Source organism: Gossypium raimondii, chromosome 6 (genome assembly GCF_025698545.1).
Source record: "Gossypium raimondii isolate GPD5lz chromosome 6, ASM2569854v1, whole genome shotgun sequence".
In the NCBI taxonomy this organism is placed as follows: Eukaryota; Viridiplantae; Streptophyta; class Magnoliopsida; order Malvales; family Malvaceae; genus Gossypium; species Gossypium raimondii.
In genome coordinates, this window is record NC_068570.1 from 56,807,118 (window position 1) to 57,061,119 (window position 254,002).

A 254,002-nucleotide genomic window follows, 5' to 3' on the forward strand; every position below is an offset into this window, starting at 1 on the left:
TTTCTTTTAGATTTGGGCTGCAAATTTTGTTTTTGCTTCAATCGGTCCTTTGACCATGTATGGTCCCTTTATTGAAACGTTGCACTCTAAGATCGGGGTATATTGCCCGATTAGTCCTCCATTCTTCATGCGCGCGCCTTTTTAATCCCTCGTGTCCTATTTATGGTTTTGCAATTAAAACCCCAAGTTCTGATTCGATTCCAGTAGCACCCTGGTCCTTTTAATTTACTTATTTGTTTTTATTCAAAAACTCTTTTATTATTTTTTGTTATTATTTATCATTTATGGTAAACTGTTTTACATGCTATTTATTTAATTCTCTTAATAGGTTATTCATTTTAAACCATATATGTACATAATCTTTTAAACTCTTATATGTATATGCATATATATATTTTAAATGTTGTGTGTCTTTTATTTATTTGTTTTAAACTATTATTATTCATTTTAAGTTTCATATGTTGTTTATTTGAAGCCTTTTATTATTTATTTTTTTTATTTTTTAAAATTGTTGTTGTAAATTATTTATTATTTACTTTGAATTGATTTGCATAATATTGTGTTTTGTTTACTTGATTGTTAATGCTAGTATTAAAATGATATACATCATGCGTTTATCGCCATCATGTGCCCTTTTGTTTTTGCATATTTGTCATTCATTATTGTAACATTTTATTTATAAGTTGTCATTCTATGTTCTATATAAGCATCCTATCATTCCATCATTTTTAAAATGGCACTTAATGTATTTTTATATACCCATAATAAACCATTTTATTTTATCACAAAACAAATTCACCTCGTACAAGTGTTGCACTTGTCATTATTCAAAAAGAAAAATTTTAAAATAAGGCAATATCTCGCGTTTTAGGAAATTCGAAGAATTGTACCCTAACTTACTGGGTCTCGATTTTCTCGTTAAACCTAAATAGCAAAATATCCTTTTAAATTTCTAAAAACTTAAAATTCGAAAAATAAAGGTAATATTCTATATTTAGAAAATTAGAAATCGTGCCCTAACTCACGGGTTTCGATTTTCTCGTATTGATCCTAAATAATCGAATATCCTTTTAAAATTGAAATGAATGAGGTTTGAATAAAAAGTGAAATGCAAACTTACTCTCAAAATATGAGATGTCGGGTCCTAACTTACTGGGTGTGACATCTTGTTACTTCGAGATAAGGAGGCATTTTCTATTTTTGATTTAATTAAAGCATTTTTAATTAACACAATATAAAGAAGGATCGTATTTTTAAATTCTTTTCGAGCTTTTAATTTTCGATACAAGGACACTAATTAATCAATTAGGTACCAATTTTGGGCGTATCGAGGGTGATAACCCTTCCTCGTGCGTAATCGACTCCCGAACCTGTTTTTCTGAATTCCGTGGACCAAAATCGTTGTTTTAATAAAATATAAATCGTTTATTAAAAACAACCGCTTTTCAAGGTGATCCGATCACACCTCATCAAAAAAGATTGGTGGAGACTCCCATTTTCGTTTTCTTTTTTAAAATCCAAGTCGACCCCGTTTTTATCAAAAAAATGGTGTAACAGCTTGGCGACTCCACTAGGGATCCAAAATAAGAGAGTCAAGCCACGTGTTGATTACTTTTTTGTCTTTTTATTGAAAATTGAAAATTTGGTTTAAATTTACGATCCTTTTATTGCATTTTCATTCGTCTTTGTTACAATCTTCATCTTTGTTGTTTTATAATTGTAATGTTGGTTTAAGTTTTGATGTATTTTTGCACATTGCATTGCATGACCATTGGCCACACCCTTTTAAGTGGGAGTGTGAAACTAGTCCTTCGTGAGGTTTTCACCTCCGTGCAGGATAGTGGATCGCTTTCGGGATACATCCGTACCTATGTCTTCGTGAGATTTTCATCTCCGTGCAGCCATAGGGAAATGTATTCCCCTGAACTGAACTCAGTCCGTATGAACCTATAATGGGTGAGGATCGAGGAATCTGCTGGTTCGGGTACCTTTGCTTTAGAACTAAACCACATATAGTGAACCTAAGAGCCTACCCTAGGTAGAACCACTCCAAACCCCTAGTGGTCACCCGAATAGACGTTTCATTTATTCTTGCTTGCTTTTGCTTTGTACTAACATGTTTTCTTTTTTGTTATGATTGCATTGCATTTTCATCATAAAAAAGAGATGTTGATTCATGTTCAGTTGCTAAATAGAGAGCTTGTCATAAGAAAATGGGTTTCTTGATAAAGTGGATGACAATAAGATTGTCCTAATATGGTCCAAGAAAGCGTGAAAAGAGAAGAATGATAGTTTACTGGAGGAGTACACGACCTTGCCTCGTTGCCCAAAGACTCAAACTGATGAAGATTATTCGAGTGTTACTAACACAGTTAATGACGCGAGGACGAATGACCAATGGGGCACGACCCGGATCAAGCAAACATGGAGGTAGAAGAGACACTCATTTGGAGAGTTCGCGAGATTCGATCTTAGCATTTGGACATAAGGATCGATGTCTTCACTTTGAGTATTAGGGCAATATATATCTGCTTTATGTAAAGAGATCTGTTTTCTAGTAAAGTTGTTCTAATGGAATTGAACCAAAATCAACGTCTCTTTTTGCATTCATATATCTGCATCACATTTTATTGCATGCATCTTCTCCATTCATTAACATTACATTTCATTGCATACAATAAATTTCCTAAAATCCAAAAGTGCATTGAGTTCAGAACTCTAGTACAGAGCCAGATGGAGGATAAAGAATTGGAATTCTTTGGAGATATCTATGGTATGGAAAGGAAAAATGTTCGCGCCTTTTAAGAAAGAACTAAAAAACCTATTAGGGATTTATTTCTACATCTCTAGGGGCATTCTAAACAACCGGACTGTGAAGGAGATTCTTGTAATTTTTAGGACCATTTCAAAATAATATTTGGAATGCTTTTATTGCTCTAAGCCTGGGAGCAATAGAAAATCCTTTTGTGAAAAAGGTACATGTCCACTATTCTTTATTTCAACGAAATGCATCTTTGTGTCTGGTTTTGGCAAACATTCTTTGTTCCTTCCATTTCATTCATACTCATACCACACAGATAATTACCCGTTGATTCATTTGTTCTTTCAGTCTTCTTTCGTTCCTATAACAGGTCTCCAGATATCAATGATATGAGCAACACTGCTATTGACTCAGAATCTCCTTTTCAACAAGATATGTGTCCAGAGGTACCTCAGGACTTTAAAGACGACCGAGACTGTGGTTTATCTCCTGATTTGTTAAGGATGGTAGAACAAGTCGAAACAGATCCTACCTTAGAAAAATCAGTTGGAAATTGTGAGCTTAGGAGAAGAGACAAAGGTGAAAATCAGAGCCTGTATCACCGCAGAGACAAAGCGGGACATAATTGAGTTACTCTGAGAATTCAAAGATGTTTTCGCATGACCAAGATATGTCAGAGCTACTAAGACGTGTGAATGCTGTTGAGGCTAAGAAAGTATTAGAAAATGTCCATAAGGGTGTCTGAGGAACACATGCATTGATTTTGCAATGGCCAAGCAAATCATGAGATTTAGGTACTGCTGATCCACCATGGAAGGGGATTGTATCAGTTATACCAAGAAACGCCACAAGGGAAAAATTTACGGAGACAAGATTTATGTGCTTCCTTTATCTCTTCATGTTATGACTTTTCCATTGACTTTCTCTATGAGTGGCATGGATGTCATTGGGCCGACCTCGCCAAAAGCTTCTGGCGGTTATCGATTCATCTTTATGTTCGCCGATTACTTCATCAAGTGGGTAGAGGTTGTTTCATATGCCAATATCACAAAGCTGACAATCAGCAATTTTCTTGAAGAATCATATGTCAATATGGAATACCAAAAAGGATCATATTAGACAATGCATTAAATTTGAACAACCGCACGACATCAGAAGTTTGCAGTCTGTTCAAGATTAACACTATATCGCCTCAAAATAAACGGTTCGGTGGAGGTAAAAAAAACCAAAAACACAAAAACAAAAAAAAGAACCAAAGAGACAAAAAAATAAAAAACCTCTATTGGGGCATCTCATTTCTCATTGGTATATGGAATAGAGGCAGTCTTGCCCATCGAAGGTGATATTTCTTCCCTTCGAGTCTTGTCAGAGTTGAAGTTGGATGAAGCAGAATGGATCCAAGCCTGATAGAATCAGTTAAATTTGATCGAAGAGTGAGGGTTGAAAGCTATCCGTCATGGTCAGATGTACCAAAAGTGAATGATACGAGTTCACCAAAAAAGGTTTGCTCCAGAGAATTCCATGAGGGGGACTTGATATCGAAGAAGATCCTTCCCATACAAAAGGACTTCAAAAGAAAATGGATGCCAAACTAGAAAGGACCTTATGTTGAAGGCCTTATCTAAAGAAGCATTGATATTGACCAAGATGGATGGCAAGAACCTGCCTAATCTTGAGAATTCTGATTCAACCAATAAACACTTCACTTGAAAAAAAGAAACACAAAAAGAAAAGAAGAAAGAAAAGAAGAAAAATGAAAAAAAAAAAGGTGAGGCCAAGGTGAAAACTCGCAAAGGGTACCTTGAGACCAAAGGGGTTTTGAATTGAAAACCCAAAAATGGGCAGTTCAAATATCGATCCAATGCGGGGCATGCGGTAGTCTTGCCCTCTCTGAATTAATAAGAAGGAGAGATGCTACATCTTGGGGCATCAACAAAGTCTTTTAGGACTTCTAAACACATATCAGGTTTAAAAGGGTCTTCAAGAAGTTTGGAGCAGAGAAGCTCATACTACGATATCGGGGGCACCTATTTCCATTTTATTCATTTTTTGTATTTTGACAAAATACGCCATCTTGATTAATTTATTCTCATTTTGTATTCTAGCAAAATTTTGTATCTTGATTAATTTGTTCATTTAGAGCTTTGTTCTCAACAAATTTTCTTCTTATCCATTGTGATAATCTTTTTCATCTTATTCATCTCATATCTCAGCAAAATTTGCTATCTTGATTGATTTGTTTGTTTAGAGCTTTGCTCTCAACAAAATTTCATTTTGTCCATTTTGATAATCTTTTTCAAGTATTTTTCATTGAAATAACGATTAATGGACTGACAATACTCATACAGAAGGAGTTCTGCATATTACTCTAAAAGTTTCTAAATAATACAGGGACCTAAAACAGGACTATTTTTAGAATTGACCAAACCTGAGGGTTGAAAACATTTGAGAAAGGATAGTCTAAATTGAGACTATTTCTTTAAATCTTCTGTCAAAGATACTTGCTGAACGAGAAAACATCAGTGATAGAACCTTGATGAACAACGAGGAACGACAACCCAAACATTAAAAAGGGATCATTCTCATGACATTCTACATTCATGCAAATATCATTCATACACATCTAGTTAGGAGCATTTGATTTATTCTGATCATGTCATCCTAAACACTAGGCATAAATAGGTCCATAAAATGGATTTTACAGGTCATGTTCCCCAGAGAACAGATCAAAGAAACAGATCCTAAACTCCTGAAGTTGCAGTGGGATGGATTGAAGTCATTAAAGCAGATCTTGTCTTCATGTATTGGCAGGAAGTGGATCGAAGATGTAGATCTTGTCTTCCCATATTGGTAGGAAGTGGATCAAGATGCAAATCTTGTCTTCCCAAGCGAAGTAGATTGAAGAAAGGAGATCTTGTCTTCATGTATTGGCGTGAAGTAGATCAAAGATAGCAAGGTTTGTCTTCCTATATTGGTAGGAAGTGGATCAAGATGCATATCTTGTCTTCCCATATTGGCGTGAAGTAGATTGAAGAAAATAGATCTTATCTCCCAAAGTTGGTAGGAAGAAGATCTTATCAAACCTTGTCTTCTGGTGATGTAGTGGATCGATTGAAGCCACAAGAAGCGAATCTTGTTCATGACATTACAATGAAAAAGATTGAAGCCAGTACGACCAATCTTACTTGGTAGGAAGTGGATGAGAGCGATTAAAGCTACGACGGTGAATCTTGCTTCTCTGACATTGCAATTAAAAAGATTGAAGCCGCAACGGTGAATCTTACTTCCCTGGTGATGCTGTAGAGCAGATTAAATCTACGACGGTGAATCTTGCTTCTCCTACATTGCAATTTGAAAGATCGAAGCGGCAACGGTGAATCTTACTTCCCAAGCGGTGCAGTAGAGCAGATTAAAGCTACGATGGTGAATCTTACTTCCCCAGCATTGCAATTTAAAAAATTGAAGCCGCAACGGCGAATCTTACTTCCATGGCGATACAGTGGAGCTAATTAAAGCTACAACGGTGAATCTTGCTTCCCCGACATTGCAATCTAAAATATTGAAGCTGCAACAGTGAATCTTACTTCCATGGCGATGCAGTGGAGCAGATTAAAGCTACAACGGCGAATCTTGCTTCCCCGACATTGCAATTTAAAAGATTAAAACCGCAATGGTGGGGCAGATTAAAGCTACAACGGTGAATCTTCCTTCCCCAACATTGCAATTTAAAATATTGAAGCCGCAACGGCGAATCTACTTCCATGGCGATGCAGTGGGGCAGATTAAAGCTACAACGGCGAATCTTGTTCCCCGACATTGCAATTAAAGAGATTGAAGCCACAACGGCGAATCTCATTTCCCTGGCAGTACAGTGGAGCGGATTAAAGCTACGACGGTGAATCTTGCTTCCCTGATATTGCAATTAAAGAGATTGAAGCCACAACGGCGAGATTGAAGCCACAACGGCAAATCTTACTTCCCTGGCGATGCAGTGGAGCACATTAAAGCTACAACGATGAATCTTATTCCCCAACATTGCAATTAAAGAGATTGAAGCCGCAACGGCGAATCTCACTTCCTTGGCAGTACAGTGGAGTAGATTAAAGCTACGACGGTGAATCTTACTTCCTTAATATTGCAATTCAAAAGATTGAAGCCACAACGGTGAATCTCACTTCCCTAGTAGTACAGTGGAGTAGATTAAAGTTACGACGGTGAATCTTGCTTCCCTAATATTGCAATTTAAAAGATTGAAGCCACAACGGTGAATCTTACTTTCCTAGCGATGCAGTAGAACAGATTAAAGCTACAACGGTGAATCTTGCTTCCCCGACATTGCAATTTAAAAGATTGAAGCCGCAACGGCGAATCTTACTTCCCTGAGGTTGCAGTAAAACAGACCAAAGATAACAAATCCTATCTTCCTGGCGTTAAAATAGAGTGGATCAAGGCATCAGTACCTCTAAAGATGTAGTAGGCGGAATGAGGATACCTAAAGAAGAAAAGCTCCAAAATAAGTAAAATCTGGTGAGACCGGGCAAAATTGATCCTTTTGAAGTCTTTGCTCCATTCTCGTTACACGACAATGAGCAAAGAGGGGCAGCTGTGAGACCCAATTTCTGCCCGGGGCCCAAATAACAAAATAAAAATAAACCCAAAATAAAAAGTCCATTTACAAACAAGCCCAAACCAAACCCTAAGCCCAAATTAACCCAAGCCCAAACATTAATAGTTTTGGCGAGAAACTTAAAGATTTTCAGGGCACGCTACATGCCTCGCCCAATGCCCTAGCGCCAAAAGCTTCGATCTGTGGCCTCCTCGTCGCCATGCCTCCACCAGACGTTGGCCTACTCGACACGCCTGAGAGAGGAGTGAATGCAAAGCAACAGAGGATTACAAAGCCAAAGAGCAAAAATAAAAAGATGAAGATAAAACAGTTTGAAATCACTATAAAAGCCAAAGGATTCTCATTGTAACCTTTGTAAAAACACACATATTGGAATAAAATTAGAAAACAAGATTTAGGAAGGTTGATTTGAGTTGCTTTTCTTCATTTTTCTTATCTTATTTTATTTATTTTTGTTTTCGCAAATCGATCTTAAAAATAATCAATAGAGGAAAGAAAGGAAATGAAGCTACTCAATCACCCTTAGGCCCACCGTCGATGGTCCTCCACCGTCGTCGGACTTGGGTTTAAAGAGGGGCCAAAGCTTTTCTCTTTCCCTTTGTTTCCCCGTTCCATAGCCTCGACCTCTGAATGCGCTTCAATGCGCCGATAGTAGGCACCCTCGCATGGCTCGGGCCACCGGGCAGTGAGGAGGCGATTGTGGGGGTTCTAACCTTGGAACCCTAGCGAAAAAAAGGAAACCTTTGTTTTATTTTTATTTTTTGTGTTCTTTGCAAAAGAATGAAACGGCAGGAGTAAATTTTTTCTTTTATGGTAATTAAAACGGCGCCGTTTAAAGGGGGAGATTTGCGCATGCTTTGCCCTAATGGGTAATTTATGCATTTAGTCCCTCCGTTTTGCGCTGAAGCGCAATCCAACTTTTTGTTTCTTTTAGATTTGGGCTGCAGTTTTGCTTTTGCTTCAATCAGTCCTTTGACCATGTATGGTCCTTCTTTTGAAACGTTGCACTCTAAGACTGGGGTATATTGCCTGATTAGTCCTCCATTCTTCATGCGCACGCCTTTTTAATCCCTCGTGTCCTATTTATGGTTTTGCAATTAAAACCCCAAGTTCTGATTCGATTCCAGTATCACCCTGGTCCTTTTAATTTACTTATTTGTTTTCAAAAAACTCTTTTATTATTTTTGTTATTATTTATCATTTATGGGAAACTGTTTTACATGTTATTTATTTAATTCTCTTAATAGGTTATTCATTTTAAACCATTATATGTACATAATCTTTTAAACTCTTATATGTATATGTATATATATATATTTTTAAATGTTGTGTGTCTTTTATTTATTTGTTTTAAACTATTATTATTCATTTTAAGTTTCATATGTTGTTTATTTGAAGCCTTTTATTATTTATTTTTTTATTTTTTAAAATTGTTGTTGTAAATTATTTATTGTTTACTTTGAATTGATTTGCATAATATTGTGTTTTGTTTACTTGATTGTTAATGCTAGTATTAAAATGATATACATCATGCGTTTATTGCCATCCTGTGCCCTTTTGTTTTTGCATATTTGTCATTCATTATTGTAACATTTTATTTATAAATTGTCATTCTATGCTTTATATAAGCATCCTATCATTCCACCATCTCTAAAATGACACTTAATGTATTTCTATATACCCATAATAAGCCGTTTTATTTTATTACAAAAACAAATTCACCTCGTACAAGTGTTGCACTTGTCATTATTAAAAAGAAAATTTTAAAATAGGGCAATATTTTGAGTTTTAGGAAATTTGAAGAATTGTACCCTAACTTACTGGGTCTCGATTTTCTCGTTAAACCTAAATAGCAATATATCCTTTTAAATTTCTAAAAACAGAAAATTCCAAAAATAAAGGTAATATTCTATATTTAGAAAATTCGAGAAATCGTGCCCTAACTCACTGGGTTTCGATTTTTCTCGTATTGATCCTAAATAATCGAATATCCTTTTAAAATTAAAACGAATGAGGTTTGAATAAAAAGTGAAATGCAAACTTACTCTCAAAATATGAGATGTCGGGTCCTAACTTACTGGGTGTGACATCTTGTTACTTCGAGATAAGGAGGCATTTTCTATTTTTGATTTAATTAAAGCATTTTTAAATAACACAATATAAAGAAGGATCGTATTTTTAAATTCTTTTCGAGCTTTTAATTTTCGACACAAGGACACTAATTAATCAACTAGGTACCAATTTTGGGCGTATCGAGGGTGCTAACCCTTCCTCGTGCGTAATCGACTCCCGAGCCTGTTTTTCTCAATTTCGTGGACCAAAATTGTTGTTTTAATAAAATATAAATCGTTTATTAAAGACAACCACTTTTCAAGGTGATTCGATCACACCTCATCAAAAAAGATTGGTAGCGACTCCAATTTTCGTTTTCTTTTTCAAAATCCAAGTCGACCCCATTTTTATCAAAAAAATGGTGTCAACAATGTTGACATAAATTTATAAATCATAATTAATTATAATAATTCATTAAAAGAAATCGCATCACCAATTATAATTATGATTATAATTATAATCAATATACTAATATTTTAAAGTATGAGATCTATTGTTTCACTGTTAAGAAAAAGATACTTTAAAGTACAAGGGTGAGGTGAGAGTATTATTGCAAGAGTGCTATTTTGATGGTAAAATTTTGTGTTGTAGTTTTAGTGTATTTAGTGGTGAGAATATTGTGTGCAAGGATAAGGAAAATTATTACAGGGTGTGTGATCAAGTAGGTTCACTTTGTAATTGTTGAAGAGACTGCATATTTCTCACCGAGTTAAGCTCCACAAACGTAGGGAAACTGAACTACGTAAATAACTCTTTATGTCTTGTGTGATTTCGATTTTGGCATTTGGCACTTGAAGGAGTGCCCGCCATCTTAAACACTTCACTTGTAACAACTAAATCATTTCACATAATATTATAACTTGATAAAAACCTTTAAAATTATTAAAGATTAAATAAAAAAAAACATATTCTTTTAGTAAAATTATAATTTGAACATATCTAAACCATCAACTTATAGATTGGTTAAAATATGTTGTTAGTTCCTATATTTTTGATAAAATTTGAGTTTTAGTCTCTATATTAAAAAAGTTAAAATTATGTCATCATACTTTCTTGATGTAAAAGTTTCAATCCAATCATTAAAATTGTAAGTATTTTCCGTCAATATTTGTCAATTTGACATGTTGATTAGGTTGCCCTCAAGTGACATGGCATATGATTAATATGAAGTAAACATGTCACGTTGGCAAATTTTAACTGGTGATAATAAAATTGGACTAAAATTCTTAAATTGAAAAACAAGAAACTTGGATTTTAACTTTTAAAGTACATGGATTAAATCTCAAAATTATTCAAAGTATAGGGACTAACAACATATTTTAACCTTATAAATTTGGATTTATTTGAATAAAATTCAAGAATCAAATAATAAACATATATATATATATATAGTGTGTGTGTGTGTATAATGGCCATGTACATGAAATGAAATTCTTTGGAAATTAAAGAGAAATTTGGTTGTAAATTGTTATCTGTACACCGCATGGCCATGTACATGAAATGAAATTCTTTGGAAATTAAAGAGAAATTTGGTTGTAAATTGTTCTCTGTACACCGCATGTTTTACTTGCCCTTAAGAGAATGCATCTCACGTTTTTCTTTTTAGAATAACTTACAAATTAATATGACGATGACATGGTACCTTTTATATTCCGTTCTTAAATAAATTTAGTTTTCTTAAAATAGAGAACTAAAATTCGATTCAATTTGAAAAAAATTAATAAAATAATAAATTTTAAGTTAATCGAATCAAGTTATTCGAGTTTGAGTTGAGTTGAATTTTACAATTCGGATAACTCAAATAATAGATTGGTATAAATATTCCTTTGGTCTATGTTAATTTTGAAAATGAACAAATTGGTCTCTCTATTAGACCTGTCCATGGGCCGGGCGGCCCGGCCCGGCCCAACGGCCCGCCCGAAATGTGGGAGGGTTCGGGTAAAAATATATGCCCGAAATATGAGCTTGGGCAAAAAACGAGGCCCGTTTAAAAAATGGGCCGGGCTCGGGCTCAACTTTTTTGGCCCGGGCCTGGCCCGAATATAATAAATATATTATTTTTATTTTTATTTTTTAATTTTAAAATACTTTTAAATTTTTTTATTTTTTTATTTTTAATATATTTTTTTTGTGTTTATTAAAAACTGGGCCGGGCCGGGCTTATTATTTTTTTCTCGGGCCGGGCCTTGGCAAAATTACTGGCCCATATTTTGGGCCGGCCCGGGCCCGGGCCTAAGAGTCGGGCCGAATTTTTTTTCTAGGCCGGGCCGGGAGGTCTACTCTCTATCAACAAAAATTTAAAAAAAATTCAAAATATTTATAAAAATTCCAAATTTATATCTTTTTTAAAAAAATTTAATTTTTGGGACTTAGATAAGTTAATTAATGATTTAAGTTTATCATACTAAAGTGTCCTCTTTTTTTTTTTCTTATTTTGCTTTGAAAAAATATGGTTTTAAATTTATGTGCTTTAACATAGAATTAGTTATACTGTAACAAAAATTTAATTCGACATGTTTATTTTTTTATTTAACTCGAACAATTTTACTCGATTCAACTTGACTCCACTCTAACCACTTAACTCGATTTAAAAAATTTTACATTAGGAATCTTACTTCCCTGACGATGTAGTGGAGCAGATTAAAGCTACAACGGCGAATCTTGTTCCCCGACATTGCAATTAAATAGATTGAAGCTGCAACGGTGAATCTCAATTCCCTGGCAGTACAGTGGAGCAGATTAAAGCTACGACGACGAATCTTACTTCCCTAATATTGCAATTTAAAAGATTGAAGCCACAACGGTGAATCTCACTTCCCTAGCACTACAGTGGAGCAGATTAAAGTTACGACGGCGAATCTTGCTTCCCTAATATTGCAATTTAAAAGATTGAAGCCACAACGGTGAATCTTACTTTTCTAGCGATGCAGTAGAGCAGATTAAAGCTACAACGGTAAATCTTGCTTCCCCGACATTGCAATTTAAAAGATTGAAGCCGCAACGGCGAATCTTACTTCCCTGAGGTTGTAGTAGAACAGACCAAAGATAACAAATCCTATCTCTCTGTCGTTAAAATAGAGTGGATCAAGGCATCAGTACCTCTGAAGATGCAGTAGGCGGAATGAGGATACCTAAAGAAGAAAAGCTCCAAAATAAGTCAAATCTGGTGAGACCGGGCAAAATTGGTCCTTTTGAAGTCTTTGCTCCATTCTCGTTACACGACAATGAGCAAAGAGGGCAGCTGTGAGACCCAATTTCTGCCCGGGGCCCAAATAACAAAATAAAAATAAACCCAAAAATAAAAAGTCCATTTACAAACAAGCCCAAACCAAACTTTAAGCCCAAATTAACCCAAGCCATAACATTAGCAGTTTGGCGAGCAGTGCAGCAAACCCTAGGGTGCGCGCATGCCTCGCCCAATGCCCTAGCAAGATACGATCTCTCGGCCTCCTCGCGCATGCCTCTGCCACCACTGTTGGCTGCTCGACACTGCAGAGAGGAGTGAATGCAAAGCAACAGAGGATTACAAAGAAGTAAAGAGCAAAAAACAAAAAAGATGAAGATAAAACGGGTGTAATACGGCTATAAAAGCCAAAGGATTCTCATTGTAACCTTTTTACGAACACACAGATATTGGAATCAAAAAACAGAAAACAAGATTTAAAAGGTTGATTTGAATTGCTTTCTCTTCATTTTTTCTTATCTTTTGCGTATTTATTTTTTTTATTTCTGCAAATCGATCTTAAAAATAATCAATAGCAAAAAAGAAAGGAAAAGAAGCTACCTGAATCGGCCCTTAGGCCCGCCGTCGATGGTCCTCCACCGTCGTCGGACTTGGGTTCAAAGAGGGGCCAAAGCTTTTCTCTTTCCCTTTGTTTCCTCGTTCCATAGCCTCAACCTCTGAATGCGCTTCAATGCGCCGATAGTAGGCGCCCTCGCATGGGTCCGACCACCGGGCAGTGAGGAGGCGTGACGGCGGCGGGGTTCCTAACCTTGGAACCCTAGCAGAGAAAAGGAGTCTCCCTTTTGTTTTATTTTTATTTTTTGTGTGTTCTTTGCAAAGGAATGAAACGGCAGGAGTAAATTTTTTTGCTTTTATGGTAATTAAAACGGCGCCGTTTAAAGGGGGAGATTTGCGCATGCTTTGCCCTAATGGGTAATTTATGCATTTAGTCCCTCCGTTTTGCGCTGAAGCGCAATCCAACTTTTTGTTTCTTTTAGATTTGGGCTGCGAATTTTGTTTTTGCTTCAATCAGGTCCTTTAACCATGTACAGTCCCTTGCGCTGAAATGTTGCACTCTAAGACTGGGGTATATTGCCCGACTAGTCCTCCATTCTTCATGCGCGCGCCTTTTTAATCCCTCGTGTCCTATTTATGGTTTTGCAATTAAAACCCCAAGTTCTGATTCGATTCCAGTATCACCACAGTCATTTAATTTACTTATTTGTTTTCAAAAACTCTTTTATTATTTTTGTTATTATTTATCATTTATGGAAAGCTGTTTTACATGCTATTTATTTAATTCTCTTAATAGGTTATTCATTTTAAATCATTATATGTACATAATCTTTTAAACTCTTATATGTATATGCATATATATTTTTAAATGTTGTGTGTCTTTTATTTATTTGTTTTAAACTATTATTATTCATTTTAAGTTTCATATGTTGTTTATTTGAAGCCTTTTATTATTTATTATTTTATTTTTTAAAATTGTTGTTGTAAATTATTTATTATTTACTTTGAATTGATTTGCATAATATTGTGTTTTGTTTACTTATTTGTTAATGCTAGTATTAAAATGATATACATCATGCGTTTATCGCCATCATATGCCCTTTTGTTTTTGCATATTTGTCATTCATTATTTATAAATTGTCATTCTATGCTTTATATAAGCATCCTATCATTCCACCATCTCTAAAATGGCACTTAATGTATTTCTATATACCCATAATAAGCCGTTTTATTTTATCACAAAAACAAATTCACCTCGTACAAGTGTTGCACTTGTCATTATTCAAAAAGAAAATTTTAAAATAGGGCAATATTTTGCGTTTTAGGAAATTCGAAGAATCGTACCCTAACTTACTGGGTGTCGATTTTCTCGTTAAACCTAAATAGCAAAATATCCTTTTAAATTTCTAAAAACTTAAAATTTAAAAAATAAAGGTAATATTCTATATTTAGAAAATTCGAGAAATCGTGCCCTAACTCACCGGGTTTCGATTTTTCTCGTATTGATCCTAAATAATCAAATATCCTTTTAAAATTGAAACGAATGAGGTTTAAATAAAAAGTGAAATGCAAACTTACTCTCAAAATATGAGATGTCGGGTCCTAACTTACTGGGTGTGACATCTTGTTACTTCGAGATAAGGAGGCATTTTCTATTTTTGATTTAATTAAAGCATTTTTAAATAACACAATATAAAGAAGGATCGTATTTTTAAATTCTTTTCGAGCTTTTAATTTTCGACACAAGGACACTAATTAATCAACTAGGTACCAATTTTGGGCGTATCGAGGGTGCTAACCCTTCCTCGTGTGTAATCGACTCCCGAACCTGTTTTTCTGAATTTCGTGGACCAAAATCATTGTTTTAATAAAATATAAATCGTTTATTAAAAACAACTGCTTTTCAAGGTGATCCGATCACACCTCATCAAAAAAGATTGGTGTCGACCCCCATTTTCGTTTTCTTTTTCAAAATCCAAGTCGACCCCGTTTTTATCAAAAAAAGTGGTGTCAACAGCTTGGCGACTCCACTGGGGATCCAAAATAAGAGAGTCAAGCCACGTGTTGATTACTTTTTGTCTTTTTATCGAAAATTGAAAATTTGGTTTAAATTTACGATCCTTTTATTGCATTTTCATTCGTCTTTGTTACAATCTTCATCATTGTGGTTTTATAATTGTAATGTTGGTTTAAGTTTTGATGTATTTTTGCACATTGCATTGCATGACCATTGGTCACACCCTTTTAAGTGGGAGTGTGAAACTAGTCCTTCGTGAGGTTTTCACCTCCGTGTAGGATAGTGGATCGCTTTCGGGATACATCCGTACCTATGTCTTCGTGAGATTTTAATCTCCGTGCAGCCATAGGGAAATGTATTCCCCTGAACTGAACTCAGTCCGTATGAGCCTATAATGGGTGAGGATCGAGGTACCTTTGCTTTAGAACTAAACCACATATAGTGAACCTAAGAGCCTACCCTAGGTAGAACCACTTCAAACCCCTAGTGGTCACCCGAATAGACGTTTCATTTATTCTTGCTTGCTTTTGCTTTGTACTAACCTGTTTTCTTTTTGGTTATAATTGCATTACATTTTCATCATAAAAAAGAGATGTTGATTCACGTTCAGTTGCTAAATAGAGAGCTTGTCATAAGAAAATGGGTTTCTTGATAAAGTGGATGACAATAAGATTGTCCTAATATGGTCCAAGAAAGTATGAAAATAGAAGAATGATAGTTTACTAGAGGAGTACACGACCTTGCCTCCTTGCCCGAAGACTCAAACTGATGAAGATTATTCGAGAGTTACTAACACAGTTAATGACGCGAGGACGAATGACCAATGGGGCACGACCCGGATCAAACAAACATGGAGGTAGAAGAGACACCCATTTGGAGAGTTCGCGAGATTCGATCTTAGCATTTGGACATAAGGATCGATGTCTTCACTTCGAGTATTAGGGCAATATATATCTGCTTTATGTAAAGAGATCTGTTTTCTAGTAAAGTTGTTCTAATGGAATTGAACCAAAATCAACGTCTCTTTTTGCATTCATATATCTGCATCACATTTTATTGCATGCATCTTCTCCATTCATTAACATTACATTTCATTGCATACAATAAATTTCCTTAAATCCAAAAGTGCATTGAGTTCAGAACTCTAGTACAGAGCCAGATGGAGGATAAAGAATTGGAATTCTTTGGAGATATTTATGGTATGGAAAGGAAAGATGTTCGCGCCTTTGAAGAAAGAACTAAAAAACCTATTAGGGATTTATTTCTACATCTCTAGGGGCGTTCTAAACAACCGGACTGTGAAGGAGATTCTTGTAATTTTTAGGACCATTTCAAAATAATATTTGGAATGCTTTTATTGCTCTAAGCCTGGGAGCAATAGAAAATCCTTTTGTGAAAAAGGTACATGTCCACTATTCTTTATTTCAACGAAATGCATCTTTGTGTCTGGTTTTGGCAAACATTCTTTGTTCCTTCCATTTCATTCATACTCATACTACACAGATAATTACCCTTTGATTCATTTGTTCTTTGAGTCTTCTTTCGTTCCTATAACAGGTCTCCAGATATCAATGATATGAGCGACACTGCTATTGACTCAGAATCTCCTTTTCAGCAAGATATGTGTCTAGAGGTACCTCAGGACTTTGAAGACGACCGAGACTGTGGTTTATCTCCTGATTTGTTAAGGATGGTAGAACAAGTCGAAACAGATCCAACTTTAAAAAGTCAGTTGGAAATTGTGAGCTTAGGAGAGGAGAAAAAGGTGAAAATCAGAGCCTGTATCACCGCAGAGACAAAGCGGGACATAATTAAGTTACTCTGAGAATTCAAAGATGTTTTCGCATGACCAAGATATGCCAGAGCTACTAAGACGTGTGGATGCTGTTGAGGCTAAGAAAGTATTAGAAAATGTCCATAAGGGTGTCTGAGGAACACATGCATTGATTTTGCAATGGCCAAGCAAATCATGAGATTTAGGTACTGCTGATCCACCATGGAAGGGGATTGCATCAGTTATACCAAGAAACGCCACAAGAGCCAAATTTTCGGAGACAAGATTTATGTGCTTCCTTTATCTCTTCATGTTATGACTTTTCCATTGACTTTCTCTATGAGTGGCATGGATGTCATTGGGTCGACCTCGCCAAAAGCTTCTGGCGGTTATCGATTCATCTTTATGTTCGCCGATTACTTCATCAAGTGGGTAGAGGTTGTTTCATATGCCAATATCACAAAGCTGACAATCAGCAATTTTCTTGAAGAATCATATATCAATATGGAATACCAAAAAGGATCATATTAGACAATGCATTAAATTTGAACAACTGCACGACATCAGAAGTTTGCAGTCTGTTCAAGATTAACACTATGTCGCCCCAAAATGAACGGTTCATGGGAGGTAAAAAAAACCAAAAACACAAAAACAAAAAAAAAGAACCAAAGGACAAAAAAAAACAAAAAAACCTCTACTAGGGCATCTCATTTCTCATTGGTATATGGAATAGAGGCAGTCTTGCCCATCGAAGGTGATATTTATTCCCTTCGAGTCTTGTCAGAGTTGAAGTTGGATGAAGCAGAATGGATCCAAGCCCGATAGAATCAGTTAAATTTGATCGAAGAGTGAGGGTTGAAAGCTATCCGTCATGGTCAGATGTACCAAAAGCGAATGATACGAGTTCACCAAAAAAGGTTTGCTCCAGAGAATTCCATGAGGGGGACCTGATATCGAAGAAGATCCTTCCCATACAAAAGGACTTCAAAAGAAAATGGATGCCAAACTAGAAAGGACTTTATGTGGAAGGACTTATCTAAAGAAGCATTGATATTGACCAAGATGGATGGCAAGAACCTGCCTAATCTTGAGAATTCTGATTCAAGCAATAAATACTTCACTTGAAAAAAAGAAACGCAAAAAGAAAAGAAGAAAAAAAAGAAGAAAAATGAAAAAGAAAAAGGTGAGGCCAATGTGAAAACCCGCAAAGGGCACCTTGAGACCAAAGGGGTTTTGAATTGAAAACCCAAAAATGGGCAGTTCAAATATCGATCCAATGCAGGGCGTGTGGTAGTCTTGCCCTCTCTGAATTAATAAGAAGGAGAGATGCTACATCTTGGGGCATCAACAAAGTCTTCTAGGACTTCTAAACACATATCAGGTTCAAAAGGGTCCTCAAGAAGTTTGGAGCAGAGAAGCTCATACTACGATATTGGGGGCACCTATTTCCATTTTATTCATTTTTTGTATTTTGACAAAATACGCCATCTTGATTAATTTATTCTCATTTTGTATTCTAGCAAAATTTTCTATCTTGATTAATTTGTTCATTTAGAGCTTTGTTCTCAACAAATTTTCATCTTATCCATTGTGATAATCTTTTTCATCTTTTTCATCTCATATCTCAGCAAAATTTGCTATCTTGATTGATTTGTTTGTTTAGAGCTTTGCTCTCAACAAAATTTCATTTTGTCCATTTTGATAATCTTTTTGAAGCATTTTTCATTGAAATAACGATTAATGGACTGACAATACTCATGCAGAAAGAGTTCTGCATATTACTCTGAAAGTTTCTAAATAATACGGGGACCTAAAACAGGACTATTGTTTAGAACTGACCAAACCTGAGGGTTGAAAACATTTGAGAAATGATAGTCTAAATTGAGACTATTTCTTTGAATCTTCTGTCAAAGATACTTGCTGAACGAGAAAACATCAGTGATAGAACCTTGATGAACAATGAGGAACGACAACCCAAACATTAAAAAGGGATCATTCTCATGACATTCTACATTCATGTAAATATCATTCATACACATCTAGTTGGGAGCATTTGATTTATTCTAATCATGTCATCCTAAACACTAGGCATAAATAGGTCCATAAAATGGATTTTACAGTTCATGTTCCCCAGAGAACAGATCAAAGAAATAGATCCTAAACCCTTGAAGTTGCAGTGGGATGGATTGAAGTCATTAAAGCAGATCTTGTCTTCATGTATTGGCAGGAAGTGGATCGAAGATGCAGATCTTGTCTTCCCATACTGGTGGCGAAGTAGATCGAAGAAAGCAGATCTTGTCTTCATGTATTGGCGTGAAGTAGATCAAAGATAGCAGTTTTGTCTTCCTATATTGGTAGGAAGTGGATCGAATATGCATATCTTGTCTTCCCATATTGGTGGCGAAGTAGATCGAACAAAATAGATATTATCTCTCTGAAGTTGCAGTAGAGAAGATCTTATCAAACCTTATCTCTCTAGTGATGCAGTGGATCAGATTGAAGCCACAACGGCGAATCTTGTTCCCCGACATTACAATTAAAAAGATTGAAGCCACAACGGTGAATCTTACCTCCCTGGCGGTGCAGTAGAGCAGATTAAAGCTACGATGGTGAATCTTGCTTCTCTAAAGATTGAAGCCGCAACGGTGAATCTTACTTCCCTGGTAATGCAGTAGAGCAGATTAAAGCTACGACGGTGAATCTTGCTTCTCTGACATTGCAATTAAAAAGATTGAAGCCGCAACGGTGAATCTTACTTCCCTGGTGATGCAGTAGAGCAGATTAAAGCTACGACGGTGAATCTTGCTTCTCCGACATTGCAATTTGAAAGATCGAAGCCGCAACGGTGAATCTTACTTCCCAGGCGGTGCTGTAGAGTAGATTAAAGCTACGATGGTGAATCTTACTTCCCCAGCATTGCAATTTAAAAAATTGAAGCCGCAACGGCGAATCCTACTTCCATGGCGATGCAGTGGAGCTGATTAAAGCTACAATGGTGAATCTTGCTTCCCCGACATTGCAATCTAAAATATTGAAGCTGCAATGGTGAATCTTACTTCCATGGCGATGCAGTGGAGCAGATTAAAGCTACAACGACGAATCTTGCTTCCCTGACATTGTAATTTAAAAGATTAAAACCGCAACGGTGGGGCAGATTAAAGCTACAACGGCGAATCTTGCTTCCCCGACATTGCAATTTAAAAGATTGAAGCCGCAACGGTGAATCTACTTCCATGGCGATGCAGTAGGGCAGATTAAAGCTATAACGGCGAATCTTGTTCCCCGACATTGCAATTAAAAAGATTGAAGCCACAACGGCGAATCTCATTTCCCTGGCAGTACAGTGGAGCGGATTAAAGCTACGACGGTGAATCTTGCTTCCCTGATATTGCAATTAAACAGATTGAAGCCGCAACGGCGAATCTTACTTCCCTGGCGATATAGTTGAGCAGATTAAAGCTACAACGGTGAATCTTATTCCCTGGCATTGCAATTAAAGAGATTGAAGTCGCAACGGCGAATCTCACTTCCCTGGCAGTACAGTGGAGTAGATTAAAGCTACGACGTCGAATCTTGCTTCCTTAATATTACAATTTAAAAGATTGAAGCCACAACGGTGAATCTCACTTCCCTGGCAATGTCGAGGAACAAGATTCACCGTTGTAGCTTTAATCTGCCCCACTGCATCGCCATGGAAGTAGATTTGCCGTTGCGGCTTCAATCTTTTAAATTACAATGTCGGGGAAGCAAGATTCGCCGTTGTAGCTTTAATCTGCCCCACCGTTGTAGTTTTAATCTTTTAAATTGCAATGTCGGGGAAGCAAGATTCGTCGTTGTAGCTTTAATCTGCTCCACTGCATCGCCATGGAAGCAAGATTCCCTTTTGTTTTATTTTTATTTTTTTTGTGTTCTATGCAAAAGAATGAAACGGCAGGAGTAAAATTTTTTTCTTTTATGGTAATTAAAACGACGCCGTTTAAAATGTGAGATTTGCGCATGCTTTGCCCTAATGGGTAATTTATGCATTTAGTCCCTCCGTTTTGCGCTGAAGCGCAATCCAACTTTTTGTTTCTTTTAGATTTGGGCTACAAATTTTGTTTTTGCTTCAATCAGGTCCTTTGACCATGTACAGTCCCTTGCGCTGAAACGTTGCACTCTAAGACTGGGGTATATTGCCTGATTAGTCCTCCATTCTTCATGCGCCGCCTTTTTAATCCCTCGTGTCCTATTTATGGTTTTGCAATTAAAACCCCAAGTTCTGATTCGATTCCAGTATCACCCTGGTCCTTTTAATTTACTTATTTGTTTTCAAAAAACTCTTTTATTATTTTTGTTATTATTTATCATTTATGGGAAACTGTTTTACATGCTATTTATTTAATTCTCTTAATAGGTTATTCATTTTAAACCATTATATGTACATAATCTTTTAAACTCTTATATGCATATGCATATATATATTTTAAATGTTGTGTGTCTTTTATTTATTTGTTTTGAACTATTATTATTCATTTTAAGTTTCATATGTTGTTTATTTGAAGCCTTTTATTATTTATTATTTTTATTTTTTAAAATTGTTGTTGTAAATTATTTATTATTTACTTTGAATTGATTTGCATAATATTGTGTTTTGTTTACTTGATTGTTAATGCTAGTATTAAAATGATATACATCATGCGTTTATCGCCATCATGTGCCCTTTTGTTTTTGCATATTTGTCATTCATTATTTATAAATTGTCATTCTATGCTTTATATAAGCATCCTATCATTCCATCATCTCTAAAATGGCACTTAATGTATTTCTATATACCCATAATAAACAGTTTTATTTTATCACAAAAACAAATTCACCTCGTACAAGTGTTGCACTTGTCATTATCCAAAAAGAAAATTTTAAAATAGGGCAATATTTTGCGTTTTAGGAAATTTTAAGAATCGTACCCTAACTTACTGGGTCTCGATTTTCTCGTTAAACCTAAATAGCAAAATATCCTTTTAAATTTTTAAAAACATAAAATTTCAAAAATAAAGGTAATATTCTATATTTAGGAAATTCGAGAAATCGTGCCCTAACTCACTGGGTTTCGATTTTTCTCGTATTGATCCTAAATAATCGAATGTCCTTTTAAAATTAAAACGAATGAGGTTTGAATAAAAAGTGAAATGCAAACTTACTCTCAAAATATAAGATGTCGGGTCCTAACTTACTGGGTGTGACATCTTGTTACTTCGAGATAAGGATGCATTTTCTATTTTTGATTTAATTGAAGCATTTTTAAATAACACAATATAAAGAAGGATCGTATTTTTAAATTCTTTTCGAGCTTTTAATTTTCGACGCAAGGACACTAATTAATCAACTAGGTACCAATTTTGGGCGTATCGAGGGTGAAAACCCTTCCTCGTGCGTAATCGACTCCCGAGCCTGTTTTTCTCAATTTCGTGGACCAAAATTGTTGTTTTAATAAAATCTAAATCGTTTATTAAAAACAATCACTTTTCAAGGTGATCCGATCACACCTTATCAAAAAAGATTGGTGGCGACTCCCATTTTCGTTTTCTTTTTCAAAATCCAAGTCGACCCCGTTTTTATCAAAAAAATGGTGTCAACAATGTTGACATAAATTTATAAATCATAATTAATTATAATAATTCATTAAAAGAATCGCATCACCAATTATAATTATGATTATAATTATAATCAATATACTAATATTTTAAAGTATGAGATCTATTGTTTCACTGTTAAGAAAAAGATACTCTAAAGTACAAGGGTGAGGTGAGAGTATTATTGCAAGAGTGCTATTTTGATGGTAAAATTTTGTGTTGTAGTTTTAGTGTATTTAGTGGTGAGAATATTGTGTGCAAGGATAAGGAAAATTATTACAGGGTGTGTGATCAAGTAGGTTCACTTTGTAATTGTTGAAGAGACTGCATATTTCTCACCGAGTTAAGCTCCACAGACGTAGGGAAACTGAACTACGTAAATAACTCTTTATGTCTTGTGTGATTTCGATTTTGGCATTTGGTACTTGAAGGAGTGCCCGCCATCTTAAACACTTCACTTGTAACAACTAAATCATTTCACATAATATTATAACTTGATAAAAACCTTTAAAATTATTAAAGATTAAATAAAAAAAAACATATTCTTTTAGTAAAATTATAATTTGAACATATCTAAACCATCAACTTATAGATTGGTTAAAATATGTTGTTAGTTCCTATATTTTTGATAAAATTTGAGTTTTAGTCTCTATATTAAAAAAGTTAAAATTATGTCATCATACTTTCTTGATGTAAAAGTTTCAATCCAATCATTAAAATTGTAAGTATTTTCCGTCAATATTTGTCAATTTGACATGTTGATTAGGTTGCCCTCAAGTGACATGGCATATGATTAACATGAAGTAAACATGTCACGTTGGCAAATTTTAACTGGTGATAATAAAATTGGACTAAAATTCTTAAATTGAAAAAACAAGAAACTTGGATTTTTAACTTTTAAAGTACATGGATTAAATCTCAAAATTATTCAAAGTATAGGGACTAACAACATATTTTAACCTTATAAATTTGGATTTATTTGAATAAAATTCAAGAATCAAATAATAAACATATATATATATATATAGTGTGTGTGTGTGTATAATGGCCATGTACATGAAATGAAATTCTTTGGAAATTAAAGAGAAATTTGGTTGTAAATTGTTATCTGTACACCGCATGGCCATGTACATGAAATGAAATTCTTTGGAAATTAAAGAGAAATTTGGTTGTAAATTGTTCTCTGTACACCGCATGTTTTACTTGCCCTTAAGAGAATGCATCTCACGTTTTTCTTTTAGAATAACTTACAAATTAATATGACGATGACATGGTACCTTTTATATTCCGTTCTTAAATAAATTTAGTTTTCTTAAAATAGAGAACTAAAATTGATTCAATTTGAAAAAATTAATAAAATAATAAATTTCAAGTTAATCGAATCAAGTTATTCGAGTTTGAGTTGAGTTGAATTTTACAATTCGGATAACTCAAATAATAGATTAGTATAAATATTCCTTTGGTCTATGTCAATTTTGAAAATGAACAAATTGGTCTATCTATCAACAAAATTAAAAAAATTCAAAATATTTATAAAATTCCAAATTTATATCTTTTTAAAAAATTAAATTTTGGGACTTAGATAAGTTAATTAATGATTTAAGTTTATCATACTAAAGTGTCCTTTTTTTCTTCTTATTTTGCTTTGAAAAAATATGGTTTTGAATTTATGTTCTTTAACATAGAATTAGTTATCTTGTAACAAAAATTTAATTCGACATGTTTATTTTTTATTTAACTCGAACAATTTTACTCGATTCAACTCGACTCACTCTAACCACTTAACTCGATTTAAAAATTTTACATTAGAATCTTACTTCCTGGCGATGCAGTGGAGCAGATTAAAGCTACAACGACGAATCTTGTTCGCCGACATTGCAATTAAATAGATTGAAGCCGCAACGGCGAATCTCACTTCCCTGGCAGTACAGTGGAGCAGATTAAAGCTACGACGGCGAATCTTGCTTCCCTAATATTGCAATTTAAAATATTGAAGCCACAACGGTGAATCTCACTTCCCTAGCAGTACAGTAGAGCAGATTAAAGTTACGACGGCGAATCTTGCTTCCCTAATATTGCAATTTAAAAGATTGAAGCCACAACGGTGAATCTTACTTTCCTGGCAATGCAGTAGAGCAGATTAAAGCTACAACGGCGAATCTTGCTTCCCCGACATTGTAATTTAAAAGATTGAAGCATAACGGCGAATCTTACTTCCCTGAGGTTGCAGTAGAACAGACCAAAGATAACAAATCCTATCTCTCTGTCGTTAAAATAGAGTGGATCAAGGCATCAGTACCTCTAAAGATGCAGTAGGCGGAATGAGGATACCTAAAGAAGAAAAGCTCCAAAATAAGTCAAATCTGGTGAGACCGGGCAAAATTGGTCCTTTTGAAGTCTTTGCTCCATTCTCGTTACACGACAATGAGCAAAGAGGGGCAGCTGTGAGACCCAATTTCTGCCCGGGGCCCAAATAACAAAATAAAAATAAACCCAAAAATAAAAAGTCCATTTACAAACAAGCCCAAACCAAACCTTAAGCCCAAATTAACCCAAGCCCGCAACATTAACAGTTTTGGCAGAACGGTACAGCAAACCCTAGGGCGCGCCGCATGCCTCTGCCCAATGCCCTAGCGCCGCACGATCTGCTGGCCCTCCTCGCTCACTATTTTTTTCCTAAAATTAGACTCATGTATCTCCTTACCATAAAATTTTCAGAACTTTTGGTTTAGCCAATAAGTACAGTTTATTCTTTAAATTCGTCCATGTTCTGTTGTCTGACATGTTTGACCTTTCTTCACTAAATAATTATCTCCTAGTACGGGACTCGGATGATGTTCCCGTTTGCTTCTCTTGAAAATAGATTAATTAATAATTTCAAACATAAAATTATAACTTGTAATTATTTTTATAAAATTTTTAATGATTTTCCAAAGTTAGAACAGGGGATTCCAAAATCATCCTAACCCTGTCCTACAAAAATTCAAATATATCATAATATGAAATTCTTTTGCTTACTCTGTTTCTTCTATGTAAGACTAGACTTAATAAGCTTTAATTTCATCTCTTATTCAATCTCTAATTCAGTTTTCACCATTTTTTGTGATTTTTTAAAGTCACACAACCGCTGCTGTCCAAAACTGTTTTATTTCTAATTTTCACTCTTTCATGTTTTCTTTATTGTAACTTTCATTGTAACACTTACTCCGTATCAATCTTACCAAAGCTCGATCATATATCGAGTACATTGCTCATAAGTTTACACACACATACTTGCACTTATCATCACATAGTCATATTCGTTTACACTTAGTCATTTCCCATTGAATACATCGGAATAATAACGGATACCCGGTGGCCTACACATAGTACCACCCTTGTATCCAAAGCTACCTTCTTCACAAAGTGGCCTTCACATAGTACCACACTTGTGACCAAAGCTATCTTTCTTCAGAAAGTGGCCATCACATAGTACCACACTCGAGTCACTAGTAACATGTCACTTGTATCCTATTCTATTTCTAATGGTCAACCGGGAAATTTCTCACTTTTCGATACTTGTCAATTTCATCACATGTCAAAATTCGATCATACTCAGCCCTGCATTTCTCTTAATTTGATCTTTCAATACAATCTTGTATTTTTATATTATTCATGATCCAATAATAACATAAGAAATAACACATGATGTCGATTAAGCATTTTAAACATATCAAATTAATGCTTATTAACATACGAACTTACCTCGGTATGAAACGACGAAATAAGTCAATTACTCGATTATCTTATTTTTTCCCCGATCTAATTCTGGATCTCATCTTCCTTGATCTATAACAACACATTTAATTTATTTATTCATCATGCTACTCAAATTAGTCCAATTTCACATTTTTGGTAAAATTATATTTTTACCCCTAAACTTTTTCATATTTACACTTTTGCCCTGGCTCTTAAAATGAAATTCATTCAATTTCTTTGCTACCCATGCCTAGTTGTATATTTATCATACTTATAGTAGCCCACATTTTTCACATATTCACACTTTTACCACGCAATTTATCACATTTCTCAATTTAGTCCCTAATCGGCATTTTTATCAAAAATCACTTTACAAATGTTGTTTATCTAACAACAAGGATGTGTTTTCTATCATCAATTATCAAAATACACACTTTATCAACAATGGCAAAATTCACAAACTTTAACAGTTTTGAAAATGAAGGTACGGGATAGCTAAATCGAGTTATCACGACTTCGAAAACATAAAAATCATTAAAAACGGGGCAAAAACCACTCACCTATCAAGCTCCAAAGCTTGGCCGAATGAAACCCATTCCATGGCTGCCATTTTTTTTTCTCTATTACGGTTGAAGAAGAAAAATAAAGATGATAGCTATTGCTATTTTGTCTTATTATACCTATTAACTTATTTACCAATTTAACCTTTTAATAACTCACCAAATCCACCTACTACATGTCCATTTTTTTCTCCTCACTTTCCTATTGGTATAATTACCAAGCAAGTGCTCATAATTTTTAATTCTATAGCTATTTAGTGCCTTTATCAATTAGACCTCAAGTTTTGCACCTTACGCGATTTAGTCCTTTTTATCAAATTGAGCATTCAAACGAGAAAATTTCTTTATGAAAATTTCACACAACCTTAGTATCGTACTGTAGACATTAAAATAATAATAAACTAAATTTTTTGATGTCAAATTTGTGGTCCCACAACCACTGTTCTGACTAGGCCCAAATTAAGGATGTTACAATTCTCCCCCCTTCGGGATTTTCGTCCCCGAAAATCTTACTAGAATCTAGATTTGAGATTTTTTTCTCAGTGCCTTATCAATTTCTCACATAACCTCGGATTCTCCATTCTTTGATCTCGCAAGTTAAGATTCTGATCTGTTCTTCACTTTTCATCAAATCAAACTAAATTCCAACTTCTCTTTATAACTAAATCGAGAATTTCTATTTCCACAGCTATACTTTCACAAACATTTAGTTCACTATCTTAAATTCAACTATTTTACGTATCAAGTCTGTATATATTTTCTGTCAATCTAAAACTGCTTCTAACTGTTATGAATTACTTTCACTTTCTGCTCAAATTCTCTAATGAAATCAATCCCGTGGATCTTTTCTCACAAAGCTCGATCAAGTGTCAACCGAGTTCGGTAATTACAACCATACACACTCCATACAAGGCTGCCTTTACGCGCAGCTAAAAGATTATTATTACACACAACTCAATTAATGGTAATTGTTTTTCTCATTATTCCATCGCTAACAGAAATCAATTCAGAAGAACTTCCAGTTAATACATACATTCTTTATGTATCATACCTGAATATTTTATCTCATCGAATTTAACTTCTTATTTAACCGTGACATTGCATAATCCGTATAATCTTTAAAACAATCTGATATTTCTTTTAAAATTGACTTCATTTGTCATACTATACTCAACTCTGTTTGCATTACTAATTATTTCACCACTGAACTCTTTAGTTCACACTTATGAACTTATTCAACATGATTCTTGTAAAATTTTGTCATAAAGCAACACTGGTAAGGGGAGTGAGGTCGTAAAGCCTTTAATTTAACTATCATAAATACATACATATGACTTAGCATTTATCACTAATGTAATACCATCATAATCACATAGTTCATTCCAAGCAAATTAACACATCTATCTATTATACGAATGTTTTTTATCATCCATAATTTCACACAATGAATTTACTTACACGAGCTCAATATTAATATCTAATTAAATTCCAACACTTGGCTTCCATTTTACTTACCGACATTTGTCAAATTAGAGAACGCCTTACGGGTTTAAGTATGTGATTCACTTGATGCCATAGTCCAACTATGGTCTTACACAAAGTCTCACATCGGTGCCATGTCCCAGACATGGTATTACACGGAATCACAATGCCATAGCCCAGCTATGGTCTTACATTCCATACTTTGCCATGGTCCAACCATGGTCTTATCTATCAATTCTTCATTGAACGATCGTACTCATTTCCTACGTTCTACTCAATTTGATCTTCTAATTCAATTTTCATACTATTATAATATTCATGGTTCAATAACAAAGACATAAAACAAAACGTCATATTATCTTTAATTTAACAATTAAACATAAGATTCTACCATATGAACATACTGATTACACTTATTCAAGCAAGCGTACATAAACACACATTCCGTCTGTTTGAGTAAATTTGCTTACCATATTCGCTTAATCAAATATGTTGAGCACATAACATCATGTGCATGCCAAGCAAACAGGGATGGGTTTATCACCACATAAACTTTCATTTTATTCTACGTTTCCACAGCTCACAACTCATGGTTATCTCACTTCGTACATTAACACATACTTATCATGAACTTCTATTCTTAACTTTCTAAGTTTCGTCTCATCACAAACACATTTCAATCACCTTGATATCATTTTTTAGCATTATTGAAAATAGCTCGGTTGGAAGTCATCTCTATCTTAACAAAACAATTTCGTTAGAACCGGGAGATATCACACTATCACGAGTAGTAATATGGCATGTATAGCTAGACTCACATACGCTACGTTAGTCAAAGAACCGACTAAAACGTAGCTCTGATACCACTAAATGTAACAACCCTTACCCGTGCTCGATGCTGGAACAGGGTACGAGGCGTTACCGAACTCAAACACATGTATATCGTCCTTTATACGCCTACGAGACCCAAAACATAATAACTCATACACAAAATGACTAAGTCCCTATACATGCCATAAACTTAAAATGCTTGAAAACATTGATACCGATCAATAGCTTGATAGTGTGATAGAATCTCTGACGATCTCCAACTCGAGCTAGTATCTGTGACACTATAGGAAAAGAAAAGGAATGGGGTAAGCTATATAGCTTAGTAAGTTGGTATGTAAATAATAAGCAATTTATTAACATGATTTTACGAATCCTCATAATATGTTCTCAAGATAATACGATCTTAATTTCACTTAGTTCCACTATTTACTTATGTTCATATCAAGCTATCTAAGCGAGTCATAGTCACTAAATTATTTGTATCTTGAGCTACAGAACTCCAAATTAAGTTCTGCTAATTTTTCGTGAAACTATACTCACATATTTCCTTACCATAAAATTTCTAGAATTTTTGGTTTAGCCAATAAGTACAGTTTATTATTTAAAGTCGTCCCTATTTTGTTGTCTGACAGTTTCGACCCTTGTTCACTAAAAATTAATCATCTCCTAGTACGGGACTCGGATGATGTTATCGTTTGGTTCGCTTGAAAATAGATTCATTAAGAATTTAAAACATAAAATTATAACGTGTACTTATTTTTATAAAATTTTTAATGATTTTCCAAAATCAAAATAGGGGATTTCGAAATCATCCTAACCCTGTCCTACAAAAATTCAAATATCTCATCTTTTGCTTACTCTGTTTCTTCTATATAAAACTAGACTTAATAAGATTTAATTTCATATCTTATTCGACCTCTAATTCAATTTTCACCATTTTTGGTGATTTTTCAAAGTCACACAACCGCTGCTGTCCGAAACTGTTTTATTTCTAAATTTCACTCTTTCATGTTTTCTTTATTGTAACTTTCATTGTAACACTTACTTCGTATAAATCTTACCAAAGTTCGATCATATATCGAGTACATTTCTCATAAGTTTACACACACATACTTGCACTTATTCATCACATAGTCATATTTATTTACACTCAGTCATTTCCCGTTTAACACATCGAAATAATAACGGATACCCGGTGGCCTACACATAGTACCACCTTTGTAACCAAAGCTACCTTCTTCACAAAGTGGCCTTCACATAGTACCACAGTTGTGACCAAAGCTATCTTTCTTCACAAAGTGGCCTTCACATAGTACCACACTTGAGTCACTAGTGACATGTCATGTAACATCCTGAATTTGGGACTAGTCGGAACAGTGGTTGCGGGACCACAAATTCGTCATCAAAAAATTTATTTTATTATTATTTTGATATCAAAATTATAACACTAAAGTTTTGTGAAATTTTCATAAAAAAATTTCCTCGTCTGAGTGCTCAATTTGATAAAAAGGACTAAATCGCGTAAGGTGCAAAACTTGAGGTCTAATTGATAAAGGTGCTAAATAGTTATAGAATTGAAAAGTATGAGCACTTGAATGGTAATTATACCAATAGAAAAGTGAGGAGACAAAGATGGACATGAAGTAGGTGGATTTGGTGAAGTTATTAAAAGGTTAAGTTGGTAAATAAGTTAATTGGTATATTAAGACAAAATAACAAAAGTTATCATCTTTATTTTTCTTCTTCTTAAACCGTAATAGAAAAAAGAAATGGCAGCCATGGAATGGGTTTCATTCGGCCAAGCTTTGGAGCTTGATAGGTGAGTGGTTTTTGCCCCGTTTTTAAGGATTTCTATGTTTTCGGAGTCGTGGTAACTCGATTTAGCTATTTCGTACCTTCATTTTCAAAAATGTTAAAGTTTGTGAATTTTTCCATTGTTGATAAAGTGTGTATTTTGATAATTGATGATAGAAAATACATCCTTGTTGTTAGATAAACAACATTTGTAAAGTGATTTTTGATAGAAATGTCGATTAGGGACTAAATTAAGAAATGTGATAAATTGTGTGGTGAAAGTGTGAATATGTGAAAAACGTGGGCTGCTATAAGAGGGAATATGAATCGGCTAGGCTTAGGATTTGAGAAAAATAAGTGCTTTTCATTTTACGAGCCTAGAGGCAAAATTATAAATATGTGAAACTTTAGGGGCAAAAATGTAATTTTGCCATAGTGTGATTTTTGGACTAGATTGAATAATGTGAGTATTAAATAAGTTAAATGTGTTATTATAGATCAAGAAAGATGAGGAGTTGACCTTGATAGGGAAAAGAAAAGGTTGTGGACTAAATTGCAAATTCGTCATATCTTGCACCAAAGTAAGTTTGTATGTAAATAATGCATCGTTTTTACTTATGTTATCATATTTTATTATGTATTATGAAATGTGGCTGAATATTGAATGAAATTGACAGGTATCGAAAAGTGAGAAATTTCCCGGTTGAACATTAGGAATAGAATAGGATACAAGTGACATGTCACTAGTGACTCTAGTGTGGCACTATGTGAAGGCCACTTTGAGAAGAGCTAGCTTGATCACAAGTGTGGTACTATGGGAAGGCCACTTTGTGAAGAAAGATAGCTTTGGTCACAAGTGTGGTACTATGTGAAGGTCACTTTGTGAAGAAGGTAGCTTTGGCTACAAGGGTTGTACTATGTGCAGGTCACCGGGTATCCATTATTATTCTGATGTGTTCAATGGGAAATGACTAAGTGTAAACGAACATGACCATGTGATGAATAAGTGCAGGTATGTATGTGTAAACTTATGAGCAATATACTCGATATATGATCGAACTTTGGTAAGATTGATACGGAGTAAGTGTTACAATGCAAGTTACTATAAAGAAAACATGAAAGAGTGAAATTTAGAAATAAAACAGTTTTGGACAACAGTGGTTGTGTGACTTTAAAAAATCACCAAAAATGGTGGAAACCAAATTAAAAGTTGAATAAGATATGAAATTAAAGCTTATTGAGTCTATTTTCACATAAAAGAAGCGGTGTCAGTAAAAGAATTTCATATTATAAGATATTTGAATTTTTGTTCAGAATGATTCAAACTCCTGTTCTGAATTTGGAAAATTATTAAAAATTGTAAAAAAAATTATTTGTTAGAATTTATATGTTTAAAATCTTGAATAAGTCTATTTTCAAGAGAAACAAACGAAAATGTCATCCAAATTCTGTACGAGAAGATAATTAATTTTTAATATAGAAAGGTCGAAACTATCAGATAGCAGAATAGGGGAATTTTAAAGAATAAACTGTACTTATTGGCTAAACCAAAAATTCTGAAATTTTTATGGTAAGAAGATATGCGAGTCTAGTTTCAGGGAAAATTTGCGGAACTTAATTTGGAGTTCTGTAACTCAAGATATAAACAGTTTAGTGACTATGACTTGAGTAGACAGCTAGATATGAACTTAAGTAAATGTTGGAACTATGTGTAATTATGATTGTATTATTTTGAGAACATATTGTGAAGATTGATAAAAGCATATTAATAAATTGTATATTATTTACATATTCACTTACTAAGCCATATGCTTACCCCCTTTCTTTCCCCTTGTCTTATAGTGTCACTAAGCTAGCTCAGGATATGGAGATTGTCGGAGATCCATCCACACTATCAACACTCTTTTGGTATTTTGAAATCAATATTTTGAATTATGGCATGTATAGAAGGCTTGGTTATTCTGTTATGTGTCATAATTGATTTGGCCTAAAATGTTGGTCTACGCTATTTGATAATTTATTTTGTATAAAGCCATTGATGTTGGCTAATATTGATCAAATTATATGTTCATGATGATGCATTTCGTGGATGTGCAAGCTTGCATGACTTGACCGAAAAGTTTTAATTTTTTAAAAAAAAAGTCTTGGTTTTGTACGATTACATGTGCTTATGTTTTGGTAATGCCTCGTACCATGTTCCGGTGTCGAACACAGGTAATGGGTGTTACATGTCACTTGTATCCTATTCTATTCCTAATGTTCAACCGGGAAATTTCTCACTTTTCGATACTTGTCAATTTCATCACATGTCGAAATTCGATCATACTCAGCCCTGCATTTCTCTTAATTTGATCTTTCAATACAATCTTGTATTTTTATATTATTCATGATCCAATAATAACATACGAAATAACACATGATGTCGATTAAGCATTTTAAACATATCAAATTAATGCTTATTAACATACAAACTTACCTCGGTATAAACGACGAAATAAGTCAATTACTCGATTATCTTATTTTTTCCCCGATCTAATTCTGGATCTCATCTTCCTTGATCTGTAACAACACATTTAATTTATTTATTCATCATGCTACTCAAATTAGCCCAATTTCACATTTTTGGTAAAATTATATTTTTACCCCTAAACTTTTTCATATTTACACTTTTGCCCCTGGCTCATAAAATGAAATTCATTCAATTTCTTTGCTACCCATGCCTAGTTGTATATTTATCATACTTACAGTAGCCCACATTTTTCACATATTCACACTTTTACCACACAATTTATCACATTTCTCAATTTAGTCCCTAATCGACATTTCTATCAAAAATCACATTACAAATGTTGTTTGTCTAACAACAAGGATGTATTTTCTATCATCAATTATCAAAATACACACTTTATCAACAATGGTAAAATTCACAAACTTTAACAGTTTTGAAAATGAAGGTACGAGATAGCTAAATCGAGTTACCACGACTCTGAAAACATAGAAATCATTAAAAACGGGGCAAAAACCACTCACCTATCAAGCTCCAAAGCTTGGCCGAATGAAACCCATTCCATGGCTGCCATTTTTTTTCTCTATTACGGTTGAAGAAGAAGAAAAACAAAGAAGATAGCTTTTGCTATTTTGTCTTTTATACCTATTAACTTATTTACCAATTTAACCTTTTAATACTTCACCAAATCCACCTACTATATGTCCATATTTGTCTCCTCACTTTTCTATTGGTATAATTACCAAGCAAGTGCTCATACTTTTCAATTCTATAGCTATTTAGTGCCTTTATCAATTAGACCTCAAGTTTTGCACCTTAAGCGATTTAGTCCTTTCTTTTTTATCAAATTGAGCACTCAGACGAGGAAATTTCTTTACGAAAATTTCACACAACTTTAGTATCACACTGTAGACATTAAAATAATAATAAAATAAATTTTTTGATGTCAGATTTGTGGTCCCGCAACCATTGTTCCGACTAGGCCCAAAATCAGGATGTTACACCTAACCAATGTACCCTTATTGGTACCACAAGTATACACACTTATACAACAATCTAAATCATCAATCAAACATACCAATTCACACAACTTAACTCCTAACCAATATGCCTATTATAGGCACCTCAAGTCACAACAATTCAAGAGAGACCTTTTAGTCATACATTTACTACAAGTTAATATAAAAAAACATCTTCCATCATTCATAATTCATAACAAGTCATTTACTAAACATTTGCCAAACATCAAGATCATGTAGAGATGCTCATGTTATCAACTTGCACTTAGGCTCACTCTTTGTATATATACATACCAAAACAAAAGTAATGATAAAACAAGCCTATTACATGCCATATAATCCAAAACAAATGTTCAAAAATACTGAAAATGGATGGATGGTGTGACTCGAGTGCTGATTCGATTGTCCAACCTTCAAAAATATCTACAAGAAATAGAAATTAGCTTATTGAAACTTAGTAAGTTCGACGGACATAATTTATAAATCTTACCGAAGTAACTGTAACAATTTAATCAGACATAATTCAACAACCAATATTTCCTGTCATCCACAACATCAAACCAGTGAATTGCATAGCTTAATTCAAAGCTCAAATAATAATTTTCCAGGAAAACATACATATCCACAACAGAGTCAAGTCAGGATATCAAGTACATGTCATGCCATTCAAGTCATGAAACAGGTTATAATACAATAATTTACGACTTGATGAACGACTTATAGATACGAGTACACAAATAATCCAATTGAAACACACCAAACGCTCATAAGAGCTAATCCAACCGATAACATGCCAAATGATCTGCAGAGCTAATCCAACTGATAACATGCCTTGGCACTAAGTGCTTAGCCCGTAGGCTATACATCCGCTGCCATAACACGCCAGATTAGGGTAGTATAACATGAAAGTTCGCAGCAAAGGCTGAACCTCGTTATACTCAGGAAAAATATATATAAAGCATGCCACATCAATCTCTACTTCAACCTCGCATAACACACCATCATTTAGTTGTACTCTATCTCGCGTTTATCTGACCCAAGTATTGAAATTCAACAACATTTTCTCAAACAACTTTATATTATCAATAGAATAATTAATATCCACTATTTCATATCATACAATCATATAATTCACATAGATATTAAATTACAAACCGAACGAACTTATTTGGACTAAATTGTAACAGTTGAAGAAGTTTAGGGACTATTCTGTAAATTTTCCTTTTCCACGTAAATCAACGAGGTCTTGATCTAAAATGTAAAATTTCTCAATTATTAGCTTAAATTTCATATTCCAATTTATTTTACATTTTATACCCTTTTATTTTCAAAATTTACACATTACCCCAAACTTTTACAATTTATGCAATTTAGTCTCTTAACCTGAAAATCATCAAATTAACCATTTCTAAAGACTCAGCATACCAAAAAAATGTTCAAGGCTTCCAAAAAGTTCTTAAAACACCTTTTATTCACCAATTAACCATGTGATTTTAACATTTTAACAATTTAATCCTTTAATTAAAAACCAACTAAAATCACTTTACAAAACAACCAAAAATCAAAGTCAAAGCTTCAAACACATAATTATCAACAAGATCATTCAACATTTGTCAATGGAAACTTCTAAAATTTTTAACAGATTCAAAAACGGAGGTACGGGCTAGCTGGACCTAATTGCAACGATCTCAAAAACATAAAATTTACGAAAAACGGGTGGAAAACTCACTTACATGCAAGCATTAACATTGGAGGTTTCCCAACTTGGTTTTTAGGTGGTAATTTCCACTAAAGAAGATGATCATCTTTTTACCATTATTTTACTTAAGTTTAATTTATTAAATTACAAATTTACCCTTAATATAAACATACATTTTAACCCAATTCTATCCTTAAGCCATCCAACAATTAATAACAACGGTTTAATTGCTACATAGGTCTTCCCTCTTGTAATAATTAAGCTATTAAATCATCTAATTGCAATAATTAACAAGGTTTATTCCTTTTACAATTAGTCCTTTTTCTTTAATTAGCTATCTAAACATTAAAATTTCTTAACCAAATTTTAATACGACTCTAATGACTCCATAAATGTTCTATAAATAATATTTATGAGTTGACACGATGAAAATTTATGGTCCCAAAACTACTATTCCTTTACCACTGAAAGACATGCAGCTACAGTTTGTTTGAGTTAGGCACCTAATCTATTTTTTGGTCGATCCAGGTAGGGGTGAGCGTTCAATCGAATCGAGTAAAAAATTTTTAAGTTAATCAAGTTGGTGAGTCTTATTTTATCATCCTAACTCGATTTAATTTTTTTTGAATTGAGTCGAGTTGAATCGAGTGAAATTGTTCAAGTTAAATTAAAAATAAAACATGCCAAATTAAATGATATAACGCATAAATTTAAAACCATATATATTTGAAACCTTTTTCAAAACAAAATAAAAGATAAAAATACTTTAGTATGATAAACTTGAATCATTAAAATTATTATTTTAGAAAAGAAATTAGCTTTCTTTATATATTTTTAGAATTTTTTTATATAATTTTTGTTGAGAGAAACCAATTTGCTAATTTTCAAGATTGATAGAGACTAAAATGGTTATTTGCACCAATTTTTTATTTGAATTATTCGAGTTATTCGAATTGTAAAATTTAACTCGACTCAAACTTGAAACTTGAATTACTTATTCAATGTGACTCGAATAACTCGATTTAATTAACTCGAAATTCAATTTTTTAACTCGATTTGAGTTTTGCTCACCTCTAGATTCAGATGCCTAAACTTTAATTCTATTACTAAGATTAGTATATGTTGTAAGTGCTGTTAAAAAAGACATGTCAGTCAATCAAATTTTCACCGCGTTATTATCTCATTAAAATATAATTAAATAAAAATAAAAATTAATATTTATATTAATATTAGATAAAATAAAAATTAGTTAACTTGTATATTTTTTCAATTTTAGTAACGAAATCAAAGTTTAGATAAATTCGATAATTTAAGTAAGTCTAAAATAAAAGAGATTGTAAATCCCCAAAAGAACAAATTAGTCGATAATAGATGCCTGAATTCAGCATTTAATGTCATTGAATACTTCGATACCAACATATGCCTAATGGAACCCTAAAATCTGCATTTTTTTGGTGCCGACAAACATGGACCACTTCTTTTTAATTTATTATACATTAATGCACTTAATTTTTGATTTTTATGTATTATTGCTCCGGCAAGTAAAATTTAATTTGGACCCACAAATTTCAAATTTAGGCTAAATAAATAAATAACCCCTACTTTAAAAAAAAAAATTGGACTGCCTTTATCCCAAATTTGATACCTACTTCAAGTTATATTCGTTTAAAAATTGAGTACGTTAGTCGATTGAGTTTTAGTTCAATTAGTATAAATATTATTGTTAATGAAGAATGAGGTGGATTTGAATACACTGAAACGCATTATCTTCCCATTTATGTTTTTAGGAAGAGACTATAGGTAATTCTAAACATTATATCAAAAAACAGATATAATTAGAACCTATAATAAAATTATTCAAAAAAAATTTCTCAAAATACAAAAATAGAATAAAAAACTCGAAAACTAAATCCAACCGAATTATCTAAAATAATTCGAAAAATCTAAAAATCCGATTAAACCTAACTAAACTAACCCCACTCAAAAGCAACCCCAAACTATAAGTAAATGCCTTGATTAAAAGTAAAGCAACCCTAACTATAACTAAATACCTTAATTAAAAAGTGAATCCTCGAATCTTTAAGACACATATCACGTATCCCAAAGTTACACTTCAAAAGCAATCTCGATAGTTCCAAGTATAGGTTTTTTCTTTTTCGTAATTATTGGTATTAATTATACTAAAAAATCTTATAATTATATTTAATTTATGATATAACGATAAATTTAGCCTTTAACGTTTACATCATTTTGTTAATTAATTTTGACATCTAAACTTCTAGAAAGAGTAAAATTGTTGTTTTAATAAACGAAAACTAACTAAAATGTTAAAATTTTAAATATGGTAGCCTACTCGACATTCCACGTGCACTTCATACTTTTTTTTTGAAATTTTATGAAATATTTATATATATAATTTGAATTTTGAATTTTTAATATTTTATAATTTTTAAATTATTTATTAATGTGATATATAACAAATAGTGTCGTGTCAACATGCAGTACATGTAGACTGCCATGTGGATTGTTACGCTAATATTGTTAAAAAATTAATGTTTTAGTTGGCATTTCTGTTTAAAAAAAATGATATGAGTGCTTTTTGAAAGGTTAATGGTGAAATTTAACTCAAAATGAATAAGGGTCAAATTGACAAAAATTATAAACATTGAGGATGCATTAAATTATTTGATATCTATACTGTTGTAATGCTAATGATTGAATTGATATAACGAGTTAATCAAATATCAACTCAGTTAGTAAAAACAATAAAAATAAGATTTTAAATGTAATAAATATTATAAATAATAATATTTTTATATAAAATTTTAAACACAAGAACTACAACCACTTGTAATTCATTCAAAAATAACTATTTTATAAATATATTTTAAAATATTTATGTATTAACATTTTGTTCATTTACTCTATTATTTATATTATGTTGTATTTTACATTTTATGGCCTATAATTATATTATGTTTAAATCACTAAATTTAAAAACAATATATAGTTAATTATTCATATTATATTTAGGTCCATTATGTGATATAATAAAATATAGTTAAGTATTGTAAACTTATAAAATTTTGATATAAAAAAAAAACTATACAATTGGTTATCCAATTACATACGTTTCTATTTTAATCACTCAATTTTTAAAAAATTCAATTTAGATACTAATATTTGAATTTGTTCCTGTTTTGTTAACCCTCGACTAAATTCATAACGGAAAACCTTTTTCTAATTGGTATAAAACACATTTAATCTTCAATACTCATATATTCTATCAACTTGGTCCTAATTCTAAATAATTTAATAAATTTAACCTTTACTTTTACAAATTCTATCAATTTGATCCCAAAACTTCCTAACCGAGCTTTCAACTTTTAAATAGAGACATTCCACGCCTATAAATTTATAAAACCTAAAAAAAAAAAAATTCTATCAACTAACAAATCGCTTTTCTGAACTAATTCTTGATACTAATGAATTTATCTTGAAACTTTTTTTTTTTACATTAGTTTTCTTCTAAACATAATATTCTATAACCCTTTGATTGATAAATTTTGGTTAAAGAAAATAGAAAATCTTTAAAATAACAGTTTAGATTTACTATTGTTAACAGTATGATATTTCTTTCAAGGTACATAAATTAGTCCTTGAAGGTGCTCCTTGAAATTAGAAATTAAATACAGAGTTAAAAATATAGCTTTGAAAAATCCAAATGATCAATCAATAATTATATAAGAAAAAATTTATGAACATTTAATTTTTTCATAAGAAAAAAATGAAAGAATTAATTGAATTTCCTTTTATTATATTGATATTGTTTTTTTAAATTTTATAAATTGATTAAGAGATTATTACGTGTTCTATTTATTTTTAATTTTAAATCCAAAATAAGCAATACGTATCACTAATAATTTAATTTAATGTCAAATCATTTACCAAATTAATTAAAACTAAAATTATGCTAGTCAAAATGAAAATTTATTTTTACAAATACTAAATTATTTATATATTTTTAAAATTTGTATTTTTATTATTTTTAATCGTGTTTAGTTAATTTCTAACACTAACTTCTTAAAAATATAAACAAAAGGATTATGTACTGAATTGGATAATTTCAACCATAAATAAAACAAGTAATAGATGTGAAATGCGCCGATTTTAAAACTTGAAAGCTTTGGTTAGAAAGTTTGAGGATTAAAATGATAGAATTTGTAAATGTAAAGGGTTAAATTTATTGAATTATTTAGTATTAAGATTAAATTAATAGGCTCTATAAGTATTAAAGACTAAATGTATTATTATACTAGTTAGAAAAAGACTTTCTATTATCAATTTAACAACGAATGACTAAAATAGGAACAAGTTCAAACATTAGTGTCTAAATTAAAATTTTTAAATTGGAGTGATCAAAATTGAAACGCGAGCATAGGTAATCATTATATATACCTAATACTTTAAATTTATTATTGTTTTTTTAATTTTTATGATATAATTAAATTGGGTTTAATGATACTAAATCTAGAAAAAGACAAAACAAGAAAATTGAATTGTCTATAAAATTTTCATTAAATGGAACAAATATTATTTAATTTATTGTTATTACCACAAAATCAATCACCTACCATTGAAGGCTAAAGGCACCAACGCTGATAAAGGGGTAGTAGAAGGTGTGGGACCTTGCGAAGGAGCCGGTGAATTCCTACACAAAGGGCACGTGCCATTCATCCGTAGCCATTCATCAATACAATCAACATGGAAACAATGTTCACAATCTGGGATGCACCGTATCTGATCCTTAGGCTGATATTCCGTCAAGCAAATGCAACACGGCCCATTGTTGGGCTTCGGCAGCCGGCGACTCTCGCCGACGATAATCTTCGGGTAAGACTCGATGACCGGACCGTCGAGACCTACCACCACCGTAGCAACGTCCATTGAGTCGTCCTCGGTAATGCCGCGACTCGTGCCGTTGCTATTGCCGCCGTTGCTATTCCGGCGACTTCGATTGCCGCTTCCACTAGCTTTAACTCTCACGCAAGCGTAGGAAGCGAGCATGATCGTGGAGATTAGTACAAGAATGCTAACGGCAATGGCTATGCCGTAACCAAGTCCGACGCCGGTTGTCGATATAGGCGGATCCGCCGTAGACATAACTAGGATTCGGCCGCCTAAGCTATGTGAAGATAGGAAAGAGAAAGAGGGAGAGATGTAGATTGTGGCTTTGAAGCAAGGCAAAGGAGCTTGAAGCGTGAGCTAAAAAATGGTGGTGGTTGATGGGGGCAGGTGGGCTGAGGCCCGCCGTGGTTCGCGGGAAAAATTTAATACCAGCTTTGGACTTCGAACTTTATTGTTTTAAATCCTATTAAATAATTTAATATTTGATGGATTTAGATCACTTTTATGATATAATATATATACACAATATTTATAATTGTTTATTATAATAAAATTTGGAGGATGTGGTCCAACCTTTCTTTGATTCAAATTTTAAAGAAATTATGTTAGAGTTCAAATTTAATGGATAAAGTAATATTTAGTCTTTGAATTTGGTAATTATTTTAATTTAGTTCTTAAATATATTTTAGTTCACGTTAGTCACGAAACTTGACAACTTTTCTCAATTTAATTTTAAAATTTGAATTCCGATGATAACGTGACACGATATCAAAATGCTATATCATTACACCTTATTGAAGGGAAAGTAACCAAATTTAAGGTTTAAGTGTTGTTTTAACTTTTATCCCAAATTTAATCACCACATATTATATAAAATACTAAATAAGTTGGAGAGTTGAGACATACCATGAAGATAGTATGAAAAAAAATGTGAAAAAGATTATATTTGTCTTTTAAGTCTCACTTTGGCATTTAAAAAGCTTAAGGCATGGTTTGGGTTCAAGCCACACTAGTCGCGTTACTATTAGGATTTTACTCTTATCTTGTAATTCACTAAAAAAAAAAACCTCAAGCTTTAAAGCTTGGCTTTCAATGGTACATTTCTTTCTACAACCTTTTGCCTCTCTACCATTTAGTCCCTCTACACTTTCATAATTTTATTTCTTCTTTGGTTATTTATTTCTAAAGGTGACCTTTTCCTTTGTTTATTTTTTTTGGCTTTTTAAGGTTTTGTTTTTTCTTTCTCTCTCTAGCTTTCATATTCCTTTGCCTCTTTATCTTTACATTCATGGCCTTGGATATTGATGACAATAGTAACATGTATGTAGAATGTGTAACACCCCTTATCCACTTCAATGTATAGTACGAATGGGAGATATTATCAGAATACATATGGAATAAAAGCCTCCAAAATCTTTAAAAAATTTGAACCTTAAACCATTTTCATGACTTGGTAAAATTTAGTTTGAAACTATTGGAGGGCTTAAGAAGCATCTTAAAACCATTTAGAATCATTTTGTAGGAGATTGGATGTGTTAGGGGTCAAAAACGATCTTCGACAAGCTCAAAACTCACAAAACAGTGCGGTAGTGCTGCCCAGGGACGTAGGGCTATGTATTGGTACCTAGCCCAAGTATTGTAGCTTTTTAGCTACTGACTTGCTCTGTTCTGATACCTATAGTATGGGTATCGAAACCTGGGCCCTTGGAGTTAAAAATTAATAAAAAAAAATTCAAAAATCATATCTAACACTTCTATACAATTCCAACAAGCCTCAAGCCATTATAAAACAAAATCTAAATCCATTTATACTCCATTACATACCATAAACACACTTAGGGAGAACAAAAAGTAAAAACTTGTAAAAGAACATCAAAAGAGTTGAATCTCACAAATCGACTTCATAAATACAATTTCAATTTATGTCTTAGTGTAAATGCCAAGGTTCATACCTAATTACAACCAAATTAAGGGACTATAACTGTAATAGCCCGATTTTAGGCCTAGTCGGAACAGTGGTTTCGGGACCACAAATCCGACGAGAAAAAAATATATATAATGGCCTGAATTTTCAGAGGTGTCGGAACGGTGATTCGAGATCACTAAATTCAAAAAAAATGGGTAGAAAATATTATTAATTTAGTAAGTATAAGTTAAATGTGAAGTTAGGAAAATTTTTGAAATAGTGAATAGTGCACTAGAAATAAATATTAAAATAATTAGAATCGAAATGAGGTATCAATACCTCGGGGATTTTAAACCGAGCCATAAACATTTTTATAAATATTTATGGAGTGTTAAAAAGTTAGTATTAAAGTTTCGTTAAGAAATTTTAAAGTTCCGATAATTAATTGAACAAAAAGGACTAAATTGTAACAAATGCAAAATTCTGGGAAATGATTAAATAGCTTAAATGATAAAAGGAAGAGGGCTTAAAAGGAAAATAGACCCAAGGTCTATTTGGGCTGGACGGCAAAGGCATGAAATCAGCAAGAAAGTAAGGAGAATTAAGGGCAAAATTGGAATGTTGCAAAATTTGCTTAATAAAGTTAGGACCCAAGTGGAATTATCTAGATTTCTCTTCATTTTTCTGAATTCTCATCAGCTAAAAACACCATGGAAGGGCTTCTTCAAGCTGGTTCTTCATATTTTTATTACAAGTAAGTTCAATTCTTGACTATTTCTTGAAATTTTTGTACTTTTATGATTTTTACAACTAGGCCCACTTGTTAAATTCATTAGTTTTTGATTTTATGAAAGAATTTGAAAGTTTATATGAATATGTGCTGGAATTATATGATGATTTAGCATGAAATTAGAGTTTTAAATTGTTCATATGCTAATTTTATTGAAAGAATTGAATAGAAAGTGAATGTTTGGGACCTAATAGTAAAAGAGTTTGAAGATAGAGTTATATGTGGAAATTCTGAATTTCAATAGTTGTGTAACAACTTATAATGTCTAGTAAAGTATTAATTGAGAAAATTAGATTAATTGAGGGGTTAATTGAGAAAGGACCGAATTGTATAAACTGTGAAATTTGGGGCAAAATGGAAATCAACATTTTACATTAAAGCAGTTTTGGACAGTAGCAGTAGTATAACTTTGAAAAATCACAAAAAATTGTAGAGATTTAATTAGAGGATGAATAAAATATGAAAAGCTTATTGAGTCTAGTTTCTTATAAAAGAAACGGTGTGAGCAATGGAATTGTAAATCATAAGATATAATAGATTTTGTGAGACAAGGTCAGAATGAATTCGGGTTCCCCTGTTCTGACTTTGGAAAATCATTAAAAATTGTAGAAAAATGATTATGAGTTATAATTTATATGGTTAGAATCCTTAATGAGTCTATTTTTAGAAGAAACAAATATAAATATCATCCAAATTCTGTACGATGAGATAATTAATTTTTAGTGAAGAGTGGTCGGAACTGTCAGACAGCAAAACAGGGGAAACTTTAAAGAATAAACTGTACTATTTGGCTGAATCAAAAATTCTGAAAATTTTATGGTAAGAAGGTATGTGAGTCTAGTTTCAGGGAAAATTAACGAATCTTAATTTGGAGCTCCGTAGCTCTGGATAAAAATAATTTAGTGACTCTGACTCGGATAAACAGTTTTGAATATACATGTGAGTGAATAGTGAAATTATAGCTAATGTTGTTTAAGTGTGTTATACACATTAAGGATGTGGAATGGAGAGGAGGAGGAGGAAAATTGGGAAGTATATGAATGATTTGTGTACAATTGGTCATATGCTTGATTATAATTGATAAACGATGAAATAGAAATAATGCTTATATTTGTGCATTATTGGTTATGGTTTAAGCTCATGTGTGAAAATAAAGTTTCATAGTATGTGTGTATCGATATTCGGTATATGATTTGGCATGAAATAATTTCATGAATGGTTTATCATGTGGTTAGTTCCAAAAAGAGTTATGTTTAAATATACTAGCTTGTGACTATGGTTGAATGATATGTTTATATCTTGTGTGATGTGCATAGGAAACAAGGGTGGTAAGATAATGAAATAGTAAGTTCATATGGCTGAAATTTAATGATTAAATGTTAATTTCATGAATTATACAATGTATGATGAAATGTATTTATTGTTGAAATGAGAATAAAATAAAAATGTGAAAATCGAATAAATGATCAAATTAAGTGGAACACCGGATTTGAGTACTTCTGATCAAGTGATAAAGTGATAAGTGGTAGCTTCAGCTACACTTATCTGATCAAGTGGCAAAGTGATAAGTGGTAGCCTAGCTACACTTATCTGATCAAGTGACAAGTGGAAAGTGATAAGTGATAGCTTCGGCTATACTTATCTGATCAAGAGACAAAGTGATAAGTGATAGTTTCGGCTACACTTATCTGATCAAGTGACAAGTGAAAAGTGATAAGTGATAGCTTTAGCTACACTTATCTGATCAAGAGACAAAGTGATAAGTGGCTACACTTATCTGATCAAGAGACAAAGTGATAAGTGGCTACACTTATCTGATCAGGGACAAGTGATAAGTGATCATACGTAAGACCATAGCTATACTATGGCAAAGTGAAAGTGAAGTACTCAATTTTCCGTAACCGTTCCCTAATTTGATTAAGGATGGTAAGTGACAAATGGGCCCAAAAGAATTAAAGTAAATGGATAAGTGGTAGTGTATTCATATCAGGACGATGTTGTTATTCAAGCTAAAGTGATATTTTCATTGCAAAATTGAGAATTTCATAAATGTGTTATTGAATGATATAATCAATAAACATTGAGTTAAATGGTAAATACGTATTAGTGTTGAACTTGATGTCATTGAATTGTACGTGAATTAAATGGAAATTGCTAGTGATATGATTTAAATTGTGAGCATGAGAAATTGCGAATTGAATGAAATGGAAATGAAGCATTGAATTGCATGAGTATGTATCGGGTCTCATAGGCCCTAATTATTATGATTATAATATTTCGAGGATATATTGTGAAAAGTTATAGAAGCATGTTAATTATTTTGAAAGTTTTAATTTAGATGAAATTTTATAACTCGGTTAAATACGCTTACAAGTGTATGTGTTTTGGTGATACCTCGTACCCTATTCCGGTGTTGGATACGGGTAAGGGGTGTTACAATAACTTTAAGCTCAAATGTCAATGTGATGCTTACAAGATGGAAACAATCTTATTGACGAATCCAACCTGTACATTTAAATAACCAACACACGAGTTTAATGGGATCAATAAGTACGCAAGGAATATCATACTAATCATATCTGTTATTAATGTTGGCCCCTTAGTCATATCTATCACTAGTTTCACTCATATCACATTCTAAGGTTGCCAATGAAAAGTAAGAATATCCAAGGGTACTTACCTCTTGGATGCATTATTATAGAAATCCAAACTTCCAACTACTGGAATCCATCCTCAAAGTAGCTTGGAAACCCATTTCTCACCATTTTTCATATTTCCATTTACAAAAATTCAACAAAATATTAGCACATAAACTTCCCAAACATGTTCAAAACAACCAATACCAAGTATCAAGCTAGGGAATGTAAAAAACACCATTGCCTACCATTTTGAAGCTTTCTCTCACTAGCTTCCATGTCCTCTTTTAAAAACCAATGAACCCTAGCTGAAAATAGTGAAGATGATGATTGAATACGAACTTAAAAGGTTGTTTTCTAGGTGATCTCAACAAGAAAAAACAAAAGTGGGTGGCGAATCCAAGTCAAAATTTTGAGGAAGGAATAGAGAAGAGAACATGAAATGAGCTTTCTCTTCTCCTCTCGTTGCTACTAAAAATTGAAGGGAAATGATAGGTTTCATCCCTTTTCTTCTTATTTTTAAATAATCCTAGTGGGTCAAAGGCCCAAGTCCACCAATCTTGTAACACCCCTCGCCCAACTCGATCGTCGGGTCCTAGCTGTGGGATGCTGCATTTGTTGCCGAAGCAACTATAAATAATTTTGCAATATTTAGTTGTTCACAATCGTAATTAAATATCGTTCACAATAAAAATATGTTACACAATCATTTTCGGGTCCCACACGAGCTTACAAAAGCTCTTTTGCTAACCCGAGCATGAAATAGGACCAAATTATAAAGTTTAAAAAAATTTTGGGCCAAGGTCATGACTTTGCAATTTTCATGTTGTGGCGTCGCCAACACAATAAGTCACGTCACCACTTCAAGCATATCGGCGTTGCGACGTGGGAAGTTGGTCATCAAGACGTGACCCTATTTTGGGTCAAAATCCCATTTGATACCTATTTCAAGCTTCCAAATCAACATCTTAATACTTACATGATGACTTTCACCATTAAATGAACCACGAACCATGCCAAAACTTAGCAAATCAAGTAAAGGAATATAAGAAAAATCAACCTTTTAACATGGTACAATTCACATGAATATCAACTAAGCTTATTCAAATCATATACTCAATTAGTCACACCAGTTGAACTCTAAGATCAACAAACGAATTCGTGATATCTCACTTGTTGGGAAAGCAGTGTTGGACGGGAATTCAAGTCTAGTCCTATTACTCATATCCTCAAAAAAGCATAGCCTGTTTAGGAGCCTTTTGAGCATAAAATGGACAGGAACTTGTTCATTTTCGTGTTCAAAAATGAAAAGGATAAGAAGGTGGGCATAAGCAATACCCCTTAGTCACTCATCATCTCATGTTAAAGGAATGGCCTAGAAATGGTAGCACACAACGATTTAAATTAGACTACATCTGAATTTCGGGTCCAACTTCATAACGTGCCACTCCCACAACGAACCAAGAAGAATCTTGCATGGATCATAGAAATGTTTTACCGTGTTTCCAATCTGAAAGCCCGTAAAAGAAAAATAAAAAGCCAATCATGGGAAGATTAGTACATAGTCTTTTATTTAACATACACATACACATACACATACACATATTTCTGGATCTAGTCGAAGACATTTCTTTATTCATCATTATGCTAATTATAAATTTTCAATTCAATTGATTTAATCGATGAATATGTGTGTACATATACAGTACACACTCAAAATAAAACAAATAATAATTAACCAAAAATGAGAAAAGGGTAAAAGGAAAAAGGAAAAACCTTTCCACAATATCATCTGGAGATGTAGGATTAGGATTGCATTTATTAGAAGGAGGAACCGGGATATCATTGCCAAATGTTGGCCATAAGCCGTGGATGGTGAAATATGTGGGTATGGGTGCCTTACAGGTGGTTATCTTACATACTGAATTCGGCCATATCAAACTCAGCTTATAAAATGCGAACTTACTCCCATTAACTGACACTACCTGGCTTGCTAGCATCACAACTGCAGCAAAAGCTAATAATTGCTTAATAATCATTTTTCTTACAACACTGGAACAAGAAAGATAATGATGATGTAGAAGAAGAAGATTTGATTAGCTTAATATTAAGCTTGCATTTGATGCATGCATGCCTTGAGTGTTTCCAACTATGCTAGGGCTTTTATACCAATTTCTAGATAAGGAAAAGAAATAATATAAAAGGATTGTTTCAGTTTTTAAATTTTATTAATTAGTGGCTGGGGCGAAGCTAAAATTTTTTTTAGGGGTCGAAATTAAATTGTAATTTTTACAATAGTAAAAATATAAATTTTTGAAATATTAAATCAAAATTTTATCATTTTTATGGAGGCTAAAGTATAATTTTATTATTATTAATTTAAATCTTTTTTCATTTTAAGGGTGCGAGGTCAATTTTTTATTGTACAATTCCCTAAGTAGGTTGGCACATTTTTGTTATGTTGAAGTAGTTACGTATAAACTATTAGGCTCCTTCTTGAATCTTGATATCGTCATCGCATATAGACACATAACTAAATGAGCTAATGACAATTGACACATTGGATTTATTCTTTATTCTTAAGATTTTGAGCATTGAGGTTCAATTGTGAAAAAATAATCAAGTTATTTAGTTTCGAATTTTTAATGTTGATCTTTTATTGGAATTGTTGATATAATTGGTTGTATATTTAAAAGTTAATTTTATATAATAATAGTGTTTTAATTTTAGGATATATTTTTTGTTATACTCCATCTAGTTTAGACACGTGACATCACGAGAAACTATCAAAGCACCCATAGATGACCCTCAACCTTAACATTTTTTCTCAACACTCTGTCTCCTTCACCTACATAGCATCCTCCTCTTCCCACTCTCCACCTGTCTAGGTGAACCGACTTTCTTTTCATCATCACCTTCTCCTCTTTGTCTCCTCTCTTGTTAAATCTTGTATCAAGATATTTTATTTTTAAAATATAATCATATGTTATGTTACTAATTTAAACTGTTTAAATAATTTTAAAATTTTATTCACGACGATTGTTTTTGTATAAATTTTGACATACTATAATTAACTAAATTACATAGTATATATTATAAAGTGGAGTGTGGAGTGTGCCTCGTATTTTCGGACTCTTTCAAGCACTTACCATTACCTGTATCGTGACACGAGGATGTCAGAAACGCAACACCCCCAACAGGCGACAACGTCGCGACGAGGAGTTTCCTGACGTCATGATGACGGACAACGTAGTGACAAGACGATTCGGGAAATTGCGACGTGGTGATGTGTTCCCACATAAATCAGGTTTCTTTTCCCAGTTAAACTCTACTATCATTTCCTAGCTGAACTCTGATTATTCTAGGGATATTTTAGTTAAATATTCACATGAATTTCAGCCTATAAAAGGGCCTTAATAACCTTATAATTTACATCTTTATCACAATAAGATTAAGAGAGTTTAAGGGAATTTCATGTTTTAGCTAGAGAGCTTTGTTTTTCGGGATTCAAGGTTTCTATTTTTGGATTATCTCAATCTTGTACTCTTTCAGATTATTTGCTCATTTAGTAAAGTCTACTTTGCCCGTGGTTTTTTATCCTCTTCAGAGGGGTTTTTCCACATAAATATTTATGTCCAATTTTCTTTTTTTCTTTTTCGTTCTTGTTCGTTACGTATATAGATCGATCCCCAACAAACTGTTATTATAGCTTGGTTCATTTTTCGTAGTCGACTCGTTCCAGGATAGCAATGAGATGCTATATCGAGAAGTTTGATGGGATCACAAATTTTAGTTTATGGCAAGTTCAGATGATAACAATTCTAGTTCAGTATGGCCTGAAGAAGGTCGTTACAGGGCAAAACCCTCGGATATAAATCAATCAGAACGAGATGAGCTTGATGAGAAGGCTCTGTCAACAATTCAGTTGTGCCTCACAAACAATGTGTTCCAAGGGGTGCTTATAGAGAAAACGACAACTACATTATGACTAAGTTATAAACTCTATACATGAAAAAGTCTCGACCAAATCAATTAGTGTTGAAACAACACCTATTCATGTTCCGTATGGCCAAAGGTGAGTACCTTAAGGGTTACATCAATCAATTTGTTACTCTCTTGAATGATCTTAAGAATGTTGAGGTTAATATAGATTATAAAGATTAGACTATGTTATTATTGTGCTCTTTACCCCTTCATATAAGTCTTTCATGGAGACCTTGATTTATGATAGAGATAAACTCTCGTTCGAAGGAGTGAAAGGAAACTTGTTTAGTAAAGACAAACTCGACAATGAGTTTGGTTGGGATAGCAAGATAAATGAGCAAGGCCTCGATTTTGGTTGTGAGAAACAAGAAAGGATCAAAGTTGAGGAATCGAGACAAGATATGTGGCTACTCTAATAAGTTAGGCCATATTAAAGTAGAGTGTTATAAGTAGTAAAATAAGAACAGAAGGGCTATTAAAAGCAACGAGAGAGTCGTAATCAATGCTAGTGTGGCCGAGGACAAGGGTGATGATTGGTTACTAGTGTCTAAGACTGAAAGGTCTAAGTTTATGTCTGAGTGGATTTTGGATCCTGATGCTCTTTCCATACGTGTCCAAACAAGGAATTATTCTCCACATACAGTTCAGTTGAAGGTGGAGTTGTGCTCATGGGGAATAGTTCACCCTCTAAGGTAATCGATATTGGTATTGTTCAGATCAAGATGCACAAAGGAATTATTAGGACACTTTCAAATGTTAGACGTGTGTCTGATTTAAAGAAAAACCTTATCCCTCTGAGTATGTTAGACTTGAACGATTATAGAATCGTCATTGAGTCAAACAACATTAAGGTATCTCGTGGAGCTCTCGTTTTGATGAAAGGTTAGAAGACTGATAGTCTATGTACTCTGCAATGTACAACAGTGATTGGTAAAATAATAATTTTCTCGTTTGTTAAGGAGTCAGAGTTGACTTGTTTGAAGCATAGGCAACTTGGTCATATAAGCGAAAAAGGTATAACCATTTTGAATAAGAGAGGTTCTCTTCCAGGTGTAGGAGTTGGTAAGATAGGGCAATGCGTCTATGGGCAGCAGACATGAGTCAACTTTGATTTGGCAGTTCAGAAAACTAAAAGTCTTCCAGTTTCAAAGTCCAAGTAATGCTTGGACTCAATTAAAATCTAGCAAAGATCAAGTTTGGCCTGTGATGGAAATTGAAAAAAATGCAACGAGCGAGGTATATCTCAAACACTTTGGTAGTGTTTTTCATTTTGACTTACCGTTGGCTTTGTAAAGACATAGGTGCCCTTTCAAAACTCTAAAGTGGGTAGCTGAAGGGCTTACAAACCAGAGTTGGCTGAAATACTCAAGGTTAACCCGGTATTTAATATGAGAATGTCGAAGCCTATATGTGCAGAACAAGGGGATCCGATCGAGGTAAGTCACAATGTGAGCAAGTAAGAGCGGTGGACTCTTGCAAACGAGATGTACCAAAAAGGAGATAAACAGTTTGAGTTAGGGGACGGCGGAAGTTGAATTAAATGTTCCTAGGGACGAGACTACCTGATAGAGAGGCTAGTCAGGAATCAATTGAGGCATTGAGAAAGCTCCAAGGTGAGTCAAACCAGTGTCATGCCAAGGACGTAATGAGAGTGTTGCGAGAATGAATGGAGGAGAATGTCATGGGCTGCGGATCAAAACCCGTGACCATTGCGCAAAGAATGCCCCATAGAGGTCAACTTATTAAATAAGGTTCATTTGACCCACATGAATTGACCCGATTAGTGGAACCCATAGAGAAGCTCATCTACTTAAAGCCTTGGTGACCCAATTAAGCACTCTAGTAAAACTAGAGTTACCAAGGTAAATAGTGTAAATCCTAAAGGGATAAGATTGTATAGAGTTTAAATCCTTTAGAACTCTCAATTGTATATAGGCTCTAATCTGTCTTTTTTATAAAACTAACCCAAAAATTTTAATTAATTACATAAATAAGCTATTTTTTGGTAAAATACGTAAATAACCTAAAATCTACAGTAAAAGTTGGTGGAGCCAAAGTGTTTGGCACCACCAACATGCCACGTCAGCATTGGGGATAAAAAATTTAATTTTTTGGTGGAGCCATGTAGAATGACGCCACCTGTATAAATACTAGGGAAATACTGCGATTTTTCAAAAAAGGGGGGCCTCTAAATAAATTTTCCTTTTTTTGGTGGAGCCAAATAATTTGGTGCCACCAGATTCCAATGCTTTGGTACGTTTTGTCCATTTCCTGTTTTTATTATTTGTTTTATAATATTTTAAAATTATATTTTAAATGTTTTATAATATCTGTTTATTCAAACTTTTTTTTAAAATTTATTTTTTGAAATTTATTTATTATTTTTTATAATATTTTAAATTTTTATAATATTTGTTTATTCAAATGTTTTTATTTTAATTTTTTATAAAAATATTTAAAATTATAAGTATATATAATTAAAAAAGTTTGAATAAACCAATATTATAAAATATCTAAAATATTATAAACCAAATAATAAAAAATTAAAAAATGTTTGAATAAACAAATATTATAAAAATTTAAAATATAATTTTAAAATATTATAAAATAAATAATAAAAAATTAAAAAAAAGATTAAAAAACGTTTCAATAAACCGATATTATAAAAAATTTAAAATATAATTTTAAAATATTATAAAACAAATAATAAACAAATAAAAAAAGGAAATTGACAAAATGTACTAGAGGTCTTGGAATCGGGTGGCGCCAAATTATTTGGCTCCACCAGGAAAAGGAAAATTTATTTAGAGCCCTCTAATTTTTAAAAATTGCAGTATTTACCTCATATTTATATAGATGGCGCAATTCTACATGGCTCCACTAAAAAATTGATTTTTTTTATCCTTAATGCTAATTTGGCATGTTGGTGGTGCCAAACACTTTGACTCCACCAACTTTTACCGTTGATTTTAAGTTATTTAGTATTTTTTTTAAAAAGGTCATTTATGTAATTAATTAATTTTTGGGGGTTAGTTTTATAAGAAAGCCCTCTAATCTTGAGTCTTGACCGTCGATGTAACTCAATCTGTACCGTTGGTTCTAGCGGAGCTCAATTATAAATAGAGACCTCCCCCTTCATTTGTAATCACTCAGTTGTAATTTTTCATAGTAATTGAATACTATTAAAAGCGTTTACTCAAACACTTGGTGTGCACTATATTTCGGTGCCTAAGAGAATTTTTACGAGAATTTGTGAGAGTTAAATTGACTTAGGCAAATTCAGAGCAAAGAAATCACCTAAGACCACGTAATTTGTGCTACTAAAGTTCTAGCCTGTAACAATAGAATCGAAATTTCTTAAAAAATGTCGACTTAATAATTGAAAACATGTGTATGTGGTCATAAAAATGGAGATTTAACTATATGTATACATTTGAGGTCATATGACCCCTTTTCTGATTTGGCTACATGCAATATAATAAATAAATGACATTGTGTCCCTCCATTGTTTGAATCCATAATAAAATAAAAGAATGTCTTCATATGGCCTACGTAAATATGTAGAGTTCGTGTATATGTGTAATTAGACAAAATTGTTAAAACATACTTTGATGTCTGTAAACTATGAATATACCTCTTTATGAAAATTAATGTGGTTTGACTTGATTGATACGAGTGCCCTAATAAATTTAGTGAAATAGTTAAAATACGATTGACATATCAATAGAGATTATATGTATATTAGGTCAAGAAGATGTATTGTGATTGGAGTTTATCTGTTGTCTTCGAGCTCTGTACTCATATGTATTCTCTGATGCCTTCGGACTAAATTTTTTCTCGACCATAATAAACTAAGAGCACTTTTTCGAGGGGAAAATGAAATGTTAAAAGGTTTGTCACGTAAAATGTTTTAAAATGAATTCTATTACAATAGATAGAAAAAATTATAATTTTTATAGTTTAAGCCAAGAAAATAAAGATTAGAGGAGAATTGTCTAAATCTTAGATATAAAATGAGAGTCTAATATGGCAAGTGTTCATGTTATAATCACTTGTATGAGTTGTTAAGATAGAATATTATCTCTCCGGGCAAAGTTTCACAGGGAAATCAATCTGCATAAAAATATTGAGTATTCATTATTTTTCTACTTTGTTCTTCACCAATTGCTCGAACAATTGACACTGATTTTAGAACTAATCTTATATAATATAATAAGTTTTCAGATGATTTAAAATAGAGAATAAATTTAAAACAAATCGAATAAGATTTAAAATTTAATCATTATTAAAGGAGGCTCAAAATTTGGGTGGATACGAAATGTGTGATAAGGACAAACAGTAAGACAATTATCTTCATCACATGAGAACATAATTCTCACATGTTTTATCCTTATTGTATGTCACTTTCTTCATCCATGGAATTATTAATTATCTAATTTTACTTTATTTAATTATCAAAATTGCTTTACACTTATTTATAAATTGCTTAAAATAAAATAAAACTTATTCATATAACGCAATAATAATAATAATAATAATAATAACCGTGATAATTATTTAAAATAAGATATTTTAAAGCATGATAATTGTTTATTATTATATAAAATAATAACATCTCATTATTTAACATTTAAATATTTTTAATAAATTTAAATTTAAAAAATTATATTTTGAATTTAAAATTTAAAATATAACTAACCTGTTTTGAATAAGATAAGTAGGTAGGTAGCTATTTCTCACTTAATGTAGAAAAGTTAAGTTGATTTTATTTTATTAAAATTAAAATATATTATCATTTTAAACAAAAATATTCAAATTACTATATTTATCTTCATTCAAAAACATCTAAAATAATATAAAATATTATATTAATAAGATTAAAATTTAAAATAAATAATTTTTTAAAATCAATATTTACTTTCATCAAATAACAGTATTTATATTTATTATTTTACTAAACAATATAAATTCAACACTTAAAAATCTAGTAATAAAAATTCAGTATTTAATTTTTCAACACTTAAATTTTCAGCTTATTAAAAATTGAAATGGTTATATTTAAAAAATGAGATTTTTAAATTAATATATTTTCATTTATCCAAAACTATAAAAAAATAACATAAAATATTATATTAATAAGATTAAAATTAAATAAAATAATCTTTTAAAATCAGTATTTACTTTTATCAAATAACATACTTATAAAATATAGCAATAAAAATTCAACACTTAATCTTTCAGCACTTAAATTTCAATTTATCAAACACACCATTATTTTTTTAAAAAATACTATCAAAACCAAAAATATTTTTTTATAAAACAAAGAAAAATAGCAACCACTATAATTTTTTAAAATATGGTTAATTATTAAACAAATTATTACTATTCTTTCAAATAATGATTTAGAAATTAAAAATATTAATAAAATAAATTTAATTAAAATTATTTAAATAATAATTTAAAAATAAAATATTGTTATATATATATTTAACAGTTTAAAACATATTTAAAAACTTAAGATATTGTTAAGAAATTAAAATATTTAACTTTTACTAGTTTATTATAATTTAATTTTACTAGTATATATATATATTCTATAATTTTCTCTTGAATGAAGTTAACTTTATTAATTATTGCTATAAAAATTATTAATTATGGATTATTGTGTTAAATACAGTAAAGTTTATATTTGTAATAGATTTTGGAATTGATTTTAATTTTTTAAATAAAATGTTATTTGAACTAATAAATAAAGAGTTGATTTCATTATAACTCATGATAAATGAGTTTTTTTATTAAGGGGTTGCATGGTAATCAATTACTAGCATGTTAACCAGTCTCAAAACTTCTATATATTATGAGACTTGTATAAGTTCTATTTATTATTAACATCTATGCCTAGAATTACCTATAACTCCACCACAACCTATAAATAGGAGAATAATGCATTTCAGCATACTCAAACCCACATCCTTCTGCATTAACAATAATACACATGCCAATCAAGTTAAGACTCAATCGGCAATATAAATTTATGTTTAAAATTTGTAGCAAACAATAATTATATTTCCTTTTATCCTCTCTTTTACTTTTTTTAATGTATATATATATATATATATATATATATATATATATATATTGCAAATCTATTAACTTTGAAATGACTTCACTTTTCTCCTTAATTTCTTTGCTTTTATGTTTTAATCAACTTATTTTCTAATAAATCTTTTAAATAATGATAATTTATTTTAAATAAAAATAACTTAATGAATTAATATCAAAGTTAATATACAATCAAATTAAATATAAATTTAAAATACATATTTTTACTTGAAGCCAAATATAATTTAATTTTATAATACTTTAATATAATTCTAATGTCAAATTTAGTCCTTAATGTCTACATCTTTTGTCAATTTGGCTCTTATTCTTTTTGAGCTAAATTTGACCATTAACCTTCTAAAATAATCAAATTACTTTTCTTAAACAAAAATGTTCACTAAAACATTAATTTTCAATGATGTTGGCGTGGCAACCTGACAATCCATGTGTACTTCATGTTGATATGACACTATATAGTTTAAAATACAAGTTCAAAAAAATTCAAAAAAATTATAAAATGCTCATAAAAATTAAAAAAAATATTAGCAAAAATACATGGGGATTGTCATGCAAGTTGTCATGTTTAAAATTTTAATGTATTAATCAGCTTTTCACTAAAAACACAACAAATCGGTTTTTTTGAAAGGTTAATGATCAAATTCAACTATTTTTAAAAGGTTGAGGGCCAATTTTAGCTTAAGAAAAGAATAAGGATCAAATTGACAAAAGATATAAATGTTGAGGGCTAAATTAACTTTATTCCTAATTTTAAAGTACTTAAAATTTTGTATTCTATAAATAAAATGGAGAAAATTGACATAATAAATAATAACAAGGGTATAATAATATTCTTATTTAAAATTTACTTCATAAATAAATCTTAAGAGGTTTTATGAGATACTCTTTAAACCCTATGGGGTTATGGGTAAATGTCTTTTACACAACAAATTACCATTGAATTATTAGATTATTTAGACAAGTCACTCTTTTGTTTTGAGTTGTTTTGATTTCCAGAAATTTGAATTCGGTTTTTCAATGACTTAAAATTGACTTTAAATCAATGTGAATGTCCTGATATAAATTGTTAATGTTTGATGTAATGTTAATTAAAATGGAACTTACTTTCAGTTGCTCCGACAACGAATGTGATGTCTCGTACTCGAACTCAACGATCGAATTAGGTATGGGATGTTACATTTAGTGGTACGCAGTGGCGAATCCAGAAAATCTTTTAGCAATGACTGATATTTAATTATAATTTTTCCATAGATCCAAATATAAGTTTATTATGTATTAATTTATAATTTTATTATTTTTAAGAGATTAAACAGAAACTTTTTTATTTTTTGGTAGATTAAAGTGGAATTTTTATTATATATTAATTTATAATATATTTTATTTATTTCATTTTTGGGATACCAAGAACTTGTTCCCCTCAATTTTGTAGGAGGAACAAAACCATAGTCTTTCATAATATAAAGCACAATAAAAATACACGAAATAGCGACTGTAACCACCCAGGGCCAGGAGTTATTTTGTTTATGGAAAATTATAAAGCACTAACTGGCAGGGGGAAAGTGAACATTGTTGGTGAGAGGGTCTCTACATCCACCGGCAACTCTGGTGGGGCAGCTTTGAACCACCGAAGGTGGCGTTTTATTGGTCCTTGTGAGGCAGAAACGGATCTCTCTCAGATAAAGTGCGCCTCCTGTTCGTTGACTGCATGAGATTTGAGGATAGGCTCCCACGTTCTTGTACACGTTTTGTAGCAATGTGTTTAAAAGATAGGGAGTGTTTGATGGTTGAACTCCCAAAGCTGCAATTTCAACAATGAAAAGGGAAAACAATAATCAATCACTTAATGTTGTTAATTTATGGGGTTTAATCATTCTTTTCATAAGGGGCCTTATGAATAAATTTTTGAAATAAGAAATTATATAATACAACTAGAACAGGGGTAAGTATAGTGTAATTGAATTTACCTCGTTTTAAAATTAATAGTAATAATAATTACCTTTGAAAGGGTCGAATTTGGTGGAAGTTGCAAGATTTAAGGTATCATTAAAATAACTCAAAGGATCTTGAGGATAATCAGAGCACATCCCATGGTTTTGCCATTCATGTCTCCAAAAAACAGAGTTGTCAACCCCTGCCCTAAGGTTTGGCCACCTTTGGTTTAGTCTGTCTTGAATGGGTGTTAGTTTAGCCTGCCATTTTTACAATAAAACAAAATTAACACAACACCACCAATTCATGTTATCTAAGCTAAACACATGAACAATAAAAATAAAGAGGTTACCACAGCAGCATCGGGACCAACAGGATTGGCATGGCATCTATTATTAGGCCCATAAGCAGGAACTGCGGTGTCATTGGCAAATGTTGGCCATAACCCATGGATGGTGAAGAAAGTAGGTATTGGAGTCTTACAGTTGGCGAGTGGATAACAAGCAGAAGTCGGCCATATCAGACTCAGCTTATAAAATGCAAAATCAGAGCCCTGAGCTGACACCACCAAGCTTGCTAACACAGCTAAAGCATAACCTATAAATTGCTTAATACCCATTTTTCTTACAACACTCAACTCAATGAACAAGAAGAAGAAGAAGGAAAAGGAGATTTGATATTATTTGCTTGAAAGTATATCAGGGTTGCATTGCATGGCTTCACCACTCCCATGCTAGGATTTTTATACCAACATTCAAGTTTATTTTAGGAAAAACCAAATGATATAATAATATGAATATAAAAGGGACCACTTGGTTTTTATCTTTTTGGCATATTGAAATTTATTATTATCTTTGTCTTATTGTGGACCATATATTATATATAGTCACATTTTTGTTGTGTTGAACTTACGTGGAGGTGATAAATCTATTCCTATCAACATTATATATTATAATTAAATAATTATAATTATTTGGTATAATGACATTTAAAAGACTAAATGACAAATTGGTTCTCGTAAGCTACTCGAGTTTAACTTAAATTCGAACTCATTTTGGTAATTATTAAGCTGAGGTCAAGCTCAAGCAGCTTGGGCTATCAATTAAGCCGAATTTGAGCTTAATAATATTCAACTCAAATGGCTCGCGAGCATTATCGAGCTTTTCATCTTTTTGTATTTTTCTTGGGGGGGCTTACCTCAAACACACACTCTCTCTCTCGACCACACTCCCCTACACCTTTTTTGGATTCCGGGGAGTGTGGGGATAGGAGAGAGCATGCAAAAAAAAAAAAAAAAGAAAGGTCGAAGCTGTCAGACAGCAGAACAGGGGTAAGTTTGAAGATTTTACTGTACTTACTGGCTGAACCAAAAATTCTTAAAATTTTATGGTAGAAAGGTATTTGAGTCTAGTTTCAAAAACATCAATCAATTTTTAATTTGGAATTTTGTAGCTTGAGATATAAATATTTAGTGACTACGACTCAAGTGGACAGTTTTGAATGAACTATAAACAATAGTGGAATTATAGAGAATGTTACATGTGAACATGAAATGTATTAAATTGATAATTAAATTTATTTATTTAGATCCAAAAAATTCAAATACGAAGCTAGATCGACGAAAGGAAAAAGTTCGGGATTAGTAGATTTTTGTATATGAACAAGTATCAAGGTAAGTTCGGATAACTTGAATTATATTCTAAAATGCTTGAAATGTATGTTATTGATGTGAATATGATTTGAATGTTCATTGTATGAAAATTGATGAAACATTGATATATTTGATAAAAATGGGAAGAAATCCTGGTTGAATGGAAGGAAAATTTGATGGATCTCTGAAAAGGAATTGACGGTAAAAAGGGTCTAGCCCGAACGGGTGATTCTATCTTGATATAGCCCTCCCGAAGAAAATGTGTAAAATGGATTTAGCCCGGATGGGTAATCAGAATTTGGGTTTGAATTTAGCCTGGACTAGTAATTCAGATCCAAGCTCATTAGAGTAATTGTCGTTGCAGGGGATTTAGCCTAGACTGGTAATCCCGCTGTAAGAATAAAGTTCGCAGGATTGTGCTCTCTAAAATGGAAATGTGCGCACATGAATATGAATTGATGGACTCAAAATTGTACACTAAAAGTGTACCTCTGAAAATCCATCGAAATTTCAAGAAATTCAATGGGATAAATATGGGAAATAATAAGGGTAATAGAAAAGATGGAATTGATGACCTCATCAATCATTAATCTTTGTATTGAACTTATATGATGCTATTTGATTAATGTTTTGGTTGAGTTTGAGTGTGATAGGTAAATGGTAAATTGAAGGGACGTATAAATATTTATTGTATAGTATTGAAAATATTAGGTAAGTATAATTCTTGTTACATGAGCTTACTAAGCACAACGTGCTTACCCTATTTCCTTTTTCCTTGTTTTGTAGTATTAAGAGCTCGGAGGTTGGATTCGGTCGGAGACACATCACACTATCAACCTCAACATTGTGGTATATCAAGAAATTTTATTTTGGAAATCAATGGTATGTATAAGTTAATAAAGTAAATGCTAATGTGAAATGAATGTAAAGTTAGCCATTGGTATGGGTAACAAATCCTAATTTTGGTATGTGATGAGGTTATTTTATGGATATGCATGAATTTATCTTGAAAATATGTGGAATTGGATTGGTTGATTTGGATTGGTCTAGGTTTAAAATTACAGAAAATGTTAGATGTCTATAAAGGGGTTATATTGAGTTCAAAAAAAAAATTAGGGTTTTGTAAAATATTCCCTATGGTTTTGATTTAATCCCGGTTTGGTCCCGATGTATGTTTTGGGTTTCAGAGGCCCATCTAATTAACAAAAAAATAATTTGGTAAACTCCGGTAATACCTCGTACCCTATTCCGGCGACGAATACGGGTAGGGGGTGTTACACCATTACCCCTCCATACCTCCCTAGAGCCAATAACAATCAACCAGAGACAACATTAGAATTAGATGGTATAAAAGTATTTTTCTAATCAGATTTGATCAGCAACTCTAGTATGGGCAACATGAAACACACGGGGCCTAAATAGAAACTCTTTCATCAGACTAGCCAGGATATAGGGGGCAAAGTTCGCTTCTCTTGGAATCTGCTTAATGACCACCTGCCAATTATGTATATATATTATTAATCCTAAGTTCAATTATCGAGTTGAGCTCAAGTTCGAGTTCGAGCTTGAGTGCAAAAATTGGTAAATGAGATTAATTGAGCTTGTGCTCCAGTAGCTCGATTATATCTCAAGCCAAACTTGAGCTTAGAAATAGATGATCGATCGAGCTTGAGTCAAGTATCGAGCTACAAATTCTGAATAAAGAGCTCGAGCTTGACAATATTCAAGTTCGACTCGGCTCGTTTACATCCCTACAAGTAAGAGCCTTGGCTCTTCTTAACTGAATGGGTAATTTTCTTTTTAGTTCCTCCCACAAATTATAATATTTAATTTGAGTTTTTTTAGCTTTAGTTAAATGAAAAAAAAAACTGCATTTCAACCCTTCTCGGTTTCAAGTTTTTTTTTTATAATTTTATCTCAATCCACTCTGATCTCTAAACAAAATTTTGGAATAATGTATAGCTTTAAGATAATTATTGGTACCTGGGATTTAGATATTTGCAAATAATCCAAACTCTTTTCTTTTTCGATTCTAACATTACATAATCAAATACTCTAATTACTATCCATAATAAATTGAAGTGGATGCCTGTATAAGCAAAGATGTTTATAAGTTAAATTGAGTTTATGTATAATATATTTCATGTTTACCCAAGTTAATCGATTTGAAATAAAAGTATTAAAATTTGCTCAAATTTGTTTATATTTATAAATGATTAATTCAAGCTTGTTTTAGACTCATCTATATTATTTTAAATTTTTACAAACTTTTTTATTTTTAGTTCAATATAATTTTTCCCTTTTATTAAAATTTTAAATATAGATAGCTTGACATATTTTTTTAATGTTTAGTTATAATATTGTATTTTTTATATATACAATATTCGGGGTAGGAGATGAGGGTCACGCAGATTGAACCTATGTCAAACAGGTGGCTCTGACAAGAGCTTTAATCATCATTACATTCAAGTCAAGACAATATTGTATCTTATTTTAGAATTAATTTTTATGTGGTATATAAATTACATTATACATTAAAATAAATAACAATATATTCCATAATCAAAATACATATCAAACTATTTGGAATTCAAATGTTGGAACTTAAACTCGATTTATATTTTAAATGAGTCTAATTTTTATTTATTTAAATCCATCTCTACTGAATATCATGCAAGCAATGATGGATCCACTAAGAGACCCAGGAGGCATGGCCCCCAAAAATAGAAGTAGCTCCCTCCAATATTTTTATAGTATTGAAAATAATATTAAAAAAATTATTCTTGATAAAAACAAAGAGAAAATATTCTTGAAGAAACCAAATTTGGGAGTAAAAATTGGAACTTCCACGGTTTCTTTTTTTATTTTTTTCATCCTTTATTTGTCTTACTTTCTTGACTATTGCAGAGTTAATACAAGTTTTAAGTTTGTAAGGTCTTGATGCTGGCATTTTCATCAATCAAGCTGTCTAGGGATATACCTTCAACCTACTAGTGTGCCATCTCTTAATGGGAAAGAGGTATTTAGATGTCTTGATAATTTATTAGCGAAAATTGGGAAATCAATTTGCACGTAAAAGTTCAATATTTTTTAGATGCTAGTTAGTTATATGTTGTTGTCATGCTTCAAAATTAGTGAAACAACTGAAACTACTATTTGTCATGGTTGCTTACTTGGTTGCTTTTGGTAATGATTTGCAAATTGTGATTGTTGAAAAAAGGCCAACCATACTATTGAAATGATTTTTGTTGAGTGCATGTGTAATGCCCAAATATTTGAATGTTTATTTGTAGGATTTTGTAGTAATTAAGTCTTTGTATTTTTGGTTATGTGCTTTACTTATTTGTTTAAGGTTGGGAGTTTGAGCCGCGTCTTTAGAAGTTTTGCTAATTTACTTTTAATTAATCTCTGCGTTTGGGTCGCTGACTTAAACTTAATCCTGTGTAAATTATATCAAGAATGAGTCTGCTGGTTCAGTGGTTAGGCATTTGTTTGTATTAATAGTTTTATGTTTTAGTCCTAGTGTATGCATTTTTCCTTTTCTTTTCCATTCTCTTTCCCTTCCTTTCTTTTTCTCTTTTTTGTTCTTAATTCCTTTTAATTTTTTCTTTTGACTGTGTCTATAAAGTGACTACCCGGACTAGTTGAGGGTTTTACATTTTTCGCTATATCGTTGGAGGATATCTATGTAAGTTCAGTTGTAAATCCTTTTCATTTCTGCGAGTTTCGGTTGTTTTGTTTCTTTTCCGTGAAATTGTGTTATTGCTCAAATTTTATGTTTTAAGCATACGTTTGACTTCCTCTTTAGGCAAGGATCGTGTAGGAATCGTTTTGCCAACAGATTAATTCCATTCCGTGATCACGTGCGAGGTGAGTGTTGAAATTTGAGTGGGTAGGTTGTGTCAAAGTTTTCGACATAAGAGTTAGTTGTGCGTTAATTCTTGTGATTCGTTGGGAATAGTTGTTGAAATGGTTTTTGGATGGTCGTTCTAGGGTTCGAGATTCCACTGCGTTGCTTTTACGTCAGAATCTAATTTAGGTGCATACTGAAACCCGAGTTTTTTGCAAATTTCAGACGCTGAAAAATATGGCTATCGACGCCACACAATCATGTGTCAAGCTATGTGGTAAGTCGTGCAACTCACTGTCTATCAAATATGAGCCACACGGGCAAGGGGCAAGGGCGTGTGTCTAGGCCGTGTGTGGTCGGGTTAGTGCATGGTTCACATGGGCCAAGGACACGGGCGTGTGTCTAAGCCGTGTAACTCACTGAGTACAAGGTAGGGATCACATGGGTTAGGGACACGGGTATGTGACCAGGCCGTGTAACTCACTGTTGCTTTTAGAGACCACACGGGCTAGAGACACGGGCGTGTGGGTAAGGTCTACAAATTATTTCTGAGGCCGTAAGTGTTGTACAATGCGATCGTAGGCCTTCTGTAGTGTATTTACGATCTAAAGTAGATTGTATGAGTGTTATCTGATGCTCTGAGACTGATATATTGAATGTACAAATGTATACTGATTATGATGACTGTTAATGATATTGATCCGTATCACCTAACTATGAATTGAATCTGAATGACTGTATATATATTCTTGATATATGTAATCTGCATTAGCATTGGATAGGTATTATGTGAAAGTGGAAGTAATCTGTTCTGATTCAGTGGCTAAGCCACGATTTATATGTGAATCTGACGTTATATCGCAATTCAATTTGGCAACTAGTCTGCATCGCATTAAACGTGTTGGACCGACACTATATGGTGTGTAGGGTTGGAAGGGTATCAAATGCCCTTAATTGTGTGTTGGGATGGTCGGAAATGGTGTGTAGCGGATGGGGTAGGAATAACTGCATATATTTTTGATCTGTTTTGTATCTGAACTGGAATCGTTCTGTCATATAACTGATACGTTAAATCTGTACTGGATGTTCTCTGATTCTGATGGGAACTTGAGACTCGAGAGTTCATTATTGTAATTATGCTTCTAACTGAATCTATATTGGCTATATACTGAGTTCTCTACTCACTATGTTGTTGACTGGATTTCAGGTAACTCACAGGCTTGATTGGGTCATCGTAGTGGAAGCTCGGTCAATCTACTTTATCACCCTGTTATCTATACTATTATGCAGTTTCAGTATTTCTTAGTACTACGAGTTTTCTAAGATAGTTGAACTATTGGTCGGATTTTATGGTTGCTATAAATTGTCAAACGGTTTTAACTGTTCTTATAAAGTTGGTTTTCCTAATAACGTTAATGTAACTCTCCCGACTTGGTCTAGACGCCTAGGCCGGGTTTGGAATGTTACAGCATGTAGTTTTCATGCATGTTGCAGCATGTCTGTATGCTGCTCAATCTTAGTTCCGTTGTTGTTTTGAATCGATTGTTTGTTATTTTAAATTTATTCTCTGCCTTTTAAATCGATTGTTTACTATTTTGATATGATTCTTTATTGTTTGGATCGATTCATTTTTTTTTAAATCAATTATTTTCTATTTAACTCGATTCAAACTCCAACAATGATAGTTTCATTTATTTATTTTTATGTTTTTCTTATTGTTGGATTGGGTCCATATATAGATGGAAATATAAGGTGGAATAAAATTTTTATTTAAGTTTTTAAATATAATTAACATATATAATTTATGCTATAGAAAAAAAAAATTACGTAGCATGTCTAATTTTAGCTTGAATCTCACAACATCACCATCCTGACTCAGCCATTGCAGTCAAGATTTTGAGATTAAACAATCCAATCTATAAACAAATAAGTTTTAAATAATAATAAAGTACCACATTTTTGTCGAACACTTATGGATGACCACATAAGCACATTTTTCTTGTGTTTACTTGCATGTGATGATAAAACTCGAAAATGATAGTACGAATTCACATATTTACAAAAAAAGTATCTGATCAAATTTAAGGGTAAATTACGGAGTTGGTTATCTAATTTTCATAAATTTTCATTTTAGGCATTAAAAATAAAAAAATTTGCAAATTGGGCATCGTTGTTAACAATCCTTTCCATTTTAGTTATCCAACTTTAGTAAGTTTTCATTTTGGCCACAATGTTAATTCGATGTTATTGCTCAGTAAATTTAGTCACCCAACTTTAATAAGTTTTTATTTTGGTCAATCATTTACCTTTTAAAAATTAATTTTGTTTTTCTCAAAACATAAACCATATTTTACAAGAAATTGAATTATTCAACTGTAGAGATGAAACTAAAATTTTCCTTGTAACTCTGGTAAATAAATAGGTTTTCTCCTAAGGAAACCCGTGTTTTCGATTTTATTGGGAAAAACCTAAAAATTAATTCTAAAATGGAAAATTTAAAAGAAAAGAAAAAGGTAAAATGGCTCCTTGTAAAAAGCCCCAAGTAATTTTCATAAAACTCCAAGTTTTTTTTTTTTACCAAAATTAATTCAAAAATTAAAATTAAAAATAAATAAGATTTTCGTATAAAAATCCAGATAATTTCATGTAAAATCTCATGTTTTTACTTTTACTAGAAAAAATAAAATAAAATTCAAAAAATAGGAAAAAAAGGAAATTAAAAAGATAAAATGGTTTTTCCTGTAAAGATCTAAGTTTTCCTATAAAACCTCATGTTTTTTCTTTTACTGAAAATTTTAATATTAATTCTAAAAAAAAGAATAAAATTAATTTTAAAAATATAAAATGAGTGACCAAAATAAAAACTTATTTAAGTTGGGTGACTAAATTGAGTGCACAATAACATTGAATTAACAATGGGTAACCAAAATAAAACTTATTAAAATTAGATGACTAAAATAAAAATAATTGGTAAAGGCAATTTCCAATTTTTGTCCTTAAAATGAAAATTTATAAAAATTAAGTGATCAACTATGCAATTTTCTTTAAATTTAAATATTTTAATTATTATTCATACTATATCCATGATACAATTATGGACCACATTTTTGTCGAATTGTGCAAGTACATTCGCCTTGTGCTCGACTTACGTGTGATGCCAAAACTCCAAGTTGTCAACTTGAATACGGCATAATTATTTAGATTTATGGGCACGTGGTATGATATTGATTTCTCAAAATTTTTGTACTACTCCTTGTTCTCGCATTAAGAGTACGATTAGGGATGAAACCGTGACTCAAGATTCGAATGGGTTCGGGTTGGATGGATCGGTTTCTATTGAGCTCATACATCAATCTTGTAAATTGAATTCGCAGAATGGGTATTTATGTTTTCACGCGAAGTCACACATGAGATTGTATAAACAGGTGTTAAGTCTAGGGTAGGATACATGTTTATATGCGTAGAACCTACCTGGTACGTTATATCAATGAATAATACACTTATCATATAAATAGGCAAATACCACCATCCAAGGGAGACAGAGAAAAACACTCAACAAAATCAAAAATCTTTTTAGGGATCAAAATTAAGTTATATAATTTTATGAGAGTTAAAATATAATTTCACGATTATGCTAACTTATATTTTTCTGATTTTTAAAAAGAATAATTCAAAATTTTAACATTTTGGGGTCAAACTTATAATTTTACTTTATATTAATTTAAAATTTTATAAATTTTAAGGAATTAAAACAGTAATCTTCTATTTTAAGGGCCTACCCTGAGTAGGATTCTAGCTTGGAATTGCAATCTTTTACAAACCATTACCAAATTATTATTATCCCTTATAATAGCAGCTCCACTAAAGCTCAAACTCTGATTACTTTAGGGATGTTTTAGTTGTTTTAGTCCTTTAAACTTAACCTATTTAAAGGGGTCTTGTATCCCTATTTTGATGAAGCAATTAAAGATGTAGCACTATAAAGCTTTTCTTTTGATGGCAACAAGACATAGTCGTAGATGAGTTTTGGTGAAAGTTTTCGTAGTAGCTATGGAGAGAATTTTATACTCGAGTTAGGGCTTTGTTTTCGGGGCTTGGGTTTATACGTTTAGTATATTTAGATTTATTTTTTCCATATTATACTTTTGTTTGTTTTTTTATTTAGTAAAAACCCGAAGCCTTCTAGTTTTTAATCCTCTTTAAAAGAATTTTCCACGTAAAATTTGTCTTCTTGATCTTCTCTATTTTTCTCTTTCGTTGTTTATACAAGTCGATCCCCAACAATATGGATTTGGATTTGTATGTCCAAAAACAAATCTTGTTTCTTGCTTTCTAAATTTTCCCACAAAGTACAAGAGAATAAAAACTTGCCTCTATGTTCTTTAACCCCTCTCTTTGCAACCATTAAAGGATTTGATCGAAGATCGACTCCAAATTGGAGGATTAAGTTCTTACAAATAAACCCCCCAAACATATGACTATTACAAAATCATATTTCCGAAAAAAAAAATTTACATAAAAAAAGTATAGCATTGTCACGTTGAATGATCTCCTTGTTGGTTTCTCCTTTATAGGGATCAAGAACAAACCTAAAGGGGAACAAGCATTGCCCTTCATATCGTTAAATGGCAAAATTGTTTTTAGATCCTTTTAAAAATTATAAAATTATAAATTAGTATAATAATAAAATTATCTTTTGACCTTCAAAAATTTATGATTCATTTTAGTCTCCCTTGGCCACACACCTTCCACAAGAATACAATTAGTTCGAATAAGAGTTTAAACCTGCAAAAGGTTCATTCAAGCTTTCTCATTGGTCCTTAAAATTATTTTCATTTTAGTTAAGATTCCAAAAAAGAAAATATATAAAACATAAATTATGAACATACAAATTTTGTATAAATATAAATTTGAAGGACTAAAACAAATAAATACAAATATCATTTCTAGCTTTAAAATACACATTAATATCAAATAATACTTGATAGTGTTTTGCTAGTAAGTGCTTATACACAACATGAGCATGATATGACATAAACATGATATAAATACAACATCATCACATCTTTTTAATGAGATATCATAATTTATACAAATACAAAATTGCCTTCAACACCAATACACATATGAATATACAAATGATCAAATCTACTTAACACAATCCTACGTTTAACACTTATAATCTTTATACCATCATCGCTAATCTTAGATTTTGTTAATTAATGGATTACTAACAAATTCATTAAAGAATCAGTTATGAACAATTCGCTCAAAAACCGATTCAACCCTTTTGTCTGGACCAATATACCAACCGGTTCGCAGTCTAACTAGCCGGTTTGATCAGGTTCCAATAACCATTGATTAGATTACATGGTTAGAAGAAATTTACCACTGTTGGAGCTTTTTAAGTTTGGAATGGTTGTTAGATAATACTCGATCTCTAGTGTGTCAGATCGGAGTACGTGTCCGAGTGGTCAAATTTTTCCAAGACTTCCATAGATTTGGAGTCTTTGGAAAATCATATCTCTATATCCATGTCCGAATGTGCATCAGACATAGATATCGAACACCGATGTTTCAAGAAAAATGAAAATCAGAGCAACAAGTTTTTTAGTTAAGAGAGGAAACTAAAGAAGTAAGGTGCAAGCAAACATTGCTGATTCCCCATTAGAAATGCATAGGAAATCAAAGCTTTCCCTATCTCGTTAATATTATTATGATAAACTTAGCACGTTTAAACTTGTAAATGCATCATCCTAACTACCCAAATCCTCATATTCCTGATTTGTTCTCGATTCAACAAGTCCGAATTATATAGGTTGAAGATCTCGTACCTTGGAAATCAACTGATGTTTACGGTGCATGCCCGCTTCCGGAGCAACTATGCCAAGTATGAACACAAGTTTTTCAAGATGCAGAAGCCTCACCAAGTAGTGTGTGCTTCAATGAGGAGACAACCCACTACCGTTTTCTTCTTCTTTTTTTAACCTTTTTTTTTTTTTTTTTACATTAAGGGTTTAAGATGCCATCATGAGAGATGGATATGCTGTTGCAAATTCAGTTTCAGGACGAAGCCCACTCGAAGTAGTGGCAGCGGGCACCTCGGTTGACAGTCCAGTTTCCACAACCGAAGAACACACTTCCTTGCTTCGGTCCGGGCTCCCGAACCACTCCTTTGCTACTCTTCACCCCACAGAAACAATAAGGGTGGTAATGGAATAGGGGCATTTGCTGATCCTTTGGCTTGTGGGGGTGATGTGGAAAGAAGGCCATGTTCTCGGGGACCGGGTTCCAAATCAATGGACCATCACTAGCCTGCCACAACAGTGAGTTCGTGATCGCAAATTTAAAACCTTTGCGCATCATGAGGGTAAGTAAGTGAGCAGTGTTTTTGGCATCATCGAGGCCGCAATGGGCACGGCCCTGCCAGGCTAGACCGGCCATCTCAACTGCCTCCTTCAGATTGCATCTCATGCCACCGTAAACCTCACGGAAGGGAACTTTTAAGTTAATCCATCTGTCAAATAGGAAAAATACATATCATGTCAATTATATGATCTGTTGAAGAAAAAAATTGAACAAGCACATATCTAAACTATTTACCGGTTAAAGTAAGGAGGTTTACGAATCTTCTTGAACCGGCACTCAGATTCCAGCATAACCCGACAATCCCAGTTCGACCATGTCACCACAGCAAAGTTAGTGTTCTTTATGCCCTTCTTCTCGAGCCATTTATCATGCCTAATAAGAGCTTCACTCAAAGTAACACCTCTATCTACCTAGAACAAATATGTGCATATTTAGAATACGGGATCACAAGTCATACCAGAAAAATTACCGAGAAAAGAGCAAGAAACCCCATTCAAATATCCCAATCTAACTTGCTATCGAGAACCCTTGTCAAAATGAAGCCTAACAATAAGAGTCCCCCACAGATTCCATCTTATATCGTCTATCTTGTTTGAATTCTATCCAAACACAATTCAATAGACGCTATAGTCTAAAAATCAAATAGATACTACTTCCGAGTCCACTAAAATAACCAACTCAAATTCATGTTACCTTTCCTATCTGGGTAGAGACATAAGAGATTTGGAACTAACCTGAATTTGTTGGATGCCAGTCAGATCCTTGCAGAAATCACTCAGGAGTTGATTGCAAGTTGGTCGGACGTATGTCTGAAAACAAGCTTCCAGCTGCCCAGTAACACTACTCACAATAACAGATGGAAACTCGATAATCTCCTGTGGATGTGGGTTTCTCTCCTTGTCACAGGTAGCCTCAAAATCTATGACCACAAAGTACTGAAAATCTTGGAACTGGAATTCGTACGGGTATCCATGAGTGATCACATTAAATGGGGCATAATGAAATCGGTTATCCACAGGAAAGTGGTAAACTTGGCCCCCAAAAGCATTCAACGGGTATGCCTGCAACTTATGAGAATCAGGATAGAAGGTCGACCATGAGCCACATTCATGGTGGAGTGTAGGTTTGTGGTAAAATTCATTCGGAAGTTCCATAAACTCTCCACTCAAAGAGCAAACTGGTTCTACAACATCTCTGCCCGGATGAGTACCGAAATCATGTTTAAGCTCTGGAATGCCTTCAACTGAATTCCTGTTACATTGCAGGTTGTACGGGAACCCCTTTGTCTGGAGGCATTTTAAGGTTGCCTCACAGTTCTGCATTGTTTCTACAAAAATAAAAGCAAAAACATCAGAATAATATCAATCTTGATGTATGTATCACCAATAAAGCCATACTAATTCATAGGAATCAAGAACAAAAAATTAAATGCCAACTATTGACACATTGGCAAAGTGCAAAATGAAAGAAAAAAAAGAGAGTAAAAATTGAATAAACAGAAAGTTCAAGATATGTTTTGAATTGTGATGCATGAGTCCAGTATTGGGATTTCAGACAAGAAAATATGTTTCCTAAAACTAGAAGGGAACCCACACATTTGATAGCACAAAGAAGTTTAAGGAAACTCTATATGTGGTTCCTTTGACAGACAAATCAGTAGCAAGTAGCAATAGGGGTCTATGTTACTCCGACTCTTCATTTTCTCTTATGTACCTGTGTCTAACACCCATATCACATACATATTCAGACATGAGCATGGGAATATAGCAAAAAAACTTAGAAAAAACTAAGCATACTAATATCCAGCACTTACCCCAAGTCCAAGTAACATAGATGGGTGAAGCTCGAAGGGAACTTGTAGCATGTCTTAAAAGGCTTTAACTCACCAGCATGCGTCACACAATAATATCATATATTCGATTGATAGGCATAGCAAGCATTACTACCTTCAGCGGTGCCCCTTCATCTTTCACTCCCATAGTGGAGCCAACATATATCTTTAACCATATGCAAGAAAATGGTGGCCTAAATAGGATTAAAGAAATGAAAATGAAACTATAAAACTCAGGACCCTCAAAGATAAGGATCCCACCCCATATATTCCTCCATCAAACTTCTAATTTTAAGGTGAAAGACATGGCTAAGAAGATGCAAGGTCAATATCTCTGTCAACACCTCCATCTATCTCCACAGGCTGAAATTCAAGTGGCCGGTAATTGACCAAGCATATCAATAAAAGGACCTTAGATGCCAAAATATCTCCATAAGGTCAATATTCAAGCTGCCATAACTTCCCCAAGATCAACAATGAAGTTGCTTTCCTAAATGCTAATACAAAACTAAAATATCAAAGCATTCTAATAGAAAAGATAACAGATGCAAATCATGAAAGTCATCAGTTCATACAAATCTCTGATAACCCTCCAAATGACTCGTTTCAAAACATCATTGAAAAGTTTGAAGGAAACACAATGCCAGTGATGCACTATGCGAGGCATGAACACCTAGTATGATGTCACGGCTTTATTTCTCTTATTCTCGTTTAGCTCAACTTTAATACTTACATTATCTTAAGCACATTAAACATCAATTACACAATTCATTTGGACGAGGGCATAAGTCAAGTTAGACTATGCTACTTGGACTAGGGTGTGAGTGTCAATAAAAATGTGTCCGACACAGGCATGTTAATTTTTTTTCTAAGTTTCCCCATGCATTTAGAGGATCCTTCAAGCTCATATCCCCATACCCATGTCTAGATAAGTGTCGGACACAAGTAATTCAGGAAAAGTAAAGAGTCAAAGCTAGGCCATATAAGATGCTAAAGCTACCTACCGATTGAACCAACCCTAAATTTACACTTGATTGCTAGTGAAACTAAGCTAAAAGAGGATCAATAAAATCTAAGTCAATCAGTACTCCAGGCACCAAGAGTTTCCAACAGCCTTTTGGGAATCTAAACACGAGAGGCAGCTCATTGAATACAGAAAGAGTAACTCCACTGTGATGGATGTGTATGCCAATGAGGCTATGCAACAAAATAGGGTACCACAAAAACTATGTTAGTCGAACTAGCATGTGAGTGTCAGATACGAGTATGCGTCCAGCATGGGCATATGCTATTTTTTTCTGATTTTTTCTATGTATTTAGAGGGTCCTTGGAGAGTCATCTCCCCATATCTCTGTCTAAAATGTATCTGATACGGGTACGAGAAAAAGGAAGAATTGGGTCAAAGTAGCTTCAAAAGAGTATAAAAGGCTAAATATTTCAAAACATATAGAAATAATCCAACAAGCCACCTAAAGCTTGTCTGCATAATCACTGCTTGCTTAAAAGACAGCTTAGAAAAAAATCTGACCAGCAACATTTACATAATTCTCTTCCAATCATTCCAATAAACAAACAAGAGGTTCAATTTATACATCCCTTTTAGGATCAAACATGCCAACCTTATCAAACAGTTTAGCCAGTAAGCTATTCAATAGTTCTTCATTATCCAATACAAGGTATCACAGGTGTCCAAAATACTACTTAGGCAACACAGTATAATAAATACTTTCAGTTTATCGCATTCGGCATTACATATATGATCAATGGCAGTGCAGAAATTCAATAAAGCGTCAAATTTAAAATGCCATATCTCAAACCAGTCGACTGTGAAACATATCAGACATCTATTGGATCCTAAATTCGATTTAAATTATTCAAATAACACTCAAAACTGAAGCAACCCAGAGCAATAAAAAGAACTAGATTAAAAAATACAAATAAAAAACCCATCAAGACAATGCTGAAAATATCACATTTGTTATAAACCCCATTAATGAAAACACCACAGAAAATTTACATATATATAAATATATAGTCAATCTAAAAAACCGAAACCCATAACTCAAAGCAGATCAAAGTTCCAAACTTTAAACTCAAAAAAAAAAGAACTCTTAAAAATAAAAATATAACCTTTATTTTCAAGGGCCATCATGATCTTGTCTATAATTAAGATCCACAGGCAAGTACATCAGATCCTCTTGTTTTTTTCCCTCACCTATAGAAAATAAATGATACTAAATAAATAAAAGAACCCAAAAAATGGAGCGATTTCGAACAAAAAGAAAAGCGTAGAGAAGAGACTAACCTTGTCTGATGCTAGAGAGAGCAAAAAGAGACAATGGTGAAAAGAAGTTTATGTATATTTGATCTGTACATGGGCCGAGTTCGAACCGGTTCGATTTCGAATCGGGTCGTGGGCTGCCTGCTGCACTGGTTAAAAAACGCTAAATTATGGTATTAGTCCTTTTACTAAACTGAACTTTTAGATTTATTTTTCTCTACTTTTATATTGTTATTAGTAGCTTCAAATTGATAATACAATTAGTCATTGCGTTGTCTATTTTTATTTTTACTATTAGTCCATCACATAATTAAAACTACGTATTTAACCAATAATAAATTTACATTGTCACAATAAGTCACGTAGTAAAATTTGTTCTTGGGTTTCGGGCCTCTCTAGTCTTTATCTTGTACTACCTATATTGTTCGTTTTGTACTGATTGTATTTTTTTATGGGACTTGCGTTCGATACTCATTTGCTTGGAAATTAAATTTTTAGTTAATCAAAAAATTTAGATTCCCATTAATGGGGTAATGTAAGATTTCGAATAACATTTACTTTAAAATGATAATCTCATTTTTCAAAATACAAGGGTAATCTCAATACAATTTTTCCTTAATAATGTAAAGATTCTCGAAGAAATACCAATTTTACCTTTAAACCATGGGTCTATCCTCTTAATTAATATTTGGATTTAATTATTTGTAACTCATTTGTGTATTTGATTAATATAATTAATTTATTTATTCTTTTTATTTTTATCAAATTAAAATTTAACAATTAATTCATTTTGCATCCTGTTGTTGCGTATTGATTTCTCTTTGCTTCCCATCACTAGTTATAGTGACACATATTTATATTATTGTATAATTTTTATGGTTTAAAATATTAGTTTACAAGAAACTTATAGTTTACAAGAATGAACATTTTATAACCTTAGAGGTTCTTGAAAAATCCCTCAAGAATCTCAATCTGTAGACAATTTTAGTCGCTGATTATTTTCAACTAAACCGTTGGATCAGGAGAGTTCAACTATAAATAGAAGTTTTTCCTCTCATTTGTAATTATTTCATTTACCCAAACACTTGGTATGTTATCGCTTTCTTGTGGCTCTTTTGTTCAATTCATACTTTTTTGTCTTTCATGTTTTATTTTGGTGCCTTAAAAAATTTCCTTTGTGAATTCTCGAGAACATTATTTGTTAAGTTAAAGATCTAGGTTTGGGATAGGTATTAGAATTTATTGAATTTTTTTTTATTCATAGTATTTCCGGGCCTGTTATGAAGTTTATGAGAAAGCCCAGATTACAATTTTTGGCCCAGTTATGAAGTTTATGAGAAAGCCCAGAATCCAATCCATCAAAGACCATTCTAAGCTAATGGAATCAAAGGGTAAAGAGTAGAAGCTGGAATTCCATCATGTTTTATTTCTAACGTTCAAACTTAATTCATGTAGCAAAGAGTTTTTGTCATCTCTATTTCACAAACCGTATTGATATTCAACTCTTTTCCTCTTCAAAAAAAATTTTGTTAAATGCTTTATCACACTATTACAACTTCATATTTCTTGCATGTTTCAATTCAGCTAAAGGGTATATTCCTACTTCAATTTTCCTTCCTTAACCTATTATCGGACGTTTATTCCGCATCCCAGTTTGGAATGTTAGCCGTTGCCTCGTTCACCATCTTCACAAGCGTCACCTGCAGACACAATAATTCAAGTACATGAAACCGGAGATGAAAAGTTGAACCCAAATGTGCTATGTATGTCACAACTTGTTTCAGCTGAGTCAAGCTCAAAAAAGAATGCCGTATGACTTGGCTCAGCTGAACGATCCATAGTCACCAACAAAACAAAGACTATCTCAAACCTAACGGAAAACACAATACAAACACCGCAATATCGGTCCCTAAGATTGGTCTTATACCATTTCTTAATACTTATATTTGTAAATACGTACCACGCTTTCTGGGACCCCTGGAGGAGGCAAGGGGAGATTTCGTGGTGGTGGTCCTCGTAGAAACGATCTCTTGTCAAATCGCCACTCACCGATTTTACCATATGTTAACTCACCCTGAATGTAAAATGAAGGCAATCTTGAAACATGTTAACATTTAAAATAAATCACGTCTGTAGTTGCGTTTGGAATAGCAACAAGCTGAGAACCTATCATAAAACATGTAAAAACAGTTTACCTTCATGTTGTAGTCACATCCATAGGTGTAATGAATTATGTACTTTTTCCCTATTTCCAGATCCCACGGTGGCTGATTTACGAACAGATAATAAAAACGCAACGAGACGCATCAATGAAAACTATACAGAAAAGGAAACATATGCCAAAAAGAGAAAACCTTTAAAAAAAAAGGTGCCAAACCTGAAGCATGAAGTCTTTTTGAAGTACATGTTGCACGCCATGCAAAGCCGATGCCACAGCATAAGCATACCTTTAAGTTCAGAAAACATGTCAATACCTACACATATTCGGACAGGGCATGGAAATATATATAGAAAGATTAAAAGAAATTTGAGCATGCTCATGTCGGACAGATACTCATATCCGACAATCTTGCCAAAGTCTGAGTAAGATAGCCAATACTTACATTTCTAGCACCCATCCAAAAGTTTTATCAGTCTCGGGATCATCCTTCATTTTTAAAGAAACATTCATCCAAGTAGGAGCGATTTTTTCCAATAATTCCTGTATAAGAAAAGTCCTTCAATATATAGAAGCATCTCCTTTTAATCCAAAAGGTTTTAATAGACTTGAATCCGAATCTATGACAATTGACAAAAAATAATGACAACGTAAAAGGAATGCCGTCAAGGGTGACAATGGAGGAACAAATACAATCATCTGAGAACTTGGATCTAATAATGAAAATCAGCGCTTAATTGTCAGACAACTCTGCATCGAGCCTAACCTATAAATCAGTTAATAGGAGTTGTTTTTACCTTCTTGATAATGACGGGTGAATTGCCGATTGGATCAATATTTGTCACCGGTCCCATCTCCTCCGGGAAAAACTTCCTTAACAACTTTTCGTTCTGATCCGGCTTAATGTAGAAAAAGGGGAATGCAGCCGGGTATCCTCCATGTGCTAGATTAGGTAGGGGAGTGACAAAAATGTGGTCAGGCTCTGCCATCAATACGTATCTGCATCGAGAAAAATGGTTAAACAGGCTTTAGAAACCTATATTGCTTTGACTTCTCATTGTTCTCGAAGTTACCCATGTCCGACACATATTCAGATATCAGGATGGTACCTTCGAGGAACCCCAAATACATGGAAAAACTGCACTCATACCCAAACCCAAGTAATGGATTAAGGTACTACGAAACTGATAACGAAATCATGATATGTAAAAGCACTCACTCTTCTTCAATTGTAGCCTTTTCCAGCCATTGCACAAAAGCCCATGGTCGATTTAAGACGATGTATCCCTGACAAATACAAAGAATACATTCTTTCAAGCTACATCAATCTATAATTGTTTCAATGTAATTAAGGCTCATGATAACTGATGAGAAGAAATCTAATCCGACTTCTTGAAAGACAAATTAGTTCACTTTGTCCGGATCGATGGCTTAAACAAATAAAACAAAACTCTAAGACCTTTCCGAGCCTATAAACACACAAAGAAAAAGTGACAGTGACTAGTGGTAACCAAAAATATTGTATCGCAACAAAACTCACCCGATCAAGCCCTGCTGGAAGAGGATCGACTATGACAGTAGGAATCTCGTTCATCAAATTGTCAGGATTTCCAGAGTGTAAAATACGAGTGAAACCTCCCATCTCCGACCCAGGTAAGTCCTTCTGCTTCTTATACCAATAGTACATGATACGACACTGCCATTTGCTGTAGGGAGCATCAGTGGCAGTTAAGGCAACATGGAAAGGCATTTTGGCACGCTTCAATTTCCTCACACTTTCGGGCATCTCAATGATGGGATCAACAAATATTCCACCATCGGAGTTATAGATTGTCAGTTTGGAAATAGATCTATTGTGCATTACCATTGTTACAAGATTATATGTGGCAAAGCAAACACCAAGAACTAATGTAATGAGAAGGAGCGGCGAAGCACTTCCCATGTTCTTTCTCGATATCATCGACCACGATCTCCGATCCTCCAAAGTCCAAACTGCTTAAAAACGAGCTCTACACCGCAAAAACGCCCACAGCGGTTGACAATGGAAAAAAGCCACTACACCATTAGTTGGAGTACACTAACAGGAGAATGCAAGCTCCAAGAATTACTGCAAAACGAAGTTGACGCCAATCAAGAACCGAACAACAAAGTCCACGGAATATCCAAAATCAAGCAAGAATATGTTGCAACTAAAAATAGAAAGACTATTCAGAAAATCTACATAAAACAGACAAAATATTATCACAGGCACACCAAAGCTATGTTGCTCAGATTCGAGTATAAATGTTCGATACCCCGAACCCATGTCTAAAAACATGTCGAACACGAATATTTCAAGAAAAATGAAGACATACAGAAAGAATGAACAAAAAGGGATCCATATTTCAATAAAACCAAACAACACCATTCAATTTCCATGAAAATCAATCAAGAAACCAATGCAATTGGTAAAAGCAAACACTGTTTTTTACAAGTTTCAGACAAAAAGGAATTCAAAACATACCCAGAAAGGATGGAGATCAAGGAAATCTTGAGACCTAATCAAGAACCAAACAAGAAAGTCAAAACAAGAGACTCAATTTGCAAGGTTTGAAGTTAAAGAAACACCCCCACTTACAGGCAACCTTGTCAGAATTTTGAGATCAAAAACAAAATAAGTGAATAAAATATATATAGAACTTGCCACTAGTGAATACAATTCAAAAACGTTTACTAAATAAAAAGTCAAACAAACAGACAAATAAATACAGATGAATAAATGAATAAAAAGTTGAAGTTTTAAGAACTTTGATTTGTGAGAAGAAAAAGAGAACAAAGGAATGGTTTTTAATGCAAAAACAAGGTAAATAAGAAAAACCCAGATGCAAGTTAAGAACTTTGGAAATGAATATATTGTATTTTTAAAAGCTTATTAGCTTAAAACCCATGTTGTTTGTTTAAAGAAATTTTACATGGCATAAACCATTAAAACATGGGAAAAAAAAAAAACCAAGCTTGTTGATTACACTATTGCTTTTTTACATGTTAGAGAAAACCTTACAGTTATCTGAGAGAGATTTTGTAAAGTGAAAAGTTGAAGTCTTGTGGAGGTGAAGGAGGGGTTGGTCAATGGTGGGTGTCAATTTAAGTTATGATTGGCAAGTGAGAAAATTGAAGATGAAAAAAAAGGAAACTTGGAAATTAAAAGATTGATAATAACCATATGTGGAATGGAATCCATGAATATTACTGTGAATTCATTAAAAGGGTAAGGAAATTTTACTTGCAATTTCGTTTTCCTTTTTTTTTCTGTGGAAATTGGAAATTTTGCTTACAATTTTTTTAGTGGAATTGATTGATTTATTTATTATAGTTTAAGTAATTTTATTTTTTCCCTAAAAATAGTTATTTTATTTTTCTTTCTTTAGGATAAAAACTAGAAATATTACCCACTTCTAAGAGTAGTTTTGTATTTTGTCCTTCTATAAAATAATAATTATATAAATGGAAGAAAAGCAAAGCAAAAATAAAGTTGTAAAATACTCTTAAATTATATTAAAATAATAAATAAATAAACTTTAACTTGCATGTGAAGCTTTTACTTCCACTACTCTATCTATTATAATAAATTATAATAATTAGTTTATATGATTCGGTTGTATATATTAAATTTATAATATTATTTTAAATATATTTTAAAAATATGTATTAATAAATTGAAAAAGTAATGTAATTATAAAATACTTTTAAAAATATTTAACTAATTTAAAATGAGTTATACTAATGTGATTTAAATTTTAAAAATATTGAATATTGAAATAAGGGTGCGTACTTTGTTATTCCACAAAAACCTTACAAAATTGACATGTATTTTTTAAAAATATTTTTCTATATTCCTATAGAGCACTTGTCAACCCCTAATTTTGTTTGTGTAGTTTAAAAACTCTTCCGACAGACAGTGTATAAATAATCTTCTTTAAAATTATATAAAAATTCATTACAGTTTGAATATTAATATATTAGAATTTAAATAATATTACTAATAATTTCTTACAAATTATTTGTTTTATATCCATTGTTAAATTAATTTATTTTAATGCTAAAATTTAGTTTTTGTAATTTTATATTTATCTTTTTCTACTTTAATCAATAAATTTAATTAACTCTTATTATATTTAAAAATATAAATTTAATTTGATAAATGTTATTAATATGTGTCTTTTTTAAACTATATTTTAAGTTAAACAAATTTAATATTCATTAATTTTAACATTATATCATTGAAAGTTAATTCAATTAAATAAAATCTTAAAATAAAGAGATAATTTCTTTAGAATCAACTTTATATTTAACATTTAAAAATTTAAACAAAATGTATGTGATAACTTAAAATTTTTAAAAGAGTAATTTACCCAATTTATATATATGATTTAACATATAAAAAGTATTTAAAAAATTTAACAAAAGCCATGGAATATCTTAAAAATTAAAAGACAAGGAGTAAAAGAGTAATTTATCCAATTTGTAAATTAGTACTTCTAATGGAGAGTGTCGTGTGTCCAAAATATATATAATGTCAACACGACTATTATTTCCTTTTTTAGCCTCGTATTGCTATAGCATATATATATATATATATATATGATTAGAACGTGTTTGGAAAACCAATAATAATTAGTAGGCCTCACTAAATTGAATAAAATTGGACCATCCCATCTATACCATACAAATTTTAGAGAGATGATGAGAATTAGAGTAGTTATACAAGTAATTACAAACAATTATCGTATCTCTTTCCAATCATAACCATGATTTAACTTTAAAATTTATTTTATATAATAATAATATTTTAATTTTAAAATATATATTTTACAAATTAAATATTTTATTCACATTTTAACCTACTAAATAATGAATTAAATTACATAATATTTATTATTAATTATTTTTACTTGGCTAATCAATAATAGCAGGACTATATGTTCAATGTTAGAGAGAGAATATCCCAACAAATATAAAAGGATAATTAAATAAAATTGTATAGAATATTTATTCTTCTTATTAATTTTATTACTAATTGTATTATCAAATATAATAATTATACTTTCATGCAATTATCTCGTGATCTCCAAACACACTCTTATTTTATAGGGTTAACTACAAAAATAGTCACTTTTGTTTGCCTCATATTACATTTTAGTCACTTATGTTTGACGTCATTTACATTGTCGTTTTGTTACAAAGTAGTCACTCTACCGTTACCTCCCTAACGATAGTTCAAATGGGTTTTAAATACCAACTTAGATGTCCAGTTGTTGGGATGAAAATAGGTTTTTAATTAAATAAATTTAATTTAGATTGCCACGTAGGACATCCAAGTCGGCATTTAAAACTCATTTAGATAGCCACATAGGACCGTTGTTAGGGAGGTAACGAAGCTTAACGGTAGAGTGACCACTTCGTAACAAAAAGATAATGTAAGTGACTAAATTGTAATTTGAAACAAATAAAAGTGACTATTTTTTTAGTTTATCCTATTTTATATTATAAGCAACTTAACTTGTGTATTCGTTCCAATTAGATCCCAAAGATAATTTTCAAAATAATATATAATTATTTAATTTAAAAAGTAAATGATACTCGAATCCGTATATTATTTATCATATTTATGGCATTTGGAATTGCATTGGGAAAATGGGAGCTGACTTGGTCCCCAACACATGCCTAATTTTTTAATGGCTAGATTTTTATTACTTTTTTAATTGCCAAACATAAATTAAATTTTCTCCCATGCCAAACATCAATTAAATTTAAAGTACTGGATCAATTCAATGCCTCCTCTTATTTTTTTTTAAAGAATTATGATTTAATTTAAATAAAATTTTATAATTAAATAATAACTCTAACCTGACTTGAATTTTTAAATCCTTGTATAGGTTGAACGAGTATCCCAATTGATCTCTATAGTCTTTTTCTTTCTTTATTATGTAGGATTTGATATAACAAAAACACATTGTTAATGATTTTAAAAACAAATTATGATATTTAAAAATAATAATTTAAAAATATCCAATTACAATTATATATTATAAACTCGAAAAAATCATAAGATGATTGTTATTATATAGCTATAAATGAACAGAACGTTTGACAAACTACTAGTGACAGTGAACCATTCAAATAATATATTTATTAAGCTAAATAAATGAGGAGGAACGAATAATTTATGTTCATTTATGTTCAAATTCAAACTTCTTTGTAGATTTGCTCATCAGATCATTTATAAACTATTTTTTCAAAAATAATATTTTCCTACAAAAATATTAATCGAATATGCTCACGAACATTAATCCAACTAAGTCAAAAACTTAAACAGACACGAACCCAACATAAACAGCTTCAAACATAAACAAACAAACATGAACAAAATTTTGTTCGTTTGAGCCTTATTTATCCCGATATATCCTTTAAACTTCAAAGTTATTTAATTAAAAGAATATCAATTTCGAGAAAACAAATTACTATAATTATAGATTTAATTATTTCAATTTTGAAAATCTGTAAAACATAAAAAAATAAATAGAAAGCACAACACAATACAAAAGAATAATACAAACACAACAAAGATGCACGAATATGAATTTATTACAGTATTAAAACTTATATAAATATATAATATGTTACACAAGTATGACACTAAGAAATAATGAATTGCCAGAAATCAACATTTTATTATAAAATATAAATAGGATCAAATGATAGTGTGATTTAGAAAGAGTTATGAGAACAAAACTTTCGGTGCTGTACAGAGATAAACCCTAAATCAAGTGCAAATATCTACTAGCTTATACTATTTGATGTGATCTTCCACTCATGTCCGAAAATTCAAGAGCTAAACGCTTATGTTGAATTTCTAACATCGGACCAATTGCGATCACGGACACATTTTCAGTCTCATCGCATCTGTTACGGTGGCGGATTGATGACCGAGTCGAAATCGTGAAATAACGATCATAACTTATCTCTCTATTTAGTTACCCGATCTGAGGCATGCGATAGGATCAGTTTAGAGATCCAAAACTCAATGTGGATATGTGAACTTAATGTCTCTCAATCAACTCAGGCAAGATTGGTAAGGAAAAGATTCGTAGTATGGCATTACCATGGCTCGGAGTTGTTGCCAAGAAAATTACGGCCATAAATCGGTTGGCACCAGTCTTCCTCCATTGCAATGAGATTCAGACGCACAAACAATTTCTGAACAGCTTCCTCTTCTAGAATGCTAACTGAATTTGTTGACCTACTTTGTGAGGAGGAAGGACTCTGCAATAAGTTTATTGAACTTCTTTATCTCAGTCCGTAAAAATCGAAATTAAAAGTCACATATTGACATCACACTGAATTTTACCTTTGCATCTTGGTACAACCTGAGGTATTTCAGAGACTGCTGGTATAATCCACAATGGTAGAGGAGAATGCTGTAATCTCTAATTTCTTTTGGATCGGTTTTTAGAAGAATGAGACGTTCACATGCTGCAATGAGAGTACATTAACCGCAATATTGCATTTCAAACGTATACAGGCAAACAAGTTTAGGAGGAAAAGACATTTGAGGGGGAAAACAAAGAAATTTTGTTTAAAGCAGGAGCAAAGTAATCCAAAAGCATAGGGAAGGACAAAGAAAGTTAACAGCTAAGCAGAACCTTGAGCTGACAAACTATATTATTCGAACTCAAGTGTGTTTCGGATATGGAAATATGTTGGAAATGGGTATTTTCAATTTTTTTCTAGGTTTTTCAATGTATTTGATGGATCCTAGGAAGTTCATATCCCCATAGACTCATATCCGTATACTTATATGGGTTGGACATGAGTACTTCAAGAAAATATAAGTTTCGGAGCAACATGACTGACAAGTAAAATGAGAAGAAGACTAAATGCTTAGACTAGAAATGGTGCAAAAATCTTCTTCCACTGCAATGTAGAGAATGTAGAGAAAGGGTGTGTTTGGTTGAGTGGAAAAGTGAGGATGAAAAAAATGGAAAAAAGAAATTGAGAGTGTTTGATAAGAAAAAGAAGTGAGAATGATATGTGGAGGGAAAAATCAGGTCAGATCATTCAGTTATTAAGTTAGATTTCAGTTAGGTTGGGTCAAGTTAAGGGTAAAAAATTTGGGTTAGCTTTTGCCACCTCTAGACTATCACGTGTTCATGTATATTATGTTAGGGGATAATTTTGTTGCTGTAATTGGATTCAAATCTGTTATTTCGGTTATGTTTATGCTTTTGTAGTTAGTAAAACGCATTGTTTAGGGACCTAATTTAATGAAACGATGTGTTTTGGGTTTAAGGTTGAAATGGGGCGTATTGATGAGGGTAAAATGTCACCGTTAAAAGAAACGGTGCGGTTCAAGCCTATAACTGGCCATAACGATTTCTAACTGAATTTCAAATCAGCTGTGGCCTCTCTCTCTCGTGTTTAACAGCAGAGGAGAGGGGAAGAATGGATCATCGAATTCAGTTATTGAATTAAAAGTTTGCTTTCTTCTCTCCCTTTCTACTCTTGCTTTCTGTTTTCTGTTTTCTCCCTACTTTCCGGAATTTGATCTTATCAAATGTATCAGAGCTTAGCGATTGTCTACGGCCGATGACGGGATCTCCACCCGATTGCAGAAGGAAGTTACCCATCTTCAGCAGGAGATGGCCAAGCTTCAGACTGAGTTTTCTCAATGGGACACTTGTATGGAGGGGCGTTTCAAGGAACTAAAGGAGGATTTTTGAGGGGAGCTCAAGTCAGAATTTCAAGGGCTATTCGAGCAATACCTGGGTCGTTTGGCTGGTTCTTCTGTGGCTGGTCAGTCATCAAACAAGGGCAAGGGGATCTTGGGTGGACCTCCAACAGGCTTTCCCCCTAAGGAGTCTTTGCCAACTTCTCCTAGGGTGTATATAGGCAGTTTGAGCCCTTCCCACCATTCAGACAGTATGAAGACCGTTTCAAAAGCTTAAAAGTTTGGAGTGCTTCAATTTAATGGAAATGCTTTTCGTGCTTGGTGGGCCAAGTTGGAGCAGTACTTTGAGGCTGAGGGAATTGCTGCCAACACTCGAGTCAGAACAGTTATGTTGCCTTTGGAGGGTAAGACCCTTGACTGGCATCACTTTTACACTAAACGCCAGGGAGGTTTTCACATGTTAACCTGGGATTCTTATGCCCAAAGCCTACGAAAACGTTTTGGGTCAAGTGTCCTTCAGGATCCAATTACAGATCTAGTGTCTTGGAGGCAAGTGGGTTCAGTGGATCAATATCATGACACATTAGTCAGCCTTTTGAATCAACTGCACCTACCAGAGACTTATGCTTAAGCATATTCATCCACAATATGAAGGCTAAAATTGGGCAGTACCTACAACTTTTTAAACCCAAGTCTCTAGTGGACGATATTTGGATAGCTAGGTACGTGAAAAACATCCTCAACAACACTTCCAAGCATGGGCTCTTGTCTGGATGGTGAGTATCTTCTTGAGCACCTCCCTTATCTGCCTTGAGTTCTAGTGCTTCCAAGGCTTCTGTCGCAACAATTCCTATCACTCAGACCAATGGTACTGCAAGCTTTGAGGGCCAGACTAAGGGGCCAACTAGATCCTTGTCTTTAGTTGAAATTGAGGCCAGGAAGAGAAATGACCTGTGCTTTTGGTGTGGAGCCAAATATAATATTGGCCATAAATGTGTGAAGCCTCAACTCTATCAACTCTTGTTGGATCCCTGCATAGAGGGAGAAGGGGAAGAGTTCCATTGATCAACTTGAGGATCCCACCCTAGCTGAGGAGACTGCTCAAGGGCCAGTACTATCCTTGCATGCCATCCAAGGATCCCAAGGGCTCAACACTATGAGAGTGGTAGCATGCTTTGGAAATGCCAAGGTTATCATCTTGGTTGATTCAAGTAGCACTCACAACTTTATTAGTGGTAAGTTAGTGAGACAGTTGTCTTTGCCAGTTAAATGAGTAGGCTGAAAGTTACAGTTGCTAATGGAGGGATCTTGTCTGCTTGTGGAATCTGTAGAGGGGTGAATTGGAGGACTCAAACCACTAGTTTCCATACTGAGTTCTTTGTGCTTCCTTTGAAGGGCTGTGATTTGGTACTAGTTGTTCAAAGGTTACTTTCTTTAGGGACCATTGCTTGGGAATTTAGCTCTTTGACCATGCAGTTTGTTTATGAAGGGCAGCAATGTGTGTTGAAAGGGATACAGCCTGGCACTATCCAACTCCTGGAGGAAACTCAGTCCACCAAATATTTTTCTGTGGTTGGCCAAACTTTGGGACCTTGTGCAATGGTGCTGACTACACCAGTGCAGGCATCACGACAGTCAGCATTGTTAATGACAGCTACTTCCACCTCTGATGAGCTGCAATTATTATTGGAGTATGGGGATATTTTCCAGGAACCTACAGGCCTACCATCCTCTCATTTACAAGACCACAAAATACCCTTAAAGGATGAAACTTCAGTGGTCAATATTAGGCCCTATAGGTACCCTACTGTGCATAAAAATGAGATGAGGAAATTGATTCAAGAAATGTTGCAGGTAGGGATTATCCGAACAACAATAGCTCTTTTGCTTCCCCCATTGTGATGGTTAAGAAAAATGATGGTAGTTGGAGGCTGCGTGTGGACTATAGACAACTGAATCAATTGACCATCAAGGATAGGTTTCCTATCCCTATCATTGAAGAGCTTTTGGATGAATTGGGTCAAGCAGTGTTTTTTTCCAAGTTGAACCTTAGGTCAGGCTACCACCAAATCAAAATGTGGGAGCCTAACATCCATAAGACCGCTTTCAGGACACATGAGGGGTACTATCAGTTTTTGGTCATGCCCTTTGGCCTAACCAATGCACCCTCCAATTTTCGGGCCCTGGTGAATTCAATCTTCAAGCCCTTGCTGAGGAAATTTGTTTTGGTTTTCTTTGATGATATTTTGGTGTATCAAAGTCTTGGCAAGATCATTTGTTACACCTTAGAAGAGTTTTTGATATCTTGAGAAACCAGCAACTGTTTGCCAAGAGGAGTAAGTGTCCATTTGGCTCTACTGGAATTGAATATTTGGAACATGTCATTTCCCATGGGAAGGTGGCCATGGATCATTCTAAGGTGGAGAGTGTCATGTCTTGGCATACTCCTCAACCAGTTAAGGAGCTCAGAGGGTTTTTGGGGCTTTTAGGTTACTATAAGAGGTTCATTAAAGACTATGGCACCCTAGGCAAAGCCCTTGACTGATCTCCTTAAGAAGGGTGAGTGGGGCTGGTCACTGCAGGCTGACAAAGCCTTTCTGGCACTGAAATGTGCTCTAAACACTGCCCAGTCCTTGCCTTGCCTGATTTTCACCTTGACTTCTGCATTGATGCTGATGCCAGCAGTTTGGGAGTGGGACCTGTCCTTCATCAACAAGGGCACCCTATTGCCTTTTTTTGTAAGGCCCTTGGAATGAGGCATCAATCATTGTTTATCTATGAGAAGGAGATGTCGGCAGCCCTTTTGGCTGTCAAGAAGTGGCATCCCTACTTGGTGGGCCGCCGATTTCGCATCAGGACAGATCATCAAAGCCTGAGGTTCCTTTCTGACCAGCACGCCATCACACCTTTCCAGCAGAAATGGGTAGCCAACACTAATGTGGTGGTTGATGCCCTTTCAAGACAGCCTAGCAGTTTAGAGGGCCAATTACTTCAGATGGTAGGTAGCTCAGTTATCTCTAGGCTGTTCACTCAGTGCAGCTTTCTTGGCAGAATGATCCCAAGCTCAGCAAGTTATGTCTCGAGCTCCAACACCAACCCTCCTCTCATCCTAAGTACACATGGGATGGTCGATTCTTGAGAAGAAAAGGGAAGTTAGTGGTGGGAAATGATCGAGAACTCCAACAGGAATTATTCTCATACTTCCATGAGAGTGTTGCAAGAGGGCACTCGGGCATCCATGCTACTTGCCACAGGCTGGCCAGTTTGGTTTATTGGAAGGGACCGAATTCTGCTGTTAAACAATGGGTGAAAGAGTTTGCAGTGTGTCGAAGGTGCAAGTATGAAACTTCAGCTCATCTAGGCCTTCTCCAACCCTTAACCATTCCTACCAAGGCTTGGTCTGAAGTTAGCATGAACGTCATTGAAGACCTCCCTTCTTCCAAGGGCAATGGCACAATTCTGGTGGTTGTGGACCTGTCCCACCCTTTTTCTGCTATGATTGTGGCTCAAGCTTATATTGATAACATCTATAAGCTTCATGGCCTCCCAGATTCTATAGTCTCTGATAGGGATAAAGTTTTTATTAGTTCTTTTTGGCAGGAACTTTTCAGGAAACTGGGAACCCGGTTGCACCTATCCATAGCTTACCACCCAGAGAGTAATGGCCAGACTGAGGTGCTTAATAGGTGTTTGGAGGGTTACCTACGCTGCATGACAAGATAAAGGCCAGGGGACTGGTTTTGCTGAATCTCTTTGGCAGAATGGTGGTACAAATCCACCTTTCATTCTGCTATCCAGATGACCCCTTATGAGGCTTTGTATGGCCAAGCTCCACAGCAACATTTGCCTTACTTGGCAGGCTCTTCCATTGTGGATTGTGTGGATCGCAGCTTACAACAATGAGAAGCAGCCAAGCACCTCCTGCGATACCATCTTAAAAGGGCTCAAGACCGGATGAAACACTTTGCTGATCAGAGGAGTGACCGTAGTTTCCAGGTGGGCGATTGGGTCTATCTGAAACTGCAGCCCTATAGGCAACACTCACTGAGGAAGCTAATCAACCAGAAGCTCTCCCCCAAATTTTTTGGCCCTTTCCTGGTTAAGGCTAAGGTAGGAACCGTGGCCTGTACTCTCCAGCTGTCAACTGAGTCTAGGATACATCCTACTTTCCATGTATCCCAGCTCAAGCACCATGTTGGCAAACAACCGGTCCAATCCACCTTACCTCTTGAAGGGCATGATGGCATGATACCTAAGGAGCCCATTCGCATCCTCAATTGTCGCATGGTGAAGAGAGATAACCAGGTTGTCACTGAGGTGTTAGTTGAATGGGTTAATACCTTTCCTAAAGATGCTACATGGGAGGTCTTACATGAGATGCAACAGTGGTATCCAGCTTTTGATCCTTGAGGACAAGGATCTCTTCAAACAGGGGAGTACTTGTTAAGGGATAATTTTGTTGCTGTAATTGGATTCAAATTTCTGTTATTTCGGTTATGTTTCTTTCTTTGTTTTGTTTCTGTTATTGTAGTTAGTAAAACGCATTGTTTAGGGACCTAATTTAATGAAACAGTGTGTTCTGGGTTTAAGGCTGAAACGGGGCATATTGGCTGAGGGTAGAATGTCACCGTTTAATGAAACGGTGAGTTTCAAGTCTACAGCTGGCCGTAATGGCTTCTAATTAAAATTCAAACCAGCTGTGACCTCTCTCTCTCGTGCATTTAACAGCAGAGGAGAGGGGAAGAATGGATCATCGAATTCAGTTATTGAATGAAAAGTTTGCTTTCTTCTCTCCCTCTCTGCTCTTGCTTTCTGTTTTCTCCCTACTTTCTGCAATTTGATCTTATCATATTACTAGGGAAATGGAAATATACTCATGCAACATCTTCTACATTCGTACCAGACAAAGCACGCCTCATATCCCCAAAACGTACACTGGTCCAAACACCCCGTTCTAGCCTATGTTGAGCAGCCTTTGCAGATGCAAGCTGATAGGCACTACAAGAAACCAAATACGAAATTATAACCTAAAACTTCAAAAGTAGATACTAAAACAACATTAAATTGCAATACAGATTACATACCTCTCTTGACTGCCATTAGGGTCATCTACACAATTGGCAGCATGGGCAGCCCTTAAGAATAAACTATCAACATGATCATGTTGAAATGGCCAGAAAGCAGCCTTCAAGTTTCTTAAAACCTGTAATCATGATAGTATTTGAGAAAAACCGAAAATAGAAAAGAAGGCCAAAGGTGACTAAATTGAAGCTAAATCTCCCACAATTGCTCAAAACTCAAAAGACCAATGCCATATTAGAACTTCTTGTAAAGAATATAAACAAAGTTTAAACCAAGCTACCTGTGAGTGTCAAATACAAGTCTAAGTCCTACATAGGTATGTTCAATATTCTTTTTTCTAATTTTTAAAATATATTTGGGGAACCGTATCCTCGTATCCATTTTTCAATGTGTTGGATATGGGTGTTGGGCCCAACACACTTCAAAGAAACTGAAAAATCTGAGCAACATAGCGAACTACAACACCAGTTATGACATCACATAAACGAAGTTGAATCTAAAACGGCACCATTGACTTCTCATGGAACATAGGAGAAAAAGAATAGTGAAAGAGAAATTACATAATTAATCAAATAATTAGCAATTACATATCAGTTTCTTCTTTTCTTTGTACTGTGAAAAGCCCATGCAGACAAAGCTTATATCCACATCTAAACCAGGCTACCTGTGAGTGTCAAATACAAGTCTGAGTCCTACATAGGTATGTTCAATTATTTTCTAAATTTTTAAATATATTTGGGGAACCATATGCTTGTATCCATGTCTGAATGTGTCGGATATGGGTGCAGGACACAACACTTCAAAGAAAATGAAAACTTGGAGCAACATAGCAAACTACAACACCAGTTATGACATCACATAAATGAAGTTGAAATCTAAAACAGCAACATTGACTTCTCATGAAACATAAGAGAACAAAAATAGTAAGAGAAAGGATATAATTTTAATAAAATAATTAGCTATCATTTTACATATTAGTTTCTTCTTTTCTTTGTACTGTAAAAAGCCCATGCAGACAAAGTAGAAAGCTTATATCCAAGTTATCATCCATTTTTTCAACTCATTTTGAACTTGCCCAGACTTGATACTAAATTATCAAAAGCCAAAAAAAAAAAGTGGGAAAAACAGAGATGCGGTCAAAACTTAGTACATAGAAATTTAAGGAGCCAAACGGCCAAGAGTATAAATGTCACCTTCTCCAATAGAATTTGTACGGTCATTATGTGTGGCTGATCAGATTCTTTGCTCTTTTGCTTATCATAGGCTCTCGGAAGACCATAATGATCATGTGGGAAAAAAATCTCTACATCAAAATCCAAAAGGCCCCACAAGCGAAACATTTTCAGGATCTCACTATGTATGAGCGAAAGCATTAAAGCAGAACCTGAACGATGTGTCAAAACCTGCTCAAAGCTTAAGATTAATTAACAAAAAATATCCCTACAAAATGATATGCCCTTCAGAAGAGAATATAAAATAATAAGATAGAAGGCTATATTTCATACTGAGTGAAGATAAAGGGCTCGTGGCTCTGCAAGGTTCTTGGCACTAGATCTTCGGAATCCCTTTGAAAAAGTTAAAGGATTGACCAATTAGAAAAAGTAGAGTAGACTATCGCATTAATAGTTAAGAAACTAAGCAACTAAAAGAACATAAATCTTTATTTCGAATATAAAAGTAAAACTAAAGAAGCATAGACGCTACACTGTTCATTACCACATACAATTCCTTGAATTCAATAGAGTTAATATTAGTTAGTAGAAATAAGAATAACTTTGTTATAGTCAAAAGATTTGAAAACGACATAAATAACATTAACAGCAGCAAGGCATTATGTTATAAGCAATTAAAAGTTTTATTGTAAGTACCTTTTTGACATATAGATATTTCTCTATGCTCTCCAGAAAATTCTCCCGTGACGACCTAGACAATGAGTTATAGTGAGAGCAATAGCCCAAGGAAAGATCATCCAATCTTTCAAGAAAAGCATCCACTGGTAAAGGAACAGAGGAGTGCGAAATGAGAGAATCATCCTCTGCTGCTATGTAAAGAGCTGTTCTTCCAAGATCAACACGTCTATTTATGCTAATACTTGTTTCTCTCTCGACATTGGATAATTCATTAATTTGCGAAATAAAACCCTTCCTCGCCTCCTGCTCAAAAATCAATTAAAAAAAATAAAAATTTTAGATTTAAACTTAAACAAGTAACTAACTAGATCAAACTTGATATATCATTAAAATTGCCATTGAACTTAACTATGGTGTTTCCTAATTTTGGATATGTGAAACTCTATCGGACTTGAATGAAAAACTGGAACATAAATCTCAACCTCTATCCTCCACAAGATTAAAAAAAAAAAAAAAAAAGAAGCATTCAAATTGAAAGTTCGGGGTCCTAATTGTTGGCATGTCCTTAAATACAGAGATTATAAAATCAAGACACGCTTTCAGAAATTTGTTTTATTTGCCAAGCGATTTTTCCTCTTATTATTTCATGGCACATCAGGATGGAAAGTTCATTTAATTTCCCTAAAAACAAGAAACTGAAAGGCTTAAAATTTGGTAACAAACACAAATTGATTCATGCCACCAAGCACAAAATTCACCATAACAATATCAATTCTTGATGGATGATCCTTTAAACTAAAAATAATAATAAAAGATCAAATTTCCATGACTGAAGATTCTTCAAACCCAATAAGGAGGCAAAACAATCACATCTAAATTTTCCAAATCAAGTTCAAAGAATTAAAATTCGATCAACATTGATTAGAACACTTAAATAAATTTAAAAAAGTAAATTCCATCATAAAATCAATTGAAGTTACTCGAACATCATTAAATCAAATTCAATCTAACATTTTCCAAACTGAATTTCGGAATCCAAGCATAACTTCTATAATCGTACATTTTTTACAAAGAGATTAAAGGCAGAAACAGAAATGCATATAAAAAATTCCAAAAAGAAAAAGATCAATCACAAAAACTACGGTAAAGAAGAGATAAAATAGCAGTACTCTAGCGTGAGAGGTGTCGATTCCAGAGGATTCGAGAGCATCATGTAAGGCGAAGTCAAAATCAGTAGCAGAAGCGTGCGGAAGGGATGCAGCACGGCGGAGGAGACGGAAACACGGCGGAGATGACGGAGGAAGGGAAGGAGGAATTGACTGGAATCTGGAGGATTTAAAAGCAGGAGAAGGTTTGAGAATCCAAAGAGACGATGATGAAGAAGCGGCGGTTAACGAAGAAGATGGACTCATTGTTGCTGCTTTGTTAGTGGCGACAAAACAAAGAGAGTGAGTGAGTGATACATAAGAGAGTACAAATATTATAGAATCTGCAAAATATCTCCCTAGCATCCATGGTTGAAAAACGGAATCTAACAGATATTTTTGTCTGCTCGTTTTTTTTTTAATTAAGAAAAAAAAAACGGTTAAAAGAGGTTTAAGAGAATATCAATCCAACATAAATGGTCACAAGAGTATCCAATGTATTGCAACCAAGCAACACAACAAGAGTATCTAATGTATTGCAACCAAACAACACAGCCAAGCAACACATGACACACCAGCGTGGAAAGATGTCTATGAAGACAAACCACCCGATGACTTGGAAGAAAGAATTGAACAACTAGAATTAAAATGTTGCAGGACAAAAGAGGAGAAGAAGAGGAAGATAGAAGAGTTAAATCTCACATCTGACATTAGTACGGACTATAATACTGATTGAAAGATACTAAAGAAAAGTCCTTTGTTTTCTTATATATTATTGTACTTTAATTTATTAAAGTATGAGTAAGTTATGGTTTACTAGATGAGTCATCGTTCTTTATAAATTTTACTTTATTAAAGTATGAGTGAGTCATAGTTTACGAGATGAGTCATCATCCTTTTATAAATCATTGAACTTACTTTTGATAAAGTTTGATGAGTCCTTGTCCTTTTATGCATTATTGTGTACGAGTCATGAATCAAATTCCTCCTTATCTGTAATTCCTTCTCTATATAAGGAAGAAAAACTCTCAGATGTAAGATATCGAGTTCTGAAAATAAAAATATTAGTGTGATTTTATAAAATGGCTTGCTAAAACTCTCTGCTCTCTTCCTTCTTGATTATGGTATATTAGTAAAAGAAAATCTCCCGTGAGTTTAGAAGTATGCACTGTGTTGCCATATAATGGATCCTGCACATCAGAAACTAAGCTTAGACCAGATATACTAAACTCAGATGAGTTTGAAGAAGTAGTCTGAATTAATGATATTAACAGCTAAAAGGCAGTGTCTGTTTAAGTGGCCAAGAGGAGAAGGCCTTGTTTTGGCATAGCATACCTGCTGTTATGATCTATTAGTTCCAGATATCTCAGCTTCAAATAATATTTAATGATTGCGGCTCGAAAAATAAAATAAAATCATTGTTTCTTTTTAGGGTAAATTATTTTAGTTCGTCACCCATTTTTTAAGACATTTTCATTTTGGTCATCCAAAATGAAATTCTTACAATTTGGTCACCCAATTTAGGACATTTTCATTTTAGCTGCCCAAGCGCTATATTTCTAACAAAGGTTAATTATACATGCCACGTCATATTTACACTTTCATTTTGGTTACGCTTTCATTTTGATCACCCCAAAATTTTCTTTTAAGTATTGATTGAGGTAAAAAAATTACGGATTTAAGTGAAAAAAGTGATAGAAACTAAAATAATACACTGAAATTGTCAGATTGTACTTGTTTAACTCATTACCGAAATCATAAATTTCTTTTTTTTCTTAATATTAAAATTTTAATTATCAAAACATCAAAATAAATTGAATAAATTATTGAAATTTTATTTATCCATAGATAATGTCAACCAATTTATTAACATAATATTAAAATTAATTAATTTTTTTTCATTTGGGTAAAAAAATATGAAAAATTATGATTTTGTTAGGAATGAAAAATAAAATTAATTAATTAAATTAATTGCAAGACCATATAATTAAAAAAATTGGATTCCATAAACAACTATTAAAAGCAATCATTTTCATTAATAATTCTTTTAAAATAATTTCAAAATATCTAAATAAATTAAATAAAATTATTGAAAAAGTTTATCCATTAATAATGTCAATCAGTTTGCTACTATTAATGAAAGTTTAACGCGTATCTTAATATTTAAAAAGTTATATTTCAAAATTTAAATCTAAAATTTTCAACATTGGGATAAACAAGTGCAATTTGACAATTTTTATATATTATTTTAGTTTCTACCTTTTTTTCACTTTAATCATCAATCAGTACTTAAAAATATGTAAAGCATAACCAAAACGAATGTGCAAACATGACGTGGCGTATACAATTAACCGCTCTTAAAGATTTAACGCTTGGGTGAAAAAAAAAACCTCAATTCGATTGATTTCTTTAATTTAATGATTGTTTATTTCAACCTATTTAAGTGCATAATATGTAAATTTCTCAATACTATATATTAGTTCATGGTGTTTCGATGTACTATTTTTAAATTTATTGATATTTTTAAATATTTTCATATTCAAATATATATAATCTTATTTTTAATTTCTTAATTAAGTATTAGATTTTATCACTCTCAAATGAAAAAACATTGATTGTTAAATTTTACTCAATAATGAATATAGGTGGAGTGGCAGTAACTTTGTATTGTAGTATTATCGAACATGTGATTGATCTTTGGATTAATAAATTTTAACTTTTATTTAAATATGATATAAAAATATGAAAAGACAAAATGTCACCATAATAATATTGATAATAAGCGTAAACTATTTAGGTGATCACCCAACATCTGGATAAGTTATATTTTGGTTATTCAACTTCAAAACTTTTAATTTCATCATCAACATTTTCAAAATTTAAAATTTTAGTCACTCACATTTAAATACTTAACAGAAAGCTAATGTGAGCATTTTTATTGGCCTAATAACAAATTTAACCCTCTAATGTTTACACATTTTATAAATTTGATCCTAAATCTAAAAATTCAACAAATGTAGTCCTCAATATTTAAATAATTCATCATTTAGCTCTAAATCTAAAAAGTTCAATAAATTTAACACCCAACATTTTACAAAATTTGCAAATTTAATTCTAATTCTAAAATTTTGAAAAAATCATTTTAAATATATAAACATGCAAATATATCCCAATTATATCAATTTAAATATAATTAGGCAAATATAAATTTTAAAATTATTAATTAGATTCCATAACTTAATTTAACAATTATATTTTTATTTTTATTTTAAACCGATATATACCCATACAAACTAGTATTGATCAAAATAAGCCGTAACACCAAAACCACTAAAACATAACGAAGATTACTTTATATCAATTGAGGATCGAAACGATGCGTATTAAGCCATATGACCAATATCGGCTATTACAATTATATAGTTCGATCCAAAGTTTCTAAATTAGATATCATAGAAAGTTACAAACACATTATCTGCATAACATGGATTTCATCTATGTTTACTTGGATTCTGTATCAATGTCAAGTACGGTTATATATCCAACAAAAATGTATTTAATTTTCTAAGTTTTCAAAGCATTCTTAAAAAATTATATCTTCGTAATCATGTTCAGTTGTTCAGTTATGTATTGGACATGAATGTCGAGCACAAAAAGTCGGAATAACATGAGCTACTCGATACAAACTGCCTGGTAATTTTCGGAAACTAGGCCCGACTCAAGTGATGAACAGTTACAATCAGTGCAACCAGAACCCAAAACTAGTGTCTGGAAACAGTTAAGACAGTTTTAAAATCAAAAGCTTTCAGGGATAGGCTTGGATACCACCAACATATGTTGCATTAACTGATGTAGATCCTCCTGTGGCAAACTCATCCCATGAATCAGATGATAGTATGACGAAATCAGCCAATTTTCCAGTCGATAATGATCCTATTTCGTTCTCCAGAAAGCATGCCCGAGCAGCTGAAATCGTGTGCCTGTCATGATCAAAACAGGAAAGCATCAGTTAAAAGTACCTATGTCCAACACCAACGTCGGTGTCTGGTACATACCAGACATGGATATGGAGGTTTAATCCTTGAATATAGTATATAATTTAAAAAAATAATTTGAGCATACGCATGCCAATCATATATGTAAATCCAACACCAGTCGAAGTCCGGGTATAAACATTTCAAGTCAGAGCAGACACAAGCTAATCATGATAGAGTAAGAATACTTTGATGAAAAGCAGATGCAAAATCCGAAGAGAATAGTAGGAATGCTAATCAAGCACAAGGATTTGAATAAGGAATGTGTCCATTTCCATGATGATAAGAATCCGCTTACGTTTAGAAACTACGATACAAGCAGTGCACGGCAAGCAGTCATATATATGAAGAATAAACAAGTATACATTGAAGACTCGGAGAAAATGTAGTTGTAGTGTTGCTTACGCGATTAATGCATCGTTTAGCGAAAGGCGCTCGGATGGTATCCAAGCAGTGTCCCAACCAGGAGGAATTCTATTCATTGCTGTTCTTATAGCATGCAAAGGATAAGTACTTGTAACCTGGAGCAACAAATAAGGAATGAGGCTTCAAGACAGGTAGAAACCTATTCAAGACAGGTAGAAACCTATCTTATCCAGACTTGGGATGAGTTTCAATTTAGGCACAAGTTGGACATGCATCTGCTCAATTTTTTTCTGGGTTTTTCCATATATTTAAAGAATCAAAAACCCCCATTATTTATGTCCTAATATGTTTAGGACATAGATGTCAAACACATACTTTAGGAAGAATAAGGAGTCTGGATAACATAGTTAGAAACTAGAAACAAGTATTAATAGGAAGAAAATGCTTACGGGCCAGTCAGAACCGAGAGCCAACAATGCATTGCTTGATAGAAGTGACCGGAAAAGATATGACCCCTTTTGAGCCCTATCCACCCCAAGCTTTCTGATCGCCGCATCAGCATCATCGAGCAAGTGATCAGGCTGTTGGCAACAACATTCTAGTATCACCAAACCGAAATAATTTCCAGTATAATTCCATAAGAGTATCTAAGTATCTAAGATCACCCTCACATGGATGTATCAACAATATCAAGTTTTTTAGCAAATGATAGAACAGATGCAAAAGAGAAGACGGAATCCCGAATTCATGGTTCAAACATGAACCCATCCCTGGAGTTAAAAAACCGAGCAAAGATGCGTTTACATTTCATTTGCAGCATCTTGGTATAAGTAATCAACATCTAAATGAAGCACTGAAAAAAATATTGAAACCTGTACTGAAGCAACAATCCCTTGTTGGCCAAATCGATCCGCTGTGCCAGGGGCCAAATGCTGAGCATGCTCAATCTGAAATCATAATTAGAAACAAGAAAACCCATTCATGCTGAACTTATGAACACGCATGTAGGGAGAACAATTCTCAAGATTCCGACCATTACCCTAAATCTCCGATCTCTCTTTCCATTTTTTAAGGCAACGGATTCATACATATCAAGGATCAAGTCGTTTGCTTTATCACCTATAGCATGGATAGCAACCTGAAATAAATTAAAAGTGAAGTAAGCTTCTATAACAGATGCAAGAGTTTCACTTGAGAAAGTGGGAGTGCTATAAAGTATTAACCATGGGTGACCTGAAGCCCGGACATGTCTGAAGCAATTGTCATGTTGAAAAGACTTTCGAATTCCAGAACTTGTAAGCCATAGTTGTGAGGGTCATCAAAATATGGCTACAATATAAGAGAAACATAAAGCATTAGATATTATCATGCTGGTAATGGGTTTTACCAAATGGTACATTCTGTTGAAATATGTGAAACCCATATATTTTGGGATATATTTTAAAGTTATTTAGGTAGATAAATCTTATTTAGGTAGATAAATCTTAGAATAAATCATTTGAGATATTCTAGGAATATTTTATTTTATCTTTTAGTAGTTTATTAGAATAAGAGAATTATTTTCCCAATTAGGTTATGACTCTTTTCTCTATTTAAATTCAGTTTAGTTAATAAAAGACAGAACAGTTTTATTAAATACTCTCTTAAAAAAACTTTCACATTTTGATTATCGAGTTTATTATCAGAAGTAACTTTGGAAATGTCTTATTTCTAGGCATTGTTTCATTCTCTATATTAACATTGACCCCCCAAAAAGGGAAAAATTGTTCTTTAGTCCCTCTAGATATTGGAAAGTCATTTCCCTTGACACTAACTTAATGTGAAGGAAGCTTGAGCAAAGCGGAGAGATCTTGCCAAGAAATAAGCACAAAGGGATTGATAAATTCTATGTTACTCTAGATATTAGGATATGGGTATATGACCGTCATGGGTATGTTGAAATCATTTTTAAGTTTTTCCATGTTTTGGATAGGTCTTTGGAGGGTGATATCCCCATACGCATGCCCTGATATATGTTGGAAATAGGTGTCAAATGCAAGTACCTCAAGAAAAAATGAGAGTAACATAGCTGAAGATGATAAGCCCAAAAACTAATTAAAAAAGGACTTGAAATACATTTCCTACTAGATAAATAGAAGACTTCCGGACCATATATCTATAATTTACGGATGGTCAGAGAGCACAAGCTGTATGGTTGGTTCTTACCTCATGGAAGAGAGCACTATTTGAACCGAGAGAGCCATCGGCAAAAGCTTTAACACCTCCAAGGTAAATCCAATTACTCAAAGCACGACCTGCCCTATGAATTACACCCTGATATGACAAAGAAACCTTATAAATAAACCAAAATCAAGAAAAAAATTCTGAGTATAGCAAAACAGGATATCAAGAACACTAATCTCTTAGAAAACATGCAATGGCAGACATAAAGAAAAGGGGGCGGCACACAAAAATATTTTTTTATATATGAATATGTACATGTATATTTATATGTATACGTAACCTAGAAGTCTTTTGATGCAATTAGAAATGAAAGTAAAATATCTGTGTTACATGTTGAAGAGAGAAATAGATAAGAGGTCGTACATGTAACCTTGACCAAGTCTCCATTGGGAAAAATAAGCACACTCTGATTTTCATCTTCCCTGAAGAATCAGCCCATTGATACACATCTGTACAAATGATTAGAAGACTTTTATGGTTTGGTAAAAAAGTGATACATTTTCAAAGGTTTCTTAGAGCAATTTTTCAATTCAAACAAACAAAACATCAATTCCAAATCGAGGAAGAGATAGAGAAAAAATTATTACAAAGAATACTTTGTCTATCGATTTCATTATATCATATCCAGCATTTCAATAGCATTTGAATTTTCTTAAACATCATTTCAACTGATTTTTATTCTTTCCACAAACAATTTGAAAACCGGTCTTTATCTTAATCAAAAGGCATGAGATAATGCACATAATGAGCTAAATTACTTTGAATAATATGTCGAACAGGAAATACACTCTATGTTACTCAGACTCAGATTAGAGTGTCGGATACAGTTATGAAGAGTTGAAGCAACACAGAACACAATTAATAGATTCATTTATTTGTTATTTACATTGACCACGAAAACTATTTTGAGTAAAACCTGAAAAGTCCTGCCAGGAATGCTCAACTGATGACCCAGGAAAATATCTGCCGACATCAACAACAGTTGTGACACCCCTTGTCAAGGCAAAACTACTAGCTCTAAGCATGGCTTCCCTCCTTTCATCCACGGAGGCCTCCGGAATCCAGGAAAGAATAAGTTCCATTGCAGCATCAATCAGCAGACCAGTAGGTTCTGCATGGTCATGAAGACAATCTAATATAAGCAACACATTTGTAAACCATGAGCATAGTTATATCCTATGTTACTAAGACTCGGGTAAGAGTATTGGATACAGGAAGTGTTGGAGATGTATTTTGGAGGGTCCTATCTGCATACCTGATATATGCCAGATACAGGTATTTAAAGAAACATGAGATGGAGTGACATAGGTTTAGACAATATTTAAATTTTATTTAGCTATCAAGAGAGAAATGGTTGTAAGTGTTCCACTAGGCAATATCAACCCTAAAACTGGAAGCAACTAAATAAGAATATGCATACCTCCATCAGCAGTTTGCATAATTTTTCCACCGTTTGGATCTTTAGTTAAATTAGTGACTCCAGCCAACTTTAGTGCCACTGAGTTAGCCAAGCCCATATGACCATCCATCCTTGTTAGCCAAACCTGCAAAATAAGATATCATTACCATGCTTGATATAGAGTTCCCTTATGTTGATATAAATAGCTATTCTCAATCAAACTTCAGCTTCTTACGGGATTATCTGGTGTGACCTCATCTATCCAAGATGCCATTGGCAATTCCCCTCCCCAAAGATCATTGTTCCATCCACCACCCAGAATCCACGAACCCCTTTTCACATCTATAATTGTTCATAAGAACAAGGCAAGTGAAAAAGTTCAATGAGATTTAGAAAAGCATGTAAGAAGCAAAAACAGGTTAATCTAATTATACACAAAGAAAGACTGAATTGGAGGGCGAACCGGTTGGACATCTAGTTCAACCACAATGTAAAAAAAAGAAACTAATAATAATTAAGAAAATCATAAAACATTCAAAAAAGGAAAATTATTTAAAAAATCATAAAATTAAGAGATACCAGTTATACCAAAATGAACAGAAACCGTGAATGATCATGGTCATAGATAAGCAAAGAACTAATAGGGTACAGCAGCTAATCCTCCATACTTATAAACTGAGTAAAGTATAAACATAAAAACTTTTCAGAAATTATGTTAAGCACATACTTTCAGCATTGATGTAGATTGAATAACAAAAAAAACTGATATTTTACTGTTATCCAGAAAAAATTTAGGAAGGATGAAACATCAAAAAACATAATTAAAGAGAAAGAAGATACTTAGTACGGCTTCTTTCACTCTTCTCACAACTTCATCTTTCCGATTTACACCTTCGAGCTGCACACGTGCCATCTGTCGTACACAAGAAAATCTCAACTTTGCATAGGTATATACCAATTACAACTACAGGAAACGAAAGCAGATACACTCACTAGTAGAAGCAAAGATAATGTTAAAAGCAAAAACGAGCTTTTAAAAATCTGGAGGCATGTTTTGGGGAATCTGTCCAGAGAATTGATATGTTTGACAATGAAAGGGATATCAAATGGACCCCTGTTCTTTATCTATGGTTAATGTTCGATAAAGAAAGGAGTTCATAAACCTAAAGGCACATGCCATGAAAGAATAATGAACTTACTCTGTCATTGTTTTAACACCAGCATGACTGCTAACTGATGTCAACACCTATGATAAAACTCAAGGGTTCTCAAAATAAGTAACTGATAATGATCCAATGCTGCCGAACTCCACATTAGTTCTATGTAGCAGCAGTGGACTACAAACAAGTGATGCACACACTTTCATGCTGGCTATGGGAATAAGATATTCACCCACAATCTTCTGACACATAAAAAACTCATTAAGAAACACTCTGACAGTGAGCTTTTCCAAACGAGATTTCTTATAGAAGAGCACACTAACAGAATATTCAGATGTAAAGATATGAAATACTATCAAAAAGCTCCAGAAATACCAACAAACATTGACTGAGACGGGACAGGAAAATCAATAGAAAAGGCTTCTCAAGAACCTAAATTTGAACTCCAAATTAAAGTGTTACAATCACTTGAGAATCCCACATTTTGCCTCCCAAAAACGCTAGCCCACAATACAATCCTCCAAGTCACAACTCACAAGGCTTCTATTGCATCCTTATTCAACAACAAACTGAAAAAAGTTCTCTAAATTTATCCTATGAAACAAAACTACAAAAGATGAGGAACATTGCCTCAATCCTAGACTTTCCCACATGATCCTTAGTTAAATCATGCTTATTGTTGAGACTTTTCTGTATCGAGACACCTTGTTTCCACAGTGTCCCAACTTTTATTTTATTTTATTATTGACATGTCCATGCATGTCTGCGCTTATTCTGCCGTGTTGAACACATGTCCAAAACGTGGACACTCTGCCGACAGAAGCATCCGTGCTTTATTTGCAACCCGGATTTAACAAAATAGTAACCTATACTGTTCATAATATCAGCTCAGTGAAAGTGAAAACATATTTCAATTGCTGAAAAAAAAATCAGTAGATGGAATTCTAAAACCTGAAGTCCTGCAGAAATCAAGTGGACGTGAGAATCAATAAATCCAGGCACTACAACCTTTCCTTCTAGATTCAGCTCTTTAGTGCCATATCCTGACAAATCCTGCACTCACGTTTGCATTTCTTTCCATTATTTCAAATGGATAGTATTATCCGAAACAGAAAAAACCCCTCAAGTTGAAAATGCTACTAGTATTCAACAAGAAAAGCAGCTAAGCAAGCTTAATACATGAAAGAAAACAAAATAAAACTCCATTAATGGAACTCAAGTTGCTATAATAGCAAAGAATAACCCAGTTCACATTTTCAGAAAAGAAAACAGAACAACCAGTAGTGAAAGAAAAAACCAACATCCAAAATTCAAAATTTGGATACAAAAATGGGTTTAAAATGGAAAAAGAAAAGAAAGAGGAACAACCTGAAGAGATGAATAGTTACCAATGCGAAGAATTCTGCCGTCACGAATGGCCATGGAATTAGCGAAAGGAAAAGAAGGGTCACTAGTAAAAATGACCCCATTTTTAACTATCAAATCAGCACCAAACTTAGTTGATGGAATCAGTGAAGCTCTCCATTTCAACCAATCTGGGAAAAAAAAAGTGAAGTTAAGCAGTAGAATTTTAAGGAGTTCCCAAGTTCATGAATTGTAAAAGGAAGTGGAAAATGAGAAGAATTTGAGGCAATAAAAGGATTAGGCTTTACTTACAAGTGGAGTTGAACGATGGAAAAAGGAAAACGGAAAGGAAAACGGCAATAGAAGCTAAGTTGACAATGGAAAGATTCATGTTTTTTATCTTCCTTCTTTTTTCTACTATTTTCAGCGGTTGGCACTTCAATAGACTTTGTAGCGGTGAACAACTATGTATAAATCGGGCTCAATCACTGTTTTTAGTTCTTAAAATTTAAGGGTAAATTTCACCGTTAGTCACTTAAGTATTAGTCAAATTTTTGTTTCATCCAACTATGAAAAATTATAAAATTAAATTAAAATCATTTTGTTACCTAATTATGGAAAGTTACAAAATAGTTACTCAACGATTTAATTATCTTGATTTTAATAAAATTTAATCCTCAACATTTACACATTGTGTAATTTGATATATCTTTTAGTCGTGCTTTTTACATTAAAAGTTAATTTTAAAAGAAAGAGAAAAATGAAAATTATTATTTTGAATTTTTAGCGTTTCCATTTTATATATTTTCTATTAAATTTAGCTAATAAATTTGTTTTTTTACTTTTAGGTAAAAGAATCGCAAAAAAATTTTAAAAAAGACCAAATTACTCTATTTGGAAATGTTGAGTGTTAGCTTTTTAATAGTCAATACTAAATTGACACAATGTATAAATATTGAGGGTTAAAGTTGTTATTATGCTAATTTTAAAAAATCATCAATTCATTATAATAGTATTAATTATCAAAAAATATATTAATCTTTGTAATATTATAGATATATCAATGTAATTTATTTTGAGAATAAATATCATTATAATTATATTTTGTTTTAATAAAAATATTATGAAATATTTATAGATTTCAAGGTCAAAAAGTTAATATAGTTAAAGGAAACGAAAATATAGAAAAAAAATCATCAACCGAGACATCAATGCATGTTTGATGAAGAGGTAAGAAACTTGGTCTCCTAGAATAAGATCTTAGTCACTTAAGCTTGGATCTTTTGATAAAAGAAAACAGCACTTTGAAAATTTTATCTGATTTAATTCAATTTAAGTATTAATATAATCGGAATCTAATATAATTCTCAAGTCTGAAAAAGGAAAAAAAAGTCAAGGTCAAACAGAGGTGAATTCGGTCATCGGACCAAGTTTTTAGATAAAAACTTAAAAAGGAAAATTGATTTGTAACCCGAACTCAATCTAACCTGATATGTAGACCCATCAATGTATCTAATAAAAATTCCCCCTTCTTCCAGAAGCAAGTGGATTGATATTTTCATATAAAAAAAAAAAAGTGGATTGATATTTAATTAAACATACATACATTTTGACTAATCTCACTGAAAATAAGTAAATAAACACTATTGAGGCTGCCTCAAATCAATTCAGCCAAGGTGATCTTTCAGAATTTTCCTCAGGTACTCAAGCTGCTCTACTTCCCCTTCAAGTTCCTCCCACTACAAATAAGAAGAGAAAAAAACAAAAAGTCATTACCTTTGGCATCAAAAGAAATTCCCAACATTAATTACAATTTACAAGCTATGCTATCTGAACTTGGTGATATAGTACTCCTTTTCTTGGATTTTTCTTGAAGTATCCATATTTGACACTCGTGTCCAAAGCATATCCAGACACATATATAGGAATATGATCCTCCAAAGACCTTCCAAATACGTAAAAATCTTGAAAATGACAAACATATCCGTGTTTAACACTCGTACTCATAATCATGTCCAAATATGTACTGGACATAGATGCCAGATACAAGTACTTTAGGAAAAATAAAAAAGTCCAGATAACATAGCTTATGAATACCAAAAACCTGCTTAAAAGTTAGAATCCATTGAGAAAACGTCTACAATCATGACATGAGTACTCTAAGCAGTGTTTCAAGTCTTGAATGCATATGAAATAAAAGACAAGGACCCACCTCTTGATAAGACAATGATACAAATCTCCAACCAGAAGCGGCAATATGACGCCGTTTTAAAATGGTATGCCCTAATGGTGTTCCTGCAGAGATTCAAAAGAATATCATTGGATGCATCAAGTTATTATACTTACTTAAGCTTCATCAAAATCAGGTTAAGGTATATAAACAGTCTTGTATTATAGTCAAAAATGTAATTTAGACATCATTAAACTAAGTAATTTAATCCAAGGGTGTAATCGAGCCTAACCAAGCACAAGCCAGAAGAAACTCAAGCTAGATTGTTTTTACTCTTAAAGCTCGAGTTCTGTTCAAGATTAAGATTGAACTAATCAAGTTTGCTCGATTAAGCTCAACTAATCTCATATGCATGATAAAAGATGACCAACACCTTAAACATGATGTGACACAATAAAATATACTAACAAGACATGGAATATACGAATTGTTGAAAATACTTACCAGTATTTCTTGAGAAATGTGTTGGTCCATCAATCTCCAAAGCAACCTTTTGATCAACAAGAACAGCATCAATGGTGTAGCAGTCCGTAGGGTGCTCCCTAACCCAATCAAGGCCAGTGCTCACAAGAAGACGACCAACTTCCTTTTGGAAAGATGAAGTTGTCTTTTGATTGAACCTCTTTGTTTTCCCAGCACGAACGATTTTTGACTCGAGTTCACCATCAATGGATAGCTGAAGATGTGAATACTCGAGCTTTAAGCATTGGTTCACCAGATGAACCTGTGAAGCAAACATAACATCCCCTCTATATTGTTCTGAAATCCGTTGCTCCTCAAAACTGCTCAATGTTTTCCATACATGAGAAAAGAACGTTCGATCAAGCTGTCCAAAAACTGCATAGGACCAAGCTATATTCCCAAGCTGGTACCTGCTTAAGGCGAGCACAGGAGGATCTGGAATTCCTCCAAATTCAATATCTCTACTGTTCTCCACACCAGTTTCTTCATCATCTTTTACAGTTTCATGGCTTAAGCAGCATTTAATTTGGTTGGCATTGTTGAAAACAGTGTCGATAGCTTGAAGCAAGGTGTCTGCAGGCTCATATAGAGATGCAAACGCCCATAACATCTGTGCAAGCTCTTGTTCATGGAACGAGTGAATTATGGCCGCTGCCCTCTTTGCCAACCCTTCGAACAGATCCGGGGCAGAATGCCGCATTGTAGCGAATGCACCGGCAATGTTAGCAACATTCTGAGAATTGAACTCTGTAACCTTAGCCAATGCCACCTCTGCAACTCGATCCATTTCGGACAAAAACAACATGTCCCCTCCAATCTTGGACAGTGCCCACGCAATGTTCGACACACCTTGTGCCGAGCATTCCGGCAGAGCAGTCATTGCAATACCAATAAGCATTGACATTTCTCTTTGTCGAGTGAATGCCAACCTGCGAGTGCTCGGCATCGATACTTTCTCCATGTTCTTAGCAATTCTATGAAGTGCAGTAGCAATATTCAAAGGTGAAAGTGGTGAAGGGCTTAAACCTTTCCCAACAGCTATTATCATCTCAGATGTAATCTCCAATATTTCTTCTGCAGTTTGTGATTGAATTATATCTTTGTTCAAGTTAACTTCTTTTCTACGATCGGACGGCCCTGAAATTTGAGCTAATTTCTGAACTAACTCTTCCATTGCCTTCTCCTTCTTCTCTAAAAACATCCCATCCCCCATTGAACTCACCGTATCTCGAAGTCGACTCACATTATCATTGATCTGGTTATCGAAATCCTCATTGCCATTATCTTCCTCAAAATCGAAACCCTCTTCAATCTCCTCTACTTCTTTACTAATCTTATCTTTTTTTGCTAATCTTTTCTTCTTCTTTTTCTTCTTTTTAATCAAATCCTCAACTTTATGAGCCAATCCCCTAGATTCAATAGATTTGAGTGCCATTTTTCTAGCCTTTAAACACCAATCCATCCCTTCTTCATCATTAAGAACCCTAGATTTCTCTTGTTTTTTCCTCTTCTTGGGTGCTTGATAACTAAATGGATCAATCTCTCCAACAAACTCCAATTCCCAATCTTCCATTTCATCATCATTAACACTATTCCCAGTACTAATACTAGAATTTTTACCCAAACTTGCTAAGTTTCTTCTAGGAAACTCAAGCCCACCTCTTAATTTCACTAATGAAAGACTATGAACTTGCTTTGGCATGAAAATTAAGGGTTTTAAGTAAGTTTGGGTAGGGAACGGATTTAACAAAAATTCCATGGCCCCTTTTCTCTCGATTCTATCGCGGATTAATGAACGAAAATACCAAACAAGAATTTTTAAAACAACTAAATATCATCAAATATCAGAGTTCATGAAGAGAAATGAACACTCAAAAACCCAGAATTCAAGAGGAACTGAGAAAAATGAACCATACCCATTACGGAAAGCTCACTGCTTTAGCGGAAAATTGCAAGACATGTAATGTAACTATGTAAGTTGCTTTATGATTCCTGTTCATTTTCGTTTTAATGTTAATTTTCTGGATAAGATATTTATTATATGAATGAACAGCAAAATTGGGCCAACCTAAAACATTTTTTGTTCGTCATGTAGATGACATTTGTTTTGGGGTAAACTACTCGAATATTCACATTTGGTCATTCAAATTTTCGGGTAAACTACAAAAATATCACCCAATTATGCTTTTAGTTTTAATTTTGTCACTCAAGTATTAATTTTTTCGATTTAGTAATTAATTTTTTTAAATTAAATATTCTAGTCACCCTCCAATTAGTTGTCCTTAGATGAGTGAGGAAAAGTAAAGTTATCCGTAGACCGGGGCGAGTTTCAACAAAATTTTAGGCTCAATTGATAGCTCGGACCTGACCCGAAAAATAGGCTTAAATTTTTACTCAAACCCAACTCATATTATATATGCTAAACTCGAGCCCAGATCGACCCAGCCCGTATTAAAGCCTATAGCATCAATACAATAGGGAATGTATCGATACTTGCTATGAGGTATTCACACTTTGAGGAGAGATTGATACTCAAACAATTTTTCTTTAATTTCCAAAATATCGAACCTTAAAACGGTATCGATACTAGACATGGTATCGATACTTTTGTAAAAGTATTGATACTTTATTAAGGGTATTGAAACTTTTAGGCATGTATCCGAGCCAAGTTGAGACAAAAAAGCCTTACCCGATGCCCAACCCGTTTTTAAGCTAGCCTTATTTTTTACCCAAGCCCATTTTCGGGCTTATATTTTTGTCCAAACCCTTCCATTTTTTGGACGGGTCTTCGAGCTGAGTCGGATGGCCCAACCCATAGACAAGTCTAACGAAAAAATGATGTGAGCTTTTTTATTGATCTAATAATAAATTTAGTCCTTTAATATTTATACATTCTATCAATTTGATCCTAAATATAAAAAATTCAATAAATTATAAATTGTCATTTTAGTTCAAATTCTAAAAAAAAAAATCAATAAATTAACTCTGCACATTTACGAAATTTATCAATTTTTTTAAAAATATTTTTTTAAAAAATCACCATTTGTAAACTCTCTCACAAGCCACATCAATTTCCTTTTCTTTTCCTATGATATTTAGTGTGAAGATAATTGTGATAGGCAAGTAGCCTTTTCTCAGCCCAGCCTAGAATTGCAATTTTTTATTATTTTTTTTGTCAAAATAAGCTGATATTATTAAAACAGGCTCAAGAGTGTAACTGAAAAGCACCAAAGCAACAAATGAATCGGCAAAAGCAAACAAATAACAGCTGTCCAGCATAGAAAATAAATGAATCCTAGAAAGTGACGATCAAAAAACAAAGCAAAATAAACCTCATGAGCACCGCTTCAACATCCAATATCAGCTAAACGAGCTCTCCTCAACATCTGCCACAATAACACGCAACCAATTCATCATTGCCTTTTCAACTTCCATTAATAGATTATTAGTAGCCAACAACAAATCACCTTTCACTTGGTCAGTTGCCACATAATGGTTCCACAAGAAACAAATATCATGCAGCATCACTACCCATGCCTTCTTTACGAGGTTCACAACCTCATCCATCTCTCCAATAACACACGGTTCATAATTATCATCAAAACAACATCATTCGATCGAAAGCTAAAAAGATCTAGATGATAAATAAAAAATTCAGCACGACTTTCTAATTCCAACCCACATGTATTAGGTTTGGTGAGATTTATCACTGTAAATATTACAATGAAAGGTTCAGTTTTATAAAAAAATTTAAAAGTTCCGATGTGCTATAAAATCGCTTTTCACAAAATAATATTTCCAACAATAGACCAGTCAGTAAGAGATAAATAACCGATTGATTAGCTGACTGATGAGAACTACATTTGGACCATGAACTCGAAAACTGGATGAATTGTAAAAAATCGGTTGAATTGGATTTTATATTTTGGGCTAAATTTTTTTAACCCAAAATCAAAAAAAAAAAAACTAAATTCCTATTAATTTTAGGTTGAAACCAGCCCAATTTATTTAAGACTAAACTAATGTATCAAATCTAAACCTATCTATGGGCCGAGTGGTTTACCAATCAAGTTAGGCTTGGGCAAAACTTATTGTGCCTTAAGTTAACCCAAATTTAAATTAAATAAATTTTAAATGTCTTTTATTTTTTATTTTATTATTTTTTATTTGGGAAAATTGAACTCAAGCACAAAATTGATTTTTTTTTTTTTAAATTTGGGTCTTGGCTCGACCCATACAAGCCTAGCCCAACCCAACCAAAAGAAGTAAAGAAAATGAATAAAAACAAAAACCTAAAGGCTAATTTTTTTTCAAGGTATCTATTAGAACGAATCCAGTAAATAATACTTCGTATTCTGTAGGCCCATCAAAGGGTTAGATGCTGAATATGAGTTTTGGACATTGTCAAAAAAGGTAAACCACGGTTGTTAAAAGTTGAAACTAGTTGGGTAGTTTTCTTAGGCCCTATTGTTCTTCTCTTTAGTGTTCTCAAGGCTCAAGTTAAGGTCATCGCCATCGCCATGTCTTGTCGGCACTGCCGTCAAGGTAAGTGTATTTGGATAGAAGAGATCTCGAATTTTTGATGAATTATATAAAAAGATAAGACAAGTGAAGAAATGAAATGGTGATTTTTGAAAATATTTTTGATCAATTTTATTAAGTCACTATATTTCTTACACTAAGAAAGCATTAATTCAACAAAGCAAATCTTGATAAAAGCAGGAGAGAAGCAAACACCACTAGGGGGACATATAAGCCATTCTTAAATTAAACTTAATTTATAGCTCAAAACAAGTCATATATCTAAATCAAACAATATATTTATGTTACTCATCAAGTTGTTAGACTTTGAATGTGTATCTAATATACTAGCAAAAGATTGATGTCATCCTTCTGAAGAATTGGAAAGTGGACATCAAATTAGACCACCATACAAGGTTGTAGTTCTAGGGATGAGAAGATCATAAGATGGAAGAAAGTAGAAGAAGCCTCAAGTTTCATGTTTTCTAGGCTTTAATTTAATAAATAAAAATATTTAAATATATTTTAATTAATACACATGATCAATTTGTGCATCGCATGATAAAAAAAATAGTTAATTATGACTTTTCAATCATATAAATAGAACAACACTAGGTTACTTGATATATATGTTAGGAATGTGTGCAATGTTGGGCCAATCTTCTCCTCTCTCTTCTTGACACTGTCTTTCCAGATGTGAGCATTCTTCGATCCACAAGGTTTTTAGTGCCAAGAGGTTTCGTACCCCTTGGGGCAATGACATCAAATTAGGACAATTCAAAATCTCTAATCTTGAAAGTAAGGTGAGGTGTTGTATCTCATTTGGGAGAGAAACTAATCCCTTACACTCCTTAATATTAAGAAATCGAAGAGAAGAAAGATGTTGGATGCACTCCGGCAATGAGGTTAACTCTGGACATTTTCTGATATGCAAGTTTTGGAGTGAAGTCAAATATCGCACCCCTTTAGACATAGAGGCTAATTTCTTACACTTTTCAATGCGTAGTGTAGACAAGGAAGATAATTCTTGCAATCCATTTACCGGAAGGGATACAAGGCTGTTGCAATGACTTAATTCTAAAGTTTCTAAAGAGCTGAAGTTTTGTAGCCCTGCATGCAAGCTTTCAAGTTGTGAGCAACTTTTAAGATTCAAGTGTTCAAGGGCCAATAGATTATCCAGCAAATCGGATAAATCCCTTAACTCATAGAACTCCCAAATATGGAGAGATATAAGAACAGTGGCATTCATCATCAAAGATTTGAGTAAAGTAACACTACTTCCTCTGATATCTAGCTCCTTTAGAGATTGAAGCATGAGCAGTTTAACCAACATAGGACAACCTATGATATTTAACAAACTAATATAGGAAAATGATGTCTACCATTCTCTGCCGTCCATTCCTCCAAACATGGTGCCCAAAGTATTTTGAGAACCTCAAGTGATGGAAAAGAACTCTCCATATCTCCGTTGAAGCTACTCTCAATATACTTGAGATCACCCATTCCAAAAATAGTAAGGACCTTCAAGAAGCATAATTTCCCTAGAGGTGGAAGTTGATTGCATCTGTTGCAATATTCTAGTAAGATTTGAACAAGGTTTGGTAGAAGCATATCCATCATCCAATACGGAAACCTAACACCTTGGTAACCATATATGTACAACTTCTTCAAGCTTGAATGAGGTTGGAGAGCATTAAGAATCTCTTCATCATTTCCATGTTGAAAGGTTTCATTGCTGTCTCTTCTCCAAAATAAGCTTAGTGATATTAAATTTTGCTTATTTATCAAATTGGAGGTTTTAGCTTCTGTTGCACTCTTCACGTTGCCAAGTCCTGTGATGTTCAATTCCCCCTCTATGTCCAACTCTTTCAACTCATCCATGCCACCACTGTCATTGTCCTTTCCCACAACAAACTTGTTGAGCTTGCGCTAGCTTGACAATTGTCCTAATCCAATAGGCATAGAACTTAGTTTATAGCACTCTCTGAGGTCCAGGTACCTAAGATTTTCCAAGTGCTTCATGCCTTTTGGTAACATTTGAAGATTATCACAAGAACAGAGATTCAGTGTCTGCCAGTTATGAAGGGAGCTTGTTCATTCAGGTAGAGTTTTCATATTACCATCATGTAGGCAGAAATACATCAAATGGTTCAAACTTTTAAATGTAATATTGCAAAAATTATAACCCAAATCCAACACCTTTAGATGCCTTTGTTTACTGATGAAATGGGAAGGATTATAGAGGTTAGCAATACCACGAAAGGTGAACTTGTTCCCAAGGATCAAAGAATAAACGGTTGCAATTCCGATTTGTCTAAAGTGTTCCTCGAAAAACTACTACTATGAACAAACAAGTGACGAGCAGTTTTTGGTATTTTCAACCTCTTACTGGGCTCAATCACATACATAGCATTTGTCCATCATAGATGTTGCCAAGTCATGAACTAAATCATGCATTTTACATGTAACAATTCCATGAACATGCTCTTTGACGTCCTGGAGAAAGGACTTCCAAGTTAATTCAGAGAATATTTCACAACCCGTATCATGCAAATCCATATGTCCTCTTGAAGGAATAAATCCATTTGCCATCCATAGTCCTATCAGCTTGTCCTTTTCCATGACATAATCTTTGGGAAATATTGAGCAAAACAAAAAACATTGTCTCATATATGGTGGAAGATGCTTATAACTTAACCTCAACACACCTAAGATTCTTCTTCCCTCATCTTTCAAATCCCATATCTCACTTTCTTTGACACGTAACCATTCACTTTCCTGGCTTTTGAAATGCAATATGCTTCCTGTGGCCTTAATTGCCAAGGGTACCCCTCCACATCTCTGCACTATCTGCCTCCCAATTTTTTCCAAGTTCACATTGCCTTCATCCATTCCCATCTCAAATGCTCTTTGCTTGAACAAGGACCAAGAATCATCATCTGACAAACACATCAAGTCATGAACATGAGCCATCATAAGAGCAACTTTCTTGAGTCGAGTAGTGACAATAACTGTACTCCCTCTTTGTCTAGAGAGTAGTGCTTTCTTCAGTCTATCCCACTTATTTTTATGTTCATTCCACACATCATCCAATACAAGCAAAAATCATTTTCCAGCAAGCTTCTCCAATAAGCACCGTTACAAGGGATCTAGCTGTTGGATATTGCATGCGTTCCCTTGTTCAATGGATTCTACAATAGTTTTAGTCAGACTTGCTATATCAAAATCGTCAGATACACACACTGAAGCTCTCAAATCAAAGACTTCTGTTACATTTTCATCATCGTAAACCAACTGAGCAATTGTTGTCATTCGAAGACCTCCCATGCCGCATATGGCATAAACAGAGAGGTCATCATAGTGATTCACATTTTTACGTAACATGCTAACTATCTCTGCCTTCTCATCTCCTCTGCCAATTACTTCTGATTCATGCACAAGGGAGTTGGTTATCCTGTCTCTATTCCGCCCAGTTTCAGCTTCTGCCACACCCTCTCTTAAGTGGAACTTGCTTCTCTCCTCAGCAATGGCATCTAATTTCTCTTTTGCATCCTTAAGTTTATGTGCCATATTCAAGCGAAACGGAAGTGGGTTCTGAGGAGAAAAGAAAGCGGTCACCTTGCTTCTTGCATCCCCTTGCCTTAGAGCTTCTGCGTTGAAGTCATCAAGCACGTCTTTCAGATCATAAGCTACTTATTTGAGCTTTCCAAGACAATTCTGGATAGTTTTACTGTTGAATTTGGCCAGCATGCAGCAAACACTCGACAACAAGCATGCCATGGAGATCAAGCTATGTTAAAACTGATGTAAGAGCTGTTGAAACAAGCTTATTTTGTTCATTTTGTTATTTCTAGTTAATGAAATGTATCTTAGTTCATTTCTAACTAAGTTAGGCCTATGATTGATGTAATTAGCTAGAGTGTGAGCTGTAAACACAGCTTTGTACAAGCTTACAAGTTTAAGTTTCAAGTTTCTATGTAATTAGTGGAGGTAGGTAATGTTTAGGTGATTACTTGCTGTTTTTGACAAGCTTAGTTCTTGGTTTTATGTATTGGCATTATGCCATTATTCACTTATGAATGAAATCAGATTTTTTTTCGTCAAACTATCTCTATTTTTTCTTAGTTTTTCTTCTTTTCTTCTTGCTTGAATCTGATTCTTTACTCAGCAAGCATCGAGGCTTGTTGCACAAGACACAAGCTGAGCTTGTCTGTTTCTGTTCTAACACCAACAATTGGTATCTAGAGCCTGTTTCTTAAGGGGCTTGTTGTTTAAAGAATGGCTTCATCAAACTTTTCACCAGCTGCACCACAAGTCTTCAATGGAGAAGGCTATCACATATGGGTGGTCAAAATGAAAACCTATCTGCAGGCTTTCGATTTGTGGGAGGTGGTCAACTCAGATGTTGAACCAGAGCCACTTAGAGTCGATCCAACAGTGGCTCAGATCAGACAGCATGCTGATGAGAGGACCAAGGCATAAGGCTATGTCTTGCATCCAGAACTCAGTGTCAGATGTGATTTTCACAAGGATCATGGCCTGTGAATCACCAAAGCAGGCCTGAGACAAGTTGAAAGAGGAGTTTCAAGGGACAGAGAGGACAAGACAGCAACAGTTGTTAAATTTGAGGAGAGAATTCGAGAATTTGAAGATGAAGGAAGAAAAAACTGTCAAGCAATACTTTGACAGGATTATGGTTGTGGTTAACAGCATTAGGCTCCTTGGTGAGCAGTTCAATGAAGCTAGGATAGTGGAGAAGGTTATTTCAACTTTTCCTGAAAGGTATGAGGCAAAAATCTCATCCCTCGAAGACTCATGGGACCTGTCCAGCATCTCTTTGACAGAGCTGATCAATGCTCTATATGCTCAAGAGCAGAGGAGAGCTAGCAGACTGGAGGAGCACCAAGAAGGTACCTTTCAAGCAAGAACAAATACTGCCTACAAAGGCAAGAAGGCTTGAAAAGACAAGCCAATATGTGATGCTGCAAGAAAATAGGGTCAGACTTGCAGGCATTGAAAAAGGGCTGGTCATCCAGAAGAAAAATGCTGGTTTAGACCAGATGCTTTGTGTCAACATTGCAAAAAGAAGGGTCATGTTGAGAGAGTCTGTAAAAGCAAAGGTAAGCCAAGGTAGAACCATTCTCAACAAATGAAGGCTGAGGCTAGATTAGCCAATGAAGATAGTGACCAAGAGGAGCAAGTCTTTGCTGTGTCATGCTCAGTTGCTCAACAAAGAATCCCATCTAGTTGGCTCCTAGACAGTGGATGCATCAACCACATGACACCTGATGCTGCTATCTTCAAGTCCTTAGACAGAAGCTACAGAACCAAAGTCAAGATAGGTAATGGCCACTTTATAAAAGCTGAAGGCAAGGGTGATGTGCTGATATGCACTCCTACAGGTGCCAAAGTGATTTTAAATGTGCTTTTGGTGCCTGAAATTGACAGGAATCTACTCAGCATAGCTCAATTGTTGGAGAAAGGTTATTCTATTGTGTTCAAAGACAACCAGTGCCAAATCAGTGATCCAAGTGGATCCAAGCTGATGGCAGTTTCTATGGCTGATAAAAGCTTTGTGGTTGACTGGACAAAAGAGTCAGACACTGCCTACACAGCTGCAACAGATGAATGCAAGCTTTGGCATCAAAGACTTGGTCATGCCAACTTCAAATCGATGGAGCACATGTGCAGGAGTGGTTTGGCTGAAAATTTCATAAGCTCAGTTCAAAACTAAGAAGTATGTGAAGTATGTCAGCTAGGCAAGCAGGCCAGACCTCTATTTCCCTCGAATCAAGCTTGGAGAGCCTCTGGAAGATTGCAACTGGTGCACACTGATGTGTGTGCCCCCATGAAGATTGATTCATTAAGTGGAAACAGGTATTTCATACTGTTCATTGATGATTTCTTGAGATATTGTTGGCTTTACTTTTTAAAACAGAAATCAGAGGTGGCCTCTGTGTTTTGAAAATTCAAGACTGCTGCTGAGACTGAAACAGGCTGCAAGCTGAAGACCATAAGATCTAATAATGGGACTGAGTATACCTCAACTCAGTTCCAAGCCTTCTGTGATAAGGTAGGCATCAAACATCAGCTTACCAACACTTATACACCTCAGCAAATGGTGTGAGTGAAAGAAAAAATAGGAGCCTGATGGACATGGCCAGGTCCTTGATGATTCAGAAGAATCTGCCTAAAGCTCTGTGGGCAGAGGCAATTAACACTGCAGCCTACATTCAAAACAGGCTTCCAACCAATGCTTTAGCTCAGAAGGCTCCATTAAAGGCATGGTTTGGATTCAAGCCATCACTGGCACACCTGAAGGTCTTTGGATGCATTTGCTATGCACATGTACCTGCTGTTAAAAGGGACAAGTTGTTTGAAAGGGCTCGACCTGGTGTTCTGGTGGGCTACAACACTGTCAAGAAAGGCTATAGGATCTTGGATCCTTCAACAAACAAGGTGTCAGTCAGTAGGGATGTGGTGTTCAATGAAAAATCATGTTGGAACTGGGAAAGAAATGAACCAGAAGAAGTTTCTGAAGATCTTGCAACAAATCAAGCTGAGCCAGATCAGAATGGTCCTGAAATGGACATTAATGATGAACCAGTCAGGGGAACTAGACCATTGGCTGAGATTTATGAAAGGGCTCATGTAGCTATAGCTGAACCAAGCAACTTTGAAAAAGCTGAAGCTCAGCAATGGTGGAAGCAAACAATGGCTGAGGAGATCAGCATGATTGAGAAGAACCAGACTTGGGAATTGGTTGAAAGACCAGTCAAAAGGAAGGTTATTAGAGTGAAATGGGTGTACAAAGCCAAGAAAAATGCTGATGGAAGCTTAAACAAACTGAAAGCAAGGTTGGATTCAATCAGAAATATGGCCTGGACTACCTGGAGACCTTTGCACCAGTGGTCAGGCTCGATACCATCAGACTGCTGATTGCCTTAGCAGCACAGCTTGAGTGGAAAATCCATCAACTCGATGTGAAGTCAGCTTTTCTCAATGGATTCCTTGATGAAGAAATCTATGTTGAACAACCACAAGGGTTTGAGATAGCTGGAAATGAGCACATGGTATACAAACTGAAAAAAGCCTTGTATGGCTTAAAACAGGCTCCAAGGACCTGGTACAGCAGAATCGATGGCTACTTGGTTGATTTGGGATTCGATAGGAGCAAAAGTAAGCCAACACTATATGTTAAGAAGGAAGGGACACAAACACAGCTCATTCTGTCTCTGTATGTTGATGACTTGCTGGTGACAGGAGGAGATCAAGCAATGTTGGTCGATTTCAAGACCAAGATGCAGGAGATGTTTGAAATGTTTGATCTAGGGGAGATGTCCTATTTTCTTGGAATGGAGGTGTCACAAATGCAGAATGGGATATTTCTAAGTCAGAGAAGCTTTGCCTCGAAGATTTTAACCAAGTTCTCCATGGAAAAAAACAAGGCAACAAGAACTCCTGTTGCTGTTGGAGAGAAACTATCGAGCCAAGGTGATTTTGAAAAGGTTTGTGAAACAACCTATAGAAGTCTAGTTGGTTGCTTGTTATACCTAACTGCCACTAGGCCAGACATAATGTATGCTGTAAGTTTGCTCTCAAGATTCTTGCATTGTTGCAATGAGAAGCATTTTCAAGCTGCAAAAAGAGTGCTCAGGTATGTCAAAGGCACTTTGAGCTATGGTTTGAGGTACAGCAAAGAAGGAAATTTGAGGCTGGTTGGTTATACTGATAGAGACTGGGCAGGCTTGATAGATGATATGAAAAGCACCTCAGGGTATGCTTTCAATCTTGGTTCAGCCATGTTCTGCTGGAGCTCGAAGAAGCAAAGCCTGGTGGCTCAATCCACTGCTGAAGCAGAGTATGTGGCAGCAACAAGTGCTGTCAACCAAGCCATTTGGCTAAGGAAAATCTTGGCTGATTTGAATGTGCATCAAAGAGAAGCAACAGGGATCTTCTGTGACAACCAATCTGTTGTTGCAATTGCAAAAAATCTAGTGTTCCATGGTAGAACAAAGCATTTCAGCATTAAACTCCATGTCGTTCGAGAGATGGAGCAAGCATCAGAAGTAAAACTTATTCATTGTAACTCAAATGATCAACTTGCTGACATTCTTACTAAGGCTCTTAATGCTGCAAGATTCGAGTGTTTAAGAAGGAAATTAGGTGTTTGCACCATGCTAACCAAGGAGTGTTGAAGTTGGCCAGCATGCAGCAAACACTCCACAGCAAGCATGCCATGGAGATCAAGCTATGCTGGAACTGATGCAAAAGCTGCTGAAACAAGCTTATTTTGTTCATTTTGTTATTTCTAGTTAATGAAATGTATCTTAGTTCATTTCTAACTAAGTTAGGCCTATGATTGATGTAATTAGCTAGAGTGTGAGCTGTAAACACAGCTTTGTACAAGCTTACAAGTTTGAGTTTCAAGTTTCTATGTAATTAGTGGAGGTAGGTAATGTTTAGGTGATTACTTGCTGTTTTTGACAAGCTTAGTGCTTGGTTTTATGTATTGGCATTATGCCATTATTCACTTATGAATGAAATCAGATTTTTTTTCATCAAACTATCTCCATTTTTCCTTAGCTTTTCTTCTTGCTCGAATCTGATTGTTTGCTCAGCAAGCATCGAGGCTTGTTGCACAAGACACAAGCTGAGCTTGTCTGTTCTGTTCTAACACCAACATTTACTCTTCCACTACTTCTGCTCAGCATCATGGAGCACAGCTTGGGTGGTAGTAAGAGTACTCTCTAGAGTCTGAACTTCAGTTTTGAGGCTCCCAGCAAGTCAAATCCCCTCCCGAGACAAGGAGTTCAAGTTGTCGAATATGGTATTTAAAAAGAGCTGAAACAAGTGCGTCCGCCATCTCCACTCTCTCCTTGAATTTCACAAGCAGCAAAATAACATGGGAAACTGAAGAAGAATTTAGCAACCAAAGAAACAGGGATGGATATCAACAACTGGAAACTGAACAAACAACTGTGGATGTATTCAGGATGATCAAAGATAAGAAACAATGGCACATGATGTTCGATGAGCCAGTCTTTGTATGAGAAGTAAGCAAAGAAAAGTATTGTTTCTGGTGAGGGTCCACACGGGATTGACTATAGACCTTGTAATGTAAGCCATATGCATTAACATATCTTTAATGTGGAAAAAGAAAGATAGCAGAAGACTGTGAAATAATAAGCAAAGTAAGCTTTACTGACTAACTCAAGCAATAATCTGGGAAAGGAAACGAAGTAGAAAATAATGCCATTGGCATTTGCAACTATATTGCTTCCTTTTGGCATATTCTCAACATAAAATGCTCATTTATATTTACATTTACTTTTCCTATAATATATTTGTGGGAAGTAATGGCATTTGGTCATTGAAATTAGTGGTAAATAGTGTTCATATTCTTAAAATAAAATGCTCATTTATATTTACATTTACTTTTCCAATTATATATATTTGTGGAAGGTAGCCGCATTTGGTGATTCAACTTAGTGGTAAATAATGTTCATAGTTTTAAAAAAATAATATTATTAATAAATTATGTTATTATAGTTTTATACTCTAATTTGATATTCGTGCTAAAATAATAGCAATTATATCGATTTGATTAAATTCCATTTCTAGTTTCATATTATGTATAAGTTATAAAATTAATTATTATTCTTCAATTTAATTAATTTTACTTCCTATATTTTTCAATTTTTCAAATTTTAATTATTAGCTGAAACGTGTTATTAACTCCTTCAATTAATATAAAATTTGTTTTACTTCTCTTTAATCAAATACATAGTTAAATAATTAATTAAGTGAATTTAAATTTAATTATTTAAAAAGTTGCAAATATCCAAAGAACCGTCATCCTTAATCCCATAGCAAATGGTTCATGATGCCTAAGTCCTATTATCAACCTCTTTAACTAATGTGAACAGTAACATTAAACATACATTCATAATATACAGGAGAAACAGTGATTGCAAGAAAAGTCTCTCTCTGATTCAAACAAGATAGCATTCACTATTGAAGCTCTGCTGGAAATGAAGAATTTAAGTCATCAGATGGAGCCAACTAGGCTTAAAACCATCAGAGCCATTGCCATATTTGTACAGCATTTTCATATTGTATCCAAAATTACAAGACATTTTGGGTATGGAAATAAGATTTTCTTTTATTTATTTATTAACATAAAGCCACATTTGAATCCGCATGAAAAGAAAGTTCAATGGGAACGCCTTATTACAGTGTCAAACTAAGGGCATCCCTCATATCTTGCAAATAAAACACAATGAGAATGAACTCAGTTTTGAAGTTGGGACCTGTAGAGATTTTGGCCAGAAGTAGCTGAAGTTACGGGACATAACCGGATTGAGAACGAGTACGGCACGGCTGGAACCAGATAGTTCTCGTGTACGCTGGGTGTCCAGCTATCATCTCCACCGATACCCATGTGCTTGTGGTCAAGATGGACCTGTAAAACAACAACAACAAAACAATAACATAATAAAGCTCACATTAAAGTGAAGATGAAACCAGAATCAAGATCTGAGACTTCAGACATTCATTCATTTGGTACCAATTTGGCATGTGCATGCATATGTTCGTATGTATGCTTGTACGTAGTGGGAAAAGGGTTAGATTCTCAGAAGTAAACTGATTTTGATAAAGTCACATTCTGGCACAGATAAAGCTAAGGTTTCGAGTGACCATCATCTTGATGGATCCCTTCTTGACAGTTTCCCATTTTAGAGAAAATAGAACCGGCCATTCTTTTGGCACTTCATCTGGATTTTCACTATGGTCATGGTTCTTTAACACTTTTTTACGAGGGTGGATCCCGACAACAGGCCAATCATACACTTTCATATTCAGTATAAGCAAACCCGTTAAAGGGGATGAACAGGTGCAGGGATTAGCTTCATATTCATAAAGGTGAAGAGGAGCAAATGTGCATGTGCATAGCACATAAGAGAAAAGGAAAGCATTGTTAACTCGAAAATTTACCTCAATGGTATCCCCTTTGATAAGTTCTTCATTGCGCACTGCCCGATCAAGCTCAGCGGTGCTAAAATAACTTGCATTTAATTGCATAGGTGGAGATTTTCCGTATGTTGAAGCATAAATTCCACAGCCATCCTTGTTTTGAAATGTCACCCATCTGACATCCGCTCTACCTCCGGACTCCCCTGGAACTATATAAGGAACATGCATCCCTTCTATTGATTGCTCATAAACCCCAACATGTGCTGCTGCTTTTCGATCTGGGTAACACTCAAATGGCCCTCTTCCATACCATTTCACTTGGTCCACCGACTTTTCCAAGTGGAATTCAACTCCAACACGTGGTAAAGGAGGAAGACCAGAACTTGGTTTTACATTGGATTCAATTACGATGTCACCAGACGCATGGATTGTGTAAAGCATGTCAACTTTGAATAAAGCACTTGCTTTTTTCGACTCATCTAAAGTGCCATCCTCACCCTTAATGAAACCAAGGTAAACAACTGCTATTTTCACAACATTGTCCGTCTTATTTTGTATAGAACAGCTTTCAGTAAGAAAAACTATCTCATCAATGCAGGCAGCTTTCCACTTAGTCTGATAACTGCTCGGACCTCCCCCTTTGTCATTGTCTGTTGGTGCTCGCCAAAAGCATGGGAACAGGCCATTTTTCATTATAGGGACACCTTCAACCTGCAATTTACCACCAAATTCTCTGAAATTAGAAATTAAAATATTGTCTTTATAAGCTTTAGTTCAAAAATGAAAATTTACTTTTGAAAAATATTTTAGTTTACAAGATACAAGGCTGGGCTTGCTTTATTGCCTTCTTTCTGCAATTTTAGGAAAAAGCTAACATAAAAACGGAAAATTTAAGAAAAGCCATAGGCTTAGATTACCTTCCAACTATCGAGACTTCCAGTTTTTGTATTAAATGTAATCTCCCATAGCTTCGACTGGCTAATAATGATATTATCCCCAAGAATTTCGGTGGAAAGGACATCGTCTTTTGTTTTGATGATCTGAAGAGCTCAAAAGTAGAACACTAAGCTGATTCAGAATAATAATAAACATTAAGCATGTCCAACATTTGTGTCCGATTGGTAGTATGACCATCCTAAGAACCTCCAAATTCATATAGAAACTTTAACAATACTTGTGTTGGACACATCTCTGTATGTAACACTCACGCCCAGTCTGAGTAAAATAGCCTTAAACAAAACAAGAAAAAGGAATAGAAGAGAACTTACATGAGGTACAATATCTCTTTTGGAAGGCAACTGGACTTGTGTCGATGAAACCACATGACCAACTTCTACCCACCTCTTGGAGTGCAAAAGTTTAGTAGTGATTGTTAAAAATATTTCTTCGGCATCTGAGGAAGCCCCTAGAGGATACCATGGGCCAGACTTCCATTCGATATCATAGCTGCTCTGAGGTTCAATCACAGGAAGGGAGAGAATTCCACATCCAAGTTCACAGCCATCCCCAAGAACAGCCCATTCAAACACCAATCCTTCTGTTGTCTCATAAAAATTAGTGTTCTTTATCTGCCAAGTTAAATTTCAACTAGATGTTAAAAACAGACCACACAGAAACAGGAAAGACAAAAATATGACAGTACCTTAACTGTGCTTTCCCTTAGATAAACCTTGATCGGTTGATAGACATACTTAACCTCTGAAAACAGCAATCAAGCTTATAAGTGGCAATGCAAACACAACAGAAATATGGATATCACCGTAAACAGAAAAGTGTTTAGTACATTAGAAATATGAAATTGATATAGGGTACCGTGTAAGGTGGGATGAGGAGTTCGATCTGGCCATGTAATGCCATTCAAGCAGAAGTTTAAATCATTGGGAGAATCCCCAAAGTCACCACCATAAGCCCAGTATTTGCTACCATTTCCATTGTCCTTCAATAGGGCCTGAAAGAAAAATGCAATACATTTAGTCCTTTCTAAACTTCACCAGTAAAACAAGGGCCAAAAGAAACAAACGGTAAAGAGTCAAAAAGGAGATGAAATTCGATGCCTATTACAAGGAAAACTTCAGTACAAGAGGAGACATTAGGGTAGAGCAAAGACTTCTTAGAATATGGCCACATGTTTTCAACGTAAGCTGATTCACTTTACATTTTACAGAAGAAATTATAGGAAATAGACACTATAAGGTTAATAATTTAATCATGGTACGACAAAGAATTCTCAATATCATTAAAGGGCCTTAACAATAAATAAGGATTCTCAACCTGGTCAACCCAATCCCATATAAAGCCACCTTGAAGGCCAAAAATGTTATCAATTGCTTCCCAATATTCATGTATGTTTCCACAGCTGTTTCCCATGGCATGTGAATACCTGACATTATTGCAATAGAAGACCCTCGGATTAATAGAATGCCAAGGCTGTGAAAATAAATTCTGCCGGAAAAGGAAATGAATAAAGATGAAAAAGAAACATGTTAATAGAGATGAATGGTTACATACTCGCACAATATCAAAGGACGAGATTCATTTGGATCTTTTGCAATCTTCACTACATCCCATACACGCATGTACATTGGGCATACAATATCGGTGGATGGGGTTCTAGATCCACCACCTTCATAATGTACTACTCGTGAAGGATCTCTTCCACGAATCCATCCTAAGTCAAGTCTCAAAATTAATAAATGATGAGAGAAGAAATAATATAAAAGGAGAAATGATGAAAGCATATTCGTCAGATATGGTTAACATTACAAGTAAAACTAAAAAATGTAGTATGAAAGGTCAAATGAGAAACTTGATCGTGCTTCTGGTGGCATAAATTCTGAAAGTCGACGAACTTCCTACCTAGAACATGATAACAAAATGTAGTTTACAAACATCTGAAGCATTTTCTTTAAAAGAATATCGTTTCTAGTAAACATTTCACCAGCAGAGATACTTGGCAAGTCATGATTATGAGGATCAAGATAGTAAAAGAATCCAACGCAGAAAAACCTCATAATAGTTGCTTCCAGCAATAGCAAATTTAATGGCAAGTATATATCAGAACGCATTACCAGCTGAAGCAGAATGATTAGGTCCATATCCAGCCTCATTTCCCAAGGACCACGAAAAAATGCATGCATGATTTTTGTCCCTTTCAACCATGCCTATAACACGGTCCATCATCGCAGCAGCCCAACTAGGTTCCTGAGTAGGATGCTTCAGATGTCCAGAAAGATCAAAACCATGTGTTTCAATATTGGCTTCATCTATCATATACATTCCAAACAGGTCACACAACTCATACCAACGGGGATGTTGAGGATAGTGGCTGTTTCTCACAGCATTGATATTGTTTTGCTTCATTACGACCAAGTCCTGTAAGAAAAAAGAACGAATATATAATCCATAGGTCCAATTCAGTTATCAACATAAGCTGCAACAACTTGCCACTAAGAGATAACAATTGACAACTTAAGGTGTCATTACCTTAACCATGCAAGCCTCTATGTTTGTCTTCCCCAAACGCGGATGATGCTCATGCCTGTTCACACCTCTTATTACGACAGGATGCCCGTTAACAAGTAGCTGCTTAGGGGCTTTCGATACTTGTCTTATACCAACTAGGCATGATTCACAGTCGACTATTTTGCCAGATGCATCCTTAAGTATGATAACCAGTGTGTACAAATTCGGCTGCACAAAATGGAAACAAGCAAGCAATAAACAATTCAGATGAAATCAGAATAAAGACTATGTTGCTCCAATTCTTTATTTTTCTTGAAATACATGTGCCTGACATCCATATCAATACTATAGGCATGGGTATATGACCCTCAAAAGACCTTCCAAATACATTGAAATCATGGAAAAAATTGAGCATACCCACATCTGATACACCAAAGTCCAAGTAACATAGGACACATATTATAACTTATAACCAGTGTTATCTCATAAAAAGAGAGAAAATAATAATATTGAAGACCTATAAGGCATGAGAAAGGAGAACAATAGAAGTACAATCCTAGGAACCCAAAATAGCAAGACAGATAAAAATAGGGGAAGGGGCATACTAGTTCTTTTAAGCTTAATCAAACATATATAGTTTAAACTGAAAATGAAATTGAATTGACTGAGAATCTCACATGTTCTGCTGACCATAACTTGGGGTTTTCTAGTTTCCCCTCAAGCATATAACCATGAAATCCTAGAGTTTGAGTGGGAAAGCGGTTGAGCTCTATGTTAGCCACATTCGATGACAGCAGATCAACATTTCCATCACAGTTGTACCAGCTCCCAGCATCATATAATGCAGCTTCTATGATAAAGTCCGTAAGCACTATATCTTTAGGTGTTTCTCTCGAGCAATCTATTTTCACTTCAAGCTGAGTAATGTGTATGATGCAATATATATCACAACTTTAGTATATAACAATTGTTTATAATAGAAACAAAGTAAATAAATAAGACGTTGTAAGCTAACAAAATCAACAAGGGTATTGATTAGGTACTTCAACAACTATAGTAGTTTATGCACATTCAAACAGAATCTATAAATATGGCTATTAGGCCTCAGGTTTTATCTTAGTTTACTGCAATTGAAACAAAACATGTATAATTTTTGCAATTAAAACTCTGAAAATTGCCGGGTAAACTCTTGAAGTAAGCAACTCTTACCTGTATATCTGCATAAGAAAAGTTGTCAGCAAGGTTTGATTTGAAAAAGTAATCCGCAATGAAGACCTGCATAAAAGTTAGGTCCATTTTAATGATGCAAGTATATATGAAAGGACATCAAATGCGCCAAAGTTATGGGATATCAGAAAAGAGGGGGGAAAACAAAGGAATTTGAATATAAACATACAAGAACAGGACACAGACACACAGAGATGTGTGCACGCACACGCACACACACACTCACATACATAGATATACATATAAACATATACCTTCCGGCGCTTCTCCATGAAATTTGCTGTCCAACAACTAGCCATAGCAGCTAAAAAAGTAAAAAATGTAAGAAATGAGAGAGAATAACCTGTGGTTTAGAAAGGAGAAGCACATCACGGTGAATACCGGATAACCACCAATGATCTTGATCTTCAAGGTAAGATCCATCACTCCACCTAAATACTTGAACGGATAGAACGTTCTTCTTGTCCGAGTCACATGAATAGCAATAATCTGTTATTTCAAACTCAGCAGGCAATCTACTATCCTGACTGACCTAACACAATGGAAAAGAATTTAATAATAGGTCCAACTCACAATACCAATTCAAACACTCTACTAAAGGTTATCACTGTAAGAAGCTGCTCACTGTGGAAGATAAACTTTCAAAAGGTTACTATAAAATTCTAAGTTGCTATGATTATTCATTTTCATGAAGTACCTATGTCTGACACATATTCAGACATGGAATATGGGGATAAGACCTTCCAAAGACCCTCAAAATTTAAAATAATAATAATAATAATAATAATAATAATAATAATAATAATAATAATAATAATAAACATACACTCACCCCCGAGTCCAAGTAACATAGATAAATATATATTTGGATTCTGCTTCACATGACATTCCTGTATGAATAAAACAAGGTTCTCCAACAAGCTTGTTTGTGTATCTGTCTATGTTTCTTTTTTTTTCTTTCCACAATTGATTTCTACGAACATTAATAATGCATTTTTGTTTTTCATCCTTGATCATTTAGAAGGCTTCAATTAAAGAGAAACTATTTTTCTGCCAACAATACTCATATAACTTGTGAGATGTAGAAAATGATGGAGATTAAAGTGTCACAAATATGTATATTAGGGAAAGTTATTAATAAATTAAATATTATATTACACATGACCAAGTCCCAAGAAAAAGCATCCAACTCATAGATTGTGCATGGTATAACTAAATTTTATCTTCTAAGAAGAGTACCTACTCCCAACATTTTTACTTTAACTGGAAATATCTTAATCATTTATAACAAGTATGCCCCCAATTCTCAATACTCCATCACCTTTAGAGTCAAAAGATTAAGGGTTAGTTGAACTTTGTTTTTGAAAAGTACTATGAAAAATAATTTTGAGAAATGTGGTTTAAGATTTTATGAGTTTAGCATTGCTATCAAAAACTATTGTGAAAAGTTAAAATATCCATTTTAGGTATGATATTGTAAACTAAAAATAAGTTAATTTAAGTGATATTCAATTAACATATCAATTTTAAATACTAAATTAGTATAAATTGTTTGAAAATTTTAATTTGAATATATAAATCATATTTTTAACTTATAGTTAATATAAATGAGGAGCAAATTTATAATTTGGCACCCAATTTGACTTTTAAAAAGCCAAAAGCTAGAAACTTTCAGCTTTTGGGAAAGTCAGTTAGAAAAACTGGTTTGGCTTGAAAAGCTATTTGTTTAACATTGCTTATGACTTGAAAGCTAGTTTGGATTGAAAAGTTCTTTTGAAAAGCAATGCTAAACACACCCAAAGGGTACTCAAACTCGGTTGACAACATTTCTATAAATGTGAAAACTTTTCCATACAATTTTATATATATATATATATATATATATATATATATATATATATATATATTGCAGCTATGCATTACATACCTGTATCCAATAGGGACTCCGTTTACCCAAGCACAGAAGGCAGAATCAACAGCTTCGAAGTGCAACAAAATCCGGCGACCTGCCAAATGTTAAAAAATATGTTATTTTAAGTTTGTTATAGTAGAATTTGAATTGGCAAAGCATATAGCAAACATGAGAACCTATGTTGCTCCAAGTCTTCATTTTTCTAGAAGTACTTGCCTCCGGCACATTTTCAGATATAGGCATGCGGATGTAACTATTAGATGTCAATTAGTATCCTAGCACTGAAGCAGATAATTATTATATTTAGAGAGATATTAGCTTAATTTTATTAGGACATCTTCTTTATTTAAAAGTCTCTTTTTGGTATTAGGAATCTTTCTTTATTTAGAGTTCTTAGCTTATAGGTCTTTTATTCAAATAACTAAACCTATGTAACCTCTATTTAAGAGGCTGATTGGTAGCAATAAAAGTAAGTCATATTAATTCAATTTTAAGAGGTTTAAGACTCTCTCTTAACAAGTCTAAGGTTTGGAATTCCCTTCGACGAGTTCCACTTGTTCATCATTGGTCATTCCCAAGGAAGAAGTGGAAATCAGGGAAAAAGCCCTGCTAAGACAGATGGTTTGCTTGTGAATTGTCCTGTGACAAGATCCATCAGTCCGAACCATAACAATAACCCTACAAAAACTCTAATTACTAGGACAAACCAAGAAAAAATGAGCATGCCCGTGTTGGACACATATCCCCAACCTAAGTCCGAGAAACATAAATATATAGAAAGCATACATTTATATGAGGGAAAAAGTAAAAAAAGAAAAGAAGAAATAAAAGGATGTGGAAGTGAAAAAAGAAAACTACAACAATTTAATTACTGCATGTGAATCTAGAAGTAAAAACAAAATCAAAGAAGAAAGTAACAATCAAATCATATTAGCAGAATATAGACCATCGAAATTAGGAACACATTTGACTAGATCATACCCTTCCATTCTTTAGGAATGTGAAAGTATGTCCTGTAACAGCCTGTAGGGTTATCAGTAGGAACATGAGGAGGATCAAGCGGAAACGGATACACAACGTTGGTATAAATAGGCCGATCATATCCATGCATTTGCCAATTGGAAGGAACTGTTTCAATTGCAAAAGATAGACCTTTGTTAGAAAACATTGTTTACGGGAATGATGTGGAACTGATTATATTTAAAAATTAAAAGACAAACTAGAACCAAGAAATAACACTAAAGATGAAGTAAAATTATGAAGCTTGAGAATAATAACAAGAAGGATCACAAAATAAAATAAGTGATAAATATACAATTATCAGTAAGAAATGCTTATCAAACAAATGAATATTGAACTGCTTATTTTGCCTATTAGTGCATCCCTGAATGCGTATGTCATACATACATTGTTAGCACTTTGATTTCAACGGCCAAGTTCCATAAGTTACACCTTATGACAGCCAAAAGTTATAGGTTCAAATGAAATGTAATGCAAATGCTTATATGATTATGTCAATAATTATGAACGAGAAACCTAAAATTTTGCAAAACTAGACACCAGAAATAGGGTAAACTCGGGTTTACATCGTGTATATTGATGAATGCTATAAAGAGATAGATTTTGGCATGTTTCTCAAATTATTTCAAAATAATAAATAATCTTGCTAATTAAAGCAAAAGTCAGATTTGAAACACATAACTAAAGTTCAAAAGTGAGAGTGAAGCAAGAAAAGTTTGCAAATATATAACATATGTATTAACAATCTTACCCGGCAAAGTTTCCCAATCGGAATCCTGAAATGAACTTTCATAGAAATTTTTCGGAACAGCAGTAGGATTGGAAGCCAATAAAAATTTCCAATAACCAGACAAAGACTTGACGAAAGGCAAGCCTTTGACCCAAAAAGCCGCACTCTCAAGTGCACTCTGAACAGCATCATCATTCCAAACTGCCGATTTGGATACTGAAAGGTCCACTTTATTGCGTTCATACCAGTATTTAAGAGATCCTATTGATACAACATTGTATGAGAAAACATAATTCAGAAGTTGAAAGTGCTGAATTAACTTCCTAAAAGAATATCAGGTCATATGTCCATGTAAACAACAATATTTTCATTAAGTAAATTGAATTTGAAGAACAGCAGATTAAATTATACTTAGTAACTTCAACCATTTACAATGGATTGGGCCAACACTTCTGCAAGAAAAGGAAACAAGTTCACAAGAAGCTATAGTCCTTTGGCAATCACTAAGGGATCACAAAGGAACAGCAAGAGTGAGGATTGCCTTATGCTTCATGCCACTCCACCTTAATTTTGTACCATTTACTATTGTAAATATATATTATAATTCATTGATGAACATAATTGCAGCATATATAATTCTTTCACATGTATAATATACTATATATAAAGTACATATAAATTCATATACATGTGATTTTAGTATATATCTTGCATGTATATAATACAAATATACATGAACAAGCATTTACCAAAACTGCGTGCATCCACTTAAAATAAAAATAAAGTCCATTCTAAGTGGATTCATACAACCACGGATCGAGTTTTGCCATCCCGACCACTTGCTAACATCCAATAATCAACAAAAGAAAAAAGAAAAAATCTGAAGAGGGAAAAATAGTTCCTTACAAAGATTAACAGTATCAACTTTGATCAATCTAAAACTAAATTCCACACTCAACAGCTTGAATTGCATACCTAAAGATACTAATAAGAAAAACACAGTCTGAATGAAAAGAAAATCTGAAATCAATCAAGAATATTCAAATCAATTTCCCACTGAATTATAGTAACTCACTCCCACCAATCATTCAATTGTAATTCAAAATCAATGGAATCCAAAGCATAAAATCAGAATTAAAACCAAAACTAGAAAGAAAAAAACCCAATAAAAAATATTAATAATGATTAAGTGCTAATTACTATAAGCTAAAATGAAGCCAGTATAAAATCATCAACATCTAATCGTAAAAGAAAAAGATAAAGATAATACAAATCATACCCAAGTAGCAGATTTTAATGGAAACAATCACGAAGACAGTATTAGTACATGCAAAGTACCCAAAGCAATAAATCTGAGTGAAAAGTCAAAACTTCAGGGAAAAAAAATCAGAATATGTATTTTTAAAAAGCAGATGTTAATGAAATACTAAATCGAGTCAAACCCAAAATTAAAATAAAATAAATCAATAATTTGATCAAAGAAAAAGAAACAACCTTCAACAGATTCATGGCAATGCAAAGTAACATGAGGGTCCCTTTTTCTCCATTTAATAAAAGATTGATCTTCCCACACTTTGTAACCATTTTCTGATGGAAAACCAAGTTGACTTACTATCAAAGAAGCCATTTTTCTTTTTCACTTTTCAGCATACACCAGACTGTGAAGTGAAATACTGAAATTTTATAGCTTTTTTTTAGAGATATTATCTGATAAGTTCTGGTATAATATGACAATGTTGTCCTATTAGATTGCCACTTATGACACGTTTTTTAACTTGCTGCTTGCAGAACAAAAAGGTTGTACGGACCGACCAATATTATCCTTCTTAACTTATTTTTTTCTCAGCTGTTTAGAGGGGAAAAAAAATATGGCTTTAGCACATCTTTCCCATTAAGTTTTAGGAGTTTAATTGAAATTTTAAAAATTTTAAGGGTTTTAATGAATATTCTAAAAAATTTGAAGAGTTTAATTGAATTTTTTGAAAAAAATTGATGAGAATTTTTAAAATTATAAGGCTTAATTAATTTTTTTAAAATTCGGGGTATAATTAAAATTTTAAAAAAAGTTGGGAGCATATACCTCAACCACCGTCCTCTGTCTTTTAGTATTCAAATGTGACACACTTTTCTAATATGGTATTTGGATTTTTTTTTTGATTGAATATGGTACATGTATTTGAGAAAAAATTATAAATGAACTTTTTAATGTTTAATTTCATTAAAATTGTTCAGATGAAATTTCATAATTAACTAATGATATTAACTATTAGTTCTTATTAAGTCTGAAAAGAAAGGGTAAATTACATTTGATCACCCAACTTTTATAAGTTTCATTTTGTGAATTGAAATAAAAATTTATAAATTGGGCACCACCATTGACAATCATTTTCATTTTACTAACCCAACTTTAATAAGTTTTATTTTGATCACCCGTTGTTAATTTAATGTTATTATACACTCATTTTAGTCACCCAACTTCAATAAATTTTATTTCGATCACTCATTTCATCTTTTTATATTTTATTTTATTTTCTCTAAAATAAATTAGGTTCTCACATTTGTAACTCAATTCTTTATATAAAAAACATAAGCTTTAAAAAGAGAAATTAAAGGAAATTACAAAGATAAATTGGTTTTCTTTATAATTCCTATAAAATCTCATGCTTTTTCCTTTTACTAGAAAAAAAAGTAAAATTATTCCTGAAAAGGAGAAAATAAAGAAAATTAAAAGATTTTTTTCCTGTAAAAATCTAAGTTAATTCCTATAAAACCTCAAGTTTTTCCTTTTACTAAAAATTTAATTAATTCTAAAAATATAATTAATTTTTTTAAAATGAAACAAATGATCAAAATCAAAACTTATTAAAGTTTGGTGATTAAAATGAGTATACAATAATATTAAAATAACGAGGTACGACCAAAATAAAAACTTATTAAAGTTAGGTGACTAAAATGAAAACTTATTAAAGTTAAGTAACTAAAATGAAAATTGTTGTTAACAGTAGTGTCCAATTTATTTTTATTTTTTTTTAATTTTCGACACCCAAAATGAAAATTTATGAAAGTCATCGAACCAACAGGAGTATAGTTTATCCAAAAAGAAACCCCAACCATCCGACTATATTTAATCACTTCTTTGCTCTTGACCGCTCTAAATAGGAAGTTGATAACATTGTGAATGGCCATATCTGTGAAATTGGTAATATTCAGCAAAGAAATCTCTGGCATAATTTGTTAGAACCTCAGGAAACAAAGGAATGGAGTTATTTTCAATAATGGTGACCATTGCATTGCTGAGCTGCGAGATATTTTAAGAGGAGCAAACCTGGTGGATTTGGTCTTTTGAACAGGAACTTTGATTTTACAAGCGTTCACCCTACAATGGGTTTAAATCACAGAGATTGCCTACTTGATACTCACCCTACAACTCACATCAGGAGTTTAAATCGCAGAGATTGCTAGCGCACACATGTTGCCAATGATATATTTATCCTACAAAACTCACGTCGTGGTTTTGAACAGCAAGGATTGTCTGCTTCTGGTGTTTACACGTGATAGCAATGACTTACACTTATGGTGTGAGTTATACCCAAAAAAAACCCTGGTAGGTAAGTGCAGCAAATTGAATGGCAGGCTCCAAATGAAGGATGGGTTCAACTCAACTAAGATGAGGCCCGCATATGTTTGTTAGGCCCCATTTTAACTATGCTCGGGACTGTGTAATTTGATTTCACTAGTTTTTAAGGCATTTGCCTCCTTTGGTAAAAAAGAAGAGAGTATGAAGCAACATAAGTAAAAACCACTTTAACCAGAATACATGTAACTGCTAATGTGTGCCATCTAAAAGAGGGCAGTTCATATTGGGATCTATGAAAGTATAATTTTTGAGGGGGATAAACACACTAACATCTGCTTTACATGTACATATCAAAAGATTCATATCAGGAATGAACAAAATACCTAACTAGACCTCTCTGAATGATATTAACACTTGGAGAGACAGATGCCTACTGCTTAACCTCCCCCTCATTATCGTCCTGAGCAACACTTCGGTCACTTCGGTCACGGTTCCCTTGAGAGTTATCATCTTGAGTAACACTTTGGTCGCGGTTCCCTTGAGAATTCTCTGGAGCAACACCTCGCTCACGGTTCCCTCGAGATTTTCGGAAATATTTTGCAACAAAAGCTTCAGCCAAATCAGGATATTTCCCCTTGATCATGTTCTCCAGACACTTGAGATAAGAGAAATCTTGCTTATGACCATCGGTTGTGACAACATAGAGGCACCTGGTATCCAGGAAAAGGCTGTGCTTGTTTACCTGTTTTGCATCAAATGGTGATGCACAACAAATAATTGATTAATCCTTTCTTTTCTTCTCTGAAAGAATATATAATTAAAATCCATAAATACTATGTGCCCAAAAATATATTAATATCACTATAAAATTGCACACCATCATTCATAGGTAACTCATTCCAAAATCATAGGTAACTCATTCCAAAATCAAATTCAGAACCGGTCTTATATAGACTGAAATTGGAACTGTTAAACTGACCAAAAAAATAAAAAGATCACTTCATCCTATGCTGATGACTATATGCAATCATGTTTTCCCCAAGTCTTATAAAATATCTAACATACAAGAAATTTTAAGCATGTTAAGTGTGTTTTCTGACATCTATTAAGTCTCGGATTTCTTGTGCTTTTACATTCAAATTGTGCCTCTCCACCTATTACCAATCGGTTTTAGGTTCAATGCTTAACAAAACCAATCTAAGGCAAGGGCCAGGAAGCATGGGACGAATTTACGTGACCAGACAGCATAGGATCTAGATGTCACAGAAGTGTACTGAATATCAGTAAGAGTTAACATGCAGACATAATGCACAGTCCAAAACAACACAAGCTGTATCAAGGGAATTTGGTTCTTTAAGTGAATAAAGAACAAGAAAACATCACCCTAAGCTGAAGGCACCTTCGTCTAATACTTCCAGAGTACTTTAAAAGGCCTGAGAATTTTATGCTATCACTAAACAAAGAACTTAAACTACAAAGAGATGAAATGTCAGAGCCGACACCTCAGAACAAGGCAAACATCTTATCATTGGTGAAATTGGAACTTGGTAGTAACATGTAAACACATGCAAAGTACGAGCCAATATGAGAGATGAATAGTGAGTGACTCGTGTAACTAATGGAGAACTCCAACCATTAAGAGAATGTGTTTACATGGATGCCTTTGTCCACTTATTAAAAGCTCACAAATCACAGATGCCAAGCCATGGCCTAAAATTCTTCCATGTATCACAAATGATAGGAACATCATTCAAACAAAGGCAAAGTGGGAAAAAAATTGGATAGAGAAGCCATACCATGACATAATCAATACCAGCACCCATTTTTACAGCTTTGTCTGGATGATGAGCTAAAACATTATCAAGTACAAACGTCTGATCATCGGCAGACAGTGGATCCCCATCGTTGTACCTTCAAATATGAATTTTCTATTAAAACTCGCATAAGATGAAAACATGAGCAGAAACTATTGATTGCAGGGTTGGGGAATGGAAAAGTAGAAAAAAAGATTAAGCAGTACAATAATTAGACTCCGAGAATAAATGTAGGCTAGGTCCTTGGAAGTGTCTGCTTTGTTACATATGTATCTAATAAAACTTGAGCGAACCCTAATGCTTAAAAGAATCATGAAAATTTTGACATGAACTATGATAGCAAAGATTGTTCATGCAAAACCCAAATTGTTTCCCACTTGAAAGGTGATTAAAAACATATAATGCCATACAAATAGATCATCAAATGTAAGGGCATCTAATTTCCCAGAATTTCCTAACTCATGCAGATCCATGTCAATTAACAACATAAAGAAATTACTTTCTACTTTCTGATGTAACTAAAAACATTGTCATAAAATTTCAAGAGCAAAAGTCTAAAAATTTACCCAGTCTGGTGCATTATTTTTCTGATTGACTGCATGAGTGGCTCAACATCCAAGAGAATATCTTTCTCCTCAGAAGTAAACATGTCTAGTCTTTGTCTTGTAACAGTGTACATTGCAGCCATACTGGAATCATCATTCATCATTCGAGCTGGCTTCAAAGGACGACTCTTCTTATTAGCATCTGAAGCCCAACGACGTGAGCCCTTACTCTGTCCCCACTGATGCTGTTTTTCACTTTGAGTGTTATCCTCACCCTGTGGCATATCCCAGCCACTAGAACTTGCAGGTTGGTTTAAGTCATTAAGGGTGCCCCAACCCTGTGAACATTCGGGTGACTTTTGCTGGTCCCATGAATTATTAATTGTAGGTGACTTTTCTTGGTCCCAAGAACTATTTGCTGGTGGCTTTTGTTGATCCCAAGAATTATTTGCCGTAGATGATTTTTGCCGATCCCAAGAACTATTTGTTGCAGGTGACTTTTGTTGGTCCCAAGCATTATTCATTGTCTGTGCCTTTTGTTGGTCCCAATTACTATTCTTACTACAGCCTTTTGTAGGTGACTCATCTGAGCCTGCAGCAGATGAGGAAACCCAACCAGACATTGACTGAACTGGCTTTTCCCAAGAAGCTTTTTCATCCCAACTAGATGTCGATTGAACTACCATTTCCTCTGTCACTTTGTTATTCCAACCAGATGCTGACTGCACCGGCTTTACTTGACTTGCTTTATTATCCCATTCATTTTCAATTCTCCCTTGGCCCGGCTGGTTATCGTTTCCAATGAAGCCAGATTCATGAACTGCAGCAGTCTTCCTTCCCCAAGAAGAAACAGTATCCCAGCTACTAGATTTGGAAGTTTTGTCCAAAGATTTTTTAGGGGAGGAATCTTTTGTCCCCCAACCAGACCATGGAGCTGCAGCACTAGCATCAAGTTCTTCAGATTCTTTGCTCATTATTCCCCAACTAGCACCAGAATCCCAACCATTGGGCTTGGAGGCTCTCTCTTCCACAGGAAGGACATCTCGTGTATCAAACTTTTTCATCTCCCAACCAGACAATTCAGTTTGCTCTTTCATACAAGTTCCATCCGTTTTTGGAGAGACATCTTGTGATTTAGATTTGCTCATCCCCCAATCAGACCACTCGCTTTGCTTCTTTGAACTGGATGCAGCTGCTGCAAAATTGTCACCATCCTCTGCATTTTTATGCCATGCAGACAAGGCATCCCAACCAACATCCACTTTTGGAGAGACAACATCTTGTGATTTAGATTTGCTCGCCCCCCAATCAGAACACTCATTTTGCTTCTTCGAACTGGTTGCAGCAGCTGCAAATTTGTCACCATCCTCTGCATTTTTATTCCATCCAGACAAAGCATCCCAACCAACATCTTGTGAGTTAGATTTGCTCGCACCCCAACCAGACCACTCATTTTGCTTCTCCGAACTGGTCGCAGCTGCAGCAAATTTGTCAACATCCTCAGCATTTTTATTCCATCCAGATGCATCCCAACCAACATCTGACACCTTGTCCAAAGACACATCTTTTTCCCAATTTGCACTAGCTGACTGACCGTCTAAATTATTCTCAAATTCAGCTGCGTCCTCAAACACCGGCTTATCTAAACCAGTGCTATGGTCTGGAGACAAGCACCACTCATCCATTAAATCATCAACTTCTTCTCCCAGGCAAGCAGTATTAGAATTGCTTCCACCAGCACCACTAACCATGTGCAGAAAGTTGTAGACATCCATTCCACTCATTTGATCAGATCCAGACTGGGAAAGAAAAAAGATAATGAGAAAATGCTACACTAGAAATCAATGAAAGCCAATAAGAAGTTTGTTGCTCGAACTCAATTGCAGGTGTCAACTGCAGGTATGCATTGTCTGACATGCCAACTACATGAAATAGAACACATGCCAATACAGTTATAGAGGGTTCAAAATGAGGAAAAAGCTCTATGGATTCTTTAACCAAAATAAAATATTAAGACCCGTTTTTTTGGTCAAGTAAAAATATTAAGATCTTAGTAAATGAACCTAAATGGGACAGATGAAAAGGGCAAGGGCGTTGGCAGTAATAACCCAAGATGGAGGAAGAGAGAGGAACCAAGCAAACAAAGATGACATCAGATCATCAAGCTTCATATCTTGTTACTGTAACTGAGTCTAAATTGTCAGCTTATTGTGTGGCATGAAGATCTATAGCAATTAAAACCTGAAAGGGTATGGAACTGAAGAAACTAATTCTGGTTAGGGTAGCAACTTGGTCTAATTTGGTGGATTCAGATATCTCCAGCTAAAACCATCACAGGTCCCATACCCATGTTCGTGACAAGTCGTGTTGACACCAAATTCCACCAAAAATACCAAGTTCAAGCAACAATCGAGGATAAGAGTTAGGAATATCATTAAAAAGCGTAACTCCAAATATGACATACCTCCTGATTCCACAGGAGGTCAAACCGTGATCCTGTTCCAACAGCCACACGTTTACCCCAAGAACAGGATGCAACTATGCTCGACAAGGAATCATCATAGCATTTCTCAGCAGCCCTTTCAAAACACTTTCTTGGTGTCTGTGCAACCATAAAAGAGCTAATTGATTCAAAGGAACAATGGTTTATCCAAGAAGGGACTTCTTGTAATTTCTCAACTTAGAAAGAATAACAAAATACTTACAAACAGTGTTGCTTCGGTAAATGGCACTTGAATATTCAATGAGCGAGATAGTGTTTTATAACCACCAGAGTTGAAGCCGATTAAATTTCCACAACATGTCATGCTGTTAGCTAAGAGCATGAGGTGTTCCTTTAGAACACCTCTTGTCACCATTGACACAGAAGTGGAGAGACGCTGTAAATGTCACAAAAAGTGAGCATTTTCAGTGACAGAGAATGAAACAATGAAGCTTTAAGATTATTTGTTAGGATAAAAGTATATATGAGCTACTATATTCATCCATTAACAGTAAGAAAAAGTAAGTTATGTTATAGTAGATGCCACGTGTGCAAAAAATGCAAGCCAAAAATGAAAAGTATGCACGTCTAAACAACCATCAAACCCTACTCTACACTTGATGTCTGGTTGAAATATACCTGCACTGCTTGTTCAAAAGCACAAGAAATTCCGAGCAGTTGCTCAACTTGCTTTATGGCATAAGGTATAGACCTATGGGTGTCAATTATATTTAGCACTGGAAGACAACAATCGATGACAGTCCTCCAGGCATCACCGTTCTGCTTCACAGCAGATTTCTCCAAAACAACTTCCAAAGCCAATTCACCCTTCTGAGTCTTACTTGGATTTCTTATCCAAGTTGTTGCATCAGGGTTAACCCAGATAATTTTTGCTGAACAGATACGAGGGTCACCTGTCCATTAAAGATACCAAAACAGTAAATATCAAAATGCAAACATTGTCGGAAAGCAACCATCATAACCAGTTTCTCAGATTACAAGCTAAATATAATTGAGACAGAGAAAGTATTCAAGGCCAAGTATCATAAGGTTTGGAAAAGAAAACAACTTGAGAGTTGTACAAAGTTGAAAATTAATGATACAACTAACAATAATTGTGTGGATATCTATATGAGTTTTGTTGCCTAGCCTTTTCTGGACCTTATACACTGCTACTATATGCTTAACTCAAAGAAATTAAAATATTCAAAAAGTATGACCAGAGATTGGAAGAGACTATATCTACAGCTTGGCGACCTTAACTTGTTAACATAATAATTACATATTAAAAATTTTTAAAAAGAAAGCTAATCACACTGTCACCCTTATCTGTTGAGCAATATGTAAGATTCGTACATATTGCTGAACATTTCATCAAAAGAGAAACCAAAAATCACAAAGTATAGGGCAATACCCTTGATCACTGTTTGTAGAAGAACAGGGTAGATGATGTCAGCCAGGATTTGTATAGCACTATCTAGATTATCATCATTTGTATTTCGAAAAAAGAACATCAAGCATGGCATGTCAAGCCATTTGTCCACACAGGATTGCTGGATGGAACAACTTTCACTGCCAAAAAGTTCAAAGAGAGGAAAATTTATGTACATAGCGACAGAACAGTGCAGTGGATCAAGAAATAATAGAGATTCTCAATGATAAGACATGCAACCAAAGAGAAAGTCACAATAAGTAGAAATCAGATAAAATGAAATAGATAAAAGCAGACAATGCAAGCTAAACCGAACGTCAAACAGCCTCCCAAGTTCTTTTTTGGTGGCAGCCTAGTGACCTATCAGGTTCCTTCCAGAGAAAAGGTCAACATCAGCAGTGATTCTTATCATGCAAGAGTTTTACCAGTACTTTGTCCCATTGCAACCAGATAAATGTTATAACAGAAACAGATCACACACTGTTAGGGTTCTAGCACAGTTGGTCAATAAAGGGAGAATATCAAACTCTACTACTTCTAGATTGGCCAGCTGAAAGATGAAGTATGAGGCTTCTTTTTATGTTTTTGTTAAAAGGAAGAGCACTACAGCTCAAACCTAGGACTTCTATCCATGTCTCACACCCACCATTACTGATTGAGCTAAGGCCCAATTTTTAAGAGGTTTTTAAATTAACCCGTAATTAAAAGCATAAGCAATTTTAGGAGCCCAGAACACAGAGAAAAAGCACAAGTGGTAAAATTGGAATATTTTGTAAGAACACTTTAACTAATAGCTGATTGCCAATAGTTGGTGCTTAGTCCGATTTTGGCATGAGATAAGTAATCAGAAGAATTTGGATTGTTGATAGTTGGCACTTAGTCATATTTTGAAATGCGTACAGTAAAGCAGAAGAATTTGGTATCTATTTCACATACCAATGTTATTACTGATAAGTTATATACTGCCTAGACATCAGCTAAAGAACATAATGCTAAGAGTCGCACCAATATATATTTGTTTTTCAAATCAGTGGAACTACAATAAATTTTAGCAAACTTCTGGCAGTAACTATTAACAGACAGTAGAATAAAGAAAACACATTTAGTCCGCCATAACAAATTCCATTGAAGAAAACTAACCTGACAAACAAATCTGTCCTCTTAAAAGTTTCAGCAGTTTTTTTCTTCTTACGAAAGGAGTTAATAGTTTCTTGGCACTTCATATGAATCTCTTGCACACTAACACTCAACTCCTTCAATAGATCCTGTGTTTTTCACCACCTCTAAAATGAGATATATTAAAAGAAGCAACATGGATGCAATTTAAAGTCTTAAATATATCCCAAAAGAAACAATAATGTTAGGCTAAGTACAGTAACCTTATTGAGAAGGATATGCCCAACAAGGCCTGCCTCTATTTCTGATACAATTTGCTGCTGCTGGTATCTGTAAGCAATGCGCTACAGTTAGGCCTTATACTACTGCATTATTACTCAAGCTCATCAGTAATCATATACATATCCCCTTTTCAACAAACAAAATATGGGGGGGGGAATGGAACCCCAGAAAGCAGAGTGATTATGAGATTGAACATACTCAATGATGAAATCTACTGCAATATCTTTGAGTTTGACTCTTCTCAAATGATTCTTAACAAGATATGCTGCATTTTCTTGGCAATACTTTCTCCCACAATCACAATCTTTCAAATACAGAATTACACGGCGGTCAATTGGGTCATTTTTGAAACTTACTTTGCAAAGCAATATTTCCTGAAAATAAGAAAATCACAAAGTAATGGTAAGTGATATACAAAACAGACATGCTTCAGCATTACTACCTAATCATTTCATTCTACACAATCCATAGTGGATTACCTTCATCAGTTCCCAAGAAGAATTGCTACTAGGAGATGAATCAAGCACTGCTTTATATGCCGGATTTGACATTGCAGTAGCAGCTAAGACACCCACAGGTTCACCAGCGGGGAATTGAGGTCTAGTTCTAGCACTTAGCCCATATTGAAATTGTATTATTGAATTGCTACTGACATTTCTAACTGTGCCATCATAACAAATAACAACATCACGAAGGATGGCCATCAAATTCTTAAACAAGGTCCCAGGTTCAGACAATCCTCTAGTGGAGCGAACCATTACTTCTCTTGTAGATATTGAATGAACAATGCCCTCATACGGATCAAGCCCACGGAAAAAGCAACTTTTAATCAGTCCAAACTCAGCAGAAGGATAATCGATTGCATCTGAAGGATATATGCTTTGAAATTGGTGAGCCACATCTTCAACCAAAGTCTTCGAGTAGAATTTTCCTTTATCAGAAAGTTGCATTCCCAAGAATCCAATCTGCTGAACAACCTTATTGACAGCAGAATCACTCCTAGAGTCAATTAAATTACCCAAAGAGGATGTTTTTAGTATGAAATCAGCTATTGGCTCTTTGGCTACTCGAATGTGATTCTCCATTTGCAACTCAACTAATTCATTATAAGTTGACCTTAACTGATAAAGCAAGGGAGAAATAACCTGAATATCCTTCTGAATATTTTCTATAACTTCCCTAGAGACAGAAAAATCTTCTAGACAAACAGTGAAGCCCTCTGCAAAGATATTCTCCATCAATAAAGGTTGTAAAGAATCAAAGAAGTTAAGAACCTCTTTTGGACCCTTCTCATAGAAAATAGATGCCACAACTTCATTGATGACAGACTGCATAAGGTCCTTATTGAAATCAACTTTCAATATATCACTTTTTCCAATTAAGTATCTATCACTGGAGCAATCTAGGCATGCAGGAAAAGCGGTCTGCAGAATTTGGAAGGCTGTCCAACATGGAGCAACATGATTACACTTTAAAAAAGCAGGTTCTGGCAAAGCTGAAGAGAGAAACATAGACAATTGTTGAGCATCTGCCTTTTTAAACAAAAATGTCTTAAGCATAACTCTGAGTGACAACAATGAATCAGTGGCCAACTGCAAATTTAGGTTGCCACTATGGGAGCTAAGCAACTGCTTCTCCACTGAAAAAAGCTCATAAACCTCTGCTTTTGCTGATAAAGACTGCGGATAGAACAAGTGAATACAATCTCCATCAAAATCAGCACTTAATGGCCCACAAATTAGGGGATTTATCTTCACTGTATGATCATCATGTACATATACAGAAAGTGCCTGCAATGAATGCTTATGTGTAGTCGGTGGCCTATTTATGAAAACAATATCTCCATCCATAATTCGCCGATGTACCACCTGACCAGGTCTCAAAAATGTATGCCCCTTTGACCCCTCCCTCAATGAATATGTAGAACCACCATCTCTGTAGGTCAAACACAACTTGTTATCCACCAGATTTTGCAAATATCTCATGTTGTGCATGTTAACCCTCTCCTCGAAAGTAATTCTCTGAGCAATTTCAGATGGAATGCCAATCTCATTCACCTTTTTGTATGGATCACCAGTAATCACACTGCGTGAAGAAAACCCTGAACCCTTTCTAATAAACAGTGTTCTCATTTTCTCTAGCCATGCTTTCGTTGACGAATCACTAGCATCTTTGTTAACCCCGTATCGTGCATCTATGCTGCGGGATGCTTTAACAGTACCCCTAACTTGAAGATATTGCTCAACTGCTGATTGCAAATCGTTAGCTTCTACTTCATGCGATTCAAAATTTGGGGTACCAGACCTTGAACTTTTGATAATTTCAACTTGCTTCAGAACCTTTCTCAGCATTGATGTAGAAAGATCCTGACAAAAAAAAGGTCAACCACGAAAGAGATAACACTAATATGATCCAACATGAAAACCAAGATAAGCAACCTAATTTGTTCATAATACACTTACCGAGGACATGACGCTAACGCCGTCCGAAACGTCCGGAACAGATAAACAATTTGGGGGAACAGGCAAATACTGCAAAATATATCCCTCTTGTGGGAAGAACCCTTTCCCAGAAAGTTTCCGTCTTGTCTGTGAAGGAATTCTCTTCAGTATTTCCACCACCTGTTAGCGTTTTCAAATAAATAAAAATTAACCCTGAACCGTTGTTATTTCATCAAAGACACAATATCAAACAGATATTCGTATCAAGACCAAATAACAGTTCAGGAAACCTAATGCTTTCCTGAAGATAATTGTTCTAGATTTGGTAAAATTTAGACTCATCCAACAAATCAACTCTCACATCAGCTTGTATCAGGAACTAAATTTTTTTTAAAACTGACGCATTTGGTATTATTTCAGAGACTAATTAATAACTTTAAAAATAACAAGATGATGCTTGAAACCAAGAAATATGAACAAAAAATCAGCCAAACTCAAACGCACTACTGACTGCTTTAAAAGACTACTACTATACTGAACTTTATGATACTAATACAAGTAAATACATGTCTAGGTGCGTAATCATGTACTGTGTCACAGCATAATAAAAATAAAATAATAAGCTAGAAATGTAAAGCTCAAAATAAAACATCAAATCATGAAAAAATTGGGAAAAAGAGAATAGCACACAATGACTCAGCATCAAATCTCAACAAACATGAACATATGAAAGCCAAGGTCAAACACCAAAAGAAGAGAGAAGTTGAAGACCAACCTCACAAGGCAGAAGAGTTCGAGTATGATGGTCGCCATAGCGAAAACCATATCTCTCTAAAAAATTCCAGTTAGTTTTTGATTGTCTAGATGGCTGCTTCAACTCCAAATAACAAGCACCATCTGTTGTTTTAACCTCTTTGATTGAAACTTGTGGAGTATTCTATGAAAATCAAGAGAGAAAAGGGTAAGAAAACAAAGAATAACACACCTCCAAAAAAAATTAAAGAGAACAAATACATATACAAATAAGTCCAATTTCAACTAATTTCAAGAAATAATTCTCATTTAACCCAGGATGAAGAATGAGGTATTATACTAGAAACCCCATCATGCACAATTTACACGATATCAATTGTTAGTCCATGTAAATATCTCAAAAAGTTGCCCTTAAATTAAAATCGATCATCATATTCCCACTATTTTGCCTCTCCTTCATCCGAAGGAGTAGGCTCTGAAAACAACCCCATCCCCTCCATCATGACCATACAGTTCAATTGGGGACAGAAAACTGTTTGTGTGGGCAATCACATGCAAAATAGTAAACATCATCAGAAATGATAAACTGCAATTAGTAAACACTCGTACTGCAAATCAAACAAGCAAAAAATGTTAGGCACATCAAACTCACCTCACAACAGGACGATAGCAATCTTTCAGCGACACTGCCACTTTTCATCTGAAACTGTAATGTGAAACACTAATAACTACCAAGCATGTAAATACATCAACAGATTTAGCAGCATGCTATTTAGTGAGAAGTAAAGAATTAAGAATCCAACCTTTCACAAATGATGTTACATAAAAATTAAGGGATATTATCATTTAAAACTGCAGGGCATTGAGCGCTGAATTTCAAATTCTCCAGAGGAAAAATCAAGGCATTTCTAGAAACTTTCACATGATTAAACATTTTCTTACAAATACATTGTTTATGCATTTAAATGCCAACTCAAGATTTGTGCAAATAAAGGATGATATAAGCTAAACAAAGTACAATAAGTTAATTGCTGATCTTAGTTCTAGACAGAGAAATTTGGTAAAATGGAGGAAGAAAAGTAACTTGAAATGGAAAGAAATAAGGGTTGGTAAATCTATCTAGGAGCAGTGAGGAAATAGAAACCTTTCATCACTTTAACCACTGGCAAGATTTTAATCCTGTTTTAGCTCTCAACAAGTGAGCCATTCGTCGGATTACTTTATTTTACTTTGAAGAGAGGAATAGTTATATTTAAGACTTTAAACTTTTTCCTGCAGTCAAAAAGGTAACAATATTTATGATATTCTTATGAGTCAAACCATTATTTATGGTGATATCTCTTTTTGATGAGCTTCCAGGCTTATAATTTGCTAAACATTTTTAGATATAAGAGGTAATATCCTGCAAGGTTTATACCTCAGTATCCCAAGATTTATTCTGTCCCTAATGAAGCATGGAAGACAGATATACATTTCAACCTAAAAAGCTAAGCATCCTTTGACAAGACCTTTCATTGATCTTCTTTAACTAATGAAAAAGAGCCAAAGAGATCAGAGCCGCTTTCTGTACAAGTGACTTCAAAACAAGATCATTTATAATAGATAATGCAATAGTTAACATACCTTGTTCTTCAATTTTAGGCACTTCAAGCAAAGCAAACTCAACAGTCGCTTTAATTCACTGATATGGCTAGGATGGTATATTGGTATTGGTAATTCAATATATCCAAAATGACCTGAAAGCAGCAACAAAAATGAGAAGTTTGGCATTTTTCTCTTTGTTTTTCTAGCTTTCAACTTTTATCCATTGGCAAGAATAGAAGTAAGCACCTTCACATTGTCCAGGTTCTGATGTACCACATGCGCTACATTTACCAAATTCAAGGGGCAAACCAAGGTAGGAATTCGAGAGTTGACTAACATGGTTAATAGGAAAGCCACTGACTGATGCTGTAAGCTGTGAATAAATTTTGGAAGATGAACAAAGTCAATTAGCATCAAAGAATGAACTATTGCATAAAAAATAAGAGAATTTAGTCCATCATCAACACTATTAATTTGAGGGTAAGTAATTCTCAATGATAAACCCTAATCAATCAAAATTAGTGTTCACAGAAAACATTGTTGTTAAATGATTCGACTTCCCAGTTGTAGATGCTAAAACTAGTTCCAAGAAGCAAATATAGATACCACAGATAACTCCTTTGCAGGAATCGAATAGGAGGTGAAGACAGCATTAAAATAAGCGGAACATCCAAAAATCATTTTGCAGTCATCCAAATGACAAAAGACCAAGGGGGGAAGATTATTGCTATAGAGAAACAAACTAATGTGCAAATAAATGAGAAAGACAGATTTCAACTCACAATTTCTTTAGGGGTTGCCAGGCAGAACTTTATACCAACTATCTCACCATCTAAAATAACTGACGAAGAATTTTCCTCCATGTTTCTCGCTTTAAACTATAAGACAAAACTGTGCAAATAAACATCCAATAAGTAAAATGATAAGGGGAATAATATTACAACAAAAAAAGACCACAAGATGCAGGGGAAAAAGGAAAAGCTATCGCTAATGATATTAAAAGTTTAAAACCAGTGGCAACTTTCTCCCTATAACTACATTTGAACGCTCTTCAAATAAGTTGGACACCAAAACCCATCCAGTATCATATGGTCATCCTAGATACTACTGATAAGGACAAAATGAATTGTTTTACAAATCCACCTTAGTTTAAGGTTGAATAGCTATAACCTAATACCTATGTTAGTCAGACTAGGGATGCATGTAGGAAATTCGTATGTGTTTGAGATGTATATGCTCAACTCTTTAGAGGGTCATACCTCCATATCCATGTCTTAATATGTTTCATACATGGTACTTCAAGGAAAATTAAAAGCCAAAGCAACATAGCCTGAGCATAATCACTCCCAAACTACTATAGCAACTGAACAAATCAGAGCAGAGCTAATGTGCTAAAAACAAGTTGCAAGTTCTCCATGAATAACATTTAATTACACGAAGGACAGAGAAGTCTACAAGAGAAGAAGAAGGCGTAAGAAAATTCCAGCACACAGTACATATCACGAAAGGAAGTGGTTGTTCAAAATAGCAAGTTCAGTCAATTAAGCTTAATTCCACAAAAAAAAAAAAGCAAGTAATACAGTAACTACACATTAATTTATAAGAAAGATGTTTTGTCATTTCCATTCACCAACTAACAAAATCAATAAAACCACAATTCATTTAGTAATATAGACTATCCTAATTTGAAGGGGACTCAAAAACTAACCATTTCAAACCCATGAAGCATAGACCTGCATTATTCCCTCTCTTCATTTTTCTTAAAATATCCCTCTCCAACACCTATGTATAACTCATTTACAGACAAGAGTCTGTTGATATATGAAACCCCCCCCAAACTTTTAAAAAGAAAAAAAAAATGAACATACCCATCCGTGTTGGACGCATACAAACACTCACACTTAAGTCCAAGTAACATAGGCATGGACGATCATAAGATAGTAGCTACATTTATGTTAAAAATATATATTATGCTTTTTCTGTTAATGAACTAGTAGCCTGAACCATAATGATGAGAATCAACAGCCAAAAACAAGAAATTTTAGCCACCTAACTTCACAAAGTCATCATGCCGGGTAAACAGCAAAGAGATTAAGGGTGATTTTTTTCCTCTTATATCTGGAATATGAAAAGACTCACCTTGAGAAAGGTCAACTACACAAGGAACTCTCTACTTCGGCACGATGGACAAAGAAAATGCAAGACCATAGACATGCATAACTTAAAACCAAAATTGAAAACCAAACTGAAGTTGACTAACAAAACACAAATGGCCAAATTCCTTGCACTCTTCTTTTTTTTTTTTTAAATCAACTGTCTCAACAAAGATCACATGCAAGAAAGGGGTTAAAACAAGAAGTAGAAGTAAAAGGGTAAAAAGCATATTACCTCGAAAATTTCTTCTTTTTAGTCTACCTAAATGAAATAACCCTGAAAAAACAACGAAACCCAAGAAATGGGTTTTAGGCAAAGAGTTAAAAAAAAAAAGCCTAAAAATTAAAACTTTTTTTGGTTCCTGATAAAATGAAGAAAAGAAACACCGTCTAACATTTCCAGTAACAAACCAAAAAACCAAAAAAAAACTCTAACTCAAAAATTGTGTTTACTTAGGGAAAAGAATACCCAAAAAAAAAGTTTGTCATCTTTTTCTCCATTTTCTTCGCCTTTGCTTCAGTTTCTAAGTACCCAAACGTTAAAGAAGGAAAAATCATAAATTTAGGCCCATAAGACTTAAAAAATAAATTACCTGAAATATCTTTGGTTTCTTCTGAATTTTCTGACTAAAATTTTGAAACACTAAAACCCTAAAAAAATTTAAAAAGAAGGAAACCAAATGGGTTCTCGATGTAAGAGCCAGAAATGACTGATCAAACCAAAAAAATAAAATTAGTGGGGAGGGAAGAGAAAATGTAGCCCAAAAAAATGTTTTTTTTTTCAAATAAAACTAGAAATTTCTCTTCCATGATTTTGTACAATTTTTCTCTCTTCCTCTCCCTGACTGAAGGAAAGAGAGGAGGAGAAGTGAAATAACAGAAGATTTGGACAGTCAAATGAGTGAGAGTGAGAGTGAGAGAGAAAGAGAAAGGGACTTATAGAAACTGGTGTTCTTTTTGTGAGGGAAATTTTGAGCATGTTGGTGTATACATGATTTTTACTTTATTGTTTGGGTTGGTTGGTAGGGTTGAGTAAGAAAAATCTAGATATTAATAGCTTGATTAAGATTTAGGTTAGGTTTAGATGGGAGGTTGGGTGCGGTGCGTTTAGCTTTCTTTTTATTTCATACATAGTATCGTTACAGTATCTAATATCACCGCCACTGCTATTTTTACACTAACCGTAGATAAACGCACCGTCTATCCAAACTCACCATTAGTTTAACAGTATTTCTAATAAATATTTTTGAAATAAAAAGTATTAAAAAATTTCTTAAAAGTGTTTTATTTAATAATATTTTTATCTCAAAAAGTATTTTTTCTTCAAAAAAATACTCATTAGAAGCATTTCTAAACTAGTCTTAAAATTGAAGTATTTGATTGGTTTATAAAATATTGTTTTTATTTTTATTTATTTATAATTAATTTTTATGATGTAAAATAAATATTTTCTATTTAAAATAGAAAATATTTTAAAAAATTATATAAAATATATTTTATTTAAAATATTATATAAAGATTATTTTATTTATTTAAAAATATCTTTAAGATTTTGCTAAATAATATTTAAAACTATAAAATAAAATTTATTTTGTTAAAATAAATTCAAAAAGTAAATATTAACGTGAAAAATTAAGAATTGGACCGAATTATAATGAACAATTCGAATCAAACAAATCTCACCCTTGAGATTGGGTATATTATTTTATTTGAGTTTATGAATATGTTTTAAATATTTTTAATATTTGTAATTAAATTTGTATTTTTAATAAATATGTATTATAAATACATTTTAAGTATATATTAAAATTTTTATTTTAAGTATTTTAAAATCCTTAATTAAATCTAATAATTTAATTTAATGATTATAGTTAATTTTAATTGTAATTATAAAAATAGTTATTATAAAATTATGCATTTACTGGTATAATATCATCAATCATGATTTTATTTTATTTTTAGTTATGGAGTTATTATTAATTTATAAAAATTCACATAAATATGAAATTTTAAATAAAATTAAATACAAGATATTTGAAGTGTAAGTCATAATTTGTATGCTATGAAAGAGAGAAACAAATTATAGGATCTACTATGTACCTACAGTAAGGTTTGAAGGAAATGACAGTCAGACCTTGCTTGTCTTGCTCTATTGGCTTTCAAATTAAAGAGTAAAATGAGGATGTTCAATTTTAATTAAATAATAATAATGAAAAATAATTATTTTAAACCTATATTAAAATTTTATAAATTTGGCAACACTTTGATTGGAGTAATGGCTACTGCTCTTCTCAAAAAAATCGAAGGTGTTTGAATGATTTATGAAGCAAAGATTTTGTAAAATTAATTTAAAATATAATTAATTTTAATCTTCATTATGTAAAAATAAATATTTCATATTTAAAATAGTGAAATAATTTAAAAATTTTGAAAAATTATTAGTTTGAATTTTTTTAAATGATATTAAAAACTTAAAGCAAAGTTCATTTTGTGAAAATAAATCTAAAATTTAAAACCAAAAATTAATATAAAAACTAAAAATAAGTCTAAAAATTAAGCGAATCGATCACCAAGATTGCATGAACAAAAAAATACTACAAAACTAAATTATTATTAAATTATATTTCACTTCAAGTAAAAGTAAGTATTTTAAATTTATATTTAATTCAATTATATATTAAATTTAAAATAAATGTATTAAATTATTTTTATTCGAAATTAATTACCATTACATAAAATGTTTTAATGAAAAGATTAATTAATTAAAATAACTCAGGAAATAAAAATAAATTCATTATAATATTAATATATAAAATTGAATTAAATTTTAAGTTTAAAACTTTTAATATGTATTTAAATAAATATCATTAAAAAAAGTGTTGAGGGAATTTATGAGAAGTGTCGTGATCATGATGACTGCCCAACCTTAGAACTTCCTTACTTAATGGCATATTTAACCAGAATATATTGAGTAGAAGGGTTCATGGGTCGGATCCAACCAAAATTTTAGGCTCATTTGTTAGATCCGGGCTTGGACTCGAAAAATGAGTTTAAAATTTTGCCCAAAATTGACCAAGATAAAAATATTAAAACTTGAGTTCAGCCCACCCATATTAATTTTTTTATATATAATTTTTTTTAAAAATATAGTACATCAAAAATACGGGAAACATTAAAATAAATGTTTCCCAACAAATTAAAAATAAATTTTAAAAAATATGTATACTTAAATAACACTAAGATAGGTGCAACTTAACAAACAAATGCCTCTAAAATAGTAACAAAATTAACAATAAAACAAGAGTTATACAATATTTAAACAATAACAACAAAATAGTAGCAAGATAATAGTGAAATGGTAGCAAATTTGTGAAAAAAAAAAAGAAATAGCAAGAAAATAGTAAAAAATAGAAAGAAAACAATAAAAAAGTAGCATATTTTTTTGCATATTCGGGTCTGGCCGGGCTCAGGCAAAAAAAACTTTACCCAAGGCCCAGCCCTTTTTTTTTTTTGCCTAAGCTCATTTTTCAGGCCTATATTTTTACCCAAACCCTCCCACTTTTCAGGCAGACCTTTGAGCCGAATGGCCCGACCCATGAACAAGTTTAATCTTGCGTATTCTCTTATATATTTTTTAAGGATTTTGTGTAAACAATTTTTGGTTTATTTTTAGAAAATATATTTAATTAAATAAGGTAGTTTTTTTAAGAATTCTTATGTGATGTACTTATATTATATATAATATATGTGCTAAATTTTATGATATTTGTATCCCTATATAAAAAGTAATTGTTTTGATGAGATTTGGGCGAATCATAGTACATTGAAGTTAGCTTAGTGAATTGGATCAACCTTGATAGAGGTTTTATTGTTGAGGCAGTTGTGAGAAGTGTGCCTAGTGTAGTGTCACGGCTAGTGCTCACCATGTTATTGCTCAATGTCATAATTTGTCTTACATGGAGTTGGCATGTTTTTTCAACAAATCTTTGGGTTGTGATCTTTGGTGATTATGTGGACAAGTGTAAAATATATCTTAAAATTTAGTTTGGATTGAATTAAGTAAATTGACTTTCTATTTTTAGGAGATTGGATCGAGTAACTTGGTAAGATATTTCAAAGATTTGAAGACTTATCCCGATCATATTGAAGATATTTTCCTTGATGATTATCTTACTATTTTGATGAAAACTTTAATTGTAATTGATCTTTATCTTATCAAGCATCAAACTCTTGTATATTGAAAGGCTTGTGTAGGTAAAGTAGTATGGAGAATTTTAACACTTATTTTATTATTTAGAACTTGCTTTTCAGAATGCATTTTGGAAGTAATTAAGTGAGTCTCTTAGTTGATGTCCTTAGAGGAGAGTGATAATCAAACTGCGTAAACATTTTCGGTGTTCTTTATTTTTTTGCACTTTCTACTTTATTCTTCACTAGTGCCTGAAGCAGTCAGTACTACTCGTGATGGTTTTCTAAATATAAATTTAAATATATTAATTGAAAAATATAATATATAATTAATTATATTTTTATTATTTTAATTAAAATTTGTTGAACACAAAATGAAAAATAGAATAATCAGTAATTAATAAAGTTTAAATATATTTTTAATTCAATTAATAAATAAATGTAGTCAAACTTTTAGCATCCTAAATTTTTCAAAAATGGATTTTTATAAATAAAAATTCCTTTTAGCAAAAAAAAACTATTTTATTCATAATTAAAGTTTGGAATTAAAATTGTGAAAAAAATATTATTGCTCAATATTTACATAGCAAAATGTGGGTAAATTACCAAAAAAAGCTCTATTTTTTTTAAAATTTACCGAAATGGGCCTGGTATTTTATTATTTACCGGAATGGGCCATTTTCCCCGAAATCGCGTCCACGTCGGTAGCGATGTCGGGGGCGATGTCGAACATCGCGTCACGTCGGTAGCGCTTTGCTTACGTTGACACAAATCGCGCCTCACGAGGCGATTTCTTTTTTATGGATGAACGATTTATGTTTTTAGCTTGAAAAACTTTGAAAGGCCATAACTTTTCGCTCGATTGTCCGATTGAGGCGATTTTTTATTTGAATAAATTTTGAGATCTACTGTACGACAAACAGTGAAGGCGGTTTCTTGCAGATTTTCATCGAAAAAGATCCTTTTTTGCCCCTAAATTTCGATCTTTTCGGTTTAAAATTGAATTTTGAAACATTCAAATCATTATTTTCCTTATTTATTTGAAGTAAACACCGATTTTTTTCTGAATTGTTGTATTATTTTTTGATTTGACACGTGTATGGAATAGGTCCGATAAATCGTTAGAACGTAAGTAATATAATTAAGATAATAACAGATTTCTATAATATGTCAATTAATTAGTTTAGCTTAGTTGGTTAAGATGCTTGCTCTTTTCCCTTAGTACCTTGGTTCAAATCTTGTTAGTAATAATTTTGAATCTTTTGGTACTTGTTGCTATTGATGTAATATTGAAGAGTTAATTGATTAAAAAATAAATACAAGTACAAAAGATTCAAAATTTATTTTTTCAAAATACCAAAAAAGCCCTATATTTTTAAAATTTATCGAAATGGGCCCGGTATTTTATTTTTTTGACCGTTGGGTACTGTTCACGCGCGGGCCAAAATCACGTCCACGTCAGCATCTCGCGCTGACGTGGACGCGATTTCCTGACGCGTACCCTGACATCGCGCTGACGTGGACGCGATTTCCCGAAAAAAGGACCATTTCGGTAAATAATTAAAAAATGGGCCCATTTTGGTATTTTTTGAAAAAAAAAGGCTTTTATTGGTAAATTGCCCGCAAAATTTAATTAAAATTTACTGAAAGGTTATTAAGTCCATACTATGTATTTAGGCTTATTTGAAGTGGTTTGATTTAATTGAAATTGAAATTTCAAAATTATGAAATACTAAATTTTATGATCGTTTGGCTTATTTAAAGTTGTTCCAACTTAAAATTTACTTAGCATTTAGACAGTGTAAAATTATGAATTTAAAGATCAAAATTGATTATTAAAAACTTAAGTTTTGAAAATGAAAATATAAGAAATCATCATAATCTGCCCAGATTTTCCAGGTTAACAGTTTCGACTAACCTACTTTAAGGCCTCATATCTTTTAACACAAAACTCATATGTTCGATATAGCAATACTAAATGAAAGCACAAACTTCATACTATGAAAATACATCTACATTTTAAAACAAATGAATATTTAAAGATGAATTTCCGGTGTGTAAAAATTGACTATTCGAGACTGTTAAGAACTTACACACCAAAAACTTCAAAAATTATTCTCTTAAATTATTAAATCGAAATGTATGCCACACATACTATTTAAAAGACCTTGAAGTGAACTTTGATTTGGCACTAGCAATTTCATCGAAATCAACCCAAATAAAATATATAGATTTTATGAAAGATAGTTTAAAACACAAAGATTCCTAGAAATCTTACCTTAGGGTGAGTTTGGATGGGCGGTGCGTTTACCTGCTGTTAGTGTAAAAACAGCGTTAGCGGTGAGATTAGATACTGTAGTGATATTGTAGCGTGAGACAAAAAGTAAGCTAAACGCACTACACCGCACCCAATCGCCGATCCAAACCCACCCTTAATCGCTAAAACTCGAGATAGATTTGCACTTTTTCTTCCCTAGGGTTAGCTTTTCCCAAATTGCCTAAACCACCATCTAATAAAAATACCGGAAGTGATTCTATCTTGTTTTTCACTCTATTATTTTATGATAAAAAACTATAAAATGCACATAAAATTGGGCTTAAAAAAAATAAGCTAATGAAGTACTGGGCATTTAAAATACCCATTTAAAAATTATGGGTATTACCCCAAACCAATTTTCCGTATTCCTAAAACCATCACAATTCATTTTTAAGTACCTTGGTTCAATTGGTTGTCATATTTGCATTGAAGTTGCTATCTTTTACAACTTTGTATTGTAGCAACCATTTTCCAGTAATGTCAAAAACAGTGATTTCAGAACTTTATTTTTTATAGGCGAGTCCGTAAATATTATTATTAATTTTCAAGAGTCTATTTTAGTATTATATTAAATTTTGGTTTAGTAATTTTATTGTGTTGATAGTTAATTAAAGTATAAGGATTAAACTGTAAAAGTTGTAAAAATTAATTGCTACGAAGTTTTGGGTAATTAATGGACCAATTGTGCAATTGGGCCGATAGAAAATGTATATTCGGTGGTGGTGGATTATGGAACCCACTAACTTAAGTTAATTTGGCTTATGGATAAGTTAATTAAGCTTAATTAGAATAATTAATAATTAACTAAACCTATCATAAGTATATAAGCCAAAAGTAATAAAAAATAAGGATCATCTTCATCTTTTTTCAATCTAAAACCGATTGAAGGAGAGGAGAAAACCATTAGTTTCGTCCAAGCTCTAAATCTTTATTTGGTAAGCAATTTTGATTCATATCTTGTAAAATTTATGTTTTTGAAGTTCTAGAAGCTTGATTTAGCTACCCAAGTACTAATTTGTAAAACTGTTAAAGTTTTAAAAGTTGCTATTGATGATTTCTTGAATTTTTTGGTTAAATGATTAGTTTGTAAGTTTAGATGTGATAAAGGACTAATTTGTAAAGTAAAATTTGTTAGTTTTGAGCATAGGGACTAAAGTGAGAATATTTTAAAATTAGCATGAATTTAATGTAATTATTGTTAATATAGGGATATAGAAGGATGTAATTCGGATTGATTTTGAAATCGAAGCTCAATTTGAAAGTTATAGTAATTTTAATTTTAGGGCTAAATTTAATAAAATACAAAAGTCTAGGGATCATTTAGAAATTTGAAACTGAACTGTCATATGCATAAAATAGAATATTATAAAGTATTTGAAATTGATAATTCAAATGAATTATTATTATAAATCGGGATTTGGACCAAACTGTTGATAATCACGGAAAAGGCAACTTAGCAGATTAATCCTTGAAGTTTCGTTAATTGCTGATTTTGTCTAGTAAGTTAATATGATACATGTGTATTTTTAATTGTTACATACTTGTAATGTGAATGGATGTATGTTTATTATATTTTGAATGGTTTACAAAATGGTACAAAATGTGAGATTGAATTGAATTGAAAAGAAATGTTGATATATGTTTAAAGTAATGCCCGTGTGAACATAGTAAAGAATAGGATACAGTTGGCATGCCAATTGTAACACCCCTAACCCGTATCCATCTCCAGAATAGGGTTATAAAGTATTACCAGAGTTTACAAATTAATTTACAGACATTTCATTTCATCAAGCATTCATATTTATAACCAGTCAAAATCAAAACATTAATGAGCTAACATTGACCAAATTAATTTATACATGCCATTATAACCAGAATCAAAACATCCAAAATTACCGATAGAATTAACGGATAGTGTGATAAACATTCATACATTCATTCAATGCATTATTCACTTTTTATCAAATATATCAATGTTTCATCAATTTTCATACAATGAACATTCAAATAATATTCACATCAATAACATACATTTCAAGCATGTAAGAATATAATTCAAGTTACACGAACTTACAGACTAAATTGCGAAACACCAAAATTTAGGGACATTTTGGTAATTTTCTATTTTCCTCAAATTTCCACCCAATCTTGATCTAAATTAATATTTCATTCAATTTATTAATTTAAATAATAAAACAATTCATTTCATGCAATTTTGTCACTTTTGACATTTTACCAATTTTTCCTTAAAATATTACTTTTATTCAATTTAGTCTCTGAACCTAAAACTTGCAAATTGGCCATTTTTAATGAATACTCATGCTAGTTGAATAATCATCTATTTTCCTCCACCTCCTCTCCATTCCACATCCTTAATGTATAATATGGTTATATGTAACATTATCTATAATTCCACCATTTATTTATATATTCATTCAAAGCTGTCCACTCGACTCATAGTCACTAAATTGTTTATATCTTGAGCTATGGAACTCCGAATTAAGATCCGCTAAATTCAAATGAAACTAGAATCACATATCTTCTTGCCATAAAATTTTCAAAATTTATGGTTTAGCCAATAAGTACAGTTTATTCTTTAAAGTCATTCCTATTCTGCTGTCTGACAGTTTCGACCCTTCTTCACTAAAAATTAATTATCTCCTTGTACAGGATTCGGATGATGTTCCCATTTATTTCTATTGAAAATAGACTCATTCAAGATTTTATACATATAAACTTAAGGCCCTAATCATTTTTCTCCAATTTTTTTATGATTTTCCAAAATCAGAACAGGGGAACCCGAAATCATTCTGACCTTATCTCACAAAATTTACTATAACTCATGATTTATAATTCCATTGCTTACACCGTTTCTTCTATGAGAAACTAGACTCAATAAGATTTAATTCTATATTTTTTTCATTCTCTAATTAAATTTCTACGATTTTTGGTAAATTTTCAAAGTCAGACTACTGCTGCTGTCTCAAAACTGTTTTAGTGTAAAATGTTGATAACTAAATTTACAACACCTTCCTTTCCTTTCTCTTCAATATTTTCCATCACCTTCTCTTATTTCCCTTTACTAACATAACAAGAATATAGAACCTTATATAATGAAACTCTACCTTAACATTAATTTCCTACTTTTTCAATAATATCAAACTCAAAAGTATATAAAAATCTTGATGTTCTTACCTTGTGCTATTGATTTTAATCTTTAACTTGATTTTCTCTCTCCTCCAGCTACTATTTCTTGAATCTAACTTGATATTCTAGCTCCCCATAGTCTCCTTGTTATCTTTCTCTCTTGATGGCTATGGAAATTCTTTTGATTTTTAAGTGAAAATGGTGAATTTTTTGTGAAAGGACCAAATTGTAAAGAAAAGAAAGTTTCTTTCTTTCTTTTCTCTTCATACATTGGAATGCATGGGAGAAGATGATGATTCTTCATCTTTTCTTTCTATATATATACTAAATAAAATAATAATAAAATAATAAAATGTCATTTAAAATCAAATTAAAATATTAATAAACTAATATTTATTTATTTATTTAATCTAAAATATCTCCAACATCATCATTATTTTCTAGATTTCTCTTTCTTCTAATTGACCATTTTGCCCTTTAGATCTTTTAAAATTTCATCTTTGAGTCATCACTTAATTTGGTAAAATTACGATTTAGCCCCTCATAATTCTTCACCTATTCAAATTGGTCCCAATTCATCCATTTTCTTTACTTTTCTAGATTATTCCACCCTTAAAATATTTACACTATTGGTCCTTTAACTTTTCATATTTACACTTTAACCCTTTAAATTTTGAGTATTTACTCTTGGACAACAAAACTTTTCTCACTTTTGCGATTTAATCATTTCTTGAATTAATATGTCATAATATACTTTCCAATGTTGACATAACTCAAAATTACCCTTTTTATCACTTTATTTCCTTATTTTACCATATCAGGGATATTATCTTACTTTCTTACTGTAGTAATTTTTGAGATATTACACCAATAGGTTTAGTTGCGCGCTTGTACCGGTTTGCACTCCGGTGCCTCTGTATAATGCTACAATGCTTCCTAATGTGGTGTAGTACTTGCGTATCCGAATTTATTTATTAAAGTTCATCAGGCTAAATGACTAATATTATGAATTGAGTAACGATGTTGATATGGTATGAGTTTGATGAATATGTGATTTTGTGTTTGGTTCTTATTCGAACCCACACTCAACGCAATTCGGGGTACGAGGATAGCTAAGAAGGTCGTTCAGTTGAAAGTTGCGAACAATACAGATCCATCTCAGGTTTCAAAATTTTTAAACTTCCATTGTAACTGAAAACATTTTTCTTAACCAAAATTTTCCAACAACAATCACATCTATGTCTTTAGTGATCTTCCCAATGGACTACAAACACTTTAGATTACATACTAATATAAGTTTTTTTTTTTTTTCAAATTATAATCTATCCGTATAATACACTTAAACTTTAGTCAAACTTTAGCTAACCAAAGAGTTAATATTGACTTAAATATTTTTTTTGTTTTCATGCAAAACAAATAAAACAATCATACAAAGATTTATTAAATGAGCATGTGGTAATTTTATTTATTAAATTAGTTCGAAAAAATACAAATAACCATGATGAAATCGCTGCAGTAAATAATCTAAATTTTAAATATTTGTTGACATAACATATGTCATCATTTTCATTAACTCCACGCTATTTCTAAATTATTTTTGAGATGATATATAATAAATTGAGCCTTTATTGTAGTTTTTTATTTACTTATTTTTTTAGTATTTAAAACTTAAAATAAAATTTTGACTCAATGGAAAAAGATTGTATGGACAGGGATATTATCTCTTCTCAATAGTTTAATACCACATCAACAATTTCATCTCGACATAGGCGAAAACAATCCTCTCTTCCTGAAAGGAAGGAAGTGAAATTCGTTTTCCTTTCTATAGGACCAGGAGATTGGATCTAGCCGTAAGAATGCTTGGCTGATAAATAATTCACTTCTTGATCTTCGACTCTCTCAGTCACTATGAGCGTCCCCGATCAGTGCAATGGGATGTGTTTGTTTATCTATTTCTTAACTCGAAATGAGAGTAGACTTGAAAAAATATTTTAGAGTGTTTAGGGTTGAGCTTTTCTTTTCTTCCCATCGGAGTTATTTGACATAGGCGAAAACAATCTATTCACAGGCCTTACAATACTGAAGTTTGGTTCACCAACATGAGTGGCATAACAACTTGAAAACGTGTAATGGAAGTGGGCAACACGTTATCATATCATAATTGCCCACATTCAACCCCCCTTTTGACATTCCCTAAATTACTTCATATATTTATATATAATCAATCTATCTATGTTCTAAATCACAATCCAAAAACCAGAAACACAAATTTTCAACCATGTCAACCTTGACATCTTATGGCAAAGTCAACGAATCCGACCAAGCAATGATGCTCCAACTCCAAGCTCGTCGAAAAACCAGGAAAAGAATCGCCATTATTTCCCTATCTTTCTTAGTTCTCGCTGTCATCGTTGTCGCCGCCGTTTTGGGAAGTACTCGGAGCTCTAAAGGAGACTCCAACAATGGCGGAAACACCCCAACACAGCCCCTCTCCACCTCCATCAAAGCCGTTTGTGATGTCACGTTGCATAAAGATTCATGTTATAAGAGCCTTTCTCCTATGGCTAACTCCACCGAGCTCGAGCCCGAAGATGTCTTCAGATTATCAATGGAAGCCGCTGTTTCCGAGATATTGAAAGCATCACAGTATTTTATTATCTCCAATAATGGTGACAATATGACGAACTTAGCAATGGAGAATTGTCGTCAGCTTCTTGGTTTAGCCATTGATCATCTCAACAGCTCGTTATCATCCTCGACGGATTCCGTCGACGATCTCAGAACATGGCTGAGCTCCGCCGTGACTTACCACCAAACCTGCATTGATGGGTTTGAAGAGTTTAACGGCGTCATCAACCGCGACGATATTGATAACCATCTGAAATTTTCTTCCGAAGTTACAAGCAACAGTCTCGCCATCATCACATGGATTTCGAAGGTTAAAACAGCGTTTAACTTAAGGCGACGACGTTTAATGAACTTGGAAGCTCGAGAGGAGCATCAATGGCGGTCTCATCGTGAAAGGGTATTGCTTGAAAGTTCGAATGAGTTGAAGAAGAAAGCTGATATAATAGTGGCGAAAGATGGTTCGGGTAAGTTCAAAACTATAATGGAAGCCATTAAAGCTGTGCCAAAGAAAAGCAAGAAAAAAAGAACAGTAATATATGTGAAGAAGGGAGTTTATAAAGAAAATGTTAAGGTTGAGAAGAATAAATGGAATGTTACGATGATTGGTGATGGGATGAATTCCACCATTGTTACCGGAAAACTTAATGTTGTTGATGGCACTCCAACATTTTCAACTGCAACATTTGGTAAGTTTTATATCCCTTTTTTACATGATAATATCTAAATTTATTTTATTTTTTTTAACAATCTCGTTATAACCTCGAACTATATATGTGTCTAAACACATTAAAATTCAGAATTTTTTACATTAACAATAATATTAAATTGACAATAATATCAAGCGAATTCGAATAATAGATAGTGTCAAAGTTTTATCCACTATATATTTATTGGAAACTCGGTTGTCGACGAGGTACTAATTAACTTGGTGATTCCCATTACAGCTGTATTTGGAAAAGGCTTTGTTGCAAGAGACATGGCCTTCGTCAACACCGCCGGACCGGAAAAACATCAAGCAGTCGCCTTAATGTCAACTGCCGACCAATCAGTCTTCCACCGATGCCGATTCGACGGTTTCCAAGACACCCTTTACGCACACTCGAACCGCCAGTTCTACCGCGAATGCGACATCATTGGAACAGTCGATTTCATGTTCGGTAACTCCGCTGTCGTCTTCCAAAACTGCAACATCCTCCCCCGGCAACCGATGGCCAACCAACAAAACACCATCACCGCCCAAGGAAAAGTCGACCCGAACCAAAACACTGGCATTTCAATCCAAAATTGCACCATTTCACCATACGGGAACTTGAGTTCTTCGTTGAAAACTTACCTCGGTCGGCCATGGAAGAATTACTCCACCACCGTTTTCATGCATTCACAAATCGGGAGTCTCGTACATCCCACCGGGTGGCTGCCGTGGACGGGGAATACTGCTCCGAGCACCATATTTTACTCGGAATATAAGAACGTTGGCCCTGGTTCTTCGATGAAAGATAGGGTTAAATGGAAAGGGTTGAGGAATATTAGTGATAAAGAAGCCAAGAAATTTACTGTCAAAGAGTTCATCAATGGTGGAAAGTGGATTTCAGATGCTGGCGTTAGCTACAAATCTGGTTTGTGATTTGTGAAGTTGATGTTTGTTTTTTCTTCATTTTTTTACTAATATATATACATGTATTTTAGTTGCTATATGTTTCATTTGTTTTCTTCCAAAAAAGAAAATAGAGTTTAGTAAAAAATATAAGATTTGGACAAGAAGAATAATAAATTAATATGAGTAGGTTGAGCAAAGCTCGGGTTTAGTATTTTTTATGATTAGACTTGGGCAAAAGTTTATGTCCATTTTTCGGAACAGGTTTGGACTTTATATTGGCCCAACCTGAACTTAGCCCGACCCGACCCATCATCAGGTTTACTAGAAAATATAAAAGTATAAAGTTAAAAATAGCATATAATAATATTAACTATCCTTTAAAGCAAAAGTATTTTAATAATTTCACAGTTGAATTGGTGTTGAGTTGATTCATGACACTAATTCAGTTAGCCACTTTATATCTAGTATAGATTATCTAGAAGTGTTTATTAGTTTTCTTAATTTATATGGAGTGGTGGTTAAATTTTTTATGAAACACTTGTTTGGCAGAGTTTAAACGCCGTGCACATTTAACCTCAACTAGAGGTGCTCACGCCCAGAAAAAAATTTCAGCCCGGGCCTGGCCCGGCCCGAAATATGGGCTTGAAATTTTGTCCAGGCCCGGCCTAGGAAAAAATTCATAATCCCGAGCCCGGCCCGGCCCGGCCCATTTTTTTAATAAACACCAAAAATGTATTTTAAAAATAAAAAAATTAAAAAAGTATTTTAAAAATATTTTAAAATTTAAAAAATAAAAAAATAAATATATTTATTATATTCGGGCCGGGTCGGGCCAAAAAAGTGGTGCCCGAGGCCCAGCCCGTTTTCTAATCGGGCCTCATTTTTTTGCCCAAGCTCATATTTCGGATCTATATTTTTACCCGAACCCTCCCATATTTCGGGCGGGCTATCGGGCCGGGCCGGGCCGCCCGACCATGAGCACCTCTAACCTCAATCCAATATCGTATAAAAAAAGAAGAAGATACGTGTTTATTAGTTGGGCTTAAGCTTAGATTTTTTAGTCTTTAAAACTAGTTTGACCCAACTTATTTTACAGTTTAAAACAATAAAATAAGTCATTTAAATGAGTAAAATGTAAACTTAAAAAATTATTAAAATTGGGTATCGACCTAGCCTAACTCGTGACCTCTATCGGTAGAAATATCACAAAACTCCTTATACTATACTTTGAATTACAATTTAGCTCTTCTAATAAAAAATAGGTAAATTAGGTCCTGCATGTTAGATGAGTGAGCAAAACAACCTCTCCATCAAGTTTTGGTGTTTAATTATATATAAGGTATAATAACAAATTTAGCAATCAACCTTACACATTTATTCGATTTGACCATTATTTTTTATTAGAAGTAAATTAGAAATTTTAAAATAAAAAAGGCCTTAGTAATGATTTAAAAAAATCAATTAAGTCAATTTAAATTTTAAATATTATTAAAAAATCATAAAATCATAAACAAAGTTATTTTAAAATTATAAAATTTTATTAATAAATAACATTCTTGACTTATTAAGATCGATGGTTATAAGATATTAAAAAAATTGACCTTACTCTTTTATAGGGTTAGTATTATTATTATTTAATAAATTTTTTATAAATTTTGTTTATAATTTTATGATTTTTAAATAAGTTTTAATTTTAAAAGGGTTTAATTATTTTTAATTTGTTACCAAGGCCCTTTTCATCTTTTAGCCTTATTAGTTTAAAAATTTCTAATTACCAATAAAAGAGTAGAGGTCAAATTGAATAAATGTGTAAAGGTTTTGGGCTAAATTTGTTATTATACCTCATATATAAACACCAAAACAAACATTTAATGGTACAATTTTAACGAAAGAGCTATTTTGCTCACTCATATAATGTACAAGAGCAAAATTATCCCTTTTCAATAAAAATTAAAATGCAATCTTTTACCCATCTCTATCTATATGTATTAAAAGAACTCGATATTATGTTTTAACCAATGTTGTTTAATTTCACGGATAATTTGGTTGGACCAAAAATCAATTGGAGTATTATTTGAAGAAAGGAGTTAAATTGATTGAATCGATATTTTTATATATTTTAAATATCTTTTAATTTATATTAATTTTAATAATTTATTTAGTTAAACTGGATGAACCGATCGGACATAATTATTGTGAATGAGTCTATACATATTATAAAATAAAATTGAGTAAATAAATTTGAAGTTAATATTAAAATACACAGCCCATGTAAATGTGGAGTGAGTTTAGACACAACAAAAAGCGAAAAATAATATGAACACGACATAAGTACATGGACATATCAAAATTTATATGAAATAAATTGTTAATGTCTAAAAATTATATAAATCACTATATTTTAAACATGCACAAAATAACATAAATATTAATAAGTCTTTTTTTTTGGTGAAAAGAAAAGATGAATTACATCAAATGCATAAAAGTACCATTGACTTTATCTTTTTGTAAAAATTCTAAGATTTCCTTAGGTGCCTCGTCAAAGACATGTAAGGTTGATTTCCAATTTAAGCTAAGTTTAGCAAGTCGATCCGCCACCAAGTTCTGCTCTCCCGGTATGTGATTGATTCTCCACTGCCCTTCAGACTTCATGATACGTTGAGTCCTACTAAACACAGTAATTTCTGAATCTTCCAATCCCAAATCGGTCAAGACATGAACTACTTCAAAGTTATCAGCCTGAATTATGACACGTTTGTATCTTTATTTAATTTGAATTAAAATAAGATATTAACATATATTTCCTTACAGGAGAGAAACCTTTGTAAAACAATAATTAAAGACAATGCTTAGCTATCTTCAAACTTATCTCTTCAAATGCAAAATTCATGTAGTTTGAATAGTCTAACCCAAAACACTAATTAAAAACAACCTCAATAATTGGGTATAACATGCACCAAAGAAAAGAAAAAAGCATGTGAAAATTGTGACTTTATATACTAAAGTAATGATGAGCTGATGACAACATGTCATACTTTGTACATATTAAGAAATGCATATACATGTGTTACAGGTACAACAATCACAAATAATTAAAAACTTAAATGATTTAGATTAAACTAAACTAAAATTTACACTCAATAATTAGCAACTGAAACAATTTAAATTAAAATTGACTACTTAAATTAAATTTGACTTTTACCAACATATTATCAAGAGCACTTAAGGACATGTGTCACCCTTAAAAGATAACGTGTTGTCATACATGACACTTATTTACTCTTGATACGTCATATTAATGGATCGCCAAACAAAAATTAACACTCAATGGAAGTGGTTTGCATTACACGATAAAATTGGTTGATTTTAAATTCCAACTTTTTTTTTGTAATGCAATGTTGTTTTTACTTGTTAATGGCTATGATTAGACATTTTAAGGATTAAACTTCAATAAATTTAAAATATAGGAAGACCACTAATTGATAACAGGTGGTGGTTGCAGCTCAAAAGCAGGCTGTCCCATATGTTGTACTTGCTGGCAATCACAAGGTGCGTAAGAGAAATAGGTGCAAGCACGCGGCTTGATGTTGCCTTGCAGGAGATTGGCGTGTTGACGCACCATTTGTTGCACTTAATCCATATTATCCCCAAATTTTGTAATGATTTCATTTTCCCAATTCATGGATTAATAATATTTTACTCAGAATCCATTCGTATCTTGACTTGATGATTAAAATATTTATCGTCTTAAATGTAATTTAGATTCGAGTTACGTCAGTTATGTTATTGCTAAAATTTTACTTTTCTTTTATAATTTACAAAAAAATTTTTACTCGAGATTAGTTTAGTCTTCCACTCAAGCTTGTAATAATACTACATATAGCAATTTAACTTTTTTAGTGGGTGGATAGAAATTAAAATGTAATTTTATTATATATTAATTTATAATTTTATTATTTTAACACATTAAATAATAAATTTAATATTTGGAGTCTAAAGTGTAATTTTATTATTTATAAAGAAACTAAATTAAACTATTTTATTTTTAGGAGGACTAAAATAATATTTGATTTGTCATTACTATATGAATTTCATGTATCATCAGTGAATTAATAAGATATATTTATAATTGTATAAAAAATTGTGGAATACTTATAAATAAAAAAAATGTAATGGCTTATTATATCCTCTAATTTAAAAAAATCAATTTAACAATCTGTTTAATTTAATTTTTCAGTTCTTTTAGTCCTTAATCTTGCTTTGTTTGTAAAATTACCAAAAATAAAATGTTTGTTGACTTTGCAAGCATACAAATGGATGACATGTCATGTCAGTAATTAATTTAAATTTAAAAATTTTAAAAATTAAAAATTAAAAAATATTTTTATTTTTTAAAATTATTTAATTACTTACATGACATACGAATGAATTGCTAAATAGATACATGTTAACAAAGTTAACTAACATTAACCGTTTTGGACTGATCTAATAAATAATACAATTTCAAAAGTTAAAAAATCAAAATTTATATGAAAATGAAAAACATTATTCATTTGTATAAATATATTTTTAGAAATCACTTAATTTCAATTAAGTGTCTAAAAATAATAAATTATAATCCACAATTTGGTTTTAGGTTTGGGAGTTCAATTACATGTTGGGTTAGGTTTCAAAGTTCAATTACATGTCCCATTATAAAATATTTAATTACATATTATTATTTTATTTTATTATTGTAATAACAAAATTAATAAATGACTTGAAAAATGAGAATTGATTTTTTCATAAGCTTAATTTAGGAATTTTACTTTTTTTATATTTTAGGTGAAAGAAAATAAAAATTTAAAATTTTAAATTTTTTTCTAGATAATGAATTAAAAAAGATTAAGTTTGAAAAAGAAGGATTAAGTACTTTTTTTTGAAAAATAATATAAATAAAAGAAATTAAATTTCAATTAGGTATATTCCACAATAAAATCCTCTTCCATTAACAAAATAAAAAACCATCAACTTTCTTCAAAAACCAACAAAAAGAAACCCCCAAACTCAATTCTGCTTTGACTTCAAAGAGTTGGTTTTCTTTTTGGGGGTTAGAAAATTTTGCAAGATTCAAGCTTTGGGTCATTCTGTTTTCAATCAGATCTGATTATGTTGAAGTTCCAATATTGATTTGACACCTGGAAAATTTTGCAATAAAAATCATCCCTTTGTTTTTTTTTTTTTTGTTTTTGTTTTTAGTAATGGATTTGGATGATTTCAGATCGGTACTTGAAACAGCTGGTGTTGATGTTTGGACTTTCATTGATACAGCAATCCTTGTAGCTTCTTTGGATTATGGTCAAGAGTTGAAGCAAAGGAGGGATGGGATTGTTGAAAGGCTTTATGCTACTTCCATGGTTACCAAGTGTAAAAGCTGTGATTTTGGTGAGGGTTCAAATGGATATCAACTTAATAATGAATCCAATCCCCATGAAGGAGGAGAAGAAGGTGTTACAGGGTCACCTTTTTCACCTCAATCTGATAATGAAAACGATGATTTTGACCCTTATGGCGGCTTATTTGATGATGAGCAAAAAAGGGTTCTTGAGATTAAAGAGCGTCTTGAACTACCTGATCAGGTCTTTCAATATATATATTCATATTGTATTGTTGGTTTCTTTTTGTGGATTTTAATATGAGTTTGTATATTTTTTTTTGCAGTCAGAAGATACTTTAGTTGATTTGCTTCAAAGTTTGGCAGATATGGATATAACATTCCAAGCTCTCAAGGTAATAATTATGTGGTCCAATTTATTCTTTTTGGGGTTTAATTTTTAATTTTTTATCATTTTTTCATGATATATGATTCTATATTTTAGGAGACTGATATTGGAAGACATGTGAACAAATTGAGGAAGCATTCATCAAATGATGTTAGGAGATTAGTGAAACATCTTGTCAGGTTTTGTATTCAGCTTTTGTTGGAAATTCTATGTGTTCATAAATGTTTGTTGAAAGAAAGTTTTTTATATTGATTTTGGTTTGTTTGTTTCTCTAGAAAATGGAAAGATATTGTAGATGAATGGGTAAGGGTGAATCAACCTGGAGAACATGAGCCTGCTGCACTTATGGGTAAAAACTATTTTCTATGAATTGTAACATGAAGCTTGTTTGTTTCCTGAGAAAATATTTCCAAATTTGATGTCATTGAATTTAAAACAGATGGAGATTCTCCGCAGCAAAAGCCGCCTCAAAACGGTCGTCAGCAGGTGAAAAGAATTATGCTTTTTTTTTTTCATGTGGAATTTCTCGAAGATTCGTTTTTCTTTTGTAATTCTAAGATTATGCTCTGTTATAGGTTCCTGATTTTGCATACTCTCCGAATCCACACAGTGAGTACTGAATCTGATTCGAAGTTGGATTCGATATTTGTTTCTTTCTTTATGTGCATTAAGTTAATCAGCTTCTTCTGGATGACAAATGATAGATGGCGGTTCTGGTTCCGAAAAGAATAATTCGGAACCTGAAAGGAAACCGAAGCCGATCCCTCCTCGAAAAGATCCTCCATCAAGACCTACTCACTTGACTCCTCCACAAAATGTACAGGTATAAGTACATACCAAATTAGAGCCTATGATGCCATCATTGTTTGATCGATCAATATCGAGGTCTGATCCCAAATATTAAAGCACATGCTTTGAAAAAGATTGATTGCTGCAAAATCGGCATTTTGACAAATTCCTTTACTGTCAAGCCTTATGATTCTCATGGAACGAGAATTCGTAGTTGTTTTGCTTCCTAGATTTAATTTAGCCATTTTAACTTTGCCTCAAATAATTCAGTTTGGTTGAGTTGATTTCGGTATAAGCTTTTGTCACATCTATTTATTGCATTGCCTTTCTTGGGATTTCGCAGAGACAAAGAGAACAAAAGGAAACCAATTTTGACGCCGAAAGGCTAGCTTCGGCAAGAAAAAGGCTTCAAGAAAGCTACAAAGAAGCTGAAAATGGTTGCTTATTCTTCTCTTCCACTTTTTATTTAATCTTGAATCCCTCACTTTGGGTTTATTATACTAAATACAATTATCTGCGGTTTTTCTGTGCTTTTTGAAGCCAAAAAGCAAAGAACGGTACAGGTTATGGACATTCATGAGCTACCGAAACCCAAGAATGCCTTCTTCGGGAGGAACAAGGGAGGCGGTTCTCAAGGAAGACACTGGTGATTTCAGTGAATGAGTTCGGCTTAAAAGCAGCCAATCTTAGGTTTTTTGTTCCTAATTTTCATTACGAGAATTGTAAACGGTAGGAGTACTTTTCTGTATCTTTTATAGGTTATTTTTCCACGTTCTTTCATGGAGATGTACTGAATTGTTATCAATCATTTGAAATTCTTGAGAGCCATGGACATACATAACCATTCAATTCGAGGATGTTCAATGATTCTTCGTTCACAACATTTTTACCTTCCCCCCTCTTCTGAAATGTTCGGTTTTGTTAATTTGTATATAAATTTGGTTTTATTGAGTAAGTTTCCTGAATGATGGTGATTAGTACGAAGAACTCGATGACAACTGCTGTTGCTGTTCGTTTCCGAACAGCAACCAGTGCTTGCATTTGCTTGTGCTGCCCTGATTTTTTGAAGGTGTCATTCTCAATGGTTTTGCAGCAGCCCCAATTGTAACAAGAAAGCAAGGGTTGCAGATTAAAGCCCCTGGACAGGGTGTCGGACAGTGCACGGGTAGGATATCGGTTTGCTAGACTCCCATATGTAGAAGTGACTATAAATGTATTGAAGATTTGCTGCAGTTTCTGGAAGCTGCCTCCGACAACACCCGAACTGAAGAGGATTATTCTCATATCGAATCAACATGTTTCAACTAGGAGTCCGGGTAACCAAATAAATCCTGTACTTGTTTTGGCCTCGGTTATTTCTCGAGTCTTTTTCGAAGTTTCAACAGTTCTTTCTATCTAAATGGCTGCAAATAGAAGGAAAAATGAACATAATGCAAATGCATAGAAAGTCCTGTGAAGAAAGAGATATTAAGGTGAAATGTGATCATACCATTTTTCCGCATAAAGAGCCAGAAGCTGTCTTTAGTTAAAGCTATCCCTATGTCGGGTGTGAATGTTGGATGCAGATACATGTCATGTATATAAACATATTAGCATTTTTTTTCTTTACATATTTCGAGGATCATATGCTTATACACATTCAAAAATCGTTTGATGAGTACGTTTTTCCGATAACGACGTTGTTACTTGGATGTCAAGCTAACTACAAAACAAAATTGCTTATTGATGGAGCAAATATAAGTTTGTAGTCTTTAAAAATGGAAAATCAATTGTTTATATGTACATGTATATGTATATACATACATATATATATATATATATAAGTTATGATTTCAAATAATTTCATAATGAAATAAAGATTGAAGTTGGGATTAAAAGCTTAAATGTATGAATTTTAGCCAATAAAAATCCAAATAGCATAAGATTTTGTAATTCCCTAAATTATTTGATTGGACTTGTACAATTGGTTGAGCTGATTGATTATTTCAATAAATAAATTAATAAAATATATTTAATATTTAAATGCTTTTTTTTCGATAAAAAAAGTTAAATGTTTAATCAATTTGTTGATTTATGAAATTTTTAGACTTTCTAATTTCATACATTATAATTCCATATATAGAGATAACTTTTAATTAATCAATTTGTTTCTCGAGCTGTACGAGGAAAAACTTTTTATACGTTTGTAGGGGGTATTATTTAATTACGTCTATCCCAATGAACCTTTTATTGAATTGTTGCTATTGATGTTCAATCCCGAAGAGAGGGAAGTGGTATTATCCCCTAAGACCAGAACTTCTTGTTTTAGAGAGTGAATCTATCAAATTCGATCGACCATTGACAATTAATTTGAATGTGGGTGGATTTGATCAGATCCACTATGCGTCCAAGGTCTTTTGTTCTTCTTGGCATCTATTGTTTTTGCACAAATCCTTTTAGTTTTTAAAAAGAAACAGTTTGATAAAGTTCAAGTGTCCGGAATAAATTTCTAAATCCGTGAATTTATTAACATCAAATTTGTAAAAAATAATAAAATCTTCCTGACAATTAGGTTAGGATAATGGAAAAACGTATAAATTTTTTTTTTTGCTTGTTTCTATTCTTTCTCTAGGAATTGCTTTTACCACATATGTAAATAGTGAAATGACTATTTGTAACATATGTATTTTTTTGCTGAATACTGTGGATTTTCGTACAGATTTAATGAATATTTAAAATGATTTTTATGATTTTTTTCTTCAAATTTTATTGATTGAAAAAGTTTAAGATTTGAATTTTAAGTTTATTAAATGCATGTTATGCTCAAAAATATGAATTGAGTCGTGAACGAATTAATATTAATAAAAATAAGAATTTTAAAATTTAAAATAAAAATATTATTTTAAATTAATAAAATGAAATAAATAAATAAAACTAAAAGTTGCGACAAAATGGTTACGCTAAGATGATCATCTCATGGTTATTGAGAACGAATCAAATAAGATGGTTCTATTTCTCAATCTTTCTGACTTGCTCCTACAAAACCAAGGTCGAAAAGATTGAGAAAAATCAATCATTCACAACCACTGATGAAGGATTCCTCAAAAAGTTAAGATTAGTAATCCGTTTTAGAAATCGAATGAGTTCGATCTTATACATATGCGAATAAGGTAATCAAAAAAAAGAAAGAAAATAAGTTCTTCTTTACCTTTTATCACTTAGGAGCAGAGATAAACATTTAAAATACAAAAAAGAAACACCATGTCATTCACCATACATTGATTATTTTTGTTATCTCAATAAACTAACATCAAATCGGACAAAAAAATTAAATATCGAATTAGGAAATGGAGTCTACCAAATTGGACATAAAAAAATTAAATACCAAATTAAAAAAAAAGAGAGTGAAATTTAGGTACAAAAGATTTCTAAAAAAAAAAAAAAGAAAATTACATAAACTGTACTTATTGAACATCATCAATTACTCCTAATGCTAAATTGCAAAAGACATTGCTAGCCAAGGTCCCTCTTATAGCACAGAGTTGAAGATCATTTCCGCAAGTTCCTGCAACAACATAAACAATATAATCATTTTCAAATTTGGTCTGGTTCGATTTGATTCATACAATATTACGAATTTGTTTATGTCAATGGCTAGTAAATGAAGAAAGTTTGAGAGAAAACATCCGACATACAAATGAGTCACGAGTCTTGAATCTTAAACCTTATACTTCACCGTAATATTCGAGAGATAACAGTCTATCATGAAGTTAAATAAGCATATAAACCTATATTGCTCTGACCCTACATTCTTTGAGATACCTTTTATATACACGTGCATATACTCATGTCTGACACTTAAAACCGAGTTGCAACGAAGTTATATATTCAAGTACCTGCTTGGCTGAAGCAACCGTAGGTTCGCCCCATTCCATTGCTTTCTTCTCAAGCATTTCAAAATCAGCTTTACCAGCCTGTAGGATAATATATTACTTCAATCAGTTATCGGAAATGCCTTGCTTTAGTCCAAAAATGAAATTAAAAAAAAAAAAAATCACCTCAATGAGGGCACCGAGTTCATTATAGAAGCTTGAATATCGTTTATGAAAAAGCTTAGCCAAAGAACCATCCTATATAATCATCAAGTTCATTAATATCATGTATCTATATCGTATTCATGTAATTTATCGTGTCATAATCATGTTTAAAGTATTTTACATATATGTATTTGTTTTATGTTCGTATTGGTATTACCTCAATCAACTTGGCAGCATATCGGAGTCCACAGGCTAAGGTGTCCATTCCAACTGTTGACACCATTTTTTTTGGATAAAAAACGGGGTCGACTTGGGTTTTGAAAAATGAAAACGAAAACGGGAGTCGCCACCGATCCTTTTTGATGAGGTGTGATCGGATCACCTCCAAAAGTGGTTGTTTTTAATAAATGATTTCGAAAAAAACGGGAGTCGCCACCGTTTTTCATCAAAAAAATGGTGTCAACACCAACAATATGAGCAATGAACAAGTCCTCAACATCTGTGCTCTCTCTCCGTCTACAAAACCATGGATGAAGAAAATGAGAGTTGAACTTGTATGTGAGAGTCGGATACGGACCATATTGCTCAAATTCTTTGTTTTTCTTAAACTATCCATGTCTCTCAAATAAGAAAAATTTTACTAATACCGTGTCAGACACATACTCATATCCAATACTCACAACGAGTTCAAGTAACATAGGGTACAAGATGTGTCTGATAAGGATAAGTTTAAATTCTTTTATGGTTTTCCACTGATTTGGAGGATCCTTACAAAGTTATATACCTATACCATATCCAGATATGTATCGAACAGAGGAATCAAATACGGATTCTTGAACAAAATGAAGAGTTGGAATAATATAGGATACAATACAACTGCAAGAAAATAACAAGGGAAAGTTGACACTCACAATTTTGCATCCCTGTCATAAACAAAAGTGAACCAAATATGATAAATAAATTCTCATCGAACACCAAAGGTCTGTTGGGTCAAACGATAAGAAGCTCAGTGTCCCTGAAACAAAGGAGTATTGTGAATGGAGAAAATAAACACCGGGAGAGTTTTCTCCTTGTTTGAGAACAACTTAGCTCAACTTTGAAATATTTGGAATCCAATGGCAACTACCGGATACTGAAAAGTCTTAAAGCGTAAGGAAGAAAATCTCAATGAACTAACAAAAGGTAATAAAAAGAATCAATCACATACATTTTCAATCACACTTAGCATGATCATAGTTGCCTCTCGAGTATCTGTCAAGAACTGATCTGTATCCCAACCTGTATAGCAAACAAATCCGGATTTTCAGCTCTAGGAGGATTTTAATACCAAGTTTATAACAAAAACTAGAAATTTAAGGATCTTTGTTACTCTGACTCTTCATATTTGTTGAAGAACTCATGTTTGACATTTATGTTCAACAGATATCTGGATATCTATATAAAGATATAATAGAAGATTCTCCAGAACATGAAAAGTAAGTATACAGGCAACAGATTCATACTTATACAGGCAACAGACTCATACTTAAATACAATTTTTACGTTTAGTCGGAATAACATAGGTAAGAGAAGAATGGTTTTTTGTTATTAAATAGTACCTGTCTGAGCATCGCCAGAGTTTGCATCAATATTTCCTAGCAATCCATTGATTCTTGCAGTCTCAACATCATGATGGCAACTGCGAATTTACATGCATGCATTTGGTTAAGCTTACCCTACGATACTTGTGCAGGTCAAGCCTTTGACAAGGTGACCTGTAATTCGGGACCAATCCAGTCCAAATTACTGTTTTACTAATAAAATATTAAGGGTCACCTCAGGCCCGAACCGAGCTTGGATAAAGAATTTCAAAATATTTCGAGTTTTGACCTGATCTAGGAACACCTTTTCTTTGAAATAATAAGTATATTGAAAATCAAGAAAATTGACACATGGAACATCACAAACCTGTGACCAGAGAGTGTGGCATGGTTGCACTCAATGTTAAGTTTGAAATCCCCTGCAAAAGTGAATGGTGAATAGGTATATATACACATACAAAAATTTATATATGATACTCACACTCAATTCAGGAACATTAATTTAAAACAGTTAACTTCATTATAATGTCTATTTGGAACCAAATACAAAGAAAATAGTTCTGCACCACAAAATATCATAAAACACAATGAGTGCAGAAAGTTGAAACCATGATTAGGAAATTATGAAAGTAGACCAGAGTCAGATTATTTGTCTAAATTCGAACACTTACTCAATATTTGAGTGGATTTAGATAAAACATTAAGTTTAGAAAACAAAATAGGAAAAAAAGTTAGGTCCTTGTTGATCTAGCTCCAACATTTAAGTCTTGAACCTGTTTTTCACATCAAAATTAAATATTACATAAACATTAAAAATATGTTAAATTATCCATCTTTAAATATGGATGAGAGTATTGAAAAATTTTAAACTTATATTTGGACTAAGTCTAATTTTGACAAATAAGAATAATGTTGATACCATACATAAATCAAACTCAGTCCGTGAACATCTCTATACGATAGTTATGAGAGATGAGGCGGGAACTCATTAGAGCTTACCGATCAACCCATATTTTCGCAAGAAATTAGTTGTTGTTGCAGCATCCCAATCATATCTGGGAAAAAATTAAGCATAGTTCATAAAACAACAAAAAGGATTTGATTAGTATAAATTACATAAAACATATAGGATTGTTCAAACATACTGATGTTTTGTAGGTTCTTGAGGCTTAGGTTCAATCAGTAGAGTTCCTGGATCAAATTATGTTCCATCAGACTTTCAACAAAACAGTAAAAAAATAAAAAAAGAATCTCCTATTTTATATTGCCCTGATTCCTCATTTTTCTTGAAATATCCGTATTTGATATTCTTGTCCAACACATATTCAAACATAAATATAAAAATATCTGTATCAATTACATACCAATATACCAACAGTCATACATAAATCCTAACAACATAGCTAATCCCAGCCTATTTTCAGGAAGGGAGGGAAGTTTCCATGCAATGTTTAAGATTATTATAATGGATAATTACCGGTGAATCCAATCTTCCTCTTGTAGGCAGCCGCAGCTTCAAGAAATTTTGCCTATCAAAATATCAAACAGTTTAATTTGATGATAACTAAAGAACTGCGTTGGATTATGTTGCTCCGAGATTTTATTTCTAAAGCATTTTTATTCGAGACCTGAATCTGACACATATTTGAACATGAGTATTAAGATATTGTTTTCCAAATACACTAAAAATTTTAGTAAAAAAGAATATACCGTGTTGGACACAAGACTCGAGTGTAAGTGTTGGATATGGGTAATTTTCAACTTTTTTTCTCAATTTTTTTTTTATTGTATCCGAAGGGTTTTCAGGGGGACATATCCCCATACTCATGTCCAGAAACATGTTGAATATGAATCAGAAAAATGAAAAATATGAAAAACATAATTGAAAAACATAGTAAGAAATGTAGAAGAAACATAGATACCATATGATCAAGTTCAAATTCCATGTCTGTGTTCAATAGTGTTTGATAACCTTCACGACCACCCCAAAACACATAGTTTTCTCCCCCTAGATAGTGTGTCACCTATAGAAAAAAAAAATTTAACAGAAATAGGACACCAATATAATCTCTGAATCAAGGAATTAAAAAACTGGATCAGAGGTGGACCTTCATTTCTTGGTTCAAACGGTTAGTTCAACCATGGAGAGATTTTCTTTTAAAAGCAAATTAAAAAAATTAAAGGAAAAAAATCATAAAAGAATGAAGGACAAAATTACACAGTTCCCTTTTGTTGTTATAAATGATTGAACACCTACCTCCATGGCTTTCTTGACTTGAGCTGCAGCATATACATATACACCCAATTCAGAGCTGCAAAACAAACTGACAGGTATTAAGTTCATCGATGGACAAACTAATCACCTTCTTCTATATGCATGCATGCATACATACATACGTGATATACAATAGATATATGCAAAACATCAGATTAAGGGTCAGAACAATGTAGATGATTACCTTGTAGCAGCACCATGCATGTAACGAGGATGCATAAATAGTTGAGCCGTACCCCACAATGGACGGATATTGTTTCCCTGCATAGCATAAAAGAGAGCTTAGGAAACAAATACCTTGACGTTTTTCATACAAGAAAAAACTTAAACAGATAAATCTTAAAGCTCAACATGCAAGAATAATTGTTGATACCAGAAAGATAGCACGAAATGCTAAATTATTTTGAGCAATGTGAAATTTGTAGCACGGAATTTTTCATGCCATAATCATATATATATGTATGTTGTTACAAGAGCACGGATAGATAAAATGAATATCATAGACCCCCCACTATATGGTTGCTCTGACTCTTCATTTTCTTAAAGCATTCATGTCTAATACCAAAGTTCGACATATTCGGACATAAACATGGAGAAAAACTTAAAAAGAAAAAAGAACAAACCCACATAGTTTGGCTTCTATAACAACATGCACAAAACCTATCTCTGTGCTATTAAATGTGTGAGTTTCTCACCTACTACAAATCCCATACTACCTCGTAAACCGAAAATCTATAACCCTCTATTGCTATAGGAATACCTTTGCCTGTTCGAATCGGCTCAGTTAACCCTATTACAATAGCTTTGATGGGTGGTTCTTTGCTAGGAAACAATGAAATTGACACTTAGTAAACGATGCGGAGAAGGGTAGTGACATTGATCCACAAGAAACTTGGCAAGCTCTTAGATGGGCTAGGACACCATTAGAGGCTATCAACATGATAGCGTAACGAGTTCCCTTAGTGAAAGAATTTCTGTTTAAACATAACTAAATAAGCGTAAAGAGATCCAATCCAATATTAGGTACTTATTCAGCCAGATACCTGAAGTGTTTTAGCGAGTTTCACCACTTCATCCAAGTTTGAATTAGTTTCCTACAACCAAACATGATAAAAATAAAATTGATTGATAGACATCAATCAAAAGCTTTCTAAAACCAGTTTATATCCAAGCATTTGAATATATAAAATGATCCAACCTGAAGTGTTTTGCCCTCGGGAGCAATGTCCCGGTCATGGAAACACCACCTGTCAACACCAAGCTTGTTTATGAATTCAAAGTTGGCTCTCACTGCAATTTGTTTGGAGAAGGATCAAAAAGAGTTACATGTTGCATTTTAGTATCAATCGATGATCAAAGGTAGGTTGGTAATTAACATTCAAATCTTACTTCTTCTTTTTGCCATAGCAATGGAATTGGTACCATCTTCCCATGGCCAAAATATCGTAGGTGCACCGAAAGGATCAACACCGGTTCCACGGAATGTATGCCAAAATGCCACACTGAATCTCAACCAGTCCTAAAACGATACCAATCACTTGTCAGCGGCCATTAGTGTCCCAAAAAATCTCATAGAAATAGAAACTGACCTTCATTTTCTTCCCAAGAATCACCTCTTCTGCATTATACGATTTATATGCAAATTTATTCTTGGTATAAGGACCCTGCAACCAAAATTAGTGTTGAATATCAAATGTTTGTATAAAGAACACTAAGGCAATCACAATTAGATTTCGGATTTCTAATGAAATTCGCTAAGAAGAGGAAGAACATAATGCTCTAGTAGTAGCAAAGTATGAAAATACATTCACCATTAAACTATTTACCTCATACTTGATTTTGGGAATTCCAGGGAAAAATTCCCCATTCCATTCACCGGTTTGAGAACATTTTGCATCAGATTGAGCAGAGCAAGCTTGTGATGCAGCAGCCTTAATTAAACAACAACATAATAATTACATAAATGAAACATATAAACATCATTATAAAGGACAAAAATTGACAAAGTTTTAAGGGGTTTTTACCGCTAAAAGGGGGATCACATTCATACAAAGAAATATATATGAAATCTTCCCTGCCATACTCTTCTTTACTGATATCACTCAAAGTATCAAAATAAACCCTGCAAAATCTGAACAAAACAAATAGATTACTGAACTTAAAATACAATAAAAATCAACTGATGGTTATCCAAAAAAAAAGTTAAGCACATAAGAGAATTGGGTAGCATCAAACGTTAAAACATCAAACTATAGTAAAAAAAACACAAATTTAAGCTTTAACAGCCAGATAAGCTTACATTGATTCATTTTGGCAGATTAAAATATCTTTTCTTTTATGAATACCAATCATCAAATATCACATAAAACCAACAAAAACATTAAAAAAATGAATTTTGACAAATACCCATCATCTTATATCACATGTTAATCTCTAAGGAAAAAGAAAAACCTTTTGAATATATAAAGAAGATCATGCACATGTCACGGGGCTAGACCTTTCGTCTCGCAATCCGTGCGGCCTTAGGCGATCCGTTTGCTCCAAACTCGCCCAAGTCAGCCTTAACTCGATGAGGATTCTTTAAGAACTCCTCCAAGGCACCAATTGAACAGCGGAAGCGATTTTATGCCAAAAGAAGCTAAGCAAAAGAACAACAGAAAGAGCGCTCGTAAAGTGTTTGAGTAAATGCTCTCTACTTCTCTTATTCACAAAGAATAATGAAACAATTCAGGAGTGAGTACAAATGAGGGGAGGCTCTCTATTTATAGTTGAGCTCCCCCAAAACCGACGGTCAAGATACAATTACATCGACGGATGAGATTTAACCATATCCCTTAATTTTAGGGATTTACAAGATAAGCCTTATCAAATCTAATCTAATCTTTATAAGATATGATTCCCTCTATCTTCTAAGATTAGTTACCATATTAGCCTAAGTTGCCATCTCTTCGCTATCGGGCCAGCCAGGCTTCAATCTGACAGGCTTCTCTAATATCTCTTTGAATCGGGCCAGTTCTTGTGGGCCAAATGATCCCCATCTGAGCAACAGACCTCCATTGGATGCATTTATGCTACTGGTCACGGCTTTGAAGCTATGCCCGTGACACACATGTACAAGCATTAAAAAAAAAAGTGAGAAGGAGACGTACGGATTTTGAAAGAAAATATGGGACTTCGAGAAAAAGAAGTAAAGCCATGCATGATTTTGTAAGTGAAGTTGCATTGAAAATGATAATTTTTTCAGGAAAAAGTCTTTTTGTACCTGATATTTCGTACTCTGTTTCAATAATGATTACATTTAAGATATTAAATCCTAAAATTTTTATTTAAAAAAATTACTAAAAATATTTTTATAAAAAAATTTTGATTTTCTTCCACGTAGAAAAATTATTTTTGAATAAAATGGTGGATAATTATTTTAAAAGTAAAAAAGAAAAGATGGATAGTAAATTATTTTTCAAATATGACACTTGTATTTTGTATATAAATTATATGGATTTTAATGTATTTTCATGTTATGTTATATTTTATATTATGTTTTTATTATTATTATTTGTTAAAATACACTGGAATGTTAAAATAATTTTCAACATTTGATCTTTGGGTAGTATTTGCATACAACATTTAATATGATATCTGTATTTCAACATTCCAATATATTTTAATTATTTTAAGCTCAAAGTGCTTACATCAAACTATTAGAAATAAAAAAACCACAATATTTCATATTTTAATATCTTTTGATTCTTCTAACTATGATTAAATTATAATCATTGATTGTCTATTTTCAATGGCTTTAATCACTTCCATGTTATCCGTATGAATAAATATTATAAGAAAATTAATAAATAAAGCACTAAAATTGAAAAATTAAAAACTAGATAGAAATATTTAAATGCATCTTGCATCATATACTTGTAATTGAAAATAATAAAAATTAGTAAGTTTTTTTTGAGATTATAAAATTAATAATTTTATTAAAATAAAAATACTAAAAATATAATGATTATTAAACTGGCTAACTTTATTTTTATATTTTAAGTTAACTTATATAGTATGTGAATATAACCAAAAAATTTTGAATAATAGAAATACATGAACCAAATATAAGTTATCGCATAGAAATAACATAAGTTGATTAAATTTAAAATTTTTTTTTATAATTATTTGTATTTTTTTCATGTCATATGTGAAAATTTATAACTTCCAAGCTTTCCATGTATAAATGGATGGATAAATGATATCAAAGAATGATACTTGCATTTCATTCAAATGCCATCCAAAACGATATCTATAGCTTTGAAAATATGAGAGGCTAAATTCTCATCAGCAGTAATGATAACAGTACCAGTCTCTCGAACATCGATCAAGGCTTTCTCGGGATCATCAATGTCTATAATGCCGGCAGCATTTTTAGATTCAGCACTGTCCATGTTCTTCTTTAAGGTTCCAGTAATGCCCATCTTGGACAGCTCAGTTAGAAGCCTTTTTAAATCTGGTGAACCCCAGTGTAACAATGGTCTGTGTTGCTTGGAGTCTGCCTGCCGAAACCCAGAAAGTAACCGATGTTTGCCTTGATCCATGAAAAGCTCTCCATCCAGCCTCGTGACTGTTTCCTGCTTCAATGTTTTCCAGTGGAACTGGGAAGCCAAATCTGTTGCTATATAAATTTCTGTGCTCTCCTTAGAGCTTGGCATGCATAATGTTTCATTTTCAGAGTAGTGAATAATCGTGTTTGCTTCTGAAATTTGGATCTTGCACCTCAAATCCTTCGGAAACTGTCTTAAACAGAAGCACAAAGTGCAGTTAGATAAATAAGAATCTTACACAAGTGGATAGAAAAAAAAAACAAATATCAATAGAAGTAGAAATGATCACCAGAAGTAATTTTGGCTGCAAAGCCTTTAGTAAGGGTTGAACTTTCTGCAAACTGCAAGAAAAAAAAGTGCAATTGTAGACAAAACCGAGATGAACCCTTTTTTCCATACAAAGAACAAACAATTTGAAGTAGTAAAAATCCATAAATTTCTTGTCATCAGACATCAGGCAAGCTAGACGAATTTGCTAAAATGATTATCCTAATTGCTGTTTGGAGAAAAACATCATTTGCTTCAAATAGAAAATGAAAAAACAGCATTGATCTAATTTTATCCTGCAATATATGTGTGTATATATACACACGCACATATATAGACCAAGCTTCACACTTCAGTCTTTCTTCAAGATAGCTTTAGACAGCCATGCATAGCCTAAAATATGAGAATATTGACCACTAAATTGCCCCTTTGTCAAGTCAAAAGCTTCTGTTGAACATGTAATTTGAGTTCTCGTCTCAATCTAAAAGAAGCATGCGAGACGGATGTTTTAAAAGGCTTTCCTCGGGCTTGAAGTTCTTTATGTGAACTACTTGTATGTGCATCCTTAGAGAACATGAGATCTTACCTTATTCCAGACAGAAAGGAACACTGAAGAACCTTCATTGCCATTGGCTTGAAAGGCAAGAGAGCTAAGTTAGCATCATCACCACTCTGCAAAATTTACATAACTTCATTTCATTGCTCAAAGGCATTGTATTAAGTTCATATTAAGTTTAGTATCCTGCCATAAACGAATAACAAAGGTGCACTGATAAAACATAGATGCAAAGAAGAACCTCAAGGATAAGTAAAGAGTTTGGATCTGAGCACCAATATCGAAGCAAATGAACGACAGGACCGAGTCTCAGGCTCCAGTGAGGACAGAACACAACACAAGGTTCCTGCCAATTGGTTCTGCATACGTAATATAAGCATCTCATGGTGATTACAAATATGTGATACATGATAACCATTCAAGCACTTAACCATACCAAACTGATTAGTAAGTTCTAAAGCCATTTCAATGCTTTATCACTAAGTTACATTTTGCTTCCCTATTACATCTTTCTTTCAGAATGGCATCTAATTGATGTGTTAGAACCTGAAGTCGGTAGGAAATGAAGCATTAGCCATTTGGTAAAAGATATTTCTCAAAACCCATGAATGTGATGTCAAAAAAACATGACCCTTCTGTTTAAACTTTCATTATGGGTAACAAGAAATTTTAAGCTGATATTATAGCAGTTCAGGCAAAATTGTTACACCACATCACTTATGAAACATGGTAAACGAAGTCTGACAAAGTTCATGCTGAGTTAATCCCCACACCAACATGCAGCAATTTGTAGATTTCTTCTACCACATGAACTTTATAAGCATTTTAGCATGCAAAATAGGCCAAGTGCTGAATTATCCTCCACCACTACTTAGTTCTCTCTCTCTACTTAAAATCAATATTTTATGAATTTTAAGAAGTTGGATTATTTTTTCTGTCTCTCCCCTGAAAAGTTTAATTTCTATTTAAAACATTAGTTAAACATCTGGAACAAGAATAAGAAGAAGGGCTAATATAGTAACAAAGAGAAAAGTGCTCAATAAAAAAATCAGGTAGTGAAAGGTAAAAATGTCAACATAGATCAAACAAGAGACTTTCAAAGACCCATGGAATGAGCATGTAATACTGTTCTACCATCTCATCCATTATCCTAGGAACTGTTTTTGTTTCAGGTGTGATTTGGTATTTGAATTTCAACAAGGAGATTTGTCTTCTCGAATTGGACAAAGTTATTGGTTGTAATTCTGTAAAGATTCTTACACTTCTGCATTTAATGCATTCTTATTTTGCTCTCTATTTTTCTCCCATTTTGGTTAAAGTTCTGCTCCTATCAGCCACAGTTAACATTTTCTGTTTACAAGAGTAAACAATCAGCAGGAAATAGAGACACAGACAAATGGGCATATCTTACAATAATTCAACTGAATGAACTGCAGGGAACACGTGAATTTTCCTCTCTTTTATGAGTTTGACATGTGCAAACAATGGCTCACCAGAAAAAAGCTGTCAACAAAAAATGGAATGAGAAAAGGTCCTTTATTTATATTGAGACGATAAGTCACTGATTAAGATGTACCTTCTCTTGCCGCTGCTTGCAAAGCCACTCTGGTATTATATTGGTAAATGCTAATAATTCTTCTGCTACGGAAGATATAATGTATATCGGAACCTGCACAAAAAATGTATAGCATATGACTGTTTGCGGCCTCACTTGAAGCACGTATACAAGTTAAAACATTATTATTTGTTCTTCTATTAGACAACTGCTCAACCAGAAAGCTTAAGCTATAAGGTCAATGGCCTAGAAATAGGTTATAGTTGCTAAAATGACTATCCATACACAAGCATTCGGTCTTAAAAGTGTGGACAAAGCCAGCTGAATCAGGAAACTTAAGCTATAAGAGCATGGCCGACCTCAACTTGTGATTATCAAAAACGTCCAAAGGTGAAGGCCACAGTTCCAAGGTAAACATAATAACATATCAACCATATAGCTGGAGAATACACCTTAAGTTTTAGTTAGTAGAAATTAGTTATTATGAAACAAGAATTTTCACAAAAAAACAGACTCAGCTGAGAAACATCAATTCCTCTCTCCGTCTCTCATATCTGTCAGCTCCTGTGTTCCTTTTTTGACGGTATGCTTTTGCTTCTAATGTTTTGCTTGGTAAGATGAAAAGAAAATTAGAAAGACGGAAAGATGGAAAATTGGAGTAGAAATTTAGAAAATATATTTTGTCTTTCAATTGGTAAGCTTTGTAGGAAAGATGGAAAAATTAAAAGAACAAGTAAATTTATTTTCATTCATTGCTTAGTAGACTTGAAAAATGAGAGGAAGAAAATGATTTTCCTTTTTTTTTAAAAAAAAAAAGCAAAATTTTGTACACTTAACTTGCACCTCTCTTTTTTTCTCTCCTCTTATTATTCCAATTTGGAATAATTTGTTTTCATACACTGGCAAGGAAAATGATAATCTCTCTTATGTTCTTTCCTCTTACTTCTCTTTCTTACCAAGCACGTTAAAAATTTGTTTTCTCTTCTCTTTTCCATCATCTTCTTCGATCATTTTACTTTTTCACTCAACCAAGTACACATTAATGTGTTCGTGTGAATGAGTAGCTACATACGCTAATCCAAAAGAAAGGAAATGAAAAATGCAATACCTTTAGAGATGAAGACTCCAACAAAAGTGACATTTGCTCCAAAAGGCATAGAACAATTCCAAGTCGATCAATGGGTACAAGAACCGATCCACCTGCTCTAACAGAATCGAAGGCACAGGTACATATAAAAGCAAGTTTCTCCATTTCCTCCATACTTTCATCATCCTTAAGCAAGGATGCAGCTATCTCTTCCAAATTGTACAAATCATCACTACAAACATGATGCATAGATTTCACTTCTATAGATCTAAAGAAATATATATAGTATTTGCTAAATGAAAAGCATCCAAGTAAAACTAACTTAATATATTATTACCATCAGTAGAATTACCTAGCATTTGATGAAGCAGCTGGATCACAGTAAGTATTATCATTCTCCATATTTTCAGTAGTATCCAGAGTTGAGAAATCTGAAAATATTATCAAATCATTCCCTTGAAGACCAAGGAAATTAAAATCCATCGCGTGTGTAGAAACAAAGATAGAGCTTGAAATATAAGCTATATTTCTTTTTGGACCATTTATTGTCCAATTGCAGGTCCCTATTTCCAAGCCAGAACTGAAGGCTTTTATGACCAAAGTTCCATTGTAGCAAGCTTCTTCTGCATATTTTAGTGTTTGAACCTTCCTCATGCAATCCTTCACATCAACTGCACTGAAAAGCACCCTCCATTAATATCTTATATATCAACTTCTACATGCAATAAGCTGTAAAGGGATAAATCTGGAAACAAATAGATTTTATAGATACAAAACTGATGGTAATCATAAAAAAGTTAAAGGCACTGTTAGCATTCTAAAAGCAGTATTTAGGTTACAAATTCGCCTATTGGATTTGTCCTGAAAAGAATCTCCATTCTACCTTGACCAATCAGAAATGATGCCTGAAGACTAACATGATACTTCTACAAGCCTTTTGACCAAAGTGTGCACCAAATTAATCTACAGATAAATTGATACATATGATTTCTAAGGAGTGATAATTACCTGTACAAAGGCATCCAAGCTCCCAGCTCCTCACAATCTGCGCCTAATGCAATTTTCTTCAGTTCAGATGGAAGAACTTCAAGCCCTTCCCACCTCATCCATTGAAGGGAAGAAGAATCCTCAGGTCCATAAAATTGCCTTAATTCCATGTGGATTGATACAAGATCCTCCATCATAAGCTGTCCTATTCTCGCTGCTGCTTCAGTCACATATATCTAACCAGGTTAAAAAGCAAAGCACAGATACAACTGTCAGCTTAGCTAACAAACATCACCACTTAATATTTGAAAAGGAAGCATTCCCCAAACTCTATTTACCTTTGCAGAAAAGTCTTTAGTTCGAGTAAGAAAAGGCAACCCAAGCATTCCCGTAGGACTTGAGATCAAAATAACATCAATAAAGGAAGCATCCCATAGATGCAAACTTTTTACAGTTTTATACCAAGGCTCTGCAAATACTAAATCATTTGCATCGAGAGTTTTCTCAATCTTCTGCTTTTTCCTAACAACCGAGTCTGTCTCCAAAGATTCATGGGCCTCCAAAGCAATCGGAACAGGACTGAAAATGGCAAGAGATGAAAGGTCCAAGGGGCAATCAAGTAAGATCCTAAACCCGGACACACTGAGCATATGACAAGGTGGGAAATGGAAGCCACCTCCTTTACTAAGGCATGTCTGCAAATGCACAAACTAAATGAATTCCCTTAGAACATAACTGAAAGCACAATAAGACATCTCCACAAACAGACACATAAATATGTACACTGGATACATAAAGTACAATTTTCTCATACACCAATAATGAAGTTTAAAAACTAAACAATGAACCTACATAGATGTTGCACTTTCATTTAACTAAAAATGTTAACTTTAAGTACCCTTTCATTGTTACTTTCTACTTGCTTTTTTGCTTCTAAAAAGCAAACAAGTGTAAGTCTTAATAAAAAGTACACTTTTAAATCATAGAAAACCCATTTGCAAAATATTTTCTAAACTCCCATCAATGTATAGCACAATAATCCATTTAAATAATTATCCTTCCAAGTTGCAACCAATCCCTACTAAACAAGAAAGAAGCAAAGCAGTAAACTTACAAACTTCATTTGAGGAAATGGATAGGATCAGCCAAGTTAAATTCAGCTGCAAAACAGAAATCACATTGAAAAAAAGCCAAACTTGTAAAGGAAATTGAAAGAGAGAACGGGTTGTGCGCCTCTGTCAATAGCCTCCAGCCTAGGCTCCCCACGCTGCAGTCTCCATTTTGTATTTTTATAGGCTCAGTAGCTGCCTTGGAGCCAAAATTGTGAATAGAAATCAACCAAAGTCCTCAACTTTCGAGCTTAATTCAACTCAAGGACGTTTCTTTTGGAAATAGACATCATAAGCTAAGTGCATAACTATAAAAAGCAGATGAAATTTTGTCGAACACTTGGTGGGCATTATTTGACTAAGCTCTTTTCATGGTTCAAACCAGTAGTAGAATTACAAGAGGCAAACTGCCTATATGGCTATATTCCCCCACACAAGTATTGCCATTCAAAAGTCCTAGAAAATTAATAGTTACATACGAATATACATACATATACATATCTATCTATATATGTATGTATGTATGTATGTATGTATGTATTTATACCTGAATTTCACATTCGAGCAAAATGCAAAGGTTGTTTGGCGAAAATGCAAAGTTTTCAAGGTAATTGGACTAGTGTTCTTGGACCCAATTGAAGATCCAATCTAAGAAGCCCAATCAGATTTAAGCTCAAAGTGGCATTACTCGTACTCACATCATAGGTTCAAGTTATAAGAATTGTCTATTATCGCTAGTGCTAGTATTTCGGTAGCAAAATGTCCATTTTAATTCCTTTAAAAACCTTTGAGCCTTTTAACCCTTAATAGCACCATCACTCTTCACATTTCTCCGTTCATCATTCTCTTTTTCTCTACATGAATTTTCAAAAAAGATTCATGCCGGTTGTTGAAGCTTAGAAGAGCGGCTTATTTCATAACATTTGCTTTTGCATCAACGTTACATGACTTTCAATTAAGCGTTCATATCATTTTCTTTCATATATATATTTTTTAGGTTTTACTTTTTAGTTCCAATTAGCTCGTTTCCTTTTATTATAATGATTTCTAAATCAATAAAATTTAATTTTGAACAAAAAAATATACAATATAATAGAAAAATGCTAAGTATGCTAGAATAATGAAGGAATAGTTGATTTAATGAAAATGGATCAAAGTGATTAATAATGAGATAAACTTATTTAAGAATAATTATATTTTAATAAAAATTATGATAATTACAATTATTAATAAAAAATGTACTAATTTTCTTAATGTAAAAAGAGTTATTATTTGAATAGAATTACGAGCATATTAATTATCACATAATTATTAATTAGTTATTATTTTAAATAATTTTATTTTGCATTAATTACATAAAGTAATATTATATTGAATGTTGAATATATTAAAATTTTTTAATTATTTTTGAAAATTTCTATTAAAATTTTTAATTGATAAGTTAATATATTTTAATTATATTCAACAAGTCAAATAAGAAATATTATTTTATGCTAATTGCTGCAATTAAAATTACAATACTTTTAAACAAGTAATTAAATATTAAACACATGTGACATTAGAAGTTAGTATATATAAAAGTACGAGTTTAAAAAACAAACACTTTTGAGCTAACTAAATAACATTTATTGTTTATTATATTATTGAATTTTTCATTTTAAATATTTTTATTATTTATAAAAATTTAATTTACGGAAATATTTGGTTAAATAAAGTCACTTATAAAATGATTTATTATATTTATAATTAATAAAATCATGTTTTTATTAAAAAACATTATTTTCTTAAATGAATTTATATAATAAATAAAATATAAAATTTATATTTATATTTAAATTATTATATTTACATTAAGTAAAGAAAAATATTACTAAATAGAATATTTAATTATTTATATAATAAGTATCTTTATATTATGTATGTAGAATTTTATAGATAATATATTTATATAATCGAATATAATATATTATATTTCAACGTATCTATACTATCATTTAAATTATTTTTACTCATAATTTATATTAATTTAATTTATATTTTATTATTTATTGATATTATTATTTAAGTTTACACTGCATTTTAAGTACATAATTTCCGTATGCATATACGTGAGATAAAACTTCTAGTCTAACAAAACTCGAGTAAGTAAATGGTAATAATGTCTTATGCTCAATTTAAATTTTCAATTCTCAAATAATATGAAAACCAAATCCTTTTACTTTTTCGATTTAAAATCTTCTATTTTGACATCATTAAATTTTTCATCAAAATTTACCGACTTAACATGTTTATTAGTATCTAATCCCATATTAATAAATATGACAAGTTAATAAAATTCGATAGAAAATATTAACACAAGAACGATTAAACTGAAAATTTTAAATAAAAAGTAGAGGACTTAAATTTTAAGTTTTTAAAATAACGAGACTAAACCCTAAATTTAAGGAAAGTACAAAGATTATAGACTTGTTTTTAGGTGAAAATCCTCGAAAAGTCTCTCTATTTTTGGAACTAGATCAAATCAATCCCCCAACTATTTATTTAATCCATATACTATTAAAAAGAATCAAATAAGGTCAAATTGAAATAAAGTTAAATAACATGATTTCTTTTTCATTTATTCAATATAGAGGTGCTCATGGTTTGGGTCGGGCCGGGTTCAAGTTGGTCCTAAGCATGATATTAACATACTTTATGTTTGCCCAAATCCGATCCGGTCCGAAATATGGGCCCAAACTCGCCCATATTATTTTTAAAAAAAATATTTATATTATATTAATATTTTTTATTTATCGAAAGTTTTTATATAGTTATCTTAACATTAATTTAATGTTTATATTAGAATAATATTATATATTTAGTATATGTTTATTTTTTTAATGTGTTCTAAATTACATAATATATAAAAATAACATAATATAAAGTATTATAAACTTAAAAACGGATTGGGTTGGGTCGGGCTCAGGCCTTGAATATTTAAACCCATGCATGACCCGTATTTTAAATAGGTCTAATTTTTTTTCGAACCCACTTTTCGTGCCTAATATTTTTGTCCAAGCTCTCCCAAATTTTGGGGTGAGACTTTAAGAGCCTACACGGGTAGCCCGACCCTTGAACAAGTCTAAATTTTAATACCAAATAAAATATTTGGTCCGCAGAATCATAAAATGTTTCCAAAATATAACTTTATTAATTAGTAAACGACAATTGTTTTAAACTATGGCTCTATTAAAATTTGGTTTTATTTAATCCAACCCCTATAGGGGACTACGAAATGAAAACCTACGTCATTAATAGGTCACCCTAGCCACCAAAATTTTTCATTTTGTGGTGATTCTCAGTCACCAAGTCTAAGTCATTCGACGACAAAACATAGTTGAGCACTTTACCTTGGGTTTTAGAGTGTATATTCTCTCCACCATTTTCATTTTCTAGACTAATATGTTGTCCACCAAGAACAAACCAATCTCGAAGGCCCATATTATATACATATGAAAATTGATCTGTCGTTTTCATGCAAGTTTCATGAGCAGCCATGTCAATGGCAGCCTTTATAATTTTCAATACAACAGTATCACTTTAGTTTTGGTGATAGCCAATCGCCAAGCTCGTTATGATTTCTTCTTTGGACTATACATATTGAAATGTGTATGTATAGGAGTTGCTAATAGGCTGCTTTCCAAGAATTTCTCCATTCTTATTGGACATCCATTTCAATTTGAGACCTCCACCTTATCACAATCTTAAAATGGTGGGTCTTTTTCGTTTGGGATCATTGTTATGGTCTACCATTTGTATTGAGAAATCAGAAAAAAAAAATCATTTCGTACTTGAATTTGACACTTCTTAATTTGGTACATGTGTTATTTTTTTATTCGATTTAGTACCTATATTTGAAAAAATATATATTTTGATATCCAGATGCAACGGTGTTAACTTTTTATACTACGTTTGGTAGGGGTATTATTTTTTACACTTGTTTTAGTATATGTGTTAGCAATAAACTAATTCAATCGGTCATATTTAGCCACTCCCATAACTAGGGGCGGAGCCAGGAATTTTTTTTAGGGGGGCCAAAATTAAATTGCAATTTTTAATAGCCTATATCTTTATAGTTTTTAAAGGATTAAGTCAATTTTTATCATTTTTAGGAGGGCCAAAGTGTAATTTTACCTTTACTATTTTAAAATTTTAAAATTTCTAAAGGGCCTAAATGGACGGTTTTACATTTTAAGGGGGGTCGGAGCCCTTGCCAGCCCCCTTAGATATGGCACTAGCCATAACTTATTTTTAGCAAAGAGAAGGAAAAATTTGTACTAACTATCCTTTTTTAGTGTCTAACTATTGTAATACATATGCAATGAATAAGTGTTTTTCTTATGACATTAGTGTTTAATTCAGTTTTAGAGTAAATTTGATGAAAGTTAATTGATAATATTGTTAGGTTTGAAATTTTCATGATTTTGTTAATAGAATAAATTTAGTATTAATTGTGAATTTGTTTAATTTTTCGTTTAGTTTGTCAAATACAATCCGATTTTACAATAACATTATCTTCTAAATAAAGTGAAATTCGAATCGATTGTTATCGATGAAATATGACTGTTTGCGGCCTCACTTGAAGCAAGTATACAAGTTAAAACATTATTATTTGTTCTTCTATTAGACAACTGCTCAACCAGAAAGCTTAAGCTATAAGGTCAATGGCCTAGAAATAGGTTATAGTTGCTAAAATGACCATCCATACACAAGCCTTCGGTCTTAAAAGTGTGGACAAAGCCTGCTGAATCAGGAAACTTAAGCTATAAGAGCATGGCCGACCTCAACTTGTGATTATCAAAAAGGTCCAAAGGTGAAGGCCACAGTTCCAAGGTAAACATATCAACCATATAGCTGGAGAATACACCTTAAGTTTTAGTTAGTAGAAATTAGTTATTAAGAAACAAGAATTTTCACAAAAAAAAAGACTCAGCTGAGAAACATCAATTCCTCTCTCTGTCTCTCATATCTGTCAGCTCCTGTGTTCCTTTTTTGACGGTATGCTTCTGCTTCTAATGTTTTGCTTGGTAAGATGAAAAGAAAATTAGAAAGACGGAAAGATGGAAAATTGGAGTAGAAAGATAGAAAATATATTTTGTCTTTCAATTGGTAAGCTTTGTAGGAAAGATGGAAAAATTAAAAGAACAAGTAAATTTATTTTCATTCATTGCTTAGTAGACTTGAAAAAAGAGAGGAAGAAAATGATTTTCCTTTTTTTTTTAAAAAAAAAGCAAAATTTTGAACACTTAACTTGCACCTCTCTTTTTTTCTCTCCTCTTATTATTCCAATTTGGAATAATTTGTTTTCATACACTGGCAAGGAAAATGATAATCTTTCTTATGTTCTTTCCTCTTACTTCTCTTTCTTACCAAGCACGTTAAAAATTTGTTTTCTCTTCTCTTTTCCATCATCTTCTTCGATCATTTTACTTTTTCACTCAACCAAGTACACATCAATGTGTTCGTGTGAATAAGTAGCTACATACGCTAATCCAAAAGAAAGGAAATGAAAAATGCAATACCTTTAGAGATGAAGACTCCAACAAAAGTGACATTTGCTCCAAAAGGCATAGAACAATTCCAAGTCGATCAATGGGGACAAGAACCGATCCACCTGCTCTAACAGAATCGAAGGCACAGGTACATAAAAAAGCAAGTTTCTCCATTTCCTCCATACTTTCATCATCCTTAAGCAAGGATGCAGCTATCTCTTCCAAATTGTACAAATCATCACTACAAACATGATGCATAGATTTCACTTCTATAGATCTAAAGAAATATATATAGTATTTGCTAAATGAAAAGCATCCAAGTAAAACTAACTTAATATATTATTACCATCAGTAGAATTACCTAGCATTTGATGAAGTAACTGGATCACAGTAAGTATTATCATTCTCCATATTTTCAGTAGTATCCAGAGTTGAGAAATCTGAAAATATTATCAAATCATTCCCTTGAAGACCAAGGAAATTAAAATCCATCGTGTGTAGAAACAAAGATAGAGCTTGAAATATAAGCTATATTTCTTTTGGACCATTTATTGTCCAATTGCAGGTCCCTATTTCCAAGCCAGAACTGAAGGCTTTTATGACCAAAGTTCCATTGTAGCAAGCTTCTTCTGCATATTTTAGTGTTTGAACCTTCCTCATGCAATCCTTCACATCAACTGCACTGAAAAGGACCCTCCATTAATATCTTATATATCAACTTCTAAATGCAATAAGCTGTAAAGGGATAAATCTGGAAACAAATAGATTTTATAGATACAAAACTGATAGTGATCATAAAAAAGTTAAAGGCACTGTTAGCATTCTAAAAGAAGTATTTAGGTTACAAATTCGCCTATTGGATTTGTCCTGAAAAGAATCTCCATTCTACCTTGACCAATCAGAAATGACGCCTGAAGACTAACATGATACTTCTACAAGCCTTTTGACCAAAGTGTGCACCAAATTAATCTACAGATAAATAGATACATATGATTTATAAGGAGTGATAATTACCTGTACAAAGGCATCCAAGCTCCCAGCTCCTCACAATCTGTGCCTAATGCAATTTTCTTCAGTTCAGACGGAAGAACTTCAAGCCCTTCCCACCTCATCCATTGAAGGAAAGAAGAATCCTCGGGTCCATAAAATTGCCTTAATTCCATGTGCATTGATACAAGATCCTCCATCATAAGCTGTCCTATTCCCGCTGCTGCTTCAGTCACATATATCTAACCAGGTTAAAAAGCAAAGCACAGATACAACTGTCAGCTTAGCTAACAAACATCACCACTTAATATTTGAAAAGGAAGCATTCCCCAAACTCTATTTACCTTTGCAGAAAAGTCTTTAGTTCGAGTAAGAAAAGGCAACCCAAGCAGTCCCGTAGGACTCGAGATCAAAATAACATCAATAAAGGAAGCATCCCATAGATGCAAACTTTTTACAGTTTTATACCAAGGCTCTGCACATACTAAATCATTTGCATCGAGAGTTTTCTCAATCTTCTGCTTTTTCCTAACAACCGAGTCTGTCTCCAAAGATTCATGGGCCTCCAAAGCAATCGGAACAGGACTGAAAATGGCAAGAGATGAAAGGTCCAAGGGGCAATCAAGTAAGATCCTAAACCCGGACACACTGAGCATATGACAAGGTGGGAAATGGAAACCACCTCCTTTACTAAGGCATGTCTGCAAATGCACAAACTAAATGAATTCCCTTAGAACATAACTGAAAGCACAATAAGACATCTCCACAAACAGACACATGAATATGTGCACTGGATACATAAAGTACAATTTTCTCATACACCAATAATGAAGTTTAAAAACTAAACAATGAACCTACATAGATGTTGCACTTTCATTTAACTAAAAATGTTAACTTTAAGTACCCTTTCATTGTTACTTTCTACTTGCTTTGTTGCTTCTAAAAAGCAAACAAGTGTAAGTCTTAATAAAAAGTACACTTTTAAATCATAGAAAACCCATTTGCAAAATACTTTCTAAACTTCCATCAATGTATAGCACAATAATCCATTTAAATAATTATCCTTCCAAGTTGCAACCAATCCCTACTAAACAAGAAAGAAGCAAAGCAGTAAACTTACAAACTTCATTTGAGGAAATGGATAGGATCAGCCAAGTTAAATTCAGCTGCAAAACAGAAATCACATTGAAAAAAAGCCAAACTTGTAAAGGAAATTGAAAGAGAGAACGGGTTGTGCGCCTCTGTCAATAGCCTCCAGCCTAGGCTCCCCACGCTGCAGTCTCCATTTTGTATTTTTATAGGCTCAGTAGCTGCCTTGGAGCCAAAATTGTGAATAGAAATCAACCAAAGTCCTCAACTTTCGAGCTTAATTCAACTCAAGGACGTTTCTTTTGGAAATAGACATCATAAGCTAAGTGCATAACTATAAAAAGCAGATGAAATTTTGTCGAACACTTGGTGGGCATTATTTGACTAAGCTCTTTTCATGGTTCAAACGAGTAGTAGAATTACAAGAGGCAAACTGCCTATATGGCTATATTCCCCCACACAAGTATTGCCATTCAAAAGTCTTAGAAAATTAATAGTTACATACGAATATACATACATATATGTATGTATGTATGTATGTATTTATACCTGAATTTCACATTCGAGCAAAACGCAAAGGTTGTTTGGCGAAAATGCAAAGTTTTCAAGGTAATTGGACTAGTGTTCTTGGACCCAATTGAAGATCCAATCTAAGAAGCCCAATCAGATTTAAGCTCAAAGTGGCATTACTCGTACCCACATCATAGGTTCAAGTTATAAGAATCGTCTATTATCGCTAGTGCTAGTATTTCGGTAGCAAAATGTCCATTTTAATTCCTTTAAAAACCTTTGAGCCTTTTAACCCTTAATAGCACCATCACTCTTCACATTTCTCCGTTCATCATTCTCTTTTTCTCTACATGAATTTTCAAAAAAGATTCATGCCGGTTGTTGAAGCTTATTTCATAACATTTGCTTTTGCATCAACGTTACATTTTAAAAGTCAGACGTTTTTCTCAATATGACTTCACTTTCAATTAAGCGTTCATATCATTTTCTTTCATATATATATTTTTTAGGTTTTACTTTTTAGTTCCAATTAGCTCGTTTCCTTTTATTATAATGATTTCTAAATCAATAAAATTTAATTTTGAACAAAAAATATACAATATAATAGAAAAATGCTAAGTATGCTAGAATAATGAAGGAATAGTTGATTTAATGAAAATGGATCAAAGTGATTAATAATGAGATAAACTTATTTAAGAATAATTATAATTTAATAAAAATTATGATAATTACAATTATTAATAAAAATGTACTAATTTTCTTAATGTAAAAAGAGTTATTATTTGAATAGAATTCGAGCATATTAATTATCACATAATTAATCATAGAGTTAATTATATTAATTAGTTATTATTTTAAATAATTTTATTTTGCATTAATTACATAAAGTAATACTATATTGAATGTTGAATATATTAAAAATTTTAATTATTTTTGAAAATTTCTATTAAAATTTTTAATTGATAAGTTAATATATTTTAATTATATTCAACAAGTCAAATAAGAAATATTATTTTGCACTAATTGCTACAATTAAAATTACAATACTTTTAAAAAGTAATTAAATATTAAACGCATGTGACATTAGAAGTTAGTATATATAAAAGTACGAGTTTAAAAAACAAACATTTTGAGCTAACTAAATAACATTTATTGTTTATTATATTATTGAATTTTTCATTTTAAATATTTTTATTATTTATAAAATTTTAATTTACGGAAATATTTGGTTAAATAAAGTCACTTATAAAAAGATTTATTATATTTATAATTAATAAAATCATGTTTTATTAAAAAACATTTTTCTTAAATGAATTTATATAATAAATAAAATATAAAATACAAAATATAAAATTTATATTTATATTTAAATTATTATATTTACATTAAGTAAAGAAAAAATTACTAAATAGAATATTTAATTATTTATATAATAAGTATCTTTATATTATGTATGTAAAATTTTATAGATAATATATTTATATAATCGAATATAATATATTATATTTCAACGTATCTATACTATCATTTAAATTATTTTTTACTCATAATTTATATTAATTTAATTTTGTATGTTATTATTAGTTTCATACCATATATTTCATTATTTATTGATATTATTATTTAAGTTTATACCGCATTTTAAGTACATAATTTCGGTATGCATATACATGAGATAAAACTTCTAGTCTAACAAAACGAGTAAGTAAATGGTAATAATGTCTTATGCTCAATTTAAATTTTCAATTCTCAAATAATATGAAAACCAAATCCTTCTACTTTTTCGATTTAAAATCTTCTTTTTGACATCATTAAATTTTTCATCAAAATTTACCGACTTAACATGTTTATTAGTATCTAATTCCATATTAATAAATATGACAAGTTAATAAAATTCGATAGAAAATATTAACACAGCAACTATTAAACTGAAAATTTTAAATAAAAAGTAGAAGACTTAAATTTTAAGTTTTAAAATAACGAGACTAAACCCTAAATTTAAGGAAAGTACAAAGATTATAGACTTGTTTTTAGGTGAAAATCCTCGAAAAGTCTCTCTATTATTGGAACTAGATCAAATCAATCCCCCAACTATTTATTTAATCCATATCCTATTAAAAAGAATCAAATAAGGTCAAATTGAAATAAAGTTAAATAACATGATTTCTTTTTCATTTATAGTTCAATATAGAGGTGCTCATGGTCTGGGTCGGGACGGGTTCAAGTTGGTCCTAAGCATGATATTAACATACTTTATGTTTGCCCAAACCCGATCCGATCCGAAATATGGGCCCAAACTCGCCCATATTATTTTTTTTTAAAAATATTTATATTATATTATTTTAATATTTAATATTTTAATATTTTTTATTTATCGAAAGTTTTTATATAGTTATCTTAACATTAATTTAATGTTTATATTAGAATAATATTATATATTTAGTATAGGTTTATTTTTTTAATGTGTTCTAAATTACATAATATATAAAAATAACATAATATAAAGTATTATAAACTTAAAAACGGATTGGGTTGAGTCGGGCTTAGGCCTTGAATATTTAAACCCGTGCATGGCCCGTATTTTAAATAGGTCTAATTTTTTTTTCGAACCCACTTTTCGTGCCTAATATTTTTGTCCAAATTCTCCCAAATTTTGGGGTGAGACTTTAAGAACCTACACTGGTATCCCGACCCTTGAGCAAGTCTAAATTTTAATACCAAATAAAATATTTGGTCCGCAGAATCATAAAATGTTTCCAAAATATTAACTTTATTAATTAGTAAACGACAATTGTTTTAAACTATAGCTCTATTAAAATTTGGTTTTATTTAATCCAACCCCTATAGGGGACTACGAAATGAAAACCTACGTCATTAATAGGTCACCCTAGCCACCAAAAATTTTCATTTTGTGGTGATTCTCAGTCACCAAGTCTACGTCATTCGACGACAAAACATAGTTGAGCACTTTACCTTGGGTTTTAGACTGTATCTTCTCTCCACCATTTTCATTTTCTAGACAAATATGTTGTCCACCAAGAACAAACCAATCTCGAAGGCCCATATTGTATACATATGAAAATTGATCTGTCCTTTTCATGCAAGTTTCATGAGCAGCCATGTCAATGGCAGCCTTTATAATTTTCAATACAACAGCATCACTTTAGTTTTGGTGATAGCCAATCGCCAAGCTCGTTATGATTTCTTCTTTGGACTATACATATTGAAATGTGTATGTATAGGAGTTGCTAATAGGCTGCTTTCCAAGAATTTCTCCATTCTTATTGGACATCCATTTCAATTTGAGACCTCCACCTTATCACAATCTTAAAATGGTGGGTCTTTTTCGTTTGGGATCATTGTTTTGGTCTACCATTTGTATTGAGAAATCAGAAAAAAAAAATCATTTCGTACTTGAATTTGACACTTCTTAATTTGGTACATGTGTTATTTTTTTATTCGATTTAGTACCTATATTTGAAAAAATATATATTTTGATATCCAGATGCAACGGTGTTAACTTTTTATACTACGTTTGGTAGGGGTATTATTTTTTACACTTGTTTTAGTATATGTGTTAGCAATAAACTAATTCAATCGGTCATATTTAGCCACTCCCATAACTAGGGGCGGAGCCAGAAATTTTTTTTAGGGGGGCCAAAATTAAATTGCAATTTTTAATAGCCTATATCTTTATAGTTTTTAAAGGATTAAATCAATTTTTATCATTTTTAGGAGGGCCAAAGTGTAATTTTACCTTTATTATTTTAAAATTTTAAAATTTCTAAAGGGCCTAAATGGACGGTTTTACATTTTAAGGGGGGTTGGGGCTCTTGCTGGCCCCCTTAGATATGGCACTAGCCATAACTTATTTTTAGCAAAGAGAAGGAAAAATTTGTACTAACTATCCTTTTTTAGTGTCTTAACTATTGTAATACATATGCAATGAATAAGTGTTTTCCTTATGTTATTGCACTAGTAACCAAACAAGACATTAGTGTTTAATTCAGGTTTTAGAGTAAATTTGATGAAAGTTAATTGATAATATTGTTAGGTTTGAAATTTTCATGATTTTGTTAATAGAATAAATTTAGTATTAATTGTGAATTTGTTTAATTTTTCGTTTAGTTTGTCAAATACAATCCGATTTTACAATAACATTATCTTCTAAATAAAGTGAAATTCAAATCGATCGTTATCAATGATGAAAAAACAATGAGCTCGAGAATCATCTCGCATGGTTCACATTCCTTTCTTTTCTTTTTGAACAATCTAATTATAGGTTCTGATCATATTTGCTCTTTTTGACATAATACTTTTAGCACTACCCATAGCCCCTCCCCAACCTATAAATACAAGGATAATGCGCTTCAGTACACTCGAACTTACGTCATTTTATATTAATAATAACCAAGCCAATCTAATTAAGACTCAATCATCCGCATGTGTCACATTCTAAATTGCGTGTGGTAATGGTCGTAACCTTAGTCCTTAAAATTATGAGCATGCCAAAAAAGAAGATCAACATCATTCTAATGGAGGAAGCAGGATTCACAATTAAACAACAAAAAGTCATTGGCCAAAATATTATAGGACGGTGTAGCCACCAACATAGGATAAGGTTTTCAATGACATTATTCTTCTTTTTGGGGGGTATGCCCTCAATGCTATGCAACAAAATTTTGTCTCCTTTTTATAATAACAAAGAAGATCCCATTCTTGTTGGAAAGGTCACTATGGTGTTTTCGGATGATTGTATTATAATTCTACGAGGTCTTTTGGATGGGCGTTTATTTTCAGTGTGATACGTTTAGTTTTTTTTTTATCTCATGTTATAGTATCTAATCTCACCGCCATCGCTGTTTTTACACTAACCTCAAGTAAACACATCATCCATCCAAAATGACCTGAGACAACCATGCCGTGAGTAAAAAGAAAAAAAAAAGTCTATGTAAAATAACATATTTATAAAAAATTTATATTAAAATTAAGTGCGATTTTGATTAATAGAGTTAAGTTAAAAGTTTAAAATTCACGTGCCATAAGCTCAAATTTTATCACAAGATTAGTTTACTAAATAATAGGAAAAGACAAAAATACCCTTGAGTTAATATTTATTATTTTGCAAAAGTAAGGGTATTTTAGTACTTTCTCATCTAAAAGAAAAAAGATACTCTTTATGTTAATATTTGTTACTTTGTAAAATTACATGTATTTTAATGCTTTCATAACTGGATTAATAATGGATTTAACTCGTGAAGCTAATTCAATAAAAATTTAAAAGTATAAATAAAATTTCGACTATCGATAGATATGTGTGAAAGATTCCATTCAATCATTATCATATTGATAATGCCAGTTAATAAATATCTATACTAATAATAAAACTTTTGATTGAGTTGGTGTCATGGGTTAATCGGCTACCAATTCAGTTAGAAAATTATGAAAATATCCTTCCGTAATTAAAATAAGTCATATGATTCGAGAGTATTTATGTTCTTAATTGAGTTAATTTCACAAGTCAAGTACTAACTCACAATAGATGATAACTACACGATAAACAATTGTAGTGTATTAGTATTGTGAATATGATGTATTTAAATTTCGTTTTAATTTAATTTTTAATTTTAATATAGTGCATAGTTAATGTGTTATTGTGATTAATTAATAGTAGTTTTGTTTAGGTCAATGATGTTGACGACAGAACATTGCAATCGAAGTCCTTAACAACTGAATCTTCGATTCATTCGAGGTATTACCTGGGGTAGGGTAGCTAAACAATAATATTATATATATACATATATATTTATATAATACTAACATATTTTCATCTAGTTTTTCGTGGCTAGTTTAAGATATAGACCAATACTACATTCAATTATTTATTGCTGCTATTTCTAACCAGGGTTAGAGTAGATATATGTTACTTGAATTCGGGTGTAATGTCATATACGATATTCCTTTTAATAATTTGATAAGTAATTTTTTCGTGTTTATTTTGAAATGTTGGATGAAAGTTTTTAAGATTAAGGAATTCGAAAATTAAAAGTTATATATGCGGATTTTTAGCAATCCATTATCGAAAATAATTCAAGCAAGAGTCAAGTTAAGTAAGGATATGATCGGGATTTTCAATGTGATCGAATTTCTTATAATAAGAGGTTTGATTTTCAAGGAGTTTAATGACAAGAACTCTGAAGTTATATTCTTGGGTAAACTATCAAAATAGTCACTTTTGTTTCCCTCAGGTCACATTTTAGTAACTGAGTGTTAATTTCCATTAGTGGTGTAATGGTAAGCTGACGTGGCACGTTAAATTATTATTTCAAATGAAAATTTTAGGTAAATTATACAATTGGTCCATATATATTTTTTCGTTTTGAGCAAATTTTTTTCTTTTACGTTAAAAAAGATGGAGAAATGAGGAAAATAAAGGGAGAAGTATAAGAGAATGAAAAAAAAGAAGCTAAAAGAACATAAAAGAAAAAAATAAATTGCTCGAAACGAAAAAAATATGGGGACCAATTGTATAATTTGACCTTTTTTTATAATGATGATTTAACGTACCATGCCAGCTTACCGTTACACCCTTAACGGCAATTAACGACTCAGTGATTAAAATATTACAACACGATAACATAAGTGACTAAAATGTAACAGTTCAAATATAAGTGACTAAAATGTAACCCAAGGGAAATAAAAGTAACTATTTTAGTAGTTTACCCTATATTCTTTATTGAATACTTATTCAAAGGCTACTTTTGTGGAATTAAATATTCACATTGATTCTTATACATACAACAACTTGTTTAGGTTTAATAGACGAAGAAAGGGAGCACTTGTTCATTGAAGAATTAATTTGTAGTGCAAACATCATTAAAGTAAACTAAATCGTCTATAGGTTTACATTTAAGTTTTCAGAGGGAAAGACTCATAGGGAGAGTGATTTAGTTTGAAGTATAGGAGTAAGGTTTGCAACTTGGTAAGTGAGTTAAACTTAAATCAGAACTTGTACTTTCTGGGTAAGACCTCGTAGACATAAGAAAGTTTCTAAGCTCGGTAAACAAACTATTGCATCCATTTCTATTTTTACAACTTACAATTGCAATTGAACAAATATCTGACTAAACATGATACGTACAATGCCGTGATTGGCTACAACTCTTCAATATGATCGTATAAACTTACTTCTATAAGTCTTCATCTTGAATTTGAACGCTCAATCGAAGTTTTTTCTATGATAATTAAAACGATAATGACAAGTCTAAAGTAAAAAACTGCCAAACTCCAAAACTTGATGCCTAGACTACCTACAACATGTGGTTTGTCATGTGCTAACACGTTAAATCACGCTACAAAACACACAGCAAGCTATGGATCAACATTATATACATAAAATTTGATACAATATATTATATACAACACGAATATATATGTAATATAGTAAGATACATTGTATTTTCAAGGGGAGATACAAGTTTAAATTTTGGAGACGACATTGTTGGAAAAAGCAGCCACAAATTCTGAACATAAACCATAAAACGACATGAAGAATAAAAAAAAAAAAACTAAAAATTTTAAATATGATAGGTTTTTTCGGGGCAGGCTGTAACTTACTGCAATCAATTAACCTCTCATGGACCAGAACATGTGTTTTATATATCTTAAAAGATTCCAAAAAGATATGTAAATGCTAGCCTGATAGTAAGTCGATTCATCCATGTATAGTCATGTCCTTAGCTGTATATAGGCTTCTACAACCATTTAACCCACCAAGTTGGTGGTCCTTGTTTTTTCTAGCTAAGTACTCTGTAAGCATTATTGAAGAGCTCTTATTTTGGCCACATATTATTGCTGTACATTTTAATCCCTTTTTGTTTTTGGGAAGAAGAAAAGGTATCTTTGAATCATTGAATCCCTATTCACATGTATGTTCCCTATATGAATTTCTTGTTTCAACATTGAATGGTTAATGAACCAATTCCCAATACACCGTTGAATGCTTATCTTTAGATTCTTTTGCATTGGCTATAATCATTCCTAGTTATGAGCCAATTTACAAGATACGAAGTGTTTTATGTAGTGGGAAAAAGAAATAGCAGAAATGTGTTGGGATTCGGTTTTCATTGAGCTATCTAATTAGAGATGATAATGAAATGGGTGGGAGTATATTTTGCTAAATCTACCATTGTTCTATAATTGATATGTTCTGCTCCACCATCCGTCTCGTTTTATTATAGATGTTTAATCTTGAAAACTAATACCATTCCAGTGGATACTGGATGCATCCATCCTTCACCTTGCCCCACTCCACTCCAATTTAATTTTTTAATTTTTTATAATATTTTCAATCTTTTTAAAGTCAAATGTTTAATTCTTAAAAAAAAGTTAAACATAAAACATATGAGTTTTCCTATAACATTTTATTACAAATTTATCTTTATAATAGTTATACATTTACTTAAAGGTAAAATGGTAATTTCAGAAAGAGGGGTGGCACGGAGCAAGATAAGCAATTACTATATTCGCTCCATACCCACTATCTCCAAAAAAATCCACCCTACCCTGTTTAATTTTTCTAATTATTTATAATATTTTCAATCTTGCATATAATACTTTAAAAAAAAGTTAAACATAAAACATACGAGTTTTCCTATAACATTTTATTACAATTTTATCATTATAATAGTTATACATATATAGGGCTAAAATGATAATTTTATAAAGTGGGGAAGACGGAATATGATAAGCAATTACTATAACCGCTCCATACCCACTATTTCAAAAAGAAAAATTCACCCTAACCCGCCCCCAATCCACTTTTCAGAAAAAGAAAAACAAATCAATTTGAAATCGTCATATGATTCAAATTTTGCCATCGCCATAACTATTTGTTGCCATATGGTTGTAAGGGCTAGTTTGGCAATACTTTTGAGAATTGCTTTTGAAAAGTGCTATGGAAAAGTGCTTTTGAAAAGTTTAGTTTAAAATTTGAGTGTTTAGCATTGCTGTTAAAAAATACTTTTGAGAAATAAAATGTCCATTTTAGACATGTTATTATCAAGCAACAAATATGCATTTAAATAATATTTAAATTAGTTAATATTATTATATTTTAGTAAGAATATAAAAAATTTATTATAACTTGTTAATATTTTAATATATGAAATATAAATTTTAAATATTTTAAGCTATAAATATTAATTATTTATAAAATTTAATTAGAATATATAAACTATATTTTAAATATTTAAATATAACCATTAAATATTTGTAATTAATATTTTAAAAATATTTTTATTTTTAATTAATGATTTTAACACATTTGTAATTAAGCACCAAAAAGGAAAAAGGGAAAATACTATGTTATTGGAGGGGTGAAAAAGTAATTAAGCACTAAAAGTGCTTTTTGAGAGAGGAAAAGCTAAAAAATTTAGCTTTTACTTTTCAGTAGTGCTTTTGAAAAGCACTTCTAAAAAGCTAAAAATTTTAGCCAAAAGGAGCTTATTTAGCACAACTTTTCTTTCAAAAGTGTTTTTAGAGCCAGAAGTGCTTTTTTTAAACACTGCAGAACAGGCCCTAAGTTTGAGAAAGATGACAGGGTAGTGTTGGAGAATTTTCCGTAAGTCAATGGTCATAGGTGGCACATGATCTTCGATGTGCAAGTGGCATGACCACCGGAAGCTTAAGAGACTAGCACATATCATTTTAAGTACTAACTTAACTATATATTGATACATTTATTACAATTTTATCTTTATAATAGTTATACATATATAGGGCTAAAATGATAATTTTATAAAGTGGGGTGAGAAGGAACATGATAAGCAATTACCATAACCGTTTCATACCCACTATTAAAAAAAATCCACCCTAACCCGCCCCACATCCACTTTTCAAAAAAAGAAAAACAGATAGATTTGAAATCCATAATATGATTCAAAATTTGCCATCACCATAGCTATTTGTTGCCATATTGTAAGTCAATGGTCATAGGTGGCACATGATCTTCGATGTGCAAGTGGCATGACCACCGGAAGCTTAAGAGGCTAGCACGTATCATTTTAAGTACTAACCTAACTATAAATTGATACATTTAATAATTCATGTTATATTAATTTTTTAATTTTAATATATTCATATCGTATTTGTATTATTTTTTATGTTATATTTTAATTTTTGTGTGCCTATAAATAATATAAAGTCCAAAATCTCAAAAAAATAACACTAAAATTTATTTAACCTAAGATTTATTCTTTGCTTACAAGCAAACAATGATAGCACCCAATTTATGTGAATAGGGTTTTGAGAAAAAAAAAAACTAAAAATTAAGAACGTCATGTTCAGAACAAAACAATGTTGCCCACCAAAAATATTATAGGACAACTTTTAAAGTTTGCATAATTCTATATATATATAAGTATGAATATGGATGGTTGATACAAGGAGAAGGTTGTGGTGGTTGGTGACGATTCACCTAATGGGCGGAGATCTGTAGAAGGGTTAAAATGATCGGAATATGGATGTCAGAAAAGGGTTGGAGAGGAGACGAGAAGCGAGAGTTGAGAGCGCTAGAGGGAAGAGTATCTTGATCTCTTTTATGGGACCCAAAAATCTTTAACGGTATTCTCTAATAATTCTCGATGTGCCACATGTTGTCCTCATATTGGTTATACACTCCTTGTGCAAGTTAACTAGTCTATTAATGTTTTGTCGTCATTTATCCTAGGTAGGTTTTAATATCTAGACTATTATGTCAAGAAAATGACAAATATCTTGCCCATATCAGGTGTATAATCTAAATAGATTAGGCTCACTAAGTAATCTTTCTTAATTAAAAGCATTGACCCATGAGATCACAAGCACCCATGATGAAATATGGCATATATATATATATATATATATATATAAACTAGTAGGTATAAAGGATGACTGACTGTATTGTAGTCAACTCCCTTAGGAACAAGATGATGAAGAATGAAGTAGGTCCGTTACTTTTTGACCCCCAAAACCGACAAATCCCCAACATTAGTGTGGGAAGTGTCCTAAAATTGTGATGCCCATAAATATTAACTTTTAGCATTGAACATACAGTCTACCAAAGAACTCTGAGTCTACCATATATTGTTGTGGTCGACAATCTATCTCGAACCTACCAACCAAAAATTGTCGGTGGTGCCATACTCACTTATATTACTCCCCGATTTATTTAATGGCTGTTGACCCTTTTTTAGTTTTACCATCATATATATATTCAACAAACTAAATCAATAACATACGCACATAGTAAGACCGAAGTTACGTATCGTGAATATATATTTAGTGAGATTTGAATTTGGGTATTCATTATTTAAGAATTTAAGGTTTCGATTTTGATTAGTTAAGGTTTATTAGCTTTATATATATAAGTTAAATTCTGCTATTAGTTTATGTATTTTGTAAAAGTTGTGGATTTAGTCTCTGTATTTTAATTTTGTTATTTTTAGTCTTTGTATTTTTTAAATTTTAAAATTTTAGTCTTCACCAAATGATAATTGTTAAATTCGTTTAGATAAGTTTTGCTATTTACAGAATCTGATGCTGCAAACATATTATTATGGGTAAAATATCAAAATAATCACTTTTGTTTCTCTCAGGTTACATTTTAGTCACTTACGTTATCGTTTTGTAACATTTACGTTAAAAGAGATAGAGAAAAGAGGAAAATAGAGAGAGAAGCAGAAGAGAATGAAAAAGAAAAAAGAAAAAAAAGGGAAAGCTAAAATAACATAAAAGAAAAATAAATTGCTCAAAACGAAAAAAATATGAGGAACAACAGTATAATTTAACCTAGAATTTTTGTTTGAAATGATGATTTAACGTGTCACGTCAAATTACTGTTACACTGTTAACAAAAATTAACGGTTTAATGACTAAAATATTACAACACGTTAACGTAAGTGACTAAAACGTAACATTTCAAACATAAGTGACTAAAATGTAACTTGAGGGAAACAAAAGTGACTATTTTGGTAGTTTACCCTATTATTATATGTGCAATGTCATGTCAGCTTGTTATTTTCATATATTACTAGTAAAAATTCAGTAATAGATTAACGACTTTCATTTGCTTCAAGACTTAAATTTTAAAATTCAAAAAGTATAGAGACTTAGAAGGATCCAATTAAAGAATATAGATTAAATCTACAACTGTTTACATAGCACATGACTAGTAATTCAATTTAATCGAATGGATTTACATGCTGCTCTTTGGATCAGGACTAACATTTCAAATATTGAAAAGTATTGACCAATTCAAATAATACATGGACTAAAATTGATCAAACTAAAGTACGACTGAATCAGCAAGTTTTGCCATACATTGACTAATAGCATAATTTAACCATATATATTGAGTTTATTAATTAGAGTAAATAGTAATGTTGATATTGAAAATGAAAAAAAAAATGAAATTGTTGGATACATAGATGGCAAAATCCTATTGTGATTGCTATTTACATTCAATTACCAATTTGGAATAGAATAGAAATTCATATAGCTTTGTTTCGACTAAGTTTAGGAGTAGGAGATAAACGGACTCGAATTGTTGACATCCGCCACAAGGTAAACTATCACCACTCAAGCCCCCGATTGATTCTACCATAGAGGCCAACGATAGACAATAACTCCCCCCAAACGCAACTTATAATTTTCATTGTTCTGTGCTCTCTAAAGGTGTTGAGTTGGAATCCCATTCTAACTAAGGATTCTTGTGGTTTTGGAGGATCCTGCTATAGAAGAACCAGGAATGGCGGAGAGCTTTCCCCCTTTCGATTCTATGGTCTTAAGAATGTTGATTTTAAGAATGAGTGATTGTCGTTTTCCGACCCTTACTACCCAACCTGAGAGCAGACAACTAATGCATTCCACTTATTGAACAGGGTTCTATGGTTGGTCTGCGACCTTTGGATACCATGTTTGATTTTTTTAAAGCAAAGTTCAATCTTAATTATAAAATAAATCAGATAAAAACATAATATTTATTAAGAAAAAAGATTAATCAAACTCAAATCAATAAAAATTAATTAGCCCTAAACTTGATCCAAGTGATGTTAGGGATTAATAATTCAAATTAAAATTTTATAGCTCTTAATTCAATAAAAAATTTCATTTTTGGCCCATTCCAAAAGTTAATAATTTAATTTAACTCCACCAGACACTTTTTTTTTTTTTCAAATTTTGGCCTTTCAGAGTTTTATAATTTTATTTCAATCCTTTTAACATAAAATTCCTAACTTTGCCTATGGTAACGAGTTTGAGTGAATAACCTTATTCTTGAAGGTCTTTTTAATGGGGGTAAATATCGAATCTATACATGAACTTAATTTTGATATTTATCTCTTTTTTAAAGTATTGAATATATATACTTTTTTGACACAATGCCTAAAACTATCTATAGCCCCTCCCCAACCCACAAATAAGAGGATAATGCTCTTCAACGCATTCGAACCCACACCCTACTGCATTGACAACGATGTTCATACCAATCAAACTAAGACTCAATTGGCGACAATGATTTTTCTTTAATAACAGGTTATCACTTTTATAAATTAATGTAATAGTTACTTTTTGTTTTGATGGCATAGGGTCAATTTTCCCAATAATCCAAAGTCTATATTAATGGTTTGGTCCCAGAGGGAAGTTTTCTAAACAGTTTTAATCTTAATGATTTGTCTACTTCAATGCAACTTTATAATGACCAAATTGTTGAATGAATAAATTACTTTTATGTTTTTTTTTTAAATCTCTTTGATTTTTTTAATAAATTAAAAGTTGAAATTGTTATCAATTATTAAAATTTGTGGGTATTATTTTAGTAACAAACACGAGTTTTGCAAATGTTGATTGAGTCTTAACTCGATTGGCATGGACATTGTTACCAATGCAGGAGGACATGGGTTTCAGTGTGCTGAAGCACATTATCCTCCTATTTATGGGTTAGGAAGGGGCTATGGATAGTTCTAAGCATTGTGTAAAAAAAAACAGATATGATCAGAATCTATAACAAAATTGTTAAAAACAACACGAGTTTTGCAAATATATTGATATAAAAAAATCTATCACGTTTTTTTAATTCTTTTAATATAATTCATTTATGAAAGCTAGAAATCTCAGTGTGGTCTAATAAATTCTCATATAATAATATTTTATTGCATTAGTATAATTTTTAATTAATAGCAAAAAGAAAATATTTGGAATAATTTCAATAGGATTTTTAAAGAAAAGGAAAGAAGATACTTTGGGTATTTGATGTAATTTTGTTTCACACTTTTTTCCATATTATTTTTAACTTGTATTACATAAATTTATATACTTTTATTATTTTTATTGGACCGACCGATGTATACTTTATCCCGTAAACTTGGTCACATATACTTTGCTGGTATTTAAATTGTTTGAACTCAATTGGTAATAAAATTGGGTTATGTTACACATTTTGATACTTTTTTAACACTTTTAAAATGTGATGACGTAATACTAATAGTTAATAATATGATGACATGTGACAACCTTATATTATGACACATGATAAATTTTAATAAAAATAAAATTATATCAAAATTATAAATACTATTTCATGTTGAAAATAAATTTAGATAAATAGATATTTAGATACAAATGAACCTAAATGTCATTGTGTCTAAATTCATTCCAAACATGCTTTCTTTAGTTTTTATATATTTTTATAAAATATCAGGATTTTTATATTATTAATATTTTGAAATTATGAAATATATAAAATCTTTAAATATATAAATTTATTTAAAATATAAATATTTATTAAAAATTAAGCAAATTTAAAACCCAAAAAATGAATAGAATTAAATTACAAATGAATGATCTATTTAGTGTATAGAAAGAGATCTGAACAAAATGAAGCAAAGTTGATGGTTTTATTGAAAATGAAAAAGCTTTTTCTAAGATGAAAATCATTTCGAAATGTGCAAAAAAAATCTAAAAAGTTTTCTAAAAATATCTGAATTTTTCTAAAAGGTTCTAAAATAATATTAAAAATAAAAAATCTTAAATAATAATATAAAATTGATATTTTATAAAAATTAAAATTATATAAAATAATAAAAAATACATCTAAAATGAATTTGGACAAATAGTCATCCAAGTTTATTTGAATCAGGACATCTATTTGTCCAGGTTCATTTTGGACGTAGAATATTTTTTACAGTATTTTTATAAATTTATATATTTTAAGAATTTTATAATTTTTATTAATATTTGCCACATGTCATCATACTATTTGTAGTTAATATTATGTCATCATTACATTTTAACAAAGCTGCAAAAAGTATCGAAGTGCTTGAAGGGAATTTAAGCACCAATTAAATCCGAAAATATCAATATATGATATTTTAACTATTATTGTCTTATCTTATTTTGCTTTTTTTCAAAATGGTTTTCAATCAAAGTCTATTCCTTCTGTTAGGGCCATTTTGTTTTTTGATTTTGGTACATAGGGCAAAATCTATCTGCATAGGTAGAAAAAGAGATGCCGAAAAAGCAAGCTAGCTAATCATCATTAAAAAAGCACCAACTCGGCTGAATTCATCCCTTTTTCTTCTGGTGGTGGACTTATTTATTTGTCTGAGTGAATTTAGGTAGGAATGTCATTGGGCGGGCGGATGTGGGGATATCCCTGTCAACAATTATTATCCCCGTCCCGCAACCCGTTATGAGTACAAAACTCAAAATCACGACGACATAACGTGTTCTTCAAGTTTTTTAATTTTTTTTCTCTAAGTTAAACTCTATTTTAGTTTCCTACATAATTGATTTAGTGATATTCTCGTCATAAATGCTATGAATTTCAGCTTATAAATAGGCCTCAGTTACTCTAGGTTACACAAGAATAGAAAATATTAAGATTGAGAGATTTATATTTGTTGACACCATTTTTTTGGATGAAAAACGGAGTCGACTTGGGTTTTGACAAAAAACGAAAAAAATGGAGTCGCCACCAATCCTTTTTAATGAGGTGTGATTGGATCACCTCGAAAAGTGGTTGTTTTTAATAAATGATTTAATTTTATTAAAACAACGAGTTTGGTCCACGAAATTCAAAAAACAGGTTCGGGAGTCGGTTACGCACGAGGAAGGATTAGCACCCTCGATACGCCCAAAATTGGTACATAGTTGATTACTTAATGTCTTAGTGTCGAAAAACTGAAAACGTTAGAGAGATTTAAAATACGATCCTAAAAAACACTTGAATGACATGGATTAAGATTTAAGAGGATATTTGGCTATTTGGTCAGACGAGAAATCGAAACCCAGCACATTAGGGCACATTTTCTCGAATTTCCAAACACAAAACATTGCCTTACTTCGAAATTTTAAAAGGATATTTGGCTATTTGATAGAACGAGAAAAATCAAAACCCAGCACATTAGGGCACGTTTTCTCGAATCTCCAAACGCAAAACATTGCCTTAAAAAAATATTCATTTCGAGAAAACAACGTGTCATATCCAAATAAAAATTTTCATTTTTTTACTAATTTGCGTAAAAATCGATGTGATGTTAAATTCGATGTATGAATAAATGGTTACGTTAATGATTGACAATAATACGAAAGCGAATAAACAAATTATAGCGTACCACACCACATTTTAATAAACAAATAAATAAAACGGAATGATTGAACAAATAAGCAAACAAACAAATAAATCGACCACACCACGTGCATCATTTTATACATCAATAATAATAATCCAAGTAAATGAAACAAAATAGTAGAAAACAATTTTACATAGCTAATAGTTTAAGACAAGTAATTTAGGAAATCGATTCAAAATGAATGACAAAATACTTCAACAAACAATATATAAGCTTAAATCACCAAAAATATATACTTTAAAAATACGTAAAAGTTTTAAAAGATAATCTATATAATGACTTAAATCAAATAATACAAATAATAAGAAAAATATTAGGTAAATAATATATATATATAACTTAAAATAAATAATAAATGAACTCCCTTTTTTCTTTAAAAATAAATAAATTAAATTAACTAAAGGATGAAATTAAAAAGGAATTAAAATTCGGGGTATAAATCACAAATAAATAAAAAAGGTCACAAGGGACCAAAATAAGAGGCGCTTAAAGAACGAGGGACTGATTGGGAAATATCCCTATCCTTCATGCGCGTCGTTTTGCACAGGACTAAACTGAGACAAGTGCAAAAAAATGGGGTCAAATTGGAAAACGCAAAACAAGGGACAGAGGGGGTCGAATCGAAAACGAGCGACAAAGCAGAAGGACCAAAGTGCAAATAGCCCATTTGGCTTTAAAACGCGCGGATCCTTTGCCCACTGGGTCGGGTCGTCGAGTCGGAGGCCAAAACGATGTCGTTTTGGCCTCTAAACCCCAAGTCCAAATACGGCGCCGTTTCATACTATTATAAAAGCCCAAAAAAAATAAAAAATTCATTTTCAGCCCTTGCTTCAAAAAAAAACTGAAGGGTGACTCAAAGCCTCTCTCCCTCTCCTCTTCTTCGGCTAATAGGGCCACCATCTGTCCGTCGGCTACCCTCCGGCCACCGGCGATGGCACCGCCGTGCATGGTTGCCGGGAAACCCAAAAGTGCCCCTTTTTAGCCCGTTTTAAGCCTAGATTTTAGATCTAGAAGACAAATGCCTGAAAAGTAAAAAAGAAGAAAAGATTCGACCTTTGCCCCCCTTTTTTACCGATCTCGACGCTGGGGAAAAGACCACCGACGGAGGGGCCACGGGTCGATTCTGGTAAGTGTGTTTTCCTTTTTATTTGTTAAAACACTTGTAAAGAAAATAAATAAATAAAAGATGAATAAAAAAGAAAACCAAAAATAAAACAATAGAATCTCAACCTTTTTTCAACTTCTATTCTGTTTTTGATTTTTATATGTGTGTTTTTACGAAGAAAATCGAAGAAGATGAAACAATGAAAAGCTTCGGCCTTTATAGCCAGATTACAACCTTTTTTTCTATTTTTTGTTGTTTTTTTTATTTGTTTCTTGCTGTTGTCATTTTCTCTTGCGTGTTGCAGGTGGTGTCAGACCCGCATAGAGGGCTAGCGATAGATGAGAGGCGACGGCCAGGGGCGTGTGGCTAGGTGTGGCAGACGAGGAGGCCACGCATGGAAGCTTGCGGCAGTTAGCTTGGGGAAGCAAACTAGGGTTTATTTTGCTGAAATGTTAAGATAGTGGGCTAGGGTTTTGTAATTTTTGGGGCCGAAATTTTGGTTTAATTTTGTTATAATGGACTGAAATTTTTAATATTTGGGCCCGGGCAAAAATGGGCTCTTACAGCTGCCCCTCTTTGCTCATTTTCGTGTAACAAGAATAGAGCAAAGACATCAAAAGAGCTAATTTTGCCCGGTCTTGCCGAGTCCTGACTTTTTGGTGCTTATCTTCTTCAAGTAGCCTCATTCCAGTCCAATGTGTCTCATTGCTTCAGTCTACTTCATTGCACTTCAGAGAGATACGGCTTCAATCTACTCTACTGCAACTCCATGAGGATGAGATTTGTGGTTTTAATCCACTCCACTGTGACTTCAGGGAGATAGGATTGGTTTCTTTCGTTTGCTCCACTACTGCTTAGGGAGATAAGACTTGATGTGATCTGCTCCACTACTGCTTAGGGAGATAAGATTTGGTTTCTTTCGTCTGCTCCACTACTGCTTAGGGAGATAATACTTGATGCAATCTGCTCCACTATTGCTTAGGGGGATAAGATCTTGTTTCTTTCGTTTGCTCCACTACTGCTTAGGGAGATAAGACTTGATGCGATCTGCTCCACTACTGCTTAGGGAGATAAGACTTTTATTTCGTCTGCTCGATCCACTGTAGTTGATGGAGGCAAGACTTTGTTTTTGATCAGCTTCGCTGTTAACGCAGGAAGGCAAGATTTGCTATCTTCAACCAGCTCCACTACAATCGATGGAGGCAAGGATTTGTTTTCGATCTGCTTCGCTGTTAACACAGGGAGACAAGATCTGCTATCTTTAACTAGCTCCACTACAACCGATGGAGGCAAGGCTTTGTTTTCGATCTGCTTCGCTGTTAACACAGGAAGACAAGATTTGCTATCTTCAACCAACTCCACTGCAACCGATGGAGGCAAGGCTTTGTTTTCGATCTGCTTCGCTGTCAACGTAGGAAGGCAAGATCTGTTATCTTTAACCAGCTCCACTACAACCGATGGAGGCAAGGCTTTGTTTTCGATCTGCTTCGCTGTTAACGCAGGAAGGCAAGATTTGCTATCTTCAACCAGCTCCACTGCAACCGATGGAGGCAAGGCTTTGTTTTCGATCGCTTCATTGCCAACGAGGGAAGGCAAGATCTGCTATCTTTAACCAGCTCCACTACAACCGATGGAGGCAAGGATTTGTTTTCGATCTGCTTCGCTGTTAACGCAGGAAGGCAATATCTGTTATCTTTAACCAGCTCCACTGCAACCGGTGGAGGCAAGGCTTTGTTTTCGATCGCTCATTGCCAACGTAGGAAGGCAAGATCTCGCTATCTTTAACCAGCTCCACCGCAACCGATGGAGGCAAGGCTTTGTTTTCGATCTACTTCATTGCCAACGTAGGAAGGCAAGATCTCGCTATCTTTAACCACTCCACTACAACCAATGGAGGCAAGGCTTTGTTTTCGATCCGCTTCACCGTTAACGTAGGGAAGGCAAGATCGATGTCTTTAACCACTCCATCAGAACCGATGGAGGCAAGGCTTTGTTTTCGATCGCTCACATCAACGTAGGAAGGCAAGATCTGCTATCTTTAACCAGCTCCACTACAACCGATGGAGGCAAGGCTTTGTTTTCGATCTGCTTCACTGTTAACGCAGGAAGGCAAGATTTGCTATCTTCAACCAGCTTCACTGCAACCGATGGAGGCAAGGCTTTGTTTTCGATCTGCTTCGCTGTCAACGTAGGAAGGCAAGATCTCCTATCTTTAACCAGCTCCACTACAACCGATGGAGGCAATGATTTGTTTTCGATCTGCTTCGCTGTTAACACAGGAAGGCAAGATCTGCTATCTTTAACCAGCTCCACTGCAACCGGTGGAGGCAAGGCTTTGTTTTCGATCTACTTCGCTGTTAACGTAGGAAGGCAAGATCTGCTATCTTTAACCAGCTCCACTGCAACCGATGGAGGCAAGGCTTTGTTTTCGATCTGCTTCGCTGTCAACGTAGGAAGGCAAGATCTGTTATCTTTAACCAGCTCCACTACAACTGATGGAGGCAAGGCTTTGTTTTCGATCTGCTTCGCTGTTAACGTAGGAAGGCAAGATCTGATGTCTTTAACCAGCTCCACTGTAACCGATTGAGGCAAGGCTTTGTTTTCGATCTGCTTCGCTGTTAACGCAGGAAGGCAAGATCTGCTATCTTTAACCAGCTCCACTGCAACCGGTGGAGGCAAGGCTTTATTTTCGATCTGCTTCGCTGTTAACGTAGGAAGGCGCCGTTTCATACTATTATAAAAGCCCAAAAAAAATAAAAAATTCATTTTCAGCCCTTGCTTCAAAAAAAAACTGAAGGGTGACTCAAAGCCTCTCTCCCTCTCCTCTTCTTCAGCCAATAGGGCCACCATCTGTCCGTCGGCTACCCTCCGGCCACCGGCGACGGCACCGCCGTGCATGGTTACCGGGAAACCCAAAAGTGCCCCTTTTTAGCCCGTTTTAAGCCTAGATTTTAGATCTAGAAGACAAATGCCTGAAAAGTAAAAAAGAAGAAAAGATTCGACCTTTGCCCCCTTTTTTACTGATCTCGACGCCGGGGAAAAGACCACTGACGGAGGGGCCACGGGTCGATTCTGGTAAGTGTGTTTTCCTTTTTATTTGTTAAAACACTTGTAAAGAAAATAAATAAATAAAAGATGAATAAAAAAGAAAACCAAAAATAAAACAATAGAATCTCAATCTTTTTTCAACTTCTATTCTGTTTTTGATTTTTATATGTGCGTTTTTACGAAGAAAATCGAAGAAGATGAAACAATGAAAAGCTTCGGCCTTTATAGCCAGATTACAACCTTTTTTCTATTTTTTGTTGTTTTTTTATTTGTTTCTTGCTGTTGTCCTTTTCTCTTGCGTGTTGCAGGTGGTGTCAGACCCGCATAGAGGGCTAGCGATAGATGAGTGGGGACGGCCAGGGGCGTGCGGCTAGGTGTGGCAGACGAGGAGGCCACGCATGGAAGCTTGCGGCAGCTAGCTTGGGGAAGCAAACTAGGGTTTATTTTGCTGAAATGTTAAGATAGTGGGCTAGGGTTTTGTAATTTTTGGGGCCGAAATTTTGGGTTAATTTTGTTATAATGGACTGAAATTTTTAATATTTGGGCCCGGGCAAAAATGGGCTCTTACAATATTCTTTGAGTTTGAAGGATTTTTCTTTCGGGGTTTCGGTTTTTTTTATTTTGATTCTTTCCATCTTTTATACTCTTTTTTCTATTTAGTGAAATCTCCTTTTGCCTATGGCTTTTTATTCTCATTTGAGGAGTTTTTCCACGTAAAATTTGTGTGTTTGATCTTTTCGATTTTCTACTTTATTTACTTGTTCGTTGCATACACGGATTAATTCCCAACAATATTAATATTTTTCTATAATTAAATTGTATATAAAATATATTTATTGTTAAATAAATATGGCATAATAAAAGAACCTACACTATTTCATTTTTTATTTGTGCTTGTTATATTCATCAAACAAGTAGGCATTACATAGCATCAATACTTTCTTACTATACTAGAAAGGCATAATATGTACTCCTTCAATAATCATCAATGTCATTGGCCAGACAACATCGTTTTATCTTGTTAGGTTTAGATTAGATACTTTCAAAAACTAGATTGCAAAGATCGATTATTCAACTCATATATTTGACGATACATTGGGCAACATGTAAGTGAGACTCCATAGTGCTATCTTGGTACCTAACACATACCCTTACACTATAACATAAGTTAGGCCTGCCTATAGTGAGTTACAATAGACTCCCTACGATACATTGATATGTCTTTGGGTCCATTGCAACACATTGATTATCTTTGGGTAGCTTGTCATTCATGCTCACAGGAGTTCTCATTGGTTTGGCACCCTCAAATGCAAACCTCGTAACCAATTTCTTGACGTATTTCTCAAGTGAAATGAAGATCTTAAGTTTAACTTGTTTTTTTCGAATTCTAATTTCATGACTTGTGCAAACTCATCCTTAGCAGTAGATTATGTCATCAACATAAGTTTTTGCTATTGTAATACCTTCTTTGATTTTTTTAATAAAGAGAGTTTCGTCTATACTCCTCTTTGAATAGCCTTTTTTGTAGAGGAACTCAGATAACCTTTCATATTTCAAACCAAATAGAACTTTTGTTCATTTCTAGACATATTTTGGATGACAAGGGTAGATGAACCCTTTGGATTGTTTTACATAAATTTCCTCCTTCAAGAAATCATTGAGGAAAGTTCTCTTAACATCAATCTTACGGATACTAAATTGAGCAACATGAGTAAAAGTTCCATCAAAATTAACCACTTCAACTCGTGTGTATTTTTATGTAATTAATTAGGGTAAGTTTGGATGAACGGTGTGTTCATCTGCATTTAGTGTAAAAGCAACGGTGATGATGAGATTAGATATTATAGCGTGAGACAAAAAGTAAGCTAAATATACTGCACCACACGCCCATCCAAACCCACCGCTAATCTACCTTTGTTTTTGATGATTTTACCACTTCTTGCGTTGCATGGATTCAACATTCATCATTCAATGTAGCACTTACTATTTTCTAATAAGTATAAATTTCATAATAATAATAAAAACCCAATTTAGAACAAATTATCATGCAAAATATTGTCTAAAGAAAAATCTAAGTTACAAGATATAAACTTAGTGGAGATGACTTGAAGTACTACATCATGTTTTTCTTGTAACTCAACTTAATCATTGTTATTATGATTATTAATATTATTATAAATTCTGATCATATTTATTTTTTTAACATAATATTTAGAACTACTCATAGCCCTTCCGAAACTCATAAATAGGAAGATAATACGCTTTAGTGCACTCGAACTCATATCCTCCTACATTGACAACAATACACATGCCAATCGAATTAAGAATCAATGAACTTTTTGTTTGTTTTAAAATTTTCTCATGATTAAGTTGTACTTGAATACATGCATCAATTGAGTTTAAAGCAAGTTGAAATATCTAAAATACTTTTTCTTCTTTTTCAAAAAGTTGTAAACATGTTTTGAGATTCATCTAATTCCTTATTTAATCATTTTGAGTGGCTTTTATTTCCAATATAAAAATCACTAATTAATGGAATGGAGTGAAAAAAACATGAAATAATGCTTATATATATATAAATATAATATTTACCTTTCAAATATTGAAAGGTTATAGTTGAATAATATTTAATAAAAATATTAGATTCGTTTAAATATGGGTTGAGTTTGAAATTTTATATTCAATGCTCGAGCTATTTTTAATTTATTTTGAATTTCATGTAATTTTTTATTTATAAAATGAAAATTATATAAAATTACTAAATATTAAATAAAATTAACATATGCTTATTAAAAATTTTAAAAAGAAAGAGAGGAAAGTATTAGCCAACATAAACGGGATTGAATTAACCATTTTAAATACGGTCTGGTTTAAATAAAATTTGAAATTTATATATGAACTTAACGCGGTCTAACTCAACTGATCAACATCTAAAATTAAAATAACAATTTTTAATAAAATTATTTTACTATTCATAAATCTCCGAGAAATTATTTTAAATATATATATATTTAACTATTACCCTTATAAATAATAATTTTAAGGCTAAAATTTCACGTTTCATAGTTGACGATATTAAAATTGAGTCATTGCAACATTCTTTTCTGAATTATTTTTTTATTTTAATGATATATTAAAATATTAATTTCATAGTCCAATCCTAAGTAGGTGAAAAATCTTTGTCCTGATCCGACAGTCTGAACATAAATTGAAAAAAATAACCCATGTATTTCGTGGCTGAAATTATTTGTCGGCAATAAATTCTATATTTTATAAATTATTTTAATATTCTCAACTAATGATTATTTATATAAAAATATATTTTTTACTTTTTCTGGTCAACTCAATTTCTTTAATTAACCACTTTGGTTTTGAATGGATTCTTATGACAGCTTGATTTGTGAGGCTCTTAAATATAATTGATTGGTTTATTAATTGTTTATTTAAAAGTATTTGGTAAAATTTAACTGAAAGTTAATGTGTAAAATGACAGAGAAAAAACATGAAACATTTTTAAGTAAATACGGTCAGATATGTCACTCCACATATCTCATCCCCAATTCGCTGCGAAAATTGTTGCCCATCCATGTATCTTCTGTTGTGGAGATTTTAGCTCAACAAGTTCTTGCAAACCTCCTTTCATCAAACACTATAATTAAAGAATTTGATTACTCAATCATCCATTTACACCCAAATCAGTTTAAAAAGAAAACCTAAAACTCTGTTTACCAAACATTCTATTATCTTTATATAATTTTATATTATAAGTTTTTAGAATTACATATTTATAAAATTATTTAATTATGTTTTTTTTATGATAGGGGGAAACCATTATTGGTGTGACGTGGCGCCAAGCTTTAACCTTTGAGCGATAGAGACGGTTGAGCAAAAACAGCTAATTTCATTGTGCGGCCTCTGATCTCTTTGGTTATATTTATTGAATTTGTATTTAAAATTTAATTTAAATAAATTTAGAGAAATAATAATTCTTTTGATGACGTGTGTATATATAAATATTGTTGGTGGTACTTTATATGTGTTGGGTTGGATATGGATAGGTGGGGTGGAGAATGATGGACCAGTTGTTCCTTCCGACGTGGAAAGTGTTCATTTCATAATTGTGACCCATCGAAGTTCACCATTATTCTTTCTTTTCCCATAAAATAATAGAATTTTAAAGTAATTACATCACCAAAAAAAATAATAATAAATGCATTTGGTTAGTGGATTGAAAATGTTGATACAAGTAATCAACAAGGAGGAGAAGGTGGTGGAGGGGAGTGTCGGTTCACCTGCAACAAGTGGAGAACTTGTGCTAAAGAGCTAAAGAAAGGAGAGAGTTGGGGTTGTTGTCTATGATTTGCAGGGAGAAAGGGTCGATCCTAAGTCCCTTGTGCATTGGGGCTTATATGGGGTCTTGTAGTGCCACATAGTCGACAATGCAGTGTCCTGTAAGTTTATATGTGTCGGCTAGAAGGTAAGCCCGTTAAAGGTTAGTTGTCACCATATAGCTTATTGTGTGGTCCTACTTCGACATTCTCGTCCTTGAGGTTGTACGAGGTTGTTATGCCTTTGTGGTCTCCGCATAGGGTGCATAGTGGGCCATCTCCAAACTAGCTTAGACAAGATGCATGAGAGGTCATTTGCAGATTGTCCTACACAAAGGGTTGTATGCGGACTGTTCCAATGGAGGGTCGTTTGTAAGCGGCTTCATGTCTTGCCACATGTCATTGCCGATGTGAGGGTATAACAAATAATTATCACGACTAATTACCCCATACAATTCTTCTAATTCTCTCTCCCTAAAATTGGAGAGTGTATTTGAGATACTCCAACTTCACTTGATTCAGTGAAACCCACTTATTACAATAGTTAGCCGAACATGTCACATATGTATAATTACAAATAATTACACCAAAATTTAATTATTAGATAACTTCTTGAACATAAACTTCTAATTACATTCGATGGCTATTTGGTCCAAGAATTTTTTTGTATTTCTCATTTGATTTAGTTCGTTGGAATGTGTTTTTATGGTTAAAATATGCTATTAGTCCCTATACTTTTACAAAATTTGAGATTAAGACCCTATACTTAAAAGTTTGTTTTTATTTAAAATCACAATCCAATCATTAAAATTATAAGCATTTCTATCACATTTTGTGTTTAATATTAAACTTATATACATTAATATTAGAAGAAACGTAATTTACATGATCATATTAATGAGTAATTGTAAAAGCCCATTTTAGTGAAATTGAAACAGTGATTTCGGGACCACAAATTTGAAGTCAAAAATTTATTTTAATATTATTTTATGGTCTACAGTATGATGGAAATATTGTATAAAAAATTTGTTAAGAAATTTTACCGTTTACTTGCCTAATTTGATAGAAAGGACTAAATTGCATAAAGTGTAAAGGTTGTGTTCTAATAGCTAAAGGTATTACATAGCTATAGGATTTTAAATTGGAGGTCCTTATATATTAAATAGGCCATTAACGTGCTTAGTGGTTAAGCATGAGTAGTCATCACTGGAAATTGAATAAATTATTAAGGGTAATTTTGGAAATTAATGATTAAAGTTATAATAAATAAAATAAAATAATCTATTCTCATCATCGTCTACCAAAAAAAGAAAAAGAAAAGAAACCTAGCCATGGAAGCTTGAATTTGGACAAGCTTATTTTGCTTAATTAGGTATGTATTTTTTTCCCCGTTTTTGATGATTTCTATGTTTCCGAGATCGTAGTAGCTCAATCTAGCTAGTTTGGGGATTAATTTGCAAAACTATTAAAGTATTAGGGTTTTTCAATTGATGAATATGCTTGAATTTTGAAGTTTGAAAATAGAAAATGAATGATTGTTGTTAGATAAACAAGTTTTGTAAAGAGAATTTTGATGGAATTATCAATTAGGGATTACATTGAAAAAGATGATAAATTTATGGTAAAATTTATGAATTTTATGAAATAGATGGGCTGCTATTAATATGTATAAAATTGGCTAGGCTTGAGTAAGGATTAAATTGTATGAATTTCATTTTTCGAGCCTAGGGACTAAATTACAAAGGAATTAAAAGTGTAGGGAAAATGGTAATTTTGCCAAAATTCCATGTTGGTTTAAATTGAATGAGAAATATATTGAAATGAGTTAAATTTATTCGTATAGATCCTGTCAGACCTCGTACAGAGTTAGATCGAGGTAAAGAGAAAATATTGGATTAGTCACCTAAGTGTTTACGTACACTTGTCGAGGTAAGTTCGTGTAATTAAATTGAGTATTTATATGTTTTAATTGAATCATATGCCTGTTTATTTGATCTGTAAACTCTGGTAATACTCCGTAACCTTGGTCTGGCGACGGATACAGGTTAAGGGTGTTATAGTAATAATATTAGAGGAAGGGTTTGTACAGCTTTCTCTATGTAAGAAATAGAAGTTGTAAGTATATATATATATATATATATATATATATATATATATATATATATATATATATATATATATATATATCAAGGGTGTAAACATAAGCCAAAGGTATTGTGGAATATTTTTAATTCCTTTCCTAACATATTATTCTATACATTATCTGAAATTCAAATAATAACATATTTATCAAAAATTTTAAAATTAACTTCATTTTAATGATGTGATTTAATTCATTAATAATATATAAAAGATTTAAGGATGTAAAAAGCTCTCAAATTTTTAAAATAGTAATTAAGTCTTTATTTTTTGGCATTTAATTGAGTATTTGGAATTTCAAAATGCATCAAAAAGGCCCTTAAATTTTTTTTCCAAAAAGCAATTAAGCTCTGCGCTTTTATGCACTTAATAAAATTATAAAATATTAAAATATATTAAAATTATAAAATTTTATAAAGTAGTAAGAAAATTATAAAAAATGTAAAGAAATATAAAATTTGTAAAAAAAGTATAAAAATTATCGTGACAAAAGAAGCATTTTATAATTTTTATAACTTTTATTGATTTTTAGTTTTATATTTTTTCATCATATGTCACGCTTTATTGTGACATGTGATGGCTTTAACTATAAAAATAGGGTCATTAACTTTAATGGTCAATCGTTAAAGTTAATAACTAAAGCGTCTTTTGATGCATTTTATAATATTTTTATTAAAATTTAATAATTTTATAACTTTTATTTTATAATTTTTTACCACATATCACGTCGTGATTGTGACACGAGATGGATTTAACTGAAAAAAGTTAATGATAATTAATTTTAACAATTTACTATTAAAATTAAGGGCCAAATAACTTTTATTACTTCATATAAAATTATATACTACTGTTAACCCTTATTTATTTGATATAATGAAGACAAAATATTGATAGTAATGAGAAAGCTGATTGATTGATTGATTGATAGTAATGGGAAAAACTGACTCCTTTATTGATTTCTAAAATTATGCTTTTACTCTTAAATATTATATTTATTTTTATACATTAATTAAATATATATATACTAAATAATTATAAAAATGTTATATATACTCTATAAATGTATATTATAATTACACTATAAAATAATTTAAAGTTACATTAATTTTAATAAATCAATTATTATAAATAACTAATTAATACTAATAAATTAATTAAAATAAATTTGAAAATAAACGGAATGAAACTTGAAACTCAAAATCTCAAAATTATCATTAGCTTTAATTCATATATATATATTAAATATTTTCTTTTAAACATTTTTACCCACAAAATAAGGATATTAGTAGTAAAAAATAGTCTTATAATGATATACCATATGAAATTTTCCTTTTAGATTGTATTCTAATTTAAGTACTATTATTTATAGATATTATTTTAATTTATTTTAATATAGATTTTAATATATTTTAATTTTAAGCTTCATTGTATTTTTAATGATTTTTATTTCTTAAGATATTTATTGGAGCGAATTCAAGAATTAATCTTTCGCATTTTATAAATTTATTAAGGAGTAGATGCTAGCCACAAATTTTAAAGCTACTCCATACCCAAAGCAAAAATCAAACCCTTAACTATCGGTTAATGATTTATTTTAATTATAAATATTTGTAATTGTATTTATAACTTAAATATATATATATATATATATATTAACATGCAATTCTTTAGAAAAAAAACAAAGCAATTCTAATGTGTATACATATCATGTTTTATTTATTTATTTATTTATAAAATTGTGTAAATATAAATAGGACAAAAAATATATGTATGAAAAATTTTAAATATGAGCATTTAAAAATTTAAATATGAAATATTTATTTTAAATAAATCGTATTAATAATAGATTATTACACTATTTTTGTGTTTAATAAAATTATTGTATTTGTATTTAAATATTAATTTTTGATATTCTTCATATCCGTTTTACAAATCATATTTAGGATTTGTGGCTTGTCCTCGTCTCCAAGGTTCGATTCTGAATTTTCTTGTTAAAGGTGTAATGTGTCTTAACCATTGCTGAAATAAAAATAATATATATATATAACATTAAATCCACATTAATGCGGCTATATAAAGGCGGAGGCTTTGGTGAAGCAAGAAATAAGAATAGTGAGCCAAAACTTTCACCACATACATGCATACATATCATCAATAATATATATATTAAAAAAAAAAGTGATTCTTTCTATAAATCCTTTCATCGATTCTTCCATAAAAACAAACTCTCATAAAAATGGAAACCAAAGGTTTCACTCAAGATGGTACTGTCGATCTTCGTGGTCGCCCCGTTCTTGCTTCCAGAACTGGGAAATGGAATGCTTGTGCTTTCCTTGTTGGTAAGATACTTATACATATATATATATAAATATATATGTAACTCTCAGCTTTTTCACTTCTTGCAAAACTCGTTTGTTTTTGGCCTTTGGGTTTGATTAGTTTTCCATTTAGAGTCTAAAAACTTTCATCAAAGCAAGGGTTTTAATTGCAGCTCCATGAGTTATTCTTTTGCACTATAATGAAGACTACATGTTTGAGTGTTTGCTTCATTCAGTTGATTGCTTTGAATTGATTTCTAGTGTGTTTATAATCTTAAACAGGGTATGAAGCATTTGAAAGGATGGCCTTTTATGGAATAGCTTCCAACTTAGTGAATTACTTGACGACCCAACTCCATGAAGATACAGTTTCATCTGTAAGAAATGTGAATAGCTGGTCAGGATCGGTATGGATCACACCAATTCTTGGAGCTTACATTGCTGATACTTACTTGGGTCGGTTCTGGACTTTCACTGTTTCATCTCTTATCTATGTCATGGTAAACTCACCTATTACTTCTCCCAAACTCCAACTTTAAGCTTTTCTTTTCGTTAGACATATTGATTGACTCTCTCTAAAAACATGAAAAAACTTCAAAAAAATTAGATATTTCTATATTGAATACATATATTCATGTTTGAGTAACATTTTTATCTTTCATATCAAATTAAAACCTATTTTCTACCAAAGAACTGTGAATATGGTGAGGGGTTATATTCACTATTCTATAAAAGGAGGCCATATCTTTTGGATGGACCATATTTCTAGATACCTACTAGGAGAAAGCCAATTAGATTTATTAATTTTGGTTGGTTCTTCTTCTAGTGGATTCAATGAATAATAGCAAGTCATTTGGCCTAATCAGAATGGAGATATTAAGATGGTACTTTCTTCTCCCCCACAAAGCATATCTGATTTTCATTATACACCCCACTAAAAAAAAGTTGCCATCATGTCTTGTTTTTGCACTTATAATTGGGGAACTGTTTTGTTATAGTGTTTAAATTTATGGAAAATGAGTTTCAACCAAATGACAAAGACTTGACTAATTTGTTTTCATTCATAAAAACATTTTATTCGACAATATCCAGTTGTCTTAGTTGATTTTTAAATCTACTTTTTTGGTATCCAAATTTCTTTATTTATTTTTTATTTTCATACAGCAACCTCTTTTGAACTAAAATATTACTTGGCGACAAAAAAATGTTTTGTCTTTGATGATAAGAAGAGGGAATTGGTGTTTGATGCTTGAGGCAACTTTTTGTAATTGCTTAATATGGTTTGCACATGCTCACAAAACAATGAATCCTTTTCATTCTTTTTCTTTCTTTAATTTTTATGTATGTAATGTTATTCAGATCTGAGTCTTAATGTTGGATATAGGTATGCGTCGACAAGAGTATGTTCATTCTTTCTAAATTTTTTATTTAGACATTCTCATATCGAAATATTTATCGAACATGAATATTTCAAGAATAGAGAGTAAAAATTTGCATGTCTAATATACCATGGTTTAATGTGAACAGGGAATGATAATGCTCACAACAGCAGTTTCATTGAAATCATTGAAGCCAACTTGCACCAATGGAATCTGCAACAAAGCCTCTACATCACAAGTAGCTTTCTTCTATATCTCTCTCTACACCATAGCACTAGGAGCTGGGGGAACAAAGCCCAACATATCAACCTTTGGGGCTGACCAGTTTGATGATTTTAATCCCCATGAAAAGGAGCTCAAAGTCTCATTCTTCAACTGGTGGATGTTCAGCTCTTTCTTGGGTGCCTTGTTTGCTACCCTTGGCCTAGTCTACATTCAAGAAAACTTGGGTTGGGGGCTTGGCTATGGGGTTCCAACAGTTGGTCTTTTGGTCTCCCTCGTTGTGTTTTATCTTGGAACCCCAATTTACAGACACAAAGTAAGGAAGACCAAGAGCCCTGCCAGGGACCTGATTCAAGTCCCCGTTACAGCATTCAAAAACAGGAAACTTCAGCTCCCTCAAAACCCTTGTCAGCTTCATGAACATGAGCCACAATATTACATCAACAGTGGGAAACGGCAGGTCCATTACACTCCAATTTTCAGGTGATTTTTCCCACTAATTTCCCCACTGTTTTAAGATAATATAAACAAAGGTTTGAAAAAAAAAGGGATAATAGTACTGTCCCATTTCTTGCAATCATTGTGGCATTGAATTTAGTAAGGGTTTTAGTCAATTTGAGATCGTACAATGCAGCAAAGTGCTTTAAATCTTTTTTGTGCTAGAAACAGGTGCAATAGGGGACCTCCAAATGCATGTGCATAACTAGGAAATCTCCTGTGCCTAAGGCAATGGTGGGGTCAGGGATTTAAATTGCGGTCCCAGATGTGTTTCCAATTACACCGAGTTTAACACAGTTACAAACGTAATGCATGCTATCATAAAAATAGCGACCCTAGGGACACCTTGCAGGCTTAATTTGAGTACTTCCTTTTAGACAACCTTTAATGATAAATATTGGTCATAATTGTTGGGACCAAGTTGGCTTCTGTGACAGTGAAATGGTGACCCCCACTCTATGGAGTCAATCAACAAATGAAGACAAATGATTTGTGAAAAATGTTTGGTGGAACAATGAAACTGCATTGCAATAAGTTGAAATATGGTCAACATCAGATTCGAATCTTGAACATGATTAGGATCCCATCTTATCAGCTAATGCTCTGATTAATTAGTACTAATTATTGGCATTAAGTGCTTACGAAATTCATCATGACTTAATGGTCTGTCATTCATATTCGTGTGTTAACAGATTCTTAGACAAAGCTGCAGTGAAAGATGGCAACTCAGGTAGACCACCCTGCACTGTAACTCAAGTGGAAGGAACAAAGCTTGTCCTTGGGATGATGTTAATATGGCTAGTCACCTTAGTTCCAAGCACCATCTGGGCTCAAATAAACACATTGTTTGTTAAACAAGGAACCACCATGGATAGAAGCTTAGGTTCAAGCTTTCAAATCCCAGCAGCTTCATTAGGTAGCTTCGTGACACTCTCCATGCTGATCTCAGTACCCATGTACGATCGCTATTTCGTGCCATTCATGCGCAGTAAAACAGGGAATCCGAGAGGAATCACACTCCTCCAAAGGCTTGGCATTGGTTTCGTCATCCAAGTCATTGCGATCGCCATCGCATATGCCGTAGAAGTCCGAAGAATGCATGTCATAAGAGTGCATCAAATCACTGGACCCAAACAAATTGTTCCAATGAACATATTCTGGTTGCTGCCACAGTATGTTCTACTTGGAATAGCCGATGTGTTCAACGCTATCGGTTTGCTGGAATTCTTCTATGATCAGTCACCGGAAGACATGCAAAGCCTAGGGACAACATTTTTCACCAGTGGGATTGGAATTGGGAACTTCTTGAATAGCTTTTTGGTAACAATGGTGGATAAACTTACAGATAGAGGTGAGCATAAGAGCTGGATTGGAGACAACTTGAATGACTCTCATTTGGATTATTATTATGGTTTCCTTTTGGTCATATCAACCCTTAATTTAGGGGCATTTATTTGGGCATCAAGTAAATATGTGTATAAAAGGGAAACCAAAGAAGTGAATGAGGGTTGTATTGAAATGGAGAGCAAAGCCTTGGAGATATCTCCACTAGGATTACAAGTATGAAAAATAAGAAAAAAGAAATTAGTACTGATAATAAAAAGGTGAGTGGTAGAAAAAAAAATTATGATGTTTGTGTAACCCCCCTTGGATATGTGTAGCAATTAATGTTTTAATTTCTATTTTAATGACAATAGTGTAATTTCCACTAGTTAGCACCCAGGACTTAAACAAAAATATACTACCCATAATTTCAGTGGTAGATTATCATTCATATACATGTTTATACCTAACTCTAACAATGCAATTTTTCAGCAGAAAAAAACCTCTCAACTATATGTAAAATGTGTGTACATTATATAGCAATAAACTATAAAATCCAACCCAATTTACATGCAAAATTACACCCATGATTTTTCTTATGGTTCTTCAAATGACACTAACAAATTTAGAATCCAAATCCCATAATTTGTGACCCCTCTTCCTATAAAAAGAAAAGTAAACTAGTAGCTTTGGCCAGTTTTTAACCGGTTTCTTCCTAGTTTTGGGCGGTTCTATAATTTTCCAGTTCAACATATATGATTAAACAGTTGGACCTCCTGATTCCTAATTCAACCTATTGAATCGGTCAGTCTGGTCTGACTTTTACAACCATGGACATACGATAGAAATTTAGGAAACCAAACGCAGGAATTTGCAGGCAAGCCAAAGCAAAACACCAAAAGAGAGAACATGAAAGCCAATGCCTAAATACTCTTTCATACTTCATTTTTCTCCATTATAATACGATGGAATGCAAGTTAACCGTTAAGGAAAATACCTAGTTGCAAAATTGAGATCTTTGGAACTGTCAGGAATTTCGGATATACAAGATCTTTTCAAGGTAAGCTGTACAGATGCTCCGGAAAAATTATCACTGCCACGTGACCTAGCTCTTTGCATTTCTCGTATCACATTTACGGTCTTGCGAAGTGCAGTTGTTGGTCCGATCTGATTTTCGCCGATCAGCTGATAGTCGTGGTCTTAACTGCAAAGAATGTGAAATATTAACAACACCCTAAAGAAACTAAAACAAATGCCAGAGAGGATTTGGAGAACTAATATGAGATCCATAGTACGTTCTATGCAAGTAGGAGAGTAATCGAGCCAAACCGATCACGAATAATAACAAGCTTGATCTTGATTCTAAATTCAAAGCAATACTCAGCTTGAGCTCAGTCTAGCATAATTTTTTTAAGTTCGAGCTCGGCTCAAGATATAAGTACTTATTCGAGGTCAAGTTTGATTAAGCTCATTTATGGATTCCCTAAGCTTGATTAAGGCCAAGAGAAGAACCAAAAACCCTACACCAGGTATTTGAATCTGAGAGACTAATCTCAATTCATAAATATACTAATATAGTATATCAGATCATACATCTCTGTTTCCCAAAATTAGGGGTCTTAAACCCTGAGTAAAGGCCTCAAGAGACATCAAAGAAGAGCATCTCACAGTCTAGGAAGCTTCCACCAACAAAAAAACACATAAAAGAGATTGAGTTGTTCTTGGTTCTTCGATTCACTTGATTTTCTGCTGTTTTAATTGAGAGAGATGTGTGAATGAAGGACGACAAACAAGAATAGGCGAAGGAGAAAGGAAGAATGAAGAGAAAAGGCCAGGAAACCAGGAAATTGGAAGAAAGGGAAAGAAAAACAAAATGGTTTCTGGGAGGGGGAAAAATTAAGACCTTGTGTTAGTTTTTAATAATAGAAAATATTTTAAAATTTTTAAAATGAAAAGCTCAATTAAGCTCACAAGCTGTTCAAATGGATACTAAGATGCTCGAGTTTGACTTGATTGATAGCTCGAGCTGCTTGAGATCGAGCTTGGCTCAATATTGAATTTCAAAATTTTTTCAAGTCGAACTCAAGTAATTGCGAGCACAAGTATCTTATTTACACCCCTATATGTAAGAATATGAGGGCTTTGCTTCATGGCCAAAGGCTACTCCAAAGTCCAAATTGCAAGGTTAAGTGAATTAACAACCAAATTTATTTTAACATGTCAAAGAAATTTTGGTATAATGAAATTACTTCATGTTGGACCCTAAATTCCTATTTATGTTGATACAACTATTCATTATGTTAAGTACCCAGGTCCAACGCATAATCAGACATGAGAATGAGGATATTATCCTCTAAAGACTCAAAAACATGGAAATGTTGGGAATAATTGAACATGCCCGTAACAAGCACTAATCCGTGACTGATACTCAAACTTGAGTCCGAGTAACATAGATTTCTGTTTCATCCATCCAATAATTAGAAGCCTAGTTTCTCTAGAAGCGCCAAAGTCAAAAGCCCAACTATAACAAACTCAACTAGATGAGCCTTCCCCATAGATAGCAAGAACACGGTAACAAAAAACAAAAGCACAAGCATAACAAACTAAGCAACAAACAACCTCAGCTCTAATAACATTGTAAGAATCCAACCTACAACCAATTAGTAATAAATGGAAAGGTCAAAATTGAATATATTTTGCCCCTTTGAAACAGTAGGTCCTATATCCCCCTAAGAGAACCCAATAACTCAATTTCAAGCACCTAATAGTTTATGTATGAATACTGGGTGTTATATTAAATAACTCCTCTTGGTTACAAGTTCACTTCTCTGAGAAACATATAATGTTAAATGTAGAAATTTTTATGCACACTACATCTCAAATCGAGGATCTTTATGGCTCTACCACAACCTGACTCCACTCTTAACACTAGAGCCAAGCCCAAGTTGCAAACATGGCTGAAGGCTTGTTTAACACACCCTCCATGCATTATTTGATACAGAAAGATAAAACGCAATAAATTGAAACCAGTAATCAGCGAAGATAACTAAATGGGTGTGTCGTTACATACCATCTCTAGATACTTGAGTTGCTTCAAAACTTCTTCTGTTTCCAGCTCCTGATGGAATAAATACATCAACAAGTTCAATTAGAGGACAAATATGATCAATACTATTAACAATTACAACAAATAAATTTGAACCTATTATATCAAAAGAAATTACTTCTTCCTTTTCTCTTGGATTTATAACCTTTTTATTACAAGACTAAAACTGCAGATATATTCTATAATGACTTGAAATAAAAAATCAAAATTAAACAAAACTGGTATTTGTTTCATACAACAGCAAAGACAATACATAGTACATCCTGTAGTTGAAATTCCTTGACCAGGATTAACAGACTATAAGACACAATTCTGTTTTGGACACATTAATGGACTACAACCAAGATTCTTTCTACTTCTTGGGACAGCATGGCTTCAGTTTGGATCTCCACTTGACATCTATAAGAAACACAGACTTGCATTAACTAACCACAACTTGATGACACATTAAATATGATCCACCTCTAATATTGAGCTTCCAAATGAAACATATTTACATGAAACCTGGAATAGTTATTCAGTTTGGAAAGAACAAAATTTTAAAATTTTAAAATAATTACTGATCCATGAAGAGATTCCCTAGTAATACAAAATTCCAAAATCCAAGTTAGTTAATTCAAAAGCCCAAATCAAGCACCATAACCTGAAGGTTGAAATCCGAAAACAATAACATCAAATAGAATGAAGTTGTTAAAAGGGTTACCACCTGAGGTACGGAACAATCAGCAAGTGATGGATCCCATTGGACACAGCAGAAGCACTCCCAGTTATCAGTTTGGACTTCAAAAAGAGGAGCCCTACAAAAGCAAGAACTTTAAGAACTAAGCATCTTGCATGAGAAACACAAAAACCAAAACAACAATGAGAAAATGAGTTAAACATATGTGCATATTAAGTTATAGCAACCAGGTAATAAAGTTCCACAACTCATCTAAGCTATACCTGGTACATACTCTGAACTGAATTCCTCAAGCTCTTCAGAACAATTTAAACATCTTTATCCTCTATAATTATCTACACTATCTTAGCAGTACTTCATTGACCAATTCACAGATAAGAAAAGTGGTATAATGTACTTACATCTCATCAATTTTCAATTTTTTAATATGAGAAACAGCGTTATCTACTAACTGTTAAGCATAAGATAACAATAAAGAGGGTGCTATATTACATGTACCCGGGCTTGAATTCTATTTGGGTTAAGTAACCACTACTAGAGGATCTCCTATACCAATATTTATTATAGTGTAGATTTACTTGAGGATATGATTACCAAAGGTCAGCATTTGAGATTTTAGACACTGAGTTGATATCACTTCAAGTTTCAACAATAATTCATCTACAAGTCAACCGGAGTAAATTGATTACTATTCCCTAGACAAAGAATGCAAAGAATTTTACCAAATACCAACTTCTGCAAACAGAAATAGCAAGAAAGAAAGTAAAGTATCAACACAAGCAAGCTATACCTGCGCCACTTTCCACAGATGGTTCCTTTAGTGCCTCCTACACCTTCTATAAACTCTCTACATTGAAGCCAGTTCCCTATTAAGCTTAATTTAGATGACTTATTGCAATTTGATCCCTATTTAGAAAAATGTGTCAATTCTCCCCAAACCAAAAGGTCACATGTCTGCAAAATATAAATGCAAACCAACAACAACAACAAAAAAAAAAAAACTGAGGTCTTACATGGAAATCAGTAAATTCTGAAGGATCCAATTCTAGTGGTTCACCAATATTATCAACATCACTGCATCATATAACAATATACTGTTTATGAACAACACATGTGAATCAAGAAGCCAATGATAGCATGTAACCTTCTTTTACCATTTCTAATGTCAAACAAAGTAAATTCAATGAAATTTATATTTGAGGAAAAAGAAACTTGAAAACAAATAAGAAAGATAGCTTACAGCGTAGAAAATCAAAATTCAATAAACCAAACATTGTCTTGTCACTAACCAAGTCAATCACTTGAGGAACCTGTAACTACATTTTACTTTGTAAAACCAACCAATGATGAATCAAAACATGCATCATACAAAACAGATAGTTGAATGTATTATTTAATCCAACCCCTCCCCCCCAAAAAATAAAAAATAAAAACCCACACACTGAAACCTAGATTTAGTACTTCCAAGTTATCCAACCTGGAAGTTCCTTGCAATGAATCAGAGAAACTAGTTTTGGGGCAATATGCAAGACCATGGTATAAATACTGATCATAAACAATACTAGGAACATGAAAAAACCCAGCAATAATTATTGATGTTTCACCCAAGATTTTGTCTGAGAAATCAATTCTGGTGCGGAAAACAGAAGTGCCTTTGACATGGTATAGAGAGCCTAAACTTAAGCATTCCACAGAGAATAAACTTATATATAATAATTTATGGAACATACTTATCAATTGGACCAGACCAGTCAGGAATTTCTGCTTGAAAGCCCTTTCCAATTCGAACGCTAGTTCTATAAGGTTCAGTATCTCTCAACATTAGTTCTATTGGACTGAATTCCCCTTTAGGTGATTTGTCTCTGGATCTGCCCATTACACCAGTGATACTTGAAGCCTTGCTTGCAGTTGTCTCTTTGAGCATTATTCGCTTCTGTTTCATACACATAATACAGTACCATTCATCAACCGGTAGTTTCTTTATCCTGGGAGTGCAGCAACGTACATGAAATGCTTCTTCACAACTATCACAAATTAGCATCTTTTGAACAGTTCCTGAACGACTACAAGATTTGCAAAACCTAGAACAACTACCACCACTGGTAGTCCCAGTTTCCTCATTAACAAAATTGCTAGAAGGCCCAACTTCATCAACATTCCCCTGGTTCCAAAGTATATGGTGGCACGCATCTTTTTCAGATAGATCTTCCATCGCAACTTCAGCAGCTATTACACTAGAGGAGGAGCACTCACCGTTTTCATCCATCTCATCTTTTGTAGAAGCTAATGCAAGTTCCATATTTGACTTTGATGATGAGCAACTATCATTTATACTGTCAACATCTATTGTTTTCTGCACAACAGTTTTATGTACATCATCAGAAATGTGGTCATACACACCAGAACATCCATTAGCAATTTCGTACTTCGAAATGTGAGGCCCTCTACTGCAAGCGAGAGGCATCACAGGAGCTCTAACAGTTGCAATTTCATGTTCAACTCGAGGAACTCCCTTTTGTCCCATAACTGCCTCTGAAAGCACATCAGAACTAACAACAGAAAGACAATCTGTGCTTCTCTTTGAATTAACCGGCTCCTGTGCACAAAAGTTGGCAACAACAGCGCTAGCAATGCTGCTGCTGCCCCACCGTTTTTTCCTCCTACTGTAAACTAAAATCGGCATAGGACTTTCAAACATCACACTCGCAGATAACCAATGAGAACCAGTTTCGGGTAAGGGAAGGCATGAATCCTCAGCCTCTTTACATCCAGGTTGTGAAGTACCATCACATTTAGGAGTCATCCGGAAAGTTTCATTATCAGACATCCAATCACATAAAGAAATCTTTGTTGCAGTTTCATGTTCAACTTGAGAAACTCCCTTTCGCTCCATAACTGCCTCTGAAAGCGCATCAGAACTAACAACAGAAAGACAATCCACACTTCTCTTTGAATTAACCAGCTCCTGTGCACAAAAGTTGGCAACAACAGCGTTAGCACTGCTGCTTCTGCCCCACCGTTTCTTCCTCCTGTAAATTAAATTCGGAATAGGACTTTCAAACCTCATACTTACAGATGACTGCTGAGAACCAATTTTGGGTAAGGGAAGGCATGAATCCTCAGCCTCTTTACATCCACTTTGTGAAGTACCATCACATTTAGGAGTCATCTTGCAAGTTTCATTACCAGACATCCAATCACATAAAGAAATCTTTGTTGCAGTTTCATGTTCAACTCGAGAAACTCCCTTTCGCTTAACTGCCTCTGAAAGTGCATCAGAACTAACAACAGAAAGACAATCCGCACTTCTCTTTGAATTAACATGCTCCTGTGCATAAAAGTTGGCAACAACAGAGCTAGCGCTGCTGCTGCTGCCCCACCGTTTCTTCCCCCTACTGTAAACTGAAATCGGCATAGGACTTTCAAACATCACATTCACAGATGGCTGCTGAGAACCAGTTCTGGGTAAGGGAAGGCATGAATCCTCAGCCTCTTTACATCCAGCTTGTGAAGTACCATCACATTTAGGAGTCATCTGCCAAGTTTCATTACCAGACATCCAATCACATAAAGAAGTCTTTGTTGCAGTTTCATGTTCAACTCGAGAAACTCCCTTTTGCTCCATAACTGCTTCTGAAAGTGCATTAGAACTAACAACAGAAAAACAATCCACACTTCTCTTTGAATTAACCAGCTCCTGTGCACAAAAGTTGGCAACAACAGCACTAGCACTGCTGCTGCAGCCCCACCGTTTCTTCCTCCTGTAAACTAAAATCGGCATAGGACTTTCAAACATCATACTCACAGATGACTGTTGAGAACCAGTTTTGGGAAAGGGAAGGCATGAATCCTCAGCCTCTTTACAACCACTTTGTGAAGTACCATCGCATTTAGGAGTCATCAGCCAAGTTTCATTACCAGACATCCAATCACATAAAGAAATCTTTGTTTCCTGCATTCAAACACATAATAGGACTGTTTCAATTGAACTAGAAATTTGAAGTCCCAATCTAAATCTCACCTAATATAATTCAACAAACACAAAATCAGGGTTTCTCTCTTAGAAATCTTTGTTTCCTGCATTCAAACACATAAAATAAGACTGTTTCAATTGAACTAGAAATTTGAAGTCCCAATCTAAATCTCACCAAAAATAATTCAACAAACACAAAATCAGGGTTTCTCTCTTAGAAATCTTTGTTTCCTGCGGTCAAACACATAAAATAGGACTGTTTCAATTGAACTAAAATTTGAAGTCCCAATCTAAATCTCACCTAATATAATTCAACAAACACAAAATCAGGGTTTCTCTCTAACTTCCACCAATGAAAAGGAAAAACTCTCTTTTTCTTGCAATTACAAACTTGGGTTTCAGTGCATCAACCTAGTGGTTATCAAATATTTGTTCTATTCCAACAAGATTATTTAAGAAGCTACTTAAACAAACGATATAAACAAAATATACCCAATTTGCAGAAAAATAAATATTTCATGAGAATTTGGCATACATACCCTTTTGCAAGAAACACAAATAAATCAGAGCAGTTGGAGAATTCAAGGGCTTAAACCTGGAATTGCAATCGAAGCGTTGAGGCAGAGGGCAAGGGATTTTGGTGTTCTTTAGTGCCCGGTGCCTGCCTCGCTGGCTCAACCGGTGGGACAAGCGTCTAGTGGGCTTAAGGGTGGCTTTTTTGTACCATGTCCAACAAGTATTTTCAGCCTTCTAATTATGAATTTATGCACTTATGTTTACGCTTTGTATGGTCGACCGGTTTGAGTTTGGATAAAATTTAACTCGGTCAGTTTAAATTAAAATTTAATATTTTTATTTTATTTTACAAGGGTAATTTTGTATTTAAGAGTTGAAGTAAACTTTGACTAAAATATAGAAAATTTAGTCATCTTCCTCAAGTGTAAAAATAAATAACACCATTAGAGAGGAGAGCAAGGTTCGGTACAGTGAGCTCCTTGCATGTAAGTGTTTTAGCTCTTGTCTTTGTTATTTTTTTGTAGTTTTAGGACCCTTGAAGCTAGAATTAGGGGTCAAATTGAAAATTGGTGACATGTTTAGGGATTGAATGTATTAATGAGTTTTGTGGTGTGATTGAACTAATTTTTGTGTAATGATTTTTGCTAGAACTTATCTTTAAGGAGTTAAATGTTACAAAATTAAAATAATAGGGATAAAATTGAATTTTCGATGATTAAGGGACTGCTTGGGTACAGTGTAGATTTGGTTAGCTGGTAATTAATTCAAGGAAATTAAGCAATTAAGGTTTGAGGTAGATGGAATTGTACAAGAGAAGCGTTGAATACAAATGTGTAAAATTTGATTAAAAGGGGTTGAATTCGTGTGTTTATATATATATTCTTGGTGGATGAGTTAGTTAATTAAACTAATTTATAAATTTTTAGATCGAGAAACAAGAGGATCAATTGATAATCGTGAAAAAGAGAAGGTTACCAAGTAATCGTCTACAATCGTAATTTCGGTAAGTTTGCGGTCTTAGAACTCGAGCATTAATTATTTAATTTAATTAGTTAATTGTTAATTATTATTTGACTATGTTCTTAATTGTGTACTAGAAAATTTCTATTGAATGGATATTAATAAAATTATATATATATGAAATGTGTCGTTATGGAATGAATCAATGAATAATTTCGTAGATAATTGAAGTGAAGGTGATATTGAATTATGAAATGCGATATTGAATTTAAAAAAATGTGATATTATGGACTTGCAAGAGTGAAATTGATATTGTCGGTTATCCGACTAGTGTTGGGCGCATACTTTTGTCGATTCATTCGACTAGTGCTGGGCACACCTTAATCTTCGTTGGTTCAACAAACTAGCGCTGGGTGTAAAATATTGTTGATTCGTTTGACTAGTGTTGGGCACATATATCGTCGATTATCCAACTAATGCAGGGCGCAAACTTTGTTACAATTTATCCGTTAGGCACTAGGTGCCATCCACTGATTGACCTATAATGATCAAGTATAATTAATCTAACAAGAAGGTTGATATACGAAAGTTTTCATTAAAGATGTATGAAATGTCTATTTGAATTGTATGGTAAATTTCATGAATATATATATATATATATATATATATATATATATATATATATATATATGTGATGATTATAAAATCAAAGCCATTATTTGTATTTTTGGTTCTTTGGGTTAATAAGCTTACTTAGTATTTGATTGTTCTTTGTATGCAGGATAGGTACTTAATTTTGTTCGACAACTCAGCATCCAACGACTAATCTCGAACTTAATATTGGTGATACTTTCTTCTATGTTTTGGCATGTACTTAGGTTGATGATGTTTTGGGTGTTAGTATTTTGTTATATGGTTGTGAATAGACCTGTCCATGGGCCGGGTGGCCCGCCCGAAATATAGGAGGGTTTGGGTAAAAATATAGTTCCGAAATATGGGCTTGGGTAAAAAAATGAGGCTCGTTTAAAAATGGGCAGGCCTCGGCACCACTTTTTGGCCGGGCACTTACTACCAAATTTAATATAATAAATATATATTTTTTATATTTTTTAATTTTAAAATACTTTTAAAATATTTTTATTTTTAAAATAATTTTTTAATGTTTATTAAAAAATGGGCCGGGCTCGGGCTTATGATATTTTTCCCGGGCCGGGCCTGGGCAAAATTTCAGGCCCATATTTCGGGCCGGGCCCGGGCCTAGGAGGCGGGCCAAAAATTTTTTCTGGGCCCGGCCCGGCCCGGCCCATGGACAGGTCTAGTTGTGAATGAATGTAAATAAGTTTTTAGAAGTTGAATCTTTGAACTCATGTATACAGGTACATATGTGTATAGGTACTTTGGTTGTGAGCTTTAAAACTAAGTGCTTACCATAATGTTGATAATGCAATATGATATAAGAGTTTTTCGTTGATCATTTTGGCTAATATTTAGTTGTGAATAAGTGATTAGTATTATGTGTTATAACAACTTGTCTAGTTGAATGCTTAATTCTTGTTTGAGGTGCCTTTGAATGGCATATTGGTTAGGCTTAGAATGGGAAATAATATAGTATGTAATTGATGTTTAAAAATGAGTTTTTGAATATTTATTTGTACGTAATGTTAAATGTTTAAATTGTTATCGTAATACCATGTGACCTCAATTCGGCGACGGAGATGTGTTAGGAGTGTTACACCATTGATAGTGTACACCATGGTGGAAATGCACGAATCCGATTGAGTGATATGACAATTCAGGTTTAGGAAAACTATTCCACTGCCACCCTAAGACATCAGAGCATGACACAAGGTCAACTTACAAAGGAAAATAGACGAAGATTGACCTAAATTCCATGAGAAATATATAAACATTTGGGAGCATATTTCTTACCTATTCGAGAATCAATTGTCGCTTAGGAATTGATGACCAATCCAGAGTACATGACATAGTTTAGACACTACGGTAAGCCATATCTATTGTTGGAGAAGGTGAGGGGTAGACAACGTCATCCGAGGAAGCCACGATGACCACATCAGGATCCAAGGTCTGGAGCAGGTTCATAATCAGCTCCAACCCAAGAAGAGCCACTAATGGCTGCACCACCTCACGGTCAGTATGGCTCAACTTATTATAATGCTTTCACTAACCCCATAATTTTTACACAATCACCACACTATGCACCACCGTACCTTGTTTCAACACCTTCTGCAGGTATGCTTTTTGCACCACCTATGTCTCTAGCATATTACATGCCAATGTCAACGACAACATCAATGGATCCGCCATCTCTGACAATTCCACCATATTATTTACAATTGGTGTATGCATCACCATACACTTATATTCCAATAGTGTCATAAAAAAACCCCCACATCATTGTTCTACCAAGGTGACTCATCTTCACAACCCCCTATTCATACAACGGAGGACATATGATGACAATCTAGGATGACATCGCACTCAACCATGAAAGAAGAAGATGAAGGCGAACACGACAGTCGAGGTAAAGATAGAGACGAAAAAGAGGAGGAGCCGAAACCTCAACTTATACGAAGAAAAAAATTTATCTCGCAATCGACACCCACCGGGTTGTAGCACACATTCGGCTCAAAAAAGCCAATGATTTTGTTTTCTGTCTTATCATGTAAATCATACATGTAAATTTGATACTTTAGACCAATAGTCAAAGTTAAGAAAATTTGGAAATAAACAAATTGTATAGAAAATAAAATTATATTGTATCGTCCAACTGGGCATGCTTTTAGTGCATCTTTTTTCTACTTCACTGAAAGCGCGCCCTGAGCAAAACATTTTCACTCTATGATTTTCAACTCTCCTGAAAATTTTTACTGAACTCTTAGAATATCTGTAACACCCTTATACCCGGTCTAACTATATGGACCCGATATAAGAGTGTTACATTTATTGGTATCAGAGCTTAGGTTTTTTGATATTTGAGTTGGAAACAAGTTTAGACGTACATGCTATATATGATATATCATTGTGATGAGATAGGATTTAGTTATTCAATTGTGTAATTTATGTATATTATAGACTCAAAGATGTTAAATAGACCTCGTGAAGAGTCAAAAGATGAAGTAAAGAGCAGGGCCCCAAGCCTTGATAGAGAAAGAAATTAAAGAAGAGCCCAAGCTTGAAGTGAATCAATAAACTTAAGAGATGGTAGGGAGTCTGAATTGGAAGAGATGACTCAATTTGAAACTGAACATGTACTGCCTGAAGAAGAAATTTCGATCACAACAGCTCTTTTACATACTATGAACCATTTGTTGTAACTAGTAAGAACAACTAATGTTCCTCCTGTTCCACCACCTCTTCCTCCTGTTCCACAACCAGAACTATTCGTAACTAGTCATTGAAATCCATTAGAGAAGATAAGAAAATATGAAGCAAAAGAGTATAGGAAAGAAAAAAGATGACCCAACTGAAGTAGAGAAATGGCTAGAGAATAGTCAGCAAATATTTGAAGAGTTACAATGTTCAGAGGATGAAAAGTTGAAGTGTGCAGTGTCATTATTGAAGGGTGAAGCTTACCAATGGTGGACTACTGTTAGAAATATTTATCCTATTAATATAATTAACTGGAATTTGTTTGTGTCAGAATTTAAAAAGGAGTATGTGAGTCAAGTTTACCTGGAAAAGAAGAAAAGAGAATTCCTTGATCTGAAACAAAAGAACATGTTTGTTGCTAAATATAAATGTGAATTTACCAGGCTGAGTAAATATGCTAAAAAGTTAATAGCAGATGAAACATATATGTGCAGAAGATTTGAACGGGGATTGAATGGAGAAATTTATGTTTCTCTTTTACCCTTGCATCTACAAGAATTTTCTATCTTGGTTGATAGGGCACGACTTAAGGAAGGATTAAGTCATTCAAAAGGGAAGAGCATAGGAAAAAGGTCAGCAACGAGTTCTTTGCCACCATCTTTATTTAAACAAAGTAGAGATTTTAGAGGTTCTAGATACTTAGCACCGGTCGGAGGATAAAAAATCAGAAGTCAGACTAGGCTAACATAATAAACTACATCTAGGACAAAAGGCTCAGGAAGAAAATCAATGACACAGTGTGAGCAATGCGGTAGATTTCATTAGGGTGAATGTCGAATGATTACTAGAGCTTGTTATAAATACGGATCAAAATATCATCTAATCAAATATTATTTGAAGATACTTAGGAATACTGTAGAACAATCAGTAAAAAGTATTCTAACTCAACAAGGAAGTGGACGGTCTGGAATGGTTAGTCGTGTCGGTAAAGAGCAAAGGCCAACAAGAGAGATAGTTGGTAGATTTGAAAGTCGCATGCCTTGAACATATGCCATTCGGACTCGAGAAGAAGGTGATGCTCCAGATGTAATCACTGGTAAATTCTCTTTATTTGATATTTTTGTGATTGCTTTAATTGATCCGAGTTCCACACATTCTTACATTTGCATTGCATTAGTAAGAGAGAAAGCATTACCAGTAGAGTTTATTGAACAAGAAGTCATAGTCACAAATCCTTTTAGACAATGTGAGAGAGTGAATAAGATTTATAGGAGATGTCCTTTAAAAATTTAAGAATATGAGTTTCCAATAGACCTTATTGCTCTTCTATTTCATGAATTTGATGTGATTGGTTGTCCGAATATGGAGTTATGGTTGAATGTAAAAGGAAGAGAATTTCTTTGAGAACTCCGGATGGTAATGAAATGATAGTGGCTGGTGAGAATTACAGTGCCTTGTTTAATGTTGTATCGACGATGGAAGCTTTTAAGTTGGTGAAAAAGGGACACATTACTTATCTTGCTTACATTTTTTATTCTTATATATCTAGTTCGAAGATTGAAGAAATACCAATGGTTAGGGAGTACCCCGACATGTTCTCAGAGGAATTACCGGGTTTACCACCTGAGAGAAATGTAGAATTCCTATTGAGATAGTTCCAAGAACAACACCAGTATCGATTGCTCCTTATTGAATGGCTCCTACCAAGTTAAAGGAATTAAAAACTCAACTACAGGAGTTACTTGATAAAGGCTTTATACGCCCCAGTATGTCACCGTAGGGTGCTCCAGTACTGTTTGTAAAGAAGAAGGATGGCTTTTTACGGCTTTATATTGATTATCGGTAATTGAGCAAAGTAACAGTGAAGAACAAGTATTCGTTACCAAGAATAGATGATTTGTTTGATCAGTTGAAGGGTGCTGGTGTGTTTTCAAAGATTGACCTTATATTAGGATATCATGAGCTAGGGTAAAAGAAATAGATGTGCCAAAAACTGCTTTTAGAATGAGATATGAACATTATGAATTTTTAGTTATGTCATTTGGGTTGACCAATGCTCTAGCTACTTTCATGGATTTAATGAACAGAATTTTCTAGCCTTACTTAGACCAGTTTGTGGTAGTGTTTATAAATGACATTTTGATATACTCTAAATGTGAGGAAGAACATGAAAAGCACTTGAGGATTGTTTTGCAGACATTACAGGAGAAACAATTATATGACAGGTTGAGTAAGTATGAATTTTGGCTAAGAGAAGTCACATTTCTAGGGCATATTGTATATGTGGAAGGTATTCAGGTAGATCCAAAGAAAATAGAAGCTATATTGGAGTGGAAACCACCGAAGAATGTAAAAGAAGTCAGAAGTTTTCTTGGATTAGCAGTTACTATAGAAGATTTGTTAAGGGATTTTCTATGATTGCTTTGTCGTTGATCGGATTGTTGCAAAAAGATGTTAAGTTTGAATGGTTAGAAAAATGTTAACAGAGTTTTGAAAGATTAAAAACAACATTGACAGAAGCTCCCGTATTAATTCAACCTGAGTTAGGTAAAAAGTATGAGATTTATAGTGATGCATCGTATAGTGGTTTGGGTTGTGTATTAATTCAAGAAAGAAAAGTAGTTGATTCTGCATCCAGACAGTTGAAGCTGCATAAAAAAATTGTCCGATGTATGATTTAGGGCAAGCTGTAGTGGTATTTGTGTTAAAAATTTGGAGACACTACTTGTACAGGGAAATGTGCTTTATTTATACAAATCGTAAGAGTTTGAAGTATTTGTTAACACAGAAAGAATTGAATTTGAGATAAAAAAGGTAGATTGAATTGTTGAAAGACTATGATTGCGTAATTGATTATTACCCCAGTAAGGCAAATGTAGTAGCAGAAGCTTTAAGTAAAAAATCTTTGGCAATTTTGAAAGCAGTGAATGTTCATTTGAAAATGGAAACACCTGGTGGGTTGATAGCTTAATTGAGAATAAAGCCAACTTTGTTACAGAGAGTGAAAAATGCTTAAAAGGGAGATGAAGAGATGTTGATGATTAAACAACAACTTGAGGATGGAGATAGACAATGAAGGAACTTTGAGACTTCATGGTAGGTTATGTATCTAATCATGGGAATTTGAAGCAAAGTATCATTTTTGAAGCTTATCATAGTTCATTTGCTATACACCCGGGAAACAATAAGATGTATCAAGATTTAAAGCCATTTTATTGGTGGAAAAGAATGAAACGGGACATAGTTGAGTATGTTTCAAAATGTTTAACATGTCAACTAGTGAAAGCATAGCATCAAGTTCCATCAGGCTTGCTACAACTTATAATAATACCAGAATGGAAATGGGAAAGAATCACCATGGATTTTGTAATCGGATTACCACTCTCGCCGAAGAAGAAAGACTCTATTTGTGTGATAGTTGATCAGTTAACGAAATTTACTCATTTCTTGCCAATACGGACTAATTATTCGATGGAAAAATATGCAATATTGTATATAGATGAGATAGTGAGGTTGTACGGGGTGCCAATATCAATTATTTCTGATCGAGATCTACGGTTTACATCAAAGTTTGAGGAGAAACTACATGAAGCTTTAGGCACAATGTTAAATTTCAGCACTGTATTTCATCTTCAAACGGATGGGCAATCTGAACGGGTAATTCAGATTTTAGAAGATATGTTGAGAAGTTGTATTATCGAGTTTGAGGGTAGTTGGGAAAAGTATTTACCCTTGGTTGAATTCACTTGCAATAACAGTTACCAATCTAGTATTCAAATGGCATTGTATGAGTAACTGTACGGAAGAAAATGCAGAATTTTGGTGTGTTGGATAGAGTTGAATGAGAATAAGTTAGTGGGTTTGGATTTAAAAAAGGAAACAAAAGCGAATGTGAAGATGATCAGGGATCGGTTGAAGGTAGCCTCTGATAGACAGAAATCTTATGCTGATCTTAAAAGAGTAGATATTAAGTACAATGTGGGTGAAAAAGTATTTTTGAAAGTTTCACTATGAAAAAAAGGTTCTTCGATTTGGGAAGAAGGAAAAACCGAGTCCAAGGTTCATTGGGCCGTATGAGATCTTGGAACGAGTTGGTCCAGTCACTTATTGACTAGCATTACCTCCAGAATTAGACAGAATTCATAATGTGTTTCATGTATCTATGCTTCAAAGATATCGATTTGATCCGTCTCATGTGATTACATTAGAAGTGATAAAGATTCAACTGGATTTGACTTATGAAGAAGAACCGAGAAAGATACTTGCTCGAGAGGTTAAAGAAGTAAGAAATAAAAGAGTTTCGTTGGTAAAAATCTTATGGATACATTATAATACATAATAGGCTACTTGGGAAATAGAGGAGACTATGAGACAATAGTATCTACAGTTGTTTACACCAGGTAAAATTTCATCCTCAAAATTTTTATTAAGAGGGGGAGAATTGTAACGACCACGTTTTGATTTGGAGCTAGGCACAGTGATGGACTGGGTCAAAAAATAGTAGAGAAATTTTGAAATTTACTAAATAAGAATTTTTAGTATTAAATTAAGAAGTATTTAGACCCGATAGAAGATTAGAAAATATTTCCGAGATAGAAAATATTTAAATAAAAGCTTAGACTAAATTGAAAGAGTATACAAGTTATTGTGGTGTAAATAGGATAAAATTATTGTAGTGTAAATAGGAATTTAGAAAGTTGGGAGATACATAGTGGTAGTAGAAAGGAAGGAAATATTAAAAAGAAATTTAATCAAAGTGAAGTATGAGTCATCCTAGGAATTATAAAAGATGAGTTGGGATAAAATGGTAAATAGCCAAGTAGATATTTTAAGGTGTAATGATGATGGGTAAAAGTGTAAAGATGAATGGCTTGAGGACTTATTAGCAAATTTTCCAACTATTTTTTGTGTCATTATAGTCCAAGGTATCGATACCTGAGGATAAAGTATCGATATCTTGACCCAAAAGTCAATTTTTTTGAGAAACAAAGAGCAATTTTGGTATCGTTTTTGAGGTGGGTATCGTTATAAGCGCCTAAGGTATCGTTACCTTCATCAAAACTTAAATTTTTGGATTTCCAGAATGCTATTTTGGTATCGATTTTGTGTAGCGGTATAGATACTTTTCATAAACTATCGATACCTTTTGTTTAAGTATCGATATTTTTCCCCTGTTTTAAGTAAAAATAATTTTTAAATCATTACCAAATGCAAACGAACATCCGTTAATAACCCCGGGATGTTTATATTAATAAGTTTTGGATTAAATAAGTTAATACACTATATATGAATGATTGAATTATACAATGTCTAGCCAAAACCGCTTTGGCACCAAATGTATCGGTACCCTGGGTTATAATGACACAAAAATAGTTGAAAAATTTGCTAATAAGTCCTTAAGTCATCCATCTTTACACTTTTAACCATCATCATTACACCTTCAAATATCTACTGGGCTATTTACCATTTTATCCCAACTCATCTTTTATAATTCCTAGGATGACTCATACTTTACTTTGATTAAATTTCTTTTTAATCCTTCCTTACTTTCTACTACCACTATGTATCTCCTAACTTTCTAAATTCCTATTTAAACCACAATAATTTTTATACTCTTTCAATTTAGTCTAAGGTTCTATTTAAATCTTTTCTATCTCAGAAATATTTTCTAATCTCCTATTGAGTCTAAATACTTCTTAATTTAATACTAATACTCCTTATTTAGTAAATTTCAAAATTTCTCCACTATTTCTTGACCTGGTCCATCACTGTACCCAGCTCTAAATCAAAATGTGGTCGTTACAATCTCAGTCCTTTTTTCAGATATCTCGAGAATCCTGAGATATTTTCATTCATTGAAAAATACGTTTTAAATTTTCCTCCTTCACTCATTGCCATCTGCTTCCCTATATAAAAGGGGTTTCTCCCTTTAGTGCATAAACTCTTTCAGTCACCTCCCCTTACCCTTAAAAACTTCTCTACACCATTGTTTATATTTTGCTTTCAATTTTTTACCTTTTTCAACTTACAGAATTATTTTTGTTTGAGGTTGCCGGTGTGTTAATTTTAAGGTGTGTTTGACGGTGTAGTCTGTAACAGCCCGGTTTTTAGTAGTGTCGAAAATAGTGGTTTGAGGCCACCAAATCCGACGAGCAAGTTTGTAAGTATTATTATTTAATATTTACAAGTCAAATGTAATTTTTAAAAAGGTTATTGATTTGATAATTTATGTTATAAAAGTGATTTATTAAGTTCAAGTGGTTTTAGAAAATAAGATATCAGGACCTTGTTTTATAAACTGAGCCCTAAATATTTTTATAAATATTTACGGAGTGTCATTAAGGTGGTATTAAAGTTTCGTTAAGAAATTTTAACGTTTCGATGGTTAATTGATTAAAAATGACCAAATTATAAAAAAAAGTGCATTCCTGGGACTCCGTTCCGGTAAATCAGACTCGTAAATATTTTTAACAAATATTTACGATGTTAGTTGTGAGCTTAATTAGGTTTTGGTTAGGTAAATTAGCTGAAAATAGGAGTAACTAGAAAAAAGGGCTAAATTGAAATAAGGGTGAAAGTTGAATTATAGATTAAAAGAAAATAAAAAAGCCCAAATAGGCAATTATACCTGATGCATTAAATAGGCGGCATATGCATGATAAAAATCTTAGATTTTTACGTTTTAAATATTTAAAATATATTATTTAATTATAAAGTATATTATTATTTTATTATATTGTAATTTATATTAAATATATATTATAATATTATAAATAAACTAAAAAGTTGATAAATGTATGGTGCATATGATGACATGTGAAAAATGAAATACATATATTAGTAATTATTACATATTTACTTATTATTTAAGTAAATAATATTATAATATTATTTTATTGTTATTATATTAAACTAATTAAATAAAGGAAATAAAAGAAATAAAAGATAGAAAAGAGACAAATAGAAACAGAATAGGCAAACGAAACATAGAAAGAAAGAAATAAAAGAAAGAAAAGAAGGAAAGAAAGGAAAATTCGGGTTTTGAGGTTCCAAGCTCAATTGGTAAGTCAATTTAAGTCATTTTCTTGTAATTTTGAGTTTTAGAAACCTAGAACAAAATATTTCATGGTTTATGTTGAAAATTTGAAAGTTGGTGGATTTTATATAGTTTATGTTGAATTAATTGATGAATTAGGGGTTGAATTAATAGAATTTCAAGTTAGAATTGGGTAAAGGATTCAATTGTAGAATAAGTTAAAATTTTTGTATAATAGGGACTAAATTGAGAGAATTTTGAAATTAGGGTTTTCGGTGAAAATTAGAGAGTTAAAATAAAGTATGAATTGTGATAAAAATGAAAATAATATTAGTTAGGGATTAAATTGAAATTGAGATAAAAGTTGAATAGAAAATTTAAAGTAATTGATGTAAATTGATATTTTATTGATGATTGTAAATTTAATTTAATTTTCGTAGCTAATACCGTGCCGGAGACATCGGCCAAAAAGAGAAAGTGGACGAGGATTGGCTCGAGAATTACGGTTTGTATTACTGTAATTCTAATTTAATTATTATTAATTATTGCATTTGATTAATATAAATGGTAAGTAAAATAAGGTAAGAAATTGACTATGATTATTGATTGGAAATTGAAGTGGTTTGAATTGAATTATTGTGGTATTGAATTGGAATATGGGAATTTGTGATTGATATGAATTTGATTGAAATTGAATTGAGAAATATGAATTGAATACCCTATTAACTGGTCGGGTTAAGTCGGATATAGTTGGCATGCCATAAGATTGGAAGAGTTCAGGGATACTTGACCACAAGTCGATTAGGCACTAAAAGTGTCGTATTATTGCTTCTAATAAATTTGATTAGGTACCGAGTACCATTTGCTTCGGCAATGCCGATTATGATTAGGCAGAATGTGTCGTATTGGTGTGTTTGGTTGGATCCATGTATCCGTCAAAGTCCGAGTCACATTAATAGGGGTAAGTGAACAAATTGGCATTAGAATTGATATTGAATGAATTGATAAATTGAATGATTTTATTTATGAAAGGAAATGAGTTATTGAAATGAGATGTGAAAATGAAATGAGATTGAGAAAGTGAATTAATGTATAAATTCAATTGAATATAAACTTTGAGATAGGTATTATTGATATTGAAGCAAGTTGATTTAATACATGAAATGATTATTGAAAGATTATTAGTAAAATTTGAATATGCATATATTATTGTAAAATGTTACAAATTTGAATTATAGTAATAACACTGAGTATATATATACTCAGCGTACGGTTAGTTTCTGTGCGCAGGTTAGTTAAAGATAAAAGTTCTAGTCCAGCATCCAAAGCCGATCCCAAGCTCATTTAAGTGGCGAAGTACTTTTCTTTTGTAATGGCATGTAGCTAGGATTTTTGTATTGGTCATTTTGATAGATGGTTGTAATATTGCCATGATGTGAATTTGGAAAATTACATAGATCCTATTTATGAAATGTTAAGTTTATGAAATGGCCTATTTTATATGAAAACTTGTGTTGGATTGAATGAGATAGTATTGGATTGGTTTTGAAAATTTTGAGTGAAATGTTTATGATTATACATTGGATAAGTCATTAAATTTCGTATTTGATCTGATATGTTTGGTAATGCCTCATAACCCTGTTTCGACGAAGGTTTAGGGTTAGGGGGTGTTACATAGTTTAACTATAGGTTTCCGGCGAAGGTTTAGGGTTAGGGGGTGTTACATAGTCTAACTATAGGTCTTAGTTGACTGATATTAATGTGCGGTCACGACTTGGAGTATGACTCGGGACCCCACTTAACGGTGGTTATGCAGTCGTGGGTTCAAGTTTCGGCTCACTAGAAGAGGATGCTTTGTAAAACCAATACGTAAGTTTGACATGATACTTATAGGGAAAAACTTGGGGGCTTTCCGGTATAACCTACCTGTTATTTTTCTTCGTCAACCCCAAAGGTAGTATCATTAACCTCTCACTTGTCTGAAACCAGTGACGATGTTAGGGGCAAGTGCACTCTCAGAGGGTGAGCGACTGTGGCGTTGGACAAAAGCTGAAGGTTGTTTCGGCTCGACAGCTGTTACTGTGATTAAATCACGTACTAATAACTACAATCGTTTTTACACTAACTCAATATTCAGCTACTGCTATCGCCCCGAATTGACCTCCAACTTTTCTTCACAGCCACTGTCGCTCCCCCTGAAAGTTCTCTTGTATCCAACTCTATCACCGTTTCGGACAATAGAGAGGTTACCGATCTTGCTTTTGGTGGAGGTGGAGAAAAAAATAAGTTGGTTATACTGGAAAGCCATTGACTTTTTCCCTACGATTATCATTTCAAACTTCAGTATCGATTTTATAAAGCATTCTCTTCTGTTGAGGTAAAACTTGAGCCCGCAACTGCATAACCATTGTCAAGTGGGCTCCCAAGTTATACTCTAAACCATGACCCCTCATTAACATCTGTCAACTAGGAGCCCTACTTATACTTCAACTTATGAGAGTATATACATCGTAAACTTAGGGTCTTAGTTGCATTGTGATGGGCTTCTAAGGCAATGGTTTCATCCCGACGCGATAGATGAAATGTATGAGTCTTCGAGCGCTATCACATCCCTAAACCCAAGTAAATCAGTCTTTCATTATTTTCATCCCTAAACCCTTCAAAAACCTTAACCCTAAAATCCAATTACCCTAACCAAAACCAAAACCAAACAAACCTTAAAAATAAAACTCAATTGAAGAGAGAGGAGAAAATGCGTCCAACCTTTCTCTTTAAAACCAACCTATTCAGGTAAATATACTTAAAATTGACCTAATTCCTCAAATTTAATTTAAAAACGACATATACTGTAACACCCCTAACCCATATCCGTCGTTGGATTAAGGTTACGAGGCATTTTCGAACAAAACACAGCTCATAACAGGCATTGATTACAATTCATGCTAAATAAATTAACCCCATCAATACATATATCCCATTCAAATTTCTAATCTTAATACTCCTGTATTCATATCATTCACATTTAAAAAAAAATATTATTTAAAACTTATATTATTACAAAACATATATCGAGCATGTCACAAAACATACATTCCATAAACTAAATGTCAAACATATCACTTCAATACATGCGTATATTAAACTTAATAATTAATATCACACGGCTTATAAACCAAAGTACATTTGGTATAAACAACTCCACTAAATGGTCAAGCATAGAATTTTTAAACATCAAAGTCATGTGCGCATATGACCATATCAAATTAAATCATTTTGAGCATAAATAATAACTAAAAGATCACCTAATTCGCATGCTAATCACCATGCCTAAAATATATACACATAACCAATTAATTAATTACATAAAAAAATTTGATTTACCTATCTTTAGCTGAACATGAATGTGCATCATTTACTAATTTTAACCCTATTTATAAGTCAATTATACCTCAATCTATAAGTCTATAATTAGCCAAACCAAATACTAATTTCACAATTCATAGCAAAATCATCACATAGCAGTTGAAACCACACCAAACCAAGTTATCAAAACTATCAAGTCATATTAATTTCTTATTTCACCAATCGTGCCTAATAGACAATTATCAACAATGACATAACCTTTACTTAACCAAAATAACACAAATCATTAACTGAACATATATTCATTCCTTATCTCATTACTAAACCGAATTATAAGACCATCCATCACAAGCATATACCAACATTAGTTAATATATAAGTCATTCGTGACATACTAAATCAAACCATATAATCAAAATACCATTCATGAATTCATTATCATAATTACCAAAACAAACTTATATCATGACTAAAAATGCTCAAACATAAACATTATTTCAAGCCATTTTCGCATGACTTTATATATATACAAATTTCAAAACCAAGCATATCAAGCTAGACTATACATGCCATATGATATAAATACATGTTTTCTTTCAAGGTATCGAAGTAGATATCGATAGTGCGATGATGTTCCTCAACGATCCTGAGCTCGAGCTAGTTTTCAAAATCTATAAAACAACAAATAAACATACAAGGTAAGCTTAGAAAGCTTAGTAAGCCATAAGCAAATAAATTAACACAAGAACATTCATAAATCATTTCGAAACAACCAAACCTAACTAACTCCGTACATATTTATAATCCTATTTCTCATAAAGTTCACATGATCACTATAATCATCAACAGTTACCTTTTCTATCAAAATTCGTATAAACTTAATACTTACCTTAATAGTTTAAAAATGAACTCATATTCTGTCTTGCCATGTCTTTGCCCGTAGAACCATTCGGAAAAAAAAAGATACGTGGATAGCTCAAAAAGCTCGTACAATGCCAACGTCCCAGACGTAGTCTTACATGTAATCAAATAACGATGCCACTGTCCCAGACAGGGTCTTACACGTAATCATATACGATGCCAATGTCCCAGACATGGTCTTACACGTAAATCTCAAATCGATGCCAACATCCCAGACGTGGTCTTACACAAAATCACATATTAGAAACCTATGGTTCGTACGAGGCTTTCAGATGTCATAATTCAATCGTATCAAGCTTGTAAAGAATTCTCCCATGCATAAAATAATTCAAAATTCACACATATATTCATTAAAATTCAATTCAGCATTTATAATATATATACATTCAATTTAACAACATTTATTTACTTATGAACTTACCTAGGACGAAGACGAACGAATCGGGATGACTACTCGACAACTTTAGATTCCCCCGATCCAATTCCGATTTCCTCTTTTCTTGATCTAAATTAATACAAATTTGACTTGTTTATTAATTTAGTCATTCAATTTCATCCATAAACACATAAATGGGTAATTTACACTTTTACCCCTAACATTTCACATTTTTCACAATTTAGTCCTTATTTCTCAAAACACAAAATACACATAATTTCACTAAACTCTAGTATAGCCGAATTTTACTAAGGTTCATAGCAGCCCATTTCTTTCATTTATTTCACATTTTGACCCTTAAATTTTGAAATTCACAATTTAATCCTAATTATGCATTTTTACTAAAAATCACTTAATTTAACTTGACAATCTAACAACATATATTTATTTTTCATCACCAAACAACAAAAACCACAAGCTATAATCAATAGAAAATTATGAATACATCAACAAATTCAAAAATTAGGACACGAGCTAGCTAGAATATGAAACAACAATCTCAAAAACCGTAAAAATCATCAAAAACCGAGCTCAAAACATACCCTAATTGAGCTATAAATGTGCCGAAACCTAAAATGCTTCCATGGTTATTTCTTTCTTCAACATTCGGCAAGATGAACACCAAAATGGCCACTAATGCATGCTTATTTTAATTTAATAAACATTAAAATATTATTTACTATTTTATCATTAATAACTTAACATAAAAATTCACCTAACCTTGTCCAATATTGTCCACCACTATTATTAATGGTATAATTGACATGCAAGTGCTCCATATTTCCATTTTATATCAATTTAATGCCTTTAACAAATAGACCTCAAATTTTTCACTTTACACGATTAAATCCTTCTTATCAAATTAAACACACAAACGGATAAATTAAATCACGAAAATTTTACACATACTAATTCACATACTTTAAGCATGAAAAATAATATTAAAATATTTTTTTGACTCGGATTTATGGTCCCGAAATCACTGTCCAACTAAGGTCTAAACCATATACTGTTAATTTAGCCTACTCACGGGCTTGTTGCTGCTGCTAGGTGGAAAAAATTAAAGGAAACAGTGAAGTGGAACCCTTTAGGTGCCAACTTCATATATTTTATCGTTTAATCCATGAAGTTAGTACATTTGAAAGAAAAAAAAAAGAAAGAAAAGCGCGTGAAACAATAAATAGAAAAGTGAAATGTAAAAACAATACATAATCCGAAGGACAGAGAAATTGGGGCCTCATATTCTGGTTTGGTTGTGGATTAATATGGGTTAAATTATATAGCCTATCTTACATTTATTTCACTGTTTGTCTTGCTAGCTTTTAGTTCTCATGAAGATAGTGGTTAAATTAAAAACAATACATAAAACAACTGA

At 32.9% G+C, this 254,002-nt stretch overlaps 16 protein-coding genes and 2 long non-coding RNA genes across 43 annotated transcripts; 5 read left to right on the forward strand and 13 right to left on the reverse strand.

Moving 5' to 3' along the window:
* The first annotated feature begins 31,009 nt into the window (after positions 1-31,009).
* Positions 31,010-33,134, forward strand: LOC105774863 (uncharacterized). Its single transcript, XR_001127581.2, has 4 exons — positions 31,010-31,069; positions 31,542-31,625; positions 31,722-32,056; positions 32,887-33,134. It is a non-coding gene; the product is annotated as an uncharacterized LOC105774863 (long non-coding RNA).
* Positions 33,135-40,799: 7,665 nt separating this feature from the next.
* LOC105774768 (putative RING-H2 finger protein ATL69) lies at positions 40,800-41,658 on the reverse strand. Its single transcript, XM_012597346.2, has one exon. It carries the CDS (start codon positions 41,429-41,431, stop codon positions 40,895-40,897), a length of 537 nt encoding a protein of 178 aa, XP_012452800.1. The 5' UTR covers positions 41,432-41,658; the 3' UTR covers positions 40,800-40,894.
* A 2,101-nt stretch (positions 41,659-43,759) lies between these two features.
* On the forward strand, positions 43,760-58,715 carry LOC128041892 (uncharacterized). Its single transcript, XR_008196902.1, has 2 exons — positions 43,760-43,836; positions 57,723-58,715. It is a non-coding gene; the product is annotated as an uncharacterized LOC128041892 (long non-coding RNA).
* Positions 57,960-59,275, reverse strand: LOC105774480 (ribonuclease 1). Its single transcript, XM_012596982.2, has 3 exons — positions 58,894-59,275; positions 58,609-58,801; positions 57,960-58,410 (listed from the first exon to the last, which is right to left on the reverse strand). The coding sequence occupies exons 1-3, from the start codon at positions 59,158-59,160 to the stop codon at positions 58,154-58,156; spliced, it is 717 nt and encodes a 238-aa protein (XP_012452436.1). The 5' UTR covers positions 59,161-59,275; the 3' UTR covers positions 57,960-58,153.
* A 10,408-nt stretch (positions 59,276-69,683) lies between these two features.
* Positions 69,684-74,570, reverse strand: LOC105773432 (uncharacterized). 2 transcript variants are annotated; one of them, XM_012595345.2, is made up of 5 exons: positions 74,548-74,570; positions 74,373-74,457; positions 71,146-71,738; positions 70,646-70,821; positions 69,684-70,559 (listed from the first exon to the last, which is right to left on the reverse strand). In XM_012595345.2, the coding sequence occupies exons 2-5, from the start codon at positions 74,392-74,394 to the stop codon at positions 70,106-70,108; spliced, it is 1,245 nt and encodes a 414-aa protein (XP_012450799.1). In that variant the 5' UTR covers positions 74,395-74,457; positions 74,548-74,570; the 3' UTR covers positions 69,684-70,105. The 2 variants fall into 2 exon arrangements, with proteins under 2 accessions (XP_012450799.1, XP_052488611.1); XM_052632651.1 differs by lacking the exons at positions 74,373-74,457; positions 74,548-74,570 and adding an exon at positions 72,225-74,089.
* Positions 74,571-75,915: 1,345 nt separating this feature from the next.
* Positions 75,916-79,865, reverse strand: LOC105773924 (hydroxyproline O-arabinosyltransferase RDN2). Of its 3 annotated transcripts, none has more exons than XM_012596130.2 (10): positions 79,722-79,840; positions 79,185-79,218; positions 78,222-78,788; positions 77,901-77,968; positions 77,479-77,680; positions 77,127-77,224; positions 76,901-76,970; positions 76,719-76,790; positions 76,484-76,597; positions 75,916-76,223 (listed from the first exon to the last, which is right to left on the reverse strand). In XM_012596130.2, the coding sequence occupies exons 3-10, from the start codon at positions 78,639-78,641 to the stop codon at positions 76,161-76,163; spliced, it is 1,107 nt and encodes a 368-aa protein (XP_012451584.1). In that variant the 5' UTR covers positions 78,642-78,788; positions 79,185-79,218; positions 79,722-79,840; the 3' UTR covers positions 75,916-76,160. The 3 variants fall into 3 exon arrangements, with proteins under 3 accessions (XP_012451584.1, XP_012451585.1, XP_012451586.1); XM_012596131.2 differs by lacking the exon at positions 79,722-79,840 and adding an exon at positions 79,299-79,607; XM_012596132.2 differs by lacking the exon at positions 79,185-79,218 and having other exon boundaries at positions 79,722-79,865.
* A 3,499-nt stretch (positions 79,866-83,364) lies between these two features.
* LOC105773610 (uncharacterized) lies at positions 83,365-93,880 on the reverse strand. 2 transcript variants are annotated; one of them, XM_052632386.1, is made up of 9 exons: positions 93,490-93,880; positions 92,339-92,623; positions 91,976-92,035; positions 91,664-91,873; positions 90,473-90,591; positions 90,289-90,386; positions 84,069-84,193; positions 83,823-83,983; positions 83,365-83,703 (listed from the first exon to the last, which is right to left on the reverse strand). In XM_052632386.1, coding segments are annotated over exons 1-9 (1,401 nt in total). In that variant the 5' UTR covers positions 93,832-93,880; the 3' UTR covers positions 83,365-83,702. The 2 variants fall into 2 exon arrangements, with proteins under 2 accessions (XP_052488346.1, XP_012451090.1); XM_012595636.2 differs by having other exon boundaries at positions 83,365-83,983; positions 93,490-93,879.
* A 3,118-nt stretch (positions 93,881-96,998) lies between these two features.
* LOC105774158 (protein LONG AFTER FAR-RED 3) lies at positions 96,999-104,465 on the reverse strand. Its single transcript, XM_012596537.2, has 15 exons — positions 104,304-104,465; positions 104,016-104,182; positions 103,599-103,700; positions 102,328-102,400; positions 101,723-101,829; positions 101,509-101,632; positions 101,005-101,199; positions 100,452-100,537; positions 100,071-100,178; positions 99,099-99,194; positions 98,905-99,003; positions 98,738-98,812; positions 98,315-98,446; positions 97,905-98,020; positions 96,999-97,445 (listed from the first exon to the last, which is right to left on the reverse strand). Exons 1-15 carry the CDS (start codon positions 104,380-104,382, stop codon positions 97,271-97,273), a joined length of 1,734 nt encoding a protein of 577 aa, XP_012451991.1. The 5' UTR covers positions 104,383-104,465; the 3' UTR covers positions 96,999-97,270.
* A 931-nt stretch (positions 104,466-105,396) lies between these two features.
* Positions 105,397-108,742, reverse strand: LOC105773426 (RAP domain-containing protein, chloroplastic). The gene is made up of 3 exons (XM_012595332.2): positions 106,666-108,742; positions 106,204-106,286; positions 105,397-105,730 (listed from the first exon to the last, which is right to left on the reverse strand). Exons 1-3 carry the CDS (start codon positions 108,440-108,442, stop codon positions 105,659-105,661), a joined length of 1,932 nt encoding a protein of 643 aa, XP_012450786.1. The 5' UTR covers positions 108,443-108,742; the 3' UTR covers positions 105,397-105,658.
* Positions 108,743-111,820: 3,078 nt separating this feature from the next.
* Positions 111,821-114,177, reverse strand: LOC105772138 (putative disease resistance protein RGA1). Its single transcript, XM_052632102.1, has 3 exons — positions 113,611-114,177; positions 112,587-113,133; positions 111,821-112,545 (listed from the first exon to the last, which is right to left on the reverse strand). The coding sequence occupies exons 1-3, from the start codon at positions 114,175-114,177 to the stop codon at positions 111,821-111,823; spliced, it is 1,839 nt and encodes a 612-aa protein (XP_052488062.1).
* Positions 114,178-121,342: 7,165 nt separating this feature from the next.
* LOC105773084 (uncharacterized) lies at positions 121,343-132,243 on the reverse strand. The gene is made up of 17 exons (XM_012594721.2): positions 132,027-132,243; positions 130,554-130,793; positions 129,764-129,910; positions 128,798-128,876; positions 127,214-127,397; positions 126,853-126,918; positions 126,321-126,560; positions 125,665-125,871; positions 125,250-125,553; positions 124,690-124,849; positions 124,453-124,561; positions 123,994-124,129; positions 123,824-123,879; positions 123,450-123,749; positions 123,099-123,221; positions 122,203-122,892; positions 121,343-121,669 (listed from the first exon to the last, which is right to left on the reverse strand). Exons 1-17 carry the CDS (start codon positions 132,157-132,159, stop codon positions 121,499-121,501), a joined length of 3,345 nt encoding a protein of 1,114 aa, XP_012450175.1. The 5' UTR covers positions 132,160-132,243; the 3' UTR covers positions 121,343-121,498.
* Positions 132,244-134,311: 2,068 nt separating this feature from the next.
* Positions 134,312-149,677, reverse strand: LOC105772714 (DNA-directed RNA polymerase V subunit 1). The gene is made up of 19 exons (XM_012594129.2): positions 149,305-149,677; positions 148,947-148,988; positions 147,341-147,449; positions 146,805-146,931; positions 146,598-146,710; positions 145,627-145,680; positions 144,997-145,158; positions 144,243-144,401; positions 142,260-144,146; positions 141,979-142,154; positions 141,762-141,828; positions 141,523-141,647; positions 140,365-140,522; positions 139,590-139,864; positions 139,174-139,347; positions 138,933-139,070; positions 136,490-138,267; positions 135,906-136,020; positions 134,312-134,851 (listed from the first exon to the last, which is right to left on the reverse strand). Exons 3-19 carry the CDS (start codon positions 147,419-147,421, stop codon positions 134,540-134,542), a joined length of 5,901 nt encoding a protein of 1,966 aa, XP_012449583.1. The 5' UTR covers positions 147,422-147,449; positions 148,947-148,988; positions 149,305-149,677; the 3' UTR covers positions 134,312-134,539.
* Positions 149,678-160,620: 10,943 nt separating this feature from the next.
* LOC105772139 (putative pectinesterase/pectinesterase inhibitor 24) lies at positions 160,621-162,685 on the forward strand. Its single transcript, XM_052632891.1, has 2 exons — positions 160,621-161,677; positions 161,936-162,685. Exons 1-2 carry the CDS (start codon positions 160,642-160,644, stop codon positions 162,613-162,615), a joined length of 1,716 nt encoding a protein of 571 aa, XP_052488851.1. The 5' UTR covers positions 160,621-160,641; the 3' UTR covers positions 162,616-162,685.
* A 4,885-nt stretch (positions 162,686-167,570) lies between these two features.
* Positions 167,571-170,020, forward strand: LOC105773831 (probable mediator of RNA polymerase II transcription subunit 26c). The gene is made up of 9 exons (XM_012595989.2): positions 167,571-168,206; positions 168,289-168,357; positions 168,447-168,529; positions 168,626-168,699; positions 168,790-168,836; positions 168,926-168,959; positions 169,055-169,173; positions 169,483-169,576; positions 169,680-170,020. Exons 1-9 carry the CDS (start codon positions 167,829-167,831, stop codon positions 169,787-169,789), a joined length of 1,008 nt encoding a protein of 335 aa, XP_012451443.1. The 5' UTR covers positions 167,571-167,828; the 3' UTR covers positions 169,790-170,020.
* A 2,342-nt stretch (positions 170,021-172,362) lies between these two features.
* LOC105772140 (xylose isomerase) lies at positions 172,363-179,817 on the reverse strand. 3 transcript variants are annotated; one of them, XM_052632288.1, is made up of 21 exons: positions 179,462-179,816; positions 179,035-179,141; positions 178,837-178,941; positions 178,600-178,674; positions 178,400-178,529; positions 178,209-178,300; positions 178,054-178,104; positions 177,195-177,271; positions 176,993-177,059; positions 176,658-176,759; positions 176,213-176,264; positions 175,881-175,926; positions 175,735-175,790; positions 175,103-175,154; positions 174,754-174,833; positions 174,363-174,433; positions 174,067-174,170; positions 173,373-173,671; positions 173,177-173,248; positions 173,015-173,092; positions 172,363-172,683 (listed from the first exon to the last, which is right to left on the reverse strand). In XM_052632288.1, the coding sequence occupies exons 2-17, from the start codon at positions 179,089-179,091 to the stop codon at positions 174,162-174,164; spliced, it is 1,122 nt and encodes a 373-aa protein (XP_052488248.1). In that variant the 5' UTR covers positions 179,092-179,141; positions 179,462-179,816; the 3' UTR covers positions 172,363-172,683; positions 173,015-173,092; positions 173,177-173,248; positions 173,373-173,671; positions 174,067-174,161. The 3 variants fall into 3 exon arrangements, with proteins under 3 accessions (XP_052488248.1, XP_052488247.1, XP_052488249.1); XM_052632287.1 differs by having other exon boundaries at positions 174,067-174,433; positions 179,462-179,817; XM_052632289.1 differs by having other exon boundaries at positions 174,067-174,433; positions 176,993-177,047; positions 179,462-179,814.
* A 1,312-nt stretch (positions 179,818-181,129) lies between these two features.
* On the reverse strand, positions 181,130-195,413 carry LOC105774183 (uncharacterized). 9 transcript variants are annotated; one of them, XM_052632667.1, is made up of 11 exons: positions 194,799-195,413; positions 186,390-186,746; positions 186,073-186,287; positions 185,417-185,740; positions 185,086-185,296; positions 183,999-184,091; positions 183,834-183,925; positions 182,664-182,781; positions 182,453-182,538; positions 181,889-181,940; positions 181,130-181,788 (listed from the first exon to the last, which is right to left on the reverse strand). In XM_052632667.1, the coding sequence occupies exons 1-11, from the start codon at positions 194,805-194,807 to the stop codon at positions 181,279-181,281; spliced, it is 2,067 nt and encodes a 688-aa protein (XP_052488627.1). In that variant the 5' UTR covers positions 194,808-195,413; the 3' UTR covers positions 181,130-181,278. The 9 variants fall into 9 exon arrangements, with proteins under 9 accessions (XP_052488627.1, XP_052488632.1, XP_052488628.1 ...); XM_052632672.1 differs by lacking the exons at positions 186,073-186,287; positions 186,390-186,746 and adding exons at positions 193,706-193,901; positions 194,023-194,263 and having other exon boundaries at positions 194,799-195,411; XM_052632668.1 differs by lacking the exon at positions 186,390-186,746 and adding an exon at positions 194,023-194,379 and having other exon boundaries at positions 194,799-195,411.
* A 29,254-nt stretch (positions 195,414-224,667) lies between these two features.
* Positions 224,668-228,695, forward strand: LOC105772575 (protein NRT1/ PTR FAMILY 5.1). Its single transcript, XM_012593929.1, has 4 exons — positions 224,668-224,906; positions 225,168-225,385; positions 226,413-226,969; positions 227,677-228,695. Exons 1-4 carry the CDS (start codon positions 224,804-224,806, stop codon positions 228,548-228,550), a joined length of 1,752 nt encoding a protein of 583 aa, XP_012449383.1. The 5' UTR covers positions 224,668-224,803; the 3' UTR covers positions 228,551-228,695.
* Positions 228,696-229,227: 532 nt separating this feature from the next.
* On the reverse strand, positions 229,228-236,823 carry LOC105772572 (hypothetical protein). Of its 12 annotated transcripts, none has more exons than XM_012593923.2 (8): positions 236,661-236,808; positions 236,114-236,169; positions 233,823-236,044; positions 233,106-233,166; positions 232,883-232,998; positions 232,120-232,210; positions 231,378-231,425; positions 229,228-229,511 (listed from the first exon to the last, which is right to left on the reverse strand). In XM_012593923.2, the coding sequence occupies exons 3-8, from the start codon at positions 236,015-236,017 to the stop codon at positions 229,413-229,415; spliced, it is 2,610 nt and encodes an 869-aa protein (XP_012449377.1). In that variant the 5' UTR covers positions 236,018-236,044; positions 236,114-236,169; positions 236,661-236,808; the 3' UTR covers positions 229,228-229,412. The 12 variants fall into 12 exon arrangements, with proteins under 12 accessions (XP_012449377.1, XP_012449379.1, XP_012449376.1 ...); XM_012593925.2 differs by having other exon boundaries at positions 233,823-235,057; positions 235,166-236,296; positions 236,605-236,799; XM_012593922.2 differs by having other exon boundaries at positions 236,605-236,798.
* Positions 236,824-254,002: the final 17,179 nt, after the last annotated feature.

Bases quoted from the DNA above. Each gene is read 5' to 3' on its own strand.
- LOC105774768 (XM_012597346.2), bottom strand. From the start codon at position 41,431: ATGTCTACGGCGGATCCGCCTATATCGACAACCGGCGTCGGACTTGGT.
- LOC105774480 (XM_012596982.2), bottom strand. From the start codon at position 59,160: ATGGGTATTAAGCAATTTATAGGTTATGCTTTAGCTGTGTTAGCAAGC. The intron at 58,802-58,893 runs GTAACCTCTTTA...TAAAAATGGCAG, and splicing joins TTGGTCCCGATGCTGCTGTG to GCTAAACTAACACCCATTCA. The intron at 58,411-58,608 runs GTAATTATTATT...TTGAAATTGCAG, and splicing joins CAAATTCGACCCTTTCAAAG to CTTTGGGAGTTCAACCATCA.
- LOC105773432 (XM_012595345.2), bottom strand. From the start codon at position 74,394: ATGATGGCCCTTGAAAATAAAG. The intron at 71,739-74,372 runs GTTATATTTTTA...TTATTTTTGTAG, and splicing joins GATGGCCCTTGAAAATAAAG to AAACAATGCAGAACTGTGAG. The intron at 70,822-71,145 runs GTTAGTTCCAAA...TATTTGTTCTAG, and splicing joins CTGGCATCCAACAAATTCAG to GTAGATAGAGGTGTTACTTT.
- LOC105773924 (XM_012596132.2), bottom strand. From the start codon at position 78,641: ATGATATCGAGAAAGAACATGGGAAGTGCTTCGCCGCTCCTTCTCATT. The intron at 76,971-77,126 runs GTAAGTATTGGC...CTGAACTTAAAG, and splicing joins TTTGGATGGGTGCTAGAAAT to GTATGCTTATGCTGTGGCAT. The intron at 76,791-76,900 runs GTTTGGCACCTT...TTCGTAAATCAG, and splicing joins AAAAAGACTTCATGCTTCAG to CCACCGTGGGATCTGGAAAT.
- LOC105773610 (XM_012595636.2), bottom strand. From the start codon at position 93,831: ATGCTAGGGAGATATTTTGCAGATTCTATAATATTTGTACTCTCTTAT. The intron at 92,036-92,338 runs GTACTTACAATA...ACTTTTTCAAAG, and splicing joins AATATCTATATGTCAAAAAG to GGATTCCGAAGATCTAGTGC. The intron at 83,984-84,068 runs GTAAAATTCAGT...AACTTATTGCAG, and splicing joins GGTTGTACCAAGATGCAAAG to AGTCCTTCCTCCTCACAAAG.
- LOC105774158 (XM_012596537.2), bottom strand. From the start codon at position 104,382: ATGAATCTTTCCATTGTCAACTTAGCTTCTATTGCCGTTTTCCTTTCC. The intron at 101,633-101,722 runs GTAAGAAGCTGA...CTTATTTTGCAG, and splicing joins AGGTCACACCAGATAATCCC to GTTTGGCTAACAAGGATGGA. The intron at 99,004-99,098 runs GTCACCCATGGT...AATTTATTTCAG, and splicing joins CAGACATGTCCGGGCTTCAG to GTTGCTATCCATGCTATAGG.
- LOC105773426 (XM_012595332.2), bottom strand. From the start codon at position 108,442: ATGGAATTTTTGTTAAATCCGTTCCCTACCCAAACTTACTTAAAACCC. The intron at 106,287-106,665 runs GTAAGTATTTTC...GAATCTCTGCAG, and splicing joins ACATTTCTCAAGAAATACTG to GAACACCATTAGGGCATACC. The intron at 105,731-106,203 runs GTGGGTCCTTGT...TCTTATTTGTAG, and splicing joins TATCATTGTCTTATCAAGAG to TGGGAGGAACTTGAAGGGGA.
- LOC105772138 (XM_052632102.1), bottom strand. From the start codon at position 114,177: ATGGCTCATGTTCATGACTTGATGTGTTTGTCAGATGATGATTCTTGG. The intron at 113,134-113,610 runs GTATGTGATTGA...TTGTCAAGCTAG, and splicing joins CTATGATGGACAAATGCTAT to CGCAAGCTCAACAAGTTTGT. The intron at 112,546-112,586 runs GTAGACATCATT...TAAATATCATAG, and splicing joins GGAATGGACGGCAGAGAATG to GTTGTCCTATGTTGGTTAAA.
- LOC105773084 (XM_012594721.2), bottom strand. From the start codon at position 132,159: ATGGCTTCTTTGATAGTAAGTCAACTTGGTTTTCCATCAGAAAATGGT. The intron at 129,911-130,553 runs GTAAGATTGTTA...CAATTGAAACAG, and splicing joins CGATTGGGAAACTTTGCCGG to TTCCTTCCAATTGGCAAATG. The intron at 124,850-125,249 runs GTAATGCGTTCT...GACTTGACTTAG, and splicing joins TAATCATTCTGCTTCAGCTG to GATGGATTCGTGGAAGAGAT.
- LOC105772714 (XM_012594129.2), bottom strand. From the start codon at position 147,421: ATGGAGGAAAATTCTTCGTCAGTTATTTTAGATGGTGAGATAGTTGGT. The intron at 145,159-145,626 runs GTGAGTTTGATG...TGATTTTCATAG, and splicing joins TGCTATCGTCCTGTTGTGAG to AATACTCCACAAGTTTCAAT. The intron at 141,648-141,761 runs GTTACTGTACTT...TGAAAAACACAG, and splicing joins GGCATATCCTTCTCAATAAG to GATCTATTGAAGGAGTTGAG.
- LOC105772139 (XM_052632891.1), top strand. From the start codon at position 160,642: ATGTCAACCTTGACATCTTATGGCAAAGTCAACGAATCCGACCAAGCA. The intron at 161,678-161,935 runs GTAAGTTTTATA...TTCCCATTACAG, and splicing joins ATTTTCAACTGCAACATTTG to CTGTATTTGGAAAAGGCTTT.
- LOC105773831 (XM_012595989.2), top strand. From the start codon at position 167,829: ATGGATTTGGATGATTTCAGATCGGTACTTGAAACAGCTGGTGTTGAT. The intron at 168,207-168,288 runs GTCTTTCAATAT...TTTTTTTTGCAG, and splicing joins GTCTTGAACTACCTGATCAG to TCAGAAGATACTTTAGTTGA. The intron at 168,960-169,054 runs GTGAGTACTGAA...GACAAATGATAG, and splicing joins ATACTCTCCGAATCCACACA to ATGGCGGTTCTGGTTCCGAA.
- LOC105772140 (XM_052632287.1), bottom strand. From the start codon at position 179,091: ATGGCAGGGAAGATTTCATATATATTTCTTTGTATGAATGTGATCCCC. The intron at 176,265-176,657 runs GTATCTATGTTT...ATATTTTGATAG, and splicing joins AATTTGAACTTGATCATATG to GCAAAATTTCTTGAAGCTGC. The intron at 174,834-175,102 runs GTTTGTGATGTT...GTAAATTCGCAG, and splicing joins GCCACACTCTCTGGTCACAG to TTGCCATCATGATGTTGAGA.
- LOC105774183 (XM_052632667.1), bottom strand. The intron at 186,288-186,389 runs GTAAATAGAGTT...TAACCTGGTTAG, and splicing joins CTAAAGACTTTTCTGCAAAG to ATATATGTGACTGAAGCAGC. The intron at 181,789-181,888 runs GTGATCATTTCT...TGTTTAAGACAG, and splicing joins TGCAGCCAAAATTACTTCTG to TTTCCGAAGGATTTGAGGTG.
- LOC105772575 (XM_012593929.1), top strand. From the start codon at position 224,804: ATGGAAACCAAAGGTTTCACTCAAGATGGTACTGTCGATCTTCGTGGT. The intron at 224,907-225,167 runs GTAAGATACTTA...AATCTTAAACAG, and splicing joins TGCTTGTGCTTTCCTTGTTG to GGTATGAAGCATTTGAAAGG. The intron at 226,970-227,676 runs GTGATTTTTCCC...GTGTGTTAACAG, and splicing joins CATTACACTCCAATTTTCAG to ATTCTTAGACAAAGCTGCAG.
- LOC105772572 (XM_052632601.1), bottom strand. From the start codon at position 236,050: ATGCAGGAAACAAAGATTTCTTTATGTGATTGGATGTCTGGTAATGAA. The intron at 233,167-233,822 runs GTATGTTCCATA...TATATGATGCAG, and splicing joins TGGTCTGGTCCAATTGATAA to TGATGTTGATAATATTGGTG. The intron at 232,999-233,105 runs GTAAGACCTCAG...TTTTCTAAATAG, and splicing joins CAGAATTTACTGATTTCCAT to GGATCAAATTGCAATAAGTC.